The 232,526-nt window shown below is 53.3% G+C and overlaps 15 protein-coding genes and 2 long non-coding RNA genes across 30 annotated transcripts; 11 read left to right on the top strand and 6 right to left on the bottom strand.

The window, feature by feature from the left end:
* The first annotated feature begins 16,210 nt into the window (after positions 1-16,210).
* NANOS2 (nanos C2HC-type zinc finger 2) lies at positions 16,211-16,627 on the top strand. The gene has a single exon (XM_075993378.1). It carries the CDS (start codon positions 16,211-16,213, stop codon positions 16,625-16,627), a length of 417 nt encoding a protein of 138 aa, XP_075849493.1.
* Positions 16,628-18,034: 1,407 nt separating this feature from the next.
* On the bottom strand, positions 18,035-21,818 carry LOC142861172 (uncharacterized). The gene is made up of 2 exons (XR_012912559.1): positions 21,642-21,818; positions 18,035-18,297 (listed from the first exon to the last, which is right to left on the bottom strand). It is a non-coding gene; the product is annotated as an uncharacterized LOC142861172 (long non-coding RNA).
* A 305-nt stretch (positions 21,819-22,123) lies between these two features.
* On the top strand, positions 22,124-31,587 carry MYPOP (Myb related transcription factor, partner of profilin). Its single transcript, XM_012761472.2, has 3 exons — positions 22,124-22,168; positions 22,869-23,422; positions 30,280-31,587. The coding sequence occupies exons 2-3, from the start codon at positions 22,921-22,923 to the stop codon at positions 30,996-30,998; spliced, it is 1,221 nt and encodes a 406-aa protein (XP_012616926.2). The 5' UTR covers positions 22,124-22,168; positions 22,869-22,920; the 3' UTR covers positions 30,999-31,587.
* Positions 31,588-33,654: 2,067 nt separating this feature from the next.
* IRF2BP1 (interferon regulatory factor 2 binding protein 1) lies at positions 33,655-36,505 on the top strand. The gene has a single exon (XM_012761471.2). The coding sequence runs from the start codon at positions 34,360-34,362 to the stop codon at positions 36,112-36,114; it is 1,755 nt and encodes a 584-aa protein (XP_012616925.1). The 5' UTR covers positions 33,655-34,359; the 3' UTR covers positions 36,115-36,505.
* Positions 36,506-43,972: 7,467 nt separating this feature from the next.
* FOXA3 (forkhead box A3) lies at positions 43,973-51,064 on the bottom strand. The gene is made up of 2 exons (XM_012761470.2): positions 50,886-51,064; positions 43,973-45,714 (listed from the first exon to the last, which is right to left on the bottom strand). The coding sequence occupies exons 1-2, from the start codon at positions 50,952-50,954 to the stop codon at positions 44,731-44,733; spliced, it is 1,053 nt and encodes a 350-aa protein (XP_012616924.1). The 5' UTR covers positions 50,955-51,064; the 3' UTR covers positions 43,973-44,730.
* Positions 51,065-51,853: 789 nt separating this feature from the next.
* Positions 51,854-87,708, top strand: SYMPK (symplekin scaffold protein). 2 transcript variants are annotated; one of them, XM_012761466.3, is made up of 27 exons: positions 51,991-52,007; positions 56,374-56,497; positions 56,649-56,714; positions 58,064-58,117; positions 58,209-58,282; positions 59,349-59,475; positions 60,228-60,477; positions 62,475-62,645; positions 64,533-64,772; positions 66,085-66,239; positions 68,969-69,119; positions 71,617-71,821; positions 72,675-72,825; positions 73,264-73,499; positions 74,542-74,623; positions 74,867-74,980; positions 75,956-76,103; positions 76,951-77,111; positions 78,880-78,988; positions 79,298-79,398; positions 80,102-80,192; positions 81,771-81,872; positions 85,240-85,427; positions 86,267-86,443; positions 86,619-86,714; positions 87,026-87,361; positions 87,482-87,708. In XM_012761466.3, the coding sequence occupies exons 2-27, from the start codon at positions 56,393-56,395 to the stop codon at positions 87,617-87,619; spliced, it is 3,828 nt and encodes a 1,275-aa protein (XP_012616920.1). In that variant the 5' UTR covers positions 51,991-52,007; positions 56,374-56,392; the 3' UTR covers positions 87,620-87,708. The 2 variants fall into 2 exon arrangements, with proteins under 2 accessions (XP_012616921.1, XP_012616920.1); XM_012761467.3 differs by lacking the exon at positions 62,475-62,645 and having other exon boundaries at positions 51,854-52,007.
* Positions 87,709-87,857: 149 nt separating this feature from the next.
* Positions 87,858-100,285, top strand: RSPH6A (radial spoke head 6 homolog A). Its single transcript, XM_012761465.2, has 6 exons — positions 87,858-88,655; positions 91,362-91,599; positions 94,626-95,390; positions 97,641-97,785; positions 98,152-98,269; positions 99,893-100,285. The coding sequence occupies exons 1-6, from the start codon at positions 88,006-88,008 to the stop codon at positions 100,128-100,130; spliced, it is 2,154 nt and encodes a 717-aa protein (XP_012616919.1). The 5' UTR covers positions 87,858-88,005; the 3' UTR covers positions 100,131-100,285.
* Positions 100,286-102,070: 1,785 nt separating this feature from the next.
* On the top strand, positions 102,071-109,170 carry DMWD (DM1 locus, WD repeat containing). 2 transcript variants are annotated; one of them, XM_012761451.3, is made up of 5 exons: positions 102,071-102,591; positions 103,742-103,924; positions 105,959-107,230; positions 108,442-108,516; positions 108,864-109,170. In XM_012761451.3, exons 1-5 carry the CDS (start codon positions 102,151-102,153, stop codon positions 108,909-108,911), a joined length of 2,019 nt encoding a protein of 672 aa, XP_012616905.2. In that variant the 5' UTR covers positions 102,071-102,150; the 3' UTR covers positions 108,912-109,170. The 2 variants fall into 2 exon arrangements, with proteins under 2 accessions (XP_012616905.2, XP_012616906.2); XM_012761452.3 differs by lacking the exon at positions 108,442-108,516.
* Positions 109,171-110,567: 1,397 nt separating this feature from the next.
* Positions 110,568-120,637, top strand: DMPK (DM1 protein kinase). 10 transcript variants are annotated; one of them, XM_012761454.3, is made up of 15 exons: positions 110,569-110,899; positions 113,090-113,181; positions 113,451-113,534; positions 113,617-113,712; positions 114,303-114,451; positions 114,735-114,828; positions 115,110-115,316; positions 115,398-115,646; positions 116,354-116,439; positions 117,518-117,632; positions 118,336-118,493; positions 118,583-118,680; positions 118,849-118,895; positions 119,197-119,282; positions 120,391-120,637. In XM_012761454.3, the coding sequence occupies exons 1-15, from the start codon at positions 110,740-110,742 to the stop codon at positions 120,620-120,622; spliced, it is 1,953 nt and encodes a 650-aa protein (XP_012616908.1). In that variant the 5' UTR covers positions 110,569-110,739; the 3' UTR covers positions 120,623-120,637. The 10 variants fall into 10 exon arrangements, with proteins under 10 accessions (XP_012616915.1, XP_012616908.1, XP_012616907.1 ...); XM_012761453.3 differs by having other exon boundaries at positions 110,570-110,899; positions 115,398-115,661; XM_012761457.3 differs by having other exon boundaries at positions 110,570-110,899; positions 119,623-120,526.
* On the bottom strand, positions 113,706-121,544 carry LOC142861098 (uncharacterized). The gene is made up of 4 exons (XR_012912471.1): positions 121,405-121,544; positions 118,573-118,756; positions 114,717-114,810; positions 113,706-113,879 (listed from the first exon to the last, which is right to left on the bottom strand). It is a non-coding gene; the product is annotated as an uncharacterized LOC142861098 (long non-coding RNA).
* SIX5 (SIX homeobox 5) lies at positions 120,677-125,552 on the top strand. Its single transcript, XM_012761450.3, has 3 exons — positions 120,677-122,196; positions 123,157-123,959; positions 124,239-125,552. Exons 1-3 carry the CDS (start codon positions 121,397-121,399, stop codon positions 124,847-124,849), a joined length of 2,214 nt encoding a protein of 737 aa, XP_012616904.1. The 5' UTR covers positions 120,677-121,396; the 3' UTR covers positions 124,850-125,552.
* A 539-nt stretch (positions 125,553-126,091) lies between these two features.
* MEIOSIN (meiosis initiator) lies at positions 126,092-149,372 on the bottom strand. The gene is made up of 19 exons (XM_075993450.1): positions 149,325-149,372; positions 147,022-147,369; positions 145,736-145,806; positions 144,578-144,633; positions 144,385-144,442; positions 142,373-142,391; positions 140,073-140,180; positions 135,403-135,514; positions 133,947-134,081; positions 133,296-133,541; positions 132,243-132,351; positions 131,251-131,351; positions 130,253-130,408; positions 129,784-129,857; positions 128,314-128,478; positions 127,993-128,237; positions 127,036-127,125; positions 126,226-126,400; positions 126,092-126,184 (listed from the first exon to the last, which is right to left on the bottom strand). The coding sequence occupies exons 1-19, from the start codon at positions 149,370-149,372 to the stop codon at positions 126,092-126,094; spliced, it is 2,409 nt and encodes an 802-aa protein (XP_075849565.1).
* A 33-nt stretch (positions 149,373-149,405) lies between these two features.
* FBXO46 (F-box protein 46) lies at positions 149,406-165,982 on the top strand. The gene is made up of 2 exons (XM_012761444.2): positions 149,406-149,488; positions 163,067-165,982. The coding sequence occupies exon 2, from the start codon at positions 163,144-163,146 to the stop codon at positions 164,947-164,949; it is 1,806 nt and encodes a 601-aa protein (XP_012616898.1). The 5' UTR covers positions 149,406-149,488; positions 163,067-163,143; the 3' UTR covers positions 164,950-165,982.
* Positions 165,983-167,386: 1,404 nt separating this feature from the next.
* Positions 167,387-179,798, bottom strand: QPCTL (glutaminyl-peptide cyclotransferase like). Of its 2 annotated transcripts, XM_012761442.3 has the most exons (7): positions 179,125-179,798; positions 178,503-178,646; positions 177,138-177,419; positions 175,126-175,278; positions 174,926-175,025; positions 173,891-174,007; positions 167,387-170,444 (listed from the first exon to the last, which is right to left on the bottom strand). In XM_012761442.3, exons 1-7 carry the CDS (start codon positions 179,332-179,334, stop codon positions 170,299-170,301), a joined length of 1,152 nt encoding a protein of 383 aa, XP_012616896.1. In that variant the 5' UTR covers positions 179,335-179,798; the 3' UTR covers positions 167,387-170,298. The 2 variants fall into 2 exon arrangements, with proteins under 2 accessions (XP_012616896.1, XP_075849298.1); XM_075993183.1 differs by lacking the exon at positions 177,138-177,419 and having other exon boundaries at positions 179,125-179,797.
* Positions 179,799-180,007: 209 nt separating this feature from the next.
* Positions 180,008-184,531, top strand: SNRPD2 (small nuclear ribonucleoprotein D2 polypeptide). Its single transcript, XM_012761443.2, has 3 exons — positions 180,008-180,165; positions 181,546-181,725; positions 184,266-184,531. Coding segments are annotated over exons 1-3 (357 nt in total). The 5' UTR covers positions 180,008-180,163; the 3' UTR covers positions 184,441-184,531.
* Positions 184,532-186,272: 1,741 nt separating this feature from the next.
* Positions 186,273-196,824, bottom strand: GIPR (gastric inhibitory polypeptide receptor). Its single transcript, XM_075993449.1, has 17 exons — positions 196,813-196,824; positions 196,549-196,638; positions 196,088-196,180; positions 195,129-195,289; positions 194,939-195,068; positions 194,456-194,555; positions 193,853-193,960; positions 193,235-193,338; positions 191,886-191,989; positions 191,543-191,687; positions 190,615-190,774; positions 190,343-190,403; positions 189,946-190,015; positions 189,731-189,819; positions 189,501-189,639; positions 187,517-187,558; positions 186,273-187,435 (listed from the first exon to the last, which is right to left on the bottom strand). Exons 1-17 carry the CDS (start codon positions 196,822-196,824, stop codon positions 187,226-187,228), a joined length of 1,818 nt encoding a protein of 605 aa, XP_075849564.1. The 3' UTR covers positions 186,273-187,225.
* Positions 196,825-204,484: 7,660 nt separating this feature from the next.
* On the top strand, positions 204,485-230,738 carry EML2 (EMAP like 2). Of its 2 annotated transcripts, XM_012761380.3 has the most exons (22): positions 204,485-204,582; positions 207,112-207,330; positions 207,421-207,544; positions 207,733-207,837; positions 210,043-210,071; positions 210,289-210,418; positions 213,991-214,140; positions 214,708-214,777; positions 214,881-214,991; positions 216,106-216,201; positions 217,092-217,226; positions 217,954-218,053; positions 220,230-220,384; positions 220,512-220,637; positions 222,598-222,729; positions 225,741-225,808; positions 226,040-226,128; positions 226,325-226,422; positions 226,968-227,055; positions 227,447-227,542; positions 228,406-228,536; positions 230,336-230,738. In XM_012761380.3, the coding sequence occupies exons 1-22, from the start codon at positions 204,516-204,518 to the stop codon at positions 230,468-230,470; spliced, it is 2,454 nt and encodes an 817-aa protein (XP_012616834.3). In that variant the 5' UTR covers positions 204,485-204,515; the 3' UTR covers positions 230,471-230,738. The 2 variants fall into 2 exon arrangements, with proteins under 2 accessions (XP_012616834.3, XP_075849297.1); XM_075993182.1 differs by lacking the exons at positions 204,485-204,582; positions 207,112-207,330; positions 207,421-207,544; positions 207,733-207,837 and adding an exon at positions 209,460-209,549.
* The last annotated feature ends 1,788 nt before the right edge of the window (positions 230,739-232,526 follow it).

Here is a 232,526-nt window from a genome sequence, read left to right as displayed (position 1 = left end):
GTCCCAAAGGGACAAAAAGACTGAACCAATACTAGAGAAACCCAGGGAGAGGTGGCTGAAGGCACAGCCCAGAAGCCCCCTTCTCCCCCCCACCCTGAGCCACCTTCCCTTCTCTCTTCATTTAGTGAGCCCTGCCCGCCCCCAGTGGTTATAAGTAATACCTGAATACAGTCCATTTGTTTATGTTAATAGATGAAGTGTCATTTTCTTTCTTTTCCTCTTTAATTTTTTTCTTTTTATGTTTTGTATCCTAAAGACAAGGGCAGGGGGGCTATCCAACTCCAAACTACCCCTCATTTGAAAAAAGACACAAAGCCTAGCCCTTTCCTCTCTTGCTATAGACCTCTGGGGCTGAGCAGAGCTCCCAGGATGAAGGTAGCAGACAAGTGGCCCCTGGTGAGGAGTAGCACACACTGCCCGAGGGGCCTGGGTTCTCTTCTCCTCCACCAGAGGGTCCATCCCTGGAGATGCTTTCGAAAGAGATCACTTATGGCTAAATGGGGTGGGGATGGGCAGAGGTTCCTGGGTCACGTGATCCTCGAGGCTTCTGCCCACCTTTCCCAATCCCAGCCCCTAGATTCATGTGGCCCTGAGACAGGATATACCTCACCGATGACCCCCACAACAAGATCTTTCTTGGCCAGGCGGGGTGGCTCATGCCTGTAATCCTAGCACTCTGGAAGGCCGAGGCGGGCAGATCGCTCAAGGTCAGGAGTTCGAAACCAGCCTGAGCAAGAGCGAGACCCCATCTCTACTATAAATAGAAAGAAATTAATTGGCCAACTAATATATATAGAAAAAATTAGCCAGGCATGGTGGTGCATGCCTGTAGTCCAAGCTACTTGGGAGGCTGAGGCAGGAGGATTGCTTGAGCCCAGGAGTTTGAGGTTGCTGTGAGCTAGGCTGATGCCACGGCACTCACTCTAGCCTGGGCAACAAAGCGAGACTCTGTCTCAAAAAAAAAAAAAAAAAAAAAAGATCTTTCTAGGAGCACATAAAATCTCCAATTTAGTGACCGTCCAACATCTCGGGCATTGAGGATGCAGGGTGGGGAGTTACACGGGGTGGGCAGCCGGCGGGGCTAGACCTTGGTGAGGGGCGGGACGGGGCGTGGCTAGCCCTGGGCGGAGACGAGGCGTGGCGTTCTGTCTGCGGATTGGGGAGGACCCAGCCCTGGAATTCCAAGGGAGGCGTGGCTTAACGTCCTTATGCCTGGGATTGGTGGGCTGAGGGGGCGTGGACACAAGGCTGTGGGCGTGGCTAAGGGACGCAGGCTGTCTGGACAGAGCAAGTACCCAATGCTCATTAGCCGTGGGATTGGAGGGCTGGGGAGAGGACGTGGTTAGGAACCCAGACAGAAGTGCCAGCAAGGGTGGGAGAGAGGATGCAGAGGGGTAATCTTGTAACTAGTCCTGGGAGTGGAAGATCCGGAAAGTGTCCACCCAGGTGGCTCCTCCAAGCGCTCAGGATGGCAAACATACACATTGTATGTATCATACATACCATGAAGCTGATGACATCTCACACAGCACGCACTGTGAATGACACATCAAATCATATAAGCCTCTTAATAAGCCCCCATGACCTGCTGGGCTCTATGCCTAGCACCTAATGTGCACCATCTCTCCGAATCCTCACAGTGCCCTGTGAGATACAAACTGTGATTATCTCCATTTTACACACAAGGAAAGGAAGCACAGAGACACTAAGTAACTTCCCCCAGTCACACAGCTAGTGAGACATGAGCTAGGGGTGTTGTCAAAACCACAAGGTGGGTTCAGTCTAGGTCCAGTTGCTTGTTGCACAAAAATCCGATTATGAGACGACCAGGATTGCCAAGAAAGAAAGGAAATTTTGATATGACAGACGTCTTGCTAGGAGAACTGGAGAAGCTACCTCAAATCCAAATCCGTTTCTCCATCTCCGACTAAGGGATGTCATGGGCTTTTAAAGGAAGGGCCTGTGTCGTAGGGGAGGTCACAGTGTAGCCCACAAGGGGCTACATGCATTGGGGGGAAGTTGTGGAGGATGGTGAATTTTGGCATCAGGAAGTCTGCCCTGGGGCATTCAGAATCTCAACTCCTTCTTAGAAAAAAAATCCATCATTTCAGGCTTAGTGTGGTAGCTCACACCTATAATCCCAACACTTAGAGAGGCTGAGGCGGGAGAATCACTTGAGGCCAGGAGTTTGAGTCCATCATTTCCAGGAAACAACTAAAGGGTCAAGTAGCTAGTTAGGGGAGAAGATTACAAAAAACATAGGAGTTCACGGAGCCAGTTGCAGGGGTCGAAGCCATGCAATTTCTTCCTGAGCCTATGCTCTGATTTAAGACTTAAATACTCCCATAGACCCCAGGAGCAGACACAAGATAACAAGCGACGAATGCACACTGTGCACAGGAAGACACACACCCTGACTAGATGATCGTCTCCCCACACCTACCTTGACAGCTGTGAGACCCCAACCCAGCAGCCCCCAAGCCTGGGGTCCTCACCAGACCCAACAGTGACCGCCATTGCTTTGCTTACCTTTCCTGGCAAATAACTGGCCAGAGCTTCTAGCCACTGGCCCTCAAGACCCCTAGGAAGACCCAGGCTGGGCGTTAGGGAGTCCTTTCCCCCTGAGATTGAGTTAACTTGGGGAAAGTCCTGGCCTAATGGCTAAGAACTGAGACTCCATGTTTGTCACAGCATCTTTGTCACTGACTCCCAATGTGATCATGAGAAAGGCAACTATTCTCTCCAATCCTGTTTCCCGTCTGTATAACAGGGATCATTTCTGAGTTGTGAAGACTGGGTTATCTCCTTAAAGCACTCAGTAGAGAGCCCGACTCAGACTAGGTACTCCGTAGGTTCTAGTTATTATTACCAGGTGTGAGCCTCAGTTTACCTGTCTGAGAGATGTTGACCAAACTGTTACAGCCCAACAAGATTCATTACCTGCCGCTCAAGACGAAGCCAATACACTGTGACAACGGGTGTTACAGTACAGAAAATAATATCGCAGGTGCCATGCAAGAGGACGGGAGGAAATTCTGAAATCTCTCCCTGAGAATTTGGGAGAAAGGGTATTTAATGACAGTTTGGCAGGCAAAGGGCCAGGTAATTGAGTCTGCTGATTGGCTGGGTTCGGGGTAGAATCACAAGGGTGTAGAAATTGTCTTCTTGTGCTGAGTCAGTTCTTGGGTGGGTGTCACAAGACTAGTTGAGTTCTTTCCTTGGTATAGGCCACTGGTTTGGGTGGGTCAGTCAATCCACTGGAATCCAGGGCCTGGAAGATATCTCAAAAACTAGCCTTAGGTTTCCCAAGGGTGATGTTACCTACGGGAGCAATGAAGAAAGCTAAGAATCTTTATGACTATCGGCTATAGGACTCCTGAATAGTAAGCAATTATAGGAAAGCAAGGGCCAGGCGAAGTGGTCAGGAGTTTGAAACCAGCCTGAGCAAGAGCAAGACCTCGTCTCTACTATAAATAGAAAGAAATTAATTGGCCAACTAATATATATAGAAAAAAAATTAGCCGGGCATGGTAGCACATGTCTGTAGTCCCAGCTACTTGGGAGGCTGAGGCAGGAGGATTCCTTGAGCCCAGGAGATTGAGGTTGCTGTGAGCTAGGCTGACGCCAGGGCACTCACTCTAGCCTGGGCAACAAGGTGAGACTCTGTCTCCAAAAAAAAAAAAATGTAAACCTCAGAGAGCCAATCCTTCCAGATGGATCCAGGGCAGCTAAGTGAGCCTAAGTTTAAATTTAAAATAGAGTCAAGCAACCATTTGGTGACTAGAAGTCACACTCATGTCCTCTGAGTTTCCTGAAAGCCATCACTTGTGTTTTAATTTGGGGGACTTTTTGGAGCGCATCTGAATCAACCAATCAGAACTCACCTGTATCGACCAATCAGAACTCAGCTGCTTCAAACAATCAGAACTAAGGAAATTCCAAGCCTCTGTTTCCATAAATGGACCTGATTGGGAACCTGGATGGGGGGAGGGGAACTTTTGCTATAAAACTGAAACAGTGGCTGGCGCAGGTGGCTTGGTGGCTCACTTTTAACCCTAGCTCTCTTAGAGTGGGACGGATTCCTTGAGGCCAGGAGTTTGGGGTGGCAGTGAGCTATGATGGCACCACTGTCCAGGCAACAGAGAGAGACCCTGTCTCAAAACAAACAAAACTAGAACCCTCTCTTTGTTCTCTGGAACACACTGTTCACTGGAATAAAGTGTCTTTCCTCTAAATTATTTTTCAGAGAACTTTTGTTCACAGTGTGGAGGGGCAAACAGAAGCTCCCAAGCAGGGAGGCAGGATGTCACATTTACGTGTGTAATTAAATAGGGACACCCTTAAGTTAGGTTCCTGGCAAGGATGGGGAACTGCGTCCCACGAACTACTCCCCTTTCAACTCCCTAATCCCCTCCCAGCCCTTCCTCTGGTTTTTCTCTTTATCACCCTTACTGACCTTCTAAAAAGCTTCCCTCCAGGATTCCTGGAAGTAACCTAGAAGCCACACTGGACTCTTCAAATGACTAATCAAAAGAAATAGCCAAGAGGTCACATTGGAGAGTTCAAATGACTAATTAACGTGAGAAAGGCTGCTCACCTCAGATAACCTAGGAAATGCGAATGCAGACATCGGCAGGATGCCTTGGAAAAGCTTTTAACCTACAGAAGTTGTGGTCGGGGCATCTTCTCAAATAGGATGTATTTAGGCAATTGGAAAGTTTCATTCGGCATTTCAGGCTTCAAGAAATGGGGAGCAGAGTTATTCTGGACAATGATCCCCACCGAACACAACCAGGATGCTGGATTTTTTTTTTTTTAATGTCAAAAGCACTGAGGGAAAAACAATTTGACAGTTTCTTATAACACTGAACAGGCAATTATCACATGGCCCAGCAACTGAACTCAGACACTCTCCCAGAGAAACAAAAATATACACATAAAAGTGGTACATGAGTGGGGCACCGTGGTGCACACCTGTAGTCCCAGCTACTCAGGAGGCTGAGATGGGAGGATCACTTGAGCCCAAGAGTTTGAAACCAGGTTGGGAAATGTAGGAAGATCCTGTCTCTAAAAAAACAAACAAACAAACAAAAAAGGGCACACATGAATATTCACAGCAGCTTTATTCAAATAGCAAAAAAACTGAAAACAAACCAGATACTATCTTTTAACAGGTCAACAGGTGACTGGCTAAACAAACTGTGGGCGTGGCATGGAATAGTACTCAGCAGTAACAAGGAATGAAGTGTTGGTGGCACAGTGACTTGCATGAACGTGCAGAGAATGAATGCTGTTGAAAAAAGGCAATTCCAAAAGGTTGCATACTATATTCTACTTCTGTAACATTCTTGAAATGACAAAACTATAGAAGCGGGGCATTGATAAGTGGTTGCCAGGGATTAAGGAGGAGGTAGGGACCAGGAGGGAAGTGACCCTGGTATTAAAAGGGCCACATATGTGATCCTTGGGGTGATGGAAATGTTCAGTTTCTTGACTGTGGCAGTAGGTACACAACCTTCCATGTGATAAAAATGCATAGAAATGGCCGGGCTTGGTGGTTCACGCCTGTAAGCACTCTGGGAGGCGGAGCTGGGAGGATCGTTTGAGGTCGGGAGTTCAAGACCAGCCTGAGCAAGAGTGAGACCCCGTCTCTACTAAAAATAGAAAGAAATTAATTGGCCAACTAAAAATATATAGAAAAATTGGCCGGGCATGGTGGCGCATGCCTGTAGTCCCAGCTACTTGGAAGGCTGAGGCAAAAAGATCACTTGAGTCCAGGAATTTGAGGTTGCTGTGAGCTAGGCTGATGCCACAGCACTCTAGCCGGGGAAACAAGAATAAGACTCTGTCTCCAAAAAAAAAAAAAAAAAAAAGGCATAGAACTAAATACACACACACGCACACACACACAAATCAGTACAAGGAAGTGTAAACTCTGAACAAGATCAGTGGATCGCATCAGTGTCTGGTTGTGGGGGTGTACTATGGTTTTGTAAAATGCTATTATCCAGAGAAACTGGGCAAAAGGGCACGCAGGGTCTCTTATTATTTCTTTCTTTCTTTTTTTTTTTTTTTTTAGACAGAGTCTCACTTTGTTGCCCAGGCTAGAGTGAGTGCCGTGGCGTCAGCCTAGCTCACAGCAACCTCAAACTCCTGGGCTCGAGCGATCCTTCTGCCTCAGCCTCCCGAGTAGCTGGGACTACAGGCATGCGCCACCATGCCCGGCTAATTTTTTCTGTATATATTAGTTGCCCAATTAATTTCTTTCTATTTTTAGTAGAGACGGGGTCTTGCTCTTGCTCAGGCTGGTTTCGAACTCCTGACCTCGAGCAATCCGCCCGCCTCAGCCTCCCAGAGAGCTAGGATTACAGGCGTGAGCCACCGCGCCCGGCTCTTATTACTTCTTATGACTACATGTGATTCTACAATTCTCTCCAAATAAAAAGTTTAATTAAAAGAAAAGACTGATGAAATGAAAAGACAGGAGATTAAGCCTGTAGAGTTTACAGCGCCAACAGAGAGGCCAGAAGAATATACACAAGGTGCTTGTATAATCTCGGGGTGTTTGCTGGGCGTGCATGACTGGATTCAGTACTATGGCCTCTGGGTCAAAGCCCAGGACCTAGCCAAGACAGGAAGTGCAAAGGAGGACCCTCCCCACACTAAGCTGGGACCCCAAAGTGCTTTCCTCTCTGCAAGAGGGCCAGCCAGAAGTTGGGGGCTCAGAATGAGCCTGGAACTGGGCGAGTCAAGGAACATCAAGCAGGGATCAGGTTTGAGGAGATTTGGATTTGAAGTGACTCCAGGAAACCCAGCCAGAGCAAATGCAGCCTATGGCGGTGACAAGTCCCTATCAGGCCAGGGGAAGGCCACAGTTAAGTGTAAATGCCAGTGATCATCAGGCGAAGATAATCGAGTCACAAAGAAATAGGACACCAACAAGGACCAAAAGAACAGAAAAGGTGTGCTCAAGACTTCAGATGCTGAAATGATCAGACACCAATTTTTTTTCCTGCATATTATGGGGCACAAATGTTTAGGTTATGTCGCCCTTTCCCCCCGCCCAGACACCAACTTTAAAACAGCTCAGCTTCCCATGTTGAAGGAAAGACATGAAAAACGAAAACACCTGCCAGAAATAGGAAATTAGTAAGGTGACATCATTATGCAAAAGAACCAGACAAAACTTCTAGAAATGAAAAAAAGAAAAAAGCACTGAAATGTAAAACTCAACAGGTGTGTTTAGCAGCAGAAAGGACACAACAGAAGAAAGAATGAGCAATGGCAGGGAGACAGCACAAGAAATTACCCAGAATAGAGCACCAAGAAAGAAACAAATGGGCCTGGCGTGGTGGCGCACGCCTGTAATCCTAACACTCTGGGACTCCCAGGAGGGAGGATGGCTTGAGATCAAGAATTCCAGACCAGCTGGAGCAAGAGCAAGACCCCATCTCTACTAAAAATAAAAAAATTAGCTGGACATCATGGTGCATATCTGTAGTCCCAGCTACTCGGGAGGCTGAGGCAGGAGGATCGCTTGAGCCCAGGAGTTTGAGGTTGCTGTGAGCTAGGCTGACACCACAGTGGCAGTCTAGCCCAGGCAAGAGAATGAGACTCTGTCTCAAAACAAAACAAAACAGCCAGGCGCGGTGGCTCACGCCTGTAATCCTAGCACTCTGGGAGGCTGAGGCAGGCTGATTGCTTGAGGTCAGGAGTTCGAAACCAGCCTGAGCGAGACCCCGTCTCTACTATAAGTAGAAAGAAATTAGTTGGCCAACTAATATATATAGAAAAAAAAAAAATTAGCCGGGCATGGTGGTGCATGCCTGTAGTCCCAGCTACTCGGGAGGCTGAGGCAGGAGGATTGCTTGAGCCCAGGAGATTGAGGTTGCTGTGAGCTAGGCTGACGCCACGGCACTCACTCTAGTCTGGGCAACAAAGTGAGACTGTCTCTGTCTCAAATAAAAAATAAATAAATAAATAAAAAATAATAATAATAATAAAAAAATAAAAAACAAAACAAAGAAACAAAAAAAAAAAAAATAAGAGCTACCATAGGACCCAGCAACCCCACTTCTGGGTATTTACCCAAAGGAGACGAAATCACCATCTCATAAAGATATCCACACTCCCATGTTCATTGCAGCATCGTTCGCAACAGCCAAGATACAGAAGCAACCCAGCTGTCCATCAGTGGACGAATGGATGAAGAGATGGGGTGTGTGTGTGTGTGTGTCCACACACGCAATAGAATATTGTTCAGCCTTTATAAAGCAGGAGATCCTGGGTGGACCTGGAGGACATTATGCTAAGTGAAACAAGACACAGAAGAAAAATACTGTGTGATCTCAGTTGTATGTGGAATGTGTTTTTTAAAAGCGGTCAAATACACAAAATAGAGAGCGAAGCAGCGGTTACCGAGGGAGGGGAGAAGAAGGGGAGATGCAGGGCAGAGGATACAGAGTGGTAGATATGTGTAGGACGAACAAATCTGGAGATCGAATGTACAACACGAGGGCTAACTAAAGTTAGTAAAATTGTGTTGTATTAGGGATTTTTGTTAAAGAAGTGGATTTTAGGCCGGGCGCGGTGGCTCACGCCTGTAATCCTAGCACTCTGGGAGGCCGAGGCAGGCGGATTGCTCAAGGTCAGGAGTTCGAAACCAGCCTGAGCAAGAGCGAGACCCCGTCTCTACTATAAATAGAAAGAAATAAATTAATTGACCAACTAATATATATATAGAAAAAATTAGTCGGGCATGGTGGCGCATGCCTGTAGTCCCAGCTACTCGGGAGGCTGAGGCAGGAGGATCGCTTGAGCCCAGGAGTTTGAGGTTGCTGTGAGCTAGGCTGACGCCACGGCACTCACTCTAGCCTGGGCAACAAAGCGAGACTCTGTCTCAAAAAAAAAAAAAAAAAAAAGAAGTGGATTTTAGCTGCTCTTGTCGCAAAAAAATAACTTTGTGAGATGATAGATATGTTCATCTGCTTCACTATAGTAACCATTTTACTATCTATAGTAACCATGTTTACTATCTCATAACATCATGTTGTAAACCTCAAATATACACAATAAAATTAAAAACAAAAACAAAAACAAGGAGAGAAGGGAGGTTCAGGGAAAGCAGACAGCAAGTGCAAAGGCCCTGAGGCACATCTGAGGGTCAGAAAGGACACCTGGATAGCTAGAGATGGCAATTGGAGGTGGGGGGAGTGACAGATGAGATCTGAGATCACAGGGAAGTAGGGAAGGGGACAGGCATCCTGTAGGGACCTGCAGACTACGGTAAAGTTTTGGGATTTATTCTGAGGTCAGAGAAATCAGAGAATCAGAGAAAGTTTTAAGCAAGAGGAGTGTGACATGATGTGACTGATATTTTAGAAATCTCATTCTACTGCTCCAGCCACTTCTCAACACTTCCTCTCTGTGCCTCCCTGGCCCAGCCTCCATCGCATCTCACGTTGACCTCCTTGGGCTCCCGGCTTCTGCCCTCAGCTCCCACTCTCTGTTCCCCCACATGGCAGACAGAGGGACTCTGTTAGATCTTGTGCCAAATCATTTCCCTCCTCTGCCCAAAGCCCTCCGATGGCTCCCACTTACTCAGAGCACAACCCCAATCCCTTCCAGGGGCTCACAGGGTCCTGCAATGTCTCTCACCTCCTCCCATTCCCCCTCTCAATCCACCAGAGCCACTCTGGCTTCCCGAATGTTCCTTGAACACACCAGTCACCTTCTGACCTCAGGGTCTTCGCACTGGCTGTTCCTTCTGTCTGGGTTGCTGTTCCCCACAGACTTACAAGCCTCCCTCTGGAGCACACCCTTTCAGATTCTTCTCAAATGCGACCTCTTCCAAAAGGCCTCTCCTGACCACTCTATCTCCCTACCCCTCTCTATTTTTTCTTGATAGCATGGAACCCAACCTGACATATTGCACTTCTATTTTATTTGCCATTTGTCTAAAAGTCCAGCTCCAAGAGGGCAGGGATTTTTGTATGTTTTATTCATCGCTGTATCTTCAGCACCTAGAACAGAGCCAGGCACGCATCAGGCATTCAGAAAATACTTGGCGAACAAATGAGCAAATATTTTCCCATCTCTCCGCCTAGCACTCAGGAAATCAGGAAATCTCCAGGGAATAAAATTAAAAATAACGGCCAATTCTTGCTGTGTACCTATTCTAAATAGCTCTGCCTGTATTGGCTGCTGTCATCCTCAAAACAGTCATCAAAACATCCTCAAGAGCCGGGCGCGGTGGCTCACGCCTGTAATCCTAGCTCTCTGGGAGGCTGAGGCGGGCGGATTGCTCGAGGTCAGGAGTTCGAAACCAGCCTGAGCAAGAGCGAGACCCCGTCTCTACTATACATAGAAAGAAATTAATTGGCCAACTAATATATATAGAAAAAATTAGCCAGGCATGGTGGCACATGCCTGTAGTCCCAGCTACTTGGGGAGGCTGAGGCAGGAGGATCGCTTGAGCCCAGGAGTTTGAGGTTGCTGTGAGCTAGGCTGACGCCACGGCACTCACTCTAGCCTGGGCAACAAAGCGAGACTCTGTCTCAAAAAAAAAAAAAAAAAAAATCCTCAAGAGGGGGTGGCTGTCTGAAATGATCTCCCTTTTTGTGAAATAGGAGGAAGAGAGGCCCTGAGAGGCGACCTCACTTGCTCAAAACCACACAGCTGGAAGTGGCAGAGCAAGGATTTGAACCAAGCCCTCTGGCTGCAGTGGCCACGCCCCCAAGCTCCATGCCAGGTTATCACTGTATTCTCAGTTTCCCTCTCTCTGCAGACCTGGGTTTGAGTCCAGGCCAACTGCCCATCAGCGAGAGATGTCACCTCTCTGGGCCTCAGTTTTCTGCTCTGTAAACTGGGGCTATGCCAAGATACTTGACAAGGTTGTCATGAAAATGTAATGAGATTGCATAGGCAACCGCACAAATAGAGACCACAGGGCAATGGCTGTGACCATGACCTTGCTGGCCCTGGGGGTCTCTCTCTCTCTCTCCTTCCTGGTCTTCATCTCCCCAGTCTTGGCCTCTGCATGAATGTATCCCTCTGTCCCTCTGGAAGTCCTCGTTGCCTGTTGACAGTTTTCTCCCCCATTTTCCGAGGGTTTCTAACCCCTGCCCCTCCCCACCCCTCTCTGGAGCCCACCACGAGCTGTTTTCTGGCTGGGGTTGGTCTAAGAGGGAAACTCACGAGTAAACAGGGCACCTCGGAGTCTCGTTAGCAGACAGGGGTCCCGCCTTGGGCTGGGGGTGGACGTTGTGGTGGAGTAAACACCAGGGCTGATGAATTTCTCGTCAGTATCGTTCTGCCTTTCCCAAGGCAGCAACCACAGCCCAGAAAGGGGGCTTGTCCCAAGAGGGACGTCCTTCAACTGACTCATCCAATAGAGCCCCAGGGAGGGGGAGGAAGGGGAGCCGTGGCCCAAATAACAGAGTCCTGGAAGAAAACAATTGGGGGTAAAAATAAATGTTAAAGAGAAAAAAACAGACTCACAAGGGATGGAATCTGGGCTTCTCCAAACAATAGGTGCAATTGTTAAGGGGAGTGGCGGGACCTGGAAACCCCGCCTGTCCCTTACATCACTCTCAGACGTCCCACAGGCGCCACGGCTGCGGCCACTAGGTCACCAGGTCCAGGCCCACGCTGAGGTCACATCTGAGACTTCGTAGAAAGCACTTACCACCACTGTTCCTTCTGCCCCCGAGTGTGGCTGTCATGGGCTGATAGGTCTCATCTGTTCTGTCTGTGAAAAGCTGTGTGACTCACATACCCACTTCCTCCCTGGTTCCCCACCTCAGTCTGTCCCTGTACCTGGCCAGTCTTCCCACGCACTGCTGTTTTCTGTTGACCACTTAGGCAGGCTCTTGGCTCACAGCGGGTGGGAGGATGTCCTGGGTCTAGATCAGACAGCCCTGGGTTTGAGCTCCAGACTACCACTTCCTGTCCACGTCACTGGACAAGCCCCTGAACCTTCCCGAGTGTCCCCTTGCTCATCTGTAAAATGGGACTCTTAGCGGGGCCCAGTGGCTTGTGCCTGTAATCCCAGCTACTCCAGAGGCTGAAGTAGCAGGATCGCTTGAGGCCAGGACTTTAAGACTAGCCTGGGCAGCATAGCAAGACCCCTTCTCTAAAAATAAAAAGTTAGCCAGCCATGGTGACACAGGCCTGTAGTCCCAAGACTAGACTCGGGAGGCTGAAGCAGGAGGATGGCTTGAGCACAGAAGTTTGAGGCTGCTGTGAGCTATGATTGCATGCCACTGCACTCCAGCCTGGGTGACAGAGAGAGACTCCATCTCTAAAAAATAAAATTAATAAAATACACATCTCCCATAAACTTTATTATTTTATTTTATTTTTTGAGACAGAGTCTTGCTCTGTTGCCTGGGCTAGAGTGCTGTGGCATCAGCCTAGCTCACAGCAACCTCAAACTCCTGGGCTCCAGCGATCCTCCTGCCTCAGCCTCCCAAGTAGCTGGGACTACAGGCCTGTGCCACCATGCCCAGCTAATTTTTTCTATATATTTTTAGTTGGCCAAATAATTTCTTTCTATTTTTTTTTAGTAGAGATGGGGTCTCACTCTTGCTCAGGCTGGTTTCGAACTCCTGACCTTGAGTGATCCACCCGCCTCAGCCTCCCAGAGTGCTAGGATTACAGGCGTGAGCCACCGCGCCTGGCCTCCCATAAACTTTAAATCATCTCTCGATTACTCGTGATGCCGAATACAATGTCAGTGCTATGTAAATAGTTGCTATACTGTACTGTTTAAGGAATGATGACAAGAAAGAGAAAAGTCTGTGTATGTCCACCACAGACACGACCATCCTAGGCCTAACTACATCTTCAATCCGTGGTTGCTTGAATCTGTGGATGTGGAACCCGAGGATACAGAGGACCGACTGTACTTAAGGAAGCAGGGGGACAAATGACACAAGGCACACAAAGGGCCTTGTGAGAACAGCCCAGGCCCTGCCCTCATGGGCTCACAGGACCTGTCCTGAGTCAATGATGAGTCGGAGTGAGCAAGGCTGGGATGGGGCCACCCAGAGAAGTCAGCTGGCCCAGCCTGGGAGTCAGGGAGGGCTTCCTGGAGGAGGAGACGTTAGAGCTGGTAGGAGGGAAGGACATCATAAGCATTCAAGACACAGAAACCACGCATGTGAGAGTTGTGTTGTTGGTCTCTGGGCATTTAGAGCAAGGAGATTTCACATTGTCTGGAGAGTCAAGTTACCCCTCTCCATTCACTCGTTCTGCTAATGTCCCCTACTGTGTGCCCGCCCCTATGTTGGGCAATGCTGGGGACACATCGGTGACCAAGACAGCCCTGGCCCTGACCTCTGGGGGCTCACAGATCACCAGGGAATGCAGACATCACACAAGTCACTATCCAAGTCACTAATGCACGAGGAGGTTACAGAAAGCTGGGAAATCCCATCACAAGGAGATCTTCCCGGTGACGGTTACAAATTCCTCCTTTTGTCACCTCAGGACCATGAGCCCATCCACAGAGACAATACATTCACCCCGTGGGCATTTATCAAGCCTTTCTGGAAGTAAGACACAGCCTTTTCCAGCTGGGAGCTCTCAACAGTTTGCTTCCTGACCACACAGTGACAACGTGACATGAGGGGACAGACCCAGTGCCCCCATTCCATCAACAGCGGCCAGAGGACCTTCCTAAAACACGGCTCCCATTATGTCCCTCCCCTGCGTAAACCCTTCAGTGGCTCCCTTTCGCTCTAAAGGGAAAGTGCAACAAGTGGACCTTGGCCTATATCTTAACCCCTTAGGTAGGACCCAACATCCACTTTAGACACCATTTTGAAATGCCCGTTTGGGACCTTGAAATTAAATTCATAGGTCATACAGTCCGGCCCCCCAACACACGAATTTTATTTTCAAAAATTAACATCGAGTCCTGGGGCTGAGCGCGGTGGCTCATGCCTGTAATCCTAGCAATCTGGGAGGCCGGGGCAGGTGGATTGCTCAAGGTCAGGAGTTCGAAACCAGCCTGAGCAAGAGCGAGACCCCGTCTCTACTATAAATAGAAAGAAATTAATTGGCCAACTAAAAATATATATACAAAAAATTAGCCGGGCATGATGGCCCATGCCTGTCGTCCCAGCTACTCGGGAGGCTGAGGCAGGAGGATCACTTGAGCCCAGGAGTTTGAGGTTGCTGTGAGCTAGGCTGACGCCACAGCACTCACTACTCTAGCCTGGGCAACAAAGTGAGACTTTGTCTCAAAAAAAAAAAATTAACATCGCGTCCTAACTCAACTACAAAGGAAAAATACAAAGACAGCAATTGATAATAAAATAACATCTATTTTAGTGTGTAAATGTTCAGGCCTGGCCACTCCAAAAATCATCTCATGAGGCAGACACTAGCCTCTCTGTGTAGATTCGCCATGAATGACACAGGAACAAACAGTGCGTGGTCTGGGGACAGATACCACCATCAGCATTGTCTACGGGTTGTGGCTTCTAGACATGGTGAGTTACTACATAAAGTTCCCCCAAAACTCAAGAACTCGCAGGCCACCATGAACACAGTGATTGCATTCCAGGAAAAATGAGTGTTATCTTAAAATGTCACAAAAGGCACTTAGTGCTGCCATGTAAAACACAGCTAGGTTCTAGATTCGGATAATCATAAATGGGTTTTTCTACCTACACAGGTGTCATTGGGTCATTGGTAAGTGAAGTGGGGCTCAGGGCAGGTCTTCGCTGTGTGGACTGCTGAGGTACCTGGCATCCCCAACCAGGTCTAGTCACACCCCCAGTCACTGTGACAAACTCAAAGCACCTCCACCAACTCCAAAACACGCCCTAAGGGACAGCCACCCTGTCTGGTGGCACCCAGCCCCTGCAAACCATGTTGGCCTCACAGTGGGACACTGACTCCATTGTGGCCAGTCCAGGCAGGTCCTTTGTGTTCCCAAACTTCAGGGTCTCCATATCTTGTGTTCCTCTTTCTAGAAGGTTTTCTTTATGGTCTCGGCTTCCAGGCCACATTGCCCAGCCCAGCCACGCCCAGAACACTTTGTTCACAGGTAATCAGGTCTTTGACCCGGCATGGGACTCATTGCTTAGGACGCTGGCAGGAGGTAGCCTCGATCACTGAATTTCCAGCAACCAACATGGGACCTCAATGGCTATGTGTTGAGTATCAAGGCAACCAGTGTAGACCATTGGTGGGAGAAGACTCCGTGCTTGGTCCCAAAGGCCAGGAAGGATTTGGGACAATGGATGAGGCCAAGGGAGGGCATTCTAAGTGAGACTGGCCCATGTCAAGATCCTATGCTGCTTCTAACTTCCATTCAAAGTTCCCAGAATGGGTATGAAACCTAGCTCTGCCATTTCTCTGCTGTGTGACCTTGAGTACATTCCTTAACATCTCTGAGCCTCATACGTTCCTCTGTAAAATGGAAATTATAGTACCCACCCTCTTGAGAGGATATGAAGTTTGAAGAAATCAGGTGTTTATAAAACACTGGGCACCATAGTTGTATGCACCCAAAAATAATTTATTGAATAAGGAGCTCCTAGTTTAGGATGTGATGAAATAGAAAGTTTTGATCCAAAAGAGGTAGAAGGAACACTTGCTTTAGAGTCCCACAGACCCAGTTCTGCTACTTCCATGCTATGTGACTCTGGGCCCATAGACTTCCTTCTTTGAGCCTCAGTTACTCATCTATGAAATGGGACCAAAACTGTGTTTCTGTCATGGAGCTTTTGTGAGGATTAAATCAGATCGTGCAGGTACCTGTGCAGCACAGAGTCTGGCTCATAGTACCCTTGCTGTTATTATTATCAGAAATCTCTGCAGTATATGAAGGGAGCAGCCCCTCCAGCCTAGGGTGGGGGATATTTGCACACACGGATCTTCCTTGAACAGATAGGGAAACTGAGGCCCAGAGAGTGGAAGAGTCTTTCTGGAACACAGAGCACCTTGGAGGCAGAGTGGGGACCAGAGACCAGGGGATGACCTCCTTCCATTTCTAGTAGGGGGCTAGAATCAGATGGGGGTCAAGGGCAAGGAGTGGGCCCTTTAAATTCTAAGCTCCACCTTTGCTTAGAGGAGTCTCTGGGGAGTATAAAAGGGGGGTGCAGCTCCTTTCTGCTCCAGCAGATGCCTGCTGCTCTTGCCCTGCTGCCCCCAGCCCCAGCCCCTCTCCGGCCTCCCGCCCCCCTGCCTTGGTGCCATGCAGCTGCCCCCCTTCGACATGTGGAGGGACTACTTCAACCTGAGCCAGGTGGTCCTGGCGCTGATCCAGAGTCGGAGGCCAAGGCTGGAGGCCCAAGGGATTGGGGAACTGAGTCCCAGACCCCAGCTGGAGCGAGATCAGGGGCTGGGAGGCCCGGGGGCCGGCGGGGGCCCGGCCACCCTGTGCAACTTCTGCAAGCACAACGGGGAGTCCCGGCACGTCTACTCCTCACACCAGCTGAAGACACCTGAGGGCGTGGTGGTGTGCCCCATCCTGAGGCACTACGTGTGTCCCGTGTGCGGGGCCACGGGCGGCCAGGCCCACACGCTCAAGTACTGCCCGCTCAACGGTGGCCAGCAGTCCCTGTACCGCCGCAGCGGGCGCAACTCGGCCGGACGCAAGGTCAAGCGCTGAGGACCGTGAGGTGCTGGCCACCCACACACCTGCCCCTCCTGGCTCAGTCCCCGCCACGTCCCTAAACCCTCTCCTTGACTCACCCAGCCCTTTGCAATTTCTGGCCCCCAGAGCTTCCATCCTTGCTGGATCCTGAGATGGAGAAGGCTGCTGGGAGCCAGGCCCGCCCTGCCCCTTGGACCTCCCAGCCCTTGGAGTCTGGCCTGTGGGTGTCGTGCATCCTTGAAGCCCTGCTCCTTTTGCCGCACAGCCCTGTGGCACCCTGAGGGCCACTGTTCATGGATCTCTAGTACTTCCCGGGTCTGCTGGGGACACTAGCACTGCTCCTTTGATCTCTCCATTCCTTGGATCCTTGGACCTCTGGGACTCCACGGTGCAAGAATCTGGAGCAAGGCTGGCTCAGACCTGCCTACAGAAGGACTTCAAGATGGGATGCCCACTTGAGATTCTCCACCCTCTTCAGCCACCTGCAGACCCACAGTGTCATCAGGGACCACCCTGGCTCCCTCTTCCCTGCCCTCAGCACCCCGACCGTCAGGAGCGGGGTGGGGGACACAGTGGAGGGTGCCGTGTCTTTGCAGGCTCAGCTGGGTTGGAGGCCTGGGGCTGAGCTGTGAGCTGACACCCTCCAACGCCCACTGCTGGTTCTTCCCACGGTTCAGCCCATTGCACCCTGCTCCTGCCCCCACCCCAGAGCACCCATGGGTCCCTTCCCCCAGCGAGAGGTGGACTCATCTCTTCGTCACCTCCCGTCCCCCACTCCAAATCATGATAGTTAGCTAAAGATCGTTTGTTTTTTTCCTCCTGCGTTTTTTTAATCCTCTAACATTTAAGTTGATGAAGCTCCCACAAGAAAGGGGTTTGAGTGCCCCAAGGGGCAGGGCAATGGCCTAGATTTTATGTAAGGGGCAAAGAAAAGAAAAGCCCCAGTCGGATTTTAAGTTGTTCGGTTTTAGGCTCAGGGCTGGGGGCCCGGTGTTGAGCTCTGGTAAATAAAGCGCGTTTCTAGTTGTCTTTGCAATCACTGTATCTGTTTTTGCCTTCTCACGTGGCTTTGACCTAGGAGGCTCCGAAGGGAGGGAGCCGGGAGCTGTGTTTGCCCTAACTCACAGGAAGAGGGAGGTGGGGGGCGGAAGGGGCCGTGGATTCCTCTCCCAACCTGCCTCCAAACATCCTCCGGCCTGTGGGCTGGTTCCCAAGCGCTTCCCCAGTCTCCGCCTTGACCCCAGATTCCCTTTTCTTACCCTGTTAGGAGTGGGATGTGTCCTCCTGCCCTGCGGACCATGAGTCTTCTAGGACTGATTTGTTGTAGTTCTTAGACTTTGGGCTCTCAGACCCCATTGGGGAGGTGTTGAAAATATGGTCTCCCGCCCCAGGGAAACACATACATGCACTAAATGTTGCCCATACTATCCAGGTTTCTTTTATTCCATTGTTACAGAAATATTCATCGAACACCTACTTTGTGCCAGGCACTATTTTAGGCACTGGGGGTAAGGTGGTCCCTGCCCTCATGGAGCTGACATTCTAGTGGCAGGGGGGACTGACAATCAATCAATCAATACATGTTGTCAAGTATGAGCCTTATGGAGGCGCTGTTTTATACGGCGTGGTCAGGTAGCAGTGACACTGGAGCGGAGTCCAAATGGAATGGGAAGACCCGGGAGGACCTGGAGGAAGGGCGTTGCAGGCAGAGGTGAGAGCAAGTTCAAAGGCCATGGCAGGTTCACAGAAGAAGCAGGAATCCAGCTGAGTAAGAGAGATCAGAGAGGCAGACGGGGCAGGGCAGGCAGACAGTAGAGGATGCTGCAGACCCTGGTGCTAGAACTTGACCTTTACCATGTGTTCTCAAGACTCCAAAATCCACCCATGGACTCCCCTCACACACACAGGTTAGTTACCTAGATAACCAAAGACCCTGCTCACAAGTTTCTTTCCCCAAAATGCAGCTCTGCCCACAACAGAGACTCCCAAGTTAAACCATCCAGTAGAAAAATAAAAGTCCAGAGCTGTCATGTGCCACAGGCTAGGGTGAGCCCAGCACAAGGGGACCGAGCCCAAGAGTAGGTGGGGGCTAGAATCTCGTGTGTGCTCCCCTGTCTGCCTGGAGGGAAGGACACCCCTTTATAATCCCAGCAAGGGGCTGCACCAGGCAGGAAGCACGTGGCCTCTCTCTCGCCGCCCCCCTAGATGGCAGGGAGTGCATTAAGGAAAAGGAGCTCTCACGAGGTGTAGGCAGTGCGTGGAGAGCAACAGGCCAGTGTCCTCAGCATCCAGGAGGGTTAGAATGGGCTGGAGGCAGCTTCAGACATGAAAAAGCAAGACCAGGAAGATAGTGAGGTCAGTCTGGGATGTGAAGGATCTCTAGGACCTGGGGACATCCAAGGTGGAGTGACCAGGAGGCTGCTGGACACCTGGGTCTGGGCCCAGAGGAGAGGTCTAGAGAAGACAAATGGTGGTTGTCAAGTACATTACTTGTTTCTTTCTTTCTTTTTTTTTGAGACAGAGTCTCACTTTGTTGCCCAGGCTAGAGTGAGTGCTGTGGCATCAGCCTAGCTCACAGCAACCTCAAACTCCTGGGCTCAAGCGATCCTCTGCCTCAGCCTCCTGAGTAGCTGGGACTACAAGCATCCACCACCATGCCCGGCTAATTTTTTTCTATATATATTAGTTGACCAATTAATTTCTTTCTATGTATAGTAGAGATGGGGTCTTGCTCTTGCTCAGGGTGGTTTTGAACTCCTGACCTCGAGCAATCCACCCACCTTGGCCTCCCAGAGAGCTAGGATTACAGGTGTGATCCACTGTGCCTGGGCTTATTACTTGTTTCTTAATGTCACAGACACAGCTCCGAATGCCTCTGCCTGGGGTCCCCAGCCCCAGCCTTCTCACAACCTCCAGAGCACATGGAGACCCAAGGCCCCCTCAGCCCAGACTCCCATGCAGCCAGCAGCATCCTGGATGCCCCCTGTCCCCAGACTCCCCTGGGAAGGGAGATGTCTCAATGACACCCAGGTCTCTGTGCCTGGTCCCAGGTGGGGTTAGAGGGTCAGCTAGGATAAAGTAAGCACAAGGTGCTCAATGGGTATTATGGGTTGAATTGTTTCTCTCCCACAAAGAGATGTTTGGGGGAAAAATTGCTCTTTGCAAGATTACTAATAACTTCCATATGACTAGCCCCAGAGATCAGTTCTTGGTCTTCATTGAACTTGGCCTCTAGGCAGCATTTGGTCTTTTCCTCCCCCTTGGTGACATCCTTCAGTTGGCCTCCAGGCCAGCACATGGCCCCATTCTCCTCCCACTCCACTGGCTGCTCTTGCTCAGTCTCCGTTGCTGATGCCTACCCCAGCAGTCTATATTGGAATGCCCCAGCCTGGAGCTGTGGACTTCTTTGCTTTTCATTTCTTTTCTTTCTTTTTTTTTTTTTTTTTAAGAGACGGAGTCTCACTCTGTCACCCAGACTAGAGTGCAGTGGCACAATCATAGCTCACTGCAACCTTGGACTTCTAGGCTCAAGTAATCCTCCCACCTCAGCCTCCCAAGTTGCTGGGAGTGGACTGGGTGTCTACATCACACCCAGCTAAATTTTTAATTTTTTGTAGAGACAGGGTCTCACTATGTTGCTCAGGCTGGTCTTGAACTCCTGGCCTCAAGTGATCCTCCCACCTCAGCCTCCCGGAACGCTGGGATTACAGGCATGAGCCACTGTACCCAGCCTCATGAACCTCTTTTCTATCTACATCTGCTCTCCTTTGTAACCTCTCCTAGTCGTATGGATTTAAATGGCACTTAGGCACTGACAACTCCCAAATTTGTATCTCAAGACTGGACCTCTGTCCTGAAGTCCAGGCTCAAATATCCCACTGCCTACCAACATGTGTACTTGGTTAAGTGATGGGCATCTCAAGTTTGGGCAAACTTGAATTCGTGATCCTCCTGCAGCCTCGATTCAGGCAGTTCCATTCCCGTTACTCAATGTCAAACACATTGGAGTCATCCTCGACTCCTCCCTTTTTCTCACATCCCATATCCAATTCCATTTCAACTCACCTCTCACCTGAACCCCTGTAGTCTCCTCCTCACTAGGCACCCAGCTTCCAGCCTCACTCCCTGAAGTCAGCTCCCCATTGAAACCAAAGTCAGATCACATCATTGCTCTGCTCAGGTGCCAGAGACCCACAAGGCCCTGCACCGTCTGGCTTCTACTCTCCCTGGCCCCCTCCACTCCAGCCCCACTGGCCTCCTGGCTGTTCCTAGAAGACAGCAGGCACAGTCCCATCTCCGGCTGCACTTGCTCAGGGAGGCCTCCCCCGGTGTCCCCCTTATTTTATCATTAGATGCACACACACACACACTTCCATCCTCAACCCCCTTTCCTACTTCCATTTTCTTTATGATCCTTATCAATTTCTCACGTGCACGTCTTATTCTGTTTCTTGTCTGTTTTTCACAACTAAAAAGTGAGCCCTATGAGGGTCGGGATTTTTGCCTTTTATGTTCATTGCACCGGGAACTGTGTAAGCGTTCATAAATATCTGTTGAATAGATGAATGAAGCACCGTTTGTTGAATAACCTTGAGGACTCCGGAGGATGCTAAACAACAAATTTTTCAGCAAGACTTAACTCCATCTTCCTCCTATCCAGTTCACCCAACCGGTGTTCTTCGCATCTGCTTAAAGTCTGCCAGCGCCTCTATCACTCTCCCTACCCGGTAGGAAACTCTCCCTTCTGATCTCCCGCCCCGCGCCACGATGGAAAGGTGTGGACCGAGGGGCCCCACCCAGGCTGGATGGGGAGGTTGCTGGGTTGCTATGGTTACCGCATCCGCCTAGGGCGGAACAGCCCCAGGGCGCCCCGCCTCTGCGGGTAAGAGGTAGTTAACAGTTCTCGAGTGGCCTAGCGCAGGGGCGGGGATGACACGAGGCGACGCTGTTTCCTTACGCCCCCCGCCCCACCCACGCAGTTGTCATGGACACGAAGCGCTTCCCCAAAGCGCCGCCTTCCTCCCCTTACTCTAAAAGAAAGAGACTGGAGCGTAGTTAGACGGCCGGGTGGCCTAGAAGACTCTGGGAAGGGCCGGGACGCCGCTCGGTCCTAGCGCGCTCTGGACCATCTCTCCCGCCTCCTCCGAGGATGACTGCTACGCCTGCGCGGGGACTGAGGCCCGGGTACCATGGCCAGCGGGCAGCGAGGGACGCTCCAGCGCGCGACAGAGTTTTGCGCGTGCGCTGTGGTGGCACGACGGGGGGGGGTGGTCAGAGACTCCGGCGCAGCGCAAATCGCGCGGCTGCGCAGCTGCTGCCTGGGGGGGGGGGGCAGAGCCCGTCGGAGGGCAATTCTGCGCTTGCGCCGTGCTGGGGTAGGCGGGAAGGCAACCCCGGCGGTGAGGGCTCTGGGGCGGACTGGCGCCAGGTGCGCACGCGCCTTGGCGAGCTGGGCGGCCGGAGGCGGGGCCCAAAGAGGGGAGGGAGAGAGGCAGGGGGGAGGGAAGAGGCCGCAGAAGCCGGAGCCCTGACCCCCCGGCGGCTGCGGCGGCGCCGGTGAGTGACCCGTGGCCCGACTCGGTCCCCACCCTCTGCGACCCTCACTCTTCCTGGAGTCCCTCGGTAGCCTTCGTTGTCTCCTGATCCGGGACCTGCGTTATCCCCAGAGCCCCCACAATCCCCGTGGACCCTGATCGCTAATATTTTACCGTCCCAGCTCTTCCACTGACCCACCTCAGCATTATTCCTGGACGTCCCTTCTCGGGGCCCTTCGGTCTTACAGACGCCCCTTGCCCGCGGCACCAGAGCGCCCGTCTGCTCCAGATGCCCCTTCTTGCTGCATTGCCCCTTCAACACCTCCTTACCCCATGCTGCTTCGGTCCCCGAGACACACCCGTTCTCCTTCCATTTCCTGCTCTCCTAAGCCCCTGTTCTCCTCTAACTCCTGCAGACGCCTCCTCCGCTTCCACTTTTCCTCATCTCCCTCCATCCTTCCAGACCCTCCCCCAATTTCCATCAACTCCTTGGCGTGGCACTTTGCGCGGCGCCGCGCACGGCGCAAGATGAGCCCTCCGCCGCTGTCAGCTATTCTTAGGCGCTGCCGACTGCCCCCCGCAGCCGGTCGCCCGCTCCTGGCCCCGTCCCCTGTCCCCACCCCTGCCCCAGGGATGTAGGAGCCGGTGTCCGAGCCTCTGGGTCGGGGCTGCGGCGCGGGGACGCCGAGCCCCCGCCAGAGTCGTGCGCCCTTTGCCCGCAGCGCCGGCGCCCCCCATGCGCCAGGCGGCCGGCCGGCGGCGTTGGGGGGCGCCATGGCCTCGGCGGCGGCGGCGGGCGAAGCGGAGGAAACCACCCGGCTGCGCAAGCCGCGCTTCTCGTTCGAAGAGAACCAAATCCTGATCCGGGAGGTGCGCGCCCACTACCCGCAGCTCTACGGCGCGCAGAGCCGTCGGGTGAGCGTGGCCGAGCGGCGGCGCGTGTGGGACGGCATCGCCGCCAAGATCAACGGCATCACCAGCTGGAAGCGCACGGGCCAGGAGGTGCAGAAGCGCTGGAACGACTTCAAGCGACGCACCAAAGAGAAGCTGGCCCGCGTGCCGCACTCCACGCAGGGCACCGGGCTCACTGCCGAGGACGCCTTCTCCGCGGAGGAGGAGACCATTTTTGCCATCCTGGGGCCGGCTGTGTCGGGGCCAGGGGCTGGTGCTGGGGCCGAGGAGCCCCCTGCGGCCCCCTCCTCACAGCCGCCCGCTCCCAGCGCCTGCACCCAACGCTATGTGTTGTCTGAGGACCGCAGGGAGGACCGACGTGCAGGTGAGTTCTTTCAATGTCGCCTTAGCAAGAGCAAACATTCGCAAAAGCTCCTGTGAGCCCCACGATTTTCCAAGTCCTTTATGTGGCTCGTCCAGTCCTCACTGCAACCCTGTGAGATGGGCGCTGCTGTTACTTCCATTTTACAGCCGGGGAAACCCAAGCTCAGAAAAATGGAATGACTTGCCCCAGTTCCCACGGCGAGTGACTGTCAGAGCCAGGAATGGCAGCCCTAGGAGGCCTGGCGAGTCCACGCCTGCGATCATTGGAACATGCAGGATTTCCTTAAATGCAGGGTAGGGTAACGACTCTGGTGGCAGACTGTGGGCTCCAGTCACAACTTAGCCACTTACTTGTCACGTGAATAAGTTACTTCGTGTCAGTTTCTGCATCTGTAAAATGGAGCTAAACACAGTCCCCACTCAAAGGGTTGTGCAGATTAAGTGAGTTGATATGGGTGAATTGCTTAGTCCAGCACGTCCTGAACGCTCACTGGAAGTTCTTGATAGAATTGTCAATGCTGTGAGGTAGGTACTATTTCACCATTTTGTAAATCAAATATTCGGAGACATTTGGTAACTTTCCCAAGGCCGTGCGTGTCTTGAGCAGAGGAGATGTGGAGAGCTGACTACAGAGACTTTCTGCTTAGCCTTAACTCGGAATTATTTCTTCTACAGCTGTTCCCCCAGCGCTGGGTGGTGTTGGGGACACATTGGTGACTGAGACAGTCCAGTGGGGGACGCAGTGATGACTCAGAGCAAGCAGAGCTGGGGTTGGAGAGCCCAGAGGGGGAGCAACTGGAAGGTGGAGAGTGGAGGGTATGGAGTAGGGCTTCCTGGAGGAGGGGATATCAGAGTTGAGACACAAAGAGTAAGAATGAAGAAAAGCTGGAAAAGGGCTTCTTACAGAGGGAACAGCATGTGCAACAGCTTGGAAGCAAGAAAGCTTGGCCAGTTGGGGAAACCCAAAGAAGTTGGTGGGGGCAGAAAGATGGAGGCAAAGAAATGTTTTGAGATGAGGTCAGAGAGGTCAGCAAAGGCCAGGCCATACTGGGCCTTTGGATTTTAGCCTAAGTGCTATGAGAAGCCACTGAAAGGTTTTGAAAAAGGTAAGGACATGGACATGATCAGACAAGGCAGTTCAGAGAGGTTCATTTGCCCACTCAAGGTCACACAGGAAGCAGATAGTAGAGTCCATGCACTTAACCTAACCATTAGGCCAGATCGCCCAGCAATAACTACAGTTAATATCCACTGAGAGTTCATGGGTATGCCAGAAGTAGATTACATGTAGTTTATAAGTCAATGTCAGGACTTTGGACTTCATCTTGAGGGTATTTGGGAGGCATGAAAATGTCTGAAACAGAAAAGAGATACAATCACTTGGGACCCTTGTTTTATTTTTTGGTTTTTTGGTTTTTTTGAGACAGAGTCTTGCTCTGTTGCCCAGGCTAGAGTACCTTGGCGTCAGCCTAGCTCACAGCAACCTCGAACTCCTGAGCTCAAGCGATTCTCCTGCCTCAGCCTCCCGAGTAGCTGGGACTACAGGCATGCGCCACCATGCCCAGCTAATTTTTTCTCTATATTTTTAGTTGGCCAATTAATTTATTTCTGTTTTTAGTAGAGACAGGGTTTTGCTCTTGCTCAGGCTGGTCTTGAACTCCTGACCTTGAGCAATCCTCCCGCCTCAGCCTCCCAGAGTGCTAGGATTACAGGCGTGAGCCACCCTGCCAAGCCCCTTGTTCTTAATTTGAATCAAATCTCAGTGTGTCTGTCTGTGGGGAGATAGCCCCATTGAACTGGATCAGAGATGGCAAACATTTTTTCAGAAGCTGTGCAACCACTTCATTTATTCATTTGTTCAACAAACACCTGTGGAGAGTCTCTTCAAGGCAAGTGCTATGGTAGATGCTGGAAATACTGTGGAGAGAAAGACAAATTCCCTCTCCTTATGGAGCCAACATTGCAGTGGAAGTAAACAGACCCCAAACAAGTTAGCCCCAAAACAGATTGTATAGCAGAAGGTAATAAGTACCGTGTTTCCCCGAAAATAAGACCTACCCATAAAATAAGCCCTAGCAGGATTTCTGGGCATTTGCACCATATAAGCCCTACCCCAAAATAAGACCTAGTGATGGGCGTGGCTAAGCAGTGCATCTGTACAACCCATGCATTTAATCCCAGAGCGGTAAAGAACAGGAGCAGCCCTTCTCATCTGCCCCGTGAGAGCTCTATTGCTCAACATGAGAGACTGGGGCCAATGGTTCTAAAGGAAATAGAGTCGCAAGAAAATCAGGATGGAATTCGGGGTTTGGAGAGTTATGATGATGTTCCAGAAGAAGATGACTTAGGTATATTTGCATAAATGTAGATTGTTGTACCATACTTAAAAAAAATAACACATCCCCTAAACATAAGCCCTAGGGTGTCTTGAGGAAAAATAAATATATAACCCTGTCTTATTTTCAGGGAAACACGGTACTAAGATGAGTAAAGCATACTAAGAAGATGGTTGAGTAATAGAAGGGGGCTGTACAAACAGGATTCAGGAAGGGCTTCTCTGAAGACATAAAATTCAAGCAAGACCTGAATGGAGAGATTGAGCCTGTTGGCTATCTGGGAGAAGAGCCTTCTAGCTACAGGAGACAGCATGTGCAAAGGCCCTGAGGTAGGACCGTTCCTGGAGCATCCTTGATGAGAATCTTGTGCAGATTACCCACTGTGTAATCATAAAAGAGGAACTGCTCTTACTGAAGGACAGGAACAGGACCTGGGACAGCCTGGGGCAGCCTGGTGCATCGTTGTTGACACCGGAGAAAGAGCTAAGGACCATTTATCTCTGACCTAACATTTGAGAACTTTCTGTGTGCCAGTCATGGTGCTGAACCCTGTACCTGCAGTGACTCAATTCATCCCTCTAATGGCCCTCAGGGAGATGTTCTATTATTGAGCCATTCCGTCCACACACACATACCCATTTACAGGTGGGGAAACTGAGGTCTAGAGGTTGCAAATAAATATATTAACTCTCGTAATGGTCCTTCTGTGAATCCTGTGAGCCCTGTGGGTGAGAGGGCTAGGCTACTTTCTGTCCCTGTTTTACTCACTAGACTAGAAAAGCCACATTTGCAAGTGCCTGTAACTCCCACATCCCTTATAAGGGAGACTTGCCACCCACACCCGTACCCCAGGCCCCTGCCCAAGGAGTGGCTAGACGCACGGGCTCTGGAGCCAGCCTGGGTTCCAGTCCCTCTTCTACTCTTTATCAGCTCTGTGACACCTCTCTCTGGGCCCCAAGTCGCCTCATCTGTAAAGGGAGGTGATGATGGTCATGATGGCAGCTGTCCCAGTGAATGGCTGGGAGGGCTCCGTGAGCCAGTGGAGGAGGAAAGCTTAGCCCAGGGGCCACCGGGAAAAGTGTCCCATAACTCTTAGCTCTGGCTGTCCTCTCTCTCCCAGCCTCCCCACCTGCCCCCCAACGATGGCTGGCCGGACCCCCAGTATTCAAGGCAAGAGGTGACTGGCTGTTGATGAAAGCAGAGCTGGGTCATCTGATTTGGCCAACAAGAGAGGGAGGCAGGCTTCCCCGAGAGCTGGCGCAAGGGGGAGTGTGACGGTGGCCCGAGGGACGAGGGACAGCATGTGCACTGGCCCTGAGACAGGGAAGAGGCACAGAAAGGAGGAGGAGGGGGCAAGAGCTGAGACCGCGTAGCCATGGGAAGAGGCCGGCCCATCTCCTATGGGTGCTGGGGAGCTCTGGGACCTGGGGCCCGGGACCCGATCGGCGCTGACTCTTTGGAAGCCGTGGTTGTTTTATCATTAAAGAAAAAATTTTGTGCTGGCCGTTGTTCTAGGCGCTGGGTAAACAGCAATGAACAAAACAAAGCCCTGCCTGATGGAGCTGGCATCAGGAGGAGGCGACAGACAACAGACACAGATCGGTACCTTGCCAGGTGCAATAAGTGCTGTAAGAGCACTCAGGTAGGGTTAGGGGACAGAAGAGAAGGGACGGGAGCTGCTTTAGATGACGGTCAGGGAAGGTCTTCCCCAGGAGGCAGCATCTGAGCAGAAGCCGGAAGGTGGGAGCCAGGCTGGTGTCTGGGGAAAGTGCACAGCCCTGAGGCAGAAGCAGCCCCACTGTGTGTCTGAGGACTGGTGGCTAGAGCCAAACCAAGACAGAGAGGGTGGGGTAGGAGCTGAGGTCAGGGAGGCAGTGGGGGCCTCCAGGACTTTGCTTTTACCCTGAGTGACATGGGAGCTATAGGAGAGTTAGAGCAGAGAAAGTACAATATCTAACTTGATTTTTTTTGTTGTTCTTTTTTTGAGATAGATTCTCACTCTGTCGCCTACACTAGCGTACAGTGGCATCATCATAGCTCACTGCAACTTCAAACTCCTGGGCTCAAGCGATCCTCCTGCCTCAGCCTCCCGAGTAGCTGGGACTACAGGCACGCGCCACCGCACCTGTCTAATTTTTCTATTTTTATAGAGACAAGGTCTCACTCTTGCTCAGGCTGGTCTTGAACTCCTGGCCTCAAGCGATCCTCCCACCTCGGCCTCCCAGAGTGCTAGGATTACAGGCCCGGCCTAATTTGTATTTTTCAAAACAGCTTTATTGAGATACAATCCCCATACCATACAATCTACCCATTTAAAGTGTACAATTCAGTGGCTTTTCGTGTATTCACAGAGTTGTGTAACCCTCACCACAATTTTAGAACATCTCTGTTATTCCAGAAAAAAACCCTTTTAGCTACCCACCTCCCCAAACTGCCCCATCTCCCCCCAGCCCCTGGCAACCACTCATCTATCTACTATCTGTATAGATTTGCCTGTAGGCCTGGGCATGCTGGCTCACGCCTGTAATCCTAGCACTTTGGGAGGCCAAGGCGGGAGGATCGCTCAAGGTCAGGAGTTCCAGACCAGCCTGAGCAAGAGCAAGACCCCGTCTCTACTAAAAATAGAAAAGAAATTAATTGACCAACTAAAAATATATATACAAAAAATTAGCCAGGCATGGTGGCGCATGCCTGTAGTCCCAGCTACTCGGGAGGCTGAGGCAGGAGGATTGCTTGAGCCCAGGAGTTTGAGGTTGCTTTGAGCTAGGCTGACGCCACAGCACTCAAAGTCTGGGCAACAGAGTGAGACTCTGTCTCAAAAAAAAAAAAAAAAAAAGATTTGCCTGTTTAGGACATTTCATATAAATGACTCAGATGGTAAGTGGTCCCGCGTAACTAGCTTCTTTCCTGCAGCCTAACCGACTTGCCTTGTCGTTGGCTCTCAGGCTGCAGAAGAAACTCAGGTTAAGGGATGGAGCCGAGAGCTCAGCAAGGCAGCAACTGCAGTAGTCCAGGTGGGACATGGAGATGCAGGTGGCTGGCCCAGGGTGGGGACCGTGAAGGTAGAGAGAGGAGGTTGGATATTGTGTTGATTAATAATTTGAAGGCAGGCCGGGCGCAGTGGCTCACGCCTGTAATCCTAGCTCTCTAGGAGGCCGAGGCGGGCGGATTGCTCGAGGTCAGGAGTTCGAAACCAGCCTGAGCAAGAGCGAGACCCCATCTCTACTATAAATAGAAAGAAATTAATTGGCCAGCTAATATATATAGAAAAAATTAGCCCGGCATGGTGGCACATGCCTGTAGTCCCAGCTACTCGGGAGGCTGAGGCAGGAGGATCGCTTGAGCCCAGGAGTTTGAGGTTGCTGTGAGCTAGGCTGACGCCACGGCACTCACTCTAGCCTGGGCAACAAAGCTGAGACTCTGTTTCAAAAAAAATAATAATAATAATTTGAAGGCAAAAAAGAAAAATAAATGAAATAATAATTTGAAGGCAGAGCCAGTGGCATTTGCACATGGATGGTGTCTTGGGAAAGAAAAAGAAGACTGAAGGTGTTTAACTGGAGCAGCTGGAAGGATGGCGTCGCCATCAGCTGAGATGGGGTGGCAGAGGGACAACCGGAAGCTCAGCTGTGAGCGAGTGAGTTTGAGGCGTCACTAGACAGTGAAGGGTGCACAGTTGGAGATGGGAGTCTGGAGCTCAGTGCAGAGGTTCAGGCTAGGCCGGGGAATCTGGGAGCCTCTGTTTGCAGACTGTGTCCAAGTCCCTGAGCATGAATGAGCCCCCAGGTGAGTGGAGACAGGAAACCCACCAGGCTGGGGCTTGAACTGGAAAATGCTGTTCTAGGTGGAGAGAGCCCTCTAGTGCCCTGGCCATCCCACCCCTGCCAGCTGCCCCCCTCCCCAGGATCCAGCAGTGCAGGCCAGGGTCCAGGTGGTTCACAGCCTTGCAGAACATTGGCTCTTACTCTGGGAGAGACCGAAGCTGCCTGGCCCAGCAGGAAGCTTCCAGGACCCTGTTTCCATTAAAGCTGGCACAGGCCTCCAGATTAAATATATATATATATTTTGAGACAGAGTCTTGCTCTGTTGTCCTGGCTAGAGTGCCGTGGCGTCAGCCTAGCTCACAGCAACCTCAAACTCCCAGACTCAAGCAATCCTTCTGCCTCAGCCTCCCGAGTAGCTGGGACTACAGGCATGCACCACCATGACTGGCTAATTTTTTCTATATATTTTTAGTTGGCCAATTAATTTCTTTGTATTTTTTAGTAGAGACAGGGGTCTCACTCTTGCTCAGGCTGGTCTCAAACTCTTGACTTTGACTCCTCGGCCTCCCAGAGTGCTAGGATAATAGACCTGAGCCACCAGGCCCGGCCCCGACTTAGGTTTTAAAAGGATCGCTCCAGGGCTAGGGTAGGGAGGAGGAGAATGGGGAGTGAAAGGGAAAATCAAGACAGGATTTTGAGGTCACTGCACCTTAAATGCATCTCTCCCTCTCTCTCTCTCTGTTTCTTTCTCTCTGCAGATACACCAGCCCACAGCAAGGGGGGCTCCAGTAGCCCGGAATCCTGGGCGAGGCCCTCCTGCAATCCCCAGGAAGGGGGCTGCCCACGGTCCAAGGAGCGTGAGTCCCCGCCCCCTGCAGTCCTGCAGCCGGTCCAGCTGCCCCGCCTGGCCTTGTCTTCACCACCCCCAGCCCCTCCACCTCCACCCCCACCACCTCCACCTCCACCTCCACCGCTGATCCAAGTGGCACCCTCGCCCTCCAGCCCTCCATCCCCTCCTCAGCCTCTGCCCAGGCTCCCAGCCCCAGAACCCTCCCTGGACTTCCTGCGTGCCCAGCAGGAGACTGCCAACGCCATCCGGGAGCTAGCTGGCACCCTTCGACAGGGACTGGCCAAACTGAGCGAGGCCCTCAGCGCCCTGCTGCCCCTTCTGCCGGGAACCCCAGTTGACCCTCTGCCCCCACCTCTGCCCCCGCCCCCACCTCCACCTCCACCTCCCAGGCCAGTCCTGCCCTCACCTGCTCCCAAGGTGGAGATCACCCCAGCGCCTGTGTCCGTGGTGGCTACTGTTGTGGATGGGGCCGTGGTGGCAGCCAGGGGGGTGATCATCTCCCCTAGGAGTGAGGAAGGGGCTTCCCGCCCACTTCCAGCCCCACTCCCTCCCCATGACTCACCCCCACACAAGAGGAGAAAAGCTTTTCCTACACGGAAGAGGCGGGGCCGATGGAAATCTCCGTGAAATCTACTATCTACTGCTCCTTCTGCCTGCCCCCCCTCAGCTTGGCGCAGTCGAGGGGGGCAACGCTCCTTGCCCGTCCCAGCTGCACCCTGGCACCCTGCTCCAGGGGCGCGAGCACCCCACTCCCTGTGCTAGTTAGTGCCTGATTCTCTGGGGGGGCCTAGTGGATGGGCGCCCCCAGCCCCTCTCTCTGGTACAGTGCTGTCTGCCTGGCTGCCTCCCTTAACCCTGACTTCTAAGCCATCAGTTTTATGTTATTTATTATTGCCCTGTGTAGGGTGCGGAGGGAACCTCTCGGGTCTGCACACACCCCCTTCCCTAACAATTCCTGTTCTTGACTTGAAGACAATTGACCCACGGAGGCCTCCGCAACCCAGACTTTGGAGGGGGTGGGAGTTGCGAGACAAATCAAAATTTGGATGAAGAAGAGGATTAACGGTCTACACCCTGGAGAGAATGCGGGTGGAGTTCTTATTGGGGAAGTGTAGCTTGGGTTCTCTGCCTCCCAATGCTGTCTCACTTGCAGAGCTCGGCCCCTTCTTTGCTCCCCAGTGGTGACAAGATATCAATAAACTTATTTTTAATACAATTATTCGAGGCTCTGTCTGAGACAGGCCTGGGAGACCAGCACCTACATCTGCCTCACCCCCTCCACGGGCAGGCAACACCACCTTGAAGTTGGAGGCTGGTGGTTTTCCAGCCTCTTTTTTTTTTTCCTTAAAGCCATCAAGTCCTGGGTTCAAATGATATCTTACTCCTACCTACCCTTTAGACACCAGCCTTAATGTCACCTTCAGGAGAATGTCCTGGATTCCTTCCCTGGGGCTAAGATGGGTCTGCCTCTTAGATTCTTTCTCAGTGCCTGTGGTTCCTTTTCATGGTGCCTCTAGATGAACATGTGCCTGTATGTGTTTAAGGCATGTTTCCTTCATAATTTCATGAAGGCGAGAACTGGTCCTCTTTTACTCCCACACCTGCTGCTGGGCCTGGTAGCAAAATAGATAATAACCACCACCTTGGAGTCAGATCCGGCTCAAACCCTGGTCAGCTGTGTAACCATGGGCCTCCATTTTACTCATCTGTAAAATGGGCCTAAAGATATAGGAGTCTTTACTTCCTACATTAGATTCTATTCATCCTCTGCTCAAATATTACTTCCTTAGGAGGCACACTCCCCATAGCACTTACCAAAAATTTTAATCATTTGAGCAAATTTAAATTTAACGTCTGCCTTTGTCACCAAGCTGAGCCTTGTCAGGGACAAGGCCTAAGCGTGGATCACTGTTGTATCCCCAGCATTGCCCAGCACAGAAGAAGGGTTGAATGTTTGAATAATTGCAACAGCTTAAAAACAACCTCCATTTATGGCACTTCTTTTCTGTGCCAAGCACCAAGCTAAGCATTTATATGTGTGTTTGCATTTCTATCTGAATGTACCCAAGCAAGAGCAGGGTCTGGGGTGGTCTCCATTTTCCTGGAGAAATTTAGGGACTTGCCAGAGGCCAGTCTAGTCCACCAGAAGCCTGAATCTGGCCAGAACTCTTAACTCCCACTGGTGTTTACTAAATAATAGCACAAAGGCAATTTTAGGTGACACATGAATGGCATTTTTAATGGTTTTATGGTTTTAACTTTTTTTAAGGTAGCGAGTATATGTAACCCATAATTAGAAACATAATGTTGCCGACAATGAGACAAAAGTAGATAAATCTTTTTTCCAAGGGAAAAAGATCTTTAATGCAGATGATAGGTAAAATTGTGAAACTGAGATTTAAGTTTGGGGGACCTGAAATTAGAACTGCTGGGGTTGCAGAGGGATGGAGGAGAGAACCATAGTCATTCATATATTTGCGAGCACCTAACAGGGACCCAGGCCTAGAGAGAAGAAGGGGTTGATGTGAGTTAGACCTGTAGACCCGCCGCCTCCGCCCTCCCAAAGACTGCCTCGTCCCGTTCCCCACGTCTGGGAAAGAAGACTTGCGGGTCACCAAAGCCTGGTTGGGCCTATCAGGTAGTGAGAACTCAAGGTGGGGGAAAGGTGATCTGGCGCTTGCCCTCCCCCAGCAATCCCCTGGATTGTCATCTCGTGGTCCCCTTCCTTTACCCCAAATTGGGACGCAACAACGGGCAAGGGCCCCCCCAAAACCAGTGCTCCGAAAGCACACGGTAAAGGCCCCCCAAAAGTTGGGGGGGGCAGACAGCGAGAATCGGCAAGGCCTCCCCCAACCTCCCAGACAGCGGAAGTGCGTCAGTCTGTCCGCGCGCAGAGCATTTGGGGAATTGTAGTGAGCCGGGGGCGGAGAAGCAGACAATGTAACCCTTTGGAGACCAGAGCGCGCCGGCGAGGTTGGAGCAGAGTCGGCGGGCGCTGGGTCGCGCCTTTCCTTTAGTCGATGGGAGAACTGAGGCAGGTATCTGGCTCGGAAACCCTCAGTCCTCTCCCTTCTCTGGCTGTGGCCGGCCCCAGAGGCTGATACCTGGGATTCTGGGTGAGGATGAAGCGCCAAGTGGACAACACTTCCCCCGCCCCTAGTTGCCATCTTCCCGTCCCCAGCCTTGAAACTAGCCAATCAAGGTCTCTCCGCCCCGCCCCAGGAGCTACTGCCTTCCTGACCCATCATTGGCCCACCTTTGCTGGGCGGGCAAACTGAGGCTCAGAGAGGGTAAGACTCTTTGCCCAAAGCTGCACAGCAAGTCGGAGCAGAAGTTGGGTTCCCTGCAGCCTGTCCACCTCCCACAATTTCTGAATCCGTAGTAACTGACCATTCGTGCCGCAGCCCTGCCCCCACCCTTGTGCCCGAGCTCCTCTGAGCGCGCCGACTTCCTGGCCAGGTGACAGGGATTCGTGAGGGTTTCGCGCGGAGAGGCGACGACCACCCCCCCAGCCCCGGCTGCCCGCCGTTCCCTTTAAGAGCCAGCCCCGGCGGGACTACGTTTCCCAGAAGGCTTTGCCGGCGCGTTATGTAACTTTCCCTGCGAAGCGGCCTCTGGGGCAGAAGGAGGTGGAGGCGGCGGCGGCCGTTGCAGTGGAGGCGGCGGCGGCGGCGGCGGCGGGAGCCCGAGGCGGCGGCGCCCGCGGCCCATCGCGGGGCCCGAGCTGTGCGCCGCGCTCGGAGCGCGGACCGGGCGGGGGCGCCGACGCGCTGCAGCCTGCCTTGCCGAGGGAGGCGGGAGTGAGGAAAAAGGCTCCGGGCCCAGGGGGCGGGGAAGGGGGGCCGGGCCTGGATCCGGCGGGGAGGCCGAGTCGGAGGCCGGCCCGTGGCTCGTGCCGTCCCGGGGCGGCGAACCGCGCATCTGCGACGCGGAGCGAACGCCGGCGGCGGGTGGAACGCGGGGGCCCGGCGGCGCGCGCGCGGGGACCATGGCGTCTGTGCAGGCGTCCCGCCGCCAGTGGTGCTACCTGTGCGACCTGCCCAAGATGCCGTGGGCCATGGTGTGGGACTTCAGCGAGGCCGTGTGCCGCGGCTGCGTGAACTTCGAGGGCGCGGACCGCATCGAGCTGCTCATCGATGCTGCCCGCCAGCTGAAGCGCAGCCACGTGCTCCCCGAGGGCCGCTCGCCTGGGCCCCCTGCCCTCAAGCACCCGGCCACCAAGGACCTGGCTGCGGCCGCCGCACAGGGGCCGCAGCTGCCGCCCCCGCAGGCCCAGGCCCAGCCCTCCGGGACTGGCGGTGGCGTCTCAGGCCAGGACCGCTATGACAGGGCCACATCGTCAGGCCGCCTCCCCCTGCCCTCGCCCGCCCTGGAGTACACTCTGGGGTCCCGCCTGGCCAATGGACTGGGCCGTGAGGAGGCCGTGGCGGAGGGGGCGCGGAGGGCCTTGCTTGGCTCCATGCCTGGCTTGATGCCCCCCGGGCTGCTGGCAGCTGCGGTGTCTGGCCTAGGAAGCCGAGGCCTGACGCTGGCACCCGGCTTGAGTCCTGCCCGCCCCATCTTCGGCTCCGATTTCGAGAAGGAGAAGCAGCAGAGGAATGCGGACTGTCTGGCAGAACTGAACGAGGCCATGCGTGGCCGGGCAGAGGAGTGGCACGGGCGCCCCAAGGCCGTGCGGGAACAGCTACTGGCGCTGTCCGCCTGTGCCCCCTTCAACGTCCGCTTCAAGAAGGATCACGGGCTGGTGGGGCGCGTGTTCGCCTTCGATGCTACCGCCCGCCCTCCAGGCTATGAGTTCGAGCTGAAGCTCTTCACCGAATACCCCTGTGGTTCCGGCAATGTGTACGCGGGGGTCCTGGCCGTGGCTCGCCAGATGTTCCACGACGCTCTGCGGGAGCCGGGCAAGGCACTGGCCTCGTCTGGCTTCAAGTACCTCGAATACGAGCGCCGGCACGGCTCGGGAGAGTGGCGCCAGCTGGGCGAGCTGCTCACCGACGGTGTGCGCACCTTCCGCGAGCCGGCGCCTGCGGAGGCCCTGCCCCAGCAGTACCCAGAGCCGGCGCCCGCCGCTCTGTGTGGCCCTCCGCCGCGCGCCCCGTCCCGGAACCTGGCTCCCACGCCGCGCCGTCGCAAGGCATCCCCCGAGCCCGAGGGAGAGGCAGCTGGGAAGATGACCACCGAGGAGCAGCAGCAGCGACACTGGGTGGCACCCGGCGGCCCATTCTCCGCTGAAACCCCCGGTGTGCCCTCACCCATTGCCGCCCTGAAGAATGTGGCCGAGGCTTTGGGCCACTCACCCAAGGACCCTGGCGGGGGTGGGGGCCCTGTGCGGGCGGGGGGCGCCAGCCCCGCGGCCTCCTCCACGGCCCAGCCTCCAACCCAGCATCGCCTGGTGGCACGCAACGGTGAGGCAGAAGTCAGTCCCACAGCGGGGGCCGAAGCTGTCAGTGGGGGTGGTAGCGGCACTGGGGCGACCCCCGGGGCCCCTCTGTGCTGTACCCTGTGCCGGGAGCGGCTGGAAGACACCCACTTCGTCCAGTGCCCCTCGGTGCCCGGACACAAGTTCTGCTTTCCCTGCTCACGGGAGTTCATCAAGGCACAGGGCCCTGCCGGGGAGGTGTACTGCCCGAGTGGAGACAAGTGCCCGCTGGTGGGCTCCTCCGTCCCCTGGGCCTTCATGCAGGGCGAGATCGCCACCATCCTTGCGGGAGACATCAAGGTTAAGAAAGAACGGGACCCCTAGGCCACCACTGCCTCCAGGCTACTGCCCCCTGCTCCCTTGCCACCTCCGCTTCTGCGGATAAATTATTCCCTCCCCCGCCCAGCCCAGTGCCACCCCTACCTGTGTACATACCCCCTCCTCCGCCCGACTGGGTCCCCTGGGGTAGATGCATTGTGGGTGGGGGGAGAAAGCTTGTGGCTCCTGTCTGAGGGAATGTTTGGGGTCCCTTGGCCCCCTCCAGTTTCCCTCTCCCCTCCTTGGCTTGGCTTTGCTGCTGCTTGTAGTTGGGGGAGAGGTCCCCCTTGAGAAGGGTGTCTCCTAAAAACTCGCTCTTTATAAATGAGGCAAAAGCAATTTATGGCCCCCCTTCTCCTGCCCCCTTTTCCTCCTTCAATAAACTGAAAGATGGGTTTTTTTTTTTCCTTTCTTGGTCCCTTAGTTGTGCGAGATGCTGCGCCCCCCTTGGGACAGAACTGATCCTGCAACGACTAGGACGTTGCGCTGTAACCTCCAGGTGGCGCCCTTCACCCAGGCGATCCCGCCAGCTGCTTTTTTACAAGTGCTATCCACTGGTCAGACGTTTTAGCTGTCGCCTGTTTTCCAGATGACAGAACTGAGGTTCAGTGAGGGGGTGGCTCTTGCGTGGGAGCCACCGACAAGCTCGGGAATAGGTTACCCTTACGTAGCTGGCCCATCCCCTATCTACCCAGAATGTGGAGGACTCGGCGCCCACCAGGGGAGGGGAAAGAGGCAGTGGAAGCGTCCTACGGAGAAACGGGCCCTGGGTTCTTGCTGGGCAGGGCGGGAATCGAGGCTAGACTGCTGGAGGAACTGTCCAAGGAAAGGAAATTTACGGGGTAAGCTAACAGATACCTGGAAACAAGGTGGCCACTTCTCGCCTCTGGGAAGCCTTAACTAGCCTCCCCACCCTCATTTCAGGAGACAAGCCCCTTCGGCGGCCACCCTGGAACCCTGTGACAAGCGGGGTAAAAGGCACTCCCCCGCGGCTGCCTCTGATGTGCGCGGCCTTGTCCCGCACCTGTCGGGTGGCTGATCATTAACCAGGACTTCCTGCTTGCTGACGTCAGGGGGCGGGGCTTGAGCGGGCCGCGGCAAAGCAGGGGTTAAGGGGAGGGGGAGGCCCCAAGGTGCCCAGCCCCCACCTCTGTGGCCTCCTCCGCGACCCTGAGGCAGAGATACCGGGAAGGGGGGATGCTGGGCGCAAAGGCCAACAGATGGACGGAGAGATGGGGAGTGACCGTGTCCTGCCACCACGCAACACTGTCAAATGCTCTGAGACCTAAGGTTGCCCCCAGATCTCAAGAACCCAGGTGTTTCATCAGCTAAATCTGGAGGATCCTGACGTCCTGACCCATCCTCTCAGTCACCCAGGTGTCCCATTCATACTTGCAGACCCATGTGTCCTAACTCCCAAATATTAAGGACCCTCGGGCATCATCCTAAGTTCTTGGACTAAAGAGTCCCATTCCCCACCCCCATCAGCGCTCAGGTGTTCTGTCACCCCTGGCACTGCCAGTCTGGGCTCTGGGCAGGGCTTGGAAAACCACCCCTGATTAAATACACCAGGCGATAAGCCTGGGGCAAGGGAGACACTGCCTGGTGGTGCCCCGTGCCTGGGCTCCCCTCCCCAGCCTTCCCTGACCCCCACTCTGCAGGCTCGAGCACTGGGTACCCCCGCTCCCCCAAATCCTCAGGGCTTGTGGCCTCCAGACACCTGGGTCCTGTGCCTCCATGACAGCTGAAGAGCTGTGGAGGACACCTGGTCCTTTAAGAACAGCTGGTAGGTGGTGGGGGGCAGGGGAGTCACCCCCAGCCTGGCTGGTGTGTATTCTAGATAGAGGTTGGGTTAACCATTAACAGAGCAGAAGGCCTGACCTGTGTGGGTGTGGGGGGCTGGATCGGTCCCCCTTCCCCCAGTGCCAGGGTGGGGCTGGGGTGGAAGGGTTCTGGATTTATTTGGGAATCAGGGAGTAGGTGAAGAGACTTGGGAACAGAGGAGCTGTAGAGAGAGACCTGGGGAACGATGGGGCACAACAGGTGGGGAGGAGGAGATGCAAAGGGACATGAGACAAGGGGACACTGGAGCCAGAGACCCAGGGAGATGAGGCAGGGACAGACAGGTGTTCAGAAATAGAACTAAAAGGAGAAATAGCTGGAGAAGTTGAGAGATCCTGGGACACACGGTGAGATGCCAGCAATAGACACAGATGGAGGGGAGACGGGGGTACAGAGGGAAGGGAGCGAAGAAGAGCAGGTGAGAGGCTGAGATGGGGAAAGCACAGGTGCGAACTAGAGTTAAGATATCTTCAAACTTTAAGGTTCTGTGAGACGGAGGCAGAAAATGGGAGAAAGGCACGGCCGGGTCTATTTTGGTCATTTGGTCCCCAGTGATCAGAATAGGGCCTGGCTCACTCCTGCTCATCTTCCAGCTCAGCTGACACTTCCTCCAGGAAGCCCTCCCTGATCCCAAAGCTGTATCAGGTGCCATTTCTGGGCTCCCAGGTTTCCCAGTGCTCCCCCAATCCCAGCCCTGCCTGTTCCGGGTCATCACCGTCTGGCAGCTGGACTGTGAGCCCCTAAGGTCAGGGCCAGGGCTGTCTTGGTCACCACTGTGTCTCTAGCATCACCCAGCACAGGACTGGTTTAAGGGATAGACAGATTAATGGGCTGCTTCTCTCCCTCAACAGGTATTTATTGAGCATCTACTGTGTGACAAGAACTGGGGTAGCTGCTGTGGATAGAGCAGGGGACAGAATTCAGCCCCTGCTCTGGTGAGGCTGGCATTCAGCTGGGAGATACAGACAGGACCATAGAATATGGCAGCCATGGAGCTGTCCTATTTCTCCTAAGAAGAAAAAATAAAGCAGGGAAGGGGGCAGAGAGCAATAGAGGCTGCTGTTTTAGAGATGGATGTAGGGAAGGGCTCACTGGGGAGACGACACTGAGAACTGGAGGAGGCGAAGGGCCAGGCGCGGTGGCTCACGCCTGTAATCCCAGCACTTTGGGAGGCGGAGGCGGGAGCATCACTTGAGGCCAGAAGTTTGCGACCAGCCTGGGCAACATAGTGAGACCCCGCCTCTACCGAGAAAAAGAAGGCAAGGGAGTGAGCCCAGGGAAATCTGGGTGAACAGTATGTGCAAAGGTCCTGAGGTGGGAGGAGCCTGCTTGTTTTGTCTCAGGACAGCCGGGTGGCCAGTGCAGCTATGACAAGGGAGGAAGATGTAGGAAATGAAGTCAGGGAGATGGTAGGGGAGTGGCGAGGGGGGCTGTCAGCTACGACAAGAACTTTGGATTTTGTTTTAATAGGAACAGGTGGAGGCTTTCAAGCAGTGGGTGAAGGGATGGAGCAGATGAGGCAGACATGGCACAGAATCAGTGGCGACGGGCATGGATCTGTGTGTCCAGTGCTCAACGGGGGGGGGGGGGGCCTACCTAGCACAAACGCCTGCCGACGGTGTGCGCATGCGTGCGTGCGTGCGTGAGACCCCAGGCCAACAGAGGAGTCAGAGCAACATCTAAATGGATGGATGGACTCAGAGACCCCCAAGGAGAGTCCGGCTAAGGACCAGGGGACACCCAGGGACAGCAGATGCAGACAGACAGCAGCTCGGCTGACTGAGAAGTCCCGTTCCTTCCAGAGCCCTCCCCATCTGGAAAGCTCCCTGGGGCTGGAAAAAGCCCCCAGGCCCCCCTGCCCGCCTCGCTCGTGGCGTGCCCACTCACACCTCAGGCGGAGGAAGCTGGCAGGCCCCACAGGAACCTTTCTGTGCGGGGGGAGTGGGGGCGGGCGGGCGGCAGGGACGAAGGGAGAGGAGTGGCGGGCAGCGGGCAGCGGCTACACAAAGGCGCCAGTGTCTGCCCCTCCTGCCCCCGGGTACAGATATAAATAATATGTCCATATACCTTTATATATATACCAGCGGCGGGGGCGGGAGCCTGGGGGCAGCGCTCCCCTAAGGGCCTGGGCATGACAGAGTCGGCCCTGTGGGGGGTGGGGGCTTGGAAACCCACAGATCGTGCCCAAGACTAGCAGGCTCGGGCTAAGAGACACAATGACAGAAGAGAAGGAGAGCGAGAGAGAAACCTACAGTCAGACTTGCCAAGACACACCCAGAGGGAGCCAGCAAGTGGCAGGGAGCAGGGTGATACAAATGGGACCCGGTGACAAAACAGGCAGAGAGCTGGAGCTCTTTTGAAGAGAGACAGAAGTCAGAGGGACAGGGGCAGGATGAAGACAAGGGTCATGCCAGAGAAAGGCAGAGCACAGAAGAGCCCAGGTGAGAGGAAGCGGGGACAGAAAGAAACAGAGTGGCCAGGAGACACGTGCAGAGGGACACACAGAGACGGACAGAGCCAAGGCCAAGGCTGGGGGCGTGGGCAGGCCGGTGCCCGAGAGTGGGGGGAGGGCAGGGCACATCTCCCCGGTCTGGGGGGCTCTGGTCTAGCCCAGCCCAGAGCAGGCTGTGGGGCAGGGAGTGGAGGTGAGGGAGGTGGCCCTTGGGTTCCGGATCCTGGTGTTTGCCCGGGGCCGGCCTTGCAAACAGGCGCCTGGCCAGGGTGGGATGGGCTGGGCTCCAGCCCTGGCACCCGTGGGCCTGACACACCCACCTGTGGCCTGGGCAGTGAGTAACACGCATGGTGACACCTGGGTAGATGGTGACACATAGAGGGACAGACACAGTGACAAACAGTGACAGATATAGGCAGAGCCACAGCAACAAGTCCAGAGTGACAGAGACATAAATAGTCACAGAGACCCACTATAGCACACAGTGACAGATACACACAGACCAAACATAATGACAGACGCACAGTGATACACACAGAAAACAGTGACAGGCAAATGTGGTGATAGGCACAGAGACACAGTGACAAAATACACAGTGATGAACAGACACAAAGACTGTGACAGAACAGTGACACGCACATGCACACAGAGATACACAGCTACCTGCACAAGCGCAGTGACAGACACAGACATGAGGACGCATGGTAACACACCAAACAGGCACATCACTGAGTGACATGGAAGCGACAGGTACAGTGACACCAAACACACTGACTCGCACGTACAATACTTGTCAATTGCCTGGTTACAAGTGCGTGTGTGGCTTCTGGGGGTGTCCCCATCTCTTCCCATAGCAGGTGTGGTGGGAAGGGGGGCCCACCAGGGAGGGCCTGGGCCCAGGGCTCTGCTGGGCGGCTGTTCCCCCACATGTGCAGGTTGGGGACCAGATGGCCTGGGTTCAAGCCCTGGCACCCCATTCATTATCTGTGTGACCCTGGGCAAGTCACTTCACCTCTCTGTGCCTGTTTCACCAACAATAAAATTGAGGGGAGCAGGAGGGATTGAGCCAATTAGTTCTAAAAGGTGTTCCTACAGTGCCGGACATATGGTAAACCCTAGCAGCTTTTGACAATTGTCATCGTCGTCATCTCCTGCCTCCCAGTGCAGACAACCCTCTGCCCACAGCTGGGACCCTTCCCCAGCCTCTGCTTCCGTATCCACGGCCCCTTTCTCGGACTATGTCACTTCAGGCCCACAGCCCAGGGCCGCCAGTGTCCCTAAGGCTCCCCCATCCCTGGTCCCTGGCAAACCCATGTCTGTCCATGCGTCCCACGTCTGACCGTGGTACTTTTCCACGCTGGACATCAGCCGGCTGTCCCTGGGGTGGGGGTCACACCTGCCCACGCCAGCCAGCAGAGCCGGTGGCCACCAGACACCCTGACGGATGGCCCCACCCTCCCCCAAGGACCCTACAACAACACCCCGCCCCTCCGGCCACCTGAGGTCCCCACTGGGGCGGCCTGAGGCCCGAGCCTGGGGACAGGAAGCCCCAGGCCTGGCCGCCCTGAAAGCCTCTTTCAGCCTGGGCCTCCTCCCGCCACCACCGGCTCCTCCCGCGGAATAATATTTGGGCTGTTGGCCGGGGGGCGGGGGCCAGATCCGGAGGCCGCCTGGGAGAAGCCAGAAACCACAGGGCTTCCTGCCCCGGGCTGGCCGACTCAGGGAGAGACCCCCAGGCCCGAGGGAGGGGGGCGGGTGCCCGGGGAGACTGAGGGCCTTTCTCTCGGCCCCAGTTGTTTTTTCCAGGAACCAGGAGGAATTCCCCAGCCTGCCCAGGACAGCGAGGCTGGTGGGACGGACAAGGGAGCCAGCACGGCAGGGGGCGGAGGGTGACACGCAGCTGGCAAGGCGGGCACAGCGACAGAAATAGAGGGCCTGGCCTGCGAGGTGGCAGGTAGAGGCGGAAACTCAGGGAGCCGGGAGAGGGAGGGAGGCCAGAGGAGAAGGGAAATGAGAGATCGAGAAAAGGAATGAGGGGAGACAGACCCCAAGAAAGGAAGTCAGAGGCCCTGAGAGACGGGGGCAGAGACCCAGAGACCCAGAGAGAGGGCAGGACCGAGTGGAAGCAATGGAGAGAAAGAAGGGGGGAGAGAGAGAACAGGGCAGACCATATGAGAGACAGACATGCAGCATTTCAAAGAAATCAAGAGACAGATAAAGGCAGAGAGGAAGGGACAGGGATAAAGTGGCACAGAAAGAGATGACCCTAAGAGACAAGGAGAAAGGTGGACACGCACACGGGGAGACACGCACACGCACACACAGGAGAATGAACACACAGGCAAAGTCTTTGGTGTTCGAATGAACGAATGGCTGGCTGGCTGGCCGAATAAATGAATGAACGGCCAGAGAGCCAACGACCAAGACGGGCAAAGGCAACGAGAGGAAAAGACATTATCAGACCCGTCCTGCCCACCTGCTCCACTGCTGAGTGACCTTGGCCCAGTCTCTTCCCATTCCTGGCCTCAGTTTCCACCCTGAGAGGAGGGGTGCGAAGTGCACCATTGTGTTATGGAAAGAGCCACCCCGAGTGGCAGACAGGTGGACTCAGAGCCTCGGGAGAGACCTGGAGGGACAGACACCCAGATCCCAAACCCAGAGGCCCACCATGGCCAAAGGAGGACCCAGCTCTTTGCCTACACACCCACAAAAGTGACAGACACGCCAGGCCTGGCAGACTCTCCACACATGCTCACACACAAACACAACAGTGACAGGCATCATACACAAACACACATACTTTCTTTTAAACATGCAGACACATGTTGACTCACAGAGATTCACATCAATGACCATGACGGGCAGACCTGTCAGGTGGATGTCTTCACACATGCACGCTCTCTGAGGGTAGGCAGGCAAAGTGACAAACAGACACACCTGACTAGAGGGACCCAGGGTTAGGTGCACAAAGAGAACCACACACACAAAACAATAATGACACATGCACAAGACGCCCAGAGTATGAAGAGACACACAAAGCCACACAACTGAGGGACACAGACAATAGGTAACACCCTGCAGTACACTGTGGGGACCTCAACGAGCACAGTGATACCCCAAAACCCCCAGCGCACGTGTGCACGCGCACACACACACACACACACACGCACGTACGCCCAGCACGCACACCATCTCCAGTCCTTCCATTAACGCCTCGCCTGTCCTTTCCTCCTCCCCAGCTTAGCCAAAAATTGAGCAGCCCCTAGGCTGCCTGAGCCTCAGAGCTAGAGGGGTGTGTGTGACTGGGAAGTGGGGGTAGGGAGATGGCCTTGGTCACCGCAGAGCCACCTCCCCCTGCTGCCCTGGCCCCACTGCTGCGGGGGCTGCTATCTGTGAGCAAACTGTCCTTGGGGTCAGGGACAGCAAAGAGCCAAAGGTCAGGTCGATGCCTCCCTCAGCCCCTCCCCCAGAGGCAGCCAGCTCTAGGGTAAGGAAGGCGAGGGGCCGGGGGGACAGAAATCCGGGTGTTCGGCCCCACAGGGCTTACCCGCCAAGGAAGAGAGACATTCCTAAGAGGTGGCAATGGTGCCTTTAATGGTCAAACACAGCCAGTGCCCCGCTTCCCAGGCAAGAACCAGACTTCAGTAGACATTCCCCACACCCTGACCAGCCCTTTCGGGTCCCCCCTGGACCAGAGAGGCAGATGGCCTTCAGAGAAAACCAAGGTGTATTCTCACCTCCACCCTTCACCCAACCCACACCAAAGAGATGGTGATGGCTCAGCCACCATGAGGCTGTGGTGGCTATCATGGGGCACAGTGGCCCACTGATAAAGTCACCCAGCCAGTAGGGTGGCCATCAAAGCACTCAATGGGCCAAAAAAGGTGTTCTCCAGGATGGTGGCCAACTTGGCATATGCTATGCCAAGAAGTCCACCAAGAAAGAAGTGACCACAGCTCCCAATGGGTCAAAGGAGATGAAATGGTATCACCTCCACACCCAAGGGTCAGTCAGGAGATGTCCATCACAGCACCCAGAGGACCCACCGAGACGGCATCCCAGATGGCGGCCATCGAAGCACTCAGTGGATCAACCAATAACGCCAACCAACATGGCAGTCTTCCAGGTACCCAGTGGGTCCACCAAGATATCACAGTACCTGATAGACCAAAATGATGCTCACAGAGACAGCAGTCATCACAGTAAGGAACAGATGGACCAAGATGTTACCCAATGTGACAAGCAAAGTGTCACCAGAAGGATCAGGCCCCAAGAGCCTGATGCTGTGAGCTACAGCCACACCACCGCCGTGTCCCCGCTGCCCCCAGCTAGGATGCATTGAGCAGGGAGCGGGAATAGAGGCCCTGGTAGTAGACCCCCGGCTCCCCACCTTCAGCCCCATAGCCCCCGAACCCCACGTCCAGTTTGGGAGGCGCCGGCGTCTGTTCCGACATCAGGTTGTTGATGGAGAAAGGGTGGTTGAAGTTGTAGGGTGCGTCCAGCTTCAGCTCCCCTGGGAGCTCCAGGCCAGTGAAGTAGGGGGTGGAGGGAGGGGGTGAGCCACAGTCCAGAGCCCCCACCTCTTCCCTGCCCTGAGCCTCAGGCTCCGGGGCTGGAGGCGGGGGCTGGGGCGTGGAGGCGACTGTGGCAGCCGGGGTGGTGGTCGCCGTGGCAGCCCCTGTCCCGTTCCTGGTGGCGGCCGCCCCACTGCCACCTTTTTTCGCCTTTTCCTCCAGCTTGAAGCGTTTCTGGCGGCGCAGGTAGCAGCCATTCTCAAACATGTTCCCTGAGCTGGGGTGCAGGGCCCAGTAGGAGCCCTTGCCCGGCTTGTCTGGGGAGCGTGCCACCTTGACAAAGCAGTCGTTAAAAGACAGCGAGTGGCGGATGGAGTTCTGCCAGCGCTGCTGGTTCTCCCGGTAGTAGGGGAAAAGGTCCATGATCCACTGGTAGATCTCGCTCAGCGTCAGCATCTTGCCCGGCGCCTGCTGGATCGCCATGGTGATGAGCGAGATGTAGGAATAGGGTGGCTTGGCGTGCGCCAGGGGCCGCCGGTACCCTTTCGGCATCTCCTTCCCGGGCACCAGCCCTGGGCCCGGGCCCCCGTACCCTGAGCTGCTGCCTCCACCGCTGCTGGCTCCCAGGCCTGGGAAGGTGGGCCCCAGGGGCGCTGCGGGAGCCGGGGGTGCCAGGGGGCCTGAGGGCAGTGGGGAGGCTGGGAGCCCCCCGGGAGGGTAGGGAGAGCTTAGGGGGTTCAGGGTCATGTAGGAGTTGAGGGGGGCCATGGTGGGCACCGGGGTCACTGGAGAATAGACCTGCAGGGAGAGAAAGAGAGACGGGGAGGGATCAGTGGGGCTCCACTCTGTTGGTCAGCAAAGGATCGCAGGACCCACCGTGTGTCCATCTGTCTGTCCTGCCTCCTGTATAGGAACCTTGCACCACTACCTCTCTCTGTAGACAGCCATCTCCCCCTCCCAATGCACCCCCTCTCTGCCCCCTCCTCTCCCCCATCTCACCCCTACTCTATCCCTCCCCCCATATACTCAAGGTCATGCTTTTGGTGGTCCTCCAGGGTCTGGGACACCCTGGGGATTCCTTGAAACCCTTTTAGGGTATCCACAAAGTCAAAACTATTTTCAAAATAATGCGAAGATATTACTGGCCTTTTTCACTCTTTCTCATGAGTGACATGTGACGTCGCAATAGAAGCAGCTATGAGAATACAGCTTTCTTCTATTGAGCCAGACTTGATTTGCAAAAATGAAACAGTGCTGCTGTTCTTGCTAATTTTTTTTGAAATATAGTTATTTTAATAAAAATACTTTATTTACACTAACAAATGACTGCCATCTAAAAATGAATCAATACATATTTTTTTTTTTTTTTTTTTTGAGACAGAGTCTCACTTTGTTGTCCAGGCTAGAGTGAGTGCCGTGGCGTCAGCCTAGCTCACAGCAACCTCAAACTCCTGGGCTTGAGTGATCCTTCTGCCTCAGCCTCCCGAGTAGCTGGGACTACAGGCATGCGCCACCATGCCTGGCTAATTTTTTATATATATATCAGTTGGCCAATTAATTTCTTTCTATTTATAGTAGAGACGGGGTCTCGCTCTTGCTCAGGCTGGTTTTGAACTCCTGACCTTGAGCAATCCGCCCGCCTCGGCCTCCCAAGAGCTAGGATTACAGGCGTGAGCCACAGCGCCCGGCCTCAATACATATTTTTTAAATTTCTCAGTTTTAATTTTTAAATACAGTAAATATTGATATACATAACTCATGTCAACAGAAAGTGTTTGAGATCCTCGATAATTTTTAAGAGGGTGAAGGGGTCCTGAGACCAACAAGATTTTAATAATTTTAATAATAAGTAGTTATTATAACTCTCTAACAATCTAATATATATATGTAGCTCTCCATCAATGTTTTAGGTTATAAAATTAGTTTTTTTTTTTTTTTTTTTTTTTTTTTTTTTTTTGAGACAGAGTCTCACTTTGTTGTCCAGGCTAGAGTGAGTGCCGTGGCGTCAGCCTAGCTCACAGCAACCTCAAACTCCTGGGCTCGAGTGATCCTTCTGCCTCAGCCTCCCAAGTAGCTGGGACTACAGGCATGCGCCACCATGCCCGGCTAATTTTTTTTTTTTTTATATATATATATATCAGTTGGCCAATTAATTTCTTTCTATTTATAGTAGAGACGGGGTCTCGCTCTTGCTCAGGCTGGTTTTGAACTCCTGACCTTGAGCAATCCGCCCGCCTCGGCCTCCCAAGAGCTAGGATTACAGGCGTGAGCCACAGCGCCCGGCCATAAAATTAGTTTTTATATATAGATCAAAATGCTTGAATATCAGAAATCACACATTTCAATCTAATATACATTGTCTGTTTATTTACTGTATATCTTCAAATCTAAGACTTCACTGTAAGTTGCAGTGTTATTTTATATACAAATAGGAAAAAACACTCAATTAAAATCCTTAGACACCATTGACTGTACATGCATCTCATTTTTGGAAATGTTTAAATGGGGGAAAAAGGTACATCTTAAGCTCAATGAAACAAGGTAGGCATTGTTACATCTCTCTAAATAACCCTGTATAATCTGTCATCCATTCAACAAGTACTTATCGGCCAGCTACTCTGCCAGGCACTGCTCCAAGCACCCCACGGGAACGGTCTCCTTTAATCTTTACAATCGTGCCATGGGGGGAGGCGTTATTATGTTGCCCATTTTACAGCTGAATGAGCCAAGGCCCAGAGAGGTTGTTGGGGTCACACAGCAAGGAAGGAGTAGAACTGGGATTCTGCATCCAAGGCAGTCTGGCTCCAGACCTGTATTTTGCATCATGCTATCAAGGCAGTGAACAAGACAGACAGAAATGCCTGCCCTCAGGGAGCTGACAGTCTAGCAGGAAGACAACAGTGAACAGGATAAACAAGGAAAACAAAAGCACTGGACCATGGTTTCTCTCTTTCTGTCTGTAACTGCTCCTCTCACGCACCATCTCCCAAACCTCTCTCTCCCATCCCCCATGTGCCCTTCTGCCCTGTCCTCTCCTGCAGCCTGGGGTCTCATGGCACTGAGGTTGCTGCTATATATAGCTCTGGCCAAAGCCACGGTGGCTGCGGGTTAGTGGATACTGTCTAGTCCCTGCCACTTTAAGTGTCTGCACGTCCCAAGGTCCAGAGAGAAAAGGTTCTTACCAGGGTCCCTTAGGGGGCCAGGGCCAGGTGGCAACCAACCCCAGGCCTGAGTGAAGAAACTCTGCCCTCTCTACTTCAAATGTCTCTCCAGGTAGCTCTTTTCTCTCGTCTCTTTGAATCTCTCTGTTGGCTGTTTCTGTCTCTGTGTTTATCTGTCCCTCTCTGTCCCTGTCTCAGTACGTTTAACTCCTTCCCCTCCCCCATCTCCATCTGTTCCCCCATCTCTCTTTCCCCGTCTCTTTCTCCCCTCCGTGGCACTGTCTCTCCCCCATCTACACCTCAATCTGCACCCCTCTCCCCTCCTGCCTGCACCCCCTTCCTCCTTCAGCACATCTGTGTATCTCTCTGTCCCATTTCCTCCATCTGCAGCTCCCCAGAAGTCTCCAGGTGAAATTGGAGCCACAGCTCTCCCCTCCCCCCACGCCCCGGTCTCCCCGCTGGTTGGTGGCTTCTACCCCCTCCCCAGGATAAGGAAAGAGGAGTGGAGAAGGTGCTGGATTCAGGGGGGTACACAGAGAGTTCCTAAATCCCTATGACCCCCCCACCCTCCTTCTCCAACCTAGTCCGGCTCTCTGGTATCTCAGAGTACGACAGATTGGGACCCCGGGGCCTCCCTTTTCTGGCTCTCCACCCTCCCGGAAGTCCTCCTTGAGGTCTGACCTCAAGCACTCCAGCTGCCCTAATCCACCCTAGGCTTTCCCACGCCCAGGGCTGGGATGAAGCCCTGGTGTCCGGGTCTGAACCGGATCTCCCCCGCCAGGGTGGGGCTGAGATTGGGGGGAAAGCCCACAGGGGACCTGCACCCCTACATTAGGAGGCTAGAATTTCTTCTTTTTTATTTCCTTATTGTCTCTGGGGAAAGGGTGTGACAGGGAGCAGAGGAAAGTAGTGTGAAGCCAGAAGCCTCGTTTTCTAGTCCCAGACTCAACCCAGGACCCCGGCACTCTTCCGGGCTTAGATTTGCCATCTCTAAAGTGGGGGAGCAGCTGGGCCAGCTGATCTGCAGGAACCTGAGGCCAGCAGGGATGCCCAGGGTGGTAATTTCCCAAGCTTCCTTTGGGCAGGGAGCAGCCTTCAATATCACCCCAGCAGAAGAGTGCTGTAGGCAAGAGGTGCTTTGGGGGTTCTCAGTTGCAAGTTGAATACAGATATTCTCTGCCCATGGTTCTGACCCAAGGGGAAGAGGTTGGCTCACCTGATGGGAAGATGGTGGGGACCCTCAGACAGAATCCCCCAAATGATTTCTAGCCCCCCCATATCTGTTCTTCCACAATTTGCCATCTGTCCTCAATATGTCCCCCTTCCTTTCTCACACAATTTCCATACACGTTGTCCTCTAAACTTGGATCCATCCAGACTGTGCCCCCAATTTTGACTCCTCCTGACTAGACCCCCACGATTTACTTCTTTTTTTTTTTTTTGAGACAGAGTCTTACTCTGTTGCCCAGGCTAGAGTGCTGTGGTGTCAGCCTAGCTCACAGCAACCTCAAACTCCTGGGCTCAAGCAATCCTGCAATTTACTTCTTAAGATGTGACCCTGAGATAGTGATTTATAGTTGGTTCCCTTAAACCGTGACTCAGGGATCCCCTCTACCTGGGAGCCTGCACCTTCCACCCTGGTCTCTGCCTTCCCCATTCTACAACTGATACCTCCAGCCGCCCCACCTCCACCTCTCAACACTCCCAATCTCTTCCCCAGTTGGCCCTGCCCCCCACTCCACGTGCACCTCACACCTCCCCACACCCAGGACTGGCCCCTCCCGGGCAGCTGGCCAAGCCCCAAAAGCCTGGGGTTCCAGGAGTCCCCATTCTACAGCTTTGAGCCCCATATCCAAGATTCGGGCACACTGGGGTCCCTATAACTACCAGGTCTTGCCTCCCTGGAGAACCCAGCCATCCCAGCACCACACCTCCTCCTCAAGCCCACGGTTCCCTTCCAGATTAGGAATCTAAGTGTCTAGACCCGCATAACTCTCAGATTGGATGAGGACTTCAGCAATTGCTAAGGGTTGCTGGACAAGGGTGCGGGGAGATGCACTATCTGAAACGCTGCAGCCCCTGGTGAGGGTCGTGGGTAGAGATACCAATGTTGATGTCCGCATTTCCTACTCTCAGGTCCCCAACTGACCCCATCTGGGGGCCCCAATCTATCCAAGCCCCAACTCTGAGCCACCTGTTATTTCAGACTCCCAAATGAAGCTTCACATCTGAGTGCCTCCATCCATCTCTTACCCCTGAGCACCAACCCATTTCTGACCCTGTCTTAGATCACCAGCCAATCCTTATCCTTGAACCTAAATTCTGATTTCCACTCCCGCAGCCCCATCTTTAACACTATGTTCCAGCCCTGAGCTCCCACCGCTGACTTGCCTTAATGGTGAACTCTTCCATCTCTTAGTCTCCATCTGTCCCCCAACTTTGAACCCCATTTCCTGAAACGCCTAAACTCTGTCCTCCACCCTGAAGCTCTGATTCCTATCTTTGGCTTGTTAATTTTAATCCCTAGCATTTTGGGGCCAAGACACCAGGCTCTCATGCTTAAGGTGTGACCTAAATTTTCCTTACTTCCATTTAAGTCGTGGCCGCGAGTAGCCTGCCTATCCCGCGCTCCCATGGCTCGTCCCCGTCCCTGACTCCCACACCTGGTCTCCAAGTCCCTAGTTCCTAGACTCCGCAACTAGGTGTCTTGGCCCCCGTTTGAGCCCCCAACCCCGGTCCCCGCTCCATTTAAGCCCGCACCTCGATACCTGCCCCCCACTTCCCGCTCCGCCATCCCCGAGGACACACCTCGCCCGCCTCCGGGTAGTAGCTCCACTCGGCCAGGTCATGAGCCTCCATCTTCACCGAGCCCAGCATCCCCCGGGCCTGCGCCCCCACCCGCCCCCGCTCTGGCCCCGGGGGAGCGGAGTGCTTCGGCTCTGGCCGCGGGCACGGCCCGAGTTCGACCGGCGCCCGCCCGTCCGACCGCCCCGGGTCCAGCTGTCCCGGCGCCGTGGGAGGCGGCCACGCTTTATAGCCGGGACACCCCCCCACACCCGCCCCGGGCTCCCATCCCGCCTCCCCGCGGGCGGCGCGCTCGGGCTGGGGCGCCCCCTGCGGGATTGTGAGAAGACAGACCTCAGGCGCCGGGAGCCGCAGCCCCGGGACGGGGAAGCCGGAGGTGGCTGAAGAGCGGGGAGCCGTGGTGGAAGACAGCGCCGATACCACGGCCCCAGAGAACAGAACTCTGGGGACTTTCTGTCCCAGGAGGTTTCATCATCTCAACCTGAGAGGGCGAAAAGGCAGAGCTTGGCATGGCCGCCGCGAAGGAAGGGGCTCAGAGCGCTGTGGACTCCAGGGGTGCCTGCATGCCACTCACTATGAGGACCCATAAGACACCCTCAAAATCACATTCCCGTTGGACAGAGGGGAAGACTGCGGCTTCCGACGGCCAGAAATGCTTCAGACCATGTAAAGGGTCAGGACCAAAGGTGGCAGGGATCGGGGCCTCTGCTCAGATCCAACTCAGGCAAAGGACCGGCTCCAAGACCTAGCAGCTTCGCCGTCGGGACTTTCCACTAACACCAACCAGCCGTCCAGGGACGAAGAATCACCGAGAACTGCATTTCCCAGAATCCTCGAGCTCCCTTTCCGCCCGGTGCCGCTGGCAAGGGGGACTACATTTCCCACAAGGCATGGTGCACGAAGGCCGGAAACGAAGGGCCGCCCCGGCGTAGTCTGCGAGAGGAGGCTCGCGTAGCTGGAGGCGAGGGCGGGAGCGGGTCGCGGTCTGGACTCCATTTCCCGGCGGCCCTGCGCGTGTGGCGCGTGCGCAATGTTCCTGGCGGCGAACGGAAGATGGCGGCGGCGGCAGCGTATGTGAAGAGGCGCTGCTGAGGGGGCGCGAGGGGGACGGAGGCCCGAGCCGTGGTGAGCGGAAGGCGGCGTGAGAGCCCGGGGACGAAGGGAGGAGGAGCCCTGAAGAGGCAGGGACTCAGGCTACGGGAGGGCCGCTGCGAGGAGAGGGGAGCAGTGGCATTCGGGACCCCTGTTTCTTCCCCTGCTCAGGACCCTTCCTTGGCTCCCTAGTGCCCGCAGGGCAAAGTTCCAACGTGGCCCTCCAGGAGCGTCCGCCCCGCAGACCTCGCTGGTCTGGACTGTGTCTCTTTGCTCCTTCCCCACTTCGTCCGGCTGCATTGGCCTTTCGGTTCCTCAAACTTGCCATGCGCCTTCCCGCGTCAGTGTTTTTGCACAGGCTGCCCCCTCTGCCTGCAACATCCTTTTACTCATTCTGCCTGGCCAAGTCCCATTCATCCTTCGGGTCTCGGCGCGAACGTCACTTCCTCTGCGAAGCCCTGCATCCTGAAATTCGCCCGTTCTTTCCTTCATGTCACGTGTGGTCTGATTTGTTATTAGACCTTTATCTGTGTACTCTTTGATTATGTCTGTGACCGTGAGTTCCATGAGGGTGGGAACTGGGTGTGTCTTGGTCACCGCTGTGTTCCCAGCACTGCGCCCATCACACTGGAGATACCCAGTTACTGTTCGTTGAATGAATGAGATACTCCTAGAGCCACTCTGCGGGATAAAACAGGGGAATGGTCATATTCCCAGGTGGGAGTGGGAAGGGTACTCCATAGGGAGTACTCGGGGAGGGATGGGAAAACAATGACACTGTTGATTGTAGCAAAGGACTGCAAACATCACAGATGCTCTGAAATTGGAAGACAGGCTTAAAAAACTATAATACCTCCACAGAATAAAATACTGTGCAACTGTAAAAAGGAATGATGGAGAAAGGAGAAGAGAATGAAGAAAATCTCTATGCATGATAGAGTGGCTTCCCCTTTGTATACTAATATACCACTTAGCATATTAAGTGAAAACAGGTAAAGTGGAAGATAATATTTATTGTGTGCTCCCTTTTTGCAAAAGAAGAGGAAATGTGTATATATGTTTTTAAAGAACTGAATGGGCGGAAAGGCATCTGATATTTAAAAAAAGGAACAAAAAACAACTGGAAAGCATAAATGAAAAAACAGAAGAGGAAGGAAACAGTAAAAAATTTTGGTGGATCTTGATGCATTATCATCATGAAAAAAGTAGAAAGGTTTATTATACTTTGGTTGAGGGCCCCAGTATGCTGGTTGTCGGGTAGCCATGCTTCTTGGCTTACATGAACAGAACTGGGGTGGAAAAACAATTCGTTTCAGACAGACATTATGTATAGCACAATGGTAAGGAAGATAGATTCTGCAACCACACTGCTGGTTCTGCCTCTTAGAAGCTGTGTGCCTTAGGTCAAGAGACTTTACCTCTCTGGTCTTCGATTTCTTCGTCTTTAAAATAAAGATGGAAGATAATACTTAAAGAGTTGGGCCGGGCGCTGTGGCTCACGCCTGTAATCCTAGCTCTTGGGAGGCCAAGGCGGGCGGATTGCTCAAGGTCAGGAGTTCAAAACCAGCCTGAGCAAGAGCGAGACCCCGTCTCTACTATAAATAGAAAGAAATTAATTGGCAACTGATATATATATAAAAAATTAGCCAGGCATGGTGGTGCATGCCTGTAGTCCCAGCTACTCGGGAGGCTGAGGCAGAAGGATAACTCGAGCCCAGGAGTTTGAGGTTGCTGTGAGCTAGGCTGACGCCACGGCACTCACTCTAGCCTGGACAACAAAGCGAGACTCTGTCTCAAAAAAAAAAAAAAAAAAAAAAGAGTTGATGTCATGAGATTTAAATGAGTAAAAGAATTGCTCTCAGCACATATTAAATGTAAATACTAGCTGTTATTTTTCAAGTATTCTAGAGTGAAAGGGCAGGAGATTCTGAACTCAGTGATTGGGAAAGCCCTTTGGTGGGAGTGTTGATTGGTTCAGCAGATATTTATTGAGCACCTACTAGATGCCAAGCACTATTCTATGCTGGGGATATATAAAGTAAACAAACACCAAAAAAATCTCTGTCTTCACAGAGCTTATAAGTGAATGTGTTGATGATAAATGCCATGGAGAAAAATAAAACAGCACAGATGGGGAGGGAGAGGGAGTTGAAATTTGAAATAGGGTGGCCAGGGAAGCCATCCCTGTAGAAACTTTTGAGTGGAGACCTGAAGGTGGAAGGAGGCAGTTGTGCTGATATCTGGGAGGAGGAGCACAAAGGCTTTGAGGAAGCGGTGTGCTTGGCATGTTCACGGGACAGCAAGGAGGCCAGAGTGGCTGGAACAGACAGCTAAGGGGGAGAAAAGGACAGAGGTAGAAGAGGCCGGGTTCTATGAGGTCTTTTAGGCTTTGGTAAGGATTTTGGCTGACTCTGAGCACAATATGGGGGTGATAGGCAGCAGGGAAACTAGGGAGGAGGCGATAGTCATTCAGCAAACACCTGTGTGATCCTACTGTAAAGACTTGCTTTATACAATCGATCTTGTTCTTTTTTAAAAATATCTTTTTTGCCCTCCCCAAATTATTGTTAATTATTATAATTAATATTAAGAGTCTCCTAGCACTCTGGGAGGCCGAGGTGGGAGGATCACTCAAGGTCAGGAGTTTGAAACCAGTCTGAGCAAGAGTGAGACCCCATCTCTACTAAAAACAGATAGAAATTAGTTGGCCAACTAAAAATATATAGAAAAAATCAGCCAGACATGGCGGCACATGCCTGTAGTCCCAGCTACTCGGGAGGCTGAGGCAGAAGGATCGCTTGAGCCCAGCAGTTTGACTTTGCTGAGTGAGGCTGACACCACGGCACTCTAGCCTGGGCAACAGAGTGAGACTCTGTCTCAAAAAAAAAAGAGTTAACATTAACAGTTAAGATCCTTCACATATTTTCCCATGTACATAAAAATAATAGTTATACTTATCTAACGTTTACTTTGTGTACTAACTCATTTAATCCTCAGAATAGTCCTAGGAGGTAGGCAGGGCACAGTACTATCCCCATTTACAGAAGAGGAAACTGAGACCCAAAGAAGTTAAGTTTCTTGCCTCAGGTCATTCTGTGTACACAGATGTCATTCTGTATACAATACACACATAGAAACTTGACAAAAATGGGTTGAATTGTGTGTATTGTTCTGTGATGCCACGCGGGCTAGCATCTTTTTCGCTACAATACATTAAGATCCACCAATGTTTTCTTTTACCTTGTTGCCTTCTTCATCTTTCATTTGGTTCATCTTTCAGTTTTTTTCTTTTATAACATATTTCTCTTTTAAAAAAGGGAGCATATAGTGAACATTGTCTTCCACGTTGCTTGTTTTCACTCTCTATCAGTGTATTGAGATTTTCCTCATTCCCTTGATTCTCCCTCATTCCTTTACAGTTGCATAGTTTTGTTTTGTTTTCTTTGTTTTTGTTTTTGGGTTTTTTTGAGACAGTGTCTCACTTTGTTGCCCAGGCTAGAGTGAGTGCTGTGGCGTCAGCCTAGCTCACAGCAACCTCAAACTCCTGGGCTCAAGCAATCCTACTGCCTCAGCATTCTGAGTAGCTGGGACTACAGGCATGCGCCACCATGCCCGGCTAATTTTTTTCTATATATTTTTAGTTGGCCAATTAATTTCTTTCTATTTATAGTAGAGATGGGGTCTTGCTCTTGGTCAAGCTGGTCTCCAACTCCTGACCTCGAGCAGTCCGCCTGCCCTGGCTTCCCAGAGCATAGTCTTTTATTATGTGTCTTATTCAGCCCGTCTCCCTATTTAAGAACATTTGAGTTGCTTCTAGTCTTTTGCTATCATACAGCTATAAACAGTGCTGTAAATAATATCCTTTTGCATTAATCATTTCATAATTTTGCCAGTGATAGATGCCCACAAGTCCCCCTCCCTCACTTTTAAAAACAGCTCTGTAGTGTTCCAGAGAATGGCTGAAACAATACTTAAGCCAGCCTCTTGTGCAGGGCTCTGCGACTGGTGTTCCTTAGAGCTGTGATTTAGAAAGTTTGCTCTGGTGGCCAGTGCTGAGTACAGCCCAGATTGAGAGACAGGAGGCACAGAGATCAGTGAGGCGGCTGCCCTGTGTTCATTTGGTCAGTCATTCAGCAGATGTTTGGGGTTGGCCCACGATGTGTAAAGCACTGGAGTGAGGCTTTGGCCTGGGAGACAGCAGTCTCCCCCAGATTACAACCTCTAAGCACATATACGTAAACTAGGGACAGACCCTGGAGGGGAGAGGGGCTTTGGAAGGCTACTCAGAGAAAGCACAGGCTGGAAAGAAAGGTTGAGCCCTTTGTGGGTATTGAGGTGATAGTCAAGGCCAGGCCATCCACAGGGGCCCCGAGCTTGATCCATCCCCTGTCTTTTCCAGGCAGCACCTGACGGCAGCCATGGCAAGCAACAGTGGGGACAGCGTCACCCGCCGGAGTGTGGCATCACAGTTTTTTACTCAAGAAGAGGGGCCAGGCATTGATGGCATGACCACCTCAGAGAGGGTAGGTGTGGCCAGAAGGGTGTGGAGTGGGGAGGTGTAGCCCCTGTCTTTGGATAATCCACCCCCAGGTGGCAGAGCCCTGCGAGTGCTGCAGGGGGCTGGACTGGGCTGGCAGGGCTAGCACCATCACCTGCCTCTGCCCTTCCTTATAGGTGGTGGATCTCCTCAACCAGGCAGCGCTGATCACCAATGACTCAAAGATCACAGTGCTCAGACAGGTGATGAGGGCATGGGGGTGGTCCTGGGCTGAGCAGGACAAGGGGTGGGGGACGGGAACCCGAGAAGGAAGACACTGGTATTAACACTAGTGTCCACTTTTAAACACTTAGTATGTGCCCACCATGGTGCTCAGTGCTGTGCAGGAGTGCTCTCATCTAATTCTCATAAAAGCTCCACAAGGCAGGGTAATTTCAGCCCTATTTTATACAGAAAGAAGCAAACCTCAGGGCTTAAATAGTTAGTCCTAGGTCATTCTGCTAGGAGCTGGCTGAACTAGAACTTGGATCCTAGATTCTGACTCCAGGTCCTATGCTCTTCATCATTGCATTTCCTCTCTGCCAGGGTCCAGTCCAGTGGGGAAGACACGACTGTCACCAGACAGTGATGATCCACAATGGGCAGGGCTGGAATGGAAGTCTAGGGGGCTGTGGGAGGCTGGAGGGAGGAGCTCCTGACCTGGACTAGGGATGGGGGAGGTCAGGAAGGACTTTCTAGAAGTAGGGACATTTGAGCCAAGCCCTGGAGATAAAAAGAGAAAGGCATACCAAATGAGAGAGGGAGAGCATCTCAAGCAAAGTGCACAAAAGTATGTACAAAGGCGGAAGAGGACATGTGGAGCTGGGCATGGTTCAGAACAGGAGGCAGTTGGAGTTCAGAGATTGTGGGGTCAGGTTACCTGTGTGAGAACCACAGTTCTGCTACTTGCTCAGTGTGTGGCCTTGGGGAGCCAGCTCCACCTCTGCACTGGAGTAGGTGCTAACGGTGCCCCCTTTGTGGGGTGCTTCTGAGGGCCATTCAACAACAGTGGCTTGATTTGTAGGAGCTAGGTCCCGTGCCAGCTCTGGGCTTTTAGGAGGATGTCCACAGGAAGGGCTCATTCCAAAGAGCCTGGCAGGTATAAGAGCCTTAGGGAACAAATCCTCACTGTCATAAGATGCTTGCTGAATCGTGGCAGTGTGAAATGGGGAGCAGAAGTAGGCAGAGATTAGGGAGAACTGATGGACAGGTGAGGGGAGGACAAGCCTCAGGAAGGTGGGAGGCCTAGGGCATTGCCCTCTTTTCTTTTTAGCCCCCTCACGTATCATGTCCTTACTATCTACCAGAACCTGTGCCTTGTAAGATCTCACTGAAGCCTCCTGACAGCCCTGTGAGTTGTTGAAGATTCCCATTTGATAGAAGAGCAGAGTGAGGTTCAGAGTCCATGCCCAGGGCCCTTGCTAGGGAGTGGCAGAGGCAGGCATTAAAATGATCTGTTGCCTAGCCCCATGCCGTTTTCCCCTCTCCTATCTGTACTGATTGGATCCCCATTTTATATGTGTTCCTCCTTCCCACCCCAATCTCCTTCCAGGTCCAGGAGCTGATCATCAACAAAGACCCCACACTACTGGACAACTTCCTGGATGTGAGTGACAGGAGGGAAAGGGATCTGCCTATAGGGGGAAGGGGACGGATCCTGGTGTAGCCCTGACCTACCATCTCTCTGACATTGGCAGGAGATCATCGCTTTCCAAGTAGACAAGTCGATTGAAGTGCGAAAATTTGTCATCGGCTTCATTGAGGAGGCATGGTATGGGGTGGCATGGGGGCCCCGGGGAGCAGCCCCAGTGGAATGAGTCTCCTCAGCTCCTGGCCTGGCCTGGAGACTGCCCCTGTGATCCTGCCGTCTGCTTCCTAGCCCCATTCTCTGTCCTGTGCACGCTGATTCCCCAGCAGATACTTAAGAAGACTGAAAGCGTGGGGTTATCCGTGATTCCTCTACTGCTTCCATACTTCACTTCTACCTCATCAGAGAGGACTACTGTTGGCTCTACTTGCAGGATATATACAGCATGTGACCTTTTATTGATTGATTAATTGACAGGGTCTCACTCTGTCACCCTAGGCTACAGTGCAGTGGCGTGATCATAACTCATATAACCTTGAACTCCTGGGCTCAAGTGATCCTCCCTCCTCAGCCTCCTGAATAGCTGGGACTACTGGCTGCCACCACTCCCAGTTAATTTTTTTTTATTTTTTATAGAGACAAAGTCTCGCTGTTTCTTCTGCCTTAGCCTCCCAAAGTGCTGGGATAACAAGTGTGACCATACTTCATCCACTTCCTCTATTGCTCTGCTGATCCAAGCCATCCTGCCTAGAGGATGTCTGTGGGCCTTTTTCTCTGGCTTTTCTGCTTCCACTCTTCTTAAATTGAAGTGAAATTCATATTTAAAAAGAGCTACTTTAAAGTGAACAATTCAGTAGCATTGAGCACATTCATAATCTAGTTCCAAAGCATTTTCATCCCCTAAAGAGGAGTTGTGGTATTCATTCCCCACATCTACTCTTGCTCTCATGGCAGGGAATGATCCTGCTAAAATGTGAACAGGATCATTATTATGACATTGAGCAAAGGAGCGGGGGTTGCAGGACCAGCCTAGATAGAGGGTTCAAAGGCGTCTCAGTCTGGAGGTGCCAAGCATCGTTCCCTCGTTCCAAATGTGCTGGCAAGCAAGGCAGGTGTAGTGCCTTGACTCTGCCACTTCCATTCCAGTCCCCTGAGATGTGGGCCCTGATTTCCCTTTCCTCTTAGATCCCAAGCTCCTACCACCTGCCCTACGGCCATCCTGACTTGCCCCTTTTTCTCCATCCCCCAGCAAGCGAGACATCGAGTTACTGCTGAAACTGATTGCGAACCTCAACATGCTCCTGAGGGACGAGAATGTGAATGTGGTGAAGAAGGCCATCCTCACCATGACCCAGCTCTACAAGGTGGCCCTGCAGGTGAGAGGTCCTTCCCCACCTGAGAGCATCCCACCTGACAGGTCTCATTTACAGACTAATCTGTTGGGGTTCAAAACCAGGGTCAGACGTTCTTTATAAGCAAGATGTGCTGTTCATCTATGGGAACAGACAGCAAAGGGATCTAATGTTGTCTCCTGGCTTGGGAAATTGCCATTAACCGTACTTTGTTCCATCAATCCATTCATTTATTTATTCAACATACATTCCCTGAGCACTTCCTGTGTGCCCAGCCCTGTGCTAGGCAATGCTGGGGACACTACAGTGACTAAGACAGTTCAGATCCTGCCTTCATGGTGCTCATAACCCATTAAAGGAGACAAATGCTAATGAAAAGAATTGCATAAATATTGATTGTAGACTGTGCTAGGGAAAGAACACACTATGGTATGATGTTTGTTGGCAATAATGAAATGAGGGAATCCATTTAATCACCACTGCCTGTGAGGTCAGCATTGTTATACCTTTGCCTTAAGATTTGAGCCTTCATCACTCTGGGCTGTCACTGTCTGTGAGCCCCATGAGAGCAGGGCCAGACCTGTTCTGGCCACCATTGGGTCCTGTCCCCAGCATCACCCAGCACACTGGGCTGGGGACAGAGGTGGAACTTAGTAACTGTTAACCAAATGAATGGTTTCATCATTTGTGGATCTCTGGGTAATGTTGAAGGGTGTTGGTGATTGATGTGTTGTCTTCATCTCTGTCTCTCCCGTCTGTCCCTGCCCCACTGGCAGTGGATGGTGAAGTCACGGGTCATCAGTGAGCTCCAGGAGGCCTGCTGGGACATGGTGTCTGCCATGGCTGGGGACATCATCCTGTTGTTGGACTCTGACAATGATGGCATCCGCACTCATGCCATCAAGTTTGTGGAGGGCCTCATTGTCACCCTGTCACCCCGAATGGCTGACTCAGAGATACCCCGACGCCAGGAGCACGACATCAGCTTGGACCGTATCCCTCGGGACCACCCCTACATCCAGTACAGTGAGTGCCTCCCATCTGCTGGTGGTGTTTGTCCGCGCTACCCTGGCTCCCTTCCTCTTCTCTTTCACTTCCCTCGCTCCCTCCGCTTTGTCTTTTTTGGTTTTTAATTTCTGGAGACAGTATAGTATAGTGGTTAAGAGGCCTGCTGCTAGGGCTAGGTTCAAATCCCACCTTCATTGCTTACTCATTATGAACTGAAGGAAGTTCTTCCTTTTTTCTTTTTGAGACAGAGTCTCATTCTGTTGCCCAGGATAGAGTGCTGTGGCGTCAGCCTAGCTCACAGCAACCTCAAACTACTGGGCTCAAGCGATCTTCCTGAGTAGCTAAGATGGCAGGTGTGCACCACCACACCCGGCTACCTTTTTTCTATTTTAGTAGAGACAGGCTCTTGCTCTTGCTCAGGCTGGTCTTGCTGCGGCCTCCCAGAGTGCTAGGATTAGAGGTGTGAGCCGCCGCGCTGGGCCAAGTTACTTCTTTCTGAACTTCATTTTCTTTTTTGTAGAATGGAGATGATCATAATTTCACAGATTTGTAGTGCGGTTCCATGAGAGTGTAAGCTGATAAATGCTAGCTAGGATTATGGTTTTTTAATTGCCAATTATAAAAGTAGTACGTGCACGTTATTTAAGGGTCAAGCAATGTGGAGAGGTATAAGGAATAATACCCCTCCGTCAGTTCTGCTTCCTAAAGATAAACAACATTAAGATTATGTTTCCTTCCAGACCTTTTCTGTGCTCATATAGATATTTCTATATGAAATATAGAAATATTTCTATATGAAAAATTTCTATATGAAATATAGAAATATTTATGTATATATTCATAGTATTTGCATTTGTTTGCTTTTCTGTTTACAAAAATGAGATCATGCTTTATTTTTTGAGCTGAGAGATTAAATTAGAGTGTAGTGGCTTGTGTTTGAAACCCAGCTTTGCTATTGAACAGGTAACTTATTCTCTGTCTCTCAGCCTATTTCCTCACTGGGAAATGCGGGATCATTGTTATGGCATGGACTTTAGGATATAGGTGTGAGCATTTGGTGAGTTACTGTGGCTGGCATAGCAGGCATTCCATAAATATTACTTACCTATTCTTATATATGGTTTGACTTAATATCAGTGACATCCTTTCCCTATTAGAGTCTTGTTCAGCTGCTGCTCAGTATTCCATAGTATGGTTACACCCATTCTGTTAACCCTTTGCACTCGCTTGCTTTTTTCTCGATTCCTTTATTCTACTCGGGATTTAATTTTTTTAATACCCCTGATATTACAAAGTGCGGCAGCAGAATAAAAATCTGGAGTTTCTTTTCATACAAACTTATTTATTTGGATTTTTTTATATTTCAAATTATTGATACATTCAAAGAGTAATTTTAATCTCTATAATTTTTGCTAACCGTGTCGTGTCACACTCGACATCCAAGTGCAAAGGGTTAAGCAATTCTCTGTTGGTGGATATTAGTTTGTTTTTTATTCACTATTTTAAATAAGATGGCATTCAGTATGTTTTTGCTTAGCAAATGTCTGGGAAGATACCCACCAAAGTTTTAAGTGTTAACTTTTGGGGACCAGATTGAGAGGAGAGGTACTACAAGGGACTTTGAGTTCTTTGTCTGTACGCATAGGTACATATTCAAAGTTCTACATCAACATGGTTCATGTAGTCTGTTTCTAATAGTTGGATGTTTAAACTTATTTCTTGTGTCCAGCACTTGAAGTTCCCACTAAAAACTAAAAAAAGACAGAAAGAACATTATTTCTTGTCTTTCACTATTGCAGCCCATGCTTTGAACATCCTCATTACTAAATTTTTACACTCATTAATAGTCTGTTGCATAGGAGTCATCAACCACTACATTTTCTGGTTTTCTAGCCATTCATAGACATCTAAGTACGAGGGTCCTTCCTTCTGTTTGGCCCCAAAAGCTACTCTTACCAGAGGCCTGGGAGAGGCGACCCCATTGGAGAAAAGAGGGTTCTCTTCTCTCTTGTTAGACGTGCTGTGGGAAGAGGGAAAGGCAGCCCTGGAGCAGCTGCTCAAGTTCATGGTGCACCCCGCCATCTCCTCCATCAACCTGACCACAGCACTGGGTGCCCTCGCCAATATCGCCCGCCAGAGACCCATGTTCATGTCCGAGGTGATCCAGGCCTATGAAACCCTGCATGGTAGGTTGATTACCTCCCCTTCCTCTCTCCACTGGCCGGTCTCTTGAGAAATGTGAGCTGGGTGGCAGACTCCTGAGTGCTAGTCATTGATGTAGCAGACGGTGGGCTTATCTAGATTAAATGGGAATCTTTTGGCGTGTTTCAAAACCTATTTCAAGGCCGGGCGCGGTGGCTCACGCCTGTAATCCTAGCACTCTGGGAGGCCGAGGCGGGCGGATTGTTTGAGCTCAGGAGTTCGAGACCAGCCTGAGCAAGAGCGAGACCCCGTCTCTACTGTAAATAGAAAGAAATTAATTGGCCAATTAAAAATATATAGAAAAAATTAGCCGGGCATGGTGGCGCATGCCTGTAGTCCCAGCTACTTGGGAGGCTGAGGCAGGAGGATCGCTTGAGCCCAGGACTTTGAGGTTGCTGTGAGCTAGCCTGACGCCATGGCACTCTAGCCTGGGCAACAGAGTAAGACTCTGTCTCAAAAAAAAAACCTATTTCAAAACTGGCTTTAAGGCCGGGCGCGGTGGCTCACGCCTGTAATCCTAGCACTCTGGGAGGCCGAGGCAGGCGGATTGTTTGAGCTCAGGAGTTCAAGACCAGCCTGAGCAAGAGCGAGACCCTGTCTCTACTATATATAAATAGAAATAAATTAATTGGTCAACTAATATATATAGAAAAATTAGCTGGGCATGGTAGCGCATGCCTGTAGTCCCAGCTACTCGGTAGGCTGAGGCAGGAGGATCGCTTGAGCCCAGGAGTTTGAGGTTGCTGTGAGCTAGGCTGACGCCACGGCACTCTAGCCTGGGCAACAAAGCGAGACACTGTCTCAAAAAAAAACTGGCTTTAATATTGAGGTATATGTGGGTAAAATGACATGATGTCAGTGAAAAACTTTGAAATATTCCAGCTTCTCCCACCAAAAAAGGGGGAAGGATAGATGTTCTAAGATTAGAAAAATATTGATGGATACATGGAAACTTATACTTTTTTCTCTGCTGTTGTACACATATGAAAACTGAGAAGTCTGGAGTTGAGGCATGAGTGTGTGCAGGTCATAGATCTGTTTCTCTTCATCTCGTAGCTCCTGTTTTCTCCATCTTGGCTTCATTCTTGGATCTTTCCTTGAGGTAGCAAAGATGGCCCCCCTAGCTCCAGGCTTACATTCCACCAACTTAGCAACCAAGGGGAAAGAGAGTGTCTCCTTCCCGATCATTCCAGCAAAACTCCAAGGGCTGATGCCCATTGTTTCCGATTGGCTGAGCAGAGATTATGAGCCTATTTCTGACCAATTACAGTGGCCAAGGGAATGCAGTGTTCTCACTGGCCCTGGCTCTCATGCCCACTTGGACTGAGAATGGAGACAGGGTGGTTCCCAAAGGAGATTGGGAATGTTGTTGGCTCAGGCAGGGGCATTGGATGCTGGGCAGGCAAAATTACAGGCATCCTTTTTTGCTGTGGAACAGGGAAGGCTCACTCATCAAGGTGACCGTTAGGCATTAGAAAGTCATTCTCACCTCAGGGAGTGGCAGGAGACCAGCAGGGAGCTGTTGCAGCAGTTCAGTTGGGAATTTCTGGAGGTGAATGTAGTGATTATAACCTTTCCCAGGGGAAGCATGTTGGAATTTCTGGACTGGAGATGGAAGGAAATGAGACTTTATGTTTAATAAAAGGGAGGGTTTTTCTCTTTAAGAGTTGGCTAATAGTGATGGAGACCTTTCACGGGTTTTAAGCATCAGCTCATGTGGGGGAATGCCACACACATTAGATCTAAGGGCGAAGGAGCTTTTCTAACAGATGCCTACAAGACCACTGCCCAAGTGTGGGGCTGGGAATTAAGACTGGCAGGATGCCATGACATCTGTCTATAGCACTAACCTCCTGCTTCTTCCCTCACAGCCAACCTCCCCCCGACGCTGGCCAAATCGCAGGTGAGCAGCGTGCGTAAGAACCTCAAGCTGCACCTGTTGAATGTGCTGAAGCACCCCGCCTCCCTGGAGTTCCAGGCCCAGATCACCACCCTGCTGGTGGACCTGGGCACACCTCAGGCCGAGATTGCCCGCAACATGCCCAGCAGCAAGGATGCCCGCAAGCGGCCCCGGGATGACTCGGATTCCACACTCAAGAAGATGAAGCTAGGTGAGCTGAGGGGCTGAGTGTGGGGCCTGGCAGGGGTGGGATGGAGGCTGACTGTGCTTAAAATCTTTAGTTATTTGGCCGGGCGAGGTGGCTCACGCCTGTAATCCTAGCTCTTGGGAGGCCGAGGCGGGCGGATTGCTCAAGGTCAGGAGTTCAAAACCAGCCTGAGCAAGAGCGAGACCCCGTCTCTACTATAAATAGAAAGAAATTAATTGGCCAACTGATATATATATAAAAAATTAGCCGGGCATGGTGGCGCATGCCTGTAGTCCCAGCTACTCGGGAGGCTGAGGCAGAAGGATCACTTGAGCCCAGGAGTTTGAGGTTGCTGTGAGCTAGGCTGACGCCACGGCACTCACTCTAGCCTGGACAACAAAGTGAGACTCTGTCTCAAAAAAAAAAAAAAAAAAAATCTTTAGTTATTTACCTTAAACTATATGCTGAATTTGTATTAATGTTATATTATAAATTTTATAATATGATGACACATAGTAAATGATATCAAAATAGAATTATTAAAGTATATAATACATTTAATAAATATGAATTGTTTAAATTATATAGAAAGGAATAAAATGGAAATAGTCTTCCTCTTATCCCTCTCCAAAAGTAACCACTTCCAAGTATGAATACTTCCTTTTTTTTCTTTTGGGCAGAATTTTGCTCTGTCGCCTGGGCTAGAGTGCCATGGTTTCAGCCTAGCTCACAGCAACCTCAAACTCTTGGCCTTAAGCAGTCCTTCTGTCTCAGCCTCCCAAGTAGAGTAGTTGGGACTACAGGCGTGTGCCACCATTCCCGGATAGTTTTTTCTATATATTTTTAGTTGTCCAGCTAATTTCTTTCTATTTTTTTAGTAGAGATGGGGTCTCACTCTTTCTCGGGTTGGTCTTAAACTCCTGACCTTGAATGATCCTCCCCCCTTGGCTTCCCAGGGTGCTAGGATTACAGGCGTGAGCTACCACACCCGGCTAAGAGAGAAATTTCTAAATAATAAAGTCTTATGAAATTATTCCTTGATCTTGTTTGTTAATAATATTGTCTTCTTGGAACTTACTGTGATTAGCTGGGATGGTATGGCTTAATCTCATTTCCTAGATGAGAACCGAGGCCCACAAAGAGGCAAGTAGTCAGTCTGTCACCCACGGTCATATGGCACTTTGATGAGAGAAGTAGGGCTGCAGCCTAATCTGCATCCATTGTGCTGCTCCTGTTTGCTGAGGCCGGCTGGCAGCAGGGACCACCTGGGATCCCTGGGAAGGGGGAGGGCCTGCTGCCTTCTTTAGAGCCAGCATCTTGTTCTCCCCTATCTCAGAGCCCAACCTGGGGGAAGACGATGAGGACAAGGACTTGGAGCCAGGCCCATCGGGAACCTCGAAGGCCTCAGCCCAGATCTCAGGCCAGTCAGACACAGATATCACAGCCGAGTTCTTACAGCCTCTGCTGACACCCGACAATGTGGCCAATCTGGTAAGGATGGGTGGGGGCTGGTTCCCCTCTGGGCAAGGAGGAACTTGCCCTACCTCTACTACACACTCCCCATTGCCCTACCTCTACTACACACTCCCCATTGCCCTACCTCTACTACACCCTCCCCACCTCCTCCAGATGACATCAGTCCCTTACAGGGCTGGTCCAGAAGTCTCTCCTAACTTTGGATGGATCTCTCTTCTTCTGAACCTTACTCTTTCACGAGGTCACTTGTCACAACTGCCCAATGGGCCCTCTTTGGGTGGGCTAAGTCCCCATTTAATCCAAACCCAATTATTGGCCGTGCGCAGTGGCTCAAGCCTGTAATCCTAGCACTCTGAGAGGCTGAGGCAGGCAGATTGCTTGGGGTCAGGAGTTCGAAACCAGCCTGAGCAAGAGCAAGATCCCGTCTCTACTATACATAGAAAGAAATTCATTGGCCAACTAATATATAGAGATAAAAAATTAGCCGGGCATGGTGGCGCATGCCTGTAGTTCCAGCTACTTGGGAGGCTGAGGCAAGAGGATTGCTTGAGCCCAGGAGTTTGAGGTTGCTGTGAGCTAGGCTGACGCCATGGCACTCAAGCCTGGGCAACAAATGAGACTCTGTCTCAAAAATAAATAAATAAATAAACCCAATTACTCTCACTCTCCCTTCTCACCTTTGACGGTGTATTCACTGGAGAGTTTGGAGGGTGGTCATGAGCCCCATGAATTGCTTGCTGAGTGGTGTGGGAATGGGCATGGGTGGGCCAGTGTGTTCCTTAGATTCTCAAAGATTTCCGGCTCCAAAGCAAAGGAACCACTTGCTTGAGTTGATTGGGAGAAGAATGGGTCTCACTTCAGTCCTCTGGCTACAGCAGCATCCAGACCTTCCCTGGGTATCAAGGAGAATGAATGCCTCTTCCCATGCTCAATGGCAGTCTTCCCTTCCCTCTACCTGGAGACTCCAAGGGGCTTAGTTTTGGTGTGAATGGAGTGGAAATTTTGTCATGAGGACAGTGAGAAGGAGTTTTCTCTCCATCTCCAGTCTCTTTGGTGTGCCTCAAGCCTGGATATGCAGCCATCTCCTCATTTTCCTCCCCTTAGATGTCCCACAGGGACCTCAGACTCAAAACCTCAACACTATAGTTTTCCAATTTCTCCCCATGCTCCTCTGTGGGCCCACAGCCCCTCCTGTGTTCTCCTTGGCACACCAGCTTCCCAGTTCTCAGCCCAGAAACCTGGAAGTGAACCTCTTTTCCTTCTGTCCCTAGTCCTTGCCCTCTTCTCCACCCTGCTCGTCCGTGCCCTGGGCCGCCTACCCTTTTCCCCTGGAGCATGACTCCCGCTTGCCACCTGGCACTGGTCTCCTTCAGCCCACTCTTCATGTGGCAGTTTGGAGACGTAGCTTTCTAAAGCACAAATCATGGTACTCCCTTGCTGAAATCCCTGCTGAAGCTTTCTATTTAAGTAAAATTTAAATAGATTAAATTTGGCTTGCCTTAGTAAGCCCTCTCTGATCTGGCTTCTGTTAACTTGTTCAGCCTTTTCTATCATCAGTTGAGGAAATTGTCCTTTTCAAATTTATTGCCATGAAATTGTTCATTGTATTCTTGTACGTATATAAAAATACCTGCTGTCTATATAGTAATGTGTCCCTTTTTGTTCTTAGTACCATGTCCAATTTTGCCAAAGATTTGCTTGTTTGTAGTTATTTCAAAGAACTGCCTCTTTGCTGTGTTACCCAGGCTGGTCTCGAACTCCTGGGTTCAAGTAATCCTCCAGTCTCAGCCTCCTGAGTAGCTGGGTCTACAGGTGTGCACCACCGCAACCAGCCCTGTTGTTATTCTTTTAGAACCTTTTGTTTTATTGCTACTTTCTTTGAATATTTTTCTCCAAAGTTTTAAGTTAAATGGTTGGCTCATTAATTTTCAGTTCTTTTTTCCAATGTAAGCATTTAAGGATTTGATTTTCTATCTAAGTACCATTTTAGCTGAATTCCACACATTTTGATTTGTAGTAGTTTCATTTTCTTTCTGTTCTAATTATTTTATTGTTTAGAGTGTACATTTAAAGTTACAAATGTGTAGGGAGTTTGAGATTATCTCTTATTACCTTCCTGACATCCATGGATGCTCTGTTAGGATACTGGGCTTTTTTATTTGCTTATCTTTTTTTTTTTTTTTTTATTTCGGCATATTATGGGGGTACAGATTTTAAGGTTTCAGTAAATGCCCATTTCCCCCCCTCCCCCCAAAAGTCTGAGTCTCCATCATGACCATCCCTATTTGCTTATCTTTTTAAGTTAGTTCCTAGTTCATATACTGTTCTTCGCTGAACCTCTTTCTACTCTCTGGACAGGGTACCAGCTCTACTGCCTATTAGCCTTCTCGCATGCTGTTTCTGAACCTGGAATACATACCCCCCCACACCCCCAAACTGTAAGACCTTCCCTACACCAGGCCAATTCCTGCCCTCCCCTCAGTTCTCAACCCAAGTGCCACTTTTCCAGGGAGCCAGAGCCTTGCCTGCCCTCCTGATGCAGCTCAGAGCACCCTTCACTTCCCTCTCAAGCACCTGTATCGTTACTCATTTTCTCTCTGACTTGCCCAAGAGACTCAACTCCAGGAGAGTAGGCCCAGGTCAGTCTTAGTCACTGCTGTTTCCCTAGTGTTGGCCTGGGCGTGGAACACATGCTTGTCGACTTCATGGTTAAGGAGAGGCTCCTCTTCCTGGGCATCCCACAGGTTCTCATCAGCATGGTGTACCTGCCTGAGGCCATGCCCGCATCCTTCCAAGCCATCTACACGCCCGTGGAGTCAGCAGGCACCGAAGCCCAGATCAAGCACCTGGCTCGGCTCATGGCCACGCAGATGACGGCCGCAGGACTAGGGCCAGGTCAGTATCTCCTGGAGCTGATTTGGGCCAGGGGTTGGCACTTGTGGCTGCTGGGTTCATCATGTGAGAGCTAACATGCAAATAATTATGGGTCCTCTAGATAGATTGAGTGCTCAGTATTTTCAGGTCCTTGCTTTGAAATCCAACAGACCTGAGTTCGAGGTTTGAGTTGAACTAGACTGCCTCATCATCTTAAGAGCTGTGTGACCTTGGTCAAGTTACTTAACCTCTCTGAGTCTCAGAGTTTTTCCCCATTTTAATAGTACTACTGAGGTATAGTATAACTCAATGCACATCTCTTAGTGTACACCTTAGTGAATTGTTACAAAGTGAACCCACCAGTATAACCACCACCCAGATCAAGATACAGGTTGAGTATCCCTTGTCCAAAATGCTTGGGACCAGATGTCTTTCAGTCTTTGGATATTGGAATTTTGCATATACATAATGAGATATCTTTGGTGATGGGACCCACCTCTAAACACACAATTCATTTGTTTCTTATGTACTTCATACATATAGCCTGAAGGTAAGCTTATGTATTTTTAGTTCTTTTATGCATGAACAAAGTTGGTTTGTTTTTGTTTTTTGAGACAGGGTCTCACTCTGTCACCTGGGCTAGAGTGCAGTGGCATCATCATAGCTCACTGCAACCTCATACTGTGTTTCCCTGAAAATAAGACCTACCCATAAAGTAAACCCTAGCAGGATTTCTAAGCATTTGCACAATATAAGCCCGACCCCGAAAATAAGCCCTAGTGATGGGCGTGGCTTCGCAGTGTGTCTGCACAACCCATGCGTTTCATCGCAGAGCGGTACAGAAGACGAGCAGCCCTTCTCATCTGCCCCATGAGAGCTCTATTGCTCAACATGAGAGATTGGGGCCAATGGTTCTAAAGGAAATAGTGTCGCAAGAAAATCAGGATGGAATTCGGGGTTTGGAAAGTTATGATGATGTTCCAGAAGAAGACAACTTAACTATATTTGAATAAATGTAGATTGTTGTACCATACTTCAGAAAAATAACACATCCTCTGAAAATAAGCCCTAGGGTGTCTTCTTGAGGAAAAATAAATATAAGACCCTGTCTTATTTTGGGGGAAACATGGTACTCTTGGGCTCAAGCGATCCTCCTGCTTCAGTCTCCCAAGTAGCTGGAACTACAGGTGCACACCACCACATCCAGCTAATTTTTCTACTTTTAGTAGGAACAAGATCTCGCTATGTTGTTCAGGCTGGTCTTGAACTCCTGGCTTCAAGCTATCCTCCCTCCTTGGCCTCCCAAAGTGCTATGATTATAGGCATGAGCCACCACACCTGGCCTAAAACAAAGTTTGTTTTTGGGGGTTTTGTTGTTGTTGTTTTGAGACAGAGTGTCACTCTGTTGCTTGGGCGAGTGCTGTGGCGTCAGCCTAGCTCACAGCAACCTCAAACTCCTGGGCTCACATGATCCCCCTGCCTCAGCCTCCTGAGTAGCTGGGACTACAGGCGTGCACCACCACGCCTGGCTTATTTTTTCCATTTTTAGTAGAGACGGGGTCTCACTCTTGCTCAGGCTGGTCTTGAGCTCCTGAGCTCAAGCAGTCCTCCTGTCTCCACCACCCAGAATACTAGGATTACAGGTGTGAGCCACTGCACCTGGCCTGAAACAAAATTTTGACTGTGTTTTGACTACAGCCTGTCACATGAGGTCACGCATGGAATTTCCCATTTATGGTGTCATTTTGACACTCAAGTTTCAGATTTTAGAGCATTTTGGATTTCAGATTTTCAGATCAGGGATACTTAACCTATATAGACCATTTCCACCACTATAGAGAGTTCTTCCTTCTTCTTCTCTGTTCAGCATTCAAGGCAGCCCAACTCTGGAGATAACCACCGTTCTGGTTTTTGCCTCCATAGATTAGTTTTACCTATCTTGAACTTCATATACATGGGATTACAAAGAGTCTGACCTCTTTGCTCACCATAAGTTTTTGAGATTGATCCATGTTGTCATGTGAACTAGTAGCTTATCTTTTACTGCTCAGTAGTACTGCCTTATATGTAGAATATACAGCCATTTGATATCCACACTCCTGTTATTGGACCTGTGACTTGTTTCCAGTTTGGGGCTACTGCGAATAAAGCTGCCTTGAATGTTTGTGTCTAAGTCTTTTGATGCCCATGTGCCCTCACCTATCGTGAGTAGATACCAGGGAGGGGAATTGTTGGGTCCTAGGTTAGGGTGTGATCAATGCTACTAAAAACTGCTCATCATGTTTCCAAAGTGGCTGTACCATTTGCTACTCCCAGTGGCATTTCTAGTTTGAGCCTCAGTTTTTGCACTACAAAATGAGGATAAAGGGAGTACCCACTCCAGGAAGGTATTGCGCACACTTCAACAAGGTTTTGTGTGTGCAAGGCTCAGAGCTGGGCAGCTGGGCACACCGGAGGTCCTGAGACGGGAGCAGGCAGGTCTGATGTGCCGAGTGCTCGTTTGCTGCCTCCCTCTCAGGCGTGGAGCAAACCAAACAGTGCAAGGAGGAGCCCAAGGAGGAGAAGGTGGTGAAGCCCGAGAGCGTCCTGATCAAGCGACGCCTGCCAGCCCAGGGCCAAGCCATCTCGGTGGTGGGCTCCCTGAGCTCCATGTCCCCTCTGGAGGAGGAGGCGCCCCAGGCCAAGAGGAGGCCGGAGCCCATCATTCCTGTCACACAGCCCCGGTGAGTCCCCTTCCAGTTGCTGGACGAGACAGGAGCCCTGCTCTGAGGGTCCGCTTCTTGGTTTCTGTGCATATGCAAGTGAGTTTGGGACAGAAAAAGATCTGGACGAGGTTCTCGCTGATGTCTGAGTCAGTGCCATCACCACTAAATCACTGTTGTTTTTTTCTGTGAAAACACCCCCTTATGTCTAAAATTGGTATAATGATAGTATCTTTCTCGTAAGGATCAAGGAAGAATTAAATGATTAATAGTGCAAGGTGATGGTTAGATAACTAAATTAGATAACTCTGGAGTTAAAAGTGGTTGTGATTATAAAGCATTTTGCATGATTCTTGATGTGTAGCAAGTGCTACTTGTCACCATCGTTGCCGCCATCATTACCTCCCTTAGAGACCACAAAACCCAGCCAGTCCCAGCCTCGACCCTGGCCCCACCCAAGTCTCGCTAACACAGCTGAGCATGGCCTGCTGCCCACCACGCTCCCTGCTCCCCTCACTCTCCTCCAGCCACCCCGCAAGCAGACCCCCACCTAAAGCCTTTGCCTTTACTGTTCTGTCAGTCTGGAAAACTTGTCCCTTAGACATTTCTGTGTCTTGTTCCCTCCCTTCATTCAGATTTCCACTCTCATATTAGCTCCTTAAAGAAGTCTTCCCTAAGACGCCTTATACAAAACCAAAATAGCATCCTCTCCTAACTCGTACCCCCGCTGTGCCTCAGCGTCACAGGGGGCTTAGAGAGGCAGCATGGGAGGGGGCCTGCCTAGTCGCTGAGGTGGGGAGAGTCACCTGATGGGCCTGGGCTGCAGAAAGGATGCTCTGAGTCACTGTGTCCCTGTCCCTACTCTCCCATGCAGGCTGGCGGGTGCCGGTGGGCGCAAGAAAATCTTCCGTCTCAGCGACGTGCTGAAGCCCCTGACTGATGCCCAGGTTGAGGCCATGAAGCTGGGTGCTGTGAAGCGGATCCTGCGGGCGGAGAAGGCTGTGGCCTGCAGCGGGGCAGCCCAGGTGTGCTCCCGTCCCCCCAGCAGCCCATCCTTCCAGTCCCTCTCCCCAAGAGCTTGCCTCACATCCCAGCCAAGCATCAGGCCCTCTCCTCTGTAAACCAGAGACGGTGGCAGCAGCTCTTCGGGGATGAGGAAGAAACTCGCAAATGCACGTGTGCGTGTAATCAGCATGGGGCAGGTGGCAGGAAGTGCTCTGCAAGTGAGGGCTGCTCCTGTGTGCGTGTTTTTCATGGTGGTTAACATTATTCTTACTGTCTAGAGCCACACATACCTGGTTTTAAATCCTGATTCTGCCACTTGGTGCTATTGTTAACAGGACCCTCCCTGTCTCCTCCGGGACATCTTCAGCCCAGGCAGGAGGAGTTGAAGGGCATGACTGGAGGGGGGTCCCCAGGATTGCCTACCCTCACACCAACATGCTTGCTTGTTCCCCCACCAGGTGCGCATAAAGATCCTGGCCAGCCTGGTGACGCAGTTCGACTCGGGCCTAAAGGCGGAGGTCCTGTCCTTTATCCTAGAGGATGTGCGGGCCCGCCTGGACCTGGTCTTTGCCTGGCTCTACCAGGAGTACAACGCCTACCTGGCAGCCGGGGCCTCGGGCACCCTGGACAAGTATGAGGACTGCCTCATCCGCCTGCTCTCCGGCCTGCAGGAGAAACCGGACCAGAAGGATGGGTGAGGGGATGGGCCTGTACCTCCCTGTCCCTGAGAATCCCCCTCCTGTGTCCTACCCTTCCTCTCTAGTTTTGACCATCTTCCTCTTTATCACCACTGAGTCAATGTTCCATGTGCCCATCCCAAGACACCCGTTTTCCGTCCCTACTCTCCGGAAGCACGTACAAGTTTGTAGTTTCGAGTGTAGGCTCTGGATCACACTTTCTGAGCTTCCTGCCCAGCTCTGCCACTTGCTCTGCATGGCCTGTGTCAATTACCTCTACACCTGTTTTCCCATCTGTAACTACCACCTCCTGGTCTTGTTTTGGCGATGGCTTCTCTATACCTCATCTCTTACCTGATTTTGTTCTATAGTTTCCTCCGTATTTTTGGCCTCCAGCTTACCTATCCATCCTCCAAACAGCTCTGAGGACACTTCATTGTGTAAATCTTCTTGTTGTTTCCCCACTTAGAACCTTCCATGGTTCCCCATTGCTCTTAGCATAAAGTACAGCCTCCTTACTCTGGCCAGTGAGGCCTTGTGTGGCCCAACCCCTACCAACCTCTTTAACCTCTTTTTTCTGTCCCTTACCCTCCAAACTTTAGCCACATTGACATCCTAGCTGTTCCTTGGATGTGCCAAGTTCAGGGCCTTGGCACATACTGTTGTCTTTACCTGGAATGCTCTCTGTCCCACTCTTTGCATGGCTTGCTCCTCATCCCAGTGTTGACCCAGATGTTACCTCAAAGCAGCCATTTGTGGCCACCATATCTAAAGTAACCAGCACCCTCCTCCACTCCCATCATTTCCTCCCACTGCTGCATTAGATGAATACCCATTAGGAATACCCATTTGACAAAAGGGAGAAACTGAATTTCAGAGTAGTCTCTGTCCAAATCCACCCAACTGGCAGCTTTTGAACCCTGCTCTATTCATTTCCAAAGCTCTATAACCATGGGGTGAACAGGCTGTCTCCGGGAGAGGGCCTGCCAGCTCTGGGCACCTGCAGTGCACAGCCAGGTGGCCTTTCTGCAGCTGTCCCTTCTCCCTCCTCTCCGGCAGGATCTTCACCAAGGTGGTGCTGGAGGCCCCGCTCATCACTGAGAGTGCCCTGGAGGTGATTCGCAAGTACTGCGAGGACGAGGTGAGGACAGGCGGCTGCGAGCTAGGTAGGGCAGGCAGATTCAGATCAGTGCAGCCTATCACTGCAAGGCAGGAACAGGGCCTGCCTTGCTCTGAAGGGCACATACCCTGGACCTTGTGGCAGGGGGTTTCACAAGGGACCAGGCCCTTTTGTCCAGGCACCTGATCTGAGGGAAGTGAAAGAGACAGATCCCAAAGGCACACTGCAGGTGGCTGAGCTCCGGTTTCCTCCCTCTCACTGCAGAGTCGCACCTACCTGGGCATGTCCACGCTTCGAGACCTAATCTTTAAGCGCCCGTCCCGCCAATTCCAGTATCTGCACGTCCTCCTAGACCTCAGCTCCCATGAGAAGGACAAGGTGATGCCCCACTGCCACATGTTTGACTGCAGGGCTCCACTCAGCCGGCAGTTTGCAAAGGCCTTCCTCTGTCCTAAGTAACCAGCCCAGCCTCTTCCGCATCCACCTGAAAGTTTCTCCCTGGGCCTAATGCCCGTCATGCAACAGTGTATTGGTTCTTTGGTTGTTTTATTTTGTTTCTTTAGTTCCCACGCTGGAACCTTGGGGCACTAGCCCAATGAGAAGCCAGTGTGACTTCTCAGTCGGCAGCCAGGACCCAGCATGCTCAGTGCCTTGAGCAGAGCAATGTGGCTACAGGAGCCCTAGGGAGGGGCCTCACCCATGTAGTTGGGGAGGTATTTCAAGGAAGGCTCCCTGGAAGAGGGAATGTGTAAACTGAGACCTGAAATATGAGTAGGTGGGTGTGCTCTAGGCAGAAGGGACAAATGTGTACGTGCTATGTTGAGAGAGGCCCTTGGCCCATCCCTGCTCCAGCCTTTCACCAGACCTGGCAGCATGTGTTCGTTCGTTCATTCAGCAGACCTTCATTGCACACCTTTTGCCCTGGCTCCTTGCTGCTGTTGGGGACAAAACAGTGCCCAAGACCAGCCCCTGCCCTTATGGCTCCCAGCAGATGATATCTGCTCGAAACAGGATTTAGCCAGTGACAGGAATTCTAGGCATTCTTGGCCTTCTGTGCCAAGTTTCAAAGCCAGGGAGCCTTGGCAGAGAGTGTCACTTTTGAGGAGCTGAGGAAAGCTCGCTCTGCTTGGAGCGTAAGGAGCAAGGCAGGCAGTGGTAAGAGATGGTGCAGGGCCCTCCTTGGGCCAGGATGCGTCCCTCTGAGCTGGTGACCAGCCCTGGGCACAGGTAACAGCTGGGCTGGGCCTTTCTCAGGCTTAAGCTTGTTTTCACGCATGTGCTGGCAAGCGTGGAAGAACAGCTGTCCCTCCCATCCCCTGCGCTCTTCCAATCTTGCCCCCACTCTCTGCTCAGGTGCGTTCCCAGGCCTTGCTGTTCATCAAACGCATGTACGAAAAGGAGCAGCTCCGAGAGTACGTGGAGAAATTTGCCCTCAACTACCTGCAGCTCTTGGTCCACCCCAACCCACCGTCTGTGCTGTTCGGAGCCGACAAGGACACAGGTTTGGTGCAGGTTCATCAGCTGTGTATTTAGCACTTGCTGCGTCCTGGGGGAAGACAACTTGGCAGTAATGACGGAATGGACAGGACTGTGTGAGCTTGGGTGGGGGCGCGTCTCACCCAGCCCAAGAGGTCGGGGAAAGACCCAGAGGACAAGGAGAGCTAGCCAGCGGTAGGGCTCCAGGAAGGACCAGGCCAGTTCCCTCAGCAAAGCCCCAGGTGCCCCTGGGATTCAGACAGGCAGACCCAGGCCCCAAGTAAACAGACCATTAAATGGGAAGGTTTGGGGCCGTGGTGGGGAAACACAAGACCTGGCCTAGCCTGGGTGCTGGGAAGGCTTCCCAGGAGAAAGTCTGCATGAGGCCAAGAAGCTGAGCAGGTGTGACAAAAGGAGCTGGGGAGTGGTGGTCCCAGCAAAGGGGACGGCAGGCACAGATGCACAGGCACAAAGGGCCCTCAGGACTGTAGGAAGGGGCATGTGACTGGCATAGAGGACAGCTGGCGATGGGCTAGGGCCACCCCATACAGTGCCCGGCAAACAATGCAAGAGGAAGAGCTGGGGGGTTATCCCAAGGCCACAGGGCAGTCGTGACAGGACTTTGAGCAAGACAGGGATGGGTCAGAATCGCACTGTAGAAAGCTCTGGCTGCGGTGTGGATTGGTGGTCAGGGGAGGGTAGAAATGGGAAGCATGGTCCCACCCCACTTCCCTGCCCTAGGACAATTTGGTCCCTAATCCAGCTCCCTTGTCTGCCCTCCCCCTCTGCCGGCAAAGGACAGATGTGGGGGGTGGGAGGTGGGGGAGGAGGAGAGTACGAGTGAGCCTGATGCCCAGCCCCTGCCCTGTCAGAGGTGGCAGCGCCCTGGACCGAGGAGACGGTGAAGCAGTGTCTGTACCTCTACCTGGCCCTTCTGCCTCAGAACCACAAGCTCATCCACGAGCTGGCGGCCGTGTACACCGAGGCCATTGCTGACATCAAGCGGACGGTGCTGAGAGTCATTGAGCAGCCGGTGAGGCCCCCAAGCCCTAGGTGCCACCTACTCGTGGGCAGGGCTGAATCCCCAAGTTCGCCTCTCCTCCAGTGTCTCCACCTCCACGTGTGCTAAGCATGAAGGGTCATCACCCCAGGCCGACAGCTCTGCAGCTCTCAGGTGGTCCACACGTTGTCTGTCAGTTCATGAGAAGACAACAGGGTGGCCCAGCGGTTAAGAGCCTGGAGTCGGGCTGGACGAGGTGACTCACGCCTGTAATCCTAGCTCTCTGGGATGCCAAGATGGGAGGATCGCTCAAGGTCAGGAGTTCAAAACCAGCCTGAGCAAGAGTGAGACCTCGTCTCTACTAAAAATAGGAAGAGGGCTGGGCGTGGTGGCTCACGCCTGTAATCCTAGCACTCTGGGAGGCCAAGGCGGGAGGATTCCTTGAGGTCAGGAGTTCAAAACCAGCCTGAGCAAGAGTGAGACCCCGTCTCTACTATAAATAGAAAGAAATTAATTGACCAACTAATATATATAGAAAAAATTAGCTGGGCATGGTGGCACATGCCTATAGTCCCAGCTACTCGGGAGGCCGAGGCAGGAGGATCGCTTAAGCCCAGGAGTTTGAGGTTGCTGTGAGCTAGGCTAACGCCACGGCACTCAATCTAGCCTGGGCAACAAAGTGAGACTCTGTCTCAAAAAGAAAAAGGAAGAAATTATTTGGCCAACTAAAAATATATAGAAAAAATTAGCCGGGTGTGGTGGCACATGCCTGTAGTCCCAGCTACTCACTTGAGCCTGGGAGGTTGCTGTGAGCTAGGCTGACGCCATGGCACTTTAGCCTGGGCAATACAGTGGGACTCTGTCTCAAAAAAAAAATAAAAAGCCTGGAGTTGGACATACCTGGGTTAACGTTCTGCTGCTCACTTTCTCACCACGATCTTAGGCCCCTTCAGTAAAAATGGGGAACATATTCCAGTCCTCCCAAGCTGTTGCAACACATCCATGAACTCGAGCACATAAACACCTGTGTTGCTATCACTATTTATGAGCTGGCCCTCCCCTATATGTCTAACAGGAATCTTTTGCTGTCATTACATAAAAATAAGTTCTTCCTGCTCCTCTGTCTCAAGCCACAGGGCTGCCCACGAGAGAAGCAACTCGGTAGCAAACTGGCACCCGAGATATATAGACTGTCTGCCCTTCTAATTTACACCTGGATTTGAAACCACTTTTTTATATCTCTGTTCTTGACCTTTTTTTATTATGCAAAATTTCCAACATAAACAGAGAATCATACGTTAGTCCCCACATACCTGCCGTCCAGATTCACTGGTGTCCTTACCTGTAAAATGGGGATGATGGGCTTATTGTCAGGAGGAAGCAGTTTGTATCTTCATTTTCAAGGTGGGCCAAAACTGTGGTTTGCAGAAAAGTGATCCCACTGGACCACAAGCTCATCGAGAGCAAAGACTGTCAGTTTCAGTTGTTGGGCCAAAGCGAAGCCTGGCCCCCTGGGCCCTGTGTTAGGTGCTCGCAGCGGGACAGGCTCCGGAAGCAGCAGCAGATTGAGCCCTGATCTGGGCACACAGCCAAGCTGGGCCCGTGGCAGTCACGGAAGTGGTGGGCAGGAGCCTGAGAAGTCTTCACTGAGGGATTGAAGCACAGGTTGGGTCCCAGATGGCAGAATGAACGGCCCACAGGGAGGACACCCCGAGTCCCGGCACCCTCCACCCTACCTGTGAACCCCAGGCCTCTCCTAAGCTCTCCCCCTGAATCTAGTCATCCCCGTCTCTATCTCTAGATCCGAGGAATGGGCATGAACTCGCCAGAGCTGCTCCTCCTGGTGGAAAACTGTCCCAAGGGAGCAGAGACGCTGGTCACCCGATGTCTACATAGCCTCACAGACAAAGGTGCCCCCCAGAGACCTCCACCTTTCATCTTTTTCTCTTTCGCCTGGGCCTTCCCCACTTCTTCCCAGTCCCGGGGGATCAGCTCTTGAGTCCTCAGATGGTTTCCCCTCTTGTGGGTCTCCCCACCCTTGTGCCTCAGTTTATCTGTCTGGGACAGCGCAATGCCAACTAGGGCCAAGGATTCCTGCTCTGAAACTGAGTAGCCCCTTGCCTGCCACATACCCCCTCCTGATTCTTTCCCTGGTGCTAATCCTCCCTCGTCCCACCCTTGGCCCCCAACGTTGTTTTTTCTGCTGCTTCCACTTGCAGTCCCCCCCTCCCCAGAGCTGGTGAAGCGGGTCCGAGATCTCTACCACAAGCGGCTGCCGGACGTCCGCTTCCTCATCCCGGTGCTTAATGGGCTGGAGAAGGTATGGAGCGGGCTGCCCGCCTGCCCCGCAGCTGGGACATGCTGTGCTGGGGGGACAGAGCAAGCTCCCATCAGCAGTAGTTGAGCCAGAGGCAAAGAAGAGAAGGTGGGAACATACGACACTGGAGTCAGAAATCTTAGAAGCCACCGAAACCCAGGAACCTGCTTAGGAGCATGTTCCTGGGCTCTCCACACAAGGGAGCAGTCTCAGGTCTGCCTCCTCCTCCCCTGACCTCAAGCAGGTCATTTCCCTTCTTCTGTCCTCACTTTCCTCACCTGTCAAACGAGGATCACGGTGAGCCCCCTTGTGCGTAGGCGTGCACGCACAAGGTTGTCCAGAGGCCGCACGGAAACCACAGAGGTAGCACTGTGCCCAACATGCAGGAACGCACCCCCCCAACCGTCTGTGTCCCCTGACGGGCACTTGCCCCTAGTGACCCGTGGGACCTTGGGTGAGCCTCCATTTCCTCCTGTAGCAGGGGATGACACTTTCCCCTGGCACACTGTCCTGCGCGGTGGCTCGTGTGTGTAAAGTGCTCAGCCTGGTCCAGGGTGCCTGTGGCCTGCGAGGGGAGTGAGCTGGGGAGACAGCTCCGCCCTGAGGGTGCAGAGGGGTGATGAGGGAAGGGAACATTGGAGGGACTTGGTGAGCCTGGAAGTGGGGGTGACGGTGTATCTGACCCACGCCCACCTTCTCCCTGTAGAAAGAGGTGATCCAGGCGCTGCCTAAACTCATCAAGCTCAACCCCATCGTGGTGAAGGAGGTCTTCAACCGCCTGCTGGGCACCCAGCACGGTAGGTGATGCGCGCCTCCCCCCCAGGGCCTGCGGTACCCCGGCCCTGTTTCTCTCCCTCAGGCCTCCTGAGGGAGGCCACCCAGGTGGCCAGGCAGGGGTGAGGTGCAGAGTGCCGGGAGTGGAGGAGCTGCATGGTGCTACCTTCAAGGAGAGAGGGTTCATCCATCACCCTGGGGTACCAGTGGGACTTGATGTCTCAGCATGTCCTAGCACTCCTAGGCCACCGTCCATGGGAGAGGGAGGCTGTGGAGCTGGGGGCTGACCGTCTAGAAGTGTTTTCCCTTCTAGGATGCAGTCACTCTCCAGCCTCTAGGGTACAGAGTCCCTTAGGCGGGGGCCAGGGGCATTTTATTTGAAATGGTCAAAAAGAAAAAAAGATGTAATCCTAGCTCTCTGGGAGGCCGAGGCGGGTGGATTGCTCAAGGTCAGGAGTTCGAAACCAGCCTGAGCAAGAGCGAGACCCCGTCTCTACTATAAATACAAAAGAAATTAATTGGCCAACTAATACATATAGAAAAAATTAGCCGGGCATGGTGGCACATGCCTGTAGTCCCAGCTACTCGGGAGGCTGAGGCAGAAGGATCACTCGAGCCCAGGAGTTTGAGGTTGCTGTGAGCTAGGCTGACGCCACGGCACTCACTCTAGCCTGGGCAACAAAGTGAGACTCTGTCTCAAAAAAAAAAAAAAAGAAAAAAAGATAAAACTTTCAAGTTAGAAGACATGCCAAGTAATGTAGAACTGATTCCTTGCCCCTCACCTGGTGGCAAAGCTAGGGAAGCAGAGGAACCTGGAGGTTTAAACAACACAAAAGGCCGGGCGCGGTGGCTCACACCTGTAATCCTAGCACTCTGGGAGGCCGAGGCAGGCGGATTGCTCGAAGTCAGGAGTTCGAAACCAGCCTGAGCAAGAGCAAGACCCCATCTCTACTATAAATAGAAAGAAATTAATTGTCTAACTAATACATATAGAAAATATTAGCCAGGCATGGTGGTGCATGCCTGTAGTCCCATCTACTTGGGAGGCTGAGGCAGGATTGCTTGAGCCCAGGCTGACACCAGGGCACTCACTCTAGCCTGGGCAACAAAGTGAAACTCTGTCTCAAAAAAAAGCACAAAGAAGGGTTTGCGACCATCAAATTAGCCCCAGCAGAGGGCCGCCTCCCGGCCTCCTCCCCCAACCCCCTGAGCAGAGGGAGGCTCCAGCCGCTCTCTGCAAGTCCATGGCCTGGCCCCATCCTGCCCTGTCCTGCAGGTGCCCGTGAGCATGTGCTGTGTGGACTCTGCACGGGGCCCAGGCAATGAGCCGGTCCCCGCCCTGCCCTCAGAAGTGCATGGCTGGAAGCGGGAGCTGGCCGAGCGCGCTCTTCTGGGGGGGAGAGGAGTGTGTGAATCCCCAGGGGTGCTGCTTCACGCCCCATTTTTGTGTTGTCAGTTGCTTCCCCTGCTCTAGTCCTCTGTCCCCTCATCCCCCTGAAACTGGAGACACCTCGTCTTCATTCACTGCTCCCGCACTCCTGGGCTCTGTCTTCACTGAGGCCTCCGTACTGTCTCCCCCATCCCACTCCCACCTACTGCAGGTGAAGGGAACTCGGCCTTGTCCCCCCTGAACCCTGGAGAGCTGCTGATCGCATTGCACAACATTGACTCGGTGAAGTGTGACATGAAGTCCATCATCAAAGGTGAGGTGCTCCCCCCTCTTCAGTGGCCTGGCCCCTGCGGACCAGGGGGCAGAACCTCCGTCACCCACATGCCCCCTCTGGAATCTGCCAAGTTGAAGATTGTGCCACCCACAGCCCTACCCCAGAGCTCCGGAGACCCACCCTCATTCCTTTCCTCCCTTTCTCCTCTTCCACCGTCCGCCCTCCCAGATCTTGCCTTTTACAGCCCTGCGCTTTTCTGCCTCTGTCTAAGGCACTCATGTCACTCATGTACTTACTGTACGTTGGCACAGACTGGTCTTAAAGAAGTGAGGGGGAGCCACCTCCTGCCCTGGCCCGAGGAGAGGCAGGAGGCAGAGTGTGCAGGGAGCGGTGGCCACAGGCACAGCGGCAGAGCAGGCTAGTGCACAGGGCACTTGCTGGACCGGGGTAGATGCCAAGCCCAAGCTGAGGCAGGAGGGCCTGCCTCCATGGCAGGGAAGTTGGTGACAAACTGGCCAGCTCACAGTGGTCACTACTCATGAGCACTCATGAGCCAGGCTCTCCCTACATGCTCTTGCCAGTCCTCCTACGCTTCCCTGGTAAGTATGTGGCTTCCAGTTTGTAGACAAGGAAATGGAGGTTCCAGAGAGGTTAACTAACTTGCTCGGGGCTACACACAAGCTAAGTCGTGTAGTGGAAAAAACACAGAATCGGAAGTACAGTGGACCCAAGTTCAAATCCCAGCCCTACCAGTTCCCTGGTCTGAGGTCCACCTGCCCCAAGAGCTCCCCTCTGATCCTGCCCTGGGAGGTTTCTGGGCCAGGAGCTGTCCTGTCCCACAGAAATGGAGGGCCAGACTGTCACCCTCTCTGCTCAGAAGACAACTGTCCTTTGATTACTCTTCTCACCTTCGGAGGAGGGAGGGTGCTTCCTCTTTGTGCCACTTAGTTTCATGTTGCAGCTTGAAGTAGCTTCTTCAGTGACTCATTTCCTGTCTTCCTCAGCAGGTTCTCTGAGAAACTTTTAAGGTTAAGAGAGGAGCTTAATGAACATACAAACTCACATTAAAACTGAGCAGGCACTAAGGCCTCTAGCGGGAGAAGAGTAGGGAGGAAAGGATCTCGAAGGTCATAGTCCAGGAGTGTGGCCTTTGCACTCCCTGACCCCTTTGGTGACCTGAGGAAAGTTCTGGCCCATTCCCAAGGACCGTGTGCTCACGTGGCTTGTGTATAATTTGAGGGGATTCACTTGGCGCCAGCACCCCCGCTCAGGCCATTCGTGGACCCCGACTAGAGACCTCTGCAGCCCAGGCCTGTGGTGTCAGGTGGGCGAACCCAGGCCCAGGGAGAGAAGGAGCCTTGCCACAGGTCACACGCGTGGCCAGTAGCCAGGGCTCTGCAGGGGGCAGCAGGGCCTACTTTTTTGACCCCCAGTTTTCTTCTGGCTCGCCCAGGCCTGGACACAGCTTCCATTCCTACAGGGCTTTTGGCAGCCTGCCACGTGGTCTCCCACCAGCTGTCCCCACCTCCCAATCCAGCTAGTTCCCAGAGCACGTTTCTCTCCTGCTTGGGCACCAGTGGTCTTCCTGGTCGCATGAGCAACCCTGCGATAAGCTCCAGATCCAAACGTCCAGCCCTTTTTTGTGCACAGTTGGACTCCGAGTGCCCGAGAGTGTAAGCTGTCGTTCCCGGCACGTGCTCTGCCCATAAACCATCCTCTGTCTCTGGCTGGCTTTCTGTAACTAGATCCACCCTCAGGGGTCTGTCCCAGCAATTAAGGAAACTCCTTGAGCACTGCTTCTCAGCCACATCCTGGGTGGTGCTGGGGACACAGTGGGACGGCCTCAGCCCTGCTCTCCCAGGGCTCACAGTCGAGAGCGGGAGACCCGAGGTCCCTGCACAGGAACGACTCGGCAGGGCTGGGGCGACTCAGGGCAGGGCTGGGGCGGGCAACCCCGGCTGGGTCACAGGGAGGGCTTCCTGAGGGAGAGAGCTGAGACCAGGTGAAGATGAGTTGGGAGCGAGGTAGCAGTGGGGAGACAGTAGCAGGGAAGGGAAGAATAGAGCTGAGCAGTTGGGGGAGGCCTGGTCAGGCTGTAACCACTGAGGAAACGATGCCCAGGGCCCACCCACAGGGGGGCTCACAGCCAGGGAATTTGGCCTTGATCTCTTGAGAGCCTCTGGGAGGGATGGAATCAGGTTAGAGCTTTCCAGAGAACCCCTCAAGCTGCTGTATGGAGAGTGGGTGAGAGGCTGGGCGGGAGGCCCAGGAGGAGGCTGGGGCAGGACTGATGGGGAGGGGAGGGAAGGGAAGGGTCGATTCCAGAGGCCTTTGGGGAATAGAGCAGACAGGACCCAGTGACGGCCTGGCCATGGGGGACAGAGTGGGGGTGCTGCTTCGATTTCTGACAGGGCCTTGCCTCCTCCACTGTCTCTGCCCACTCAGCCTCCTTCCTGCCTGTCCTCCTGTAACGCTGGCGTCCTCCCCCTTCGAGCCCCACCCCTGTTCTCCATTAGCCTCCAGGGATGGGGGGGCCTCTCTTCTAGCTCAATAAAGACTTCCTGGTTGACAGACTCACATGGCAAGTGGTGTTTGGGGAAGAAGGGCAGCAGCAGCTCCTGGGGTCTCCCCGTTAGCACAATGACTTGGGGCACTGCCACCCACTCAGGGAAGAGGCCCCAAGGCCTGCCTTCATAGGTGCTCATGTTGTACCAGCCCTCTGGGTCCTTCTGGCACTGGGTGTTGAGCTGGGGGTCTCATTGTATGCCCATGTCCTATCCTCTTGTCCCTCCCTCCCTATTACTCTACTGACTATGTCCCTGTATCCTCCACACAACCTAGGTCTGGTGGCCCCGGCATCCCAGCACCAGCACAAGCCCAGTGTCCTGGGCAGGGTTGGGGGCAGTCCTTTGGCCAGTCTTCTGGTGGAGCTGGCCCATGGGCCTCTCCTGTCCTCTCTGGGAGGGCTGACATATCAGTAGCTGCCTTCCCTCTCCAGCAGGGGTGGGGGTGTCGCCCCCTCCCCCTGCACCCCGTCAAGCCAGAGTGGGTCCCCACGGGTTGGCAACACGTCTTTCCTGCCTCAGTCTTTCCCAGGATTGTCCTCAAAGAGAAGGGGACAAGGTCTCCCCATCCGCCCAGGGTGGGGCTTCCAGGAGTTGGTCGAGTCTCCGCCCTTGGGTCAGGCCTGCAGGTTTTCCAAGGGTCGGGCCACAGTGCGCCCGGGGAAGGGGCCTTCTGCTGGGTGGCGGAGGCTTCCTGTCTCCCTGGGGGCTTCAGGAAGCCAGGGCTGCCTCTCCCCTCGCACGGACAGACGGCAGGGCTTAGGCTTTCGAAGGGTGGGGGGGCTTCCGCCTCCCGGGCCACCTGGGCAAAGAGGACAGGCGCGCTCTCCGCCTCCTCGCAGCCACCAACCTGTGCTTTGCGGAGCGGAACGTGTACACGTCGGAGGTGCTGGCCGTGGTGATGCAGCAGCTGATGGAGCAGAGCCCCCTGCCCATGCTGCTCATGAGGACCGTCATCCAGTCCCTGACCATGTACCCCCGCCTGGGGGGCTTCGTCATGAACATCCTTTCCCGTCTCATCATGAAGCAGGTAACCCACCCCAGCAGCTGATGGCAGCAGGGCCCACTGAAGGGTGGCTTGAGGTGGAACCAGAGGGCTCCTTGCCTGCCTGTCCCCCTCTTCTCCGTCCTCCCCCACAGAGCGAGCCAGGCCGGGAGCAGGCTCGACTGTGACCCTGTGCCCTGCCTCCCGCCAGGAAAATACAGTGCTCCAGGGTCTCTAATCTGGCCAGCTACAGGGTGATGAGGGAGGGCAGTTGGGCAGCACAGACAGAGGTAGACTTCAGGGGGTGCGCACCCCGGGAGGGCTGTGGCTGCCCCTCATCCCCCACCACTGCACCGAGCCAGGATGCATCCTGGAGCTGAAAGAGGGTCCAGTTTCTTTAAGAGATGTTAGAAATTTGAGCTTTCAGAAATACCTTGATGAAACAAAAAGCAAAGCCCATCTGCAAACCCCAGACTGGATTCAGCCAACAGGCAGCCACTTCGCAACATCCAGCTTAGATGTTAAAAGTGGACTTAGACAGACCTGGGTTGAAATGTGCCCCTTTGTCCTTGTGTGACCCTGCCCAAGTCTCCACACCTCCCCGGGCCTCATCTGTTTCTCGGGAGGCTGGCATGAAGACGGAGACGGTGCTCCCTCCCACAGCACTGAGCCTGGGCTGGCCCAGGGAGAACTCTGGGAAAGGGTGGCTCTCCCAAGTGGCCTTCATGTTCCAGCGCCCTGGATCGGGAAGACAGTCTGTCTTCCAGAGGGAGGTCAGGGCTGTACGTAGCCAGGGGAATGTTGGATGGTGGGATTTGGGCACATCCTGGCAAGGTGACTGCCCATGTGCCCCCTCCCGACCGCTGCCTCCCTGCCCGGTCCAGGTGTGGAAGTATCCCAAGGTGTGGGAGGGCTTCATCAAGTGCTGCCAACGCACCAAGCCCCAGAGCTTCCAGGTCATCCTGCAGCTGCCACCCCAGCAGCTGGGAGCCGTCTTTGACAAGTGCCCCGAGCTCCGCGAACCCCTGCTGGCCCACGTCCGCTCCTTCACCCCCCACCAGGTACCCCAGGGTGTGGGGAGGATGGCCCCTGGGGACTTGGATGGGGGGCAGGCAGAGGGGAACCCTGCACTACCATGGAAGGCTCTGGAGGGTCAGGGACCCAGGATCTGGGGTGTCCAAGAGGGGTCTCCTGGCCAGAGCTGTCCCCAGCACCCCCTTGCTGCTCTTCACCTAGCAAGCACACATCCCCAACTCCATCATGACCATCTTGGAGGCCAGCAGCAAGCAGGAGCCGGAGGCCAAGGAGGCACCTGCCGGGCCCCTGGAAGAGGTGAGGGCCCTTGCAGCCCACCCATCTGGATTCCCCAGCCCCCCACCCTCACACCCCAAGCCAGCAAGGCCCCCCCACATCCTCCTCCTGACCCCAGCCACCTGCCTCTGAGCCACCTGTCTCTGAACTTGCTCCTGCTGAAAGGGAGTGGGGAGGGGGGACAGCCGCCCCCTCCTCCTAGTGCCCACAGTAAGAGCTGCTGTCCCTTATGCTGCCCCCAGCTTTCTGCCTCAGAGTGGTCTGTCTCTTCTCCACCGCCATCCTCTGAGAGCACCCCTCCCTGAGCTGCTGTGTGCCCTCCCTGCCCCCAGGACGACCTGGAGCCCCTGGCCCTGGCACCGGCCCCAGCGCCCCGGCCCCCTCAGGACCTCATCGGCCTGCGGCTGGCCCAGGAAAAGGCCTTAAAGCGGCAGCTGGAGGAGGAACAGAAGCTGAAGCCTGGAGCAGTGGGAGCCCCCTCCACTTCCTCCGTGTCTCCCTCCTCTTCCTCGGCCCGGCCCGGCCCCCCCGCGTCGGAGGAAGCCATGGATTTCCGGGAGGAGGGGCCGGAGTGCGAGACCCCGGCCATCTTCATCAGCATGGATGACGACTCGGGGCTGACCGAGGCCGCGCTGCTGGACTCCAGCCTGGACGGGCCCCTGCCTAAGGTAGGGACGACAGGCTCAGCGCCGCAGGGGGAGACCCTCCAGCCCCGGGTGAAAAGACTGGGGGGCGCGGCTGGGTGGGGCCACGCCCTCTGACCCGACGCCCCTTTCCTTCTGTCACAGGAGGCAGCGGCGGGCGGGTTGACCTCAAAGGAAGAGCGGAGCCCCCAGACCCTCGCCCCTGCCGGAGAAGACGCCGTGAAGACCCCCAGCCCAGCGGCCGAGGAAGCGGGGGACGCCGAGACCAAGGGGAACAGCTGACGGGGCTTGGCGGGGAAGGGGAGTGGGGTGGGAGCTGCAGGTGGGGGATGCGGTGGGGCTTGACCAGCGGGTGCTTTGCCTTAAAGAAAATTAAAGAGATGGTGGGTCTAGGGCGTGAGTGCCGAGTCGCCTCTGCCGCCGCGTCCGCCGTGGGCTGCGCGGGATCGGGATCCGCAGAGAGCGCGCCCAGGAGCCGGCTGCAAGCTCTCGGGCGCGGGACTGCGCCTGCGCCGAGACTGCCCCCGGCCCAGCGTCCCCGCGCGCCGCCCCTGGTAACGGCCCGCCCCTCCGCGGTCCTTGGAAACCGGCTGCGCTAGCGCTGCGGCTGTTGGGCGTGTGGCTGTCTGCAAGCCTTCCTGCCAGAAGTCCGCGCCCCCTTTCGAACCATGGGGGACCCACCGCCCTACCCTGAGCCCCCTTCCCAGGAGCCCGGAACTCGAAGGAGTTCCCAGGTTTCCGAGCCTAGCCTGGACCAAATTCAGTACCCGGCAGGAGTCCCCGAGGAGGAGATGCCTCAGATGCCTTACGGTCAGGGTCCCATGATGAGCCAGGCCAGTGTTCCGGGCTGGTCACAGTGGGGCGGCCTACCCCAACAGGAGAGCATGCCGATGTTCCCGCCTGAAGCAGCCCGGGTGGGCGACATGGAGTACCCATCCATGAACTTGGGCTTCCCCCCGGAGTTCCAGACCCTGCCTTATCTGGACGAAAGCCGGATCCAGGGCGCCGACCAAACCAACCTAATACTGCAGCAGCTACAGCGGGACCAAGGCAACCTCTTACAGCGCCTGGAGTCTGTCTACCAGGACCCCCGGTCCAACCTCTTGGACCAGTTCTACCAGAGAGATCCCCAGCAGTTGTATGAAGGCAGCCAGCCCGGGCCCTACATAAGGGACGACCCCGCCCTGCAGTTCACACCCTCTGAGCTGGGCTTGCCGCCCTACGGTGCAGAGGTGCCGGAGCCCGAGCCTCGGCAGCTGGCGGTGCAGAACGCCAAGGCCTACCTGCTGCAGACCAGCGCCGGCTGCCCCCTCAGCCTGTGAGAGGGGGCCGGGAGGGGAAAGCGTGGGGGACCCAGGCCCTGTCTCAGCCAGAGAAGGGATTGCCCCTTACAGAAAACCAGTGACTGCTCTGGGTATCTAACTCAGCTAGGACACCGGGCATAAACGCTCATAAGAGCTAGCATTTACTTACCAGAGACGTGCCAACAGCTCATTCTTGCAGCTGAGATTAGCACACCCACTATCCCTATTTTGCAGAGAAGGAGACTGAGACACAAAGATGTTAGGTCGCTTATCCAAGACCACACAGCTAGCTAGGATGTGGCTGAGTCAGAACGAAAGAACAAGTGATTTGGCTGCAAGCCCTGGTCGAGGAAGCTACTTGCTAAAGCCTCTTAGCTGCAGTCACAACACACGACTCCCAGCCTGCATTAGCGATTCGTGAAGCGCCCATTCTAAGAGAATGGACAAGAAACATCAAATGGCAGGGTCAGGGCTAAGGTGAAAATAAGGCAGGGTAAGAGGGATAGGGAGAGCATGTTACATAGTGTGAGGTCAGGGAAGGCCTCTGAGGAGGTGACATTTGATTAGGGCCTGAATGGGAGGGAGGGCACCTTGCAGACAGCTGGACAAACAATGATCCTAGCATGGGGCACAGCACGTGCAAAGGCTTCGAGGCTGGCTGTGTTTGAGCAATAGTGAGGAGGGCCTGGTATCTGGAACCAAGGTGGGGAGAGGGAGCGTGGAAAGAAATGAAGTTGATTAAGCAATGGGTTTTGCCAGAAAACACAAAGCTGACCCCGTCCCTCCAATGCTCAGAACCCGCCGTGGCTCCCCATTGCCCTCAGGCGGAATTCCAGGCTCCTCACCACAGCCCTCAAGATCCTGTATCGTTCAGCCCTGCCCACCGTATAAATGCATTTCTAGTCACTGTCTGCTCCTTCCTTAGATCAGAATTAATGGTTTGCTGTTCCTCAACAAGTTCCAGCTCTTGTGAGCTTCAAGGTCTTTTCTGGAAAAGCCCTGCCCAAAGTCTCACCTCTTCTTACATTTCCCAACTACAGTGATAAAGGGGTTTCCACACAGCAGAAGGTTACATGAACATGCTTTGAAATCAGCCTAACCTGGTTTGAAATGCTCATTGTGCCAGCATTGTGTGACTTGGGGACCTTAACTTTTCTAAACTCAGTCTCCTCCTCTGGAGAGTGGTGATCATAATTTTTCCTCTGATGTGTGGTTGTGGTGAGGAGTCAACATTGCCCTCAAGTACCCGACTTGGTGCTTGGCTTAGGGGCATGGAAATCATCACGATCCTATCATCACTCTGGCCCCTTCTCCTGTGCAACTGCCCTCCCTCACTCCACTCCGGCCACACTGAACCTTCTCTATGTCCCTCCAACATGCCAGGCGCACTCCCTTCTCAAGGTCTTTGCACATTTCCAGTTGTATCATCTGCAAACCGTGACAATTTCCCTGTTTCCTTTCCAATATGGATATCTTTTCTTTCTTTCTTTTTTTTTTTCTTTTGAGACAGAGTCTCACTCTGTTGCCCAGGCTAGAGTCCCCTGGCATCAGCCTAGCTCACAGCAACCTCAAACTCCTGGGCTCAAGCGATCCTCCTGCCTCAGCCTCCTGAGTAGCTGGGACTACAGGCATGCACCACCATGCCCAGCTAATTTTTTCTATATATACCAATTAATTTCTTTCTATTTATAGTAGAGACGGTCTTACTCTTGCTCAGGCTGGTTTCGAACTCCTGACCTTGAGCAATCCTCCTGCCTCAGCCTCCCAGAGTGCTAGGATTATAGGCGTGAGCCACGGCGCCCGGCCTATCTTTTCTTTCTTTTTCATGCTTTATTGCATTGGCTGTGACCTCCAGTACAGTATTAAATAGAAGTGGTGAAAGCAGGCACCCGTGTTCCCAGGCTCATAGGGGAATTTATTCAATCTTTCATTGTTATGTTTGGTGTGTGCTGCAGGTTACTTGGGGCTACCTTTTAAAAATGACCTTCTATTCCTAGTTTGTTACAAGCATTTTTAATATTATTTATAAATTTTTAAAATTGCGAATTGGACAGTAGTGATTTCTCTGCAGCTATTGAGGTTATCTCCTTTACCATTAACATGTTAAACCTGATTAATTACATTGTTCTAATATAATCCAATGTAATCATGATGTGTCATCCTTTGCGCATCCTAGCAAGGGCACATCCTTTGCGCATCCTAGCAAGGGTGCCGCTTGCTAATATTTTGCTTAGGATTTCAGCATCCATATTTCTAAATGAGATTGGCATGGAATTTTCCTTTCTCCTAGTGTCTTAGAGTTTTGGTATCAAGATCATGCGAGACTCACATCATGTCTCAGGCCTTTGCATCTGCTGTCCCCTCTGACTTGAGGCACTGTTCTGCCCCCAAATCTGCATGGTGTGTCCTTCACTCGATTCAGATCCCAGCTTAAATAGCACCTCGGTGATGCCTTCCCTGGCCTCCCTATTTAAAATCGCACACCTTCTCCCACCCCTGACACTGCCAGTCCCCAAGCCCTGCTTTGTCTCCCTAGAAATTACCACCCCTTGCCTGACACCCTATACATCTTGCATGTTTGATTAATGTCGCTCTCCAGTTCCCGGTCAGCTCCCCCAGGGCAGGGGCCTTTTCTGTTTCCTACTGTGTCCCCGCACCAGGCACAGGGCTCCGTGAGCTGAGTCATGTCCCCCACCTCCCACTCCCTCCGCGGGAGGCAGGTATGAGCACCTGGTGAACCTGCTGACCAAGATCCTGAACCAGCGGCCAGAGGACCCCCTGTCCATCCTGGAGTCGCTGAACCGCACCACGCAGTGGGAGTGGTTCCACCCCAAGCTGGACACGCTGCGGGACGACCCCGAGATGCAGCCCACCTACGAGATGGCGGAGAAGCAGAAGGCGCTGTTCGTGCGCGGCGGAGGCGGGGCCGAGGGAGAACAGGAGATGGAGGAGGAGGTGGTGAGTGAGCGGCCGGCGGGGACGGGCGGGCACAGGCGACCCGCCACCCAGGCACAAGCCCCGCCTCAGCCCGGCAAAGGGGGCGGGGCAGGTGGCCGAGGGCCAGGACGCCTGCCAAGGGACTCGCGCTTTCCCCTGAGACCCCTGGAGCGCCGGGGAAGGGCTTGAAGCAGAGGACAGGCGGGCCAGCTCTGCTTTTTAGAAAGCTGGCTCCAGCTGCCACGTGCAGGTGAAGGCCGCTCTCTCCTCCCACCCCTTGATCCCTCCCTCCAGAAATTAATTCTGCCCTGCAGACGTTTTCTGTGAAACTCACAGAAATCCAGGAGAGAGAATGCAGGAGCCACAAAATGACAAATGCATGGCTCCGTGGGTGAGCAGATCGCCCCTGGAGTCTCTCTGCACTGAATTATTATTATTATTATTATTATTTTTGCAATCACACAAGAGGAGGTTTATTTTCTGGCTAGCCAGGGTCCAAGCCCCAGAGCACCAACGCAGTGGCCACTCTCGCAGGCAAGGACCCCGAATTAAATCGCTTCCCCCCCTCCGCCTCAGTTTCCCCATATATAAGTTGAGACCCGCTGAGAACTCTTCCACCAGGGCTCATTAATGTACCATCCTCACAATACGGATACTTTTCGGTTTGCCATGGGTTCAGGTCCCGAGAAGTTGAAAATACCATGAGTCAAAAATGCATTTGATACCCCGATAAACCCATCCTTAAAGTCGGAAATCGGAATTCGAACCATCATAAGTTGGGGACTTAATGTCCTGATCCCATGTTTCCAGAATTAGATGATGCATAAAATTTGGGGGAAGTGTTTGTTGTGGACTCTTAATAATTCTGACTCCCCCCTAAGGCCCCCTCCTAAAAGCTTTAGGAGCGCTGTCTCCATTCATCCCTGAAACCACCCTATAAGGCAAGTGCTGTACGTGATTCTCATTTTATGGAGGAGGAAACTGAGGCTCACAGGGCACGACACTAGGAGGTGCCGCGGACAGGACTAGGAAGGCAGGACCATGACTTCCAAAACCTGTGCTGTAGCCTCTACCTCATATGCAGGTGCTGCTGTCGCTCTGTGCTTGCTTCCGAGATTCTAGGATTCTGGCGACAGTGGGGTGACATAGTGGGAGAATGCAGGAGCCACAAAATGACAAATGCGTGGCTCCGTGGGTGAGCAGATCGCCGATGTGAGCACGACAGCTTTTTACCTGAAAATACGATTTTAAATTTCGGGCCAGGCGCCGTGGCTCACGCCTGTAATCCTAGCACTCTGGGAGGCCGAGGCGGGCGGATCGCTCGAGGTCAGGAGTTCGAAACCAGCCTGAGCAAGAGCGAGACCCCGTCTCTACTATAAATAGAAAGAAATTAATTGGCCAACTAACATATATATAGAAAAAAGTAGCCAGGCATGGTGGCGCATGCTTGTAGTCCCAGCTACTCGGGAGGCTGAGGCAGGATTGCTTGAGCCCAGGAGTTTGAGGTTGTTGTGAGCTAGGCTGACGCCACGACACTCGCTCTAGCCTGGGCAACAAAGCGAGACTCTGTCTCAAAAATAATAATAATAATAAAAATAAAAAAATAAATTTCAGACCGCCATTTTCACCTTGAACAGTCCCACCGCTGTGGAAATGCACCCCAGTCAACGCCGAGTCCCTGATGGCCCCGCCCCCTTAGAACTCCTGGTCGCTGGAGGCCCCGCCCCCTTGGAACGCCATCCCCCCAAAAGCCCCGCCCTGTTGGAATTCGATGCTATGGGAGGCTGCGCCCCCTTAGAAAGCCCAGTCCCTGGAGGCCACCCTCTTAAAACTCATAGCTGGAGCCCAGGCGCCATGTCTCACGCCTCACCCTGGGAGGCCCAGGCAGGAGTACTGCTTGAGTTCAGGAGTTTGAGGCCAGCCTGAGTAAGAGTGAGACCCCCAACTCCTCTAAAAGTATAAAAGTTAGCTGGGCGTGGTGGCACACTTGGTAAGTAAGGCAACCCACCAGTGCCCCGGGGAACAAGCAGCTTTCACCTTTCAGCTCCCCAACCATGCAGGTGTAGGACTTTGTCTCCCATGTGTTGTTGCCTCATGGCCCCAGCACAGCTGCTGTGGGTGGCTTTAGTTCTCACATCCCCATTCCAGGCAGGAAGAAGAGGGAAGGATGAAGGGAAAAGATCTTCTCCTTGTGTGTTTTTGCCTTTTCTTTTGTTATTGTTGTTTTTTGAGACAGAGTCTCACTCTGTTGTTTGGGCTAGAGTGAGTGAGGTGGCATCAGCCTAGCTCACAGCAACCTCAAACTCCTGGGCTCAAGCGATCCAGCTGCCTCAGCCTCCCAAGTGGCTGGGAGTTGTCCAGCTAATTTTTTCCATATATTTTTAGTTGGCCTCTTTCTTTCTTTCTTTCTTTCTTTCTTTCTTTCTTTCTTTCTTTCTTTCTTTCTTTCTTTCTTTCTTTCTTTCTTTCTTTCTTTCTTCCTTTCTTCCTTTCTTCCTTTCTTCCTTTCTTCCTTTCTTTCCTTTCTTTCCTTTCTTTCCTTTCTTTCTTTTCTTTCTTTCTTTTCTGAGTCTCACTCTGTTGCTCGGGCTAGAGTGAGTGCCGTGGCATCAGCCTAGCTCACAGCAACCTCCAACTCCTGGGCTCAAGCGATCCTCCTGCCTCAGCCTCCCGAGTAGCTGGGACTACAGACATGCACCACCATGCCCGGCTAATTTTTTCTATATATATCAGTTGGCCGATTAATCTCTTTCTATTTATAGTAGAGACAGGGTCTCACTCTTACTCAGGCTGGTTTCGAACTCCTGACCTCGAGCGATCCGCCCGCCTCGACTTCCCAGAGTGGTAGGGTTACAGGCGTGAGCCACCCTGCCCTGGCGGCCTTTTCTTTTCCATAAGGAACATTGTCCCCAAAGACGTCCCCTACATCTCGCGGAGCCAGAACTGGCTTTCCCAGCGTTTTAGGTCTCTTGGCTCTAGAGCATTCTAGAGGGGCCGGGCCGGGCAGCAGGGCTTCAGCCTCCGCCTGTGCCCCGCCCACCCCGCAGGCGGACACGGCGGTGCCCAACGTCATGGAGGCGGCCTTCTACTTCCAACAGGCGGGCGTGGGCCTGAGCTCGGACGAGAGCTTCCGCGTCTTCCTGGCGCTGAAGCAGCTGGTGGAGCAGCAGCCCATCCACACGTGCCGCTTCTGGGGCAAGGTCCTGGGGCTCAGCCGCAACTACCTGGTGGCCGAGGTGGAGTTCCGGGAGGGCGAGGAGGAGGGGGAGGAGGAGGAGGTGGAGGAGATGCTGGAGGGCGGCGAGGCCATGGAGGCGCACGCGGAGGAGGAGGGCGAGGAGGACGAGGAGAAGGTCGCCGACGTGGTCCCCAAGCCCACGTGGAAGCCGCCGCCCGTCATCCCCAAGGAGGAGAGCCGCTCGGGCACCAACAAGTACCTGTACTTCGTGTGCAGCGAGCCGGGCCGGCCGTGGACGCGGCTGCCCCACGTCACCCCGGCCCAGATCGTGCAGGCCCGGAAGATCAGGAAGTTCCTCACCGGCCACCTGGACGCGCCGGTCATCAGCTACCCGCCCTTCCCCGGCAACGAGGCCAACTACCTGCGGGCGCAGATCGCGCGCATCTCGGCCGCCACGCAGATCAGCCCGCTCGGCTTCTACCAGTTTGGCGAGGAGGAAGGGGATGAGGAGGAGGAGGGCGGCGCCGGGCGCGACTCCTACGAGGAGAACCCCGACTTTGAGGGCATCCCCGTGCTGGAGCTGGTGGACTCCATGGCCAACTGGGTCCACCACACGCAGCACATCCTGCCGCAGGTGAGGACCAGGCTTGGGTGTGGCCCTGCAAGAGCCCTATCGAGCTCTGACCCTCCACCAGGCCTTGGCCTGAATAATGTTTATTCCCCGTCCACCCACCCATCCATTCCTTCATTCGCTCCGCAGACCTGGCTGGAGAGTCCTCTCAGAGACCTTTGGGGCCAGAGGCACTTGGAAGCTCAGAAAGTGTCAGGTTTTAAAAAGGTGGCTTGGAGGCCGGGTGTGGTGGCTCACACCTGTAATCCCAGCTCTCTGGGAGGCCGAGGCGGGCAGATCGTTTGAGCTCAAGAGTTCAAAACCGGCCAGGCTCAGTGGCTCACGCCTGTAATCCTAGCACTCTGGGAGGCCAGGCGGGCAGATTGCTCGAGGTCAGGAGTTCGAGACCAGCCTGAGCAAGAGCGAGACCCCCGTCTCTACTATAAATAGAAAGAAATTAATTGGCCAACTAATATATATAGAAAAAACTAGCTGGGCATGGTGGCGCATGCCTGTAGTCCCAGGTACTCTGGAGGCTGAGGCAGGAGGATTGCTTGAGCCCAGGAGTTTGAGGTTGCTGTGAGCTAGGCTGATGCCACGGCACTCGCTCTAGCCTGGGCAACAAATCGAGACTCTGTCTCAAAAAGATAAAATAAAATAAAAAAATGAAAAGGTGGCTGGGGTGCCTCCCACACAGAGCATGACACTCATGCAAGGGCAGCGCTATAGCTGGTGTCTGACTGTCACTCTTTCTGCCGCAGAACTGAATATGCTCTCAGAAGTTCAGGGCGCGGGTGCTGCCAAATGGCTTCAGAAAAAACTGGGCTTTTAAAGCTTTGGGGATTTTCAAATTGTTGGAGGAGAGATTATGGTCCTGCCTTTATCAAATGCTTAGTGTGTCCTATTAGGGCCCTAGATGCCCCCTGGTCATATATTTACAGTCATATAGTCATTCACTCAGAGAAGCACCTGCTGTGTGCTAAGAACTCCCCATTCATTCATTCATTCATTCACTCAACAGTTATTGACTGTACAATGTTTTATGGACTCCAAATAACTCCTTTTGAAATCAGTGCAACCATCACGCCCATTTCATAGTTGATAAAATGGAGGTTTGTTGTATGCGGTGCACTTATGCTCATTCATTCATTCAACAAACATTGGCGTTTGAGTATCCCAATGTAACCCAACAACAATCCAATGAGAGGCCAGGCAAGGTGGCTCACACCTGTAATCCTAGCACTTTGGGAGGCTGAGGTGGGAGGATTGCTTGAGCTTAGGATTTCAAGACCAGCCTGAGCAAGAGTGTGGCCCTGTATCTACTAAAAATAGAAAAACTACTTGAGTGTGGTGGTGCACAGCTGTAGTCCCAGCTATTTCTGGAAGCTGAGGCAGGAGGATCTCTTGGGCCCAGGAGTTTGAGGCTGCTGTGAGCTAGGCTGATGCTTCGGCACTCTAGCCTGGGAAGCAGAATGAGAGACTCTTTTTTTTTTTTTTTTGAGACAGAGTCTCACTTTGTTGCCCAGGCTAAAGTGCCATGGCATCAGCCTGGCTCACAGCAACCTCAATCTCCTGGGCTCCAGTGATCCTACTGCCTCAGCCTCTCGAGTAGCTGGGACTACAGGCATGTGCCACCATGCCCGGCTAATTTATTTGTATATATATTTTTAGTTGGCCAATTAATTTCTTTCTATTTATAGTAGAGATGGGGTCTCGCTCTTGCTCAGGCTGGTTTCAAACTCCTGACCTCGAGCAATCTGCCCTCCTCAGCCTCCCAGAGTCCTAGGATTACAGGCGTGAGCCACCATGCCTGGCAGAATGAGAGACTCTATCTCAAAAAAAAAAAAAAAATCCAATGAGAGAGGCACCCGTGACACCCCCATTTCACAGATGAACACACAGAGGATCACATGGGCTACCAAATATAGCTGCAAAAGGGCGGGGATTTGGGGGTCTCTTTTCTCAAGGATGTATCCCAGCACCTAGAGCAGTGTCTGAATATGGCAGGTGCTCATTAAGTATGTGACAAATGAATCAATGCGTGAATCAACGTGTGAGTGGGGTCACACAGTCAGTGGGAGGGAGGGGGCCCACCTCACTGCAACAGCTCTGGCCCCTGACTTGTGTGACTAACCTTACCCTCCTGCTCATGCCTGGGTCCCCGGGGACAGGGCGAGTGCCCCAGTGTCCTGCCTGACCCTTCTCCTCCCCGGGTGCCGGCTGGGCTCTGTGCCTTGGGAGTCCACTTGACCTTCCCCCCACCCCCACCCTCAGGGCCGCTGCACGTGGGTGAACCCTTTGCAGAAGACAGAGGAGGAGGAGGAGCTGGGAGAGGAGGAAGAAAAAGCAGATGAGGGGCTGGAGGAGGTGGAGCAGGAGGTGGGGCCCCCCCTGCTGACGCCGCTCTCAGAGGATGCAGGTAAGGGGCCCCTCGTCTGGGCACCTGCCGGGTGAGGGCTGGGATAAACAGAGAGGCTGGGTGCCAAGCAATGCAGCAGGCGTGCTGCAGACACTGTCCCCAGGACGCACTGCATCCCCCCGCCCCGCAAGGGAGGTGAGGTGAGCATCCCCATGCCCTGGGTGCAGTCACTGAGGCTCAGACGGGCAAAGTGGCTTGCTGGGGACACAGGGAGGGAGTGGGGTGAACACTGAGCCCATGTTATTAGTTGTCGCAGTTCTCTTCATGCCCCCTGCCCTGCTCTTTGCTCCCTCCGTCCCCCCAGGGGCTGTGCAGGGCATGGGGACCCTCTGATCTTGCTGCCCCTCTCACCGCCCCCCACTGCAGAAATCATGCACATGTCAGCGTGGACCGCCCGCGTGTCCTGCACCCTCTGCCCGCAGTACTCCGTGGCCATCGTGCGCTCCAACCTCTGGCCGGGGGCCTACACCTACGCCACTGGCAAGTAGGTCTTCTCCCAGTCCCTCCCAGCAGGGCAATCCCTTAGGACTTTTGAGAGCCTAGTAGGGCTGGGCACATCACCAGGGTGGGCAGAGACCCCCTTCAGGAAGCCCCTGGGACTGATCCCTCACTCAGCTCCTAGGGGTTCCACCGGGACTAAAATAAGAAATCCCAGACTAAGGGTGTGAGCCCCTTGGATGAGAGAATGGAGGATCAGAGAGGGGAAGGGACTGGCTCAAGGTCACACAGCACTTGTGGCATTCAAACTTGGATCTTCTGCTGCCTGACTACAGGGGCAGAGTCTAGTCTCTGGAAAATTCTTCCAATTTGAAGAGTTTTCTCTCTGTGGGGCAGAAATCTTCCCCATCAGGATGCCCCACTAGCTGCTCCAAAGAGAATGGCAAGCTGAAGTCACCCTCCTGCCTGCCTCCCGACCCAGCTACACGCTCCCCACAGTCCCTGAGCAACCTGGGTCGCTCGCTGGGCGTCCCGAGAGCTCCTCTGGAGCCAGGGGATGGGCGCACTTACCAGCGCTGTCCACCAGATGGCGCGACGGACATTTCATAGAGTCTCCTTTCAACCTCCCATCCAAATACTAACCAGGCCCGTCCCAGCTTAGCTTTGGAGGAGATCGGAGGCGATCCGGCGCGTTCAGGGTGGTATAGCCACAGACTCCTTTTTCATCTCAATGAGAACCTGGGCTGCTTCCTATATGATTCACAGTCGCAGTGGGATTTTGTGTAATCGTGATACTTTAACAGATTCTTGGCAATTATGTTTTTTCTTCTCTGGAACCTGGGAATAGGCACGTTTGTTTTTGCCAATTCCCTTCTTATGGCCATACCCTAATTTGCCAACATCCCTCTGAAAACAAAAGATCCAAACTTGGAGCTCCACTCACCCCATCCATCCTCCTCCTCCCCCACCTACCTGTCTATCCATGCACCCACCTATCCATCCACTCACCTACCCAGCTACCCTCCCGTCCACCATCCATCCACCAATCATCCATCCATCCCTCTATTTTTTTTTTTTTCTTTATAAAAGACTCTTGAGGCCGGGCGCGGTGGCTCATGCCTGTAATCCTAGCACTCTGGGAGGCCGAGGTGGGAGGATCGCTCAAGGTCAGGAGTTCGCAACCAGCCTGAGCAAGAGCGAGACCTCGTCTCTACTAAAAATAGAAAGAAATTAATTGGCCAACTAATATATATATAGAAAAAATTAGCTGGGGATGGTGGCGCATGCCTGTAGTCCCAGCTACTCGAGAGGCTGAGACAGGAGGATCACTTGAGCCCAGGAGATTGAGGTTGCTGTGAGCTAGGCTGACGCCACGGCACTCACTCTAGCCTGGGCAACAAAGTGAGACTCTGTCTCAAAAAAAAAAAAAAAAAAAAATTAGCTGGGCATGGTGGTGCATGCCTGTAGTCCCAGCTACTCAGGAGGCTGAGGCAGGAGGAAGATCACTTTACCCTTTGCACTTGGATGTCGAGTGTGGATAATGTCGAGTGGATAATGAGAAAAAGCAAGCGAATGCAAAGGGTTAAGCCCAGGAGTTTGAGGTCCCACCCTTGAAGTCTAGACTGGGGCCTTTGAGAGAGAATGTTACAGTATCTCATTGCCCTTCCAGAAAGTTTGAGAACATCTACATCGGCTGGGGCCACAAGTACAGCCCTGAAAACTTCAACCCGGCCCTGCCAGCCCCCATTCAGCAAGAGTACCCCAGTGGCCCGGAGATTATGGAGATGAGCGACCCCACGGTGGAGGAGGAGCAGGCCCTCAAGGCTGCTCAGGAGCAGGCCCTGGCGGCAGCAGAGGAGGAGGAGGAGGATGAGGAGGAAGATGAGGATGAGGACCAGGATGACTGAGGCTTCTAGCCACTCCCCGAAAGCAGGTCAATACCTGTCTGTCCTTTATATATAGTTAGTATGGATTATATTTTCATTGTTGGTTTGCTTCCTGCCCCTGGAGGGCAGGAATAGAAGAAGGCAACTGCTCCAAATAAAACTTCCCCATGGCCTTATGGCTGAGTCTTTTATTCACTTGTTTGCCACATTTTTTTTTTTTTTTTTTTTGATATGGACTCCAATCCAGGACTCCTGTAGGGGGCACGGATGTTGCCTGGCTGAGTCTCTCCCACCTATTTCACTGATTCATTCATCAAGCCCTCAAACAATTATTGAAGTCCCTCCTAGCAGCCCAGCCCTGTGTTGGGGACACAGAAAAGTCCAAGCAGCCCCTGCCCTGCCTTCCCAGGGTTCATATGCCATAGGGAAGACAGACTCCTCCCCAGACAATGACAACCCAGATAGGGGAGACTAAAGGACTAACAGAGCTCCTGAGCCAACCGTTAAAGGGTCAACAAAAGAATGGGAAGGGAGTTCCAAGCATAGGGAACAGCATGTGCAAAGACCCAAGGGCAAGAGAGAGTGTGATCTGTTGGGGTAGTCTCTCAAACCTCATTTTAGGTGGCACATTGTGAGTGGTTATGGTGAGAAATGAGATTGAAAATAGAGGTTGCATGGGCCAGATCACTCAGGACTTAACTTGGCCCTGAGAGCACTAGGGAGCCACAGATGGGTTTTGAGCAGGTGAGGGCCCTCATCATGTCCATACTTTAGAAAGACCCCTCTAGATGCCAAGTGAAAGTTGGATAGGAAGGGTAAGACAGTAGTCTGGGAGACCAAAAATAAGGCTTATGGGGGGGGTGGTTTTCTGGGGTATAAGAGGAGTTTGGACCAGACCTGTAGAGAGGAAGAAAGTGGGAAAGAGGAATTCTAATGGCAGAATGCAAAAGACTTGGGGACTGGAGTGGGATCATGGGTGGTGAGGTGAAAAGAAATGATACAAATCTAGGAAGGCACCCAGGTCTGTGGCCTGGTTAACTGAGTGGATGGCAGAGCCAGCCCTAAGACCAGGACACAGGAGAGGAACACAATTCGGAGTAAGATATCAAGTTCACTGTAGACTTGGTTGAGTGTGAAATGCCTCTGGGACATTCCAGTGAGAAATCTGGGAGGCCAGTGAGTAAGTGAGTCTAAAGAGTTCTGCAATGGGGGCAGGGTGGCTGCAGCAGAAGTGTGGAGCACTGGCCATCAGTGGGGGCTGTTGGGGTCAGGGGAAGACCTGGGGTTACTAGTAGATCATTGGGACACTGGGGGCATTGTGGGGATCAATGAAATTTTGGAATCAGAGGTAGGTTTTGGAGAATGAGTGAGGTTGTTGAAGATAGTAAAGTCATGGAGATATATCTTGGAGGTTGGTGGAAAATATGGAGGATGTTTGGGGTTAGCCTTAATCAGTTGTGAGTCAGATGAAGTCCTTGGAGTTTTGTGGAAACATTGGGGTCAGCGGAGATTTGGCGGATCATCAAGGGGGGGAGGAATGGTTAGAGATGCTTTGGTCAGTTGGGGACTTTAAGATGTCAGTGGGAAACACTGGAGGTCAGGAAGGTGTATATTGGGAGTCTAAGGAGACATTAGGGTCACCTGGGGTCAGCTGTGACGTCATGGTAAGGCTGAAATATGGCTGAAGCTTTCTCTTGCGGGTCCCTCCGTTGCTAGGCAAACCATTCCCAGGGCGCGGTTGCTAGGGACTTGAGCTTTCTCATTGGCCACGCCCCTTTCTACTGCGGGCCCCGCCCCCGCAGCCAACCACAAGTCGGTCTAGGGCGCGAAGGCCGCGCCCACCTTCTAGCCCCGCCTACAGCTCCAGACCCCCTTATCCGAGCGACTGCAGGGGTTCGTCCCGCCTCCGGTCCCGGGTGCCAATCGAAGAGGCGTCGCCCGGGCAACGACCCCACCTTTTCCGGTGCGGGTCCGCGGCTTCCGGCGGGGGCCAGGCGGCGGGCGGCGGTCAGGCAGCCGCGGGGCCCGGGGGGCGCCCAAGATGGCGGCGGGCGGCGCGGAGGGTGGCTCGGGCCCCGGCGCCGCCATGGGGGACTGCGCGGAGATCAAGTCGCAGTTCCGCACCCGGGAGGGCTTCTACAAGCTGCTCCCCGGCGACGGCGCCGCTCGCAGGTCGGGTCCTGCTTCTGCCCAGACCCCGGCGCCGCCCCAGCCGCCGCAGCCCCCGCCCGGCCCTCCCTCTGCCTCCGGCCCCGGCGCCGCGGGCCCAGCCTCGTCCCCGCCGCCCGCAGGCCCTGGGCCCGGGCCCGCGCTGCCCGCCGTGCGCCTCAGCCTCGTGCGCCTTGGGGAGCCGGACAGCGCGGGGGCCGGGGAGCCACCTGCCACGCCCGCGGGGCTGGGCGCAGGGGGAGACCGCGTCTGCTTCAACTTGGGCCGGGAGCTCTATTTCTACCCGGGCTGCTGTCGCCGCGGGAGCCAACGGGTGAGCGGCTTGCATCGTGGGGCCTTGGGTGCTGAGAGGATGGGGGTCCCAGGGGAGGGAGGATGGGAGGCCTCCGGGGTGCTGGGCATTCTGGAGCTGATGGAGGAATCTCCCCTCCCCGTTATGCGTAGGGGTTCTGGGATGGAGAGTGTTCTCGACGTGATGGTGCGTCTGAGACGGTGTGGTATTCCTCAGATTCTGGGGTGGCGAGCTTTCTGCAGGTGATGGGGAATCCGGAGCTGATGCAGGCTCGGAGGTGATGGAGAACCCAGAATTATTGCAGTGTGGAGGTGTTGGGAGGGGTCTTCAGACTTGAGGAGCCTAGACATGAGGGGAATTCTGGAAGTGATGGAGGCCTTAGAGGTAATAGGGATGCAGGAGCTGAATGGGATCCTAGAAAAATAGAGGCCTGGAGATATTGATAGTCCTGGTGGAAATGAGAATTTCTAGGCTGATGGGATTGCTGAAGGGGGTGAGAGGCCCTGGTAGGGGAAATCCTCAGGTGTGATGGGTGCCGTTAAGGTGATGTAGGTCCCAGAGGGGTGAGACCCCCTGGAGTTCATGGTGGTCCCCAGAGGAATGGGGATCGTAAGAGCTGAGAAGTGATGAGTGTACCTGAAATGTAGGGGACCATGAGGTTCGACAGGTCCCTGAATGGTGATGAGGATCCTGGGGTTTGGGGACTCTAAAGTGAGGAGAATCCTGGGATGTTGGGCTTTAGAGCCCTGGGGATTTGGGTGACCCCAACATCTTGGGATCTTGGAATGTTTTGGTACTAAGTCCCAAGGGAGTTGCTGAGGTTATGGGGGTGGGACTGGAAAGGAATCAGGGAGCTCAGGGACTACGAGGACCCTGAACCCTGATGTTGTGGGCAAGAATGCCCCTGAAGTTGGGGTTCCGGGATCCAACTCTGGGGAAGCACTGTAGTCTTTGGGAGGGGGGTGCCCTTACAGTCTTTTTCTCCTACTCTGTCTTTGATTTGGATCCCTTTCCTGTCTGTGGTCGCCTCCTCTCTCCCCACCCACCTATCCTCCTGCCCACTTCCCTTGGGGATTGACTGCTTCCTCTTAGTGGTTTTCCCCAACCTCAGCACCCTCTTCCTTCCTCTCAGTGGTGTATGCCATTAACTCTTTTTCTCCTGCCACTCAAGTCCATCGACCTCAACAAGCCAATCGACAAGCGGATCTACAAGGGCACCCAGCCCACCTGCCATGACTTCAACCAGTTCACTGCTGCCTCGGAGACCATCTCCTTGCTGGTGGGCTTCTCGGCTGGCCAGGTGCAGTACCTGGATCTCATCAAGAAGGACACCAGCAAGCTATTCAATGAGGAGGTGATTGACGCCCCCAGAGCCCAGAACCGCTCCCCCTTCCCACCCACACACTGTTTGCCATTAGGCTGCAGCTGCCAGGGGAACAATGTAGGCCTGAGAAGGGTGGGATGAGGGAGAGATGGGGAGTGGGGTGACAGCAACCAGTAATGACAGCTGTGCTTGCTGTGCCCAGGCCCTATGTTGTATTAGCTCTGTGCCAGACACTTTACTACTTGAGTTTTCCTCAACTGATGGGTAAGGAGTTATGATGCCCATTTTGCAGATTAGAAAACTGAGGCTGGTAACTGGGACTTATCTGATGCCCTTGCTTTTCAAATCCTGGCTTTGAAGCCCCTCCGTGGGCTTCAGATTCAAACCCTGCTACACGATTTACTCACCATGTGACTTTGGGAAGGTAACTGTTCTCTGAGCCTCACTTTTCCTCTTCTGCAAAATGGGATTCTCATCCCTACCTCACAGGACTGCTGCTGTAAAAATCATACATGGAGATTGCTCAGTCCTGGGCGAACTTGGCACATGAGGAAATGCCATCGAACAACCTTATCCGCCGCCAGGGACTGCTTTTGTCCTGTATCTAGTTCTCTCTGGTCCCAAAGAGGTGTTCCATAAATATTCTCAGAATAAGCAAATGGCTGAAGAATGTGAGTAGAACCGTGAGTGGATTAAAAATTCATTAGCAACTAGTTATTGAGCATCCATTCTGAGCCGGGCACTAGGGAGATCACATTTCAGGGGACTGACCGCACAGATGGCCCCGCCCCTGTGGAGCTTTCATTCTCGCTGGGGAGACAGACAGTCTTCAAGCTCCGTGTGCTGGATGCTAGCTGGTGTTACGGCCCGTGGAGAAAAATCCATCAGGGAAAGGGGCTGAGAGGTGCTTGGTGAGTTTGATAGAGTGGTCAGGAAAGGCCTCACTGGGAGGTGATCGGGAAATAAAGACCTGAGAAAAGTTACCTGGGGAAGGCCATTGAGTGGAGGGGACAGCTAGTACAAACGCCCCGAAGCAGGACTGCAGAAAGGCCGTGTGGCCAGAGCAACAATTGAGGCAGAGAGGATAGCAGATGATTTTCACGACATAACGGAGGGGCCGGCTCGTGCAGAGTCTGGAAGCCCATGGAAAAGGCTTTGCCTTTCTCAGCCAGAGCTCACCTGAGCCACAGACGGCAGAAGTGATTCAAGTGATGATTTGCTCAGTTTTCCCGAGATCGGGCGGCAGTTTGGATCCCAGGGAGAGGAGTTCATGGATGATGGGCAGTGGCTGCCCGAGGGCGTTAGGGCTCTGATCTTGGGAGCCCCGGGTGAGAGGCTGCTGCGTTATGTTCAGAGCAGGACGGGGCCAGGTGCACATCCTTCTGGCAATGCAGAGAATAAGCAGGCCCTGGGAGGGGCGGCCTGGAGGCCTGTTAGGTGGCATTGCAGGCTTGGTGGCGCCTGTGACGGGTGGTGAGAAGAGGTCAGGTGTATTTTGAAGGTCGAGTCCACAGGATTTGTTGAGGGATTGAATGTGAGTTGCGAGGAGAAGAGGGACAGAGACATCTAGGTTTTTAATATAAGCACCTGGCAGGATGAGGTTTCATTCATTTGTCCAGAAAATACCTTTAAGGTGCCTCCTCTGTGCACTGCTTCATAGGACAGTGAACCAAACAGACAGCGACCCTCCTGCGGGAGGTGACATGGAGTGAATAAACTTTTTGTCTTAAGGCCGACATGGTGAAGATGGGAGAAGGGCTAGACAGATAGAGGACAGTTCTGTGGTGGGCAGGACTGTTCTCTCACCAAAGATGGGACATCAAGGCTTCTTGGGGCTTCCTGTGGCCACCTTGCAAGCAGCTCTTGTTCCTGTGTGTTCCCATGGCCTGGTGTCCATGTCTCCCTCAGTTTGGGAGCTTCTCTCCCAGGAGGGCCCGGGCCTGGCTTGGCACCAGCTATGTGCCATGGCCATGTCTTAGGGCCTCTTGGGGGAGCCGGGATACAGAGGAGGTCTGCCCGTGGGTTTGTCGCCGTGTCCCAACCCCAGCCTGTCTCCCCTGACAGCGGCTGATCGACAAGACCAAGGTGACGTATCTGAAGTGGCTGCCTGAGTCGGAGAGCCTGTTCCTGGCGTCGCATGCTAGTGGCCACCTGTACCTATACAACGTCAGCCACCCCTGCGCCTCAGCCCCGCCCCAGTACAGCCTCCTGAAGCAAGGCGAGGGCTTCTCCGTCTACGCTGCCAAGAGCAAGGCGCCCCGCAACCCTCTGGCCAAGTGGGCGGTGGGCGAGGGCCCCCTCAACGAGTTTGCCTTCTCGCCCGATGGCCGGCACCTGGCCTGCGTCAGCCAGGACGGCTGCCTGCGTGTCTTCCACTTCGACTCCATGCTCCTGCGGGGGCTCATGAAGAGCTACTTTGGGGGCCTGCTCTGTGTGTGCTGGAGCCCTGATGGCCGCTATGTGGTGACAGGTGGTGAAGATGACCTGGTCACCGTGTGGTCCTTCACAGAGGGCCGCGTGGTGGCCCGGGGCCATGGCCACAAGTCTTGGGTCAACGCTGTGGCTTTTGACCCCTACACGACTCGGGCAGAGGAGGCCACAGCAGCAGCCAACGGTGACACGGAGCGGAGCGGCGAGGAGGAGGAGGAGCCTGAGGCCATGGGCACGGGCTCAGGCGGGGGCGTCCCGCTGTCCCCGCTGCCCAAGGCCGGCTCCATCACCTACCGCTTTGGCTCGGCAGGCCAGGACACTCAGTTCTGCCTATGGGACCTCACTGAAGACGTGCTGCACCCACACCCGCCCCTGGCCCGTACCCGCACCCTCCCTGGCACGCCTGGCACCACGCCGCCAGCTGCCAGCAGCTCCAGGGGTGGCGAGCCTGGCCCCGGCCCCCTGCCCCGCTCACTGTCCCGCTCTAACAGCCTCCCACACCCGGCGGGTGGTGGCAAGGCAGGTGGCCCTGGTGTGGCCACGGAGCCAGGCACACCATTCAGCATCGGCCGCTTTGCCACGCTCACGCTGCAAGAGCGGCGGGACCGGGGGACCGAGAAGGAGCACAAGCGCTACCACAGCCTGGGCAACATCAGCCGGGGCAGCAGTGGGAGTGGTGGCGGTGGGGACAAGCCCAGCGGCCCGGCCCCTCGCAGCCGCCTGGACCCCACCAAGGTGCTCGGCACCGCGCTGTGCCCACGCATCCATGAGGTGCCACTGCTGGAGCCCCTCGTGTGCAAGAAGATCGCCCAGGAGCGGCTCACGGTCCTCCTCTTCCTGGAGGACTGCATCATCACCGCCTGCCAGGAGGGCCTCATCTGCACCTGGGCCCGGCCGGGCAAGGCGGTGAGTGCCCCACGTCGGCTCGCCCGGGGCCTAGCAGGACCCTTGGTGGGAAGGGCAGGGAAGGGCAGGCATTGGCAGAGAAAGGGCATTGTCACTGTCACAGCCTCTGGCTCTGTGGGAGGAGGGGAAGTCATGGGAATCTTACCATCCCAGAATGAGACCTCGCAGATCTTAGAGTAAAGGCGCAGTCAGCAGAGGGTCGGGTGTAAGTGACAGCTGCCAGCTGCCATGGTGGGGCCCCAGGCCAGCGATCTGAAGGGCAGCCAGTAGGCCAGGCAGGGCCAGGGCTTAGTGCCGTTACTTGAAGCAGAATCTATTCTCTGCAAAATCTGGCTTTTAAATAGTGAAGCTTTGGCCGGGTGCGGTAGCTGACACCTGTAATCTGGGAGGCCGAGGCGGGTGGATTGCTTGAGGTCAGGAGTTCGAAACCAGCCTGAGCAAGAGCGAGACCCCATCTCTACTATATATAAATAGAAAGAAATTAATTGGACAATTAATATATATAGAAAAAATTAGCCGGGCATGGTGGCGCATGCCTGTAGTCCCAGCTACTCGGGAGGCTGAGGCAGCAGGATCGCTTGAGCCCAGGAGATTGAGGTTGCTGTGAGCTAGGCTGATGCCACAGCACTCACTGTAGCCTGGGCAACAAAGTGAGACTCTGTCTCAAAAAAAAAAAATTAAATAGTGAAGCTTTTTTGAGTACTTTAGGCCAAAGCCCTGGGGGCAACTATAGTGTTGAGCCTGGGGGTGTGTGGCTTCCAGCCTGGGGCTCGGCCCCTTGGGGTCCAAGCCTGCTGCTTAAGGACAGCTGGGAATCTGAGGCCTGGGTTCCTCCCACCCGCTGTGTGACCCAGGGCAAGTCACCACCCCTCTCTGATCTGCTACTAGTCACCTCTTACAACAGAGAGCCTTTAAGATGGGCAGCGGGTGGCTGTGCCTGCCTCCTGGTGGCTGTGAGGTTCGGAAGGTCACAGTAGGCACGGCACGGGCCTGGCACCTTGTGAGTGCGAAGCTTGTCTCAGATGCCTCCGTCCCTTAGCGTTGGGCTCAGGGGCCCGGATGTGAGGGCTGCAGCTCCGCTCCTGGGATCCTCGGTCGTGGAATCTAGGCCTGAGTCCCTAGAACTCAAGAGCACAGTGTCAGCCTCAGAGGCAAGGGTGTTGGGACTGGGGCAGCGGGGACGAGTCCTGAAAGACCCTCTGTCTCCCTAGTTCACAGACGAGGAGACCAAGGCCCAGACAGGGGAAGGAAGTTGGCCCAGGTCACCCAGCAAGTCAGTGGTAGAGGTAGGACTCCCCTTGAGTTCTTTCCCCCAGCATCTCAGGATCCCCCTGGAAGTCAGAAGGGGACCCAGTTTCCCCCTCCTCCTCCCCAACCCCACCCCACTGTCCGGCCAGGATCTGCTGAGGACTGTGTTCGCTGTGTACAAGTGCCGACTGCCAGGTCAGGGAAGCTAGCTGAGATGCGCGTCCCCCAGCCCAGAGCAGCGGCCTTGGGGGGTCTGGGGTGGACTGAGGGGCAAGGCCAGGGTGGCAGCAGCCTTGGGGACTCTAGGCTGGCCCCTTCCCTGTGGCACTGGCGGCAGCCCCGGTGGTCTCTAACCCGTCCTGTCTCTCCCTCTCGTCTTCCCCAGGGCATCTCCTCCCAACCAGGCAACTCCCCGAGTGGCACAGTGGTGTGAAGCCCTGGATGTCGGGGTCCCCCACCCCATGCCCCCAGCCTTCTAGCCATAACCCTCCCCGCGACCTCACGGATCAACGTATTAACAAGACTAACCATGACTGATGGACTGCTCCAGTCCCCTGCCTTGTGCAAATTTTGGGGGTCCCCCAGACTCACCGAGACACTGGGGGGATGTCGTGGCCCTTGTGGCCTCAGCCTTGTCTCCACCCACTGCCAAGTACAATGACCCTTCCTCTGAAACATCAGTGTTACCCTCATCCCTGTCCCCAGCATGTGACTGGTCATTCCTGGTGGGGAAAGTCCCCACCCATGAAAGCCCCAGCTCTCAGTGTGCCCTCAGTTGAGAGGGCAGGGCAGGGGGTGGCCCACCCCACCCGGCCCCACCCCACTTTCTTGCTATTGTCTGTGCTTTTGAAGAGTGTTAAATTATGGAAGCCCCTCAGGACCCTCCCTGTCCCCCAGGACCTCTTATTTATACTAAAGTTCCCTGTTTTCACAGCGCTCTGTTCCCTTTGGAGGTGGCGTAGAGGACGTGTGTGTGCTTTGCTGTCCCATAATCAGCCCACTTTAACCAAAGGAAGAGGGCAGGCTGCCTCCCCAGCCTGGCACCTCCCATCCCTTTTAATAGCAGAAAAGTTGAAGCCCGGGGAGGGAACGGAAGGGACGAGGGCAAGGCACAAAGCTGGTGACCGAGTGCCAGCGGGCCCTTGGGAAGGAGAAAAGCATCCCTGTCCCCACTGTCTGGAGAGGAGATGCCAGCCAGGTCCCCCCTTTGGAGTCCGGTCAAAACTGTCCAAATCTGCTACTCCAGGGGCCTGTGGGGGGCAGAAGTCCCAGTCTTTGTGTCCTGGTGCCACAGGCCTGTCCCCGCCAAGGCCCAGGCACCCGTGCCAGCTGGAGGCCGTGGTTTCCACTCGGGAGAACTGTCCACCCAGGAAAGAAAGGCCAAAATCCCTCCCTGCTGGCGCTGGGAGCTGCGGGGAGTGGTGTCTTCCTGCTCCACCCTCTGCCCCCCCTGAAATGTTTCTGTTTCTAATCCCAGCCCTGGCAGGAATGTGGCTGCCCGGCCAGGGGCCAAGAAGCTATTTTGGGGTCTCCTTTGCCTGGGGAGGGCCTTCTCCACCGCTTGCCTCCCCCAGGCTTTGGGCAGCAGGTCACCCCTGGTTCTGGCTCCTGTGGGTGTCCCCTCCCAATCCTCTCCTCACCCTCCTTTCACTACCTCCTGCCAAAAAAAGAGTAAAACAGAGGGTCTGAGGGCTAAATTTAACTGTCCCAAAGTCGGAATCCATCGCTGAGTCACCCAGAAGCTGCCCTGCCTCCTGCCCCCACCCCCAGGCTTCAACCCTTTCTCCCCCCAGATCTGGGGCTTGGTGAGAGCAACTGGGGTGGGTGGGGTGGAGGGGTACTGGATCACTCTGGGCCTCTGATTGGCCCCTCTAGGCAATGGGGGGCTTGTTTTGGAATCTTACACCTCTAGCTCTCTTCTATGCCCTGCCTTTTTGTTGGAGGGGGCAGTGTGAGGGTGAGATTCTTGTCATGGGTCAGTTCTAACCCCTGGTCTGGCACTGAGGGTTGTGCGGGCCCTGGAAGGAGGTGGGGGCTGGCTTGTGAGGGGTTAAGGCTGGGAGGCGGGAGTGGGGCTGGACCAAGGGGTGGGGAGAGAGGAGGAGGCAGCAGAGAAGTGGCCAGAGAGGCCCAGGGGACAGCCAGGGACAGGCAGACATGCGGCCAGGGCTCTGGGGCCTGGGCAGGGGCTGCCAGGCCCCGTGACAGGAGGACCCCGAGCCCCTGGCCTGGGGAGGGGGCCATGGTGCTACCTGGCTGACATGTCAGCCGAGGTGCGGCTAAGTCAGCTCCGGCAGCTGGTGCTGGACCCCGGCTTCCTAGGGCTGGAGCCCCTGCTCGACCTTCTCCTGGGCGTCCACCAAGAGCTGGGCGCCTCCGACCTGACCCAGGACAAGTACGTGGCCGACTTCTTGCAGTGGGGTGAGTGCCGGCCTGCACGGGCTCCCCCAGATCGGGTGGAGAGGCAGAGACAGAAGATGGGGCTGGGTGCAGGGGCCTGGCCTCAGGGGGGCGGGATGGACATGGGGAGATCCTCCCATTTTGGGGCCCAGGGCTTGGACTTGGGTCCTGGGGCAACATGCCCCTACTCCATGTCACCCTGGGGGCAGAGTAAGGTCAGCAGAGGCCAGGACAGCCATGACTCAGACCCATAGCATGGGAGTCACAGCAGGCTGGGCCGGGCACAGCCTCCTGTGGTCTCCTGTACCCCTCTACCCCTGAGTCTAGGCCCAGGGACCCTCCCCCTAATACGGGCGCTGTGGACCTCAGCCCTGGTTTCCCACAACACAGGCAGGCTGGGAGGGACAGCATGTGGCAGCTGCCAAGGGTGCGGCTGACGGGCAGGTGTTCGGCGCCAGCCTCTTCAGCTGCCCCAACAGGTGCCCAGGCACTGGGAGGGTGCAGTGACTCACACGGGCCCTGGGGGAGAACCAGCTCTGTAGACAGGCGCCACCAGCAGCCCTTCCGTCCCCTAGATTGAGGAGGAACGACTTCAGGTTCCTCTGGGTGTGCCTTTTTTCTCTGTAGGTCCTACAGCCTATCCCCAAAGTCTTGGTCCCTACTGGCCTGCACAGGTCAGGCTGCCATCCCCCCGGTCCCCACGCCTTGTAGTTCTGGTTCAGGACCTCCAACCTTCTAGCTGTCCCACAAAGTCCCTTCTTTTGAAGTCTTTTCAAGGCCAGGGGACAGGTCCAGAGGGAAGGTACCTCAACTTCAGCTTTCTGCCTTGTCTGCCCCCTCCCCACCCTCAGGCCAGGACTCGGGCTCATATTCCTGTCACCCCTAACACCCTGCCACTCTGGCCCTCAGTGGCTTGCTCTTGGTCTTCTGTCTATGTCACTGTCTGTCCACCTTCTGCCGCTCCCTCTTGTCTTGTGTGCATCTCTTTTGACCCAGGTCCTGCACCTCTCCCTCCTCCCCCATTTCACAGATAGGAAGGTGGAGGCCCAGGGCCAGACCTCTCCGCCTCTGCAAGAACCTTTCTCCCTTGCCCCCCAGCCTTTATGATTCTTCCAGCCTCCCTCATGTAGAGGATGAGGTCGGGCTGGGAGGGTAAACTGAGACCTGAGGTGGGGGTAGGGGTCTGGCTGTCCCGTGAGGAGCGCTCCTTTTGTGGCCTGAGCTGCATCCTAGGGCCCCTCCCCTGCCAGGCCTCTGGGGCGGGGGAGGGGGCCTGGGTTCCCGCTGCCTTAAAAGGGCTCAATGTCTTGGCTCTCCCTCCCTCCCCCGTCCTTAGGCTTGGCTGGTTCTTCCCTGCCAGCCCACTCTCCCTGAAACCCCAGAACCCCACGGGCCCCCCTCCTCCATAACTCACTCTCTGTCTTCCCTCTTTCCTGCTTACACCCATCCCTCTCTTCCATCTTGCCTCTACTTCTCCCACCCGCTAGGAGTCCAGGCCTCTCTCCCCACAATCCCTGAGTCTCTGGCCTCCACCCTGGCTTGTCCTCCTCCCAAACTGCCTTGTTTAATGTTCCTAGCTGTGGGACCTTATCCTCGGAGCATCTGTGACTAAAGGGTAGTACTAAAGTCCTCCTGGACTTGGTGGGAGCTCTTAAGTCCAGGATGGGTGTCCAGGCTGGCTTTGTCCCCTCCTGTTCCTTCCCCCAGCCCCAAATCCAGGGTTTCCCAAAGTGTGGTCCAAGAACCCCCTACATCTGAACCTGGAGGTACTGGTTACAACTGCAGATTCTGGGCCATAACCCAGGACATGCTAAATGAGAGGCTGGGAGTGGGGCCGGAGCCATCACCTGGAGCTGGGGAGGAGGGCCTGAAGCCCAGGGGGTCTAAGAGCAGGGCCTTATTTCCTCTCCCTGTTCTTCAGTGTCTCCCCCTCTGCAGACATTTGCTAGCCCACCCCCTCCATCCTGCGGCCACTGGAGCCCTATGGCCCAACGCCTTGTCCCAAAAAGGGGTTCCCAGGCATCTCACCTCTTTGGGGACCCCAAAGGGCAGTTTGGGGTCCCCAAAATCTCACAGTGTTTATGTGGGGATGTCCTTGGGAGAAAGGTGAAGCTGAGAGGCAGAAGGGAGACTAAGAGACAGAGGGTGCGACTTCTCCCAGTCTCTAGTGTCCGCCCTAGTGACCCTGGGTTCTTCTCCCCCACCCCCTAGCGGAGCCCATCGTGGGGAAGCTTAAGGAGGTCCGACTGCAGAGGGATGACTTCGAGATTCTGAAAGTGATCGGACGAGGGGCGTTCAGCGAGGTGAGCCCTGAGTGGCGGCGGGAACTGTGCCCGGCGGGAATCGGGTTTTACTTGTGGTGGGCGGGACATAGGAGTTCGGGGCGGGGCCTTAGAAATTGATGAATGACTGAACCTTAGAACCCAGGACTGGGTTGGGCTGGGGGCGGGGCTTGGGTCAGTGGGCGTGGTGCTGTGGGGGCGGGTCCACAGCTGGGTGGAGCTGGGGGTGGAGTCTGGTCTGGGAGCCCTTCTGTTTTCTCCGCCCCCTGTCACCCTGTTTCGGCCTTCAGGTAGCCGTGGTGAAGATGAAGCAGACGGGCCAGGTGTACGCCATGAAGATTATGAATAAGTGGGACATGCTGAAGAGAGGCGAGGTGAGGGGCAGGGCTGGTGTGGGGGCCCAGAGCGTTCCCCGCACTCCTCACACCTGCTGCAGCTCCTCGGGGTGCCCTGCAGGTGTCGTGCTTCCGTGAGGAGAGGGATGTGTTGGTGAATGGGGACCGGCGCTGGATCACGCAGCTGCACTTCGCCTTCCAGGACGAGAACTACCTGGTGAGCCCAGGCCAGGGTGGCCGGGAAGAGAGACAGCCGCCTACGCTGTCAGTTAACGAGGGGGCGGCGGTGGGGAGAGGAGGCTCTTGGGATTGGGAGAGCTGCCCCAAAATGCCGCGTGGTAGGGACTTGTCTCGGGTAGAAGAGGGTCCTCTTTACCTGGGAACCTGGGAAGAGATGATGTCCCTTAGTGTCTTTTCCTGGGCTAATTCTGGGGGACTCTTGTATAAAGATGCATCTGTTGGGGGAGTGGGACAGCTCTCCAGGAACTCTGTCTGGGAGCACTGACACGGCAGGGAGTATCTGGGACCTATACTAGGCGTTGGGGGGTCTCTTGGTTCTCTCTTTCCCTGAACGTCTCAGGGGGAGTGAATCTGTGTTCAGTGAAATCCTGGGAGAAGTGGGGGTTTTTTGGCAGGGGGTGGGAGGGATGCCATCCAATTTGGCCTGGGAGATCTCTGAGGTTCTCTTAGGGCTGGGGCTGCAGGGTCTCTGCGCAGGGATAGGGTGTCTTTGGGAGTCTTTGTCCTGGGAGATCAGTGGTTGGCGCCTAGGGGGACTACCGACCACTCATGACACGCCTCCTCCAGTACCTGGTCATGGAGTACTACGTGGGCGGGGACCTGCTAACGCTGTTGAGCAAGTTTGGGGAGCGGATCCCGGCGGAGATGGCGCGCTTCTACCTGGCCGAGATAGTCATGGCCATAGACTCGGTGCACCGGCTGGGCTATGTGCACAGGTGGGCGTGGCAGCGCCTGAGGGGCGGGGCCGGGAGAGGGATAGCAAAGCTTGTACCCTGGAGGATACCTTGAAGGTTGGAACTCAGAGGGGACAAGGCCTAGAGACGGACCTCCTTAGTTGGGGTCCACTGGGGGTGGGGCCTGGGGTCCAGAATTGTAGAATCCCCCGGGGGTGTAACCTGAGGGGGGCGGGGCCCGAGACAGCGCTGCTGGGGGGGTGGGGATGGGGGCGGAGCCTTGCAGGACGGTGGGAGGGATGCTCACTTATCCTTCCGTGCGCAGGGACATCAAGCCGGACAACATCCTGTTGGACCGCTGCGGCCACATCCGCCTGGCTGACTTCGGCTCCTGCCTCAAGCTGCGGGCAGATGGAACGGTGAGTGGGTGCGCCCACCATGGGGCAGCTTGCTGCCAGTGAGGGGGAGCGAGGTGCAGAGTGCGTGGCTGGGGTAGGGGTGGGAGCGGGACTGGATTTGGAGCGGGAAGGAGGCGACCAGGCCTAAGTGTGCTGTGTATTGTGTGGGGCAGGTTCAGACCGGGCAGAGGGAGGACATCAACATTTGGGACGTGGTTAGGAGGGGGCCGGAGCTGGTGGGCAGGGTGGAGCCAGAGCCCAGAGGCGTAGGACCGAGCCCAGCTCTGGCCTTGTTGGCGCAGGTACGATCGCTGGTGGCTGTGGGCACCCCAGACTACTTGTCCCCAGAGATCCTGCAGGCTGTGGGCGGAGGGCCCGGGCCAGGCAGCTACGGGCCGGAGTGTGACTGGTGGGCGCTGGGCGTGTTCGCCTATGAAATGTTCTACGGGCAGACGCCCTTCTACGCCGACTCCACGGCCGAGACCTACGGCAAGATTGTCCACTACAAGGTGCACGCAGCCCCAAGGAGTCCCCAAGCTCTCTGTCCTTGCTCCCAGCTCATGTCCCCCTTTCCCTCTCCCTCTGAGCAGGAGCACCTGTCTCTGCCGCTGGCGGACACAGGGGTCCCTGAGGAGGCTCGAGACCTCATCCAGCGGCTGCTGTGTCCCCCGGAGACAAGGCTGGGCCGGGATGGAGCAAGCGATTTCCAGAAGCATCCTTTCTTCTTCGGCCTCAACTGGGATAGTCTCCGAGACAGCGTTCCCCCCTTTACTCCAGACTTCCAGGGTGCCACTGACACGTGCAATTTTGATGTGGTGGAGGACGGGCTCACTGCCATGGTGAGCGGGGGCGGGGTAGGTACCCACTGCGCCTGCTCGGCTGAGGGGCTAAGGGAACCTGCCTATCCCCTGCTCCATAAAGTTGGAATAATGACAGTGCCTACCTGCCGGAGTCCTGAATCATTCATTCCCCAGAGCACCTGCAATGCCCAGCCAGTGTGTGACCTGGACCTACAGTCAGTGGGGGGACACAGACAGATCCCCAGACAATGAGGCCCCTGAGTGACCAGGGCTGAGATGGGAGAGTGTGGGTGTGGGGGGAGCTCCTGGCCCAGCATGGAAGGTCCTGGAGGGCTTGGGGGAGCACTGTGAGTGTCTCAGCTGAGACCTGGAGGGATGTGGGAGGCAGGAGAGGACTCTTCCTTCCTCAGGCCACGTCTCTCTCCACTATTGAGCAAGCTGTCCTGGAATGCTTGCTCATCAGCTCTGGGTGCCCTTCTGCTGGGCATTCTGGGGACACAGCACTGACCAAACCAGCCTTGCTCCCTACCCCCATCGACTTGAAGTCTAGACAAGTATATATTTTCACGTAGTGTCACAAATGCCCTGAAGGGAGGTAGAAGGATACGAGAAACAATGATGGTGGGCGACTTTGGATAAGCCCTGAGTTGGGGTTGCTTTGGGGGGTAACATGTAGGCCAAGACCAGAAAGGGGTGCAAGGCCAGCCCTGACAACTGCCGGTCACATCCGCGGGTCTCTTGTGTAGGAGACACTGTCAGACATGCAGGAAGGCGTGCCGCTGGGGGTCCACCTGCCTTTTGTGGGCTACTCCTACTCCTGCATGGCCCTCAGGTAAGCTCTGCCCTGCAAGGCCACCAGAGGCTCCGGAGGCTGCTTGGGCTTCCTGTGTTTGGCTCCTCGTCAGACGGTGGATTTGCACCAATCAGTCTTGGGACCAAGAACTCCTAGGAGCGCAGAGTTGTAGAATCTTAAAAGTCTCAGACTGTAGGACTTTAAAATTTTAGATTCAATTGTAAAACCTCAGAGCCACAGACTTGGCCTTCCAGAATCTTGTAACCGTTGACTTTGATATTTCTAGTACAGAGTCATGGGGCCTCAGAATCTTAGAAAATAATAAGTTGAGAATTTTGCAGTCAATTTTAAAAGAACACAAACTCATCGAATCAGTCATATAACAATACGGTGCGCAGACACATATTCGACAACTGGGAGAACAGAGGGTTTTCTAGTCAGCTTTTGTTACTGGATAATGTGTGACAACCACCGTTCCTTATCATTAGTGAACTACAACATGATTCCGAACTGCTGTGAAGTATCCTGCTTAATGGCAGGTCAGGATTTAACTCATCCTCTGTTATGTCCCAGGCGCACGTCCAGGATAGATAGGTCCTTGAGACATACTCCCACATGAAGGATTGCTGGGTCAAAGGGGAAATCCTCTGCGTATTCCTAGGGAGGGCCTGTCCTTTTCCCAGTAGCGGAGTGTAAGGGGGTGTGCTGATATCTGGAATCAACGCTCTTGCGATCCCATGCCTAGTCTTAAGACCACAGTTTTGGAGGGTGGCCAGACCTGGGCAGTCTCCCTCATGGGGTCCCCGTCCCTGCCCTGAGGCCTTAAGGAGAGAGGTCTGCAAAGGGAGGAGATAGCAGACCCTAGAATGCGTGCCTGGACTTCTGGTCCCTGCAGAAGGTTTAGAAAGGGCAGCAGCTCCTGGGGCCCAAGGCCATGGGAGGGGCAGGCTTTTCCTAACCAGAAGAGGGCACTTTGTCTTTTCACTCTGCCCCTCCCACTCCTCAAACCAGGGTGTCCTCAGGGCCAGCTGCCCCTGGCCCACAGGCTAGGGAGTCCTGGTTCTCAACCTGGGGATGGCAGCCTCTCTCCCTCCCTGTGTCCTCTTCCTCTCCCCAGGGACAGGGAGGTCCTCCCAGGCCCCACACCCATGGAACTGGAGGCGGAGCAGTTGCCTGAGCCACATGTGCAAGCGCCCAGCCTGGAACCCACGGTGTCCCCACCAGAGGAAACAGTAAGTTGATGGAGGAAAGGGGGTCGGTCAGGGATGAAGGAAAGGTGAGGGTTTCCAGGGTTTCCATTGCCCTCTGGGAGCTTACTGGACAGAAGTGGACAGAAAACCTGTAGAGATGAGGTTACAGCAGTTAGGAGACAGTCCCTAGGAAGAAATTAGAGCAGAGCATTCAGTATGCGTGTGCACATTCGTGTGTGTGTGTGTGTGGGGGGGGGGGGTCTCTAAAGAGTTTATCTTTGAGCTGAGCACTGGCGAAGGAGGAGGAGCCAACCATGAGAAGAACAGTCCCAACCATCAGTAGAGAGAACCTCAAGGGCCAAAGCCCTGGTGGGAACACCAGGTAGCTCTTGAAAGCAACAGGAGGATAGTATGGCTGAATTGTTACATGAAGGGGAGGGGAGGGGAGGCAAGCTTTGTCCTGAGGGCACTAGGGGCCTGGGGAGATTTCGAGCAGTGGAGGGACAAGGTCAAGTTGAGACTAGCTCTTCGGTTCCTGTGCGGATAGGAAAGGACCAGACTAAAGGCTGGAGACCACGGAGAAGACTGGAGGTAGGGAAGAAGGAGGCTTGGGTCATTGCAGGAGCTATGGGGGTTCCAGAAATTTCAGGGGGTTGAGGGAGTAGAGGATAAGTGAGGATCCCAGGCCTGGATCCCAACTCCTGTGGGAGCCACAGGCAGCCCTAAGCTCGGTCCTCTTACACAGGCTGAAGTGGCAGTTCCAGAAGCTATCCCGGAAGCAGAGGCTGGGGCGGAGGTAACGCTGAGGGAGCTCCAGGAGGCCCTGGAGGAGGAGGTGCTTAACCGGCAGAGCCTGAGCCGGGAGCTGGAGGCCATCCACACGGCCAACCAGAACTTTGCCAGGTCGGGGTCGTGGCGCGGGGGCTCTTGGCAACCCTTTGCTGCCCCTCTCTCGGGACTCAGATGGGCTCACGGTGCTTACCTCCCTGCAGTCAGCTACGCGAAGCCGAGGCCCGGAACCGTGACCTGGAGGCACACGTCCGGCAGCTGCAGGAGCAGATGGAGTTGCTTCAGGCCCAGGGAGCAGCAGGTGAGTTCCTCTTCCGCCCCCGTGCCCAAGGGGGCCAGAAGGAGGTGGGCCGGCTGTTCGGCAGAGGTGTGGACACCTGGGGAGGGGAGGGGCCCAGGCTGGGGCACGCCTCGCCACCGCCCTCCTCCGCCCCTCCACGCGCCCTACGCCTCTCTCTTCTCCTTCCAGCTGTCACGGGGGTCCCCAGTCCCCGGGCCACGGATCCACCTTCCCATGTAAGATCCCTCTCTTTCCTCTGTCTCAGCCCTGCTGCCCCTCTGCGGATCCCCTTCTCCTCTCCCCGTCCATATTTAGGGCTCACCCTACCCCTTTGTGGCTCCAGAGAGCAGAAGGCCTTCATTCAGCCCCAGATCTCCCTCTGTCCAGGTCTCTCACCACATCCCCTCCGGGATCTCCCCAGATGCCCCCACCACCCCATCCCCAGCCTCGACTTCCCTCGCTGTCTCTCGCGCCCTGTCGATGGCTGGGCTGGGCTGGGCTCCGATCGGGTCACCTGTCCCTTCTCTCTCCAGCTAGATGGCCCCACGGCCGTGGCTCTGGGCCAGTGCCCGCTGGTGGGGCCAGGCCCCATGCACCGCCGCCACCTGCTGTTCCCTGCCAGGGTACGTCCGGCTGTCCACGCACGCCCGCCAGCCCGCCGCGCCCCCGCCTCGCTCCACCCACCCCGCACAGTCACGGCTTTGGGGCGGCTCTGTAGGGCTCCGCCCACCGCGGGGAGGGAGAAAGCTCGGGCAGCCAATCAAAGCAGGCCGCTAGGAAACAGCCAATGGCGAGTTCGTATGGGATTTGAGGCTTGCGAGCAAACCAACCACAGCTGCCGGCTGCTGGGGACCGAGGGCGGGTCCCGGGAGGATTGTGGACTCACTTTAGGGTGTAAGCCGACTCCTGTAGCCAATCAGAGGCCCCTGTCGCCGGGTGCTGATCCCACCCTCTCGCCCGCAGGTCCCTAGGCCTGGCCTATCGGAGGCGCTTTCCCTGCTCCTGTTCGCCGCTGCTCTGGCTCTTGCCACCGCCTTGGGCTGCGCTGGGTTGGTGGCCTACGCCGGCTATCTCGCCCCGCCCTGGCGCTGCCCGGGAGTCGCCCTCGCCCCCTGAACCCTAGAGCCCCAGACTGTCCTCCACTCGGGGCCCGTTGTAGGGTTGAGTGGCCCGGACACTACACAGAAGCTGCTCCCACCGCACCCCGGTTCACACCCACGTGCGTGGGTCTTCGCCCCAGCTCCTGTCCTATGATCCGGGCCCGCCCCCGTCGGCCTGGGAGGGAGGAGCCGGCCCGCGGCAGGCGAATGGGGCTCGTAGGGGCTTTATAGCCGGGAATGCCGCTGCTGCTGCCGCTGCTGCTGCAGGGTGGGATCGCAGACCACCTCTTCCCTCCGGCCGGGCTGAGGCCCCGACGCGGATGAGTAAACTGCGGTCCTGAGCAGGCAGCAGGCCGGGCTTGGCCATCCATTTTGCACCCTCCACGCACTCTCACCCGCCGTCAGTTCGCAAATTCTCCTTGTGCATGCGGCCCTGCTCGCCCGGCAAGATTTTATTGCCGTGGCGAACGTTCGGCGCGACCTCTGCCCGCTTTCTTTTGCCAGCCCCGCTTTTTCGGGGACTCCTGCGCCCCCTGCTCACATGCACTACTCTCGGAGCCACAGTCGGCTCCGCCTGCCTCGGAGGTTTGGATATTTATTGATCTTGTCTTGTCCTCCGACTCGCTGACAGGTTCCAGGACCCCAACACCCTAATCCACGTTTTGGATGCACTGAGACCCCCGACATTCCTCGGTATTTATTGTCTCTCCCCACCTAGAACCCCACGCCCGATCCTCGCGAATAAAAGGCCCTCCCGACTGCCTAAAGCTCCGGGCTCTGCGGTGTTCGGTGTTCGTTCTGTTTGGTGGTGGGCGGGAGGCCGCTCACTGGCCAATCAGAAAGCGAGTGGAGGCGGCCAATAGCCTGGCGGGGAGTTCGCGGGACTCAAGGCTGACGAATCAGGGATGGGGAGAGGGAAAAATTGGGGGCGGGACCTAGGCGTCCGGCCACCCCGGAGGCACCGCCCCCCTGCCCAGCTGTGGCCCAGCTGTGGCACCGCGCGTAGAGAAGAAGGGGGCTGGGCCGGCAGCGCGCGGGGCCATCGTCTTCCCACTGCGCCTGCGCGAGCCACGCGCATCCGCTCCAGGAACGTAGGCTCAGAAAAGTTGCTGCAAACTTTCCAGCTCGCTTCCCCCGCCCCTCCTCCCAGCCAGACCCGCCCCCCTGCGGAGCCGGGAATTCCGAGGGGCGGAGCGCAGGCCGAGATGGGGAATGGGGGGGCCTGCAGAGGACCCTGGAGACGGAGGCGTGCAGGAGCTCAGTCCCGGGGTGGAGGCGGCTTCGCGCCCTTAGCCCTCTTGGACGGCCCGTTACCTTCTCCGTTGTCCCGATGGGGAAACTGAGGCCCTGAGCCTGAGGCACACGCGGGGGGAGGCAGAAAGCGCGGCCAGAGGCGGAGGGAAAACAAAGGGAGAATCACGGACAGACGAGGAGGGGGACGGACACACACAGGGACAGAGACCCGAATGGAGAGCTGAGTCTTGCATTCGGGGCGGGGGAGGGCCGCAGGGTCTGCCAGGGGAGAAGCTCGGGAAGCTCGGGGGTGGGGGCGAAGAGGGGGGACAGGCGGGGGAAGGGGCTGGGGAAAGCCCGAGGGAGGAGGAGAAGGAGGGAGGAACTTCCCAAAGTTGCAAAACATGGCTACCTTGCCTGCGGAGCAGAGCGCGGGGCCGACGGTCGGGGGGGAGGCGGTGGCGGCGGCGGCGACCGAAGAGGAGGAGGAGGAAGCGCGCCAGCTCCTGCAGACTTTGCAGGCGGCCGAGGGTGAGGCGGCGGCGGCGGCCGGGGCCGGGGCGGGCGAAGCGGCGGCGGGAGCGGAGGGCCCGGGATCCCCGGGCGTCCCCGAGTCGTCCCCCGAGGCCACTGCCGAGCCGCCCACCGGCCTCCGCTTCTCGCCCGAGCAGGTGGCGTGCGTTTGCGAGGCGCTGCTACAGGCGGGCCACGCCGGCCGCTTGAGCCGCTTCCTGGGCGCACTGCCCCCAGCCGAGCGCCTACGTGGCAGCGACCCGGTGCTGCGCGCGCGGGCCCTGGTGGCCTTCCAGCGGGGCGAGTACGCTGAGCTCTACCGGCTACTCGAGAGCCGCCCCTTCCCCGCCGCCCACCACGCCTTCCTGCAGGACCTCTACCTGCGCGCGCGCTACCACGAGGCCGAGCGGGCCCGTGGCCGTGCGCTGGGCGCAGTGGACAAGTACCGCCTCCGCAAGAAGTTCCCGCTGCCCAAGACCATCTGGGACGGCGAGGAGACCGTCTACTGCTTCAAGGAGCGCTCCCGCGCCGCGCTCAAGGCCTGCTACCGCGGCAACCGCTACCCGACGCCGGACGAGAAGCGCCGCCTGGCCACGCTCACCGGCCTCTCGCTCACGCAGGTCAGCAACTGGTTCAAGAACCGGCGACAGCGCGACCGGACCGGGGCTGGCGGCGGCGCGCCCTGCAAGAGGTGAGGGGACTCGTGCGGGGCAAGTCTTGCTTTTCTTTTGCTACCAGCGCTCTTCCCGGGTGCCTACTGCTGGGGTCAGCGCGCCGAAGTCCTGGGACACCTCCCGCTCACACCCTCAGGCGTCTGCGGAGTGCAGGAACTAAGCGAGGATGGGACACGCACACGCCCGAGCCCCCTCCCCGGGTGTCACTTTTCTGTACGCGGAGGCTCAGAGACCTCTTCGCGCTGTTCCATCCAGGACCCAGTCCGTGCTCTGGACTTCACTGGGGGAGGTAGTGAGAAAATAGGGGGCTCTATGGGGCTGCAGAGAAGCAGGAGGGGCCTTTGCCCCCACCCCAGCCTATGTAGGGGTTCCATTCAGGCCCCCTTTGCAGCCTGGCCCTCCCTGACCGTTACTCTTCCCCACCCACTCCCACACCCCCCAGGGCCCAAACAGCGTGGCCTGTCGTCCGTCTTTGTTGTGAAACGTGAACCCTCCCCAGCTCCGGTTTCCCTGTAACCCAAGCCCTTCCCCTCCCACCCTGTGGGCCCGGCCTCTCACTCCCTTCTCTGACGTCCCGCGGGGAGGGCACAGGGAGCTGAGCGGGAGCCTGCTCCTCACTCCGGGACACTCGCGGGCTTGTCTACTCTCCGCCTACCCCAGGGAACTTCAGGGCAGCCTGGGTGCTCCGCCTCTGGGGCGCCGCGGCCAAGGCAGTGGGAGAGCAGGGCCTCTTCCCTCCCCATCCCGTCCAGCCTTTGCTTTTCTGCGATGGCGTCAATGCAGGACTTGCAGAAGGCCCTGGGGTCTTGGGTCTCTCAGAGGTTTCGTAGCCCCAGAAACGGTCCACAGACGCTTGGGCTGGGGAAACGTGGGGACGCAGTGGGCAGCCTGTGCTCCTGCAGAGCGGCTTGCGCCCGGCTCTATGCAGAAGCCCAGCTGGCAAACGGACCTCAGCTTACAATCATTTCTCCCAACAGCGAGTCTGATGGGAATCCCACTACTGAGGACGAGTCCAGCCGAAGTCCCGAGGACCTGGAGAGGGGGGTGGCCCCAGTGTCTGTGGAGGCCACTGCCCAGGGCTCCATATTCTTGGCAGGAGCCACCCCTCCTTCACCGTGCCCGGCCTCCTCCTCCATCCTGGTGAATGGGAGCTTCCTGGCGGCCAGCAGCTCTCCAGCCGTGCTCCTCAATGGCAGCCCTGTCATCATCAACAGCCTGGCCCTGGGCGAGGCCTCCAGCCTGGGCCCCTTGCTGCTCACAGGGGGTGGTGCTGCCCCTCCTGCCCAGCCTAGTCCCCAGGGGGCCAGCGAGGCCAAGACCTCCCTGGTCCTGGACCCTCAGACTGGGGAGGTTCGGCTGGAGGAGGCTCAGCCTGAGGCCCCTGAGACCAAGGGGGCCCAGGTCACTGCTTCAGGGCAGGCCGGAGAGGAGGTCCCAGGAACCCTGCCCCAAGTGGTGCCTGGCCCCCCACCAGCTGCCACCTTTCCTCTGACCCCAGGACCAGTGCCTGGTGTGGCTGCTCCACAAGTGGTGCCAATCTCCCCACCCCCTGGGTACCCAACGGGCCTGGGGCCCACCTCCCCGCTGCTAAACTTGCCCCAGGTTGTGCCCACCTCACAGGTGGTGACCCTGCCCCAGGCTGTGGGGCCACTGCAGCTGTTGGCAGCTGGGCCGGGCAACCCCGTGAAGGTGGCAGCTGCAGCAGGCCCTGCCAACGTGCACCTGATAAACTCTGGGGTGGGCGTGACAGCGCTGCAGCTGCCTTCGGCCACTGCTCCAGGTACCCCCTTCTGCTTCTCTCAGGCCTGGGTGAGAGCTGGGAGAGGGGATTGCAGCAGTCAGAGAGGGAGGGGGCTTTCAGTGGCCTTTGGGGGGCATCTCACCCCTGGCAAGTCCCAGTGCCCTTGTGTGCCAGGGCTAGTACGCTGGCTGCAGCCACATGGGCTTGGCTCTGCCTGGAAGGGGCTTGGCCACCTGCCGCCTAGTAGCATCTTCCCCTCTGTTCTGCCAGCTGCTTCTGGCTCTAACTTTGTGCTTGGCCCGTCTCTTCTCCCCACAGGAAACTTCCTCCTGGCCAACCCTGTGTCTGGCAGCCCGATCGTGACCGGCGTGGCTGTGCAGCAGGGCAAGATCATCCTCACCGCCACCTTCCCTACCAGCATGCTGGTCTCCCAGGTCCTGCCTCCAGCCCCCGGCCTGGCCCTGCCCCTGAAGCCAGAGACGGCCATCTCAGTGCCTGAAGGAGCCCTCCCGGTGGCCCCCAGCCCCGCTCTCCCAGAGGCGCACACCCTGGGCACCATTTCTGTGCAGCAGCTACCACCCACCCCTGCCGCCACCTCTGGTGCCAGCCTGCCCTTCTCCCCAGACTCCCCTGGTCTCCTGGCCAGCTTCCCAGCACACCCACCGGAGGGGCTGATGCTGTCACCTGCGGCTGTACCCATCTGGCCAGCAGGGCTGGAACTGAGCACAGCAACAGAGGGGCTGTTAGAAGCCGAAAAGGGGCTGGAGACACAGGCCCCCCACACCGTGCTGAGGCTGCAGGACCCTGACCCCGAGGGGCTGCTCCTGGGGGCCACGGCAGGGGGCGAGGTTGATGAGGGGCTGGAAGCTGAGGCCAAGGTCCTGACCCAGCTACAGTCGGTGCCTGTGGAAGAACCCTTGGAACTGTGACCCAGCCTGGCCCGATTGCTCTCCTGACAATGGTGCTCAAGATGCAGGGACCGGACCTGGGAGGAGGGAACCTCTCAGGAACACGGTTGCTGCAGTCTGAAGATTCCACACACACTACGTCCTTCCGGCCCAGATAACCTCTCCAAGCCCTAGAGGTGCCTGGGGGACTTGTCCCTGCCCAGGGCACCATCCCTCTCTGGATGGGAGGCTTCCTCTGTTACAGCCCTCTCCTTGCTCTGCCCTGCCATGTCTGTGGTGATCTGGGACGTCCTGACCCAGGACTGTGCCCCCTCCACCTGGTTCTGGCTGTGAGCTGAAAACCCGGCCACATGGCTGGCTTTCCAACCCCCACCATCCCTCTCCCTGTCACTCCCCGAAACACTATTAATAGCTCCACTGATATCCAGTGTTCTCACCACTGCTTGGAATCCGAGGATGGGGGACAGTCAGTGCCCCAAGACTGACAGACCCTCCCCTAGCCTGGCCTTTCCTGCTCAAAAGGGACGCCCGGTGTGGGCAGGGTGGGAGCCTGCTCCACTAGCTCCCCCAGACTAAAACCCTTGTTGTCACATCCAGCCCCAGACCAAAGATTCCCTCCTCCCTGGGGGCACCCCTGATCCCTGTGTCCAGTTTGTATCCTAAATCTTTATTTTTCTAGGACATGTTATGCCTCCATTTCAATTAAAGTTACCAGACAACAGAACTATTGGGGGTGTGGGTTTCCTTCCAAATGACTGGCCCAAAGAGAACCCGAGTGACAGAAAGCCCTGCTTGAGACTGGCTTTCTGGTGGCTACTTCCTGAAGGGGAAGAGGGTTTGTGTTCAGATTTGCGGTGGGGCTTGGGCGGGTGTGGGCAGCTTCTTTCACGCTGCAGGCGTCCGGATTTGGGTAGAAGGGGCACCCTGGGTGGGGGGCGGGCAAGCAGATGCAGGAGAGCCTCCCCTTGGCACCCTTGCTGGTGCCAAGGGTTGCACTTGCTTTATTTCATTTAAAACAATAAATAATTTATAAATAGAACAGGGGAGGGAGGAGTGGGGAGAGGTGAGAATGAAGAGGGTTGAAACCATTTGGTTCTGGGGTGGGGAAAGGAAAGGCAGAGGGCAATCCCTGACTATAAACTTCACCTCCCTGCATTTCATTTAAGGTTTCCTCCCTCCCGCCCTGAGGGTCCTCTGGGGGCCACCGGGTAGAAGTGCTGTGACGGGCAGCGCTGCTGAGCAAGGCAGCAGCGGGAACAGTAACTACGCCCCTCTCCCGGCGCTGCGGGCACTGGCCACGGAGACCTGCATCACCATCGCCAGGCTCAATGCCCGGGAAGGGACAAGCTCTCCCGGCTTCAAGCAAGAGTTACCAGGGAGGAGAGTGAGGGGGTTACCCTGTCTCGCCCGTGGAGAGGAAGTGGCAGTGAGGCCTCGTCTGAGGCACAGCGGGCCTTCTCAGCCAGCAGCTGGTAGAAGGGCTTGGGCATCTCCCAGTCGTCCTCGTCACTGCTGGAGCCGTCCTGCTTCACGATGCGGTTGTGCTGGCGGCTGAATCTTCGAGCCTTGATGCTGCGGGGAGACGGTGGCAGGATGACCAGGGGTTTCTCACTCACCTCCTGGGCATCTCTGTCCCACCCCTAATCCTCTGCCCCCCGAAGTGCCCAGGGCCTGGCTGAGAGGGAGGCCAGAGTTTTAGCCCTACTGGGCACACCTCTGGGTCTCCAAGTCCCCTTCGATGAGCTCTTTGCAGGAGTCCCACGCTCCTTTGAGGATCTCTTAAAAATTGTGCACAGACGTGAGTGTTTCAGGGGCCAATTCAGAAATGGGCAGATGGCAGCTCTTCAAAGTTGGTGGAAAGAACAAGGTTTCAGGAAGGGGGGGTCGAAGAAGAGGAGGGAAGAAGGAAGCCAAGTGACAGGAAAATAAAACCATGCTCTGAGAAACTCCATGTGGCCAAGAGGGCAAAAGGAACTGGGGCAGCAAGGCCCAAATCCCCACTTGGGCTACCTGCCCTGCTCAGCTACCTCTCTGCTTCTTACCCCCAGGTCTCTCCTGACAATTGGTGGCACACAAGTTCCCCAGTGCAGTAAACTCCCAACCTGTTTCCAATACCACGAAGCTTAAGGCTCTACAGATCGGAGCAGGATTAGGATCTGGGAGGCCCCTCTACCCACCGCCGGGCCTCCTGGGCAGGGGCTTCTCACCAATACGGTCTCCGTTCCTGCTGGGTCATAACGCGCCACAGCTGGGCCAGCTCCTTGGTGGCAGCCGTGGATGCGGTCCCAGGGCAGGCTCTGGGACAGGAAGAGGGAGGAAGTCAGGGAGGTAAGGAGAAGCCTGCAGGGGACCTTGACTTGTGCAAAGGCCATCGCTATGGCTGCATGAGGGTCCCTTGCCCTCTCAGAGCCTCAGTTTTCCATCTGAAAACTCAGATCTTTCCTATCTCTTTGGCCTGTGAGGCCCCATTATGTACCCTCTGGAGCCAATGAGTCAAACAAGGGAAATGAATGAAATGGTTGTTCACAAGGGGATACCTGGTGTCCCGGAGAGTACAGGGGACCTGTAGCCACTGCTCCTGGCACTAGCACATGGATCTTCCTGTAGAGAACCAACTCTTCTCCACTATAGCTGGGGCGCCTCCCCCTACGACTGGTTCAGAGTTGGGCACCTGATCTATCAAAGCTACTGAGACTCAGAACTTTTCCTTGAACCCTTAGAGACAGGAGCTCTCCTCCCACCAAAGTTGCTAGGGTGGCAGAAAGGACACAAGCGTGCACCTTCTGGGGTGCCTCCAACATAGCCCAGCATGCTGGAGAATGAAGCCAGCCCAGAGGACAGAGGAGTTGAGAGAGAGGGACAAAGATTCCGGACAGTGTTGTTTGAGCCCTAAAACCAACCACATCTGAAGGCAACTATCCCTTGGCCAATTCATTTCCTTTTTTCCATAAGTCTGAAATCATTGCTTAGAACTGATAGGCCCTGACCAATACGAGGGGTCTGAGGTTAAATTCTGGGGGAGAACTGTGGTTGAGGAAGGGTTCATGGGTTCTAGGAAGGGGCAGATGTGTCAGATGGCAGTGGGGAGCCACATGGTCTGGGGGGTGAGCCGACAGTGAAGGCAGGGCTTGACCCAGGACCAAAGAGGACCCCCCCCCACCTACCGGATATATTGCTTCCGGTTCATCCTGCAGAACATGATGAAGCCGTTGACACACTTTTTCTTCATCTGGGTGGAGCCGGGGGCTTTCTTGCTCTCTTTGGGCTTCACGGGGCCCCTGCCTGCTCCTCCCTTCCTGGCCTTTCTCCCGGCTGTGGGCAGGGTTGAGACCCGCCGGGTGGGGGTCCACGTATAGTCTCCGTCCTCATCACTGGAGGTCTGCAAGCCCTCGGGGTTAGCTCGCATGTCCTGGGTGGGGGACACGGGGGGATGAGAGAGGGCAAGAGACGCCTGACTGGCTTTGGCAGATGGCCACTTCTCTCACCTCTTGCTGTGTCCACATGAACTCTGTGTCGCTGTCCTCTGAGCTAGGGCTGGACAGCGCCTTGCTGTTCTCACTCAGAGAGAGGTAGCAGTGGTCCAGCGAGACCAAGGGCTGGCACAGGCTGTGGGAGTCAGGAGGGTCTTCCGGAGCCTCAGACAGTGTGTCCTGGGCCGTGATGAAGGAGAAAGATGGGAGGGGGGATGGGTGGTGCCCCACCCCATCACTGCTTTTCTAGGATGTAACATGGACATCAGAAGCAGCTCGGATTAAAGATAACCTCGTCTCAATGCCCCTTAGACATTCAAGCAAATGTTCCAGAGTTCCCCAGGAGTCAGAGGGGGGCTGCACTGGGCTTGGGGCGCCTGCCTCCTCTGGGGCAATACCTTCTTAAGCCCACCAGTTTGTTACGTGCTCAGTAGCTATGATGCCTTGCACAAATCTCAACTTCCCTGAGTGTGGATTTCATTTACAAAATCTAGGTCACGATACATGCCTTGTGGGGTTGAGAAGCACTTCGCATAGTGCCCGGCACCAACTAAAAGCTCTGCTATTGGTGTCTGTTTTTGTTTCTGCTGCCAGTTCAGCTACTCACTGAGGCGACTGTGGAGGAAGAAATCAGTTGGGGTTCTAGAGCTGAGGGGCTGAGTCTCTGTAAGACAGGGACCTCCTGGAGCAGATGGTGGCTACAGAGCTTAGCCCAGAGGCCTGGGAGGAAGCAGTCCTGGGTTTTGGTTTCTATTCTAACTGAAGATTCTTGAAATCATTTCTGATTTCTGGTTCCTCATCTGTAAAATGGGGTCACAAGAGAACCTGCTTCAGGCCTGGCGCGGTGGCTCACGCCTGTAATCCTAGCACTCTGGGAGGCCAAGGCAGGCGGATTGTTCAAGGTCAGGAGTTCAAAACCAGCCCGAACAAGAGCGAGACCCCGTCTCTACCATTAATAGAAAGAAATTAATTGGACAACTAATATATATAGAAAAAATTAAAATAAAAAAAAAAAAAGAAAAAATTAGCTGGGCATGGTGGTGCATGCCAGTAGTCCCAGCTACTTGGGAGGCTGAGGCAGGAGGATTGCTTGAGCCCTTGAGATTGAGGTTGCTGTGAGCTAGGCTGATGCCACGGCACTCACTCTAGCCTGGGCAACAAAGTGAGACTCTGTCTCAAAAAAAAAAAGAGAACCTGCTTCATAGAATAGCTATAAAATTACATGGGGTCTTTTAGGGGCACTGGCAGCTTTCAGCTTTTCTCTTTTTTGTTTCATTTGTTCCAAGAGCCCAGCACAGTGAGTGCTCAAAGGCTGGGTAGTGAGCACACAGTGGGTGGGTAAGCTTTTATAAGGCTGAGAAGCAGCAATGAATGGACAGGTGAGTGGGTGGGTGGGAGGCCGCTGCAAGGGACAGGGGAGGGACGAGTGAATCGGCTGTAAGGTGTGATGATGAGTCCGTGGTCAGACAGGTGGACGATGCCTACCTTCTTCTGGGACTTTTCAGGCATGCAGGTGGAAGCTGGAGACTCAGGATCTAAGTACACTTCCTCAAAGAGAGCTGTCGGGGAGGGAGAACGGGGTTGCTAGAGTGAACATGCTTCTCTCACAGTGCCCTGCCTCAGCCCTGCTGTCCCCATGAGCTGGTGTCTCCTCGGGCTCTCTCCTGTGGGATCTGCAACCCTCCGCCCAAACCCAGCTCACAGGCCTGCTCCACTGGGCACCTCCAACCCTGAGGCAGAGTGAGGGGCTCCCTGCTAGGGGCTCCTAGAACCTTCCATTCACCATACTGGCCTGTGGTTGTTCCCTCGCTAGGCTGTGGGCTCCTCAAGGCAGGGCCCGAATGGGATTCACCTCTGGGTACTCAGCATGGCCCGGCACAGGCCTAAGCATACGGTGGCATCACCATGTGCTTCCCGAATGGACTAAGTGGCAGGCCTAGCCCTGGATGCTCACCTTCGGTCAGGTACTCGACGCCATCCTCCAAGATCTGTTCTGGCAGCAGTTTGCCCGGGGAGCTGAAGAGCGAGGGGCTGAGTCCTAGGATCTCAATCGGGTTACCGGTCACACTCCAGGTATCAATCTGGGCAGGCTCCAAGGCCAGAGGGCTCCCTGAAAAGAACACATCAGCCCAGAGATGGCCCTCTGCCCCAACACAGCAGCTGGCTTTGAGGGCATGGTGCCAGATACTGGGGACAGGTGACTCTGTCAATTTCTCATTTTTGAGTCATTGGTAGAGGCAATTAAAAGGTACAATGCAGCCAGGTGTGGTGGCTCACACCTGTAATCCTAGCACTCTAGTAGGCCGAGGCAGAAGGATTGCTCGAGGTCAGGAGTTCGAAACCAGCCTGAGCAAGAGCGAGACCCCATCTCTACTATAAATAGAAAGAAATTAATTGGCCAACTAAAAAAAAATATATATATATATACATACATATATATATAGAAAAAATTAGCCGGGCATGGTGGCGCATGCCTGTAGTCCCAGCTACTTGGGAGGCTGAGGCAGCACGATTGCTTGAGCCCAGGAGTTTGAGGTTGCTGTGAGCTAGGCTGATGCCATGGCACTCACTCTAGCCTGGGCAACAGAGTGAGACTCTGTCTCAATAAAATAAAATAAAATAAAGATACAATGCTTGGAATTATGTCAGGGATGGCAAAAAGAAAAATATATTGTTCCAGATCTGACAGACTGACTATAGCTACTGTAGGTCTGTGTTAAGAAAGATTCTGAGGCAGTGTCTGGGCTCAAAGGAAAGAGTGATGATCAATTAGCAATGTCTGCCATGGCAACCAATGGCAGAGATAAAGCAGGCACGCTGTGCATTTGCCATCCCTGTGCTTAGTGAACCTCCATTCCCTTTCCCACTCTCTCCCCTTCCACGGAAATCCTCAGAATGAAAGTACAAGAAGGTCTCACAGCGGCCTACAAGAAGAGACAGGGTTTCAGTCACCATGAGGGCTGTCCCTTATGGTCCAGACAGGAAGCCAAGGGTCCGTATCAGGGGTCTTCTTATCCACTTCCTCACTGGAATCGTAGAACGACAGCTTCTGCCTGCAAAGAATGGAATTTAAGAGGCAAAACACACAGCCCGGGGCTGGAAGTTGCTGTGTGACCCCCTTGGGGTCTCAGTGTGGCCATCTGTAGTCACATGGCACAGCTCTATGCTGGCCCCCAGGAGATGCTAATGGCAGAATGCTCAACCAGGTCAGGTCCTGCCCTCAAGGAGCTTCAAGGAGGAGAGACCAGTTGGTAAACAGACTCTGGCAACATGGGGGTGCTGTGATCCAGGGGCTTCAAGGAGGATGAGGCAGTGGGAGGGCGGAGAGAGAGGGAGGAGCACAGTGAGCTTGGCCTGAAGACCGGGCAGGTTTTTTTGTTGTTGTTTTTTTATTTAATGAAAGAGCTGAAAGAAAAGACTGAGCAGTTTTGCAGGTGGACAGGGCATGGACTCTCCAGGACGAGGGACCGGGTGTGAGAAGCCCAGCAGGGGCCAGGGCATGGCTTGGGGGGAATGGCGAATATTTGGTGTTGTTAAGTATAAGATTCGTGAGTGAAGGGCAAGAGAGGGCTGACAAGTCAACTGGGGGCAACAGAAGGTCTCAAATGCCAGTTAAGATATCTAGGCTCTACCTTACAGGCACTGAGGAAGGGCTGACATGGTCAAGGTCTGTGTTACAAAAGCCACTTGGCCAAGCGAGGATGGGCTGGAGGGGTGACGAGGAAGGCAGAGGGGCAAGTGTGGAGGCTGCAGCCATGTCCAGGAGATGGGGAGCCAGGCTTCCCTGCGAGCCCACAGTCGGCACAAAGCTAGACCCCCACTGGTGCTCGTGGGGCCCCGGCAAAGGATGTGAACTGACCTCATGTCACCCAGTCACCACCCCTCGACCACACCACACCAAACACCTCAGCACCACCCACTCAGTGCCCTTGGGGGTCCCTTACCTGGGACAGGGCTGTGTCTTGCTGAGAAAATGGATGCTTTCAGCACCTTCTGGGTCTCCGAGAGGAGGATAAGGCCCATCGTCCTGGATGGTGTTCCCGCAACAGCAGCCTGAGGGGGCAAATCAGGATGACCACTGCTGCGGGCTGGGCCAAATCCCAGGACTCCTGCACACAGGGGATGGAAGGTGCCAGGTCCTGCTGTGCTGCCCCTCAGCTCCTCAATTCTAGCCAAAATGGCAGGTGGCAGAGCCTCTGCATGAGGCTCAGGGGAGCCCCAATTCATCCCCAGGTTTCTTGAATCCCACATCCCTATCAGAAGCTGCAAGAAAGACAACATTCTTAAGTGGAATGCTGGCGATGACAGCAAGGATAGCAAACAAGCATCCGTGCTTACTCTGGGCAGCACTGTTTTGAGTATTTTGCATGCTATATAGTAAACCTTTCCCAAAAAGTACTATTATTATACCCGTTTTACAGGTAGGTAAACTGAGGCACTGAGCTCTCAAGTAACTTGCCCAAGGTCATGCAGCTAGCAGGAAGATCTGAGAAGCCTTCCCTGATCCCCAGGCCGGGTCAGACGCCTCCTCTGGGGCCTCCAGCCTCCTGTGAAAGCCCAGGACTAGCAGTATCTGGTGATGTGGGAGACTCCGTCATGGGACTGAGAACTTGGTCACTGATCTGTCACCAGCACCCCACACATGGCCTGGCACACAATAGGTGCTCAGGGAGGAAGGAACAAACGGAGGAATAAGCTGATTTGAGGTCTCCACCCTTGCATTCAGACCTCCCCCACCCACCCAGCTCTCTGCGGGATGTGTCATCACACATCTCCCAACCTGGTGCAGTGACAGGAGTCACGAGAGAGAGTCTGGCTGCTACGAGTGAAGCCTGAGGAGGAGGCCCTGCCCTTACCCCGAGTCCTGCGACCTGAAGCCCTGCACGTTCACGGCTGTATCCCCCACCACTAATACTGTGTCTGAGACACAGTGGTGCTGAAAAGCAGCATCTGAATGAAAGACTAAGTTAACATTAATAGTGAGGAAAGAGACCAACTTAAGATGTCACAGTGAACAATGTTCTCGGCCGTATCCAGCAACGTCAGGTGGGACTGTCCTCCATTTCTACCACCTTGAGACGAGGATGATGCAGCCTCGGGGTGACCGCAGGAGTTGGGGCATCTTGGAGGGGGGATGGTCCCCCCCATGTTTCCTCCTTTCTGGTCTAGGCATAGGGTCACCAGCTTCTCAGGCTTGTCCAGGGCCAGAGAGCGGCGAGGCCTCTGGGCCCGAGTCTGGCGTTCTGAAGGAGCAGAGAGTCAGTGTCAGAGGGGTCTGGGGGCTGCCTGAATGTCACCAGAGTATGGTTCAGGTGGTGGCCCTCTTTGCCCTGGGTCTGACAACCTGTTTCAAAGCCTTACCTAGCCTGGTCACTCACCAGCCCTTCTGGGTATGTCTAGATCCTCAATTAGAGGCCACTTGGTCCAACCCCTGTCCACATGTTAGAATCACCTTGTGAGCTCTAAAAAAAGAACTGGTGCCTGGGTTCTACCCCAGTCCAATGAAACCTGACTTTCTGGGTATGAGGCCTCCGCACTAGTCCAAAAGGGAGCTAGGAGTTGATCCCAGGCAGAGAGGGCCCAGTAGGCCCCCAGAGCAATGGCATCCCTGGAGCAGGAGCCCTGCTTCTTCCACTCATGGCTCGTACCTGGTACTCTGGACAGCTTTTTCTTCCGAGGTTTCTGGCAGGCCCCCCGAAGACGGGACTTCCGACAGCGAGGGGAGCTGGAAGGGGTGGAGTGTCTCCGCCTGGCTGGGCCCGAGCCTGGGTTCCGACCCAGCCCTGGGTGGATGGAGAAGGAGACAGTCAGATTCCCCCGTCCTCACCTGATTTCATCTTCTGCCTTCCAGACAATGCTTCCCAATCCTAGGGCAGGGAGGGTCCCCAGGATGACTTTACAAATGTAGAAACTAGGGCCAAGGGAGGAGATTGGACTTGTCCACAGTTGCAGAGCCAGGGGGCAGAAGTATAGCATGAAAACTCAGATTTCTCCAGGTCCGTTCTGGGCACTGGTGGCGAGGAGAACAGACCCAACCCTTCCCAGATGCTTTACCCTCTTCCCCACCCCAAACCGGCTGCTCCTCCTACCTTCCTCAGCACAGCGAGGGCACCAGGCCCACTCCAGGGTTGCCCTGGGCCTCTGCCTCTGGCCTCTCCATTCTTCCTCCTTAACATTTCCCAAATGTACCCACTTTTGTCCTTGTTCTCAGCTACAGAGCTAGATTGGGCCTCATTATCTCCTATCCAGATCACTCCAAAATGTATCTTCTCTGATCTCCCCGACTCTAGTTTTTCATAATTTCATAACCATTCCTCTATGCCAGATGCCAGGGACCTTGTTCTAAAAATGACAAATCTGATCATGACTTTTCCCTGGCATAAAATCCTTCAGTAATTCTCATCTTCTTCATCTCCCTCCCTAGCCAGGCACTAGAAGCCCTTCAGGATCTTGTCCCTGCCCTCCTTGGCCCTGCCGAACCACTCCAGCCTCATCTCCTACCATTCTGTCTGTGAATTTCATACTCCAGTAACAATGACAGCACTTGGCACCTCCAGCATTGGGAGACGTATGTGCCAGGCACTGTGTTATGTTCATATGTATTCACTCATTTAAACCTCACGACAAACACGGAAGGGAAATGATAGTGTTTTACAGATGATGGAACTGAAGCACAGAGAAGTTAAAGTCACAAAGATATGCCTGGGTCAGGATCTAACGAGCTCACATATGTCATTTTGATGCTACAGTCCCTACAATCACACCCTACTACTTGCCTGTCCCCAAACACTCCGCACGTGTCTTCTGCACATTCTTGCTTCTGCGTGGTGAGGTTTCCCCCCTTCTCCTACTGTTCTTTTGTTTTTTTTCTTTCCCGATCAAGACAACTGAATCTCCTACTGTTCTTAACGCCCAGCTCCAAGGCCCCTCTCCTCTAAGCTCCCACAGCATCTCGCACACCTCTCTGACTTTGTCCCCTCTGCCACGCCTTGAGATCCAGGAGGGCCTGGACTCATCCAAGTCACTCAGATGATGAGTGACTCCACGATGGCCAGAACATTTGGCACGTAGCAGGCACCAGGAAATGTCGGGTGAACTACTCACCCCCAAGTCCATCTTCCCCATCACTGGTGTGGAATTTGAGCAAGGCCTTGGCCACATCAATGCTTCTCTGGAGGTACTGAATGTAGTGCAGGACACGCAGCAGAATCTCCTTCTGCACCCCGAAGAAAGACAAGGTTGAGCACAAGAGTCAGGACTCAAGACAACATGAGACTGCAGGAGGCCAGAGACAGAGAGGATCCAGGACCCCAGGCCTCACCCCATCCCCAGCAATCCCTTAGCTGGCAGAGGCCTTCCAGTTCTGCTGTTTAGTCCTCACCATGGCCCAGTGTGACAGGGGTTACAGCTAAAGCAACTGAGGCTCAGAGTGCTAAAGGGACTTGCTAAGGCCGCAGAGATGAAGTGACAGAGCTGGAGTGTGAACCCAGGTCGGCCTGCCTCCTGGTCCAGTTTCTCAGCACACACTGCTCGGCTTCTCACCCCTCGCCCTTTGCTCATGCTGTATTCTCTATCTGCAAAGCCCTCCTCTTCTCCTCACAAACTCCCTCACCTGGCTTCTCCTTGGAGCCTCAGCATGGAGGTCTCCTCTTCCAGAAGCGTGCCCGCCTCCCTGACCCCTCTCACCCAGGCTTGCTCAGCTGTTCTCAGCACTCTTGTAACACCCTGGACCTATCTCCACCAAGGCACGGGCTGCACTGTTTTATAATTATCTGTTTACATGTTGGTCTCTCCCACTGACCTTGAACTAGTTGAGGGTGAGACTGTAGCTAACTGCCTTTTGTATCCCAAGCACACAGCACTGAGAAGTCGCTCAGCCAGGGACTGTCAAAGGAATGAATCTGCCCCACAGCACCGAGCACGATGCCTCCTACCCAGGATGCATCATCCACGCAGCCATTGAATACCACCTGCGCTGGGACTGGAGACAGGAAGCTAAAAACGACTGCTACTCACTAAGAGCCAGGTGTGCAGGGGCAAAGGAGACATGCTTTTGTTTGCCTTCATGGAGCTTATGATCTAGCATTAATAAACTCACAAATCATGCAGAAGTATCAACTGTGCAATAAGCATTATGAATAAAAGACTCTAACAAAGGATTCCAAAATTAGTGTTTGGAAAGGCCTCTCTGAGAAAGAAACTGAGACCTGGCATGGAAGGAGTTAGCCTGGGGAAAATATGAGGAAAGATCTCCAGGAAGTACTTTTTTGAATCAAACTGCATCCCTAGAATAACAATAAAACAGCAATGATCTTCTGAACCCCGAATCAGGAAACATGGTTTCATGAAGGGACTTAGGTGAAACTTCTGTAAAAGATGAGTCAGTCACTGGAATGATTTAGCATGATCCAAGGTAGGAAGCTTTAGTCTAACTCTGTAATCTAAGAAACGTGTGCCACAGCCAAGAGGACACTGGTTTTGAAGAACCTGGATCCAATCTGCCACTTACTGGCTGAGTATTGGCAGTAGGTCATTTTACTTCTTCGAGCCTCAGTTTTCTCATCCGTGTGATGGGAATGAGCATATCTATTAGGCTCAGAATATTATCATTAGAACTAAATATATTAGTGTGTGTGACATCGCTCAGAGCAGAGTCTGATACATTAGTTGTTGAATAAATGCTCTGTCAATGATTGAATGAGCCCACCTTCACCAATGTAATTCTCACCAATTTAATTCTTCACCATTTAATTCCCAAGGGGTTAAATGAGAAAAAGTACAGCTAGACCATGGTTTTTCAAGAGCGGATATTGTCTTTTTTAGCTTAGACTCTCCAATGCCAGGCTTGGCAAGTGTAAACTGTGAAGTATGTGTATGTCACTTTTTATTCACTAATATAAAGATTTTACGTAGAAGACAACTGGGCATCGTCCCAGATTGCAGTACAGAAGGCTCAGTTATTGAAACCTCAGGAAGGTTAGCTTGGGAGCTACACCAGAAGACTTTTTGAAGGTAAGACTGGCAGGTCCTACACCTGTCACAACAGAGAGAATTCATTCAGTCATTCAACAAACATCTATTGAGCACTGAGTGACAGAGTGGCTGAAGGCACGGGGCTTCTGGAGTAAGACAGGTCTGACTCTCTTTTTCACTGCCATTACCCAGCTATTTGCCTCTGGGCAATGTGACCCCTGTCACATAAGTTTCTTCAAATTACAAAGTGAGGATACCCATACATCTTTCACAAATCTTGTGGGAAGATTAAATGGGGAAAATGTACATAAGACACAGAGCACTCAGGTTAAAGCACACAGAATGCTTAAGAAGTTGGGAGCCATTGTTACTGTTATCCACTCTATGCTAGGTCCTGAGATCAAGGGGGACAGAGATTTATCGTTTGTGGTCCTTGCTCTCACAGAACTCTCCATCAAAAGGGGGCCAGAGCCTGGCTAGCTTACTCAGTAGAGTTTTGTTTTTTTCGAGACAGTCTCACTCTGTTGCCCGGGCTAGAGTTCCATGGCGTCAGCCTAGCTCACAGCAACCTCAAACTCCTGGACTTAAGCGATCCTCTTGCCTCAGCCTCCTGAGTAGCTGGGACTACAGGCATGTACCAACCATGCCTGGCTATTTTTTTCTATATATTTTTAGTTAGCCAATTAATTTCTTTCTTTCTTTTTTTAGTAGAGACGGGGTCTTGCTCTTGCTCAGGCTGGTTTTGAACTTCTGACCTTCAGCGATCCGCCCGCCTCGGCCTCCCAGAGTGCTAGGATTACAGGCATGAGCCACCGCACCTGGCCAAGCATGAGACTCTTCAAGGGGGTTAGAAACAAGGACACAATCGAGGGCTGTGACAGTCAGAGGGAGAAGCCACAGGGTTATATGGGGCAGGGACAATAGCCAGGGTGGTGAGGAAGAGCGCCACGAACCTAAGCTGTATCCTAGGTCTCAAGCACAGAGCAGCAACAGCATAGCTCCCATTAGTTCACTGAGCACCAGACTGAGCTCTTCTCACAGCCCTGGGACTGGTTGTCGTGATTTTCTCCAGGCAGAGATGGGGCACGTGGGAGGCTGAGCACTGACTGGGACACAAGTAGTATGTGGAGAGGGGCCCACAACTGAACACAGAAAAAGATGAAGAGGGGAAGAAGAGGAGTCCTTATGGCAACAGAAGATAAAGGGTAAGAAAGCAGGCTGAGACCCCAGGAGAATTCCAAGAGATGTGGTCCTCTGGTCAGTTATGAAACGTTGCCTGTCCCCTGACTAGATTGCCATTCTTTGAGGGCAGGGGCTGTGTCCTGGTCATCTCTGCTCCCCAAGAGCCTATTACAAGGTCGGGCGCGGTGGCTCACGCCTGTAATCCTAGCACTCTGGGAGGCCGAGGCGGGCGGATTGCTCGAGGTCAGGAGTTCGAAACCAGCCTGAGCAAGAGCGAGACCCCGTCTCTATTATAAATAGAAAGAAATTAATTGGCCAACTAATATATATATATATATAAAAATTAGCCGGGCATGGTGGCGCATGCCTGTAGTCCCAGCTACTTGGGAGGCTGAGGCAGCTGGATTGCTTGAGCCCAGGAGTTTGAGGTTGCTGTGAGCTAGGCTGACGCCACGGCACTCACTCTAGCCTGGGCAACAAAGCGAGACTCTGTCTCAAAAAAAAAAAAAAAAAAAAAGAGCCTATTACAGCACCTATGCACACCAAATCTAAAATTTCTCAACTATTTTTTAGCACCATGGTGGGCTGCATAATGCCTCCCGCTAAAGATGTCTATGTCTTAGTCCCCGGACCTAGTGATATGTTGCCTTATGTGACAAAGCAGACTTTGCAGCTGTGACTGAGTTAAGAATGGGGTGATGATTCTGAATTATCCAGGTGGAACCAATGTAATCACAAGGGTCTTTATAAGACCTGGTGGTTGATGGAATGTGGTGGCAGGGAAAAGGTCAGGATCAGTGTCCAGCAAATCTGTCCCAAACACCTACTCCTCTTGACCTCTCTAAAGGCAAGTGGCACATTCCAGCTGGGATTAGCTTTTCCTGTGTTCAAATCTTTATCTTCCTGACCAGACCCTGAGTTCCCAGGGGATGAGGACTGGGTCTCAGATTTCTTTGCCTCCCCTTGTTGCAACCAGAACAGCTTCTGGCATCCAAGAATCGTTCCATAAATGCCTGGTGAATGAATGAGTAAACGAATAAATGAGAGGAAATAATGAGAGCAAGATAACATCATACCGAGCCTTCAAGACACGAGTTCCGTATTAAGTTATCCCCACTGTGAGCAAGGTGTTAGCTTATTAGCAGGTACTCGGAAAAGGGAACTGACATTTATTCAGGACAACCACTATGTGCTGGGCCTGTCACAGCTATGTCATTTTGCTCTCACAATATTTCTCATAGCAGGAGTTATTTTTCCTTGTTTCCTATTTTTCCTTGTTTTACAGTTGAGAAACCTGAGGCTTGGAGAAGCTGGAGAGCCCTAGGAACCTGCCCAGAGCTCTGCAGCTGTGAAGACAGAGAGGGAAACCCGTGGCTGTTTGATTCCTAAACTGATGGTCTTTACCCTATGCTTTGTCTATTCTTCCCCTCCCAGTTCCCCTTGCTTCCTTTGCAGAAAAGAATCCCTCAGGCTTCTAGTCATAGGACCACAGACTCCCAGAAATTCCTGCTCAGAACAGGACCAATAGTATCACTGGAAGGGCCTATCTAGGTTTCCCAGAACAGGTTTACCCACCTTCTACTATATGAAGCCCTGCCTCCCTCCTTCAGTCTCCATACCTTGGTGAGCTTCTTGCTGCCAGTCTTCAGGGCCACAGGTAGCAGCAGTGCCAGCTCTTGCAGTTTGCTGGTGTGGTTTTTCCTTTGCTTCCTGTTTGGGGACAAGAGCTGGTTTTGGTCAGGACATCCAAAATCGAATGTAGCACTTGACCCCAAACCTCCTGTCTCAATGTTCCCCATCTCAGGGGTGCCCACCCCCTGTCCCCAACCCTGGGGCATCCAAGACTGAATCCCAGACATCATCTGGACTTGTCACTCTCCCTTACCCCCTTGACCCATCAGTCACCAAATCTGGCCCATTCCTCCTCTGTCCCATTCTCTTCATCCCCACAACCCCTGCCCTAGGTAATATCTTAACATCCTCTCAGGTCTCCAAGCACCACCACCTCCAATCTGGCCTCCCCTATCCATACTCTCTGGTAGAGTCAAGATGATTCTTCTGAAACACAAATGTGACCACATCACTCCCTTGTTTCAAACCTCTCAATGCCATCCCATTGTTAAGGATCAAGTTTAAACCTTTAATATGGCTCATAATGCCCATCATGGCCTGGCCTGGCTGACCATTCTGGCCTCATTTCTTACTTCCTTTGACTCTCTCATCAATTGACCCTTATTCCATAGGATGGGTGACATACCTCTGCTAAGGTCCCCCAGCCCCTGTGCTTACACATGTCTCTGTCCCCTGTGCTGAGGTGTCAGCTGGGTGGGGGGAACCACTGTACTTCTAGCACCTAGACCAGGGTCTGGCATATTACAGGAACTCACTGAGTATTTGCTAAATGAATAAATAAATAAGGCATGAGAGAAGTTAACTCCTGGGCAGCTGCAGAACTGACAGGGCCTAACCTCTGAATTCATAATTCATAACACACCCATGCACACACACCTCCACCCCTCTCTCCTGACAGATGGAGACACAAAGATACTGAGTGCTTCTTCCAAATTACACACCACTGCCACGGCTCATGCGATTCCTTTGGGAATGCCTGAACACCTCTATTGCCACCAATCTTTAGCCCAGTTTCCTTCAGGCCCCAGTTCAGTTGCCATCTTCCTTCCTTCCTCACTCTGAATCTTCCTCACAACACTTTGTTACCTGCAGCACAGTCAAGCCAAAAGCACTCCCTTAATTACAGATGTATGTTTAGTTCTGACTCACGCCCATGAACTGATACCTCCTCTTTGCCAGGCCCTGTGCTGGACACCGCAAAAGGAAAGAAAAATCACTCAGTCACTGCCCTTGGGAGATGGGGGTGCAGTATGGGAGACACACTTACCTCCCTAACCAAACTCTAAATTCCTAAATGAATCTTTCTCATTCATTCAGCAATTGCTTTTTTTTCTTTTTGAGACAGAGTCTCATTCTATCGCTCTGGGTAGAGTGCAGTGGTATCATTATAGCTCACAGCAACCTCAGACTCCTGGGCTCAAGTGATCCTCCTGCCTCAGCCTCCCAAGTAGCTGGGACTACAGGCACGTGCCATAATGCCCAGCTAATTTTTCTATTTTTAGTAGAGATGGGGTCTCCCTCTTGCTCAGGCTGGTCTTGAACTCCTGACCTCAAGCAATCCTCCTGCCTCGGCCTCCCAGAGTGCTGTGATTACAGGTGTGAGCCACCGTGCCTGGCCAGCAATTACTTATTAACCATCTACTATGTGCCAGGAACTGTGATAGGCAACAGGGATTAAAATACAAAAAACAAGGGCCAGGCACAGTGGCTCACGCCTGTAATCCTAGCACTCTCAGGGGCTAAAGTGGGTGCATCATTTGAGCTAAGGAATTCGAGACCAGTCTGAGCAAGAGCGAGACCCCGTATCTACTAAAAATGTAGAAAGAAATTAGCTGGACAACTAAAAATATATAGAAAAAATTAGCTGGGCATGGTGGTGCATGCTGTAGTCCCAGCTACTCAGGAGGCTGAGGCAGGAGGATGGCTTGAGCCCAGGAGTTTGAGGTTGCTGTGAGCGAGGCTGATGCCATAGCACTCTAGCCCAAGCAACAGAGCGAGACTCTGTTGCAAAAATAAAACACAAAAAAACTGGAGTGCCTGGAGCCCAGAAAGCAAGGAGCCCTGTGGGGTGAGAAAGGCCAGAGAAGGATACAGGGCGCAGATGGGGCAAGGCCTTGTAGGCCCATAGTACCTAGGCATTTTGCCTTTATCCTGATCAATGGGAAGCCATTAAAGGACTTTACATATTAGTCCCCTCAAAACCTTTATGAACACAGGAGACCATATGTATTAGACAACTGAATGAAGGAATGAAAGAAAAAAAATCACCAACTGGTTTTCAAATTACCTTCTGGTAGAAACCATAACTATGAGGGGAAGGGGTGATGGGGTTCTATCTTTGGAGGAAAATTGAGTAGGCTGACCTCTAGAGTCCTGATATTTATCTTTTGCACGGCGCTTTCCTTCTGTTCTAGAGGAGCCCTTAGAAGCCTCAATGAGGAACAACACAAGAAGCAAGGGAAAAAAGCATCCAGGTCTATTTATAAAGTTCAAGGTGTTACTTGACCCTATCTAAGAGGATTTCATATCAACTGTAGTCCCTGGGCATTTACTCTGAGTTTTACAAAGCACCAGGAGAGCCTTCTGGGCAAACACAGAAGCTAGGGGAAAAAAATCTGGAGGGAGAAAAAGAGTGACCAGAAATCTCCAAATCTTGCCAGCAGTCCTGAAGAGGTACAACCTGGGCTCTGCTTCCAGGAGCCTCCAGGAGCGAGGTCCTCCCTCCCAAGGCTACCTCTTTCTTTGCTGGATGGTTCTGGTTTTAGCTCATTTCTTTCCTCACAGTCTATCATTTCCACCCACTAATCCCAGCTCTGCCTTCTGGTCTGCAGGGAATAGGTCAAGCTTCAGCTGCATGTGACCTCTTGCTGTTTCTCTAAACTGCCAAGTTTATTTCTGCCATAGGGCCTTTACTATTCCCTCTGCCTGGAATGTTCTTTCACCTTGATTTTTGCATGGCTAGTTTCCTCTTTGCCATTCAGCATTTCGCTTAAATGTGATCTAAAGTCTCTAAAGAGACTTTCCTGACCACCTAATCTAAATAAGCACATTCTTTTATCAGCATCTGAAATCTTGTTTCTTTAATTGTTTATTATACACTCCACGAGGGCAAGGATTTTTGTCTTTATTTACTGCTATTTCTCAGGCTGACTTGTCCATAGGTGCAGTGCCTCAGACCTGTGATACTTTTAGGGGCTCATAAAAATGTTTAATTTCTTTTAAATTAGAAGGAAAAATGAGTATAATCCAATCTTTATTATACTTGTGTTTATATCCTGCTATCATAAACTATAATTTTTAATTTGTTTGTGGGGAGGAAGGGGATCAAGAAGATAAAATTGCCTAGAATGGAGCCCCGGATATATCCCTAATTCCTAGAATAATGCCTGGCACTTAGTAGGTGCTCAATAAAAAATTGTTGAATTAATGAATGCTGCTTCTGTCTTTCGATGGCCTCTCAGCCTTTTGAAGTGGCAAATGAATCTACTTCCTGAGTTTTCTCTTCTCTGAGCTAAGCAGCCTGAACACATCCTAGCTACTTTATTTTACAGGAGCTGGAAAGAGCCCTGTTTAAATTTCTCATTCCCAAAAGCCAGTTTAAATTTTTCATATTAGATATGGAAAAACTGGCCAGGTGGCTCATGCCTGTAAACCTAGCACTCTGGGAGGCTGAGACGGGAGGATTGCTCAAGGTCAGGAAGTTCAAAACCAGACTGAGCAAGAGCAAGACCCTGTCTCTACTAAAAATAGAAAGAAATTAGCTGGATAACTAAAAATATATATAGAAAAAATTAGCTGGGTGTCATGGCGCATGCATGTAGTCCAATCTCCTTAGTAGGCCGAGGCAGGAGGATCGCTTGAGCCCAGGAGTTTAAGGTTGCTGTGAGCTATGATGATGCCACGGTACTCTACTCTAGGAAACAGAGCGAAGACTGTCTCAAAAAAAAACCAAAAAAAAAATCCTGGCTCTGCCACTTGCTGTGTGACTTTGGACAAGTGTTTTCATCTCTCTGAGCCTGTTTTTATCTTCATTTGTAAAATGGAGGTGGCTGGAAAATTTTGATCTTGTGTAGAGGGTGTTTAGCATAGTACTTGGTACATAGGGAGTGTTCATGAAATGTTAGTTCAAGACAGAAGTTGGACAGTCATTTGTCAGGATTATTTAGGGGTAAGGAATATTTGAAAATTGGGTAGAAGTATAGTATTGAATGACTATGGTTGATAACTGTATTTTTTGTTTGATCGACATCCAATTCCCCCTTTTTTTGGTAATAGCATCCAGATTTTTCTTTGGGCAACCACTTCTCCACTCTTAGTCTGTATGGTTCAGAAAGGCCCACTCTATCTTTCCCTTCCACTAGGAACACAGAACCAAGATCCAGCCAAGAATAGTCACAGTAATTGGCTCAGGGCTGGGGTGTTAACTTGGGGTTTGGGCAATCAGAGTCAATCAATCTTAGAAGCTCTTTCTGCTGGGTGGTGTCAAGCTTGCAAGATATGGACCTGGAGCTGCTGGGAGCCTTCTTGCCCTCCCCAAGGGAGAGCCTGCTAAAAACGAAGCCAATACAGACAACAGCAGAGCTAAGAGAGGCAGATTCCTGATAACATCATTTAACCCCAACCAACCCTGGAACCAACTTGACACCCCTGAGTTTTTTGTTTAAATGATCCAATAAATCCCCTTTTATGCTTAAGCCAGTTTTAGCTAGGTTTCCATTAATTGCAACTAAGAGTCTTTATTAATACAAGGAGCCTCATATCTAGAAAGGGGAGAAAGACAAATTGTTGGTGACTTCTGGGATTCTAGCAGAAATGGACAGCAGTGCAGACATTCTTCATTTCCTTCCTGGTGCTTGTTCTGAGCACAGTACCTAAGTAGACAACCTGAACAAAGTACAGACAGTCTCCAACTAGGAACGGTTCCACTTACATTAATTCAGCTTACAATTTTTCAGCTTTATGGTGGTGTGAAAGCAATACAAAATACAAATTCAATAGAAACTGTACTTCTTTCACGATACTGGGCAGTGACAGCAAGCCATAGCTCTCAGTCAGCCATGTATTTTTGATTTACCATATTTTCAACTTATGATGATGGGTTTATCAGGACAGAACCCCATCATAAGTAGAGGAACATCTATAGATGCTTAATTTTAGAGTTAATGAATGAAAAGATGGCTAGACATTAACTCTAGATTTTAGAGTTAATGAATGAAAAGATGGCAAAGCCATTGGGGAGATGGTAGGAGAAAAGATGAACTTTGGCTATTTTTTTTTTAATTTATCCAGACTTTGGAGGGAGGAAGAAATCAGGTCCAACCCTCAATTTGTCTGAAAATCCCCTCTGTAAGATTCCTAACACCTAGTAGGTGCTTGATGGATGGATGAATGAGTGAATAAAAGAAAGAAAGGGCATTTAATAAACTCAGAATGTCAAAGCCTTCATGGACCTTAGAAATGACCTTTGCCAATCACCTCAGAGTTCTGTCATCTGAAAAATGGTGACTATTAGTACCCACTTCCTCGCGGGGTTGTTGTAAGGACAAACACATATACAAACAAAGGGTTTAACAAAGAATCCAGTAATATTGTTATATTATTATTCAATCAGAATGGCTGGAGCTCTAAGGGAGATAGGAGGAGTCCTTACCTGTCACTGGGACTCAGTGAACTGGCTCTGGGCTGTTCAGGGGAACACAAGTCTCTGCTGGAACCCCACATCTGCAAATAAGGGGGAAAATGATTAGTGACCTCTGGGATTCCAGGAATAATGGGCAGCCTGATGAGTACCCTTCATTTTCCCCATGATGCTCCTTTGAGCCCACAGAGATCTAACCCAAATAGAGTCTCCAACTCCCCAAAATATAGGCCCAGAGACTCAAATTAAAATCTCAAACCTCTAAACTGAAATCTATGAATCCCAGATTTTAAATCTGAGCCCCTACCTACATCATGATCCAGACCTAAAACAAAAACCAGCAAATCCCCAAACTTTGACTTCAAAACTCAGACTTTCCCAAGAGGAAGACTCTGAAATGAAGACTTATAGGCCTGAAAACTGTGGATTGAGACCTCTAGACTGTGATATTAAAACACTAAAACTATGACGTTAAATTCCTAAAGTGAGGACCTAGAATCCAAAAAAGCTCTCAAATCTACAAATCCTAAACTCTAATACTGAGCTACCCTAGACGCCCAGACAGTCAACTTTTGATCCCCAAATATGACCCCAATCCTACTAATATCATACACCACAAAACTTAACACTGAGAATCCAAATCCTAAAGTAAGAAATCCAGGCCCCTGCAAAGCCAACTTCAGTCCCCAAAATAGACCTCAGATCCTACAATGAAGATTGTAGGATTGTAACCCCTAAACTGTTACTTCAGACCCTCAAATTGTGAACCCAACCCTAAAAACTGAGATCTCACACATGAGTCCCATTCTGAAACCCCAGATCCTAGGATTGAAGCCCCCTTACTCAATGTGGAGACTCCAGGCCCTACAATTTAATTCTCAAAGACCCAAACTGTGAGTCCAGACCCTAAATCTCATACCTTATTATACTCTACATTGGGATTTTGGGCCCTAAATCTGTACTGAAGCTTCATCGGCCCCAAATAAGACCCAGAACCCCAAAATGATACTCCAGAACTCAGAACTAAGACTTCCAAATCCCCAAATTAGGATCTCTGGATTCTAAGAGGAAAGCTTCCAGTCACAAAACCCAAGACCTTCAGATTCCAAAACTAGTTACCTGTGGACACAAATCGTGAGACCCCCAGATCGTAACCTGAGAACCCGGATCCCCAGTGCTACTCAACCCCGGCCTTCTGCAGATCAAACTTCAGCCCGGATCCCCAAACCAAGGCCCAGCCTCAAACCCAAACTCCAACCCTGCTGCCCAGGCTCTGCCACACTGAGGCCCTGCCTCACACACGGCCCGCACCCAGAGCATGCTGGCCCTCCTGTCCCCTCCAACCCCCAGAGGGAGGCCGCGGCCACAAAGTGCCACTCTTGTGGGGACTCCAGGCTCTCCTCAGGCCAGCTGGTGCTGGGGGAGTCCCCCGCCCCATTCCCCTCAGCCTCCAACACCCGCCTCAGGACGTGCAAAACGTTGCGAGGCGGGCCCCCTTCTAGTTTCGCGCCCCCCACACTGATCAGACAGTGCCTCGCGCGGGTCCGGGGCTGCGCGCGGGAGCTCCAGGCCACCTTCTTCCACGTTCCCAACCCGGGCTTGGTATGGATGCGAATCCCTTGAGCGCGAAGATCCCTCTGCGAGGCCTGAGGAGCCGAGCAAGAGGGCGTTCTGGAAGCCACGCCACGCCCCCACCAGTTCCAGTCACAGTGTGCTGGGCGTGAGACTGGAAAGGGTTGAAAGGGCAGGGTGCAAGTGGCCGTGCGCACGCGCGCCTGGAAAGAGCCCTGTCCTCTTGCACAGCCGGAGCTGAGCCTCGCGCCTGTTGGCGCGCGCCAAAGTGCCGACCAATCAGCGCTCGCTCAGCTACCCGCCTTTTTCGCTGACCACTCCCCCCTTATAGGCCCCTTGAGATTCCCAGGTCCAGAGCCCTTGGGTCCTGAGAAAGAGGCGGGGTCTCTCCAACTGCCAAATGCCAGGAAGAAAGAGAGAGTTCGGCTGTCTGTCTCCCTTCTGGCCCCCGCGTACCCCATTTCCACCTTTTCTCTTCAATGCCATATTTAATGAAGGCCTACTGTGTGCCAAGCACCATGCTCGACACTGGGAACTTAGCCACTGTCTTCCCAGTGCATTCCAGAAGGCTCACAGACCATGCAAATCTAATGAGGAAGGAGCTTCATTAATGCAGAGAACTTACAATAAATTGGGAAAGGAACTCAAAACCAAGGGCCATTTGAATTGAACCTTAATAGCAGTTCTTCTCAGGAAGATGTAAATTCCTTAAGATGTAAGCAAACTGTACATTTTGGAAAGCTCATTCTCATAGCCTATGAGGAGGATGAACTGGAAAATATATATTAAGGGGAGGGTGACCTAATGACATAGTCGAGAGTAGAAGACCTAGAGTCTGGTCCAGTGAGATGGCTCACACCTGTAATCCTAGCAGTCTGGGAGGCAGAGGTGTGCGGATCGTTTGGGCCCAGGAGTTCGAGACCAGCCTGGGCAAGAGCGAGACCCCTGTCTCTAAAACACGTTTTAAAAGTAAATCATATGAAATATCTAAAAAAAAAGAAGACCTGGAGTCCAACACATTTTGGTTTAGATCACTTTCTTGGCTGTGTTGCCATGGACAAGAGGCTTAATCTCTTTCTGCCTTATAAATTTGGGATGATAATTCTTCCGAGGGTTGTCAGCAGGATGTCTGGCATATATATGGCTCCCATGCAATAAATACTCAATCCATATTTACACTGTTGTAGGTCTTAGAACAAGGAACATACACAAAGACCCCTTTCTTCATGGAGCTTCAAGTCTAACTATGATGTGACTTGTACATGAGCTTTCCTCCTTTCCTCCTTTTCCTCCCTCCCAAGGCTTAATATCTTCATTTGTAAATTAGGCGGTAGTAGAAAGTAAGAAGAGGGATAAGAGGAATGGATGGGAAAGTGTTTGGAAAAGTATAGACATTGATAATTATTGTGTTAATCGGCATAAATAAATCAATAAAGTTGCTCTTCCCCAACACTCCACCCTTCACCAACGCCCCTTTGCAATTTTCTCAATTTCCCTTACAAGGGCCCCAGGCCAAAATGGAGGAAGCTGGACTCCATCTCCCAGCGCGCCTCGCGGGAGAGCTCTCTGCGCCTGCGCCGGCAAGTGTCCATGTTGCCTCCTGGGAATTAGAGTCAATCTTTTCCTCAGTCCGCCTAGTTTGCCTCCTACCGTATTTCCTCGAAAATAAGGCAGGATCTTATATTTATTTTTCCTAAAGAAGGGCTTATTTTCAGGGGATGTGTTATTTTCCCCTCAAAGCCTCAGCTTGCAGCACTCACAGGATGGCTGGGACCTGACAGGGGGAGCCGACCTTTCTGTTGGGGCTGACCGCACCTTTTCGGTCACCTATGGGATAATAGCCCTCATGATGGGGCAGATGAGAAGGGCTGCTCGTCTTCTGCTCCGCGACGAAATGCATGGGTTGGCTGCGTACCCACGCTCATCACTAGGTCTTATTTTCGGAGTACGGCTTATATTGCGCAAATGCTTAGAAATCCTCCTAGGGCTTATTTTATGGGTAGGTCTTATTTTCGGGGAAACACGGTACCTCACTGCCAAGGTTTGATCGCGCTGCCTTCTGGGAGGTGTAGTCCATGGTCCCTCGGACTTCAATTCCCAGCGGGCCTCGGGGCGAGAACCCGGAAGGGGCGGCTGGAGAGGACCGAGTGGGGGAAACCCGCGCAGCCGAGGGAGGTGCAGCGCGGGGCGATGGTGAGAGCCCCAGGCGGGGGCGGGGGGCGCTTGCGTGTCGGGACAGGGGTTCGGGACCTGGTGAAGAGAGGGAAGAGACGGGGGCTAAAGAAGGGGTTGGGCGAGGGGAGATCGCCTGGGGGTGGCGATTGGGAAGAATGGGAGCCGGAGGTAGTAGTAGAATGGGGGCTGGGGAGGGGTATTGTAGGTGGGGAGGGAGTTGAGCTTTGGGATTGATTCTAAGCGGGTCAGTGCAGGGGAAAAGGACCCCGAGTTGGAGATGAGGCTGGACGTCCAGGCAGAGGCTCTGAAGAGGTCAGTTTCGAGAGATTTAGCCTGAGGGATGTGGAAAGATATGGGGGTCAGGGCTAGATGAGTGAGGGGGTTTCTAGGCTCCAAGGGAATGGCCAACTGTGGATGCGATGGGTTGGAGCCTCTGGATCGCATTGGGGTCGGGAAGGCAAGTTGAGGAGTGGGAGAGAGAAATCGATGGTAGGATAGAGTGTGGGTTAGGTTCCAAGACTGAGGGTGAGGTGAGGAGCATGAAATTGGGGGCCTGGATGTAGATAGTTTGCCTAGTCCAGGCGGAGACTCCTGATAAGCTGGACAGTCACAGAACTGTAGTGATGTGGCTAGAAAGGGCCATACAGACAACCTTTTGCATCTTCACTTCCCCACTGGAATTTAGAAGAGTGTAGTGGTTTATCTGTGTGAACAGTACAGCATTCAGATTCCTTATTCTGCCACTCCTTTGTGACCTGGGCAAGTCTCTCTCTGAGCCTCATTGCCCTTATCTATGGTGTGGGAACAACAAGCATATTGCTGCGAAGAGAGCTGAACCGAGGCTCATTAAAATTGTTACCGTTGGCTCGCTTGAGGTCTGGAGTTCCCTTGAGGTCAGGAGTTTAAGACCAGCTTCAGCAAGCGTGAGACCCCTGTCTCTACTAAATATAGAAAAAATTAGCTGTGTGTTTTGGTGAAGGCTTGTTGTCCCAGCTATTGGAGAGGCTGAGGCATGATGATCACTTGAGCCCAGGAGTTTGAGGTTGCAGTGAGCTATGATGACGCCATTGCACTCTGGCCTAGGTGACCAAGTCTGTCTCAAAAAAGAAAAAAAAAATTGTTACTGTTAGTAGGAGAGACAAGCTGCCAAGTGTCAGTCTCAGAGCTGTTGATGGGAAGTACCCAACCCTAGGAATGTGACTGGGTTGCAGGTGCTAATGGATTCCCTCATTTTCATTCCAGTTCCAGGGATGATTTCTTCAAACCTGGCACTGATTTGGGCACACCCCAACTCAGAAGCATGTAGGGGCTCCCCACAGTTGATCACAACTAACACTTACTGTTTTACAAAACGCTTGGCCCTATTCTTAGCTGTTTGTGCGTATTAATTCATTTAACCCTGAAGACACCCCCAAGATGTAGGTGCTGTTATTATCTCCATTTTACAGAAAGGAAGCAGAGGCACAAAGAAGTTTAGCAACTTTCCCAAGGTCATCCAGTATTAAATGGTAGACTCAGACTCCAATCCTGGCAGCTTGGCTTAGTATCTGTGCCTTCACCACTGTTATCTAGTCTCCTCTGCTTGTACTGAAGTACAACTGGGTATGGCCAAAGACCAAAGCAGTCTTCAGTTAGAATTTTAGTTCTGCCATTTACTTGCTGTATAACCTTGGTCAAGTCTTTTGGCCTCTCTTCACCTATAAAATGGGATCAGTAACCCTAAAAAGGTGAGAAGCTTCAGGGGAGACTAGTTCATGTAAAGTGCTTGGAGGCAATGCTCAGTACATGTGAGTTGTGGTTTTTGAACATGGATGGGAAACTGCGAGAAGGCAGTAGAGAGGGACCAGTAAGAGAAGCATCAGCCAGGTGCCAGGCTATCTCCTGTTCTTCCTCTTCCACGTTGCCCCCATATCCTGGCCCTTCTTGTTCCCTACCTTCTACCCCTGGGCTCTTAAATCCAACTATGACTCCCAGGGAAGGTGCTTAGAAACTCAGTCTGTCCCCCATTCCTGACTCCAGCCAGATACAAATAATTCATTAGCTAAAGCCCAGCCTGGCCTAACTCCAGGTGTTTCAGTGACTAGCAAATATTTCTAACTGGGTTCTTTTGCTTTTGTTCTAAACTTTTGATCATTTGGGCCTCATTGCACACTTTGGCAACTTTGTAGATTACGTCGAACAGTTTGGTTCATTTGCTGTGAGCCTTTAGGAGTTTATTGTGTAAATGCTAAGTTCAGTGACTCTGATAGTAAAGCTTATGGTTAAAAGCACTGGCTTCAGATGGGCCCAGGTTCAAGTCCCCGCCTCTGTTGCTGTGTGTCCTTGGCCAAGGTACACTCCCACTCTGGGCCTCAGTTTTCTCATATGTAAAATGGGACTACATTCAAATCATGAGGTTCTAAGGAGTTGATAAGGTAACATATATAAAATGCCTGGGGTATATTAAGCTCTCAGTAATTGTGAGATGCTTATGTGATTTTTATTCTTTAAGAAAAATGTATTTGAGCACGAACTCTGGAGCCAGAGCACCTGGGTTTGAATCCTGGCTTCATGTCTTACCAGCTCTGTGGCCTTGGGCAAGTCACTTAACCCCTCTGGACCTCAGTTTCCTTTTCTAGAAAATGGGGGTTTATTCTTTAAGTAGTTTACAAATATTAAACAAAGCACCTACTATGTGCCAGGGCGTGGGTGCAGACTCCAACCTGCTCTTGGAGCAGGCAGGCGACAGTGCTCACTGTTGTCATAATGTTGGGGCATTTCTGCAACTCCGGGAGCATTTGTGCTCATTTTTCAGGTTTGGGTTTCTCTATTCCTGATTCATTTTCAGTCCCTTATGTCAGCTTTGCCTGCTTGTCATTGCTTTCATGGATTTTTAACATCCTGTCTCCTGCTCTCATCTGTCTCAGATAAGTCTCATTGACTTATCTGAAAACCTATTGGTTTGGGGGAAAGTTGCCAATCTCTCATTTGTCCCCATTCCTGTATGTCACATCTGGGTGCCCCGGGATAATTTGACATTTTTTTTTTTCCTTGCCTTCATTTGTTTGTCTTAGAAAAGTTGTCTGCTTTCCAAGTTATTTTGCCTTTTTCCTAAAATCTTAAATTTGTTTTCAGCCTGTGCTTGTCTGAAGCTTACTCATACAAAATGGTATTTTTACCATTTTTAATGGTATATTTCTAGCTACTGTGGCAAAGCTGTCTTATTCCTAAAAGCACAGGTTTTCTAAAAGGTCTGGCTTGGGGCACCTGCTTGGTGATGCAGTCCCTGGCCCCTCAATTTAGAATCATAACCTTCCCCTCCCATAGACCCTTGATCCCCACCCCTTAGCTGCTATATTTGTTTCTTTGTAGTGCCTGCCACCGTGGAACTTACTATGTTGCTTATTGTCCCTTTCTCCAATTAGTGTGTCAACCCCTTGAGGATGAGGATTTCTGTCCCCTGTTACTCTGTATCCCTGCTGCCCAGAACTGTGCCTGGCACGAAGCAGGTGCTCTGTAAATATCAGCTTGGTGAATAAGTGAGAGTGACAAAGGAGTGGCCATATTTAGGTGTTTGTGACTGACTCTTTGGGATCAGTTCAATTTCTTTGTTGTTTTTGTGTGTATGTGTGTGACAAGGTCTTGCTCTGTCACCCAGGCTAGAGTGCAGTGGCATCATTATAGCTCACTGCAACCTCCAACTCCTGGGCTCAAGCGATCCTCCTGCTTCAGCCTCCCATGCAGCTGGAAAGGTGCCACCACACCCAGCTAATTTTTCTGGTTTTTTTGGAGAGATGAGGTCTCACTCTTGCTCAGTCTAGTCTTCCACTCCTGGCCTCAAGCGATCCTCCCATCTTGGCCTCCCAGAGTGCCAGGATTACAGGCGTGAGCCACTGAGCCCAGCCCAGTTTAATTTCTGAATGTGAAATAAAGAGGAAAGAAGTCTTTGGCTCAGTCAGTGATTTTTCAAACTCTTCTTTTTTTGAGACAGAGTCTCACTTTGTTGCCCAGGCTAGAGTGAGTGCCATGGCATCAGCCTAGCTCACAGCAACCTCAATCTCCTGGGCTCAAGTGATCCTCCTGCCTCAGCCTCCCGAGTAGCTGGGACTACAGGCATGCGCCACCATGCCCGGCTAATTTATATTTTTATATATATATATATATATTTTAGTTGGTAAATTAATTTCTTTCTACTATTAGTAGAGATGGGGTCTCTCTCTTGCTCAGGCTGGTTTCGAACTCCTGAACTTGAGACATCCTCCCGCCTCGGCCTCCCAGAGTACTAGGATTACAGGCGTGAGCCACCGCGCCCGGCCTAAACCTCACTTTTTCTTAATAATCCCAACACCTGGATTTGGAGCCTCTCCTCAGTGTCAAGCCAGCACCGGGCGCTCTGCTGGGTTGATCTCAGTGAATCATCAGCCAGCTCATGGGTGAATCTGTCATTATCTCCAGTTTACAATAATCGGATAGGGTTAAGCCTGAGGTCACACCCCCAGGAGTAGGAAAGCTGGCATCCAGCAGGCCCTGCCTGGGTCCTGTCTGCCTCCAGGAACTCTGGATGCCAGGGTGTGGATGATTCCTACCTCCAAGGTGCCATTAGGCAGAAAGGGGAACTTAAGAGGGAGAGAGGCCAGCAGACGCTGAGGCCAAAAAGCTAGGGGCGAGGTATGGATGGGTAAGATCACGGACAGAGAGGTGGTGGCAGGGGTGGGGCAGAGAAGGAGCAGGACCAGGAACACAGCCCTGGTGTCCTGCCACCAGTTCCTGTGTGACTGGGCAAGTACATTCCGTGGTCACCTGCTCGGTGCCCAGCCAGTGCTGGATGTGACCCTGACAGTCCCAACCCTGGGCTGACGGGAGGGCATCAGGTGTCTGCTTGTTATCATTAGTTTTCCTTCTTTCTTTGGTTTATTCTGTTGTATTTTTTTCCCTTCAATTTCTTAAGTCAGATGCCGAGCTTGTTAATTTTTAGCCTTTCTCCTTTCTCTGTTGTGTGATTATGGAGTCGGGCTCTCCCGAGGCCACTTGCACGGGTGTCCTAGGATCTCCCTGTACCTCCATCCAGATATTCCTTTTACCTCTCTTCCAGGCTAGATCTTATTTCCTTGATCCTATATCTTCTTTGTCTTGGTTTACGCCTTCATTCTGGTGAAGCAGGTCCTCTAGCTGATTTCTGAGAGAGGGTTCATGGCAAGGGGGGGGGGTGGTATTCATATTCTTATTATTTATTTATTTATTTTGAGAACTTGCATCTATCATGGAAGAGTTTTTTGGTTTTGGTTTTGGTTTTTTTTTTTTGAGACAGAGCCTCACTTTGTTGCCCAGGCTAGAGTGAGTGCCGTGGCGTCAGCCTAGCTCACAGCAACCTCAATCTCCTGGGCTCAAGCGATCCTCCTGCCTCAGCCTCCTGAGTAGCTGGGACTACAGGCATGCGCCACCATGCCCGGCTAATTTTTTCTATATACTTTTAGTTGGCCAATTACTTTCTTTCTACTTTTAGTAGAGTCAGGGGTCTCGCTCTTGCTCAGGCTGGCTTCAAACTCCTGACCTTGAGCGATCCTCCCACCTTGGCTTCCCAGAGTGCTAGGATTACAGGCGTGAGCCACCGCGCCTGGCCTCATGTAAGAGTTTTAAGCAGGGGAGTGGGATGGTCTGATTTGTGTTTGGAAAGATCCCTCTGGCTCTCGTGGAAAGGATGAAGTAGGAAGAGGTGCACTGGCCCAGGGAGCCAATTATGGAGGCTGTAACAGCTGCACCTTTGAGGAACAGTCGCAGCCTTCCAGAAACTCAATGCTGGAGGGGAGGGAGGCCGTTATCCAGAGGACAGGAGACAGGTGCTGCAAGAGGAAGCCTCAAGAGGAAGGGATAGCTTGAGAAGGTACCAGGGCAGTCCCTAGGGGAGGTGGCATCCTGCCTCAGTCCTGCGAGCAGGATTCTGCAGGGGCTATTGCAGAAAGAACCAGCTGACTTTTCATAGAGAGGTCCCCAGTCGCAAATGTGCAAAAGCTGGACAGTGTAGCTGTGCTAGGAGCTTGTTCATTCACTCAACCAAATGCATGTTTGGTAGGGCGTTGTTTCTCAGACTTTAATGTATACACAGATCTGCTGGAGAGCCTGTCGATGTGCATATTCTGATTCAGCAGGCCTAGGGGAGGGCCTGAGAGTGTACATTTGTGGAACTCCCAAGGGATGCCATGTGGCTGCTGCTCTGAGGCCCACATTTAGAGTAGCCAAGTGCTTGGCACTGTTCCAAAAGCTGGGGATACAGCTGGGGAAAAAATAGACCAAAATGCCAATCCTGGAGCAGCTTTCATATTAGGAAGGGGAGACAGACTTTATAAGCAAAGTTTCTAGTGTTAACCTATGAGATTGTAACGCATGCTAAGGAGAAAAGTCAGGGAAGGGGAGTGAGAGTCTGTGTCTGTCGGGCAGAAGATTTTACAGAGGTGATTTCTGATCAAACCTCAGGAGCTAAGGGGCTGAGCCCTGTGGGTATCTGGGGAACAGCATTTTAGGCAGGGGGAACAGCGAGTGCAAAGGCCTCAAAGATTGATCAAGACAGTCCATACAAAGTGCTCAGAATGGTCCATAAATGAAGCTGCCCTCATCATCTTTATTAAGATAACGTTTGTATTATAGTTTAGACCTTGAACTCTGAAGTCAGCCAAAACTTTGATTCACAGTTCTGCCACAAAACTGTAAATGAGGACAATGACTTAGCCATTCTGTGCCTCAGTTTCCTGATCTTTGACAGGAGATTAAAAATAGTAAGAAGATGTGAGAATTAAATGAGTTACTTTTTGTAAAGTGCTCAGAGCAAAGTCTGGCTCACGGTGAGTGCTCAAGTATTAACTGCTGCTGTGATCATAATTTTCTTTTTTGTTCTCTTTTTTTTTTGAGACAAAGTCTCACTCTCTTACCTCAGCTAGAGTGCCGTGGCATCAGCCTAGCTCACAGCAACCTCAAACTCCTGGGCTCAACTTACCCTTCTGCCTCAGCCTCCCGACAACTTACCCTTCTGCCTCAGCCTCCCGAGTAGCTGGGACTACAGGCATGCACCACTATGCCCGGCTAATTTTTTCTATGTATTTTTAGTTGGCCAATTAATTTGTTTCTATTTTTAGTAGAGACAGGCTCTCACTCTTGCTCAGGCTGGTTTTGAACTCCTGACCTTGAGCGATCCACCCGCCTTGGCCTCCCAGAGTGCTAGGATTACAGGCGTGAGCCACGGCACCCGGCCATCATTTTCTAATATGATTCCTATTGGTTATGATTATTTATTTGGATGTACACCCCCTTTCCCATGAGCTATTCCTGGTGAGCTTGTTGTCACCTATTTGTACCCAGCACCCAATCCAGGGGAGCATGTAGGAGGACCTCAGTGAATGTCAGAGATAAGTCTTTGCCAATGCTCCATGTATGCTAGGGATACAAAAATGTTGACTGTCGGGAAGGCTTGGTGGCTCATGCCTGTAATCCCAGCACTTCAGGAGCTGAGGCGGGAGGATTGCTTGAAGCCAGGAGTTCAGGACCAGCCTGGGTAACATAGCAAGAACCCCATCTCTACAAAAAAATTTTTTAAAAAGATTAGCCAGGTGTTGTGACCTGTGCCTATAGTCCTAGCTATTCCCCAGGCTGAGGCAGGAGGGTCATGTGAGCCCAGAAGGTTGAGGCTGCAATGAGCTGTGATAGTGCCACTGTACACCACCCTAGAGAAAAGATTTTTATTTTATTTATTTATTTTTTTTTTGAGACAGAGTCTCACTCTGTTGCCCGGGCTAGAGTGCCGTGGCATCAGCCTAGCTCACAGCAACCTCCAACTCTTGGGCTCAAGCGATCCTTCTGCCTCAGCCTTCCAAATAGCAGGGACTACAGGCATGCCCCACCATGCCCGGCTAGTTTTTTCTATATGTTTTTAGTTGGCCAATTAATTTGTTTCTACTTTTAGTAGAGACGGGATCTCACTCTTGCTCAGACTGGTTTCGAACTCCTGAGCTTGAGCGATCCTCCCGCCTCGGCCTCCCAGAGTACCGCGCCCGGCCAAGATTTTTATTTTAAATTTTGACCCTAATTGTTGGGGGCATTTGGGCAAGAGTATTGTGTGTTCAGGTCCTTAACTAATTTTAATTAATTAATTAATTAAGTTATAGGGTATCCCTATGTTGCCCAGGCTGTGTTCAGACTTCTGGGCTCATGAAACCCTCCTGCCTCAGCCTCCTGAGTAGCTGGAATTACAGGCATGCATGGCTGTGCTTGGGTACTGAATTTATTTTCTCAAGTGATCTCTCCTGAGACATATATTAAGGTTTCCCATTACAGCTGTGGATTTGCCTATTCTCTTTTGTCATTTTCTTCTTGTTTTATTTTATTTTTGAGATGGAATCTCACTCTGTCACCCAGGCTGGAGTGCAGTGGTGCAATCATAGCTCATTGCAGCTTTGAACTCCTGGGCTCAAGTGATCCTCCCACCGCAGCCTCCTGAGTAGCCAGGATTACAGGTGTATGCCAACATGCCTGGCATTTTTTTTTTTTTTAATGGTAATATCACTCCTCTGCTTGTCTCTTGGTTTGTGTTTCGCTGGTCAGTCTTTTTCCATCTTTTTATTGTCCCTCTTTCTGGGTCATGATGTTTTACTATGAATGGATCTTTGTGGAGTAGTCTCTGAAGGCTGACTTAGCGTGGGGCCTTGTCCTGGGCTCCATGTGTGGGGAGTTAGAAAATTCTGCCTCTGACCCTTTTCCCTTTCTGCTGTCCCAGGGAGTTTACAGTCCAGCGGAAGAGACAGACCCATTCCCACACAATGAGTGGGCAGGGCTGGGATGAGGGAACCCAGAGGTTCCCCTATGGACAGGTGAGTGGTTTCCAGGAAGGGAGTTTAGGGAAGGTCTCTCAAAACTGCATTTGAGCAAAGACCTGGGTGAAATAAGGAATGAGCCTTGTAGAGCTCTGGGGAAATATACTGCAGTTGGCAGGAGCAGCCAGTGCAGCCACCAGGATAGGGAAGAGCTTGGAGACTTTGAGGACTAGATTAGGAAGGCCATTGGCCAATGTGGGCACCTGAGTTGGAGCCTGACCCAGCCCCAGTGGGTTAGGGACAGGGGTTAGGGGTTCAGCTTCCTGGAGGAGGGGATGGGTGAGCTGAGACCGCAGAGGTTACAGAATGAAAGAGTAGGGTTCGGTGACTCTGGAATCAGATTTCCTGGCTTCATATCCCTGCTCTGTGTGACCTTGGGCTGGGAGGCAACCTGCTCTGCCTCAGTTTCTTCCATACAGTGGAGACGATAATACTGAATATTCTAACTACTCTGTGTGCCAGATCGGTGCCCGTTAGGGTCCACTGGGGACATGCACTGTGGGGGTGGAAGAGGGGGGAGGGGTGAGACTGGACAGGTAGGGTACCTGGGTTTTTTCTGGAGGGCATTGGGGAGCCATGGCAGGTTCTGAGCAGGGTGGGGACAGGGTCAGGTTTATAGGTTTATGCTTTAACAAGACCCTTTGGGTTGCCCTCTGGCAGTCTTGTGCGGGGATGGCTGGAAGCAAGCAAGGCTGGGGCAGGGTTGTCGGGGGACAGGAGACACCAGGACAGGAGCCTGCTAGGAGCCACTTTTGGGTGTCCCTTAAAAATCGGCCTGCCATTGAAAGGCCCTAGACCAGTGCTGTTCAATAGAAATACGCGAGTCCTATGTGTAATTTTATTTATTTCTTTTTTTTTTTTTTTTTTTTTTAGTCCCAGTCTTGGCATGGACACGTATGTGTAATTTTAAATTAACAAGTAATCAGTATTTAAAAGTCATTACTGGCTTAATTCCTGTTGTCCTGTACTAAGTGTGGGCCAGGTTTGGGGCACCCGGTTGGAAAGGCTGAACCCACAGGGCCGCGTCCTGAGCCTTGAATGCCAGGCCCAGAGGCTTACACTCAGTGCGGTCCTAACCGTCTAGGGTGCTGCCTGTTTGTTTCTCAGGGTGAAGTGATCCCGGTGCCCCGTTTCCCCTGCTGACAACCTCAGCCCGCGCGCTTCCCACCCCAAGCCTAGCACTCTCAGATCTCTCCGCCCGCTTCCTTCCGCCCTGGAGTTCGCAATCCTGGGGCTGCATGGCCCTTTAAATCTCTACTGTCAATCAGGGCTCCTGTTTAGAGGGAACGTCGTGCAATAAGCCTCCTCTTGAGTGCCTTGGCCTTTGCACTGGCCTTGTTCCTCCGTTTGGATGGACGTTGCTAATTTTTCCACGCTCCCTTACATCCTGCTGTTTCTACCCCACCGCCCCCTCCTGGCACCTCTCGCCTACTCCTCCCTATTTCGAAGTTGGGCCGGTTCGCCAGGGCCTTCCTTATATGGGCACGGCCCCGAACGGCGGCCGCTCATTGGCTGGGGGCGTCACGCGCGCGTCTGTCAACAAAGGGGCGGAGGGAAGCTAGTTGCTCGCCTGCCGGCGCGGTGGCCGGAGGGAAGGAGTGAGGGGGCGGGCCCGCGCCCTTTTCGCGCGCATGCGTGTGTGCTGCCACCCGCTCCAGCCTTCTGGGGGGGGCCGCGGGTGAGGGTGCTCTGGGGGCGTGTACAGGTTTTGAGGGTCATTGAGGGGTTTGAAAGATTCTTTTGGAGGCGGTTACAAGATTTGGGGGTCCCTTTGCATTTAAGCAATATTTGGGGGCTTGGGAAAGTTTTGCGTGGATGTAGGAGATACTTTGGGGTTCCCTTGATCTTAAGGGACGCCTTCGGGTTTGGGTTCATTTTTAATGGAGAAGGTTGGGTTGTGTTTTAGGGGCTTCCTTTGTGGCTTGGGGTGTTCGGTGGGTATAGGATTTGGGGAGCTCCAAGGAGACTTAGCAGCAAAGAGCCCAGGAGTACCAGTTCTGGAGCCAGAATGCCTGAGCTTGCGTCTTGACTTCTTCCCTGCCCGTCTGACCCCGGACGATTTAACTTTTCTGTGCCTCATCTGGAAACGGGACCTAATAATACCACCTGCTTCCTGGGGACTGGGGAGGATTCACAGGACTTGTTAGAACAAACCTAGGAAGCTCGCAGTGAACGTGCAGTAAGCACATGTGTGCTGTTGTAGCATTTGTGAGGTTTGTTTGGGGATTCTTTGGGCTTTATGAACTATTTATATGGTTTGGGATTAGTCTTAAGTGTTACGGAGTTTTTGTGTTTTAGTTCCTTTGCAGTTGGAGGACTTCTGAATTAGGAGAGATAATTGGGGGTGGGGTGCAGGGGTGAGTATAGGATTCCAGGAAAATGGTTGTTAGAGTCATCTGTGAGGTTGGAAAATTGCTGCATGTGCAGGGATCTTTGAGCCCTTCATTGAGATTGAGCCCTTTTGTGCTGGAGAGGATATTTTTAGGTTTTGGGATTTAAAGTAGGATTTGTAAGGTTCTGGATTTTGCAGGAGGGCATTGAGATTCTGCAGATAAGGTTTATGGTATTTTAGCAGGTGGCCAAGTTGTAGAGGGCGGCCTCTGTAGAGAATGGCCTTTTCTGTGTCAGCTTCTTCCCCTGAACATTTACATGTAGAGGTTAAGTATGTCTTATCTGAAATGCTTGGGACCTGAAGTGTTTGAGATTTCAGATTTTTCCAAATTTTGGAGTATTTCATTATACTTACTAGTTGAGCATCTCAAATCCAAAAATCTGAAATGCTCCAATGAGCATTTCCTATGAGGATGATGTTGGCACTCAAAAAGTTTTGGATTTTCAAGCATTTTGGATTTTCACATTTGGGATGCTCAACCTCTGTCTGAATTGTCAGTTGCTAAATTTAGCTATCGATAGGTTTTGGAAGCTGTGTGGTGATATTTTTAGCAATGAGCTGGGATTTCAGCAGGGACTGTAAGTATTTGAGGGGTAGGTGGGATTAAGGATTAAGGGGGAATAAAGATTCTAAAGATTGGAATTCTCTTTGTAACTTGAGTCTGTGAATGTTTGGAGGCTGTCTGGATTTTGAATGGTGTCTACAGGACCATGAAGTGAATGGGGTGTGTGTGGGATCACTTGAATTTAGAGGGACAGTCTATCCTGCAGGAGTCAGCAAATTTTTTCCATAAAGGGCCAGATACTGAATATTTTATGCTTCGCAGGCCATGTGGTCTTTGTTGCAGGTATTTGACTCTACTGTTGTAGCATGAAAGCAGCCATAAACTAGTATGTGTGTATCAATAAAACTTTATACAAAGACAGGCAGTGAGCTGGATTTGGCCTATGGGCCATAGTTTTCTGACTTCTTAGGTCTATAGGCACGTGGAAGGTTCAAGATGTCTGGAGGAAGATGGGCTAGAAAAAGACTGAGACATATGCTACTTATTAGTGGGTAGAAAGTGCAATGGAAAGTGGCCATTTTGGACTCATGACCAAAATTGCCTCCAGATTAGGTCATTCACATAAAGTCACTGCAATATAAGATAATCATTATTAAGAGAGCCCTGGGCTGGGCCAGGCCTGGTGGTTCACGCCTGTAATCCTAGGACTTTCGGAGGCCAAGGTGGGAGGATTGCTTGAGCCCAGGAATTTGAGGCTGCAGTGAGCTATGATGATGCCACTGTACTCTAGCCAGGTGACAGAGTGAGACCTTGTTTCAAACAAACAAAAAAAGAGAGCCCTGAATGAAAGAGTCCAGAAACCAAGTGTGAGAGCTTATTTTTGCTCTGGACCCATTGTGTCTTAGCTACACACTCTGAGCCTCAGTTTATCGGTGTGCAACTTGAGGAGGGAGCTAGACTAGAATAGACCCTCTTTTCCCAGGGGTCTACGGCTGTGCTTCAGGAAATTACCTGCACAGTCTTTGCAAGGGTGTGCATTTTTCTGGGTGAGGATACACAGTTTTAAGAGGTTCTCAGCCAGGCATGGTACCTCAAGCCTGTAATTGCAGCACCCTGGGAGGCCGAGGTGGGAGGATCACTTGAGCTCTGGAGTTTGAGACCAGCCTGAGCAAGAACAAGACCCCATCTCTAGAAGAAACAGAAAAACTAGCTGCTTGTGGTGGCGTGTGCCTGCAGTCCCAGCTCCTAGGGAGGCTGAGGCAACAGGATTGCTTGAGGCCAGGAGATGGATGTTGCAGTGAGCTATGATGATGCCACTCCACTCCAGCTGGGCCAACAGAGCAAGACTCTGTCTCAAAAAAAAAAAAAAAAAAAACTAGAGATCTCAAAGAGCCCCACAACCCAAAAAGGTGAAGAGCTGATTTCTTAAGGGCCTGTCTGGCTCTGACCTCAGATTTTCTCCCCTCTCCCAGCCCACACTGTTCCCTCTGTGGGCTTAAGCAGCCAGAGCTGTGGGCGGGGCTGGGAATTCCTGTCTTTTCAGGAAGGAGCCCTGGGAGAGCAGACAGGAAAGAAGAAGCTTGTCTGTCAATGGATACTTTCACTTAAATTTAGAGATTATGGCAGCAGGAGGCCTCTGGATTGTGAGCAAAGGTGGGGTCCGGGCAAGCTGGCAAGCTAGAGTCACTGTGTGTTAAAAGAGCAGCTCTCGTTTCCTTTGCAGCAGTGTTTGCTTACCTGGGCGGTGTGGCGGGGATAGAGTTCTCGATGGTCGCCCCCCCCCCCCAGGAGAGGTTGAGGTTGGGTGGTGTGGGGAAGAAGGCTGTTCCCCTAGCTCCCAACCTCCTCTTCCCTGTCTCTAGGTGGCATGTGGAGCCTCCCACCGCCATCTAGGTCCTGAGATGCGGTGAACCCAGCCTGTCTGCCATCATCCCCCAGAATGGACCGCAGCAGCCTCCTGCCCTTCCAGCTATGGTGTCCCCGGCCCTTTGGCACCTACTCACAGAACCAGCCGCGCCCACCTTCTGCGACCCTCAAGCCATCAGCCTGCCCTGAGCCTGGCGGAGGGGCTGAGCCAGACCACGGGCCTGCCCACTCCGAGAACACACCACCTGCCTTGGCCTCGGAGGCCCCCGCCCCCCAGCCTGCTCCACTCCTCTCCGCGGCAGCTGCTGGTGACGAGGGTCGAGTCCTACTGGACACGTGGTATGTTATCAAGCCGGGGAATACAAAGGAGAAAGTGGCCTTCTTTGTGGCCCACCAGTGTGGTGGGGGCAGCCGGGCCAGCTCCATGAAGGTCAAGGGGCACTGGGGCAGTGACAGCTCCAAGGCCAAGCGGAGGAGGCGTTGTCTTGAGCCTACTAAGGCTCCTCCAGACCCAGGGGGCCGGGAGGGGCCCCCTGCCCCTGAGGAGGGCCCCGCCTCAGCTGGTGAAGACCTGCTCTCTGTGGCTGAGATGGTGGCCCTGGTAGAACAGCGGGCCGCCCTGGCCCTGCAGAGCTACCCGCGCCCCGCCACCCCAGCGCCTGTGGTCTTTGTGTCTGCTGAGCAGGGCGGACCAGCCAAGGCGCTGGGGTCCGAACGGCGGGCGGGCGGTGGGGACTGCAGCCGGGTAGCCGAGGCAGTGGCCCACTTCGAGGCCCAGCGGGACACCCCTCCCACCAAGGGCCTCCGCAAAGAGGAGCGGCCGGGGCCGGGCCCTGGTGAGGTCCGCATCGCCTTCCGCATCTCCAACGGCCGGGAGCCCCGGGCGCCAGACGGCAGCTTGCCCAGTGGGGGCGGGGGCCGGCCTGGTTGTGCCTACCCTGGCAGCCCAGGTCCTGGAGCCCGAGCCAAGGACAAGATCACCTGTGACTTGTACCAGCTCATCAGCCCCTCTCGGGACGCGCTCCCCAGCAATGTGGAGTTCCTTTTGGCCAGGGCAGATGAAGCCAGCGAGGGTGAGAGCCCGGCCCCGGCCAGGCCCGAGGACACGCCCCCGGCCCCCCCTCCACCCCCTGCCCGGGACTGCGGAGCATCAGGCTTCCACGTGGATGTGGTGGTGACGGGCGTGGTGGACGAGTGCATCTTCTTTGGCAAGGACGGCACCAAGAACGTGAAGGAAGAGACGGTGTGTCTGACGGTCAGCCCCGAGGAGCCGCCCCCGCCCGGCCAGCTCTTCTTCCTCCAGTCCCGTGGGCCAGACGGGCCACCCGAACCCCCCCCAGCCGACTCGCCAGCCACCGTACCAGGTCCAGATGATGCTGAGGGGACGACGGACACCTCCCTGTGCCGCCTGTACCGGCACGTGTCACATGACTTCCTGGAGATCCGCTTTAAGATCCAGCGGCTGCTGGAGCCGCGACAGTACATGCTGCTGCTGCCCGAGCACGTGCTGGTCAAGATCTTCAGCTTCCTGCCCACGCGGGCCCTGGCAGCCCTCAAGTGCACCTGTCACCACTTCAAGGGCATCATCGAGGCATTCGGCGTGCGGGCCACAGACTCGCGCTGGAGCCGAGACCCGCTCTACCGCGATGACCCTTGCAAGCAGTGCCGCAAGAGATACGAGAAGGGCGATGTGTCGCTCTGCCGCTGGCACCCCAAGCCCTACCACCACGACCTGCCTTATGGACGTTCCTACTGGATGTGCTGCCGCCGAGCCGACCGCGAGACGCCCGGCTGCCGCCTGGGCCTGCACGATAACAACTGGGTGCTGCCCTGCAATGGGCCGGGCGGGGGCCGGGGGGGCCGGGAGGAGGGGAGGTGAACCCGGGGGAGGGGGGGAAGAGCCCACCATGCCCGTCCCTCCCCCCTTCCCTGGGAGCCAAGGGCCAGGACTGGGCCACCAGCCCATACCCCAGTCCAGGCAACATTGATGCCCCCCAAGAACTGAGCGGGGATTCAGGGGGATCCCCTGAGAAGGCACTCAGACTGACCCCCTCTTGGCTTCCTACTTTCAGACCCAGGGCCGTGGACCCTCCAGTAGGGCATTTTTTATCAACATCTCAATTTCTTCTTCATTCAGCCCCAACTCCCTCCCTGCCACCCTCTACACCCCAGGGACCCACCAGCAGGGAGCAGACGGCAGCTAATCTTGGTACCACTTAAGGGGTCCCCCGTTCTGGCCCCCCCATACACACCTCCACAGTCTCCCCCAGTCCTTGGTCTCTGGAGCGATTTTTCCCAAGAGGCTACAGCACCCGAGGTTGGTGCCTCTCCTAACCTTCCACACCAGGGCTCACCTCCTCTTTAGGAATTGGGAGCCATCAGATCACAGGTTGAATGTGGCACTTTTTCACGACGGCCTGCCATTTAATGTTTTCCCCATTAAAGAAGTAAAAAGTCATTAATCTCAAGCTACCAGTCTTTCCCCTATAGGGGAAGAGACAAAAAAAATAATTGAAGTATAAGAATCCCCCTCCTCCCATTATTTAAGCTATCGCCATCACTCCTCCCCACCCCCCAATAAAGCTGTGAAGCCCTTTGCCTCGCTCTCGACAGCGTGGGGGGCCAGTGGGCAGGGACTGTGGGTTTGAATTTCTGGGTTGTTTTTCTTCCACTCTGGGTACTGGGTACTTGTTCAGGCCCTGGGGTCTCCTCACCCCCGGCCACTTGTGTTTCTTTAGAATCTTTGGGTCAACTGGGACCTTGATTTTCAGGCAGTTTGGTCTGGGGTAATTTTGTTTGTTCTGTTTTGGATTCTTTTTGTTTTTTCATCATTGTGGATCTGGAAGCTTCTAGCGTGTGGCATCTGACCAATTTTGAATTGGTCCTTTCTATAAAATCAATATTTATAAGGCTGGGCCCAGACTGGTTTGTGTGTCGTTAAGGGAAGGGGGTTGGGGAGAGAAGAGAGTTGTTGGTGGGCCTGTGCGTGGTGGGATGGAAAAAGTAGCAGGAGAAAGGATCCTTCGCCAAGTCCCTTAGCCAGAGATTATTTTCAACTCTTCTCATCTGTGTCAGTTTGGATTTGAAAAGTCTCAAAATAGTAGTAGCTTGAACATGATCATTTTTATTTCTTTAAAAATCCAGTACTGGGCAAGTATGATGGCCCTCAAGTCATCAGGACTCTAGCCCCTCCTAGCTGACTGTTCCATCATTCTTTTGACTATGGCCCTTGTCCTCATGGTCCAGAGTGACGGCTAGATCTCCTAACATTCCCATTTTGCTGGAAGGGAAGCCCCCTTCCTCCCATAAGTGCCATACTCTACTTCTATATAATTCTCAGTGGTCAGAACTCAGCCAGACAGAATGGCTGTAAGGGAGTCTAGGACGTGTAGTATGCCCAACAAAACACTTTTACCAAAAATCCTCTGTAAATAACATTTTACAATATTCACTTAATTTATGAAATAAAAAGGAAATTAAGCCGGGTGTGGTGGCTCACGCCTGTAATCCTAGCACTCTGGGAGGCCGAGGCGGGCGGATTGCTCGAGGTCAGGAGTTCGAAACCAGCCTGAGCAAGACCCCGTCTCTACTAAAAATAGAAAGAAATTAATTGACCAACTAAAAAATATATATACAAAAAATTAGCTGGGCATGGTGGTGCATGCCTATAGTCCCAGCTACTTGGGAGGCTGAGGCAGGAGGATCACTTGAGCCAGGAGATTGAGGTTGCTGTGAGCTAGGCTGACGCCACGGCACTCACTCTAGCCTGGGCAACAAAATGAGACTCTGTCTCAAAAAAAAAAAAAAGGAAATTAAGATATCTTTTATTCCACATGAATGGTTGTAAAAGAAGATATCTTTTTTTTTTTTTTTTTTTTTTTTTTTTTGCGCTGAGAGCATTTGCTTATGTGGACAAACATGGATTTCCTATTTGGCATCTGTTTTGAAACAAGTAGGCCCTAAAGCTGCCCAAGGTGGAGAACCTCATGAGAGCTGGGATCTCAGAGAACTATGAGCTCAGGTAAGGATAAGCCAGAAGATTGCAGAGATGTTTAGAATGCTGAAGGGATCAAGAGATCAAAGGACAGAAAAGAAAATTGACCCTGAGAATTTTGGTCATAGGCTGGCCCTTGGTGGCCGTTTGCAGCCAGCTTCATATCATCTGTGTGATGCAGGGTACTTCTGAGACGTCTGGCAGAAACGGGTACAAATCTTGGAAGATTTGTCATCTAGAATCCCCACAAATAATTTGTCAGGCAGTGGGTAATACACAAACACTCATGGGATTAAAGCAACAAGAACACAGAGGCTTCAGGTGGTGAAACTGTCAATCACAGATTATAATACAACATTTATTTTAAACCATGTTTAACATTTTTAAAAGAAAAGCTTGGAATTATAAGTAGGGAACTCAACATTGTAAAAAAGAAAAAAAAAGTGGCCTAGCAGATGGGAAAGAAAAAACCCACCAATAAAATCTAGAAATGGAAAATACAATAACTAAAAACTAAATGCTCAATGGCTGGGTTAAATAGCAGCTTAGACATAGCTAAAGAAAGATTGAACTAGAGCTGGACCAGAAAAATAGCACAGAAACGAAAACAAGAAAATATGAAAGGTTTTGGAGGCTAGAGTAAGAAGATCTAACATACATTTCATTGGCATCCCAGAATCAATAGAGAATAGTGCAAAGACAATATTTAAAGACATGATGGATAAAAATTCCGAACTGATAACAGACACCAATGAGTTCTAAGCAGGATAAATAAAAAGAAATGTACACTTAGACACATTGAGGGCTAGGTGCCCAGCTCTGTGATCCTGGGCACTTGATTTCTATAAAGCTCAGTTTCTTAATCTGAAAAAAGAATACCACTAACGGTTCAAAAGATTAATAGGTAAGGCATGCTCAACAATTGTTATTTACCAAATACACTGATAGCTCCTTCACAGTGTGAACCTGGGGGAGCCCAGGTTTGGAGTATGAATAAGAACTTCAGAGGGGCCTGCTGGCTTGCTTGGGGACCCCGGGAAATATCAGTTTGCCAGGCACCTGCAGCCTCATCTGGAAAATGAGTCTAATAATCCTTTCCCCAGATGCAAGCCAAAAATGTGCATAAACCAATTGAAAGCTTCAGGCTACTTTTTGTCAATAAACTGTTGACCAGCACAGGCGTTTTTTTGGAAGGGAGGTAGGACATGCAGTTGGGAGCACAGCTGTGGGTGGGAATCTGGGCTCTGTAAACAACTGGCTCGCACGGAGGTCTCAGCCACATGCCCTGCAGAATGAGAACTGAAGTTGTCACCTACCTCCAGATTTGGGGGGAGACTAAATGAGTTGACATATGTAAAGTGTGCCTGGCACACAGCACACACCAGATAAATGTTAGCGACTATGGAAGAACCTGAATCGAGGACCTTCTGTTTATCCTCTCTCATTTGATACCCAGAGCTTCAGCCTGGAAGGCCAGCGCTCGCCTTCACTATTTAATAACCTCTATCCTGGCCTGGCATCCCTGCTGCCTGCCAAGTCTCCCTGTAAGTCACAAAAGCAGCAGACACAGAGCCTGGAACAGGACTTCTAGGTTCCCTCCATCGTAGGATCCTCCTAGGCCAGGCGTGGTGGCTGTGTAATCCTAGCAGGAGGCCGAGGCAGGAGGATCCCTTGAGCTCAGGAGTTCCAGACCAGTCTGAGCAAGAGCGAGACCCTGTCTCTACTAAAAATAGAAAAAATTAGCCGGGCATGGTGGCACACACCTGTAGTCCCAGCTACTTGGGAGGCTGAGGCAGGAGGATCCCTTGAGCCCAGGAGTTTGAGGTTGCTGTGAGCTAGGCTGATGCCACAGCACACTAGCCTGGGCAACAGAGCAAGACCCTGCCTCAAAAACAAAACAAAACAAAAAACCAGATGTATAATTTGCAAATACTTTGTAATTAAAAAAAAAAAAAAAGGATTCTTTTGAGTAAGTTTGCTGAGCAGCTGGGTATGCACCAAAACGTATCTTTAAGGACAGAGTGTCCCAAACTCTGTTCGCCATGAGACTCCTTCAAGTATTTGTAAGAGTCCCAGCTGCTCCCAAGCATTCTGGTCCAGGAGGTCTGGGTGGAACCTGGGAGTCTATTATCTTTTAATGAGCACCCCAGATAAGTCTGAAAAGTAGGTAGGGTTGGGAACTACTTCCTCACTGATTATATCCACCGCCTCACACTGCTGTACCCACCGAGAAAGATGGCATGCTCTGACTACTTTGCAGTGAATCTAGATCTGTCTTAACCATTTCTATCATAAATGTTCTCCAACTTTTGAAACCCAGTGTTTCCCAAAGTATCTTCCAAGGTACCCTAGTTCTATGAACTGTTTCCCAGTAAAGGGGTTCCATAGTGAAATACTTTTAGAAACCCTGCATTCTCCACCTTCTCTTGAAAATTCATATTGTGCAGTGAGGAAACTCATTTAATGTCTCACCTGCTTGATTTCTGACCTCCTTTTTCATGTAATACCTATTTGCTAGTTTTGCAGAGTATGGTGGGGGTTTTTTGTTTTGTTTTGTTTTGTTTTTGAGAGGGGCTCTTGCTATGTTGCTCAAGTTGTATTCAAACTCCTGGGCTTAAGCGATCCTCTTGCCTCAGCCTCCCTAGTCACTGGGACTACAGGAGTGCGCCACCATGCCCAGCTTATGCAAAATATGTTTTGCAGAAACACTGGTTTACTGCCCCTTGGGTCTGGCAGAATCTGGGATTGCTAAGTGTCAGCTTCTATCTCCTCTGTTTCTGTTTACGAGCACATCCTCTGTCAGCCCACATGGGAGTTAGGTTAGGACTGGTGCAGTAGCAAGGCTGCCATTCTGTAGAACGAATGGAGACAAAAAAAAGTTAGCCACAGAGAATTCATTTGGTTGGATGGTCTGGATGCTCCAGACGCCAGTCCATGGTTTGGTGACCAGAAGAACATCGTTTGGCTCCTGAAGACCTTCAGACCGAGTGTTTACGGCAGGGCAGGGCCAAGTTCTTATTCCTTTAGCTCTCACCCCACAGTGGTCTCTTGAGACAGTCAAAGGAAAGAGAGTCTTCAATTGTAGCACAAGTAGGAGCCAAAGGCAGGAAATGTCAAGCCAGCACGCCAGGGGTGAGCCAGCCTGAGCTCCCCTGGCTGCAGTTGCCCGTAGCATGTCCCCTGCTGGGCACTTCTCCCTCAGAATAATGTCCACCTGGGCGTCGGGCCAGCAGGCTAGAGCCCCAGGTATTCAGCCAGGAACACGGCGAGGATGCGGCTCAGGTTGTATATCGTGGGCGGGTGGAGATTGGCCTCAGTGTCCGAAGGCGTGTGCCAGACAGAGGGGAAGGGCGTGGAGATGAGATGGAGCACGGGGACCCCTGAATGTGAGAGAGGAGACTCCATCAGGCCCGCTGCGGCCAGCCACTGACCCAGGAGCCCAGGCCCAGGCTCTGGGTAACCCCGTTTCCCCTGCATACACTGGGGGAAGATGCTCTGTTTTTTTTTTTTTAATTTTTATTTATTTTTTGAGACAGAGTCTCACTTTCTTGCCCAGACTAGAGTGAGTGCCATGGCATCAGCCTAGCTCACAGCAACCTCAAACTCCTGGGATCAAGCGATCCTCCTGCCTCAGCCTCCCAAGTAGCTGGGACTACAGGCATGCACCACCGTGCCTGGCTAATTTTTTTTTCTATATATATTAGTTGGCCAATTAATTTCTATTTTTGGTAGAGGCGGGGTCTCGCTCAGGCTGGCTTTGAACTCCTGACCTCAAGCAATCTGCCCGCCTCAGCCTCCCAGAGTGCTAGGATTACAGGAGTGAGCCACCGCGCCCGGCTCTGTTTTGGCACTTTAAGAACTCTGAACCCTGATTTTAAGTGTGTGAGAGTACATATTAGTTTAACAAAAAATGCAATATATCTATTGTTTTCATTACATAAATTAGAGACACTCAAAACTTAATGGATTTTGGGCCGAGAGTGGTGGCTCACGCTTGTAATCCTAGCACTCTGGGAGGCCGAGGTGGGTGGATCGCTCAAGGTCAGGAGTTCAAAACTAGCCGGAGCAAGAGCCGAGACACCAACTCTACTAAAAAATATAGAAAGAAATTAATTGGCCAACTGAAAACACATAGAAAAAATTAGCCAGGCATGGTGGTGCATGTCTGTAGTCCCAGCTACTCAGGAGGCTAAGGAGTTTGAGGTTGCTGTGAGCTAGGCTGATGCCACAGCACTCTAGCCTGGGCAACAGAGTGAGACTCTGTCTCAAAAAAAATAAATAAATAAAATAATGGATTTTGGAGAGACCAAAAGATGAGGAAGATGTCCTTGAGTCCCTGACCCTCCTTGCAAAGTATGTTAGCCTCTTTTTCTCTTTAATAATTGCCCTTATGCATAACTTGCTGTATTCCAGGCCCTAATGTAGGGCTGGCTACACACACACACACACACACCCCATTTTCTCCTGACAATAAATCCTTTAAGGTAGGTAAGGGGGTACTTACTTACCCCCCTATTTACAGATGTGGAAACTGAGGCAGGCAAGAGTGAAACAGAGGCAGGCAAAGTGATCAATAAACGGGCCATTGTAAGGAATGCATATTTGTTGAATGACTAAATTATAGAGTACAAATTTTAAAAGCAGTTTTTAGCTCTTACTATATGCTAAGCACTGTGTAAGTAGGCATTTTATAGACCTAATCTCATAATCACGGACCTGTGATTATGAAGGTTGTATGTATATGTATTGTCATTTTCCAGAAGAAACGGGGCTCAGAGAGGCTAAATGATTTGCCAAGTAATTAGGTCAGCCAGTGGTAAACCACAGATCCTAGAATCCAGACCTGTCTTGGTCTACATTCTGTTTTTGTTTGTTTTGTTTTGAGACAGAGTCTCACTCTGTTGCCCGGGCTAGAGTGCTGTGGCGTCAGCCTAGCTCATAGCAACCTCAAACTCCTGGGCTCAAGCGATCCTCCTGCCTCAGCCTCCCGAGTAGCTGGGACTACAGGTGTGTGCCACCATGCCCGGCTAATTTTTTCTGTATATTTTTAGTTGGCCAATTAATTTCTTTTTGTTTTTAATAGAGACGGGGTCTCACTCTTGCTCAGGCTGGTTTCGACCTCCTGACCTGGAGCCATCCGCCTGCCTTGGCTTCCCAGAGTGCTAGGATTACAGGTGTGAGCCACCTTGCCCAACCTAAAACCTACATTCTTTTTTTTTTTTTTTTTGAGACAGAGTCTCACTTTCTTGCCCAGGCTAGAGTGAGTGCCGTGGCGTCAGCCTGGCTCACAGCAACCTCAATCTCCTGGGCTCAGCGATCCTACTGCCTCAGCCTCCCTAGTAGCTGGGACTACAGGCATGTGCCACCATGCCCGGCTAATTTTTTTTATATAGATATTAGTTGGCCAATTAATTTCTTTCTGTTTATAGTAGAGACGGGGTCTCGCTCAGGCTGGTTTTGAACTCCTGACCTGGAGCAATCCGCCCGCCTCGGCCTCCCAGAGTGCTAGGATTACAGGCGTGAGCCACCGCGCCCGGCCTAAAACCTACATTCTTAATACTTCTCCCTGATGTTTTCTTTTTTTTTTTTTTTTTGAGACAGAGCCTTGCTTTGTTGCCCAGGCTAGAGTGAGTGCTGTGGCATCAGCCTAGCTCACAGTAACCTCAAACTCCTGGGCTCAAGCAATCCTGCTGCCTCAGCCTCCTTCCTGAGTAGCTGGGACTACAGGCATGCGCCACCATGCCTGGCTAATTTTTTCTATATATATTAGTTGGTCAATTAATTTCTTTCTGTTTATAGTAGAGATGGGGTCTCGCTCTTGCTGAGGCTGGTTTCAAACTCCTGACCTTGAGCAATCCACCCGCCTTGGCCTCCCAGAGTGTTAGGATTACAGGCGTGAGCCACTGCGCCCGGCCCTCCCAGATGTTTTCAACCCTGGCTGTATATCAAAATCATATGGCAACTTTGTAAAAATCATGCAGAGGTCCAAGATTGGGTTCAGAAAGCCTAAAATATGATTAGATATTTTTCTTTTGTTGCTTTATTTAAATATTCTTTGACTTTTTTAAATTAAATTTTTTCTCCCCCCCCTCACTTTTTTGTCATTTTTTTTCCCTGTTGGTTACAAATGAAAAATATTTTTTTCTTTACGGTTTTTTTTTTTTTTTTTTTGAGACAGAGTCTCACTCTTGCCCGGGCTAGAGTGCCGTGGTGTCAGCCTAGCTCACAGCAACTTCAAACTCCTGGACTCAAGTGATCCTCTTGCCTCAGCCTCGCAAGTAGCTGGGACTACAGGCATGCGCCACCATGCCCGGCTAATTTTTTATATATATTTTTAATTGTCCAGCTAATTTCTTTCTATTTTTAGTAGAGATAGGGTCTCGCTTTTGCTCAGGCTGGTCGCAAACTCCTGAGCTCAAACGATCTGCCCATCTTGGCCTCCCAGAGTGCTAGGATTACAGGCGTGAGCCACTGCACCCGGCCTACTTTCTTTCTTTACTTAGAGATGGGGTCTCGCTATGTTGCCCAGGCTAGATTCAAACTCCTGGGCTCAAGCAGTCCTCTCGCCTTGGCCTCCCAAAGTCCTGGAACTACAGGTATGAGCCATTGTACCCAGCCAAGGTATTTATAAGTATTAGGGCATTCAGTCCCCTCAACAATACTCTAAGATAAGAGCTATTGTCCCCATTTTAAAGATGAAAAAAATCAAGGCAAAAAGAGGTTAAGCAACTTGCCACCAGTCCCCAGCCCTGGGAAGGATCGGGGGCCAAGTCAAATTTATGGCTTCCTTGGACCTCCACCCTCCACCCCTCCCTGCATTAAGTACCTCTGCGGAGGAAGGGGATGTGGTCGTCTTCTACAGAGCCAGGGGGCTCCCCGGGTTGGAAGTACATCACTTCCTGGGGATGCGACTGCAGCAGGTTCAAACGGTGTAGACGCCTCTCTGGAGGTGGTGGGGATTAGAGAGCAAGGGTTAGTCCTCAACAGCCCAAGGTCCTCGGCTCACAAATCAGAGGAGGGTCTGTGGTCACCCCAACAAGAATTAATGCCAGTTACTCCTCACTGTGGCCTTACTATGTTGCTGGTCTCATTCAATCCCCCCAAGTCTAGGAGGTAGATGTTATTATTACCATTTGACATGTAGGAAATTGAGGCTCAGAGCGATGAAGCCACTTGTCCAAAGTCACAAAGCTGGTAAGAGGTAGAGCCAGGACTTGGGACCAGGGCTGTGTCACTACAGAGCCCCTGTGTAGTAATCACTATCCTTTTTTTTTTTTTTTTTTTGAGACAGAGTCTCGCTTTGTTGCCCAGGCTAGAGTGAGTCCCGTAGCATCAGCCTAGCTCACAGCAACCTCAAACTCCTGGGCTCAAGTGATCCTCCTGCCTCAGCCTCCCGAGTAGCTGGGACTACAGGCATGCGCCACCATGCCTGGCTGATTTTTTCTATATATATTTGTTGGCCAATTAATTTTTTTCTATTTATAGTAGAGACTGAGTAGCTGGGACTACAGGCATGCACCACCATGCCCGGCTAATTTTTTCTATATATATTAGTTGGCCAATTAATTTCTTTCTGTTTATAGTAGAGATGGGGTCTCACTCTTGCTCAGGCTGGTTTCGAACTCCTGACCTTGAGCAATCCTCCCGCCCCAGAGTGCTAGGATTACAGGTGTGAGCCACCGCGCCCGGCCAGTAATCACTATCCTTTACGGTGGTGGGATCAATTTGCTTCTGCTCTAGCGCTGTAGGGAGACTAGGAAGGTGGGGGGAAGGCTGGATGGGCCTTTGGAGGGAGGGCCCGGCCTCTCCAGCTCTCCCTCCCGCAGCCCAGGCTGGAGCCCGCCTCTCTCTCTGTCCTCACCGATGCTCCTCAGCCGATGGAACCAGCGGAGGGTGCGAGGGAAGTGACTGTAGAAGGTCGGGTTGGCGGCTCCCAGGAGATCGAGAAGCATAAAGAGCTCCTAGGGGAAGAGGCTAGGACTGAAGGGGCCAGCGGGATACTGCCCACCCCGCTTCTCCTTCTCCCTCCCCTGCCGGAACCCAGTGGGACCCCAATCTTACAATAGCCTGGATCCTGGTGGGGCCCGGACTGTGGGGCATGGACTCCATGAGCTGGGCCAGGTGCCGGGAGCCATAAAGGGAGTCCTTGGGCCCCCACTCCTTCAGCGCCTCTTCGCCGTCCAAGAAGAGCAGTTGCAGGGTCACTGGAGCTGCCTGTGGGAGCAGCAGGTGGCCAGGGCCAGCTCAGGGCCAGCCCTCAGCCTCAACCCACCCACATTTCCTGCCTTCTTACACAGCCGAACAGGACAAAGTAGACGTCCTCACTCAGAACATGGTGGCCAAGGACACAGATTTGGAGCCAAACTGCCTGGGATCAAACCCAGACTCAGTTGCTTCATAGCCGAGCAGATGTGGGAAAGCTACTAACTTCTCGAAGCATCAGTTTTGTTATCTATAAATGGATATAATAATGATTCTATCCTTAGGATAGGATTCGAATCCAGGTCTTCAAACAGTTCCTGGTACATAATAACTAACCAAGGGTTAGCTCTGACTATTTTCTTTTTTTTTTTTTTTTTGAGACAGAGTCTCGCTTTGTTGCCCAGGCTAGAGTGAGTGCTGTGGTGTCAGCCTAGCTCACAGCAACCTCAATCTCCTGGGCTCAAGCAATCCTTCTGCCTCAGCCTCTCGAGTAGCTGGGCCTACAGGCACGCACCACCATGCCCGGCTACTTTTTTCTATATATTTTTAGTTGGCCAATCGATTTGTTTCTATTTTTAGTAAAGACAGAGGTCTCGCTCTTGGTCAGGCTGGTTTCGAACTCCTGACCTTGTGCGATCCTTCCTGCCTCAGCCTCCCAGAGTGCTAGGATTACAGGTGTGAGCCACCGCGCCCGGCCTAGACATCCTACTTTATACCAAGTAATATCCTGGGTCCAGGGAATATAGCAGAAAATAGGCCGGGCACGGTGGCTCACGCCTGTAATCCTAGCACTCTGGGAGGCCGAGGCGAGCGGATTGCTCGAGGTCAGGAGTTCCAAACCAGCCTGAGCAAGAGCAAGACCCCATCTCTACTATAAATAGAAAGAAATTAATTGGCCAACTAATATATATATATATATATATATAAAATTAGCCGGGCATGGTGGTGCATGCCTGTAGTCCCAGCTACTCGGGAGGCTGAGGCAGAAGGATTGCTTGAGCCCAGGAGTTTGAGGTTGCTGTGAGCTAGGCTGATGCCATGGCACTCACTCTAGCCTGGGCAACAAAGAGAGACTCTTGTCTCAAAAAAAAATAATAAATAAATAAAAAATTAGCCAGGCATGGTGGCACATGCCTGTAGTCCCAGCTACTCGGGAGGCTGAGGCAGAAGGATTACTTGAGCCCAGGAGTTTGAGGTTGCTGTGAGCTAGGCTGACGTCACGGCACTCACTATAGCCTGGGCAACAAGCGAGACTCTGTCTCAAAAAAAAAAAAAAGAAAACAAAAGTCCCTGCCTTCATGGAACTTATTCTGGTTTGGGAGACAGGCAAACAAATCAACAGAATGTACCATACAGCATGGGATAGTGACAAGGAGTTATTTTAGGGTGGTTGGGAAGGCCTCTTTGAAGAGGTGACATGGGAGTGGACACTTGGATGAAGGACAGGAACCAGCTAAGAAGATACCTGATAAAAGCACAGTCTCTGCAGAGCAAGCAGCAAGTGCAAATGCCCTGAGGTAGGAGTGAACCTTGTGGGTTTGAGGACAGAGGGAGGTGGGTGTAGCTAGGGTGGAGTGAGCCAGGGTGAGGGTGGGAGACGAGATGAGAGAGGTAACAGGACACACCTCATGGGCCGGTATAAGGACTCTGGCTTATGCTTGGAATGAAGGGGGAGCCCTGGGAGAGTTTGGGGCAGAAGGACAGGATCTGACAATCTCTGACATTTGGGAGGTAGAAAGATTGCTGTGGCTCTGTGCCTAGAGTGGAGGTGGGAAAACGAGAAGGATGACAAATGCCCAGGCAAAGGAGGGTGGTGGCTTAAAAAAACAGTGGAGGTGGCCCACCGCCCCTTCCCCCACCCCTGTCCTCACCTGCTCCTTGGCCCTGCTCAGCTCTGGGTCGAGGGCCTGGGCCAGCTCCAGTAGCAGGGCACAGGGCACAGCTGAATCCGTGGCCCCCACAAAGGGGGCCGACCGGGGTGAGAAGAGCTTTGAGTCATAATGGCAGGCGAGTGTAAGGTGACGGGCAGCCCCTGGGTCCAGCGTGGCCACCACGTTGCCAAAGTCCAGTGGCCCCAGAGGTGTCGAGGCTGTGAAGGGATCCAGCTCCACATGCCAGCCTGCTGGCAAGGCCCGCAGCGTGGCCTCCAGGAACTAGTGGCAAGAGAGAGGTGGGAGGGTGGACGGGGACTGGGGAGGAGGAGGGGGTGGGGAGAGGGGCCATGTGACCTGAGCCATGCAGAGCGGTCCTGTACACCTGCAAGTCCCACTCTAGTTTAAATCAGTCCCTTGATACATTTCTGCTGAGTACCTACTAGGTGCCGGATATTGTCTTGATGCCAACAACACTAACCACAGCTTACTCTTAAATAGCTCCCATTATGTGCCAAGCTCTGTTCTAGGGACCCAACAGGGTACGGACTATCAATTAATGATCCCCTTTTGCAGATGAGGAAACTGAGCCCCAGAGAGATTAAGAAACTAGTCCAGGGCTGGGCACCGTGGCTTATCCCTGTAATCCTAGCACTTTGGGAGGCTAAGGCAGGAGGATCGCTTGAGGTCAGGAGTTGGAGACCAGCCTGTGCAAGAGGGAGACCCTGTCTCTACCAAAAAAAAAAAAAAAAAAAAAACAAAACCAAAAAACTCACACCAGAAAAATTAGCTGGGTGTGATGGTGCCTGCCTGCCTGCCTCCCAGCTACTCAGGAGGCTGAGGCAGGAGGATTTCTCGAGTCCAGGAGTTTGAGCTATGATGACTCCACTGCACTCTAGCCCAGAGGACAGAGCGAAACCCTGTCTCAAAAAAAAAAAAAAAAGAAAAGAAACAAACAAACAAACTAGTCCAAGATCACAGTCTAAGAGGATGAAGTAGAATTGGAAATCAAGCAGTATTTAAATGACTCATTGCTTTCAGGGAGGTAATATAATATAGAAACAATACAGCACCAGCTCTGGAACCAACCTGCTTAGGTTCAATGCCCAGGTCTACCATTTACATTATTAGCTGTAGGATCTGGAAAGTACATAACCTCTCTGAGCCTCAGTTTCCCCATCCACATAATGAAAAGCATATTGGTACGCACCTCATACGACTGTTTGTTGCTTGCTCCTAGCACATAGTAGGCTTTTGGCGAGGGCAGTAAGGTGGGCAGTACAGCCTGTTGGTTTGTTACTGGCAGGGGCCTCTCCCATTCCTTAGCAGGCTGGGGGTGTCAGGGATTGGAGGTAGAGCCCTTACCTTTCTGACTTGCAGATTGCCGGGGCTGCCTGGGGTTCGCACAACCAGCAGGGGGCGCAGATAAGTGCCCCAGAGACGCTGCGGGTCCAGTTGTCTCACCACCTTCCGCAGCCGGGTTTCAGGGAGGCTTCCGATTAACGGGGCCTTGGGAGGAAGGTGGGATGGGGAAGAGAATGAGAGCAACCCCATTCCGATCCTGCCCCAGGCGCCGTGGCCCCAAGGAGCCCCGGTTCCTCTTCGTAATCTGTGGCCTCTAGCATCGGGGACTTTTAGGATAATTCCTGGACTCAGGAATTCCTGGTCCAGCCTACCTCAATCGTGATGGGGATATCGAGGCCCAGTTAGAGAGAGGAGAGAGAAGAAGGGACTCTTCCAAATAGCTGACTTAAGGCTAGAACCTCGAGCTCCCAGTCTTATTACTCCAGACCCTTCCTCTTGAGGAAGAGCTGCTATCACAGAACAAGCCCGAAGCCTTATTCCTTTGGTAAGGGGCATGCGCTCAAATGACGGAGACGGTGGCACCTGCGGCTAGGGCCGTGCGATAAAGCCACGTCAACCCCAGACGTCGGGGAAGAGGAGGGAATGAGGGTTCCCGCGATGCCTGGGTCCCTGCCGGCCTCACCCGCAGCTCCCTGCCCGGCGGCAGCTCCTCAGTCCTGCGGTGCCAGCCGCTCCAGATGGTGTAGAACGCCGAGCCCACGGCCAGCGCCAGCAGCAGCAGGGGCAAGAGCTGCCCCCGCGCCAGCAGGCGGCGCTTCGGCGGTGAGGGTGCCCCCGTGAGGCTACGTTCCCCGGGTCGCAGCCGGGACCGCCCGCGGCCCCCGGAACGCATGGCAGCTCTGCCCAGAAACCGCCCCGGGGCCGCGGATTGAGTTAAGGCCGGGCCCAGTTCCACCCCATGGAATCAATGGACCAATGAGCAGCAAGAGCGACGGCACCATCCCACCCCCTAGCGAGCACTGAAACCAATGGTAACTATGACCTTGAGGACACGCCCCCCCCCAACCTCCCTGGGGTTTTAGGGTTGTTCCCCTGAGGATTGCACGCCCCACCCCAAAGGGAGCGCGAGAAGGGTAGGCTCCGCCTTTGGAGGGAAAGCCAATGAGCAGCGTGAGATCGTGGAAAACATTCGACCTCTTGGGCACAGGTCCATGCCCATCCCGGATGTAGGCAAGGGATTGGTTGCGCCGGGTCGGAAAGATCAATAGACACGTCAATGAGCGGTCCCTGGGGTGGACAAGGGGCGGTGCCTACAGCAGAAGCGAGGAGCGGATTGGCTTCGCGGAAGCCACGCCCCCGAAGGCAGGTTCGGCGGGCATTTGGAAATGGCGTGTCATTTTCCTCCTTTGACTTACACCATTCTGTAACGAAATGGTTTGAATCAAACCCCCTCTCTTTTTCTCTCCATTGTCGTGGACATCTGCGTCGTATGGTCCTGAATGGCCTAGAACCACTACTCGAGGCTTTTATCCCATCATTGTTCTCGGAGGGGCGGGGATCACTATGGCAACAGGCCACGCCCCCGCCTACTGGTAGGTTTGCGCAGGCGCCCACGGAAGTGGGCCTCAGGAAGCGGAAGTCCCGCCTGTCTCGCGCTCTCTTTCCTCAGAAGCAGAAAAGCAACGCGGAGAAAGGAGTGACCTGAGAACACAGCCACCACCATGTGAGCCTGGGCCGGGCTTAGGCGGCGGGAGTGCGGTTGAGGGTGTAAATTTAGCCGATTAACGGTGGAAGGGGGTGAGCAGAGCTAGGGACGGAGGCGGAGATTTTAGGGATAAAGTGGTGTCCTCATCTCCTGATGAGTTTGGGAACCAGCATGGGGCCTTTGACGGATCATGAGTTCTGGAGACTGAACAGCTTTTTCAGATAACGGGCTGGGGATTTTCCTAGATAATTAGTCCCGTTGAAATGATTATTAAAGGGAAGCGATTTTACGAATAAAGAACCTGGGAGGAGGGCAGTAGGGACTTTTAAGAATAATGAAGCAAGGGATTTATCAGGATAATTTCAGCGGGAAACGGGTGTCTTTTCGACCTAATTCGCGACTTTTACGGGTGACAAGTTGCTGGCAAGATTTTGCATACTTATTCTTTCAGCAAATATTATTAATACATTGATTGTTCATGTATCAGGCACTGCTTTAGACAGGCATGATACATCAGTGAATGAGACCCACCCGCCCCCACGGAAAAAATCTCTTTCTACAGCTTATGGGAGGGAAGGGAGACAGGCAATAAATAGAATAATAAATAAAATAAAGTATATAGTGTGTTGGGTGATCAAGGCTGTGACTAAAGAAGCAGTTGAGCAGGGTGAAAACAATGGGAAGTGCCAATGACTTAATAACTAGCACAGAAGGACTCATGGGGAAGGCATCACTTTAGCAAAGACCTGAAGAAAGTGAACCATGCAGGTATTTGACACTTTCGGGCAGAAGGAAAAATCAAATGCAGAGGCTCTAAGGTGAAAGTTTGCCTCGGTTTTTCAAGGACCACCCAGAACACCACTGTGGCTGGAGGGGAGTGAGAGAGGGGGCAGATGTAGGGCATTGCAAAAAGTTTGGGTTTTACCTTTTACACTGAGATGGCAGCCATGGAAGGATTTTGAAGAGTGACCTGATATGATTTAGGTTTTAGCACAACTCTTCAGACTGTTATGTGGAGAAGAGATTGTCAGGGAACATGGGTGGAGGCAGGGAGATCAGTAAGACTCCAGGAGAGAGATGATGGAGGCTTGGGCCATGGTAAGAAATGGCCATTTGCTGACAGATTTGCTAAAGCATGTAAGAGAGAGAGGAAGAGGACTATCAATAGAAACGGAGGAAACTGTGGATAGGGTAGGTTGGGCGACCTGGAGCTCAACCTGAGACATGCAAAATTGAAAATGTCTGTTAGGCATCCAAGTGGTGATGCCAAAAGAGGACACTGAGTAGGAGGATGGATGTGTGCAGCAAGGTTGGGGAGTTACTGGGGGTGAGGTCCTGGCCACCCATGCTCCCTACCCCAACCCCTCTCACCTAAGGTTTCCATACTTTCCCATTCAGGAGCCTCCTCAACAAGCCCAAGAGTGAAATGACCCCAGAGGAGCTACAAAAGAGGGAGGAGGAAGAATTTAACACTGGTCCACTATCTGTGCTCACACAGTCGGTCAAGAACAACACTCAAGTGCTTATCAATTGCCGCAATAACAAGAAACTCCTGGGCCGTGTGAAGGCCTTTGATAGGTGAGTGCAGGGTCTCGGGAGGTGTTTTATCCAACCCTGGAGAAGCAGCCCCAGCTCCAGAAGCCTGGGGTGTAAGCATCTTAAAAGCCCAAGGTGTGACCGTCTCATTGGCCCTCCAGCTGTGCTGTGCAGTGGTTATAGACTTGTTCTTGGGAGAGCCAGTCCACCTGTGTTCATGTCCCACCTCTGCCTCTTAGCATCCAGGTGACCTTGAGTGAGTGACTGTCTTGTTTGTTCACTGGCAGTAGTCAATCAGAAGGGCTTTATCTGAAGAGGCAACAGTGAACAAACCTAAATAAGATGAAGGAGCAAGCTAGGATCTGTGTGTTTCAGCCAGAATAAACAAACAGCAAGTGATTTTTCATCCCTGGATTTCAGTTTCCTTATCTGAAAAATGTACATCATAATACCCCCCAACCCTTTTTTTTTTTGGACACAGGGTCTCACTCTGTTGCCCAGGCTACAGTGTAATGGTGTCATCATAGCTCACAGCAACCTCAACTCTTGGGCTAAAGTGATCCTCCTGCCTTAGCCTCCCGAGTAGCTGGGACTACAGATGCACACCACCATGCCTGGCTAATTTTTTCTATTTTCTGTAGAGACATGGTCTCACTTGCTCCGTCTGGTCTCGAACTCCTGGCCTCAAGCGACCCTCCCTCCTCAGCCTCCCAAAGTGCTAGTATTACAGGCCTGAGCTACTGCACAAACCCCAGGAGATCTTTTTTTAATTACTGCTAACGGCATGCCACATAGTTTTAGACCTTGGTTTTTGTTTTTGTTTTGTTTGGGTTTTTTGAGACAGTCTCACTCTGTTGCCCAAGCTAGAGTGCTGTGGTGTCAGCATAGTTCACAGCAACCTCAAACTCCTGGGCTCAAGTGATCCTCATGCCTCAGCCTCCCAAGTAGCTGGGACTACGGCCATGCGCCACCATGCCCGGCTAATTTTTTCTATATATATTTTTAGTTGTCCAGCTAATTTCTATTTTTAGTAGAGACAGTGTCTCGCTCTTGCTCAGGCTGGTCTTGAATTCCTGAGCTCAATCCACCCACATCACCCTCCCAGAGTGCTAGGATTATAGGCGTGAGCCACCACACTGACCTAGGCCTTGGGTTTTTTCACTTAACAATATAATTTGGAAATGTTTCCATATTGGTATGCTACTTTTCTTTTTATAATACTTTTTTTCTGAAACTTGTAATACATTCACATGATTCCCAAAACAGCAATAATAGTCTAGTGAAAATCTCCATCAGGCCTGTTTCCAGTTTACCTAGGCCAGCCTCCTGCCACCACTTTGCAGGTATCTTTCAAAGATTCTGTATTGTAGGAGCAAATGGGCAGTGTGTATGATTCTTCTATCCCCTTTTTTCCCTTCTAACCATGACTTCCAGCCAGCCAGGGTGGTTTACGCCTGTAATCCTAGCACTCTGGGAGGCCGAGGCGATTAGCTGGGCATGGTGGCGCATGCTTGTAGTCCTAGCTACTTGGGAGGCTGAGGCAGGAGGATTGCTTGAGCCCAGGAGTTTGAGGTTGCTGTGAGATAAGCTGATGCCAGGGCAACAGAAGTGAGACTCTGTCTCAAAAATAAACAAATAAACATGACTTCCCAGGCCTGGGCAGTGGGTCACACTTGTCATCCTAGCACTCTGGGAGGCCGAGCCAGGAGGATCCCTTGAGCTCAGGAGTTCAAGACCAGCCTGAGCAAGAGCGAGAACCCATCTCTATATACAAATAAATAAATAAATAAACAAACAAACATGACTTTCCATACATACTTTTCCACTTTTTTGCCTCACAGTATCTCCTGGAGGTTATTCCATACAAAGCATGGAGAGCTTCCTTATTGTTTTCATTTTTTCTTACCATGCAGTAATATTTGTATCAGATGTATGCACTTTGGCTTGGTTAAACCAGCAGCCTCCAACAGCTGCCCGTCCTACATCTCCCATCCCTTCTTCATCTCCCTTGCCTCCCCACGCTTCTTCACCATTAACAGTAGATACTCTGCAAGCGTTTGTTGAATGAGCTCATGCTCACTGTTATCACATGTGCCCACCTGGCACCTGAGGATAGGGACAAAGCAGAACTGGAGTGGAGGCCTCAGGTGCCACCTGAAGCCCTCTGCACCCTAGGAGCCGCTGGGTCTCCAAAGAGAAGCAGCTCTTTGCTGCAGCCTGCCTAAACACTTAGCATTAAAAGGCATGAACAGAACCGTTTTGTTTGGCTTTACCCTGTGCTGTGTTCTGAGTGCTTTACCAAAATGTTGTATTAATTCATTTAATCTTCACAACAACCCTATGAGGGAGGTATCATGATAGTCTCCGATTTAGAAAGGAGGAAACTGAGGTACAGAGGGGTGAAATCCTTTGCCTAAGCCTTAACTAAGGACTTGCAGAGGTGGCATTGGAAGCCTGGCCCTCTTGGCCCAGGGCCTGCCCTCTTCCCCAGCCTTTGCTATGGAGGGGACAGCAGTACCGGGCAGAGGAGGCAGTCAGAAGTATCTCCCCTCACTCTCGGGCCTTCCTGCCCCCCCCACCAGGCACTGCAACATGGTGCTGGAGAACGTGAAGGAGATGTGGACTGAGGTCCCCAAGAGTGGCAAGGGGAAGAAGAAGTCCAAGCCGGTCAACAAGGACCGCTACATCTCCAAGATGTTCCTGCGCGGGGACTCAGTCATTGTGGTCCTGAGGAACCCACTTATCGCTGGCAAGTAGGGGCGCCTTCCTGCCGACAGCTTGGTCCCCTGTCCTGTGAACAGCTGCTCTTTGTGATGGCAGTAATAAAGCTGTGTTTTTTTTCTAGTGATATCTGTCTGTTCCAGGGCCTCGTGAGCAGGGCAGACTCAGGAAGGAGGGAAGGCAGTGGGGTGTAGGGCTGAACACTGGGACCAGGACCCCCGAGCAGGTGAAGAGGGCCCAGCTCTGCCCCACCCAGGCCTCCCTTTCCCCATCTGCAAACTGAATAGGTCGGGCTGAAATGATCTCTCATTTGTGATGCTGCAGGAAGTTTCAGCTTTCTTCTATTTTAATTATTTTTTCCATCAGCATACGTCCCCCAAGTGCCCCCTCTGCTCCCATCCCTGTGTTGCAATGCCGGGGACGCAGGCATGCCCAAGAGAGCCCCTGGCCTGCGCTCATGGACAGGAGTAGATAAGCATTGAAAGCAGTCAGTACCCAAATACTGCGAGTGATCGTGGCTAACACCTGAGCTGTTCAGGCGCCAGACTCAACACTTTTCAGACATCCTCCTGATATCTCTGAGGCAGGCCTGTTGATTTATTACCTCCATTTTCCAGAAGAAGACACTGAGGCACATAGAGGTAAGGTCAGAGGCACCCAGCCAGGAAGTGGTGATGCTGTGATTCAAGCCCACCCCCTCCTGAGCCTGTGGCTTCACCCTTAAGTTCTGCTGCCCCTCAAATTCAGCTTAATTACTCTTGAGAGGAATTCTCTGACAAATGTGGGGAAGTTGAGGTGGCAAAGGGAAGCCTTGTGTATTGTGTGTAGTTTGAACTAAGTTGAACTAAAGTTGAATTCTCCCAGTTCCCAGGGGCCACCCATCTTAGGTGACTTGTGTCCTCACTCTGCAGTTAGCAGTGGTCTTGGCTACTCCGGATAGAAGGTTTCAGCTACAAGACTACCTTGAGACGCCAATTCAACTTTGAACTTAGTTCAAACTAAGATAAGAACCAGTACTATTCCTATACTACCCTTCTAGAGAAGCAGCCCTCAAAAAGTTTGACAGGTGTGCTTACCCTCACACACACAGGCTTGTAATTTTACATGTAACATTGCCAATTGGGAATTCTCTTAGGCAGGGGGACAGTGGCAGCGTGGTGTCCCTGTTTTCTTGTGGCAACACATGGCTGAAGTTGAGCAAGGCCCCCACAAGCCCCCACCCAACCATGCAGCCCCCACCCAGTCATTTCCCATTATGGCCTGGCCAAGAAGATTCTCCCACTCCAGAAAGAAAAAAGCAAGTGTGCTTTTTTTTCTCATGCTTTATTTACAAGGGTCCTGCCCTAAAATCCCCAACCCAGCAGAACCCACAAGGTGGCGAGAGGGAGTAGGGTCACAAGCTTGAAAAGGCTGAGTTCAGCTATGGGCACATCTGCCCAGGGAAAATACGTGACAACAGCCAGGTACTGAGTCTGTGTGTGTTTATGTGGGGGAAGGATTTAGGAGTGGGGGTCTTGCTTGTGTATAGGTGGTCCAGCCACAGTGAGGCTACCAGCTTCCCCCCGTAATTCTCCCAGTTCCCAGGGGCTGCCCATCTTAGGAGACCGGCATCCTCACTCCACAGTTAGCAGTGGTCCTGGCTACTCTGTGTAGAAGGTTTCAGCTCCAAGGCTACCTTCAGGCGCCTGTTCTATCTATACATGAAGTCCCTGTCTCTGGATCCCAGTGCCTCCCGCGTGTCCAGCTCCAGCTCTCAACCTCTCGCGAGAACTGCAGACCCTTGTCCTTGGGTATTCTACAGGCATTGGCAGCTTAACTGTCCAAAGAGCACTCTTAGTTCTCCCCACCCTGCACCCAATTTCCCCATCTTTCTCCACCATTCCAAACCCAGCAGGCTTCCTTGACTTCTCTCTTGGCGGCACGTTCCTCATGGGATCCATAGCAAGATCCTCGCTGCTCTACCTTTGAAGTATCTCCAGAATCCCAGTGCTTCACCCCTTGTGGCCTCTATCCTGGTCTAGCCACTGTCACTTCCTGCCTGCAGCCCCCTCCTCACTGTGCTCCCGTCCTCCACTCCTGCCCCTGGCAATCTGCTCCCCTACAGCAGCAGTCCCCGACCGTGTTGGCACTGGGGACAGGTTTCATGGAAGACAATTTTTCCATGGACTGGGGGTTGGATTTGCAGGGGATGGTGAATGATGGGGAGTGGCTATAAATATAGACAAAGCTTCCCTCACTCAGCTGGCCACTCACCTGCTGAGGGGTGGCTGGGAGCAGGGGTTGGGGACCACAGCTTCACAGGATAGGCAAATGCATCTGTTTAAAACATTTGCTGGAGACCGTCCTGCTAAGAATCTTCAGTGCATCTGGAATTAAATCTCAGCTCTTGTGCCTCAGCCTACTTCTTTCTCTGTGTCTATTGACTTTGACTTACTCTAGTCCAGCCAAGGCCAAGCTCCTTCCTGCCCCAGGGCCTTTGCATATGCTATTTCTTCTGCCTAGAATCTTATCCTCCAATTCTTACCAAAGTTCTCTCTTTCACCTCTTCCAGGCATGGTTTAAGTGTCACCTCCTAGAGATGGCCTCCCAGACCACCTAGACCACCTTCCAATTTCCCTTCCTAAGCCATTCCACAGCATATGTGTAACTTGATGTTTGTGTTCATCTGTTTCCCCCACTCCATTGTGATCTCCAGGGAGGCAGGAACCTTGTTTTCTGTTTCCTTCTCCCCCATTTCCCCAGCGTCCCCCACACTGGGCCTGGCACACAGTAGGCACTCAATAAATACATGCTAACTGAACGGACACAGGAATCCCGCTACCTAGCAGTAACTTTCCAATACCCGGCTGGCCTCATCCCCATGCCCTGGGAGGATCCCTGAGGACAAGGCGCGGCCAGTGGGGACCTCGCCCGGGCCGGCGCCCGAGGGCAGGGCCCGGGAGGCACGCTCCTCCGGGAGCTGGCGCTGCTTCTCGCCAAGGCTGTGGCGCAGGCGGCAGTGGTGCCAGGCACGGCGGATCTCCGACTGCACCTGTAACGGGATGGCGCTCAGAAGCGGCGCTGTTCCCTGCGCGGCCGCCAGAGGGCGCGGGTGGCGGGCCAGGGCACCTACCTCCTTGTTGATGAAGCAGTAGAGGACGCTGACCAGGAAGCCCTGCCAGAGGAGGCGCGGGGGTTAAATCGGGGTGGGAGCAGGATTGTAACCACCCCCTTAAAGAGCTGGAACCCTTGCCAGGCCCCAAAACACCTAAGCTGCTGCCACTTTGGTCCTAGACTATTGCGATCACCTTCTCACTGGCGGTGGTAGGGGGAGATGGTTTAAGAACGGAGCCCTTGGCCGGCGAGGAGGCTCACGCCTGTAATCCTAGCACCCTGGGAGGCTGAGGCCGCAGGATTGCTCAAGGTCAGGAGTTCGAAACCAGCCTGAGCAAGAGCGAGACCCAGTCCTTATTAAAAATAGAAATTAATTGGCCAACTAAAAATATACAGAAAAAATTAGCTGGGCACGGTGGCGCATGCCTGTAGTCCCACCTGCTCAAGAGGCTGAGGCAGAAGGATTGCTTGAGCCCAGGAGTTTGAGGTTGCTGTGAGCTAGGCTGATGCCACAGCACTCTAGCCCAGGCAACACAGTGAGACTTTGACTCAAAAAAAAAAAAAAAGAACCGAGGGTCCTGGAGGTAGGACCCTCAACCCACTTTCCCACTTAGGCAAGCTGCCTAAACCCTCTGTGCCTCAGTTTCTTCATCTGGAAAATAGAGCAGTAATACAGTGTTGGTTGTGAGTATTGAGGTATTATTAATATGCAAGAAGTTATAGTTCCTAGCACATAAAACTTTTTTCTTAATCTTATTTTATCATATACCATTAATTATGAACAATTAGTTTTATATCTGCATAAATTTATACATGTTCTACATCTAAATTTAAATATAAAATGTATTTCTATTTTATAACTAATAATTAATTAATAGAAATAAATTATGTATAGGTAATATTATTAAGACACTAATCTTGGTATTACTTTCCACGAAACTGTTAAAATCTGACTCAGATCACATCCCTCTGCCCAGAACCTTCCCATGGCTCCTGCTTGGAACACGGAGAAAGCTTAAGTCCTCACCTGGTCCCGGGGCCCCCACCTCTTGTTCCTCTTCCCTCCCCCTCCCCCATGCCTACTGGCCTGTATGCTTTAGGCACCGTGGCCTTCATCACAGGCTACTCTTCTGCCTCAGGGATCTTGCACTCGGTGTTTCTCTTCCTGGAACATTTTCCCTAAACTTGTGCCTGGCCTATCTCCTCACCTTCCTCAGGTCTCTGCTCCAGTGTGTCCTTCTCAGGGTGGCCTTCCCTGACCCTCTGTCTAAAACACCAACCCCACCCTTCCTTGGACATCATTCACCTCTCTTTTCTCATTTTCTCCCCTCTCTAGGCACTTCTCACCCCCTGATGCTCTGCGTGTTTCACTTATGTAGTGGGTTGAGTGTGTCTCTCCAGAGTTTCTGTCCCGCTAGAGTGTAGGGGCCATTTGGCTCTTGGCCGTATCCCCAGGATAATTCTGGAAGAGTACTTAGTACATGTATGGGCTCAGCAATTTTTTTTTTTTTTTTTTTTTTTTTGCTGAATTTAATGAATGAACAGGCTTGTAAGGTGAGACTGGTATTGTCCCTACTTTACAGATGGGAAAACTGAGGCCCAGCAAGGTGAAGCAGGGTGGGGACCAGTGCAAGCAAGCAAGTGCAGGGTTGGCTTTAAATTTGGGAATGAGCATCTCCTTAAATTCTGCGCCTTAGGCACCTCATTTGCCTCTCTCTAGCCCCAAGCCTGAGGTGAAAGCCACAACACTGCTGGCAAGTGACAGCAGCTGCATTTGGCCCCAGCTGTGTGCAGCGTCAAAACCTCACAGTTCACCAGGAGGCAGTACTCCTGGGCTACTCAGACGGCCCGCCTTCGCACAGTGCGTGGCATGAACAGAACCCCGTCTTCACACCCCATTCAGCGGCTGTGCCAGATTATGACTGTAACCCTAATGACTTGGGGGGGGGGAGGAAGGAGGGCCCCAGGTGGAAGGGTGCAGCTCCTGTACCCTGCCTGAGCACCTGGAAGGAACTTAGGAAGATCTCAAAGCCGATCTTGGCAAAGCGCAGGGCACCCCTAGCCTGTTCCTCTGTCAACGGAGCAAACACCACCTCGTGGACACCCAGCAGGGGCACCAGCGTCAGCGTTGAGCGAGCCAACCTGGGGAGAGAGGGCAGCAGTGGATCTGCAGTCCCCGGTCCCCCAACTCGCACCTGGCCCTTTCCCCTCTGTCCCCACCGCCTGCCCCCACCTCAGCCGGTAGTCCGGGCAGCGCATCTGCCGTGTCCTCAGCTTGGACAAAAGGATTCCAAGAATGCGGATAAAGATGAGAAAATTAATCTGCGGGGAGAGATAGAGGTTGAACCAGCAGCTCCCATTCTGGTGGGGGAGGGCAGGAGATGGTACCCCACTTCCCAGAATGGAAAATCCCTGAGGACAGTCTGGAGGAGGCAGAGCCAACCCTACCAAGATGGTCATGAGAATGGGGGTGCGTATGATCCACCAAATGGCCTTGACTTCGTTTCGCTCCCAGCACCTGTGAGGGGCGGGATAGTGCTAAGACGCAGAAAACCTGTAGACTCACTGAATCTTGCACATTTACTCGCCAGGCTTCGCCCACCTTCCTTGAGACCACGCCCACATTTCTTAAAACCCCGCCCATCCGTTACGAGCAAGGCCCCACCCCATCCTCCCTTGCCAGTAGTTCTCCAACACCTTTTCAATCTCCCCATTCCTTTAGACTCCGCCCACATCCCCCCATCCCTGAGTTGCCATCAGACCCTGCCCACGTTTCCATCAACCCGCCCAAGTCCCTCAAAGCTCCGCCCACCTCCCAGGCCCCGCCCCAGCCCCTGCAACTCACTGCGTGTTCTCGTGCAGGTACCTGACGATCACCCAGGGAATGACGAAAAGCGTGGGGGCCCCTGTGCAGACCCCGACCCCCGCCCCCCCACCCCGCCGCAGCGGTCAGCGCGCGCGCACGGGCCCCGCCAGGCCCAAGACCCGCGGAATTCCTCTGTCAGGGTGGGGAGGCAGAAGTCTAGGCTGGAGGAGACCCCTGAGGTAGAACAACCGCTGGGCAGCTGGGGGAGCCGCGGCGCGCGGGGCTGGGTTGGGGACGGGGTCGGGGCTCACCCCAGCCAAGGAGCAGGTAGCAGCGGAAGTAGCCCTCCTCGGAGCTCCCCATGAGCACCAGGAGGCTGTGCAGGTAGACGCCCTCCACCAGCAGCCACGTGTAGTTGGCACCCACGCAGTACTGGGTCACGATCTGGGCGGTGCGGCAGGCGGCTAGGGCCTAGGGAGGGCCAGACAGGAGGAGGGGGCAGTCAGGGCCGCTGGCGTGTCCCCAAGCCTTCCCCTACCTGACACCCTTCATCCCTGTCTCTTGCCATCAAATGTTCTCCCACATCTGTGTCTCCAGGGCATGGGATCTGTGGTTGCTTTCTTTCACCTTTTGTCTTTCCCTATAGGACTCTCCCACCCTGACCCCCTTAACAATTTGTATCTTCTATCATGCCATCAGAGTTCACCCTAGGCCCCCAAAATATGGCCTCTGCCACCCCAGCTCCTTCTAAGAACTGAACTCTCCTGCCAGCCTGTGGACTCTCCCACCCCATAACTTCTTAACAATTGGTATGGCCCAACTTGCAGCCAGATTGTTCCTCCCACTTCTGCTGCCAGCTGCTGGTCTCTCCTGCCCTGTCTCCCAGTAACAAATTGCTACCTACCACATCCCCACCCCACCCCAACCAGTTAGTTTCTCCCATCCTGTCACCCACCCTGTCACCACCTCACCTCCAGCAGGTGGATTCTCTCATTGCTGGAAAAGATCAATGATGGATGAGACAGAAAGGGAAGAGGGGATGGAAAATTCCAGTAAAGGGGAGATGGGCTGGGAGAGTTCAACGAGGGGGGAGGCTGAGTTGGGAAGGTCCCTGCAAATGCGTCTGGAGGGGTCAAGAGAAACTGTGGATAGTGTAGGAGGTAGTAAGTGGATCGGAAACTTCCTGGTCCACCAGAGGAGGCAGAGTCCCCTTTGGAGGGACAGAAGGAGGGTGCGCACCTGGTTCCACAGAGTAGGGGCCTGGTCCCCAGGGTAGGGGCCAGGTGGAGGTAGCAGCCGGTCTCGGGTGAGGATGGCTGCCGCCCGCAGCATGAAAGACGTGAACAGGTTGATGTGGATGTAGTTTCGAGTGCAGCGCAGCCGCCTGGGAGATTTGGGAGGCAGTCTGGGGACCTCCGGAGACCTGTCCTCAGCCAGGACAGGCTAGAGCCCCCTTTAGCTCTCTCCAGCCCTTCCCACAGAAGCACCAGTGGATGCTTGCAGTAGGTGACCACCCCCTCTTATCAGACCAGAAACTGAGCCCCATGTCTCTGCTGCCACCACTCAAGACTGGGGGTCCCACCTGAAGAAACTCAAGATGAGCAGGGCTAGCAGCAGCGTGGCAAGGGACAGGGAGTAGCCAACGGTATACACGACCTGTAGCCGCTCCAAGATCAGCTTCTGGTCCTGGTGGGGGACAACGAGGGCCTGTGAACAAGGCTCAGCTCTTCCCCCAGGCCCAGAGAGAGGCTGGAGGGACACCTGCTCCTTGTGTCTGCCCAGCACCCTAATTTTCTCTTGGGAACCGCCCACCCTTGTTTGAATGGGGCTGACTCCATCCTCTAGCTCCAGGACTAGGCATGTGACCAGCCAACGAGAGCATTCTACCTAAGGACCCCCCCAGACACACGTACACATCGATCCTGGGACATTATGGGAGAGTTATCGAGAACAAAGGTCAGTCTTCCCACAGTGAGGCTTGATTGGGAGGATGTGAGCGTGATGCTAATGGAGACCACCTTTTCTACCCCACACAAAAAAATGAGACCAGTCCAGAAGAAACAGAGGCACAGCATGGTGAGGGATAGAGAGAAATTCCTAACCACATCATTTGGTCACCTAGATCTCCCTATGCCTGAAGCTGAAGCTGTTGCCTTATACTTTTTTTTTTCTGGAAACAGTCTTGCTCTGTCACCCCAGCTAGAATGCAGTGGCATCATCATAGCTCACAGCAACCTCAAACTCTTGGGCTCAAGCGATCCTCCTGCCTCAGCCTCTGGAGTAGCTGGGACTACAGGTGTGTGCCCTAATGACCGGCTAATTTTTCTATTTTTAGTAGAGATAGAGCCTGGCTCTTGCTCAGGCTGGTCTCGAATTCCCAACCTCAAGCGATCCTCCTGCCTCAGGTGTTGCCTTATACTTTCAATCAAACAAGCCAATATATTGGCCAGGCTCAGTGGTTCATGCCAGTAATCCTAGCACTCTGGGAGACCAAGGCGGGTGGATCACTCAGATGAGCCTGAGCAAGAGCCAGACCCTGCCTCTACTAAAAATAAAAAGAAATTAATTGGCCAACTAAAAATATAGAAAAAATTAGCCGGGCATGGTGGTGCATGCCTGTAGTCCCAGCTACTTGGGAGGCTGAGGCAGGAGGATTGCTTGAGCCCAGGAGTTTGAGGTTGCTGTGAGCTAGGCTGATGCCACGGCACTCTAGCCCGGACAGCAGAGTGAGACTCTGTCTCAAAACAAAACAAACAAACAGCAGCAACAAAAAACAAACCAAGGCAATACATTTATCTTTCTTTCTGCTGTACGCAAGGCTGAGTTGGGTTTCTATCTTGCAATCCAGTGTCCTGAGCAGGCTCAGCCCGAGGCTGCTGCCTTTTCTCCTCTCCCCAAACATCCTAACCTGAATCCCTCACCTCTTCTTACCTGAAAGGACCCATTCTTCTCTGGGTTCTCACACTGGGTATGGTCTCTCCAAGGTCCCCACTGGCCATCACTGCCACACTGGCGGAGGACGAAGCCTGTAGCCACTGTGGGGAAATGAGGGAGGGAGGGAGGGAGGGGATCAGAGGCACAGAGAGACAGAGGAAGATAGAAGGACGAACTGTGAGACAAAGGCAGAGAGAGCCAAGGTGATGATTATGTTGGTAATGATAAACCCTTATAAAGCGTTTACATATATTAATTAATTTAACATTCATACAGGCCTACAGATGGGAAAATTGAAGCACAAAGCAGTTAATCTGTCCAAGACTACATAGCTAGTTGGGCCAGGAAGATCCAAACATCCAGAGACAGACAGACTCAGGAAAAGGAGCGAAAATAAGACCCCGTGGTCCCACAGAGAGAAACGGAGACAGAGAAGCAGCATTATTTGTGAGCCAAGGTTGGACAGACGGAGAAACCCAGCCTGAGAGAACGGAGCAGGGGACAAAGAGGAGCAGGAGAGGGGTGTAGGTGAGCTGTGCAGGGAGCGGTGTCTGGGGACAAAAGTTAGGAGCTGTTTGTGTCTGGGGAGGACTTGGGGTCCAGGGAGCACCTCACCGTGGCGGTGCCAGGGCAGGTACCAGGGGCAGGAGGCACGGGCAGTGGCGTTGGGTGCAGCAGAGTCCCAGCAGACGTACATATCGAAGGACCCGTTACAAGCGAGGCCTGCGGATGTGCATGGGGCCAGACGCCGAGCGAACCTACTGAGATGCTGGCCTGGCGCCTCGCCACCTCTGACACGCGCGTTCTGCTCTAGCCCCGCCCACCAGGGGCGGGGCCCACCCTGGCTCTGCCACAAGCTCCTCCCATCAGCCCACAAGGCCCCGCCCATCCCTCCAGCCCCACTCTGGGCTCCTCCCACCGGCAGGTCCGACCCCTGGTTCTTCCCGTCCGCAGAGGCTCTTCCCAGACTCCACCCCCAACCCCGCCCCCTGCAAGGTCCGCTCCATGCAGGCCCCGCCCAGTCTTCTCCTGTTTCCAGCTTCTTCCCACCAATCGTGGTCCCGTCCCAGTCCCTACCTCGCTCAGCCCTAGGCCCCGCCCACGGAGGCCAAACCCGCCCCCAGGACCTCTCGGATCCAGGGCCTATCAATCACAGATCCCTCCTCGCTCAAGCCCCGCCCCCAGCCGCAGGCCCCGCCCCTGCCCGCCTGGTCACACCTGAGGGTGGCTGCGCGGCCTCTAAGCTCTCCCGGCACTCCCTGCGGTACCGTTCCCAGCGCTCGTACAGCTCCCCGGCCGTGCGCCCCTCAGAGCCTGCCTACGAGGAGACAGAAGGGAGGACCCCAGACCGGCCCCCGCCCCAGGCGGCTCGGTTCGTGTGGGCCAGAGCACCCCAGAGAGACTTCGAGGAGCCGTCCCTTTTGCTCGGGAGTCTTGCAAACCTCTTCGAAGTCTTGGGGGGTGCCTAGAAGCCACCAAGGGAGTTGCTGTGAGGCAGCGAAAACCCCCGGGAGCATTGGGGCGGGTGTGGCTGGACGTCATCGGGGGATTTGTGTGGGAAAGAAGGACGGGACATTCTTTAAAACTTGAATCTGGGCCCGCGGGGCAGTCTTAAAACTCTCCTTGAGGCAGGGGGAGACTTAAAACCGTCCCCCGACCTCCCACCAAGCCCTGAACTCCGGTGGCTCCTGCAGTCCTCACCTCCGCCCTCGGGAGCAGCAGCCCCCACAGCGGCAGCAGCGGCAGCAGCCGTCGCAGGGGCGGAGGGCTGGGCATCGTGGGGGCTGCGAGGGCGCTGGTCCCGGCTCCGGTCCCGCAGGGGCAGTAGGGCCTGCGGGTCCCAAGGCAGAGTCAGCGTCGGCGCCGCTGTCCTCCGCCCTGCGACGCCAACCCAGCGCTCCCGCTGCCCCCACGAGGGATGATTTGGGGCGCGGGCGGGGGGGGGAAGGGGGAGGGGTGGGGCCTAGGGGTGGGCGGGGCTGAGATCAGCGGCGTGCTTCCCCGCCCCCCGCCCCCAATTGTTGCTGGGGCAGCGGCTGGCGGAAAGGGAGGCTGTTTGCAGAGCAGGCGGTTGCCCTAGAGCTGCGCAGGGGGGAGGCGTCATTGTCACCCCCGGAGTCTAGACCTAGAAAGTCTAGGGAACCTGGGAACCGCCTTTGAGAGGAAGGAGTAGAAACCATCAGCCTAGACGGGAGGGGAGCTTGAAACGCACATCTGAGTTCCCACTCTCTGAGCCCAAAGGGTTTTCAAAGTGCGAGTAGGAACCGGACCTTATAAAACTTTCCCCGCTGTGGATAAAGCCCAGAGGCAGTGGGACAGCCATCCCCCAGCATTCGAATATGTGGGGACTAGAGGGGCTCCAGACCCCCGGTGCAGGTGTGCACGGCCCCAGATGCCTGGAAATCCAGCGAACCCCCACCCCGCCCCACGCCTGTCCCCGCGGCATCACGTAGAGAAAGAGGGAAGCGAGAGCAGGGAGGGTCAGACCAAGCCCCAGAAGGACAGACACGGAGTCAGAGACACGCGAGACAGAAGTACAGAGACTAAGCGACGGAAGGAGACACACAGCAAGAGACCGGACAGCAAAGGGCAGAGAAAGACAGAGACAGAAATGTGGGCTAGGAGACAAAGAGGAGACAGCAACACAGAGATGGGGGAAACAGAGGTAGAAGTGATCTAGAAGCTAAACAGAGATTGAGACATGGAGACAGAGACACCAAGAGACAGACAGAGATGAGAATAGACCGTGGGCACAGAGGGGCAGAAAGCGGTGAGACCAGAGGCTGAGAAACATGGTGACAGAGCGTCAGAGAGTTGATGGGGAGGGGGCAGGGATGTGGGAGCCCTCACCTGTCCCCAGTCCTGCTCCTGATCACCTGTTCCTGCCTCCGCTGCCTCCAATGCCTTGCCTGGGCTCTGGGAGAGGTGACAGGCGCTGGCAGCCTGGGTGGTGGGAGGGGGCGGGGCCAGGGCGGGCCGGGAACAGCTGGGGGCGCTCGAGGCAGAGCCAGAGCAGAGCAAGGGGCAGGCGTGTGAATGTCACAGACTCTCAGTCAGCGGGGAGAGAAGCCACCGACCCCTCGCCAAGTGTGCACAATCTCTCACACTGTCCCACCCGCAGCCTCTGGTCACAGACCGCTCTGTGCCACCTCGCCACTCACACACGGAGCCTCAACCACTCAGACATTCACGCGGAGCTGCACACACTCCCACACGCTGAGCCACGGACAGGCACGGTCACACAGACTCACACACAGTCACTCACAGACTCACACACTCAGTCACAGTTGTACAATCCCACAATCACCCACAGGTTGACAATCATCCACAGGGACACGCAGCCACACGCCGGAGTAGCACACACAGTAACACAACCGCAGCTTCCCACAGTCCCTAGAACACTATCAATCACACACACAGTCAGTAGGTCAGGTCACGAACGCTGTCACCCCCCCTGGCCTGTGTGCCCTGGGAGGACAGAGCCAGGGCATCTCTCGGTTGCCACCGGGTCCCCGGCATTGTCCAGAGCACAGGCCTAAGGAATGATTGTCCATGAAAAACGTGGCCACAGTTACGTGGTTGTTCATGCTGTCACACAATCCCTTCATGACACAAGCTGAAAGTCGCACACAATGTTATGCAACCACCCCCAGCGACACTTTTACACACTCACACACTTCACACATGCACCTGGAGTCCACAGTCGCATTCCAACAACACACATCCCCAACTGTCCCTGAGACACATTCCGACACCTGCACACATGCAGTCACACCCGACGAGTGGTCTACAGACCACTCTCCTCACAGCCCCATGCACACTCACAAGTTGCATACACTCGAACACGTGTCACATGTCACACACACAATCCGTTGCCCAGGGTCACACACAGTCACACAGGCGCACAACACCATGGTCCCACACGAAACCGTAGCCTCGAGGGGTCTCATGGTCAGGCGCCACTGGGTCACACGCACTCTTACAATCTCTACTTCCAGGCTCATCCTCTGCCCTAAATACGGGAACATACGCGACCAGGAAGGCTTAGCACCCAGTCCCCCAGTTCCCAGCGCCCTCGTCTCCCTTAACACAAACCATTGATTCATGCACATTAATCACACTATTAACATTCGTGAGCACACACTCCCCTGGGACTGTAAGATAAGTGGGACAGAGGCGAGTCTGCCCATTTTGCAGAGGAGAAATCGAGGCCCCAGGAAGGCAGGGAGTAAGTGGTGGCGTGAGGTCCCCAGCAGAGGCTGGAAGGGAATGAGTGTGGGGGGAGGCGTGGAGGGGGGGTCCCAGCCTCCCGGCCTCTGGCTGGCCTCCCTGCTCTCTGCCCCACATTCCTGGCGCCCTCTGGGTCCTGGGAAAGGCTCCTCCTCGGTTCAAGGAATGGGGTGGGGAAGAGGTCTGAGGTTTTTGGGCACCTCTGGCAGAGGCTGGGATTGGGAGGGAGTCACTCCTTGGCCCCCAGAGGGCCTAGGGGTCATTCCCCTGAGAAAGGGAGGGAGGAGGGAGTGGGGAGAGAGAGGCTGGGGAGCTGGGGCGGGAGAAGCAGAAGAGAGGAGTGAGGTGGTGGGAGACCGGAAAAGAAACCAAGAACCAAGAAGGAGAGAGGCCACCAGAGAAAGACAGGGAGGGAGAGAGACTGAGCGGAAGAGAGAAGCAGATTAAGAGAGACAGAGAGAAAGAAATAGAAACACACAGACAGACAAAGAGATATACAGATAAAGGGGAAGGGGGGAGGAGAGGGGAGAGATAATAGATACAAACTGAGAGATGACAGGGACAGATTGAGAGATGGCAATTGGGGCTGAAGGGAGGGAGAGCCTGAGAGATCAGCCCAGAGGAGAGTGATGACTCCTCACCCCTCCCTCATATCCCCTCTAGGGGGACACAGAGGGTGGCCCGGAGGACTGGAGTGGGGAGACAGAGGCAGGTAGATGCCTGGGGTCTCTGCTTGGCCTCATGCAGTGCCCCAGCCCTCATGGGTCTTCTACAGTCTCCCGGAGTGTAGGATGGATGGGGGTAACTGGGTCATGCACGGGCCACATAGGCTCTTTTTTTTTTTTTTTTGAGACAGAGTCTCACTTTGTTGCGCAGGCTAGAGTGAGTGCCGTGGCATCAGCCTAGCTCACAGCAACCTCAAACTCCTGGGCTCAAGCAATCCTGCTGCCTCAGCCTCCCTAGTAGCTGGGACCACAGACATGCGCTACCATGCCCGGCTAATTTTTTCTATATATATTAGTTGGCCAATTAATTTCTTTCTATTTATAGTAGAGACGGGGTCTTGCTCTTGCTCAGGCTGGTTTCGAACTCCTGACCTTGAGCAATCTGCCTGCCTCGGCCTCCCAGAGTGCTAGGATTACAGGCGTGAGCCACCGCGCCCGGCCCACATAGGCTCCTTCTAGCTGCCACGATCAGGACTTCTGGAAACTTCAGGCAGAGCAGCATCCTGCTCCTTCCTCCTCCTCCTCCTCCTCCTCTTTCTCCTCCTCCTCTTTGCTACCCAGTCTCTCCCTGGCAGCCAAGTGCCATGACCCACCCCTACCCCAGGGGACCCAAAAAGAGAGGAACCTCATTCCCAGCCTTTCAACACTCTAGGGGGTGGATCTCCATTTCCCTTCTCTGTAGCTGGCTCTAAATTTAGCATGCTCACTGCCCCACCCCTCTCCTGCCTCTGCTAGCCTCTCTCTCCCTCCCTCTCACACCCTTCCTCTCCCCCTGCCTTTCCCTCTCTGTTGTCTGTCTGTCTTTCTCTGTCCTGCCTTCTCTGTCTTTGATCAAATCTCTCCTTTCTCTCCTTGTCCCATTCTGCCTCTCTGCTCGGTTCTGTTGGTCCCTCTCTTCCTGTGGGTCAGTCTCTTTTGTCCTGTCTTTGAACTTCTCCTTTCTCTTTTGCTGTCTTGTTTCTGGGTGTCTGTCTGTCTGCTTCCCTTTATGCATTGCCCCTGATTCCAAGTCTCCTGGTGCTTGTCCCCCAGTCTACGATAGCAATGATCAGGCAGTGCCCCCCGCCCAGGGCGCCATGGTGGGGAAGATGCTGGAAGGCCTGTGTCTCCCCCCATGGGGCTGCCTGGCCAAGCAGAGCCTGCGGGGAGCAGGCGGGGGCCTGGGGTGTCGGCAGATGGTGCGGGAGAAATGAGGCAGAGAGAGATGGGGAGAGGGGGCACCCTGGGGGGATTGAGGCCAGGAATGGGAGGCCCCCTGAGATTCTCGGCTGCAGAGAGAGAGACAAAGATAGAAAGAGAGAGACAGAGACCAACTGAGAGAGGAACTTGGAGCCCGGAGAGATAAGGACAGGGGTAGGCTCTCTCAAAGATGCAAGCATAGATGAGGCAGAGACACGCAGCTCCCCTAGGCCTCTTCCGGGCGGTGGTGGGGGGGTTTGCTGTCTCCATAGTGACCTCCCCTCTTGAGGGCAAATATTGTCCTGGCCAGAAGCTGGGCAGGGCGGTGTTGACATAGTCTCATGCTGGGTTGAGGTGGGGGCTCCAGGGGCCCAGAGGCCAGGATGGGGGGCGGGAGAGCAGAGGGTCTCTCAGCTGGGGCCCCGCGGACAGTTCCAGCCTCCCCCCCCCACCTCCAAATCCTAGAGCAAACATCCCACTCTGGTATGATGGGCAGAGAGACTGGAAGCCGTAGGAGTCCCTGGCTGCCCCCTGGTGGTGGAAGGTGAGCCCTGAAGCCCTTTCCAAGCACCCAGGAGAGCAGGTTGACCTAGGCATTTTTCTCCAGGCTTCTAGAACTTGGTCCTGTCCCCAGCCTCAACCCTGAATAGGCACCCAGACGGGTCATGCCAGTGCACAAACCTGATCCTGTCCCTCCCCTGCTCAGAAGCTGCCAAGGCCCCCCCAGTGGCCTTAGGAGAAAGCTCAGGCTCCCCTGTGTGGCTCTCAAGGTCCTTGCTGAGCTCCCCGGCCTTGCCTGCATGACCTCCTGCTTGCCTGCATGACCTCCTGCCGCTTCAAGTCTTCCAGCACCCCTGGCCTTTGTTCTAGCAGTTTTCACTGCCTGACTTCCCCTCCCGACAATTTTTGTCAAGTCTTCCAAGCCCATCTCAAAGTTAGCTTATTTATTCACTCAACAAACAGTTCCTATTTTTTTCCTCTCTTGGACTATGAGCCCTGTGAGGGTAGGGCTGGGGCTGTCTCATTCACAGTTCTGTCCCGAAAAATGCCCAACACTGGTTCAGCAGAGATCAGGGTTCAATTCGTTTTACTGAGCACTTGTTAGTAGCAGGCTATGGCCTTGGCCGTGGGGGAGACGCTGGTGATTGGCACAAACAGCTCTCCCTCTGGCTTCACGAATCTCCCAGCTCAAGCATAGATGCATAGAAGGAGACAGACGGACAGAAGGAGAGATAGGAAGAGAAACAAAGAAAGGAAGAGTCAGAAAGACGGCCTGGGGTGGGGAGGAGAGGTGGAGAGAAAAACAGAGTCAGAGATAATATCAGTAATAATATTAATAATAATGGGTACCAGATACTGGGCATTTTACGTGTATTTATCTCACTTACTCCTCATAACAGACCTGTAGCCGAGGTGTTAGCCCCATTTTCCAGATGAGGAAACTGAGGCTCAGAGAAGGGAAGTAACTTGCTCAAGGTGACATCGCTCATAGTGATGAAACAAGGACCCAGAATGTCCAACTTTGAAACCCATGTTCCAGACAGAGACATAAAGGAAGACAGAGACAGGGATGAGAGAGAAAGATTCAGGGAGAAAAAAGACAACAAAGAGAGCCTGTGAGCCCTGCCTGCCCCACCCCCTTCCTCCCGCGGAGCCGCCCCCTCCCCACCCTGTTTTCCGGCCCTTGACCTCTCCCTGCGCAAGCACTGGCAAGCACTCTCATCAAACCAGCCCCATTAACTGTACCCAGAGGCCAGCGTGCCCGACACTCGGCAAGCATGAGCTCATCGAACCTGCTCTTCCCCCCTGGGGAAGTGGATGACTCCCATTTTGCAGAGGAGGAAAAGCCAAGCCATCGGGCCAAGGTCACTTGGCTCATATGGGTCCTGACAGTGTCTGGTCCCCATACTGAGGCTGGCAGCGTCTCCAGGGCAAGGGCTGGGTGTGACTCATGATGAGTCATCCCCCTCCCGTTACCTGTCAGGCTGAATTCCTCGCCCGGCCTTCTTTCTGCCACGCCCTGACTCTGCTCCCCTCCCCCACCATTTGCATGCCCCGCATCTGAACTCCCCTGGGCTCCCACAGCCCTCTGGGGACACCCCCACAGCAGCCCTTAACACTTTGCAGCCCACTTTAGAAGCGTCAGAGACAGAGTCTGACATCTCCTCTCCTAGAACCTGAGCTCATGGGGACGGTGGGGTGGGAGAAGCCGGAATATGGGAGGCAGAACACCCCAGGTCCTGCTTTGCTTCTATTAGCAACACAATCAGCTGTGACCCTAGCATGATAACGGCCCATGGCTATTTTAGTCATCACTTTGAACCCATCATTGATTTTTTTTTTTAATTTAAAAAAATTTTTTTAGCTATCATTTCTTTTTTTTTTTTTGAGACAGAATCTCACTTTGTTGCCCAGGCTACAGTGAGTGCCCTGGCATCAGCCTAGCTCACAGCAACCTCAAACTCTTGGGCTCAAGCGATCCTCCTGCCTCAGCCTCCCGAGTAGCTGGGACTACATGCCCGGCTAATTTTTTCTATATATATTAGTTGGCCAATTAATTTCTTTCTATTTATAGTAGAGACGGGGTCTCAATCTTGCTCAGGCTGGTTTCGAACCCCTGACCTCGAGTAATCCGCCCACCTGGGGCTCCCAGAGTGCTAGGATTACAGGCTTGAGCCACTGTGCCAGGCCATCATTTCTTTCTCCCATTGGATGCCAAGTTCTAGCCATCACTGATTTTGATGCCCCACATAGTAAGTGTTCACTGAGAAATTCATAGGGGTCGCTGTCATTTAGTGTGTTGTGTGCCAGGCACTCTGCTAATGTGTGATTTACACACGTGGACTCACTGGGGCTCAAGGAGGGTGCAGTGACAAACTGCAAAAGTCTTCCCGTAGCCTTCAAGATCTGGAAGGCCCATCATCTCCCTCCATCATATCCTTCCATTCCCTTCTCCTTCCGAGGCTCCATCCTCACCACTCTTCTTGTTGCCCCATTCACCACTCTTCTTGTTGCCCCAAGAATATGCCAAACTCAAACCTACCTCAGGACCTTTGTACCAGCTGTTTCCTGACTGGGAAGCTTCCTCTCCCCCTAACTCTAGGCATAATTGCTTCCTTCTTGTCATTCACGTCTCAGCTCAAATGTCACTACCTCAGAGAGAGCTTCCCTGGCTTTACCTTCTCTAAATCAGCCCCAAACTCCCATCCTTCCTGATTATATATATAGTTTTTTATCATCTTCATACTACTTACTAGATCTGGCATGATCTTACCAGCTCTGTGCCTGTTTTTTTGTGTGTGTTTGTTTGTTTGTTTTTGAGACAGAGTCTCGCTTTGTTGCCCAGGCTAGAGTGAGTGCCGTGGTGTCAGCCTAGCTCACAGCAACCTCAAACTTCTGGGCTCAAGCCATCCTGCTGCCTCAGCCTCCGGAGTAGCTGGGACTACAGGCATGCGCCACCATGCCTGGCTAATTTTTTCTATATATATTAGTTGGCCAATTAATTTCTTTCTATTTATGGTAGAGATGGGGTCTCGCTCTTGCTCAGGCTGGTTTCGAACTCCTGACCTCATGCAATCCGCCCGCCTCAGTCTCCCAGAGTGCTAGGATTACAGGTGTGAGCCACCGCGCCCGGCCTCGTGCCTGTTTTCTCATCTGAAAAATTGTGATGAAAATAGGGCTTTTGGTGAGGATAACTGAGATAACCGAGTGTTTGACACACAGTAAGTGCTCAATAAATGCTAGCTACTGTTATTTATTTTGTGTATGGTGGTTTACATATTCCATTGAACTGAAAGACCCATGGGAGTAAACTCTGAGGCTGCCTGGATCCCTCCTGAAACTTCAGCACCTAGAACGAGCCTGGCACATAGTAGGCACTCAGTAAACATTTCTGAATGAATGAAAGAGATACGCATGCGTATGAGCCTCCACTTTCCGGGTGCAGACACTGAGCCTCAGGGTCACACAACCAGAAACTGGTGGAGTCAGAATTCCAACTCAAGTCAATCTAGTTCCAAGCGTCCAATATCTGCCTGTGTGTCCGGAGACAGGGCTCTTTCCGCTCTTGACTTGACTTCTCTTGCCTGTCTGGGGGTTGACCCTCAATGGAGACTTGGGGAGGGTGGTCCACTCTTCTTTAAATCCATTGTCAGGCTTTCTACCCTCCCCTCTTCCCCCATAACTTCCGAGCCATCTCTGAGTGACACGCGAGCTGGCCCAGGCCACACAACTGGGCCTTTGTCAAAACCCGGACTGGACGGTAAGGTTGTGGGAGACCAGGGCTTTGGGGGCGGGGCAGGGGCCTGGGGCAGCGGACCGGAAGGTGGAAGGGAAGGTCAGGGAGGGACTAACGGACTCGGAGGCGGGGTGTCTACCTTCTGAGAGCAGAGCTAATCCTATAAGAAGGTCGTGTCCAGAGCTCTGGGCTAAGTGTTATTATAAAAACCTTCGGATGTTCGGGGGGCAGTGCTAATGGTTCGGGGGTCGGGGATAAAACTTTAGCACCCGCAGAATTCTGGGGGTGGGGCTAAGAGCCCTGGGGGTGGGTCTTGATCTAATAAACAAGGGCTACCTGGGCCTGTTTGGGGCTCCAGTGTCAGGCCCTGGTCTTGCGGGGGGCGGGGAGGGGAAAGTGGCTTTTGGAAAACCCAATAAGGTGGAGAAGGCGTTGAGCGCAGACGATGCCTTCCTCCACCTAACTCATCCTCCTCCCATAGCTGGGGGCTACGCTGCAAGCTGAAAAGCGGGGAAGGCCCTGCCCCTTCCAATCCGTCTGCATTCCTATTGGTGGAGGGGCCTGAGCGACAGTCTCTCATTGGTTCTGACCAGGAGAGGAGGGGGTCTAGAGAGAATACACTCCGGTTGTGGGCGGGACCAGACGGTACCTAGAGGGATCCTGGCGCAGCCAATCCTGGCCCGAGGATTGTGTTGGGGGGCTTGGCTGGGGGTGTCCCAACCCTTCTTTCTGGGCATCCTGGGGGATGACCCCAGTGCCAGGCCCAGCGCCGGCCGCCTGATGCCAGGCAGGCTGAGCTAGTGATGCTGGAACGAAGGGCGTTGCTATGGCAACGGGAGGCAGGGCCTGGTGGGGGGACCGGGCCCGGGCTGGGGCTGGGGGGGCCGGTGGTGGCTGTGGCGGGGCGATGGCGGAGCGCGGCCCGGCCTTCTGCGGCCTCTACGACACGTCCTCGCTGCTGCAATACTGCAACGGTGAGACCCTCCTCAGTCCCGACCTTGGCCCCGCCCAGGGCTGGACCCATCTCCTTCTGCCCCAACCTCCTCCTTCCAAGTCCCCATCCCCCTCCCTTTCTGAAGATTCCCTTTCCTCCCCCTCAGCAGGATCCTGACCCAAGAGCAAGGTCCCCAAAGCCCAGATCAAGCGGCCACCCTCTTTGGTCCTCCCCTGTCCCCGAGGTGACTAGACACAGAGAAGGGGGCAGAATCCGAAAACCTGGGATTGGAAGAGGGGAGGACTTGGGGGTCGACTGGGCCTGGAACTCTGCCCTCTCTCTCTCCTCTGAATCCTCTGGGACCTTCCCCTGTCTCCATAGCAGAGGGACAGACAGATTAGAGGAGGGTGGGGTGGGATTTGGTGTTGAGCTGAGGACAGGGTATGGGGTCAGGTAGGACAGCCAGGGGACTTAGCCTTCACCATATCCCCCAAATACAGTGACACGGGCCCTCAGGCCCTGCCCCTCCCACCCATCAGGACCCATCCCTTCTACCTGGACAAGTGGATATGACACCTGGAAGGGCCATTGTGGGTGTCAGGCCCAGAGGAGGGAGCTGGGGGCAGAGGGGGAGGTGGGAGAAGAAGTGGGAAGTGGGGCCTGGTCTTTGGGCAAAAGGGCGGAGGGCAGGGAGTTGTGGGGTGGGATGGGCAGGCCAAGGCCTCTGAATGCAGCTGGCCTCTCTGGGTGGGGACAGAAGGGTCAAGGTGAAAGTGTCTCCATTCCACTCAGGGGGCCCTGAGAAGAGACCAGCATTCAGTTTGGAGGCTCACTCCCCTGGGCACACACCCTGGTGCCAGGGGCCACTGGACTTGGCAGAGGACCCAGAATGCTCATTTTGTCCTCTTCTGTCCCTCTAAGAGGCAGCATGATTGGATGCCTAAGCCTGGCTTGAGTATAGGTTCTTCCACTGAAAGGCTGTGTGTCCATGGAAAAGTAACTTCACCTCTCTGGGCTTTGGTCTTCTTCCTCCTCCTTTCCTCCTAAAATGGTTATAGTTATAATACTACAACTACTAGAATTGCCAAAAGCATTAGGTACCATAAAAATAGTTCATTCTATTCTGGATTTATTGAGCACATACCATGAACCAGGAAGCATGCTAATTGTCGAGCGGTGCCTGGCCCATGTAAGCTCACAGTAACAGCTACCTTTTTTTTGTGTGTGTGTGTGTGTGTGGTTAATATTATTAATGGTACTTAGGAGGAGGTGATTGGGTCCCCTTGCCCCCACTTATTGGCTGTGTGACCTTCGGCGTGTCTCTGCACCATAGTTTTCCTGGTTGCAAAACGGGACGCCACCCCTTTTAGGAGTTCCCGGTCCTGAGAGCTCTCCCTTCTGACCTCGGAGGCCCCCACCGTCCTCTGCAGGTCCAAGCACCGGACCGGGAGGCGCTGGGTGGGGGGCAGGGCAGGGCAAGCTCGGCTGGCGATTGGGCCGCGGGGTGGTGGGGATGGTGGGGGGGGGAGGGAGGGCCCCGGGCCGCACTGCAGAGCCCAGCAGGCAGGCTGGGCGGCCTAAGGACGCGGGATGGCAGGTGCGACCTCCACGCCTCCTCCCTGTTTACGCTACCACCTTTCCTTCCACCCGGCTGGGAGCCAGGGCCTCCTTGGCTGCGGCCAGCAATGAGTCTGGGTATGAGTGTTCTTGGGGGAAGAGGGGAGGTCCACTTTGTCCTCTGCCCCTCCCACTTTGGGAAAAAAGGGGTGGGGGACGCCATGGGGGAGTCATTTTGGCTGCACCCATGAGCCGGAGAGAAGGGACAAAGCCAACTATGAGGCGTGGGGGTGCAGAAGCGAAATAAAGAAGCATAACAGAAGAGAGGAACCCCCGCTGGGCCAGAGTTTCGGTGTCAACCCGGCCCGCATCTCCCTCCCTTGGGTCTCCCGGGTCTGCGATGTGCCGCCTGCAACCCCCAAGTGCGCCGCCAGGGGGCGCAGAAGCTCCGTCCTTGCGGCCGGCTCCAGGGCAGAACCCCGCGGCGAGCGGAGCTGGGGCAGGGGAGGAACTCCGCGTGACCTTTTGGCTTGGGAAGTCTCGGGACAGCGAAGGAACGTCAGTATCCATGATAGAATGCTCGTCGGGAAACGCTGGGGTCCATTCTAGAATGTCAGTGTCGCCAGGAGTAGGTTGGTGTCCTCTCTAGAACGTCGATGTCTCACACAGACGTTAAGCATCTTAGTCACAGTCTTAAAACCGGAGTGAGAGGCGCCTGGAGTCACAAAACTTTAGAGGGTGAGAGGAAGGGACTTCCCCAAGGTCACACGGCCAGGGCGCTGCGGCAGAGGACTGTGGGGCCGCGCTGCAGGGCGGTGGGGATTTCCTTCCCCCTGGGGAGCCAGCGCCGGTGGCCCATCTCCCGGCGGCCCAGTCCCAGGTAGCTGGAAGGGGAGGGCGCGGTGGCCCCGCTCACAGCGGGGACAGCGGGGACAGCGGGGACAACGGGGCGTGCCTCGGGACTTCGGAGCTCCCGGGCGGCCCCAGCAGCCGGCGCTCCCCCGCCTTCCAGATGACAATTTGTCGGGCACGAGCGGCATGGAGGTGGACGACCGCGTGTCGGCGCTGGAGCAGCGGCTGCAGCTGCAGGAGGACGAGCTGGCGGTCCTGAAGGCGGCGCTGGCTGATGCGCTGCGGCGCCTGCGGGCCTGCGAAGAGCAGGGCGCCGTGCTGCGCGCGCGGGGCACCCCCAAGGGCCGCGCTCCTCCACGCCTAGGCACCACCGCCTCAGGTATCTTTGCTAGAGTGGAGGGGTGGGATGGGGGAGGAAGGCCCGGACCTCATACTCACCCTCGTCTGTCCTCCAACCTGGCCTCTCCAGTGTGTCAGCTCCTGAAAGGCCTTCCCACCAGGACGCCCCTCAATGGCTCGGGACCCCCGCGGCGTGTGGGCGGCTATGCCACGTCCCCATCCTCCCCCAAGAAGGAGGCGACCTCTGGGCGCAGGTAAGGCACGAAGCCGGGATGCCCGGCCCCTTCCGGGGGCCTTGTGGGAGACTGAGGCTGTTTGTACGGAGGAGGGACTCATGTGCCCTGGCCCCACGAACGAGGGTGCACGGAGGATCTTGCTCGCCCACGACACTTCTCCTGCTGGCCTCGAAGGCTCTGCCCCCAGCTGTGCTCTCTTCTTGCAGTGGCCGCCGCTATTTGTCACCAGAGCGCCTTGCCTCCGTGCGCCGCGAGGACCCCCGCAGCCGCACCACGTCCTCCAGCAGCAACTGCAGCGCCAAGAAGGAAGGGTAAGGACCCGGGTACGGTCATGTCACCGAGGGGGGGCCAGGACCTCAGATAGGCAGGGGCACGGGTGGGGAGCTTGGAGTCATGCCCCAGGCCACGTGGTCATAACCTAGAGTGGGGTCAGCCAGTTCGGAATGCGGGGACAGTGCCTGAAGCTTGGAGGGACCAGTGCTGAACTGGCAGCTAAGGCCTGGGGGCGGGGCCGATGTGGAGGGGCGTGGCCAGCGTTAAGGGGCGGGACTAGAACACAGAAGGCGCCAGGTCGGGGTTACCAGGTGAGCCAGGGAGGGTGTCCGGGAGGAGCCAGGCTATGGGCGCGGCTAGTAAGGTGAAAGAGAGTCCCCACTGAGTCTCAGGGATGCAGTCAGGGCAGAAGCCTCAGAGTTTCTGCAGGAAATCTGAGGTCGGGGTGTGGCCAGAGTGTCAGCCAGGGCGGAATCAGAACCTGGAGCCTTGCGGGGGGTCACAAAGGCTGAGACCGGGTGGCAGAGTGTCAGATTCCAGAAGCTCTGGTGGAACTGAGTCAGGTCCCTGGCCAAAGAAAACGCGTGTGGCTTGAAGGTGGGGCGGGGCCATTGGTGGCCCTGGTCAAATCTCAAGGGGCGGAGCCAACTTGGAGGCCTTGAAGAGACTCAACTCAGGGAGTGGGTCACGTGAAAGTGGACGTGGTCAGAGCACGTGGTGGAGCTGGAGGAGGAGAGCCCAGAGGAGGGGGCGGCAATCAATTATTAAGAGACTGACTGAGTCAACACAGGGAAGGAGTTAGGAGGAGGTGGGTGTGATCAGAATGCTAGGCGTGGCAAACGCCCCAGGGGCCAGGCCATGCTGGACTTCTGCAGGGGTCCGGATGCAGGGCTTGGAGGCCGGGCCAAGGTCAGACCATGGTCAAAGGCACACATGTCAGGCCTGGGACAGTGGCTCATGCCTGTAATCCTAGTACTCTGGGAGGCCGAAGCAGGAGGATCGCTGAGGTCAGGAGTTTGAGACCAGCCTGAGCAAGAGCAAGACCCCTGTTTCTACAAAAAATAGAAAAATTGGCCCGGTGTGGTGGCGCCCACCTTTAGTCCCAGCTACTTGGGAGGCTGAGGCAGGAAGATCACTTGAGCCCAGGAGTTTGAGGCTGCAGTGAGCTCTGATGACGCCACGGCACTCTAGCCAGGGCGACAGAGTGACCCTGTCTCAAAAACAAAACAAAAAAAAGCCACACACTTCAACTCCACTCCAGTATGAGTGTCATAGTGTCATGTGTCAGGCGCGACACCTGGCAACTCCACATGAATGAGCCAATTTCACCCTCGCAACCACCCCGGGAAGCATGGGTACCCTTATTATGCCCATTTTTTAAAATAAGAAAGCTGAGGCAGAAGTCGGGCAACTTGTCTACCCTGCAGGGAAGTGGCAGGACTGGGGTTTGAACTCAGGCAGGCGTGGTCCCGAGTGAGTCCATGTTTTCAACCACTCTCCCCCACCCACCCCCAAAAGAGCCTGGGATCAGGACTCCACAGCCGGGACTGTGGGGCTCCGTGGGACCGCGGGCTGCAGGGGTGGGCCGCGGGCTGCAGGGGTGGGCCGCGGGCTGCAGGGGTGGGCCGCGGAGGGCGGGGCAGGGCGCGGGCGCGGCGCCTCCCAGGGCCGGAAGCTGCAGAGCCGGCCCCGGCTCCACCCCCGGCCTCCGAGCTCTGCCAGCCGCCGCCATGAGTAGCTTTGGAGCTGGGTGAGACCCTCTCGCAGACCCCTCCTCCCCGCGCTCTCGGGCCGGGATCCCAGGCCTCCCCCACCCCCGGGGGCCCAGGCCCGGGAGCCTCACCCCCTGCGGCCGGTGAAAGGAATGTGTGGACACGCCCCTTCCCTAAAACTTTCAGGGCTCCTCCCGCTGCTTCAAGCTTTGGGCGCTGGGCGGTGGGAGCGTTGGGGAGCACCGTGCTGATTAGGAGGGAGGGGACCCTGGTGACTCCCCTCTTCCAGGATCGCGTCCCTGCCACTTCGTGCTGTGTGATCTTTGGCGATCACTGCCTCTCTGGGCCTGTGTCTTAGGCTCTGCAAGATCAACCGAGCAAAGCACACGGCCTGCAGAGAGGCAGCGCTCCGCTCCTGACTCAGCCCAGACTCAGCGGAGACCTCGGGGAGCACTGGGGGGCCGTGGTCTCTCCCCTTTTCTAACCCCGCCTACTAATCCTTTTCCACTTTTCTGTATCCTTTCCTGACAGCAAAACCAAAGAAGTTATCTTCAGCATAGGTGAGTGGGGACAGGGGGAAGGGCTTGCTGGAGGCTTTCTGGGGTGACAGGCCAGAGCTGGAGGTCCTGAGACCTGGCTAGTGGGCCTTTGCCTCTCTGGCCTCAGTTTCCCCACCTGTATATTTATTTATTTATTTTTAAAAATGAAGCCTGAAGAGGCGTGGGAATAAGGGTGGGGGCTGGTGTCAGCGCCTGACCTCTGGGGGTGTCCTGGCAGAGGAGGGCTCGGTGAAAATGTTCCTGAGGGGCCGCCCTGTGCCCATGCTGATCCCAGACCAGCTGGAACCCACCTACAGCTTGGACACACGCTCGGAGCTGCCTTCCTGCCGGCTCAAGCTGGACTGGGTGTATCCTTTTGCTCATATCTCTTCCTCTGCACTCCTGCACCCCCTCCCGAGGAGAGAGCCCTTCTGGAGCAGGAGGGAAGGGACTTTGCACTCAAAGTGGGACTTCCCAGGCCTCTCTAGCTGAGGGTTCAGGAAGCCCATGGCTCAGCGGGGTAGCTGAAATGACCTTTTTATTCATTAATGCAAATGTTTACCGAGTGCCTTCTACATGGCAGATTCTCCTCTACGAGTGAGCTGTGTTCACCCAGGTCACCTTCTAGAGGGGTGACAGCACAGGAGCCAGGGATTAAATGAACAAGATCATTTCAGGCCGCGAGGTGGCTCACGCCTGTAATCCTAGCACTCTGGGAGGCCGAGGTGGGATCGCTCAAGCTCAGGAGTTCAAAACCAGCCTGAGCAAGAGCGAGACCCCCGTCTCTACTAAAAATAGAAGGAAATTAATTGGCCAACTAAAAATATATAGAAAAAATTAGTCGGGCATGGTGGTGCATGCCTGTAGTCCCAGCTACTTGGGAGACTGAGGCAGAAGGATCGCTTGAGCCCAGGAGTTTGAGGTTGCTGTGAGCTAGGCTGACGCCACGGCACTCACTCTAGCCTGGACAACAGAGTGAGACTGTGTCTCAAAATAAATAAATAAATAAATGAGATCATTTCATTTAGGAATAAATGCGGGAAATACTGGAACCTAAGGTCAGGGGAGGGGAGCAACTAGGTTTCTCCGAGGAGGGGATGTTTGCACTAAGAACTGCACAATTAGGAGCCAGGGTAGAAAGAACCGGAAGGGGACATTCCAGACAGAGGTCACAGCAGGTACAAGTGTGATGTGGCTGAGTAAGTTTGGGGTATTTTAGTAACAGAAGAAGTTGAGGGCTGGTTGCGGTGGCTCATGCCTGTAATCCTAGCACTCTGGGAGGCCAAGTCGGGAGGATTGCTTAACGTCAGGAGTTCGAAACCAGTCTGAGCAAGAGCGAGACCCCCATCTCTACTATAAAGAAATTGACCAACTAATATATATAGAAAAAATTAGCTGGGCATGGTGGCACATGCCTGTAGTCCCAGCTACTTGGGAGGCTGAGGCAGGAGGATTGCTTGAGCCCAGGAGTTTGAGGTTGCTGTGAGCTAGGCTGAGGCCACAGCACTTACTCTAGCCTGGGCAACAAAGCAAGACTCTGTCTCAAAAAAAAAAAAAAAATAGAAGAAGTTGAGAATGGTTAGCAGCCCTGGATTGGGAGCCTGACGGAAATGGGTTCAAACCCCAGCGCAGCCTCTGGCTGGCTGTGTGACCTTTGTAAGTCACCTTGATTCTCTGTGCCTTGGTTGCTTTCTCTGAAAAAATGGGTCTTATGATCTCAGATTCATAGGACTGTGAAATAACATGTAAAGATGCTGAGCTCATAGTATATGCCCTGTATACAGAGACTGATAAAATAACTAATTTTTATTGAGCACTTACTATGTGACAGGCACTGTTCTAAGTTCTTCCATGTACAAATATGTTGAATAATATGATCCCTCTCTTCTGCAGCACTGAGAATGTATTTTTACAACCAGTGGTCTCCTGAGGCCTGCAGGTTTGGAATTCTTACCTTCACTTTTCAGATGAGGTAACTGAGCCCTGTTGTAGGGAGTCAGAACAGATCTGAAACAAAAACCTTGACTCTGGGACTCAAGCTTTTTCCAGAAAGCCCGCTGGGCTTGGAGTCCACGCCCCAGGAATCCAGTCCCTGTCTGCTTCCCTGGGGGCCTTGGCTTCCTCTCTAGAGGAAGTCCCAACTGTCCTGCCAGGCAGTGCTTGATAGTCACCTGCAGAGAGGAGACTGTGACTGCAAAAGTTAGGGTGCACCTCAGATTGTTCATCTCTGCAGTGACTGCAGGGCAGAGAAGTTTCTGTGGGGTCAGGGTATACATGTTGACATGCATTCAAATGTTTTCGGAACATCTGAGACAGAGCTAGGGACCCAGCAGTGACCACGACAGCGTTCACCTGCCCTTCTGTGGCTTATAGTCTAGCAGGGGATCAGACTCAGTGACAGTGACAACCTGTGGGAGGCTGGGATGGGGGAACCCACATGGGGGCAGCTGAGCCAGCCTGGGGCCAGGGAGGGCTTCCTGGAGGAGGAGATATAGAAGTGGAAAGAATGGCCCAGTCTCAGCCACCACAGATCTCCCAGTGTCCTTGGGGAATATGGGCAGATAATTAACGCATCAGTGAGATAATTACTAAGTGGCTGAGTCCAGTGGGGGAAGTGAGTCCGAGAGCTGCTCTGAGGAGGTGAGAGCTGAGACGGGTGTTGGGGGTGTGTAATAGGCAAAGGGAAAGGTCAATGCCAAGGCCTGGGGTGGTGGTAATAATACTGGCAGTTTAAGGAGCTCCAAGATCAGAGAGCAGAGGAGGACAGGAGCCCCGCTAAGGCCAGCGAGGGGCCACTCAGGCCGGTTAAGAGGGGTTTGGGCTTTCTCCCGGGAGCACTGGAGAGCCTCGAAAGTTCTGAGAAGGGACAGCCATTCCTTCAACAGATACTGAACTCATAATGTCTATTGTGTGCCAAGCCCTGATCTGGGCATGGCAGATATAGCAGTAAACAAAACAGACAAAGATCCCTGCCCTCCTGCAGTGGTCACTCTGGTCACAGGGACAGATGACACGTTCAGTAGATAATGTGTGGGTGCCGATGAGTGCATTGGAGAAATACAGCAGGGAAGGGGTGTGGGCAGAGGGGGATGGGTTTGCAGTTTTAAATCAGTGGGCAGAGAAGGCCTCTCCAAGGAGCTGATAGTTGGGCAGAGGCCTGAGGGAGGCTAGAGAGCAGGGAGAGATGAAGGGGAACAGTATTCAGGTGGAGGGAACAGCAAGTGCAAAGGCCCTGAGGTGAGTACAGGGGGGAGGTGAAGATGTCAGGAGCTGAGTGGGTATGAGGGGAGTGCTGGGGGCCCAGACCAGCCAGTCCTGGGCTTTTGTGAGGACTTTGACTTTGAGCTGAGTGAGGTGGCAGCCAGGGAAAGGATATGAGCTGACTTCAATGTTAACGGGTTTGAACAGGATCCCTCTGGCCTCGCCGGGGGAAATCAGGGGTGTTTTAGTTTCCTGTGGCTGCCATTAACAATGACTGCAAACACAGACTTGGTGGCTTAAAACAACAGAAAATTTTTCTCTTGACAGTTCCAGAGGCCAGAAGTCCATAATCAGGGTGGCTGCAAGGCCACGCTCCCTCCAGAGGCTCTAGGGGAGAGTTTGTTCCCTGCCTGGCTCCTAATGTTTGGTGGCTGCCAGCAATCCTTGGGGCTCCTTGGCTTGTGGGCATATCACTCCCATCTCTGTCTTCACGTGGCCTCTGTCCCCCAACCCCCGCCTCACCCTGGGCCTGGATTTAGGGCCCACTCCAAGATGACCTCATCTTCACGTCCGTAATGGCATCTGCAAAGACCCATTTTCCATATAAGGTTGCAGTCTCGGGCGCTGCGGGCTAGGCCGTGGACATTTGTTGGGAGGGGGACCATCATTCAACCCCCTGCAGGGGGAAGAGTTGACACAGGAAAAACAGGCTCCTTAACCAGGCCCTGGGCGTCTCCAGCTACGGCTACCGCGGCCGTGACTGCCGGGCCAACCTTTACCTGCTACCTACGGGGGAGATCGTGTATTTTGTCGCCTCTGTGGCCGTGCTGTACAGCTTGGAAGAGCAGAGGCAACGACACTACCTAGGACACAACGATGACATCAAATGGTGAGGCGCGAGAGGGAGGGGACAGGAGAGGGATGTTGGTCAATGTCAGCCCCTGCCCCTACTTGGCCTGTTCCACGTGGTCGCTGCCACCTTGGGTGAGGGTGGGGCCAAGCCTGTGCTCCATCTCCGAAGCCACCAGCTGCCCCCAGGCTGACTTCAGTGGGAAAATGTGGATTGGGTACCAACATTTCCAATGTTGGCAAATTCACTCAATGCCTGGATCTTTTCCTTCTTTTGAAAACTCTAAACTGGCACTCCAGGCAGTCTGGTGGTGGGCGCGAGTTGCGTGGGGGCGGCCCCTTAAAAATTGGTGTGTTCCCACTGTTGGTGGTACAGGCCTGAGTCCTGCTGGCCTTTGAGTTAGAGATCCCAGGCCTGAGTCTAGCTTCTGAGCCAGTGTGCCCAGAGGGGGTCCACTTAGCGCTATTGAAGGACCAAGTAAATGTTTATTGACTAAAAAACTCAATCAACCAATTTGTGGATTGAATAACCAGGCACTGTGTCAGCGAGCCGCCTAGAGCCCTTCCCTCTCCCTGATCCCTGTCCCTCTGTCTCCCCTCTCCTCAGCCTGGCCATCCACCCGGACATGGTCACCATCGCCACAGGACAGGTGGCGGGCACCACTAAGGAGGGGAAGGTAATGGGGGGGAAGGGACACGCAAAAAAAGAGGGCAGGACCGGAGTTGGGGGGGGTAGCGGGCAGCTGGGCGGGCCAGGTAACGGTCCTCTGTTTCCTGCAGCCGCTGCCACCCCACGTGCGCATCTGGGACTCAGTTTCCCTCTCCACGTTACACGTGCTGGGCCTGGGGGTGTTCGACAGAGCGGTGTGCTGTGTGGGCTTCTCCAAATCTGTAAGTCCTTTGCACATCCTCACTGGCCACCTCACCTCCAAAAAAAACCAGGGCAAATGCTCGCATGTCTTCCCCCCCCCCCCGCCCTTTCGGGCTGGAGACCACGCCCTCATTGTGACGTCACGGGGCGGGCCACGCCTCCGGCAGAATTGCGGGAAGCTGCGCTCCCATCTCTATGTCCTCGCAGACCTGCGGTTTGCCATAGCGAGGAGCACCTTATGTCCTCATTCGTCCCAAACTCTCAGTGTTCCCTTGCAGATCAGTTAATGCTTGTTGGGCTATTTTTAGCACCCCCTGTCACTCTGGAAGGAGCCTCATCCCTTAAGCATGTTAAGCCCATTGTCTAGGGCCCAGCTGCTCCTTGTGCGGCCCCAGACAGGTGTTGGCACGTCCAGGCAGAAATCGGCAGTAAGCCTTGGAGAATTTGTAGAGCAATTTGACATGCACGCAACAGTCAAGTGCGTGACGAGGGTGTGGCGGGCTTTTTTTTTTTTAATCATATTTTACATTGTTATCATATTTTACAAAACCATTGGTTTGCAATGGATCTGGGAGTGAAAGACAAATCAGTCCTCCTCACAGACAGTTTCAGAAGCACTGGATGAGAGCCTCACAGGTTTTCTGAGACTTAAAGAGACATTTGAGAGCTCGGGGAGGGGAGAGAAAGCTACATAGTTACCAAAGTGCAGGGAAGAAAAAAAACCAATACCCTGCCAAGTCAAAATGAACCTGTGTTTAACTAAAACCCAACATTATAGCAACTTTATTAATTGTTGAATTACATGTACATAAAAGTCTTTGCATATGAGAATGCAAATGAGATGATGTCAGCAAGAATCCGTGTGCTTGCAACAGAGAAACCGTAGCAGAGGGGTGAATTAGATGAATTTCATAGGGATGAGTCATTTCAAAAGGCAAGTTGTCAAAACCCGTTAAGATATCTTTGCAGTCCCTAGATGGGGAGGGGGTGTATTTTAATGTGTTTTGTGTGACATGGGCCAAGGTCTTTGAAGGTCTTAAAACAGGCCTGTTTGGCGAATGCCCCAGTGGGGATGGGGATGGGGATGGGGATGGGGATGGATCTGACTCACTTTGTCTCTCTCCTCCTCTGTAGAATGGGGGCAACCTGCTGTGTGCAGTGGACGAATCCAATGACCACGTGCTCTCTGTGTGGGACTGGGCCAAGGAGGCCAAGGTGGTAGATGTCAAGGTGGGGTCATCGTTCTCATCCCCTCCCTCTGGGACTCATCCCCACCCCCCTGCCGTGGGACTTGCCTGGTCTCAGTGGTTAGGAGTCTAGAGTGGGATACACCCATGTGTAAGTCCTGGCTTGGCCACTTGCTGGCTATGGGACTTTGACCAAGTGGCTTGCCCTCTCAGAGCCTCAGTAGCCTCATCTGTAAAATGGAGACGATGGTGGCATCTTCCTCGTAGGGTGTTGGCGAGGATGTTGGGATTTGGCGTGGGTGGACCAGGACCAGCAGAAGGGGTTGGTATGAGTATAGTTGCTGACTACACAGTTCTGTGGTGAGCCTTAATTTGCCTCTCTGGGCAGTGGCCTACTTCACAGACGAGGTGCAGTAGTGGGGAAAGATCCTCGCCCAAGGTCACACACCTGTCCTGGGCTGGGGGCAGGAAATCTAGGATCCGGATCCACTAGGGTCCATTGCTTGGGGAAGGAGAAATGGTTGAGAGGCAGGGCTCTGCAGTCAGACCTAGGTGAGTTGGATTCCAGACACCTAGCTGTGTGGCCTCAGGCAAGTTGACTGCCCTCTCTGATCCTCAAGTCTTTATCCGTAATGACGGGGCACTAATGGGTCTTACTTCCCAGGGTGCTGTGAGACTATAAGTGCTTACTTAGCACAGTGCTTAGTGCAGAATAGGGGCTCTCAAAGGGTCTGCCATTATGTTGGTGATGAAGAAGACTATAATGCTTCATGGCTAGTGCTGCCTCCTGCAGTTTAGTATAGGAAAGGTGTAGGCAAGTAGATTGTGCAGTGCACAACACACACAGCTGTATAGGGCGGTCTTATGTGGGGTGGGTGTGACATCCCTGGTTACTTTGAGGTCCTCATTCAGAATTTCCTCCACCCCTCAAAGTGCTGCAACGAGGCCGTACTGGTGGCCACCTTCCACCCCACTGACCCCACCATGCTCATCACCTGTGGGAAATCCCACATCTACTTCTGGACCCTGGAGGGAGGCAGCTTGAGCAAGCGGCAGGGCCTTTTTGAGGTGAGTGCCAGGGGTTTGGGAATAGGTTGGCCCCGAGAGAGGTAGGCAGGAATACTCAGGGAGAAAACAAGACACACACGAGAGGGTGGCAGAGGTTTAGGATTACAGGGATGCCAAAAGGTAGCCTGCCGGGACCTCAGTTTCCCTCTCTATACCATGGGGGGTGATCCTCCTTTGCAGTCGGGAGAATTCGAAGGGATGCATAGTATAGCAGCTCCCAACAGATAGTAAGTGCTCAAGAAATAAGTTCTGTTGGTTGTCAATAATATGAATAATCACAGAGAGCTCGGAGGTGACTGGCTGAGAGAGACACGAGCTATAGCGGGACAGACAGACTGAGCAGGGAGCAGAGGGCTGGGAGGGAAGACAGGGCTCCCCGCCTTTGGGGACAGTTGGGGCTCCCACCTCCAAAAGGGAGGCCCCGAGAACAGCAGTTACGGGTGGAGATGAGACGCAGACACTGAGAAGAGGTGGCTGAGGCAGGGGAAGGGACCTGGAGAGACAGTCTGAAGACGGGGAGGGCAGGAGGTGGGCCCAGGGGTGGGGAAAAGAGACAGTTGGCGTCAGAACTTCTAGGCCACCTGAGCACCCCAGGTTGGAGATGGAGCCTCACATGCAAAAGCATAGAGGGGATCCTCTGGACCCTGGCCCTGGGTGACAGGTGACCTCTGGGAGGCCACCCGGCTTCAGCAATGCTCTGACCCCTTCCTCTCCTCCCCCACCTTAGAAACACGAGAAGCCGAAGTATGTGCTGTGTGTGACCTTTTTGGAGGGTGGCGACGTGGTCACTGGGGACTCTGGGGGGAACCTCTACATCTGGGGCAAAGGTCAGTGTCACCCCATCTGTTTGGTCCCCAACCCAGTCTCCCCAAACACCCCTGGCTGTGCCTTGTTTCCTACTTGCTCGCGTGGAATGGATGATAAACCAAATTAAATCCTCACCTGTCCAGTTCCCACACCCCCTTCAGGGCTCAGCCCAAATGTCCCCAACTCCATGAAACCCATATTCCCCCAAGCCTTGTCCTCGGCATATCCCATGTTAGGGCTCCAGTCTGGATGACAGATGAATGGGTTAACTCAGTTGTGGGCCAATGGATGGATGGGTGGATGGACATGTGGATTGTCCCAGGCTGTGGCTTGATGAATAAATGAATGAATGAGTAAAGGAATGAACAAATGGTGTCATGTAAGTCAATGGATGGAAGAAAGAGTCAACACATGTGCCATCTTCCTTAATGGGTGGGTGATTAGATGAATGAACAATTCAATAAATGAGTGGTTGTCACTATTAATAGATAATTATGTTAATGAATGAATAGGTCTTGTCCCAGTCAGAGGATCTATAGAGCAGTGAATGAATGAGTGAATGAATGAATGGTTGTTTTAGCCAATGGATTAATGTTACGAAGAATAGATTGTTCCAGGAAGTGGACCGATGATTGAATTGAGTAATGAGTTGACTGTCCTAGCCAATGATGGATGAAGAGTTGAAAAAATGGTTATTCGAACCAGTGGATGACTTTATTAATAAATTAATGGATTGTTGGCTGGGCACAGTGGAGCATGCTTGTAATCCCAGCACTTAGAGAGGCCGAGGCGAGAGGATCACTTGAGGCCAGGAGTTCAAGACCAGTCTGGGCAACGTAGTGAGACCCTGTCTCTATAAAAAACAAAATACAGCGCCTGTAGCGCCAGCTACTCAGGAGGCCGAGGCAGGAAGATAGCTTGAGCTCAAGGGTTGGAGGTTGCAGTAACCTGTGATTGTACTACTGCATTCTAGCCTGAGTGACAGAGTGAGACCTGTCTCTAAAAATAATAATAATAATAATAACAAAAATAATGAATCATCCTAGCCAAGGATAAAGGAGTGAAAACTTTGTCTCAGCCTTTGGTGAATGTGTGAATAAAAGAATTAATGGGTTATCCCAGCCATGAACAAATGAATGACTTTTTTTGGCTTGGGTACTGTTGCTTTCACATATATTATATTCCTTATTCAAGGCTGCACTGAATATTATCCCCATTTCACTGATGAAAAACATTGGGCTCAGAGAAGGGAGTGCCCCACCACAAGGCTGAGCCAGGCTGGGTGGAGTCAGGCACTTGGTCCCTAATTGCTGACTCCTATGCCACCTTCAGATCCTTGCTCAGCTGTCCCCTCCTCCAGGAAGCCCTCCCTGACCCAACAACCTGGGTGCCCTCTATGGGATCTCACAGTCTCCTGGGTTTCCCCATTCTGGGCCTAACCACCTTGAGTCATCACTCATGAGTCTGTCTCTGCCACTGGGCTGTGAGTCCTAGAAGGGTATGACCTGAGATTGTCCTGGTCACCACTGTGTCCCCAGTATGAGGATGGGCTCAGAGTGAATACTGGTTAAATAATCATTGATTGAATTGGTTAATGGATGAATGAATAGATAGGTAGACTGACAGATGGTTGGATAGATGGGTAACTAGTGAATGGGTAGTTGGGTGGGAAAATAGAAAATGGGTGGATGTTTGGATGGAAGGATAGATTTCCTGGTGAATGGGTAGTTAGATGAAAGAGAGAGCCAATGAATGAATGAGAAGGAGATTGATGGATGGATGGAAGGAAAGGTGGATAGATCGGTAGATGGGTGGGTGAATAGATGGGTGGGTAGATGGATAGACAGAGTGGTGGGTGGATGGATGGATGGATGGATGGATGGATGGATGGATGGATGGATGGATGGATGGATGGATGAGTGGGTAGGCAGATGTGTGGACAGACCAGTAGATAGGTGAGTGGTTGGATGGATGGGTGGGTGGATGGGTCAAAGGGTGGATGGACAGATGTTAGTTCAGTGGGTTTAATGCATGGATGATAAGGTATTTGAGAAGGTGGCTGGAGGGTGAGTGGGCGGGTGGGCAGAAGGGCAGATGGAAGGTGGAGAGGTGGGCAGGTGAATGGACAAGATGCTTTCAGGGGTCAGTGTGGGGGCAGCTTCCCCAGGCTGACCCCTTTCGCTGGCCACCCCGCAGGTGGGAATCGCATCACACAGGCCGTGCTGGGTGCCCACGATGGCGGCGTGTTTGGGCTCTGCGCCCTGCGGGACGGGACGCTGGTGTCCGGAGGGGGCCGCGATCGGCGGGTGGTCCTCTGGGGTCCTGACTACAGCAAGCTGCAGGAGGTGGAGGTGAGTAGGGAGAGGCCCCACTCCCCACCAGGGCTCCCAACGCCACACCCCTATCCCCTCAGCACGTCACCCCCCCACCCCTGCATGTGTCCTATGCTCATCTGTCCTCCCTCCTCTGCCCACCCAGGTTCCTGAGGACTTTGGCCCCGTGCGCACCATAGCGGAGGGCCAGGGGCACACGTTGTACGTGGGGACCACCCGCAACTGCATCCTGCAGGGCTCCCCACACACTGGCTTTTCGCTGCTCATTCAGGTGAGTACCCCTCCCCCTCTCCAACCAGTTCCCTTCTCTCCCCTGCTCCATCCAACCCCCCTCTCTTCCCACTCCCATTTTCCTTCACCTTCCTGCTCCATCCCTTCTCTGGCCTGGCCCCAACCCAAGGCCTCTCCAGAACTCGCCATGATCCAGCAACCAACGGGTTAACTGGGAGCACAGCAGAGGGTCCCCAGACCCCTGCTCCAGCTATGCTGCCCCTTGTCCCTCTGATTGGGGTGGCATCCTTCAGGTAACACCTCCCAGGTCTCCAGCCCAAGGCTCTGGGAAGGCCCTCCTGGAGTCTGCCTGCATTTCGTCTTGCAACTCACTTGCTCACTCCTGCCTTCCTGCTGTGCCCTGCCCCTACCTCCCACCCCCTTAAAAACCCACCTACCAGGAGGCACTATAGGTTAGTAGTTAGGAATATGAATTTTGGGGCGTGGCTGCCTGGGTTTCAATCACAGCCCTGTCACCCATTAGCTGTGTTATATAGGGCAAGCGAGCCACCTCTCTGTGTCTCTGTGAAACAGGGAAAGTAACAGAACCAGTCGCATGGGGTTTTAGAGGATTCTGTGGGTCACTTCAGACACAGCGTTTAGATGGTGCCTGGCTCCGAGTAAGTGCTCACAAAGTCTTGGCCAAAATTACTCCTTATTTGGTGGTCCCCTTCCCTTCCCCCCTTCCCTGCATTGTCCCTCTGATGGTCTAGCTGAGATCTGTGCTGCGGCATTTAGATGCTGCTTTGGTTCTGGTTTCCATAGGAAGATGAAGGAAAACAAAAGCTAGAGGGATTTTCTAGTTGTCCTGAGGCCAAAAGGGACCTTAGAGACCTCAAGTAATAATATTATAATAATAGCACAATAATATTAATAATTATGAATTACATCAACATAGTAGTTAACATAATTAATAGCTCTAATAATATAATATGCTAATATAATGCCTATTATATTAATGTATTTTAATATATGAGTATACTTGATTATACTTAATATATGATTATACATATAATATATGATTATATTGAAGTTAATCATAATAATGTGAAGATTGTGATACAATCATATTATAATGTCATTGTATGATTTTTTGTTTTAATTGAGACAGAGTCTCACTCTGTCACTGGGGCTAGAGTGCTGTGGCGTCAGCCTAGCTCACAACCTCAAACTCCTGGGCTCAAGTGAGCCTCCTGCCTCAGCCTCCCGAGTACAAGTAGCTGGGACTACAGGCATGTGCCACCATGCCCGGCTAATTTTTCCTATTTTTAGTAGAGATGAGGTCTTGCTCTTGCCCAGGCTGGTCTTGAACTCCTGACCTCAAGTGATTCTCCTGCTTCAGCCTCCCAGCGTGCTAGGATCACAGGTGTGAGCCACTGTGCCTGGCCCATTATATGATTATTGTTAATTATTGATTTGTTATCAGTACTATTAAGAGTATATTAATATTTTACATCATAAAAAATAATAATTCACCACTTATATTTTTGTGAGCACTTTCTCTGAATCAGCCTATGTTTAATATTTCCCATCCATAATTCGAGCAAGCACGAGGATGCTCTGAGGCACACACATTGATTGTTCCCATTTTACAGAAGGATAAACTGGGGCTCCAGGGAGAAGTCACCTGTCTAGTAAGTGGCTGCCCGCAGTCAGTGAGAAAGAGTCTGACTCCAGGCCGAGTCCAGGAGGCCTTCCCAGGTCCCTGGAGCTGGACACCCGGTGGTGTGTGCCCAGGGTGCGTGTGGCCTGTCTGACTCCCAAACTGACGCTCTGAGCCACCTGCTCTCCTGCTTCCATTGTGCAAAGAGGAAGACAGCAGCCCTGGAGAAAGGCACAAGATTTGCCTTGAGCCACACGCTGGGGCAGGGGCTGCCGGGGCTAGTTCAGCACCTCTTTCTGGCATCGGGGTTGGATGCTAGGGTCACAGTCTCCATCCTGCCGTCCTCCCTCTCCTCCAGGGCCATGCGGAAGAGCTGTGGGGCCTGGCCACACACCCCAGCCGGGCACAGTTTGTGACCTGCGGGCAGGATAAGCTGGTGCATCTGTGGAGCTCGGAGTCCCACCAGCCCCTGTGGAGCCGGAGCATTGAGGTAAGGGGAAGGGGGCTGGCCACGCCGTTCTAGCACAATGACTTCTCGCCATGCTGGGACCTGGCACATGGACGGAAACCACACAAGTTCTCTTTATGCATACGAGGATTGAATACAGGGAATTGGGTTCCTATAAGCTCTCTTGGTCAGGCTGAAGGAGTGGGTTCTCTCCATAGAACGACGCTGCAGAACTGACCCGCCACAGGCAGGAGTCAGGAACCACTGAGTTCCAGAACATGCTATCAGAACTGCCCTCCAGGAATCAGGAAGCCGCAGCCACTGCAAGTGTTAAGTCCAGGGCTACACTGTTCCATGTGAAAACGACTGGCCACACATGGCTATTCACACTTACTAAAATGCAAATACAATTAAAAACTCAGTTTCTTGCATTAGGCACATTTCAAGGGCTCAGCTGCCACATGCGGCTACCATTGTAGAAAGTGCAGATGTAGAATATCTCTATCAGCACAGAAGGTTCTGTTGGACTGTCTTGCTCCAGAGCTACTCGACGCTGGCTAGATGTACACTGGTCATAGCAGCCACTCTGCGCCATTGCCTTTCAACACGCAGGAGGCTAGTGACTGCGCGTGGGCGCCACCATAGCAGATCCTGGTGCTTTTACAACCCAGCTGGTCCCTAGGAGTGGCAGAAGCCAGCCTTTCTGCCCTCCAGAGGCACAAAAGTGCATCTGATCATAGCATGTAAATCACAGCAGCATCCTGAAAAGGATTCTGGTAGATGTAGTTTTTAGGCACCGCTGCCTATGCAGTAGGGGGAGACACGTGGGAAGAAAGGCGGTCAACCTGTTGTATCCCCCACACCATCCTTGGAGGCTTTGCTCCAGGAATCCCTTCAGGGTTACCTTTGACCTTGGACTACTTTATGGCCTTTGAACTTCTGTGAATCCGCATAGTGGGTCCTGGAAATTGTTAGGGGCATGTATTATAATCCTCATTCTGGCTGCCTTAGTTGAGCACCTGCTATATGACAGGCCCGGTGCTCAGCACAGCATTTCTCTAGGTTGCCAAGGGCATCAGATCACCTGGGAAGTTGCTGGAAACAAGAGCCCTATCCACAGAGAGTCTGATTCAGGAGGTCTGAGTTTGGGACCAGAAATTTACAGTTTTTAACAAGCTGATTAAGGTGATCTGTGGGCCGTGTCAAGAGATATTGGGTCAGCTCTTGTATCTTTTTTTTTTTTTTTTTTTGAGACACAGTTTCGCTTTGTTGCCCAGGCTAGAGTGAGTGCCGTGGTGTCAGCCTAGCTCACAGCAACCTCAAATTCCTGGGCTCAAGTGATCCTCCTGCCTCAGCCTCCCAAGTAGCTGGGACTACAGGCATGCGCTACCATGCCCGGCTAATTTTTTCTATATATTTTTAGTTGGCCAATTAATTTCTTTCTATTTTTTTTTTTTTTTTTTTTTTTTTTTTTTTTTTTTTTTGAGACAGAGTCTCGCTTTGTTGTCCAGGCTAGAGTGAGTGCCGTGGCGTCAGCCTAGCTCACAGCAACCTCAAACTCCTGGGCTCAAGCGATCCTCCTGCCTCAGCCTCCCGAGTAGCTGGGACTACAGGCATGTGCCACCATGCCCGGCTAATTTTTTATATATATATCAGTTGGCCAATTAATTTCTTTCTATTTATAGTAGAGACGGGGTCTCACTCTTGCTCAGGCTGGTTTTGAACTCCTGACCTTGAGCAATCCGCCCGCCTCGGCCTCCCAAGAGCTAGGATTACAGGCGTGAGCCACAGCGCCCGGCCAATTTCTTTCTATTTTTAGTAGAGACAAGGTCTTGCTCTTGCTCAGGCTGGTTTCGAACTCCTGACCTTGAATGATCCATCCGCCTTGACCTCCCAGAGTAAATCATTTTTTTCACTCCTCCTGCAAACTCTACAAGGTAGTGGGGATGTCGGATCCCCACTTGGAAACAGGCTCAGAAAGGTGAAATCACGTGCTCTGTGTCACAGTGTAGTAATAGTCACAGCTAACCTTTACTGACTGCTAACTGTGGCCCATGGCACTAGTTTACCATCCTAAAGACTTTGCATCTTAGGCTGGGCGCAGTGGCTCACACCTGTATTCCTAGCACTCTGGGAGGCCCAGGCGGGAGGATCGCTCAAGGTCAGGAGTTCAAAACCAGCCTGAGCAAGAGCGAGACCCCGTCTCTACTAAAAATAGAAAGAAATTAATTGGCCAACTAAAAAAAATATATATATATAAAATTAGCCGGGCATGGTGGCACATGCCTGTAGTCCCAGCTACTCAGGAGGCTGAGGCAGAAGGATGGCTTGAGCCTGGGAGTCTGAGGTTGCTGTGAGCTAGGCTGATGCCACAGCCCAGGCAACAGAGTGAGACTCTGTCTGAAAACAAAAGACTTTGCATCTTGCTTATAATGATCTTGGGAAGTCTCTTGAAGATCTCTATTTGCCAGATGAGCCAATCGAGGTTTGGACAGGAAAGGTTATTTGATGTCACTCACATAGCTCACATGTCGGAGCCACAGTTTGAACCCAGGTCTGACTCCATGGTGCTGTAATGCCAGCAAACCAACCAAATGCCCACCAAAGTAAAAAATAATAATACCTAGTGCTGATGAAGATGTGGGGAAACAGGCACTCAGACAAAACTAGTGATAACTTGGTACGCTTTTGTGGAAAGCAAATGGCATTATGCATCAAAAGTTTTAAAATTATGGATACCCTTTGTCCCAACATTTCTACATCTAGGAAATTAGCTAAGGCAGTCATCTTGGAATAATAAACCTGTAGTCATTTAGGACAGGAGTTAAAAAGGATCCAGAGACAGCAGTGACATGAGGAATGGTTTCTGTTCAGGCTAACATGTTAATGGAAAGGGGACCGATTTCCTGGGAGTCTGGGGTGGGAGGTTCCTGGAGGACAGCAGAGGGAGGGGAGAGCCCTCATGCCAGGGTAAGAGTTGGGTCTGTGGCAGAACGGCTAGAGGGACATGGGACCCCAGCTCTTAGCCCTGCCTCCTCTCTCTCCCTTCCCAGGACCCTGCCCGCTCTGCTGGCTTCCACCCCAGTGGCTCTGTCCTGGCTGTGGGCACAGTGACTGGCAGGTAAATTGGGGAGGGCTTCTCCGCTCCCTGGGAACTGGCCCCTCTCTCTCCACTTCCCTACTGTTTACCCACTGTTTACCAGGCCCTAATTGCTACATACTCCTTTGGAGTCAGCCTCTCCCAAATCTCTCCTGGGGCCCCTCTAATCCCTTCCTCGGGCCCCACAGATTGGTGGCCCTCTCTGTGAGCTCAGCTTACCCCTTCTCCCCCCACCGTGCCTTCTCCTCAAAGATGGCTGCTGCTGGACACGGAGACCCACGACCTGGTGGCTATCCACACAGATGGCAATGAGCAGATCTCAGTGGTCAGCTTCTCCCCAGGTAAGGGGCAGGTCTGGGACAGGAGAGGCAGGGCCTAGGACCGAGGCTATTAGCAGGAGGAGGGGATGGAGCCGGTGCCGCTTGGCCTGGGAGGGACTGCAGCAGGGTGGAGTTTGGGACTGCTGAGGGGGCTGAATCTGGGTGAGGAGGGGGCGGAGCCTGGGTGCCTCCTCATAGCCCCCTCCCCCTCCCCCAGACGGGGCGTACCTGGCCGTGGGCTCCCACGACAACTTGGTGTACGTGTACACGGTGGACCAGGGCGGCCGCAAGGTCAGCCGCCTGGGCAAGTGCTCGGTGAGTGGGCAGTGGCCCCCAGCCCGCGCCACCACCCGCACAGGGAATGCAGCATTAACCACTTTTGTACCTCAAGGGAGCACAGCTTCAATACTCAACTGACTGCTCTGATCACATCTGGGAGTCTTGGCCCCGCCCACACATTTACCACCTCCTGTGTTCTAGTCCCGCCCCTCGTGTAGCCCCGCCCCTCACGTTCCAAGATGCTCCCTTTGTGTAGCCCCGCCCCCCACATTCTAAGCACACCCCTCCGTGTAGCCCCGCCCCTTGCATTCACAGCTGGTCCCTCTGTGTGTAACTCTAACCACATGTCCTAAATTCCCCGTGTCCTAAGTGCTTTCTGTCTAGCCCCGCCCATCACAGTCTGGCCCCGCCCATGGTAGTCTGGCCCCGCCCCCACACTCCAAAGGCCTGTGTATCCTCCCTTCGGACCCCCTTGTGTTCTCACCCCACCTCTGTATTTTGCTTTCCACCTTCCTGATTTAATCCCGCCCTCTCCTTAGCTCTGCCCTCCGCAGCTCTAACTCTTCCCCTTCCCTCCCCAGGGCCATTCCAGTTTTATCACCCACCTGGATTGGGCCCAGGACAGCAGCTGCTTTGTCACCAACTCCGGGGACTATGAGATTCTGTACTGTGAGTTTCCAAGACCCAAAGGCATTCCTCCCTCGGTCTCACCTTTGTGTGTGGTTTGCAGGGACTCCTCTGAGATCTGGAAGGGGGGGCAGGGGCTTCCAGTCCCTTTGTCCCCTGGCTCTTGGTACTCAAGGGCTGTTCTGATTCAGAATTCCCTGGGGTAACCTGCTTTTAACCCATTTCTCCCCTTTCTGGGTGGATGGGGACACAGCTCAGGCTGCGGGTGTCAGGACGCACAATCCAGCCTTCTCAGCCAGTACAGAGAGGCGGAAGGGGCTCTGGGACCTTAGCCTCCTGTGTCTGGGACCTCGGTGCCCACTGTCTGTGAAATGCGTGGGTTTAGCCAGGAGTTCCTCCAGCTCTGAACACCTCCCCCGATTTTCTGCCCCAGGGGACCCGGCTACCTGTAAGCAGATCACCACTGCAGATGCTGTGAGGAACATGGAATGGGCCACAGCTACTTGTGTCCTGGGGTTTGGGGTGTTTGGTAAGTTCTAGAAGGAGGAAGTCCCACTGAGGATGGGAGTTCCAAGAGACATCCCTGACTGGTAGTTTTCACAATCTCTGATTGGTTCTCCAGGGCAGGGAACTCCCTCCTTTACTGCGTGTGGGCTGTATTTTGTATAAGAGGAAAGGGTGAGGTGAGATGACTGCTTCGAGCTGTAATCAAATGAAACTAGATGGGTGGTGGCAACTGGTCCAGAGAAAGGGCCCACACAGCTGATTTCCCCAGCTGATGCAGGGACAGATGCAGTCAACACATACTCCCTGAGCACTTTTGTGTCCCCCTTGACCCAGGCAAGGTAGTGACCGCAACAGCCCCAGCCCCAGCCTATGACCCATGTGGGGAGGGCTGGGACAGGGAAGCTGAGAAGGGTACAGGGCGCCCTTCCTCTGGGAGGGTTTCTTGGAGGAAATGACATCTGAGCTAGAACTGGGAGGACAAGGAAGGACTTTCCAGGCGTGAAGACGGGCAGTCTCTAGGCAAAGGCCTTAGCATGTACAAAAGCAGAGAGGCGACACAGCGAGTGGCATTTGCAAGAAGGCAGGGTGGCTACGTCACCGCTGGGTTTAAGGGGAACGCTGTGAGGGTTGAGGCTGAAGCAGTGGGTGGGGCCCCCCTGCTGAGCCTTGAAGGTCATAGGCTTTCTCCTGGGGACACTGGGGAGCCATGGAAGGGTTTTGAGCACTGCAGGGACAGGTCAGATTCACATTTTCAAAAAAGACTCCTGTCCTTGGATAGCTATAGGCTATGTGGGAGGAAGGCAGGGAGGCTGGGGTGGGGGCCTGCTCCTCTAGGGGGTCCCTGACCCCAACTGACATCTTACCACCACCCCGTCTTGCCCGCAGGGATCTGGTCCGAGGGGGCGGATGGCACTGACATTAACGCCGTGGCCCGCTCCCACGACGGGACGTTGCTGGCATCCGCTGATGACTTTGGCAAAGTCCACCTGTTTAGCTACCCCTGCAGTCAGCCTCGAGTGAGTCCCTAAGGGGCGTGGTGGGGCAGGGGACACCAAGCAGGGCTAGGGACAAGATTCAGGCAGCTCTGGTCCAACCCCACCCCTGCTCCAAGCTTTAGCTTCCACATCTGTACAAGGTCGACAGTGGGCTTGGTCCCGAGGGCCTTTTAAACCTCAAAGTCCATGAATTTCAGTCTGTAGAGCTGAAGATGACTTTCAGAAATTCAGAGCATCTGCAATTGTGACATCTTTAGTTCTTTTGTCTTTGTTAACTCAACAAATATTTATTGGCCGGGCGGGGTGGCTCTGGGAGGCCGAGGCGGGCGGATTGCTCGAGGTCAGGAGTTTGAAACTGAGCAAGAGCCGAGACCCCGTCTCTACTATAAATAGAAAGAAATTAATTGGCCAACTAATATATATAGAAAAAATTAGCCGGGCATTGTGGCACATGCCTGTAGTCCCAGCTACTTAGGAGGCTGAGGCAGGAGGATCACTTGAGCCAGGAGATTGAGGTTGCTGTGAGCTAGGCTGACGCCACGGCACTCACTCTAGCCTAGGCAACAAAGCAAGACTCTGTCTCAAAAAATATATATATTTATTAAGCACCTATTGTGTGCCTGGGCACAGGAGATATAGCCAGGTCTTGCAAGTTTATAAGAGAGGCCAGAAATCATGATTTTCTTTTTTCTCATCAATCAAGATAATCGAAAAATATCTCCCGCCTGGGCCACCCAGAGAGCTAGCATTTTTGGCTGGGTGCCATGGCTAATACTTTTAATCCTAGCACTTTGGGAGGCCAAGGTGGGAGGATCCCTTGCATAGCTTGAGGCCAGGAGTTTGAGACCAGCCTGGGCAACATAGTGAGAACCTGTCTCTACACAAAATAAGAAAAATTAGCCAGGTATGGTGGTGCACACCTGTAGTCCCAGCTACTTGTGAGGCTGAGGTGGGAGGATCCTTTGAGCCCAGGAATTGAAGGGCACTCCAGCCTGGGTGACAAAAAAAAAGAAAACAGGATTTTAACGTGAACTCTTCTAATTTTTAAATAAATAAACTCCAGCCCAGGCTGGAGTGCAGTAGCATCATCATAATTCACAGCAACCTCAAACTCCTGGGCTCAAGCAATCCTCCTACCTCAGCCTCCCAAGTAGCTGGGACTACAGGCATGCACCACCTCGCCTGGCTAATTTCTCTCTTTTTTTTTGTAGAGAGGGGGTCTCGCTATATATTGCTTAAGATGGTGTCAAACTCCTTACCTCAAGTGATCCTCCTTCCTCAGCCTCCGAAACTGCTAGGATTACAGGCATGAGCCACCGTGTGTAGCCGCCGTTAATTTGTTGAAGATACCAGTTCAAATGCCTGCTTGTTCTTTTATTTATTTATTTATTTTGATACAGAGTCTCACTCTGTTGCCCGTGCTAGAGTGCTGTGGCATCAGCCTAGCTCACAGCATCCTCAAACTCCTGGGCTCAAGCAATCCTCCTGCCTCAGCCTCCCGAGTAGCTGGGACTACAGGCATGTGCCACCATGCCCAGCTAATTTTTTCTATATATTTTTAGTTGGCCAATTAATTTCTTTCTATTTATAGTAGAGACTGGGTCTCCCTCTTGCTCAGGCTGGTTTCGAACTCCTGACCTTGAGCCATCCTCCCGCCTGGGCCTCCCAGAAAGCTAGCATTAGAGGCGTGAGCCACGGGGCAAAGCCCCACTGGTTCTTAAAGGAGAGGCTTATTAAACAGAGAAGAAGCGGGTTGGGACAAGGAGACCATGGGTGTCATTGCCGTCTCTGACCTTTCTTTACTTCTTTCCCTGTAACAGGCCCTCGGCCACAAATATGGCGGACACAGCAGTCACGTGACGAACGTGGCCTTCTTGTGGGATGACAGCATGGCTCTGACCACAGGGGGCAAGGACACCAGTGTGCTGCAGTGGCGGGTGGTCTGGAGTGGCTAGGGCAGAATCGGGTGGCAGGGCTGGAGTTCTATTTTCGGGAGATGTCTATTGCCGCGTAGCATAATATATACCCAGAGTATGTCTATAGCAGAGGGGGCTATGGGGGAGGGAGGGTAGACTGACAAACAGAAGTCTCTATTTATCGGGGTGGGAAGAGGGGTCACATTGCTTTGGTGAGCCATCAGTGTTTGGTTTGGGGTGTTTTTTTTAAGTTTTTTTTTTTTTTTTTTTTTTATATATCATCCGGAAATAAAGACACATGCACTGAAGTGTGGTGTCAGGATTGGTATATTTGTTTGGTGTGTGCATAGATTGTAAAGTGTCTATGAGTCTGTGTGTATGAATTCAAATTTAGAATTATTTAGGGGCTGATCGATCGCTTCACATTAGTTCTTCTTCTGGAAGAGAGGACACTAGCGAAGTCACCAGTTGATTTGTGTAAGGTCACTTGTCCATTTAAGTACAAGTGGAAATGCCATCAGCTGTGATCTCCTGTGATCTCATTTGACGAGAATGGAATTGCTAAATGGTTTTTACCAGGGGCGTCTGGTGGTGGCATATCTATTAGTCACTAAAACTGGGGAAAGTGAGTGGTGTTTGGGATATTCTAAAAATAATGTTGGAATGAATGTGTTCTGACTTAACAATTATCATGAAATGAGGCCGGGCGTGGTGGCTCACGCCTGTAATCCTAGCACTCTGGGAGGCCGAGGTGGGTGGATCGTTTCAGCTCAGCAGTTCGAGACCAGCCTGAGCAAGAGCGAGACGCCATCTCTACTAAAAATAAAAATTAATTGGCCAACTAATATATATATACAGAAAAAATTAACCGGGCGTGGTGGCGCATGCCTGTAGTCCTAGCTACTCGGGAGGCTGAAGCAGGAGGATCGCTTGAGCCCAGGAGTTTGAGGTTGCTGTGAGCTAGGCTGACGCCAAAGCACTCTAGCCCGGGCAACAGAGTGAGACTCTGTCTCAAAAAATAAATAAATAAACAATTATGAAGAGGAAAAAAAGGACCATTATGGATGGACAACAGCCTGTATAAAATGGGAGTGATAATTATAAGCAAGCAGCCAAAAAGCAAAACAAGAATTAAACAGAAGTCTTTTTTTTTTTTTTAAATAGAGACAGGGTCTCACTCTTGCTCAGGCTGGTCTTGAACTCCTGAGCTCAAGGCATCCTCCCGCCTCAGCCTCCCAAAGTGCTAGGATTACAGGCGTGAGCTACTGCACCTGGCCTAGACAGAAGCTTTTTGTTTTGTTTTGTTTTGAGACATAGTCTCACTCTCTTGCCCGGGCTAGAGTGCCCTGTTTTCAGCCTAACTCACAGCAACCTCAAACTCCTAGATTCAAGCGATCCTCCTGCCTCAGCCTCCCGAGTAGCTGGGGCTACAGGTGTGCGCCACCGCCCCTGGCTAATCTTTTCTATATATATTAGTTGGCCAATTAATTTCTATTTATAGTAGAGACGGATCCTGCTCTTGCTCAGGCTGGTTTCGAACTCCTGACCTTGAGTCATCCGCCCGCCTCTACCTCCCAGAGTGCTAGGGTTACAGGCGTGAGCCACCGCGCCCAGCCTAGACAGAAGTCTTTTGTTTTTTAACTGCAACTTGAAGTCAATCAAGGAAATAGAAGTCTCCATCTGATGTCTTGGGCAGACACTGTCCACCACCCCAGGGTATCGATTTGTCCCAAAGGTCGGGTCAGCTGTCTCTTGTGAAGATTGCCTACTTTAAGAAGATCTTTGAGACTCCTCATGCCTTCCAATTGCATGGAATCTGGATTGCTGCTTTAGTTGCAAAATGTAAACCTAAAATGGATTGAGTCCCTGGGGTTTCACTGCTGTATTTATTGTTAATTGTTCCTGATAAGATCCCTTTCAATGAGGTTCAAGATGGCAGTTTTTCTCTGAGGCATCTTCCAATACCCCAATTCTGCTGATTGAAGACCACGTAGAGGCTGCTTAAGACGATGGCGTTGTGGGACGTCCTTACCCTGCTCGCGATAGGACTGGGTGTAGTTCATAAGTTCCTAGTAGCCTCATGTCATGGCCACCT

Source organism: Microcebus murinus, chromosome 16 (genome assembly GCF_040939455.1).
Source record: "Microcebus murinus isolate Inina chromosome 16, M.murinus_Inina_mat1.0, whole genome shotgun sequence".
Classification (NCBI taxonomy): Eukaryota; Metazoa; Chordata; class Mammalia; order Primates; family Cheirogaleidae; genus Microcebus; species Microcebus murinus.
Note: the sequence above shows the minus strand (reverse complement) of the source record. Positions and strands in the feature narration are given on the sequence as shown.

Excerpts from the sequence above, each read along its gene's own strand:
- RSPH6A (XM_012761465.2), top strand. The coding sequence starts at position 88,006 with ATGGGGGACCCACCGCCCTACCCTGAGCCCCCTTCCCAGGAGCCCGGA. Across the intron at positions 88,656-91,361 it reads GCCGGCTGCCCCCTCAGCCT|GTATGAGCACCTGGTGAACC; the intron begins GTGAGAGGGGGC and ends CGCGGGAGGCAG. Across the intron at positions 97,786-98,151 it reads GCCGCTCTCAGAGGATGCAG|AAATCATGCACATGTCAGCG; the intron begins GTAAGGGGCCCC and ends CCCCCACTGCAG.
- EML2 (XM_012761380.3), top strand. The coding sequence starts at position 204,516 with ATGGCGGAGCGCGGCCCGGCCTTCTGCGGCCTCTACGACACGTCCTCG. Across the intron at positions 214,992-216,105 it reads GTGTGGGCTTCTCCAAATCT|AATGGGGGCAACCTGCTGTG; the intron begins GTAAGTCCTTTG and ends CCTCCTCTGTAG. Across the intron at positions 220,385-220,511 it reads GCAAGCTGCAGGAGGTGGAG|GTTCCTGAGGACTTTGGCCC; the intron begins GTGAGTAGGGAG and ends CTGCCCACCCAG.
- SNRPD2 (XM_012761443.2), top strand. Across the intron at positions 181,726-184,265 it reads CGTGTGAAGGCCTTTGATAG|GCACTGCAACATGGTGCTGG; the intron begins GTGAGTGCAGGG and ends CCCCCCCACCAG.
- GIPR (XM_075993449.1), bottom strand. Across the intron at positions 196,181-196,548 it reads CTGTGGATGATTGTCAACCT|GCTGCCAGCGCCTGTCACCT; the intron begins GTGGGTGATTGT and ends CCCACCACCCAG. Across the intron at positions 193,339-193,852 it reads CCTGCCCTGGCACCGCCACG|TGGCTACAGGCTTCGTCCTC; the intron begins GTGAGGTGCTCC and ends ATTTCCCCACAG.
- NANOS2 (XM_075993378.1), top strand. The coding sequence starts at position 16,211 with ATGCAGCTGCCCCCCTTCGACATGTGGAGGGACTACTTCAACCTGAGC.
- SIX5 (XM_012761450.3), top strand. The coding sequence starts at position 121,397 with ATGGCTACCTTGCCTGCGGAGCAGAGCGCGGGGCCGACGGTCGGGGGG. Across the intron at positions 122,197-123,156 it reads GGCGGCGCGCCCTGCAAGAG|CGAGTCTGATGGGAATCCCA; the intron begins GTGAGGGGACTC and ends TTCTCCCAACAG. Across the intron at positions 123,960-124,238 it reads GCCTTCGGCCACTGCTCCAG|GAAACTTCCTCCTGGCCAAC; the intron begins GTACCCCCTTCT and ends TTCTCCCCACAG.
- SYMPK (XM_012761466.3), top strand. The coding sequence starts at position 56,393 with ATGGCAAGCAACAGTGGGGACAGCGTCACCCGCCGGAGTGTGGCATCA. Across the intron at positions 64,773-66,084 it reads ACTCAAGAAGATGAAGCTAG|AGCCCAACCTGGGGGAAGAC; the intron begins GTGAGCTGAGGG and ends CCCCTATCTCAG. Across the intron at positions 71,822-72,674 it reads ATTCCTGTCACACAGCCCCG|GCTGGCGGGTGCCGGTGGGC; the intron begins GTGAGTCCCCTT and ends TCTCCCATGCAG.
- MYPOP (XM_012761472.2), top strand. The coding sequence starts at position 22,921 with ATGGCCTCGGCGGCGGCGGCGGGCGAAGCGGAGGAAACCACCCGGCTG. Across the intron at positions 23,423-30,279 it reads CAGGGAGGACCGACGTGCAG|ATACACCAGCCCACAGCAAG; the intron begins GTGAGTTCTTTC and ends TTCTCTCTGCAG.
- MEIOSIN (XM_075993450.1), bottom strand. The coding sequence starts at position 149,372 with ATGGACTACACCTCCCAGAAGGCAGCGCGATCAAACCTTGGCAGTGAG. Across the intron at positions 147,370-149,324 it reads GATCAAACCTTGGCAGTGAG|GCCTCGCAGAGGGATCTTCG; the intron begins GTACCGTGTTTC and ends TCGGCTCCTCAG. Across the intron at positions 131,352-132,242 it reads AAGACACAGCCCTGTCCCAG|GCAGAAGCTGTCGTTCTACG; the intron begins GTAAGGGACCCC and ends CATTCTTTGCAG.
- DMPK (XM_012761453.3), top strand. The coding sequence starts at position 110,740 with ATGTCAGCCGAGGTGCGGCTAAGTCAGCTCCGGCAGCTGGTGCTGGAC. Across the intron at positions 113,182-113,450 it reads GACGAGGGGCGTTCAGCGAG|GTAGCCGTGGTGAAGATGAA; the intron begins GTGAGCCCTGAG and ends TTCGGCCTTCAG. Across the intron at positions 116,440-117,517 it reads TACTCCTGCATGGCCCTCAG|GGACAGGGAGGTCCTCCCAG; the intron begins GTAAGCTCTGCC and ends TCCTCTCCCCAG.
- FBXO46 (XM_012761444.2), top strand. The coding sequence starts at position 163,144 with ATGGACCGCAGCAGCCTCCTGCCCTTCCAGCTATGGTGTCCCCGGCCC.
- FOXA3 (XM_012761470.2), bottom strand. The coding sequence starts at position 50,954 with ATGCTGGGCTCGGTGAAGATGGAGGCTCATGACCTGGCCGAGTGGAGC. Across the intron at positions 45,715-50,885 it reads ACTACCCGGAGGCGGGCGAG|GTCTATTCTCCAGTGACCCC; the intron begins GTGTGTCCTCGG and ends CTCTCCCTGCAG.
- IRF2BP1 (XM_012761471.2), top strand. The coding sequence starts at position 34,360 with ATGGCGTCTGTGCAGGCGTCCCGCCGCCAGTGGTGCTACCTGTGCGAC.
- QPCTL (XM_012761442.3), bottom strand. The coding sequence starts at position 179,334 with ATGCGTTCCGGGGGCCGCGGGCGGTCCCGGCTGCGACCCGGGGAACGT. Across the intron at positions 177,420-178,502 it reads GCAATCTGCAAGTCAGAAAG|TTCCTGGAGGCCACGCTGCG; the intron begins GTAAGGGCTCTA and ends TCTTGCCACTAG. Across the intron at positions 175,026-175,125 it reads CCACCAGGATCCAGGCTATT|GAGCTCTTTATGCTTCTCGA; the intron begins GTAAGATTGGGG and ends CTCTTCCCCTAG.
- DMWD (XM_012761451.3), top strand. The coding sequence starts at position 102,151 with ATGGCGGCGGGCGGCGCGGAGGGTGGCTCGGGCCCCGGCGCCGCCATG. Across the intron at positions 102,592-103,741 it reads GTCGCCGCGGGAGCCAACGG|TCCATCGACCTCAACAAGCC; the intron begins GTGAGCGGCTTG and ends CTGCCACTCAAG. Across the intron at positions 108,517-108,863 it reads CCAGCAAGTCAGTGGTAGAG|GGCATCTCCTCCCAACCAGG; the intron begins GTAGGACTCCCC and ends CGTCTTCCCCAG.